The 288,358-nt window shown below is 42.0% G+C and overlaps 1 protein-coding gene across 1 annotated transcript; it reads left to right on the top strand.

Annotated features, from left to right (window-relative positions):
- Positions 1 to 62,370: 62,370 nt before the first annotated feature.
- adcy8 (adenylate cyclase 8 (brain)) lies at positions 62,371 to 256,859 on the top strand. Its single transcript, XM_039004483.1, has 18 exons — positions 62,371 to 63,240; positions 124,647 to 124,796; positions 156,764 to 156,894; positions 168,383 to 168,494; positions 169,255 to 169,382; positions 175,597 to 175,755; positions 180,623 to 180,890; positions 200,053 to 200,250; positions 206,950 to 207,050; positions 207,666 to 207,867; positions 214,140 to 214,229; positions 217,451 to 217,623; positions 223,704 to 223,782; positions 249,037 to 249,195; positions 252,243 to 252,389; positions 255,384 to 255,476; positions 255,838 to 255,952; positions 256,211 to 256,859. Exons 1-18 carry the CDS (start codon positions 62,371 to 62,373, stop codon positions 256,699 to 256,701), a joined length of 3,666 nt encoding a protein of 1,221 aa, XP_038860411.1. The 3' UTR covers positions 256,702 to 256,859.
- The last annotated feature ends 31,499 nt before the right edge of the window (positions 256,860 to 288,358 follow it).

Below are 288,358 nucleotides of genomic sequence, written 5' to 3'. Positions count from 1 at the left end.
TCACTACAAGATGGAGGAGGAGAAGCAGGTGGAGACGACTTCCTTGGCAGGCAAGTTCCAGGTAGCACAGGCCATTCGGATAAGGACACAGATGACAAGGCAGGGACACATCCATCAGGCCCCGAGCAGCATCCAGCCACAGGAGTTGAGAATGAGAAAGTTCTAATTAGCGTTTTCCCCATAGATTTGTGCAGAATTGAAATTTGCTTGCTAAGGATAGCCACCTCATTCCTGTAATCCTCCGCAAGCAAACAATTGCCGCATTGGGACTCTGGATTGTCAATGTTGTCCCGGACAAGAGCGTAATAAACACAGCTTCTACAGCGCTGGAAACATTTGTTAGATATTCCAGGCGAAGCGGGCTCCAATGCAACCTATCAGTAGTTATCAAGTGTCCGTTGTCACAGTAGCTACATAGCCAAGGTCATTGATGATGAAAAAGGAATGATGATAGGTCAAAGGTCAACAAATGAATGTCACAGATGTTTCATATGCTACACTATGTTAACGTAATACAATCTTGATCTTTAAACACTCAATATATGTTGTCATCTGCCACAGGACAACAACATCCTACGCAAAATGTTTGTTTTCTTCAAGCTTATGCAGGCCGCAACATTCCATTAATCCATCATTCTGGCAGTTTCATTTCGGGAGATGTTTGAGTCCCAGACAAGAAGCTGGGATTTGAGGAATTATAGCATGGGGTTTGACTCAGCAGACCATGTACTACAGCTGCATTCGTCTTAATGTCTGAGCTCAGCTTTCTATCAAGTCAAGTCCTGCAATCTCTCTGGCAGTGTCCAAAATCTGGCTTGCCTACTAATTGCTTAAGCTGCATAATGTGCACCATTCATTCAGTCCCCTCGGTCCCCTTCATAGTCCCCTCAGGTTGATTATCAGCTGTTGTCTAACACATGTGGGTTTCGAAAGACGATTCTCTTCCTCAATAGTGTGCAGCGAATTCTACTATATGAAAAGCCTCAATGAGTATGACATCCTGGCATTTAGAGCATGCTCCATTTTTTTCCTTCCATATACTATAAAACACACATTTCCTGGAGAGGCTCAGACAAAGGCTGACCACTGTAGTCAACAGCCATCCTCTACTATGAATCCATGCACAATGTGTGTACCCAAGAACTGTCAAGTTCGGCAGCTGAACATATAGACATCCCTACTGAAGTCATTGATGGTCTTCAACATTTGGGGGATGTTGTCTGTACACACATCCAATAATCAACTGCAGAACATCCACCATCAGACGCTTTGTCGTCAGGAGCGGCCTAGACTAGAAATAGACCCCAACACACTGTCAAGTTGTCTGGAAACATTCATGCCTGTCCTATGTTTAGCTGAGCTCCATGGAGTCTCCAGGAGTACCCTGCAACATCGAATGAATGAACAGAACCTCTATGTTAGAGCTAGGTATTCTGCTATCTCTGATGAATCAGCATGTGAGTGGTGAGCTGGTGACAGCATGCAGATTAGCCTTCATCAGTCTATCTGGCACAGTGTGTAATGGCGAAGAATCGTGTCCTCCATGAACCCGGTGGATGGGGCTGTAGTTTTGGCTAGGTTATTGCAGCTGGGTACGGTAGCTCGCACAACATATTCTGTGCCAGCTCCCTTGTCCATTGTTCACATCGACACCAATCACAAGTTATTCAGGCAGGCTTGTGTTCTGTAGAGGATTATTATCAGGTCAACAGATAGGGAAAAGTGTTCTGAGAGCAGCCATGGACCACAATCAGTAAAGACCTGAGGGCACACACACACTTAATGTGTTGTGAAATCTGAGAATGCATTGTAATGTTTTTAAAATTGTATAACTGCCTTAATTTTGCTGGACGGCAGGAAGAGTAGCTGCTGCCTTGGCCAATGGGGATCCATAATAAAATCAAATACAAACAAATGTCTTCCTGAATGATAGCAGTTATCACAAATTATTACAATATGTACTAAGATTAATGTTGTATGATTCCTTGGATGTAACAGAAAAACACCAATGTTTTATTTGTTGCCATGTTCAGTTGCCAATGTTACTGCCACGGTAAATCACCTTATATTCTTATCTTAGGTTCAACATTATGATATTTGGAGGTTGTCACGCCCTGAGCATAGTAAGCTGTTTTTTCTCTGTGTTGGTTGGGGCGTGATAATGTCTAGGGTTGGTCATCTAGGGGTTTTTGTATGTCTTTGTTGGCCTGATATGGTTCTCAATCAGAGACAGCTGTTTATCGTTGTCTCTGATTGGGGATCATATTTAGGTAGCCATTTCCCTTTTGTGTTTGTGGGATCTTGACTATGTTTAGTTGCCTGTCGGCACTGTTCTGTATAGCTTCACGGTTCGTTGAGTTAGTTGTTTTTGTTCAGTGTTTCGGTCATTAAAAGAGAATGTACGCATACCACGCTGTGCCTTGGTCTCACTCATACAATGAACGTGACAGGTAAACATGGATTTTCAAGGAAGGTAAAGTTATTTTTCCTTTGGAAACTGCATTTCATTTTTTAACTAAATTGTTAATCTATGGTATTTTCTGAGGAAGGATGACTGTGGGAAATTTTGCCTTACTATAGGGGAATTTAACTAAATTATACATGCACCTGTTGATGCTACATCTATTTGTCATGATATCAACCTCATGGTAAGGCTTTTTTGAATCCCACAACACATTGACATGTGTATCATTTATGCAGCCACAAATTAAGGCCTTAATTTGTTAAAATGTACAACATGTTTCTGTTTTGTACCTCAATACTGCTGGAAACACAAAACAATAATTGATTTTGCTTTTTTCCTTGATGAAGTTTCCAAGTGTTGGTGGCTATCAAGGTAAGAAATCATAACATGAACTACTTAGTTTAATTACAGTAACAGTCAAAAGTTTGGACACCTACTCATTCCAGGTTTTTGTTTTTTATTATTTTCTATATTGTAGAATAACAGTGAAGACATCAACACTATGAAATAACACATGGAATCATGTAGGAATCAAAAAAGTGTTAAACAAATCAAAATATTTTTTAGATTTGAGATTCTTTGAAGTAGCCACCCTTTGCCTTGATGACAGCTTTGCACACTCTTGGCATTTCAATTAACAGGTGTGCCTTGTTAAAAGTACATTTGTGGAATTTCTTTACTTAAAACTTCTTGTCAATAGGGGGGTGCTGTTTTCACTTTGGAAAAAATCGTGCCCAAATTAAATGGCCTCGTACTCTGTTCTAGATCATACAATATGCATATTATTACTATTGGATAGATAACACTCAGAAGTTTCTAAAACTGTTTGAATTATATCTGTGTAAAACAGAACTCATTTGGCAGCAAACTTCCAGACAGGAAGTGAAAAATCTGAAAACGAGGCTCTGTTTCAGGGCCTGCCTATTCAACTGGCTTTTATTTATCGATATGTATGCACTTCATACGCCTTCCACTAGATGTCAACAGGCAGTGGAAGGTTGAAAAGGGTGTCTAGCTTGATCTGAGGCTGAATAAGAGCTTTTGGAGTGACAGGTCCGGTATTTTGTTTGTTTTCGACGATGCGCGGGGGACCTCGACATTGTCTTCTGAAAAGCGTTCGGTATACACGGCGAATATCTCCGGCTCTGATTTTATTTGATACATATGAGAAAAACATCATAAAGTAGGATTTTTCAACATAGTTTTATCAGTTTATTGGGACTTTTGGAATTTTCCGTTCTTTGCGCCAAGAGATGGGAATGTTCGCGCCACAATGCTAGCCAAGGTTGCTAATTCGACTGAAGAAACGGACATTCTAAAACCAAACAACGATTTATTCTGGAAATAGGACTCCTTGCACAACATTCTGATGGAAGCTCAGCAAAAGTAAGACAACATTTATGATGTTATTTCGTATTTCTGTGTAATTTGTTGACTCCTATTCTCCGCCGTGTTGGTGAGCGCTGTCTCACAATAACCCAAGCTGTATGTTGTGGTAAAGTGATTTTAAAAAATCTAACACAGCGGTTGCATTAAGAACCAGTGTATCTTTCATTTGCCATACAACAAGTATTTTTATTTAAAGTTTATGATGAGTTCTTTGGTTAGATTAGGTGACTGTCCAAAATATCTCCGGAGATTCTGGTGAATCGTTGCTACGTATTCACATTGTATAACCATGATTTGCAGCTCTAAATATGCACATTTTCGAACAAAACATAAATGTATTGTATAACATGATGTTATAAGACTGTCATCTGATGAAGTTGTTCAAGGTTAGTGATTCATTTTATCTCTATTTTGTCGGTTTTGTGCAAGCTATTTTGGCGGGGAGTAAATTGCGTTGTGCGTTTGGCTACTGTAGTGAGCTAATAGAAATGTATATATTGTGTTTTTGCTGTAAAACACTTAAAAAATCGGAAATATTGGCTGGATTCACAAGATGTTTATCTTTCATTTGCTGTACACCATGTATTTTTCATAAATGTTTTATGATGAGTATTTAGGTATTTCACGTTGCTCTCTGTAATTATTCTGTATTATTCTAAAACCAGGATTTGTAGCTATAAATATGCACATTTTCGAAACAAAACATATGTATTGTATAACATGATGTTATAAGACTGTCATCTGATGAAGTTGTTCAAGGTTAGTGATTCATTTATCTCTATTTCTGGATTTTGTGAAAGCTACGTATAAGGTGGAATCATGGTGAAAATATGCCGTTGTGTGTTTGGCTATTGTGGTTAGCTAATAGAAATACATATTGTGTTTTCGCTGTAAAACATTTTAAAAATCGGAAATGATGGCTGGATTCACAAGATGTTTATCTTTCATTTGCTGTATTGGACTTGTGATTTCATGAAATTATATTATATGATATCCCTGTCGCACTAGGCTATGCTAGTCAGCTTTTTTTGATGAGGATGATCCCGGATCCGGGATGGGTATGAAGTAAAGGTTAATGTGTTGGAGCCAATCAGTTGTGTTGTGACAAGGTAGAAGTTGGCCCTATTTTGTAAAAGACCAAGTACATATTATGGCAAGAACTCAAATGAGCAAATAGAAACAACAGTCCATCATCACTTGAAGACATGATGGTCAGTCAATACGGAAAATCTGAACACTTTGAAACTTCAAGTGCAGTAACAAAAACCATCAAGTGCTATGATGAAACTGTCTCATGAGGACTGCCACAGGAAAGGAAGACCCAGAGTTACCTCTGCTGCAGAGGATAAATTCATGAAGTTACCAGCCTCAGAAATTGCAGCCCAAATAAATGCTTCACAGAGTTCAAGTAACAGACACATATCAACATAAACTGTGTGAATCAGGTCTTCATGGTTGAATTTCTGCAAAGAAACCATTAGACTGATGAGAGAGAGAGAGGTCATGTCCAGATGAGTTCCCACATTTGCCAGCATGTTTTTAAAAATGGATAGATTTAGAGTTAAACAAACTTAGATGTTTTTTGACAGGGACATTTACAGGATGCTTCCCTAAACAACAACCTTCACTTCAAATCAAAACTCCAAACCTACAACCTGATTTTGGACGGAATTATCTGGAATGCTTCCTACAGCCAAGGATTATTCCCAAACTATACAGCAAATGCTCTGGCAAACAAGCAGAGACCTGAAAACACCATCCAACCAGGAGCTGAGTGAGTAATGTTTACTCTGAAGCTATTTTTTTTTCTTTCAAAAGCTAAAAAGAAAAGTACATTACAATGTTATATTTGACTTTATAAGGACTGACTGCTCAGGCTACCAAGCTTGCTATAAACTTCAATTAAAGTGATGTGTGAAGCGAGAGGTGTCGAAGCCTTTGAGCCCAACCAGATCCAGAGGCCTTGAAGCCCCCTCCTGCTGTTCAGTCTATCCACTGGCATTATCTACAAGAAATCTGCCTCCAGAAATAAAAGCTTCTCCCAAGTGGGTGTGACATCTACTCCCATTGCCTGCTGCACTGCTGCTTGGATTCCGCCTGGCAATCTGTTCACCGTCTGCCCTGGTTGTCTCCCCCACCTCCACCCCCCCCCCCCCCCCCCCCCCCTCTCTCCCGAGCTTTCACTTGCCTCCAACACACAGGCACTGTTGGGGCAAATTACTCAACTTACAATGGCTAGCCACAAGAAATTACATCTTTCTTGTGCATTTTGCTATTTGCCTTATGACTCCTGCATGCTTTGTTGACTATGAACTTTCTTTATCCAACCATCGGACAGACTGTGTTCCCAACACTCTTTACTCTGACTCTATTGGTTACAAAGACTTTTGGCCTCCCATCCCATTCTAACCACCTCTTGCCGGCTTTGTATTCATGTTACCTGATGAAATTGCTGTACAATATGATCTTGTTGCCATCTGATGCACATTCAGATGTCATAAATCAGCACTGCAGAGCTCCCCCTGTCCTCTGCCGTGCCTTGATTGCATTACTGTTGATGATATCTGGACATGTGCATGTACACCCTGGCCCATCTACTGTTGCTAGCTCCAATTCTGACGTGTGCTCTATCTGCTTTACTGATTTCTGTTCCCGTAAAAGCCTGGGTTTTCTGCACGTTAACACTAGAAGCGTATTACCTAAAATTGATCAATTGAAAGTGTGGGTTCAAAGCTCCAATCCAGATGTGTTGGTCATTACTGAGACGTAGATAAGGAAGTGTATTGAATACTGAGGTTAACCTTTTCTGGTTATAACCTTTTCCGGCAAGACAGATTTTCCAATGGTGGGGGAGTGGATCACCTTCAGTGCTCGGTTATCTCCACCAGGTCTGTTCCCAAACAATTTGATTTGCTGGTTTTAAGTATTACACTTTTAAATAGCTCTTTGACTGCTGCTGGGTGCCATCGTCATCCATCAGCACCGGCCTGTACCCTACCTGCCCTAAGCTGTCTCCTGGCCCCTTACAACTAGTCTGAATTTTCCTGCTAGGTGACCTAAATTGGGACATGCTTAAACCACCTGAGCAAGTCCTAAAGCAATGGGACTCCCTAAATCTTTCTCAGATTATTGCCAATCCCACAAGGTATGACTCCAAACACCGAAAAAAGGCTAGTCTTCTTGATGTTATCCTCACAAATAATTGTGATAGGTATCAGTCTGGTGTTTTCTGTAATGACCTTAGTGATCACTGTTTTACAGCCTGTGTTTGTAATGGCTGCTCAGGGAAATGACCTGTACTGATTTGTCCTAGACGCTTGCTAAAACACTTTAATGAGCAAGCCTTCCTTAATGATCTGGTCTCTGTAAAATGTTATAGAATCAGCTTCATCCCCTCTGTCGAAGACGCTTGGCCCTTTTTTTATTTTTTGGGTCTTTTCAGTGGTATTGTCAACAAACACGCCCCCATAAAGAAAATGAGAATTAAACACAGGTTCGGCCCCTGGTTCGACCGTGATCTTGTAGAGTTACTCCACCTCAAGAATTGCATTTGGAGAAAGGCGTGGCATACTCAGGCTGACTGGCTCTTGTTCAGGCAAATGAGAAATAAGTGCAGTCAGGCTATCCGGAAGGCCAAAGTTAGTTTATGGAGCAGTTCTCTGTGGGTCTAACCCCAAGAAGTTCTGGAAACTGGTTAAAGACATGGAGAATAAGCCCTCCTCACAGCTGTCCCTTAAACTTCTCCTTAATGCAACCGCTGTGTCAGATTTCAAAAAAGCTTCACGGCGAAAGCACACCATGCCATAATCTGACTACAGCGCTCAGCCACCAAAACAAGTCATACAGATAGCCGCCATGTTGTGGAGTCAACAAAAGTCAGAAATAGCATTATAAATATTCACTTACCTTTGATCTTCATCGGAATGCACTCCCAGGAATCCCAGTTCCACAATAAATGTTCGATGAAGTTCATCTTTATATCCAAATACCTCTTTGTTCATGTTTAGTTTACTAATCCAAATGTACGAAATATATCAAACGATGTATATCTAGATGGTATGTATGGCTAGATGGTACACTGTCCTGCTCTCAGCACATATCAAAGCTGCATGGTAAAGTTAATTCTAGACTTGTTTTCCTATATTGCAATCACTCTTTCACCCCGGTTGCCAAACTAACCCTAATTCAGATCATCCTAACCATTCTAGATTACGGAGACAATGTATAGATCGGAAGGTAAGGGTGCTCTCGAGCGGCTAGATGTTCTTTACCATTTAGCCATCAGGAGGTGGCGGAGGTGAGGGCCCTCGAGTGTGGTGTCAGGAAAATAACCTCACACTCTACGTCAACAAAACAAAGGAGATGATCGTAGACTTCAGGAAACAGCGGCGGGAGCACGCCCCCCCCCCCCCCCCCCTATCCACATCGATGGGACAGTAGTGGAGAGGGTAGAAAGTTAAGTTCCTCGGCATACACATCACGGACAAACTGAAATGGTCCACCCACACAGACAGCGTGGTGAAAGCGCAGCAGGGCCTCAACTTCAGGAAGCTGAAGAAATTCGGCTTGTCACCAAAAATACTCAACTTTTACAGATGCACAATCGAGAGCATCCTGTCGGGCTGTATCACCGCCTGGTAAAGCAACTGCTCTGCCCACAACCGTAAGGCTCTCCAGAGGGTAGTGAGGTCTGCTCAACGCATCACCGTGGGCAAACTACCTGCCCTCCAGGACACCTACACCACCCGATGTCACAGGAAGGTCAAAAAGATCATCAAGGACAACAACCACCCGAGCCACTGCCTGTTCACCCCGCTATCATCCAGAAGGTGAGGTCAGTGCAGGTGCATCAAAGCGGGGACCGAGAGACTGAAACAGCTTTTATCTCAAGGCCATCAGATTGTTAAACAGCCATCTGTAACGGGCTTCCTCCTTCTCTTCATCCGAAGAGGAGTAGCAAGGATTGGACCAAAGTGCAGCGGGGTGTGAATTCATAATGATTTATTAAACAAAACGACGAAACACGAAATAACACTTAGAAATACAAAATAACAAAACGAACTAAACAGACCTAAACTACGAACTTACATGAAACGAAGAACACACGAACAGGAACAGACAAACCGAAACAGTCCCGTGTGGTAACATCTACTGACACGGAAGACAATCACCCACAAACAAACAGTGAGAACAACCTACCTTAATATGACTCTCAATCAGAGGAAACGTCAAACACCTGCCTCTAATTGAGAGCCATACCAGGCAACCCAAAACCAACATAGAAACAGAACATAGACTGCCCACCCAAAACTCACGCCCTGACCAATAACCACATACCAAACAACAGAAAACAGGTCAGGAACGTGACACCATCACTAACATTGAGTGGCTGCTGCCAACATACTGACTCATCTCTAGCCACTTTAATAATTAGAAGTTGGATGTAATAAATGTATCACTAGCCACTTTAAACAATGCCACTTTAAATAACGTTTACATACCCTACATTACTCATCTCACATGTATATACTGTATTCTATACCATCTACTGCATCTTGCCTATGCCGTTCGGCCATCGCTCATCCATATTTTTATGTACATATTCTTATTCATTCCTTTACACTTGTGCGTATAAGGTAGTTTTGTGTAATTGTTAGATTACTTTAGATATTACTGCATGGTCGGAACTAGAAGCACAAACTACACTCGCATTAACATCTGCTAACCATGTGTATGACATAATATTTGACTTGAAAGGTACCCAAAGCAAACACATCCCTGCGTCGCTCGTCTTTTCAGTTCGCTGCAGCTAGCGACTGGAACGAGCTGCAACAAACACTCAAACAGTTTCATCACAATCTCTTCATTCAAACTCAGTCATGGACACTCTTAATGACATTTGTGGTTGCTTTTCGTGATGTATTGTGTTCTCTACCTTCTTGCCCTTTGTGCTGTTGTAGTAATGTTTGTACTGTGTTTTGTGTTGCTACCATGCTGTGTTGTCTTAGGTCTCTTATCTGGTATTGTATTGTCTCTTGTAGTGATGTGCGTTTTGTTATATATTTAAAAAATATATTTTTTAAATCCCAGCCCCCGTCACTGCAGGAGGTCTTTTGCCTTTTTGTAGGCTGTCATTGTAAATAAGTATTTTAACTGACTTGCCTAGTTAAATAAAAGGAAAAAAATATATACAAAAAGAAGACTTGCTTGCCAAGAAACACGAGCAATGGACATTAGACCGGTGGAAATCTGTCCTTTGGTCTGAGTCTGAGTCTAAATTTGGGATTTTTGGTTCCAACCGCTGTGACTTTGTGAGACGCAGAGTAGGTGAACGGATGATCTCCACATGTGTGGTTCCCAACGTGAAGCATGGAGGAGGAAGTGTGATGGTGTGGGGGTTTCTTTGCTGGTGACACTGTATGATTTATTTAGAATTCAATGCACACTCAAGCAGCATTGCTGCCACAGCATTCTGTAGCTATATGCCATCCCATCTGGTTTGCGGTTAGTGGGACTATCATTTATTTTTCAACAGGACAATGACTGAAAACACACCTCCAGGCTGTGTAAGGACCAAGAAGTAGAGTGATGGAGTGTTGCATCGATGACCTGACTGTCACGCCCTGACCATAGAGCCCTCTGGGTTCTCTATGGTGTAATAGGTCAGAGCGTGACTAGGGGGGGTTTCTAGATAGTATGTGTATCGTTCCCAATTGGAGGCAGCTGATAATCGTTGCCCCTAATTGGGGATCATACTTAGTGTGTTCCTTTTCCCACCTGCGATGTGGGATATTGTTTTGTATGTGTGCTTATTTGCGCTATGTATTTCACATCGTTATATCTTTGTTGCTTTGAGAAGTTTCACTATTAAAATGTGGAACTCCACTCACGCTGCGCCTTGGTCCAATTATTTATATGACTTTCGTGACACTGACCTCCAATCCCCCTACCTCAACCCAATTGAAATGTTTTGGGATGAGTTGGACTGCAGAGTGAAGGAACTCCTTCAAGACTGTTGGAAAAGTATTCCAGGTGAAGCTGGTTGAGAGAATGCCAAAAGTGTGCAAAGCTTTCATCAAGGCAAAGGGTGGCTACTTTGAAGAATCTTGTTTTACACTTTTTTTGGTTACATGATTCCATGTGTTATTTCATAGTTTGATGTCTTCACTATTATTCTACAATGTAGAAAATAGTAAACATAAAGAAAAACCCTTGAATCAATTGGTGTTCAAACGCTTGACTGGTACGTATGTAAATTAGGTTTCTGTGTTTCATTTTCAGTACTTTTCAAAAAAATTCTAAAACAGGTTAGTTATCAAATCACTGTCATTATGCGGTATTGTGTATAGATAGGTGATACATATAAATTAAATCCATTTTGAATTCATTCACTCTGGCTATCTACTTCGATTTCAGAGCTCTCTCGTTAGTGTGCCAGAGTGCAGAATTCAACACCTGTTGAATATGGACAGTGTCAGGAAACATTGGCAAAAAAGTGTAAATTGTGTCCAGCAGCACAGTTGCAGTCACCAACGCTTTGGATAACATTAAAAACAGTGTAACCAGCACTGCTAGGGCAAGTAAAATGGTCAGTGAGCTGTTCTCTCATTTGTGTCTGGAAGTAGCTAGCCAGTTAGCTTGGTTGCTTGACTGCTGTTAGGTCAGCAAGCTAACATTACATGTATGATCTGTGTGGTAATATCATTTGTATCTCAGAGCCATTTGCTTTGCTAGTTATAGCCTAATTTTAGCTAGCTAACATTGAACCTGGTTGGTTAGCAACCTGCAGATTCATGCAGGGTAGTAACCTGGTGCACGAAATCAAACATTAATGAAGTCTCGGATTTGCTCGTCTTTAGAGTTTTATATCCAATACTACCAATTTGGATACTCAAGCTTCTTGGCTTGAGTAACAGGCAATTGACATTGGGCACCTCATTCATCCAAAATACTAAATACTGCCCCCTACCCAAGAGAGGTTAAATAAGTTTTCCCTTTTTTCTGACTGGCGATAGCTGGCCACTAGACTAATTTACCAATCTAAAAAATGTTAGCTGACATGGGCTAATTGAGTGACTCAGTGACTGACAAAACAATAGAAACTGCTGATGCACAACCACATTTTGAAATGTCACCTTGTTTATTGTACCATTCTAATGTTAGGTTCTGAACAAAGAGTAAAAAGTAACGAGAAACTAGAAAAAGCTCAAACCAAATGTATTCACCCACTGGGTCAAACAGCGATACAAAGAACCTGTACTTAAGTCGGAAGTTTACATACACTTAGGTTGAAGTCATTAACTTGTTTTTAAACCATCCACAAATGTATTGTTAAAACTATAGTTTTGGCAAGTAGGTTAGGATATCTACTTTGTGCATTGACACAAGTAATTTTTCCAACAATTGTTTAGAGTGAATTATAAGTGAAATAATCTATCACAATTCCAGTGGGTCAGAAGTTTATACACTAAGTTGACTGTGCCTTTAAACAGATTAGAAAATTCCAGAAGATTGTCATGGCTTTAGAAGCTTCTGATAGGCTAATTGACATAATTTGAGTCAATTGGAGGTGTACCTGTGGATGTATTTCAAGGCCTACCTTCAAACTCAGTATCTCTTTGCTTGACATCATGGGAAAATCAAAAGAAATCGGCCAAGACCTCCGAAAACAAATTGGAGACCTCCACAGGTTTGGTTCATCCTTGGGAGCAATTTTCAGACGCCTGAAGGTACCACGTTCATCTGTACAAACAATAGTACACAGGTATCAACACCATGGGACAATGCAGCCGTCATACCGCTCAGGAAGGAGAAACATTCTGTCTCCTAGAGATGAAAGTACTTTGGTGCAAATCAATCACAGAACAACAAAGGACCTTGTGAAGTTGCTGGAGGAAACGGGTACAAAAGTATCTATATCCACAGTAAAATGAGTCCTATATCGACATAACCTGAAAGACCACTCGGCAAGGAAGAAGCCACTGCTACAAAACCACCATAAAAAAGCCAGACTACGGTTTGCAACTACACATAGGGACAAAGATTGTCATGATTTTGGATTATGGTTCATTGTTAAGCTCTCGTCTGAGTGTGCCAGTAGCTAGCAAGCTAGCTAACATTATTCAGTTAGCTTGGGTGCTTGATTGTGGTTGTTAGGACAGAACGATCGGATCAACCTATAAAGAGATGGGTGGGGCTAAAGCTTAAGAGGGTGTGACCGATGCTGAATGGTTGTAGACAATGAATAGCTCTCCAACCAAACCATTCAAAGGCCATTTTCTCAAGTAATCGCTGTTCTGATATCCAGAAGCTATTTTCGGTCATAAGAGACGGTAGCAGCAACATTATGTACAAGTTAACTTACAAACAATGTGAAAAAAACACACTTAATAGCACAGTTGGTTAGGAGAGCGTAAAACGTCAGCCATCCCCTCCGAGTTTTTCCCCATTCTTCAGATCCTCTCCAGCTCTAAGTTGGATGGAGAATGTCGCTGCACAGCTATTTTCAGGTATCACCAGAAATGTATGACCGCGTTCAAGTCCGGGCTCTGGCTGGGCCACTCAAGGACAAACATGCAGAGACTTGTCCCTTTACCCCAGTCATGTCACGAGCGCTCTGGAGCAGGTTTTCATCAAGGACCTTTCTGTACTTTGCTCCATTCATCTTTCCCTTGACCCTGACTAGTCTCCCAGTCCCTGCCGCTGAAAAACATTCCCACACCATGATGCTGCCACCACCATGCTTCACCGTAGGGATGGTGCTAGGTTTCCTCCAGACGTGACGCTTGGTATTTTGGCCAAAGAGTTCAATCTTGGTTTAATCAGAACAGAGAATCTTGTTTGTCATGGTCTGATAGTCTTTAGGTGCCTTTTGGCAAACTCCAAGCAGGATGTTATGTGCCTTTTACTGAGGAGTGGCATCCCTCTTGCCACTCTAGACCTGATTGGTGAATTGCTGCAGAGATGGTTGACCTTCTGGAATGTTCTCCCATTTCCACAGAGGAACTCTGGAGCTCTGTCAGAGTGACCATCGGGTTCTTGGTCATCTCCCTGACCAAGACCCTTGTCACCCGATTTCTCAGTTTGGCCGGGTGGTCAGCTCTCGGAAGAGTCTTGGTGGTTCCAAACTTCTTCCATTTAAGAATGATGGAGGCCACTGTGTTCTTGGGGACCTTTTAGTGCTCCAGAAATGTGTTGGTACCCTTCCCTTGACCAAATCCTGTCTGAGCTCTACGGGCAATTCCTTCGACCCTATGGCTTGGTTTTTGCTCTGTCTATTGTGTGACCTTATATAGACAGTTGTGGACTCCAATCAAGTTGTAGAAACATCTCAAGGATGATCAATGGAAACAGGTTGCACCTGAGCTCAATTTCGAGTCTCACAGCAAAGGGTCTGAAAACGTATGTAAACAAGGTATTTGTTTTTTATTTTGAATACATTTGCAAACATTTCTAAAAACCTGTTTTCACTTTGTCATTATGGGGTATTGTGTGTATATTGATGAGGATAATGTTTTATATAATCAATTTTAGAATAAGGCTGTAATGTAACAAAGTGGAAAAAGGGAAGGGGTCTGAATACTTTCTGAATGCACTGTACATGTATATTATAGATATAGGGGCTCATTCCAACAGCCACCAGACTTTATCATGGATAGACTTACTAAAGACTCTTAATTGGTTAATATATGTTTTGAACTTTTTGTGAAATTATGTAGCATTTTGCGCTTTTCCTATGAATTATTTATTTTTTTAAACATTTTGTTACTAAAGACAAACAAAAGACAACGGATCACACAAACAAAACACAATGTAAACGAAATAAAATAGCAGCAGATACAATTTAACGGTACAGTTAGTACAAATGTCTTCAAAGATTTTAGACGCAGATAGCAGCAGATATTGTATGATTACATAGTACAGTTAGCAGATATATTAGCAGTAGATATAATACTGTTAGCACATATACAATATATAGGCCTACGGAATCTCCGACTGTGTCCCAAATTGAACCCCATTTCCTTTATAAAGCACGTATAGTGCCTATTGGCCCTGGGCAATATTAATGCACTATGTAGGGAATAGGGTGCCATTTGGGATAAAGTATTTGGCTTCCAGATCAAAGCTCCAGCTTTGAGTGAAAATTGACTGATTATCAGTGCATGGCGTTGCATGGTCAGTGACCTCAATGTCCTTGTCATTAATAGGTATTTGGCACTCCCCTGGAACTCCACTGTGGCATTCCCTGGCACTTCAGGGGATGAGAAGCAGAATGATGTAAGGGGTATTTTGGGCAAAAGTTGGTTAAATTGGGTCAAATGACAGCTCCAGATTAAACTGCCAAAGGGCCCGTCTGACATCTTTAAATACATCAAATGAGAGTCCTAAAACAACAATTGAAGCCCTGCTTCTACTGTAACGTGTTTTATGAAAAGTTACTTTATTTTGTTCTCCTGTAAATTGGTAAAATGTCAGTTATGTTCCCTTGCCCTTCAACCATATACTAGTCTAGTCTGCCCACATGAGACATGAGAAATATTGCGATTCCTCAACAATTTGGAGAACCATGTGAACCAAACATTCCTTAAACTAAAGACTGTCTTTACCTCTACCATTTGGGGCGGCCTCTTCTGAACTTTGGCACTTTTTCAGCCGTGAGTCATTCCTCATGTCTCAGAGGAAAATGTCAGTGTTTGAAAGCGCCCCTCTGGTGACAGTCTCTCTGATTTAGTAGCGCTCGTATCCAGGGGATACACACGACCAATGCAGTCTCCTCTTCATTAAAAGTGCTAGCGGGAATGATCCAAGAGTAAGCCCATTATCTGTGGCTCAAATAAAAAGTGTCTGTGGGATTTGCCCTTAATACTTCATAGTTACCATGGTCTTACACGCTGGGCTTGGCACCCCTGTATAGAACTTGTTCCCTCATGTGTCATCTCTGAGAATGCTGTTCATGTATCTTTCCAAGAGGTCTATAACGATGTCGTATTATTGACATCATTTTGTGTTTGTAAACTGGTTTTCTGTCTGAGTTGGTGGTTGATGACTTGGCAGCGTGGTATGCACAGCTTGTCCAATAAATGAATCATAAAATTGAGGAGTAGCTGATAACTGTGAAACAAACATTCTGGATAATATAGAGAACCTTGAACTATTTATTGATCAGCATTTTGATATGCTCAAAAGAAATCTGATACATCGAAGCGAACAAGAAAATACCTTTCCTCGAGCCCTGCGAGTGTAACTGAAGGGAAGCTGCCGTCTAAAATTCCTAATTTAACATTGGAGGGTGACGTTTTTATAACTGTGTCTCCAGAAGATAGAGCATTGCTTACAAGCATGAGCGAGCAGTTAAAAAAGCAGGATATATTGCCTGGGCTACTGGGGGAGGTTGAGGCCTTAAAAACAGGAATGGATTACAGTAATAAAAATTATGGAAGAAATACGAGCGGAAAATAAGATATTGAAAACTACCGTGGATCTCCCTAAAAGACACTACAGAGAGGCTATGGTATGATAATAAAACAATGAAAGCCAAATTACTTGATCTAAAGTGCAGAAATATGAAGAATAATATTGTTATAATGGGAATAAAGGAGGATGAAAATGAAAACTATCAGTCAACGGAGGAAAATATCAAGGTGTTCATGAAATGTAATCTCAAGATGACGGACTAACAGGTGGATACAATTGATTTTCAAAGGGCTCACCGTTTCGGTGGCAGAGGGGAGGGAAGGCCCCGTTCGATCGTAGCTGTGCTAACTCACTACAAAATGAAAATTGCCTTGTTACAACAGGGTAGGGAACTGAAGAACACCCCGTTCTCTATTAATGAACACTTTCCTCATGAAATAGTAGAGAGAACGTAACCTGTTCCCACTTTCAAAAGGCCCCGAGCAGAGAAGCAGAATGTTTGTCTAGTGATCGATAAATTGAATGTAAACAATCAAATGTTCAAGGACTCGTAGATTACATCGTGGCTGTGAGTGATAGGTACCTCCTGCTGAATGAATCTTCCAATATACATTTGCATCGCATTACACAGTACAATTATGTATTCATTCGTTTTTCCCCAAAATAATTTGCATGATGGACTCTTCTTTTAAATCATGCAGTATTGGACTGTGGACTTAAAATAAGGTTGTACTTACGGTAATGCAGAATGGGTATGATGAACTAATCCTTTTTTTATTTAGGCAATATGGAACTTTGGACTATGTGGACTTAAAATCAGGTTTTAATTTAGGGCAAGATGAAGATGGGTAAGGTTGACCTTTTTTCTTTTTGATTATTTATTTAATATGAAGATTGCACAGGTAGTACATTAGAAAAACAAAGGTTGTTTTTTAGCTTGATATGATAGGGCCTAATTGTAGAGATTGTGTATATTATAAAGCTGTTATAAAGTGTGGCCCTTGTTTGCGGATCTAATGTAGAGCTAGGATAAAGGATTCTATCATTAAAAACCTGCCGAGGTTATCTATTGGAGTAGGCCTATACGATCCTAAAATAATTTGTCATTATCCATTTACATTAGAAAAATCCATCTCAATGGTAAAAATGTAAAGGACATATTATTGTTCCGATACAAACCGGCAAATGGATTGGGTATTGTCAACAGGGTTGTTGGTGCTATTAGTGTGTGGCGGGCTGGTTCACACTGCGATTAAAGTTAACGGTAGAACCAACACAATAAATGGCTTATGGAGGCACTAAGCAATAAGTATATTATATATTTCTATATGAGCTATTTAAGCTACCTTTTTATATTCTTGATCCTAATGATGTAGGCCTAGGTGTAAAACGGTGATAGAGCAGCGACCCTGGAATAAAAAACTAAATGTGTGTGGGTGGAGCGAGGTTTGGTTTTACAGGTTTACTCGCTCTGGATTGTCAGTAGTACTGCATCTATTCTTTGCTATTGTGCCATCGCTGTGTCAGGGTAATTGTAAGTTAAACTTAGGTATTTCTTAATTGGTAGTGTGATGCTTAAGACACATTTTTACTGCCAGTCATTAGTGGCCGTTAGAATCTATGTTCCCTTTTCCTTCTTGCTTTTTTGACGGAATGAAACAGGATATAATGAGGACTACATGCATAGACATAAAGAACTGGTCTTAGGATGTATGTAGGTATTCTCTTCATTTTTTCAAATTCTTTCCAACAATTGGATCCACTGAACTGAGCGGGCTGGGCAAACATGCTTATAGCCTTTCCTAGGACTTTCTAAATATGAGCTGGGACTGTATAATATTGTGCTGTAATTTCTATTAACATGATCTATTATTGTTCTTGTTTTTTCTGACTGTTTTCCATGTTATTTGGTTAGTTCTCTTAAAAAGCACCCTCATAGATAATGCAATAGACCTTTGGGCCTTGAATGTGTGAGTTAATGGTGGCAGTATTGAATTATGTTATTATGGGACTGCCCATATTTTCCTCTGGCCTACGCCAATTGGCAGCCAAGGGTTTGCCTTGGTACACAAAGGTGCGTCATGAGTCAGGGAGATGGTCTGGTGGTCTTAGTGACCACAGACCTAGATATGGGGGGAGGTTTTAGTGGGTGGAATATTAGGACAATTGGAGGTTTACAAAGTTGCAGCTACAGTATGCTTAACAGGTCAAATAATATGCTACAGATATATCTATATAATCATCATGGTGCGTTTTAATGGCAAGTTTACAAACATGTGTAGGTGTAAGTATAATTGAAACTTGGGTATCATTATGGTAAGTGGGGAAATAAGTATAGCCAGTTACAATTGTAATGGCTTAACAGATCATAAGAAAATAAGATACATGTTTACCTGGCTAAAAGAGAAAGGATATAATGTCTATTGTTTACAGGAAACTCACTCTACAAATATAGATGAGGTTGGGTGGAAAAAGGACAAGGAGGAAGATTTTTTTTTTTTTGTCATGGGCAAAGAAACTCAAAAGGGGTGATTTATATTAATTAACAACAATTTTGATCGGATTGTGCAAAATGTACAAACAGATCCTCAAGGAAGATGGCTCCTTTTTAATATGCTACTGGGCAAAAAACAGAATGGGCTAAATAATGATGTTACACACTTCTTTGAAAAAATATATAATCATCTATTGAGCTCACAAGCAACGAATGAATCTATTATTATGGTGGGAGATTATAATACGGTTTTAAGTACCTCAATGGATCGCAAAGGAAATCACACTACAAACTACAGTGGTTCTACCTTTTAAAAGTTGCATTGTACTTCAGCACAGCTTGCGGGGTGCCGCAGAATTCTATGGCACACTATTTAAATGTCAACCGTTGTTGCCAATAATGCTAGTTAGACCACCAGAGGGAATCTCTGAATTAAGGGAAAAAGGCCATTCTTGAACATGGGGTGAGACATTCTTACTAATTTGCTAGAGAACTAGTTCGGATTTAAGTATAACTGTTGTATGACTGGCGCCTTTAGTGAAAGGTCTAATGCTTTAATATTTAATCATTTCTGCCCTCTGAATTCATATTCATTAAATAAATAGGCCCATGTGCACCTTCATCAGATGAACCGCAACATGTCGGCTAAAGCGATTTAATTCATGAATGCATTTGAAAGTTTTTAATACTGTGATAGTGAAGAGCAAAATAATCCGAACATTTCCGAATAAAAATATGATTGATTTATCAAGACCAGTCCCCATGCTATGTCATTCAGTGATATTTATTCCCATAATTAATTATGGATCCATTAACATATATAAAGTCCCTAAACTCGGCAAGAGTCTATTGTCCTGCTGATAGTTGAAATAAACATCTGCATTTTGAAAAAGTATTTTTATCCTTATTTTATTAATGAAAGCATAAAGATGTTGATGAAGAAATACTGATCAGTATATGCTTTACCTGACTTTTTGCTGTTGCATGATGTTTGTAGTTAGAAATGTAAAACTTTAGAGTACTTAATACATTACAAGTTGTGGGGATTTTTGTTCACACCTAGCCGAGCTATCATTTTGGAAAGGTTGAAGAGTCTATTGTCCTGCTAATAGCCCATCATGGAAACGTTGTTTGCCCCCCATAGGTTTTAGGCCTATGGGGGGCAAATTATAATAATTATAATATATGGATTATAATAATCCATGCCTTCTGGGAATGTTTAAAAGTCCAAAAGTTATGGGTGGAGTTAGAATTATGTCTGTCAGCAGTATTCAAATCCACCAATGTCAGCCTTTTAAATGCTTTATTATCCAAATGTTTAAAGTGCGTGTGGGGGACAGAGAGAATGCATTAGGCTGTTTTTAATATTAGGGCTTTCAGGAGGAATGGAAAATTGCGTGTCAATTCATAAACCACGTGCCATGGAATTGGTACATCAAAAATCGCTTCCCAACTCTTTTGCAATCCATTTTGCACAGCTGTCAATTTTATGTCCTTAAATTGGTATATATTTTTATTTATCACAATTTGTTTTAACCAATTTTGGTCTTTAATGCAGTGCCGACAGACATGTTCCTTACTTTTCCCCCTTTTTCTTGATAAAGGTTCCAATTGATAAAGCAATTTCTGCCCTCCGAATTCATATTCATTATATAAATAGGCCCTTTTGATTTTGGCTAGCTTGCCATTCCAAATAAAATTGACTATTTTTTACTTATATAATTTAAGCAGGTCGCTAGGTGTTGGCAAAACCATAAGCAAATAGGTCAACTGTGAGTTGATTAAAGAGTTAATCAGGGTGATTTTTTTCCACAAATAGACAGGTATTTTCTTTTCCGTGGTAGCAAGATCTTAACTATTTTTGCTAACTTTCTATAAAAATCTATTGGAGGGAGTATACCACGTATGTCCACAGCCCCGTCAGTAAACTACATGGTAATGTAAAAGCTATATTTTTAGTGATCCAATACGTAATATAGTAAATTTAAAAATAATCTAGCTTGCAACACGTCTGATTACTCATTATTCTGGTCTGTGAGAATATCTAAGGGGCTTTTATATAATTATAATGCAGGGTTAATAATGATGATAATTGTTAGTTAACAGATCGGCTCTCGGAACTCATTAAGAGGCAGCTTCTATCTTCAATATGCTTTAAATGCTTTATTATCCAAATGTTTAAAGTGCATGTGGGTGACGGAGAGAAACAAAATGGTGCAGTTTTAGGCCATGAGGTGGAAAGTGATGTGTGCGCTGGAGATAAAATAAATGAGTAAAAAAATAACTACGGAAAAATAAAGCTTGCAACACGCATCTGATTATTCAATATGAATAGGATTTATTTTGTTTACATTCTTCATTGTAACCACAATGTCACAAATAATTGAACACAAACAACATGAGCAGATTAACTTGGTCAAAACCATCAAAACATTTTATTAATTTCTTGTGGATAGGGGGCAGCATTTTCATGTTTGGATGAAAAGCGTGCCCAGAGTAAACTGCCTCCGACTCAGTCCCAGATGCTAATATATGCATATTATTATTAGTATTGGATAGAAAACACTCTGACGTTTCTAAAACTGTTTGAATCATGTCTGTGACTATAACATAACTTATTTGGCAGGCAAAACCCAGAGGACAAACCAATCATATCTTTCAATGGGTTTTCATTGGGAATCCAGATTTCTAAGGGACCTTCCTGTAGTTCCTATCGCTTCCACTGGATGTCAACAGTCTTTAGAAATTGGTTGAGGTTTATCCTTTGAGAAATGAAGAAGTAGCCATGTTCAGAATGAGGCTCCAGTGAAGTGTACTGTTTGAGGCGCGTGACCAGAAAGCATGCTACACATTTGTTTTCCTCCGGTTGTGAACACAGATCATCCCGTCTTCAATTTTATCGATTATTTACGTAAAAAATACCTGAAGAATACAAAAGTAGTTTGAAAAGTTTGGGCAAAGCTTACAGGTAACTTTTGAGATATTTTGTAGTCACTTTGTGCAAGTTGGAACCGGTGTTTTTCTGGATCAAACGCACCAAATAAATGGACATTTTGGATATCGACGTAATTAATCGAACAAAAGGACCATTTGTGATGTTTATGGGACATATTGAAGTGCCAACAGAAGAAGCTCGTCAAAGGTAAGGCATGAATTATATCTTTATTTCTGCGTTTTGTGTCACGCCGGGAGGGTTGAAATATGGTCTGTGTTTGTTTGCTTGGTTGCTATCCTCAGATAACAGCATTGTTTGCTTTCGCCGTAAAGCATTTTTGAAATCTGACACGTTGGCTGGATTCACAACAAGTGTAGCTTTAATTTGGTATATTGAATGTGTGATTTCATGAAAGTTACATTTTTATAGTAATTTATTTGAATTTGGCGCTCTGCATTTTCACTGGATGTTGGCCAGGTGGGACGCTACCGTCCCACATATCCCAGAGAGGTTAACTAAGACAAAATAATTCATCATTGTAACACGCTGGGAGTCGGGAAGCAAGTACCAGCGGGCCGGTCGCTTTCTGCTGAGGTGCGGGAACCTGACGAGTCGGCTGAGGTGCGGGAACCTGACAAGCCGGATGAGGCGCGGGAGCCTGATGTGTTGGCTGAGGCACGGGAGCCTGACGAGCCAGCTGAGGCATCCTCTGTAGACTCGGCAACAGATGATTTATGGGCAAACCGTGTCTTGTAAACCTGACGAGCCGGCTGAGGCATGAAATCCTGACGAGCCAGCTGATGCATCCCCGGTTGCTCTGGTAGCAACACCCGGACCCGACATCTCCTACACAAACAAAAAAACACTGATGCTTCCCTCTGAAGCGTTTTTCTGTAATGTGTATGCTGAAACAGAAGCAATAACGTCCAGGGAAAGAACCAAAGGGAGTGACATATATAGGGAAGGTAATCAGGCAGGTGATGGAGTCCAAGTGAGTCTGAGGCGCTGGTGTGCATAACAATGGTGACAGTTGTGCATAATAATGAGCAACCTGGTGACCCTGAGCGCCGGAGAGAGTATATGTGTCAATAATTGACTTTTTTCTGCACAACCTACATTACCAGTCAAAAGTTTGGACACCTACTCATTCCAGGGTTTTTCTTTATTTTTACATTTTATACATTGTAGAATACTAGTGAAGACATCAACACTATGGTATGTGTTAAACAAATCAAAATATATTTGAGATTATTCAAAGTAGCTACCGTTTGACCCCCGTTAGGCGCAGGGGTCTAAGGCACTGCATCTCAGTGCTAGAGGCGTCACACCAGACCCTGGTTCGATTCCCGGCTGTATCACAACTGGTCGTTATTGGGAGTCTCATAGGGCAGCGCGCAATTGGCCCAATGCTGTCTGGGTTAGGGTTTGGCCAGGGTAGGCCGTCATTGTAAACTGACTTGCCTAGTTAAATAAAGGTTAAATAAAATAAATACAATTTCCTTGACAGCTTTGCACACTCTTGGCATTCTCTCAACCAGTTACATGAGGTAGTCACCTGGAATGCATTTCAATTGACATGTGTGCCTTGTTAAAAGTACATTTGTGGAATTTATTTTCTTAATGTGTTTGAGTCAGTCAGTTTTGTTGTGACAAGGTAGGGTTGATATATGGAAGATAGACCTATTTGGTAAAATATGAAGTCCATATTATGGCAAGAACAACTCAAATAAGCAAAGAGAAACCTCAGTCCATCATTACTTTAGGACATGAAGGTCAGTCAATGCGGAAAATGGCAAGTAATTTTAAAGTTTCTTCAAAAGCAGTCACATAAACCATCAAGTGTTATGATGAAACTGACTTATGAGGACCACCACAGGAATGGAAGACCCAGAGTTACCTCTGCTGCAGATTATAAATTCATTAGAGTTACCAGCCTCAGAAATCAGGATTAACTGCACCTCAGATTGCAGTCCAAATAAATGCTTCACAGAGTTCAAGTAACAAACATATTTCAACATCAACTGTTCAGAGGAGACTAAGTGAATCAGGCCTTCATTGTCGAATTGCTGCAAAGAAACCACTAGTAAAGGACTCCAATGAGAAGTAGAGACTAGCTTGGGCCAAGAAACACAAATAATGGTGGAAATCTGTCCTTTGGCCTGATCAGTCCAAATTTGAGATTTTTGGTTCCATCGGCTGTGTCTTTGTGAGACGCAGAGTAGGTGAACGGATGATCTCCGCATGTGTGGTTCCCACCGTGAAGCATGGAGGAGGTGTGATGGTGTGGGGGTGCTTTTCTGGTGGCACTGTCTGTGATTTATTTTGAATTCAAAGCATACTTAATCAGCATGGCTACCACAGCATTCTGCAGCGATACGCCATCCCATCTGTTTTGCGCTTAGTGGGACTATCATTTGTTTTTCAACAGGACAATGACCCAACACACCTCCAGGCTGTGTAAGGGCTATTTGACCAAGAAGGAGAGTGATGGAGTGCTACATCAGATGACCTGGCCTTCACAATCACCAGACCTCTACCTAGTTGAGATGGTTTGAGTTGGACCAAAGAGTGAAGGAAAAGCAGTCAACAAGTGCTCAGCATATGTGGGAACTCCTTCAAGACTGTTGGAGAGCATTCCAGGTGACTACCTCATAAAGTTGGTTGAGAGAATGCTAAGAGTGAGCAAAACTGTCAACAAGGCAAAGGGTGGCTACTTAGAATCTAAAATAAAATATATATATATATTGATTGGTTTAACTTCTTATGGCTGCAAGGGGCAGTATTGAGTAGCCAGTTAAATAGTGCCCATTTCAAACGGCCTCGTACTCAATTCTTGCTCGTACAATATGCATATTATTATTACTATTGGATAGAAAACACTCTCTAGTTTCTAAAACCGTTTGAATTATTTCTCTGAGTGAAACAGAACTCATTCTGCAGCACTTTTCCTGACCAGGAAGTGGAATGTCAGAAATATATGCTCTGTTCAACTTCCTGCCTATACATGGTCATGATACGTAAGAGTCTACGTACACTTCATACGCCTTCCTCTGGGTGTCAAGAGGCTGTGAGAGAAGAAATTTTGTGTTTATCTTCATCTGAATTGGAATACAAGGTCTTTGTATGACGTGTCCCTCATTTCCGGTACTCTGAAGCGCGCGACTTGGACAGTGGGATTGCCTTCTGTTTTGCTGCCGTTATGGACGACAACTATCTCCGGCTCGGATTTTATTTGATACATGTGACCATATCATCGTAACGTATGTTTTTTCAATATAGTTTAATCAGATTATTGAAATTTTTTCGGGAGTTTTGCCGTGTTCCGTTCTCTGACTTTGTTGACGTTGGAGTGATCCGTGCCACTTGGCAAGTGCCCATGCTAAATGAAGAGGGATATTTGCCGTTCCAGATCAAAACAACGACTGTTCTGGACAAAGGACACCTTGTCCAACATTCTGACGGAAGATCACCAAAAGTAAGAAACATTTTATGATGCTATTTCTAATATCTGTTGTGCATGTGAACTGGTCGTGGGCGCCCAAGTGTTTCTGGCTATTGTGGCTACGCTAATATAGCGCTACATTTTGTTTTCGCTGTAAAACATTTAATAAATCGGAAATATTGTCTGGAATCACAAGATGCCTGTCTTTCAATTGCTGTACACTATGTATTTTTCAGAAATGTTTTATGATGAGTAATTAGGTATTTGACGTTGGTGTCTGTAAATATTATGGCTGCTTTCGGTGCAATTTCTGATTGTAGCTGAAATGTAAACTATGATTTATACCTGAAATATGCAAATTTTTCGAACAAAACATATGCTATACAATAAATATGTTATCAGACTGTCATCTGATGAAGTTTTTTCTTGGTTAGTGGCTATTTATTTATTTATTTGGTCGAATTTGTGATAGCTACTGATGGAGTAAGAAACTGATGGAGTAAGAAAAGTGGTGTCTTTTGCTAACGTGGTTAGCTAATAGATTTACATATTTTGTCTTCCCTGTAAAACATTTTAAAAATCGGACATGTTGGCTTGATTCACAAGATGTGTACCTTTCATATGCTGTATTGGACTTGTTAATGTGTGAAAGTTAAATATTTAAAAAAAATATCTTTTGAATTTCGCGCCCTGCACTTTGAGCTGGCTGTTGTCATAAGTGTACCGACGTCAGGCTTGCACGCCAAACAGGTTAAAACATGCTAATAATGGATCTTTATGTACACCAAAAAAGGTCTGATATACCTCTACTGGTATACCATCAAGCCCTGTTTTTTAAATATTTCTTTCAGACTGAAAATATGCATTTGCCTCAAAGTTCCTATTCTGTAAGTTGGTCTTCACACTTTCTGTAAATGTGTTAATTGTACTTTATTATTATTAGGAAATACATCCTTACAGTTAACATTATTTAGTGGACATTGAGGAGACTGAAAATAAAACATGCCTAAAATATTTTGCCTCTTTCAAAATATAAAATTGGTGAATCATGGATGACACCATTATTTGTAATGAGTTTCTGTAAATTATTTTTGGTAGCATTTCTATGTTGAAGATTCAAGAAAAGTGTTGTGCATTTTTCAAAATGTTCCATCCAATTCGCTATATTTTTGGAATAAATTACACATGATCATTCTTGAATAAGTTCCTCCAAATTTTTGTTTTTCCTCTAACCTATTTACCATCTACCTGCACTGTTATTTCCTTTATTATTCTAATATCTTTTGACCTAAACTGCTTTTGTTTTAATGATGAGTATTGTATGGAATCTAAAAGTACGTTTTTAAAAGTCTCCCATACAATAAGGGGATCTGCTGTATCTACAGTAACAGTCAAAAGTTCCTACTCATTCAAGGGTTTTTCTTTATTTGTACTATTTTCTACATTGTAGAATAATAGTGAAGACATCAACACTATGAAATAACACATATGGAATCATGTAGTAACCAAAGTAGTGTTAACTTCTTATGGCTGCAGGGGCAGTATTGAGTAACTTGGATAAAGGTGTTTTCCACATAGTTTGGAAAATAAAAGGGAAGAGATTTTCGATGAACAGATTCCATGGCACATGGTTTCAAATCAAATCAAAGTTTATTTGTCACATGCGCCGAATGCTTACTTACAGGCTCTAACCAATAGTGCGGAAAAAAAGGTGTGTGTGTGTGTGTAGGTAAGTAAAGAAATAAAAGTCAAAATACATTTGAAAATAAGAGTAGCAAGGCTATATACAGACATCGGTTCATCAGGCTTACTGAGGTAGTATGTACATGTAGGTATGGTTAAAGTGACTATGCATATATGATGAACAGAGAGTAGCAGTAGCATAAAAAGAGGGGTTGGCGGGTGGTGGAAACAATGCAGATAGCCTGGTTAGCCAATGTGCGGGAGCACTGGTTGGTCGGGCCAATTGAGGTAGTATGTACATGAATGTAAAGTTAAAGTGACTATGCAAATAAGATAAACAGAGTAGCATCAGCGTCAAAGAGGGGTTGGGGGGGGGGGTGGCACAATGCAAATAGTCCGGGTAGCCATTTGGTTACCTGTTCAGGAGTCTTATGACTTGGGGGTAAAAACTGTTGAGAAGCCTTTTTTTCCTAGACTTGGCACTCCGGTACCGCTAGCCATGCGGTAGTAGAGAGAACAGTCTATGACTGGGGTGGCTGGGGTCTTTGACAATATTTAGGGCCTTCCTCTGACACCACCTGGTGTAGAGGTCCTGGATGGCAGGCAGCTTAGCCGCAGTGATGTACTGGGCTGTACGTACTACCCTTTAAAGTGCCTTGCGGTCGGAAGCCGAGCAATTGCCATACCAGGCAGCGATGCAACCGGTCAGGATGCTCTCGATGTTGCAGCTGTAGAACCTTTTGAGGATCTCAGGACCCATGCCAGATCTATTCAGCTTCCTGAGGGGGAAGCGACTGTCTTGGTGTGTTTGGACCATTCTAGTTTGTTGTTGTTGTGGACACCAAGGAATTTAAAGCTCTCAACCTCCTCCACTACAGCCCTGTCGATGAGAATGGGGGCGTGCTCGATGCTCCTTTTCCTGTAGTCTACAATCATCTCCTTAGTCTTGGTTACGTTGAGGGATAGGCTGTTATTCTGGCACCACCCGGCCAGGTCTCTGACCTCCTCCCTATAGGCTGTCTCGTCATTGTCGGTGATCAGGCCTACCACTTTTGTGTCGTCTGCAAACTTAATGATGGTGTTGGAGTTGTGCCTGGCAATGCAGTCGTGGGTGAACAGGGAGTACAGGAGGGGACTGAGCACGAACCCCTGGGGAGCTCCAGTGTTGAGGATCAGCATGGTATATGTGTTGCTACTTACCCTCACCACCTAGGGGCGGCCCGTCAGGAAGTCCAGGATCCAGTTGCAGAGGGAGGTGTTTAGTCTCAGGTTCCTTAGCTTAGTGATGAGCTTTGAGGGTACTCTGGTGTTGAACGCTGAGCTGTAGTCAATGAATAGCATTCTCACATAGGTGTTCCTTTTGTCCAGGTGGGAAAGGGCAGTGTGGAGTGCAATAGAGATTGGATCTGTTTGGGCGGTATGCAAATTGGAGTGGGTCTAGGGTTTCTGGGATAATGGTGTTGATGTGAGGCATTACCAGCCTTTCAAAGCACTTCATGGCTACGGACGTGAGTGCTACGGGTCTGTAGTCATTTAGGTAGGTTGCCTTTGTGTTCTTGGGCACAGGGAGTATGGTGGTCTGCTTGAAACATTTTGGTATTACAGACTCAATCAGGGACATGTTGAAAATGTCAGTGAAGACACCTGCTAGTTGGTCAGCACATGCCCAGAGCACACGTCCAGGTAATCCGTCTGGCCCCACAGCCTTGTGTATGTTGATCTGTTTAAAGGTCTTACTCACGGCGGCTACGGAGAGCGTGATCACACAGTCATCCGGAACAGCTGATGCTCTCAAGCATGCCTCAGTGTTGCTTGCCTCGAAGCGAGCATAGAATTGAAGAGCATAGAAGCGAGCATAGAAGAAGCTCATCTGGTAGGCTCGTGTCACTGGGCAGCTCGCGGCTGTGCTTCCCTTTGTAGTCTGTAATAGTTTGCAAGCCCTTCCACATCCGACGAGCGTCAGAGCCGTTGTAGTATGATTCAATCTTGCCCTGTATTGACGCTTTGCCTGTTTGATGGTTCGTCGCAGGGCATAGCGGGATTTCTTGTAGGCTTCCGGGTTAGAGTTCCGCACCTTGAAAGCGGAAGCTCTATCCTTTAGCTCAGAGTGAATGTTGCCTGTTATCCATGGCTTCTGGTTGGGGCATGTACGTACAGTCACTGTGGGGACGACGTCCTCAATGCACTTATTGATAAAGCCAGTGACTGATGTGGTGTACTCCTCAATGTCATCGGAAGAATCCCGGAACATGTTCCAGTCTGTGATAGCAAAACAGTCCTGTAGTTTTGCATCTGCTTCATCTGACCACTTTTTTTATAGACCGAGTCACTGGTGCTTCCTGCGTTCATTTTAGCTTGTAAGCAGGAATTAGGAGGATAGAGTTGTGGTCGGATTTACCAAATGGAAGGCAAGAGAGCTTTGTACACGTCTCTGTGTGTGGAGTACAGGTGATCTAGAATTTTTTTCCTCTGGTTGCACATTTAACATGTTGATAGAGATTTGGTAGAACTGATTTAAGTTTCCCTGCATTAAAGTCTCCGGCCACTAGGCGCGCCGCCTCTGGGTGAGTGGTTTCCTGTTTGCTTATTTCCTTAGAGCTGACTGAGTGCGGTCTTAGTGCCAGCATCTGTTTGTGGTGGTAAATAAACAGCCACGAAAAGTATAGCTGAGAACTCTCTAGGCAAGTAGTGTGACCTGCAATTTATCACAATGTACTCTACTTCAGGCGAGCAAAATCTAGAGACTTCCTTAGATTTCGTGCACCAGCTGTTGTTTACAAATATTCAGACCCCCCCCCCCCCCCCCCCGTCTTACCGGAGTGTGCTGTTCTATCCTGCCGGTGCAGCGTTTATCCCGCTAGCTGAATATCCATGTCGTCATTCAGCCATGATTCCGTGAAACATAGGATATTACAGTTTTGATGTCCCATTGGTAGGATATTCGTGAACGTATCTCGTCTAATTTATTGTCCAATGATTGCACGTTGGCAAGTAATACTGACGGTAACGACAGCTTTCCTACTCGCCTTCTGCGTGTCCGGACGAGGCATTCGGCTCTTTGTCCTCTGTACCTGGGAGGTCGGCCCTGCCGGATGTTTGGAGAATATCGTGTGAGTCCTGCTTGTTGTTGAAAAATCTTTGTCCACTCCGAGGTGAGTGATCGCTGTCCTGACATGCACTGAGGATAGGAAACTCTGTCACCACCGATAAATCCACTATAATTGAGAATTTTCTACGGCTGGCCATGCTTTCCACCTGGCACTGCACCCCCACAGCAACTCGCCCAAGCCTTCCCCATTTCTCCTTCTCCCAAATCCAGTCAGCTGATGTTCTGAAAGAGCTGCAAAATCTGGACCCCTACAAATCAGCCGGGCTAGACAATCTGGACCCTTTCTTTCTAAAATTATCTGCCGAAATTGTTGCAACCCCTATTACTAGCCTGTTCAACCTCTCTTTTGTGTTGTCTGTGATTCCCAAAGATTGGAAAGCAGCTGCGGTCATCCCCCTCTTCAAAGGGGGTGACACTCTTGACCCAAACTGCTACCTAGAAGGCCAGCATCCCAGAGTGGGGTTACACGTTTATCAACAATAAAAGCATTACTTTCCCATCGTTCCTCATCTGCAGTGTCTGATAGACCATTTTGTAGCTCTCAGTCTGTACTTTTATCCAATGTAAAAAATACAATTTAAAATGTTGGTACATAATACCGAATTGAGGTGGTGGGTCACATATGTACATACAGTGCTTTGAGAGAGTATTCATACCCATTGACTTATTCCAAATTTCGATGTGTTACGGCCTGAATTCAAAATGGATTAAATAGATGTATTTACACATCAGTTTTTGTGAATTTATAAAAACTGAAATACAGAAATAACTCATTTACATAAGTATTTACAACCCAGAGTCAATACGTGTTAGAATAATCTTTGGCAGTGATTACAGCTGTGAGTCTTTCTGGGTTAGTCTCTAAGAGCTTTGCACCCCTGGATTATACAATATTTGCCCATTATTCTTTTTTTAATTCTTCAAGCTCTGTCAAGTTGGTTGTTGATCAATCAATCAATCAATCAAATTTATTTATAAAGCCCTTTTTACATTAGCCGATGTCACAAAGTGCTATACAGAAACCCAGCCTAAAACCCTAAACAGCAAGCAATGTAGAAGCACGGTGGCTAGGAAAAACTCCCTAGAAAGGCAGGAACCTAGGAAGAATCCTAGAGAAGATCCAGGCTCTGAGGGGTGGCCAGTCTTCTTCTGGCTGTGCCGGGTGGAGATTATAACAGTACATGGCCAAGATGTTCAAACGTTCATAGATGACCAGCAGGGTCAAATAAGCCAGTGACTCAGCCCCCGTAATAGGGTCAGCAAGGGTGGTTCGTCACTCCAGTTCGTCACTCACTTTCAAAACTCTGCGCCAGACTACACCCAATCATAGGACCCACTGGCGAGATGAGTCTTCAATAAAGACTTAAAGGTTGAGACCAAGTCTGCGTCTCTCACATGGATAGGCAGACCATTCCATAAAAATGGAGCTCTATAGGAGAAAGCCCTGCCTCCAGCTGTTTGCTTAGAAATTCTAGGGACAATAAGGAGGCCTGCGACTTGTGACCTTAGCGTACATGTAGGTATGTACGGCAGGACCAGATTGGAGAGATGGGGAGGAGCAAGCCCATGTAATACTTCGTAGGCGAGCAGTAAAACCTTTAAATCAGCCCTAGCCTTAACAGAAAGGCAGTGTAGAGAGGCTCGCACTGGATTAATATGATTTTAAAAAATTGGTTCTAATCAAGATTCTAGCAGCCATGTTTAGCACTAACTATGTTTATTTAGTGCTTTATCCCTGTAGCTGGAAAGTAGAGCATTGCAGTAGTCTAATCTAGAAGTGACAAGCATGGATTAGCTTTTCTGCATCATTTTTGGACAAAAAGTTTCAGATTTTTGTTACGAAGATGGAAAAAAGCTGTCCTTGAAATATTCTTGATAAGTTCGTCAATAGAGAGATCAGGGTCCAGAGTATTATTATTTATTTATTTAACTAGGCATGTCAGTTAATAACAAATTCTTATTTGTAACGCCGACGTCCTTCACATCTTAATTTGAGACGACTGTACAACCATCAAGATTAATTGTCAGTTCCAACAGAAGTTATCCTTGTTTCTTGGGACCTAGAACTAGCATCTCTGTTTTGTACGAGTTTAAAAGTAAAACATTTTCCGCCATCCACTTCCTTATGTCTGAAACACAGGTTTCCAGGCAGGGCAATTTTGTGGCTTCACCATGTTTCATCGAAATGTGCAGCTGTGTATCGTCTGCATAACAGTGAAAGTTAACATTATGTTTCCGAATGAAATCACCGAGACGTAAAGTATATTTAGTGAAAACAATAGCGGTCCTAAAACGGAACCTTGAGGAACACCATAACTTACAATTGATTTGTCAAAGGACAAACCATCCACAGAGACAAACTGATATATTTCTGACAGATAAGATCTAAACCAGGCCGGAACTTGACCGTATAGACCAATTTCGTGACGTGATTCTCATTAATGTGATGACTGTTATTTATCGAATAATTACCTACTATGTTTAATTGTTATCAGATTAAATTAATGATGTAACAAATAACTCATTAGGCATTTGGGGCACCACGGAATAAGTTTAACGAGTTACCATCTCCGAAATTAAACTCAAGAACATATAGATATTGATAAGTCACTTATTAATCATTACCTCATATCAACCTGCACAAACACAAGTCTTATCATTCCGTACCACACAAATTGATTTGATTATTTACTAACAAACTAAATGATAACACAGGATACACACACACAGTATAGATTATTGATTAGAAACTTAATACGATGAAAACAGATCCCTAGCGGACTAACACAATATGACACTTGTTACACAAGATGGAGAGAGAGAGAGAGAGAAAGAGAAGCAACACTTGGATACATTTGGGAACTACGCTCACAGTAACCCGAATACCTTGCCCCGAACTGCCGCTCTTATGGTAAGAAGTAATGCATGTATTTACGTGTTGAAGGTCTTTGTCGTGTATCTGTGTTGGACCCAGACCTTCGTGAAAAGGGTTCTGCTTCGTGAAATGGGTTCAATTGGACCTTCTCCTTCGGATTGGTAAGTGTAAGTCTCTGACTGTCCACGAGGTCACAATGTCTTTCTCCTTAGTTGTCTGTGTTTACTTTCACTCGTTCCAGAAGAGTGGTTTTCTGAGGACAGCTAATCAGCCATGTTGATGGTCCCTAGAGTTGTGATGAGAGCAGTGTAGTCAACGATGGTTTGAAGAGAATGACCGGATGGTCCTGCTTAAATTAACTTTCTTAGATACTCAGCCGTAACATTGATTGTTAGAGGTTCCTTTGACTTCTTCAACCTTGCTGTAGCTGGTGGTCCTTCTAGTCTGGTATGTTAATTCTTAACTCAATCTTTTATACCCTCGGGTAAAAAGGGGCGTTTTCGTCATGCTGACCCAGTCTCTGAGCTCCCTGGGGCGTGGCTATTTATGAGGCAAAGTATCATCATTACTATGATCTCGTTAGGAAACTAAAATCACATTCCTATCTTAACAAAAATATTCTCTTCATCCTTGATATTTCCTACACAACGTAAAGGATGTAAACCTGATAAGCACAGTGTGAAAGCTCTTCAAGTTACTGACAACACAAAATAGACATTCATTTCCCATCTCTCATCATTCCCAACATTCAGATGTTGAAATGTATTGTCCCAGTGTTCCTTTTTGGATGGCAAAACCTGTAACAAAGGGATATTTCTTTCCCAATAGTAGGAGAAAATGGAGAGATTCCCCTCTTGCCTAATTTTCGACCGAGTGTTAAGGAGTCAAAACCACCCCCTTTCCCCTCTTCTGTGGGTTAGAGGGTATATTTACCAAGCTGATCTTAGGTAAATAGACTTGATTTGATCCTCAGCCAGGAGAGTCATGACACCAATTAGGGTTTCCAATCTGATCGATGGTGTCAGAAGCAGCAGTAAGGTTGATCCTTGCTAGACAGCCATTTTCAATTCTTACCATAGATTTTCAAGCCGATTTAAGTCAAAACTGTAACTAGGCCACTCAGGAACATTAAATGTAGTCTTGGTAAGTAACTCCAGTGAATGGTTTATTGGCCTTTTCTTTTGGGTTATTGTCCTGATGAAAGGTGAATTTGTCTCCCAGTGTCTTGTGGAAAGCAGACTGAAAGAGGTTTTCCTCTAGGATTTTGCCTGTGCTTAGTACTATTCCATTTATTTTTATTTTAAACTCCATAGTCCTTGCCGATGACAAGCATACCCATAACATGATGTAGCCAACACCATGCTTGAAAATATGAAGAGTGGTACTCAGTGATGTGTTGTGTTGGATTTGCCCCAACATAACGCTTTGTATTCAGGACCTAAAGTTAATTTCTTTGCCACATTTTTTTTTGCTATTTTATTTTAGTGCCTATATGTTTTCGAATATTTGTATTCTGTGCAGGCTTCCTCCTTTTCACTCTTTTGTTTAGGTTAGTATTGTGAAGTAACTACATTGTTGTTGATCCACCCTTAGTTTTCTCCTATCACACCCATTAAAATCTGGATTCTTTTTTAATTGTCCACATTGGCCTCATGATGAATGCCCTGAGTGGTTTCCTATCCGGCAACTGAGTTAGGAAGGACACCTGTATCTTTGTAGTGACAGGGTGTATTCATACACTATCCAAAGTGTAATTAATAACTTCACCATGCTTAAAGGGATTTTCGATGTCAGATTTTTTTATCTACCAATAGCTGCCCTTCTTTGTGAAACATTGGAAAACCTCAACCACAAACTGGTCTATGTGGTTGAACCTGTGTTTGAAATTCACTGCTCTGAGGGATCTTACAGATAATTGTACAGCATGTGTGGAGTATAGATATGATTTGGGAATGACTACTTCCTGTTATACACTATTGTGGCACACAGAGTGAGTCCATGTCATTTATTATGTGACTTGTTAAACCCCTAGTGTTATCAATTAGCATAATACAAAAAGCCTCATCAAAATCCGTCAGTTTAAGCTAGCAATATCTGTTTTTTTTTGCTTGGACTCAATACACCGCATCCGCCAATGTCGCCCTGCAGCATCTGCGGTGTTTGTCAGACCATGAGACGTCCCATAAATGGGTCTTCTCATGAAAACATCTGTAGCGTCCAAACGGTTTGGCCTACAATGGAAAGATGAGACTCACGAACATACATGTCGGTTGTTTTGCTCTAGGACGCCCACAAGCCTTGACATTGTGTGTAGGCAAGTGACACAAAATGTATATAATACATTTTAAATATAGGCTGTAACACAAGAAAATGTGGAAAAGGTCAAGCTGTGTGAATACTTTCTGATGGCCCTGTATCTACCTCAATTACCTCGTACCCCTGTACATCTACTCGATGCTGGTACTCTGTGTATGTAGCCAAGTTATTGTTAATCATTGTGTATTTATTCCTTGTTATTATTTTTCTGTTTGCATTGTTGGGAAGGGCCTGTAAGGAAGCATTTCACAACAAGTCTACACTTATTATTTACGAAGCAAATGACAAATACTATTTCATTTCATTTGAATTGGTCTCTGTTACAACCAGGTAAAGAAGTAATTTTCATGATGAGAAGATGAAAGAAGACATAATTTAGGAAAGATGTCATATTCTGGTTATCTTTTCAGATAACAAGGTTAAAACCAAATGAAGACCTCTATCTGGTTGATAAAAAGATATTAACAAGATGTCCTTATGCAACCAGTACACAACTTGACCATGACATCATAAAAAACATCAGAATTGCAACCACTTTTCCCCGCTGGGGCACCTTTTCAATGTACAGTTTTTTTCCCCGTTTTGGAACTGTGAAGTGCTAACCTTTTGGTTGGCATACTGCAACAATTTGCCTTTACCACAATGCCGTTTCCGAACTATTACGCAAGATTCTATGCTTATAAAATGCCTCAACCTATAAAACATACATTAGGTCAACATCATCATGAACGTTAACTTATGTCAATGTCTCGCTCCCACATTCTACAGCAAGATGTTCAGTTATGTTGCCTAAAGCTTCGTAATAATCCCTATCCAAAACAAACGAGAAACACAGACGCCTCAACCTTGTCGCCTATAATCGTCAATTATACTCCTTGTCATTCTATCAGCAGTGCACAGACTCCTGTAAATAAAAGTAGGACAAACTGTTTTCAAGAAGTTGTTGTCCCTTCCGCAAATCTCTTCCTAATCGTAATTGTTCGGGCATTCAATTTCCCAGTCAGGGGGCAGATGCTTGGTATGACATTGCCCAAACAGAAGACAAGAGAACGCAAGAGAATGACAAGGGAGCCGGTGGCAAACAAAATGGAGGAGAGCGACGTGCAACATAGCAGGTCATTTGGAACAGCTGTCGTAATTAGACGCTGCTCCTCGGTCCACATTGTTTTGGGGGCCCTAATTAGGGAGTGACATTCGAGAGGGAGCCTCAGGGTGTCACAGTGTCGTCCCACCACTCTGCCCTCCCCTTCGCTACTATCATCCCTCCCTCTCCCTTCTCCCTTCGCTTCGATACAACACAAACCACCACTAAATATGTCCATTAATCAGCAGATATTCCCAATCAGTGCTTTCCCAGGGGGTTTTGCATCTAGAAACACAATGCAACGTGTAAAATGTGATGATAATGAGTGGCTGTCGTTGTGGGGGAGTTGATGTAAACACAGGTTTATGGGGATCTCAATTCGAGGGGATCGATGCTCATCAAATGAGTTGAGGTCGCAAGCGTTTGAGAATTGATTTGTCCTGACATACACGTTTCGAAGGCTGTACAAATCATAGCTACCAGCCACTGCCATTGTGCCCTTGAGCAAGGCACTTAACCCCCTACATATCTCCAGCAGCGATGCACTGTGATTGCTAGTGTTCTCCTACCAAAACAATGGGTAATGTGGGGTTCACTAGGGGGTTGGTACCCATGAAGCAAAAGACAACATTTATTTGCAAGAAAGACAGTTCTATTCTATACTGTTAGTACTGTAGGGTAATTGTTGTTGGACGAGTGGCAATGCTGTCAATCTGGGATAAGTACGAGGGCAATATATATAGCTAGGTTAGGGCTATTGTAGTTGAATGGTGACAATGGAACTGATGTAGGATTATGTGTTTAGTGACACCACATATGGGTCACTGACAACATTGAAGACGACTGACACCAGACTGAGTCTCTCACTGCCCCAGCTCTCTCAGTTCAATAATGAAACAATAATGAAGAGAGAGCGAAGTGTGTGTGTGTGGTTGAGGGCATAGTTTTGTGTGTCATAGCTCTGGTTGTGTGTATGTCAAATCAATCAAATCAAATCCAGTTGTATTTGTCAAATGCGCCGAATACAACTGGTGAAGACTTTAACGTGAAATGCTTGCTAACGAGCCCTTCCCAACGATGCAGAGTTTAAAAATATAATAGTAACACGAGGGAAAAAATTTAATGCGCAGGAATGGAGCTATATACAGAGAGTACCTGTACCATATCAATGTGTAGAGGTACAAGGTATTTGAGGTAGATATGGACATGAAGACAGGGTAAAGTGACTACACTTCAGGATAGATAATAATAAGAGTAAAATATAGAACAGAGTAGCAGCAGCAAAAAAAAAAAAAATTTTTTTTTTTACTTCACCTTTATTTAACCAGGTAGGCCAGTTGAGAACAAGTTCTCATTTTACAACTGCGACCTGGCCGAGATAAAGCAAAGCAGTGCGACAAAAACAACAGAGTTACACATGGGATAAACAATCGTACAGTCAATAAACAATAGAAAAATCTGTATACAGTGTGTGCAAATGAAGTAAGGAGGTAAGGCAATAAATAGGCCAATAGTGGCGAAGTAATTACAATTTAGCAATTTACACTGGAGTGATATATGTGCAGATGAGGATGTGCAAATAGAAATACTGGTGTGCAAAAAGGCAGAAAAACAAATATGGGGATGAGGTAGGTAGTTAGATGGTTGGATGGGCTATATACAGATGGGTTGTGTACAGCTGCAACGATCGGTAAGCTGTTCTGACAGCTGACGCGTAACGTTATTGAGGGAGATATAAGTGTCTAACTTCAGTGAATTTTGCAATTCGTTCCAGTTATTGGCAGCAGAGAACTGGAAGGAAAGGCGGCCAAATGAGGTGTTGGCTTTGGGGATGACCAGTGAAATATACCTGCTGGAGCGCTCACCTTTATTTAACCAGGTAGGCTAGTTGAGAACAAGTTCTCATTTGCAACTGCGACCTGGCATAGCAATAAAGCATAGCAATTCGACACATACAACAACACAGAGTTACACATGGAATAAACAAAACATATAGTCAATAATACAGTAGAAAAATAAGTCTATATACAATGTGAGCAAATGAGGTGAGATAAGGGAGGTGAAGGCAAAAGGGTAATGCGAGGTAATGCAATGGTGACCAGTGAGCTGAGAAGGCAGAGCTTTACCTAGCAAAGACTTATAGATGAACTGGAGCCAGTAGGTTTGGAGGCAAATATCTAGTGAGGACCAGCCAATAAGAGCATACAGGTCGCAGTGGTGGGTAGTATATGGGGCTTTGGTGACAAAATGGATGGCACTGTGATAGACTGCATCCAATTTTACTGAGTAGAGTGTTGGAGGCTATTTTGTAAAGGACATCGCCGGAGTCAAGGATCGGTAGGATAGTCAATTTTACAAGGGTATGTTTGGCGGCATGAGTGAAGGAGGCTTTGTTGCGAAATAGGAAGCCGATTCTAGATTTAATGTGAGTCTGGAAGGAGAGTTTACAGTCTAGGCAGACACCTATGTATTTATAGTTGTCCACATATTCTAAGTCGGAACCGTCCAGAGTAGTGATGCTACTCGGGCGGGCAGGTGCGGGCAGTGATCCGTTGAAGCGCATGCATTTCGTTTTACTAGCATTTAAGAGCAGTTGGAGGCCACGGAAGGAGTGTTGTATGGTGTTGAAGCTCGTTTGGAGGTTTGTTAACACAGTGTCCAAAGAAGGGCCAGATGTATACAGAATGGTGTCGTCTGCGTAGAGGTGGATCAGAGAATCACCAGCAGCAGAGCGACATCATTGATATACACAGAGAAAAGAATCGGACTGAGAATTTAACCCTGTGGCACCCCCATAGAGACTGCCAGAGGTCCGGACAACAGGCCCTCCGATTTGACACACTGAACTCTATCTGAGAAGTAGTTAGTGAACCAGGCGAGGCAGTCATTAGATAAACCAAGGCTGTTGAATCTGCCGATAAGAATGCGGTGATTGACAGAGTCGAAAGCCTTGGCCAGGTCGATGAAGACGGCTGCACATTATTCTCGATGGCGGTTATAATATTGTTTAGGACCTTGAGCCTGGCTGAGGTGCACCCGTGACCAGCTCGGAAACCAGACTGCATAGCGGAGAAGGTACGTGGGATTCAAAATGGTCGGTGAACTGTTTGTTCACTTGGCTTTCGAAGACTTTAGAAAGGCAGGGCAGGATGGATATAGGTCTGTAACAGTTTGGATCTAGAGTGTCTCCCCCTTTGAAAAGGGGGATGACCGCGGCTGCTTTCCAATCTTTAGGAATCTCAGACGATATGAAAGAGAGGTTGAACAGACTAGTAATAGGGGTTGCAACAATTACGGTGGATAATTTTAGGAATATAGGGTCCAGATTGTCTAGCCCAGCTGATTTGTAGGGATCCAGATTTTGCAGCTCTTTCAGAACATCAGCTGTCTGGATTTGGGTGAAGGAGAAGCGGGGGCGGGGCTTGGGCCAGTTGCTGCGGGGGGTGCAGAGCTGTTGGCCGGGGTTGGGGTAGCCAGGTGGAAAGCATGGCCAGCCGTAGAGAGATGCTTATTGAAATTCTCAATTATTGTGGATTTATCGGTGGTAACAGTGTTTCCTAGCCTCAGTGCAGTGGGCAGCTGGAAGGAGGTACTCTTATTCTCCATGGACTTTACTGTGTCCCAAATTTTGGGGGAATTAGTGCTGCAGGATGCAAATTTCTATTTGAATAAGCTAGCCTTTGCTTTCCTAACTGACTGTGTGTATTGGTTCCCGACTTCCCTGAAAAGTTGCATATCTCGGGGACTATTCGAAGCTAGTGCAGTACGCCACAGGGTGTTTTTGTGCTGGTCAAGGGCAGTCAGGTCTGGAGTGAACCAAGGGCTGTATCTGTTCATAGTTCTACATTTTCTGAAAGGGGTATGCTTATTTAAGATGGTAAGGAAAGCACTTTTAAAGAAAACCAGGCATCCTCTACTGACGGGATGAGGTCAATATCCTTCCAGGATACCTGGGCCAGGTTGATTAGAAAGGCCTGCTTGCAGAACTATTTTAGGGAGCGTTTGTTAGTGATGAGGGGTGGTCCTTTGACCATAACGGATGCAGGCAATGAGGCAGTGATCGCTGAGATCCTGGTTGAAAACAGCAGAGGTGTATTTAGAGGGCAAGTTGATCAGGAGGATATCTATGAGGGTTCCCATGTTTACGGATTTGGGGTTGTACCTGGCTGGTTCCTTGATCGTTTGTGTGAGGTTAAGGGCATCACGCTTAGATTTTAGGATGGCCAGGGTGTTAAGCATATCCCAATTTAGGTCACCTAGCAGCACAAACTATAACGATAGATGGGGGGCAATCAATTCACATATGGTGTCCAGGGCACAGCTAGGAGCTGAGGGGGGTCTATAACAAGCAGCAACAGTGAGGGACTTATTTCTGGAGAGATGGATCTTCAAAAATAGAAGCTCAAACTGTTTGGGCATAGACCTGGATAGTATGACAGAACTCTGCAGGCTATCTCTACAGTAGATTGCAACTTCGCCCCCTTTAGTGCTTCTACACCTGCATTGCTTGCTGTTTGGGGTTTTAGGCTGGGTTTCTGTACAGCACTTCGAGATATTAGCTGATGTACGAAGGGCTATATAAAATAAACTTGATTTGATTTAGCAGTTCTGTCTTGACGGAAAATGTTATAATTGGGGATGGACATATCAGAGTTTTTGGTGGCCTTCCTAAGCCAGGATTCAGGCATGGCTAGCACATCAGGGTTGGCGGAGTGTGCTAAAGCAGTGAATTAAGAACTTAGGGAGGAGGCTTCTGATGTTAACATGCATGAACCCAAGGCTTTTACGGTTGCAGAAGTCAACAAATGAGAGTGCCTGGGGACACACAGGGCCTGGGTTAACCTCTACATCACCAGAGGAACAGAGTAGGAGAAGGATGATGGTACGGCTAAAGGCTATAAGTACTGGTCGTCTAGTGCGTTGGGAACAGAGAATAAAAGGAGCAGATTTCTGGGCGTGGTAAGATGGATTCAGGGCATAGTGTACAGACAAGGGTAGGGTGCGAGTACAGTGGGGGTAAACCTAGGCATTGAGTGACGATGAGAGAGGTTGCGTCTCTGGAGGCGCCAGTTAAGCTGGGTGCGGTCTCCACATGTGTGGGGGGTGGGACAAAGGAGCTATCTGAGGTATGTTGAGAAGGACTAGGGGCTCCGCAGTAAAATAAAACAATGAGAGCTGCCCTAAAAAACAGTATACAAGGCATATTGACATTAGAGAAAGGCATAAAGCAATCACAGGTGTTGATTGGGAGAGCTAAGACAACAACGGGTGAGACCACAACGGGTAAAGAGCTAGGACAACAACGGGTAGATGGTGATGAATGGGCAGAAAGGGTCAGTTAGCTACACATGGGGCCTGAGTTTGAGGCAGGGGCAGACAGATAAACAAAATGAAGTACCGTGTTAATGGACAGTGCAGCAGGCATTGGCTGTGTAGCCGAGATATCATAGTGTCCAATGAGCAGCATTAGATTAAACAGGTAACCGTTCGGTAGTCGATTACTACGTTGAGCGAGCGGGAGACACGGCGTTCAGGGAGCTAACAGGCTGGGGCTAGCAGATGGATCATCACCAAACATCCACGACGCAGAGGCCGGTTGAGACCACATCGGTGAGTGTAAAAGTGTGTGTAATGTGTTTGTTTGTGTTTGTATGCGTGAATGTGTGTGGGTTTTTTGTGGGAGTGTCAATGTAGTGTGTGCGAGGGAGTGTTTACATGGTGTGTAGTGTGCGTAGGGTCATGTGTGTATGTACAGTAAGTATGTGTGTAAGTGTGGATGGATCTCTGTGCATCTGAGTGCACTGTACAAACCTTTGTGAATCTGTGCACTCGAGTATCTACAAGGGTACCCTTGCTTGCTTGTAAGGGTGTCTGTACAGGTCGCCATATGTTTGTGTGGATGGATGTGTGTCTGTACACACTTGCCAAAATGAAACGTCTCTACACCCATCCCTTGCAAACAATTTTTCCTTTGATCTCAATATCTAAGGCTGGGTGAAACAAACTCGTCTGTGTTAAGGTGCCGTTATCCTAGGCCTCCTTTCAGCTGTATCTTTGCTGTCTCACACTTCAGAGAGGTCAACTGGCTGTAACATTTTCTTTCCCCTCCACTCAACGTTTATCCATTTAATGGTGAGTTTTTTTGTCATGGATGCTTCCCAAATGGCACCCAATTCCCTATATAGTGCCCTACTTTTGACCACGGCCTACAGGGCTCTGGTCAAAAGTAATGTACTATATGGTAAATATTTTTTACCAATGACCTGCCACTGGCATTAAACAAAGCCTGTGTGTCTATGTATGCTGATTAAACCCTATACACGTCAGCAACCACAGCTAGTGAAATCACCACAACCCTAAACAAACAGTTGAAGTCAGTTTTAGAATGGGTGGCTAGTAATAATCTAGTCCTGAACATCTCTAAAACTAAGAGCATTTTATTTGGTACAGATCATTCCCTAAATTCTGGACCTTGCTGAATTTGGTAATGAATAATGTGGCTGTTGAGGAGATTAAATTACTTGGTGTTACCTTGGATTGTAAACATATTGATTCAATGGTTGTGAAGGTGGAGAGGTCTTTTGAACACCACACTCCACAAAGCAAGTAATGCGGTGTCTAATTTGATTTTATCTTGATTATTGCCCAGTCATACAGTGGCTTGCGAAAGTATTCACCTCCCTAGGCATTTTTCCTATTTTGTTGCCTTACAACCTGGCATTAAAATGGATTTTTTTGGCGGGTTTGTATCATCTGATTTACAGAACATGCCTACAACTTTGAAGATGCAAAATAATTATAGTTAAACAAACAAAAAATAAGACCAAAATAAATTACACCTGCAAGTCTCTTGGGGTCTGTCTCTATACGCTTGGCATATCTAGCCACAGGGATTTTTGCCCATTCTTCAAGGCAAAACTGCTCCAGCTTCAAGTGGGATGGGTTCCGCTGGTGTACAGCAATTTTAAGTCATACCACCGATTTTCAATTGGATTGAAGTCTGGGCTTTGACTAGGCCATTCCAAGACATTTAAATGTTTCCCCTTTAACCACTCGAGTGTTGCTTTAGCAGTATGCTTAGGGTCATTGTCCTGCTGGAAGGTGAACCTCCGTCCCAGTCTCAAATCTCTGGATAACTGAAACCGGTTTCCCTCAAGAATTTCCCTGTATTTAGCGCAATCAATCATTCCTTCAATTGAATTGAAACGATAGTTGTTGATGACTTTGCAAATTCTACATTGGCCTAAATAGCATCATTGATGATATTTGAGTGATAAAGTATAGTTCCATTTCATATGCTCTGTTAAACCAACCCTTTGCAATGACTTCGATAGCAACAGTAAATGTATTATGTTTTTAAATTGGAGATCTCTCAACAATCATTCTCATGATAGCACATTTGTAAGTCAGTGACAAATATCACAGCTATCATGGGTTGGGCTTGGTTACAACCCTGGGTGGGAGACCAAAAGGTACTGTAACTGTAGATGGATCAATTGTCCAGTAGGAGTTGCTGCCCAGCCTATAGTTTTTTTCTGATAGTGCATATAACAATGAAGATCTGATGTTGTTTAAAAGGTACAAATTCAACATATTTTATAAAATGGTTGTCTATGTCGAAATTAAGTCACCATGATGACATAATCCTGTGGTTGAAATTTCACCATCAAAACAACAGTGTTGATTACTTCAATTACAATAACACAATCCACCGTCTCTTTCAAACAACCCCCTTGTACACAGCTAATAACTAGCTACTGTTACAGATGAAGATTACATATGATCAGGCCTACTGTACATTTTACTGTTGTGGCAGACCAGGGGGTTTGGTCAAGACGTTTACATTGATCAGACACGGACAGAGTTGGATTAGCTCGGTTTCAAGGATGTATATTTATATAACAAATAAAAAATTAAAAGAATAGGGAGATCCTCTCCAGGATGCCGTCTTCTGGGCTCTGGGTCTTGCTGTATTCTGTGGGAACAAAACTGAGCTCCCTCTGTTATCCCTGGGACTGAGCAAGACTATACGGGAGTAACCTCTCTTCCCCCAGTCCCCTCCCTGTGTGCTGCCCTTCTGGCAGCTTTATGGGACTCGTCCAGCTGGTGAGCAATCAGCCCCTTGATTACTCACCAACCACAATCAGCCCCAATTAGTACTGGCGGAGATCCTGTCGAGACGAGTCTCCACCTGGTGGCTGACCTGCTGTATACAACCCCCCCCTGAACGCCGCTTCGGTCTCACCCGTCCATTTCACTGTTATAGGGAGGCAGTGCGGCCCGGCTTCTTGGAGAACACTACAGTGTTCCGATCGACGTTCTCTCTGAGCGCTTGTTTCTGGGCCGGGTCGAGGTCCTCATTCCTCGGGACCACCATAACACGGCCAAGGCTGTCCTCTCGTGCCACTTCTTCAACAGGTTCACGTGGTAAATGTGTTGGGGTTTCCGTCTCCCCGGCTGCCATACGCGGTAATTGACAGGTCCCAGCTTCTCTATCATCTCGTATGGCCCATGCCATGCTGCCAGGAACTTACTTTCGGCCGTGGGTATGAAGACCAACACCTTGTCTCCCACCTGGAATTCTCAGGGCTAGGTTCCCAGATTGTAGACCTGGGCTTGAGTGCGTTGGGCCTTCTCCATATGTTCCCTTACCACTGGCCATATGGCTGTAATCCGCTCCCTCAGCGTCTCCACGTGCTCTACCATGCTGCGTAAAGGGGTCGGTTGGGCTTCCCACACCTCCTTGGCGAGGTTCATTTGGCCACATGGCCTCCTCCCGTAGAGGAGTTAGAAAGGGGAAAAACCAGTGGAAACTTCTCGGATCGAGAACATTAGATGGGGTAGTAGCTGGTCCCATTTCTTCCCGTCATGCTCGAGGACCTTCCACAGCATTTGTTTGAGCATTTTATTGAACCGCTCGACGAGCCCATCCGTCTGAAGGTGAAGAGGGAGGTCTGGATCTGCTTGATCTGCAGGAGAGCACAAATCTTTCATTAGGAGGGACATAAACTCAATAGCTTGGTCTGTCAGGATCTCGTTTGGGATGCCCACCCGCCTAAAGAGGTGGAAAAGCTCTGGATACCACCGCCCGTAGGAGAATGGCCTCAGAATACTGGGTGGCATAATCTACTATTACCAGGATGTACCAGTGTCCTCGTGCTGTTTTTACCAGGGGTCCCACTATGTCCATGGCGATGCGTTCAAAGCGCACCCCGATGATTGGTAGGGGGACCAGTAGGTTTCAGAAGTGTGCTTCTGGGGCAGTGATTTGACACTCCGGGCAGCTGCAACAATAGTCTTCCACGGCCCTCCTCATCCCGGGCCAGTGGAAACGGGCAGCAATCCGTTCCCGGGTCTTCTCCATTCCCAGGTGCGCCCCCAACAGGTGGGTGTGGGCCAGCTGAAAAACAGCTCCCACATACCGTCGTGGCAGCAACAGTACCTCTCGAAGTTCCCCCTGTTGGCGCGACACCTGATACAAAAGGTTATTCTCGATTTGGAAATGGGGATATCGCCAGTCACTCACCCCCGGAAGTAGCTGTCCATCCACCGCTATCACTTGGGCTTCGGCGGCAGCTTTCAAGTTCGGATCCTCCCACTGGGCAGTCTCGAATTGTCCCCTCAGTTGGCCCCCAGCGGGTGTCTCGACTGGTCCCTCGAAATCGAGAAGAGGGAGGATGGGCTTATCCTGTATCCTTATCCTGTACCCGCTACGGCTGTACCCGTAGCGGCTGAGTATCTCCCATTTGAGTCCGTCGTAGTTAACCACCTGTTTGTCGTTAACTTCATATGGGTACCTGGGATGGTAGCGTCCCACCTGGCCAACATCCAGTGAAATTGCAGAGCTCGAAATTCAAAAATACTCAATTCAAATATTTACCATTCTTGAAAATGTGTTATACATCAAAATAAAGCTTATCTTCTGTTATTCCAGCCACCGTGACAGATTTCAAAAAGGCTTTACGGCGAAAGCAAACCATGCGATTATCTGAGGACAGCGCCCAGCACACAAAACATTATGTACAGTTACCAGCCAAGTAGATTAGTCACGAAAGTCAGAAATAGCAATAAAATTAATAACTTATGTCGTGGAAAATTGCAAGATTATGTTATAATGCTTGTACTGCATTATATTGGTTGTTTTATTCGACAGAATAGATTATTGTGTGTTTGTGTTCCACTGAGGATGGGCCTCTATGAGAACACTGACAGAGGAGATTTACGATGTCTTTGGGTGATAAAACCTAAAGATCATTCCAGAGAACATGAGCTTATGGTTCTGTTCTATGCCATACCAGGGAGAGACGGTTCCCTTTTGGAGTAAGGGGGCCAGACACTGATCTTTACAATTAACTGTTGACACAGCAGTAACTGTCTGCTATGTTTAATAGATATTTCATACAAATCTTAACCTTTGTGAACTGTTCCTAAGATCTGTGGTTCGTCAGTGTAAGTTGAGAGGGGTGTATCTAGGCTATAAAAGATCTTTGTACTTTTCTGTTGGTACTTTTTTTCAATGGTTCATTAGAGATAGCGCATCATTGAAAGTCAAAAAAGGCTACTGCAAAGCTTATTAATTATTAAAGATGTAGTTTAAGTATAACTCTGACTGGTGTGTAGTTTGTAACTCTCCTCATTTGGTAAAGCAGAAATATGCCACCACACTTACCTTTGATCTTTGTATGGTTGCACTCACAAGACTCCATGTTACACAATAAATGTTTGTTTTGTTCGATAAAGTCCCTCTTTATATCCAAAAACCTCAATTTTGTTGCCGCGTTTTGTTCAGTAATCCAATGGCTCAAACACGGTCACAAGAGGCAGACGAAAATTCCAAATAGTATCCGTAAAGTTCGTAGAAGCATGTCAAACGATGTTTATAATCAATCCTCGGGTTGTTTTTAGCCTAAATAGTCGACCATATTTCAACAGGACGATAGCTTCGTCAATATAAAAGAAAAACAAGAAAGGCGCACTCTCGGTCGAGCGCAGCAAAGAGCTCTGAGGACATCCCACTATCCACTCATTGAAACTGGTCATTCTCCCTCATTTTTCAGAATAAAAGCCTGAAACAATGTCTAAAGACTGTTCACAACTAGTGGAAGCCATAGGGAACGGAGTCTGGGTCCTATCCCTTTAAATGATGGATAGGCTTTCATTGGAAAAACACCCATTTCAAAGTAATGGCACTTCCTGGATGGATTTTCCTCCGGTTTTCGCCTGCCATTTCAGTTCTGTTATACTCACATACATTAGTTTAACAGTTTTAGAAACTTTGGAGTGTTTTCTATCCGAAACAACTAAAATATGCATATCCTAGCTTCTGGGCCTGAGTAGCAGGCAGTTTACTTTGGGCACGCTTTTCACGCTTTTTTTCGGAGGTGAAAATAGTGCCCCCTACCCTAGTGAGGTTAAGGTCCCAATATGCCTTTTGGGCGTTCCCAGAGAGGAACGGGGCCTCTCTGGGATAAACTGATTGAAGCAAGATGTTTTTTGAGGCAAACGCACTCAAACAGCAGGAAGCGTTCTCCTGCCTGACTGGGAAAGCAGTAGATGTTCTGATCCAGTTTGGCACCACATACCTATGCGAGTCCGGGATGTCAACTCTGTCGTACTTAAAAAACAAGTACAGAAACAGACTCAATGCTGAGCATGACCTTACACCTTGCCCAAACCGGCTGCGCACGTGCGCCATCGTGCGCTATCGTGCATAAATTTATTTTGCCCCCCCACACCAAACGCGATGACGACACGCAGGTTAAAATATCAAAACAAACTCTGAACCAATGACGTTCATTTGGGGACAGGTCGAAAAGCATTAAACATGTATGGTATTTTAGCTAGTTAGCTTGCGCTTACTAGCTAACGTTAAGTTGTCCTGTTTAGCTAGCTTGCTGTTGCTAGCTAATTTGTCCTGGGATATAAACCTTGAGTTGTTATTTTACCTGAAATGGACAAGGATCTCTACTCCGACAATTAATCCACATATAAAACGGCCAACCGAATCGTTTCTAGTCATCTCTCCTCCTTCCAGGCTTTTTCACCGTTTAAATTATATGGTGATCGCATCTAAACTTTCATTGTATTACCACGACTACCGGCAAAACAGTTTTCGTCTTTCTATCACCCACGTGGGTATAACCAATGAGGAGATGGCACGTGGGTACCTGCTTCTATAAACCAATGAGGAGATGGCACGTGGATACCTGCTTCTATAAACCAATGAGGAGATGGGAGAGGCAGGGCTTGCAGCGCGATCTGCGTCAGAAATAGGAACGACATCTATTTTAGCCCTTGGTGTCGCAGACTCTCCTTGGCGCGCGCAAGCAGTGTGGGTGCAATAATTGAATAACATGGGTTTCTAAATGTATTTTGCGACGTGTCCGGTCTGGTCAGCATGTTAGTGTAGCACTGTCAAAAACTGAGCCCAGAATAGACATACTTGTTGAATACTTCAACCAGCTATACACCTCGCATTAGAATTGTGTGTGTGTTTTCTGGTCTACATCTGTGTGACGTAATCAATCAGTTTATTCCAGTTCAAAACACAAATTAAACAGTTCCAACCTAGACCTTTTTTTCAACAATACTTTCTGCAGTAAGATGTACAGTAGGCCTGATCATTTTTCATCTGTACTGTTACTTATGTTTGCACTATCAAAAGCTAAGCCTGTGTGTGTGTTCTGTTATACATCTGTGTGATGTGATCAATAAGCTTATTCCAGTTCAGAAAGAAAATTATTTATTGTATTTTAACAGCAACAGTTCCAACCTAGAAAGATAAGTAAGAGTGTTTTTAATGGGGGAAAATAAACATGAATTGCTATTAATATGGGTATTTCGTTACATTGTTATTTTTTTCTTGTCTATATTGCATTTGTTTTAGGCATAAGGGAAAATAAATGTACCAATATTTACTTATAGTTGAATGTTTTCATAACCTCACAATTCCTAATTTGGGTCCCAGGCTGAAAAAGTCCTCTTAAGGATTAGCCCCTTTTTTTCATTTTTCGCCTAAAATGACGTACCCATATCTAACTGCCTGTATCTCAGGCCCTGAAGCAAGGATATGCATATTCATGGTACCATTTGAAAGGAAACACTTTGAAGTTTATGGAAATGTGAAAGGAATGTAGTAGAATATAACACAATAGATCTGGTAAAAGATAATACAAAGAAGAAAATCAACCATTCTTTTGTATTTTTTTGTACCATCATCTTTGAAATGAAAGAGAAAGGCCATAATGTATTATTCAAGCCCAGGTGCAATTAAATGTTGGCCACTAGATGGCATCAGTGTATGTGCAAAGTTTTAGACTGATCCAATGAACCATTGCATATATGTTCAAAATTTTCTGTCAAGACTGCCCAAATGTGCCTAATTTGTTTATTAATAACTTTTCATGTTCAAAATTATGCACTTTCCTCAAACAATAGCATGGTATTATTTCACTGTAATAGCTACTGTAAATTGGACAGTGCAGTTAGATTAACAAGAATTTAATGTCCTGGGAAATTTTCTTGTTACTTACAACCTCATGCTAATCGCAAAAGCCTACGTTAGCTCAACCGTCCCGTGGAAGGGACACCGATCCCGAAAATTTTAAATAATAATAATAATAATAGTCTAAACACAACCAAATATCATTCCAGAAACGTCAACATTTGAAATATTGATATGGCCAGCATTTTAGACCAGCTCTGAGTCCCTATTTTTATCCAATATAAAAAAAAACACAATTTAAAATGTTGCTACATAAAACCAAATTTGAGCCGGTCAGTAACATTTGCTATGAGACTCAAAATTGAGTTCAGGTGCATCCTGTTTCCATTGATAATCCTTGATGTTTCTACAACTTGATTGGAGTCCACTTGAGGTAAATTCAATTGATTGGACATGATTCTTAAAGGCACATACCTGTCTATATAAGGTCCCACAGTTGACAGTGCATGTCAGAGCAAAAAATATGAGGTCAAAGGAAATGTCCATAGAGCTCCAAGACACGATTGTGTCGAGGCACAGATCTGGGGAAAGGTACCAAAATATTTCTGCAGCATTGAAGGTCCCAAGAACACAGGGGCCTCCATTATTCTTAAATAGAAGAAGTTTGGAACTACCAAGACTCTTCCCAGAGCTGGCCGCCCGGCCAAACTGAGCAATCGGGGGAGATGGGCCAAGAACCCGATGATCATTCTGAAAGAGCTCCAGAGTTCCTCTGTGGAGATGGGAGAAACTTTCAGAAGTACAACAATCTCTGCAGCACTCCACCAATCAGGCCTTTATGGTAGAGTGGCCAGACAGAAGCCACTCCTCAGTAAAAGGCACATGACAGCCCAAGCTTGTAGCGTCATACCCAAGAAGACCCGGGGCTGTACTCACTGCCAAAGGTTCCTCAACAAAGTACTGAGTAAAGGGTCTGAATATTTACGTAAATGTGATATTTTTATTTGTAATAAATTAGCAAACATTTCTAAAAAGCTGTTTTGGCTTTGTCATTTTCGGGTATTGTGTGTAGATTGATGAGGGGAAAAAACAATTTAATACATTTTAGTCTTGTGAGGCCTGTAGGTGTCCTAGAGCAAAACAACTGACATGTACGTGTTCGTGAGTCTCACCTTTTCAAAGGGTAATATTAGCAAGGGTGCCACTTTGATTTTAGAAGTAGGGAGACATAACCTGACGGGGGGTCTGGGGGTCCTCCCCCAGAAATGTTTTGGGTATCTAACGCTAATTTAATGCATTTTTACACAAACCAATATGCCGTCTCCATTTAGAACAAAAAGTAGGCAAAAATGTCCACAGTCATCAAGCTAGGTAAGAGATCATTACTAAATATGTTTAAGGGATTAATAAGACTGAACTAGATCAAAGGTAATTCAATAATAAATATTGTGATGCACCCCCAATAGCCTAAGAAATGAAAAACTCTTGAAAGAATACAAAGACTTTAGATTGTCTTTATTATTAAGACATTCTCTATATAAAATTTCAGCCAGACCGACCAGCCCGAGCCGCTTGCAAGTCCAACCCCCACCAGTCTAGTCAATCACTCAACTCTCTCCCAACACAATTTCCTTCCAGTTTCACACCTTTAGTTTTTTTAATTCCCAAGGGAAAGGTCATATTTTTTTGTTAATGAATTGATTTTTATTTCACCTTTATTTAACCAGGTAGGCCAGTTGAAAACAAGTTCTCATTTACAACTGCAACCTGGCCAAGATAAAGCAAAGCAGTGCGACAAAAACAACAACACAGAGTTACACAAACAAGCGCATAGTCAATAACACAAAATAAAAGCAAAATGGAAAAAATCTATGTACAGTTTGTGCAAATGTAGAAGAGTAGGGAGGAAGGCAATAAATAGGCCCTAGAGGCGAAAATAATTACAATTTAGCATGAACACTGCAGTGATAGATGTGCAGATGATGATGTGCAAGTAGAGGTACTGGGGTGCAAAAGAGCAAGAGGGTAAGTAATAATATGGGGATGAGGTAGTCGGGTGTGCTATTTACAGATTGGCTGTGTACAGGTACAGTGATCGGTAAACTGTTTAGACTGCTGATGCTTAAAGTTAGAGTGGGAGATTTAAGACTCCAGCTTCAGAGATTTTTGCAATTCATTCCAGTCATTGGCAGCAGAGAACTGGAAGGAAAGGCGGCCAAAGGAAGTGTTGGCTTTGGGGATGACCAGTGCAATATACCTGCTGGAGCGTGTGCTACGGGTGGGTGTTGCTATGGTGACCAGTGAGCTGAGATAAGGCGGGGCTTTACCTATCAAAGACTTATAGATGACTTGGAGCCAGTCGGTTTTACGACGGATATGTAGTGAGGGCCAGCCAACGATAGCATAAGGTCGCAGTGGTGGTTGGTATATGGGGCTTTGGTGATAAAACGGATGGCACCTTGATAGACTACATCCAGTTTGCTGAGTAGAGTGTTGGGGGCTATTTTGTAAGTGACATCTCCAAAGTCAAGGATCGGTAGGATAGTCAGTTTTACAAGGGTATGTTTGGCAGCATGAGGAGTAGCCTCCTTCACTAAATAAACACCAACCTCAAATATACAGTAACACACAGAAATAGCTGTCTGGAACTGTGTCATTACGCACACCTGGTCCCCATTGCCTTGATTAGTAATTGTATAAGTGTGCCCTTTGTTCACCATGGTCTTGTCGATTATTTTTCCCATGTCTGTTGGTTGTGTAAGTACCTATGTGGGTTTATTTTTTATTTTTATTTCACCTTTATTTAATCATCAGGTAGGCCAGTTGAGAACAATATCTAATTTACAACTGCGACCTGGCCAAGATAAAGCAAAGTAGTGTGACACAAACAACACAGTTACACATGGGATAAGCAAACATACACACGCAGCACAGGCATTGTCTCAGCCTGTGCTGCGTGTTTTGTGCATTGTGTAGTACGGGTCTCGTCCTGTGTCATTCTTTGAGGTTTACCCTCGCTCTTTTGTTTGGGTACATCCCAGTGTTTTGTATACGTGTTTGTTTTGGGTGTATTAAAAACCCAGATGTATTCCTGTGCCTGTCTCCAAATCCTTTAAACCAGCGTGACAACAACAAATCCTCCATATAATTAATCTCATAGGACTAATAGTACTGTAGAGCTCTTTTTACTTGCACACAATATAGCTGGGTCGCCCCGTCCTGTCCCTAGGGGTACCCTGCAGCGCCCCAAACCAACACACCCCAAAAAAAGAACATTGTCTTTTCCAGAATTCAGCCAGCCTTCACAAGACCATAACATATGCAAATATGTCCCTTTTAGTTTTTACACCTCCAGCAAAGGAAAGACATTTCTGAGTGTATGTAATTCAGTTTCACTGGCATATACAGTTGAAGTCGGAAGTTTACATATACTTAGGTTGGAGTCATTAAAACTCGATTTTCAACCACTCCACAAATTTCTTGCTAACAAACTATAGTTTTGGCAAGTTGGTTAGGACATCTACTTTGTGTGGGATTAAATGTCAGGAATTGTGAAAAACTGAGTTTAAATGTATTTGGCTAAGGTGTATGTAAACTTCCGACTTCAACTGTAGTATGTTCTATGGATGGCCTTAAACTGCAGTAATGTATGTCTGAGATGATATGAACATGACTGGGCATTCAAACATACAGTATCTGTATCCATTCCATCATCAATAGCTTCTTCCAGGTATTCCTTACATTTTTGTTTCACATGTTTTGTGTCATCAAGAAAAGCCTCGATCAACTCTGGATACAGTTTGGAAATGAACTTCAGAGGTTTGTCAGTTAAAATAGCATCTGACTTGTCCAGTGTTTGCTGCACAGAGAGAATAAAGTGTTCACCTCACCTTCATCACCGACTGGTCTTCCCTGGCTGCCTGACCCTGCTGAGACCCCGGTCATCATCTGATCCTCCTAAAATGATGCATGACAAATAATTACCTTGGTGTACATTTATACATTATATTATCCATGGATAGAATCAATGGTTCAATAATTGTAATGACCGTTATTCCCAGATCCCAGACTGTAGCTTTAAGCTGAGGCTGCTGTCCTGTAGCTGCTGTAGGTCTACCCATCAACTCAAGATGGAACTTTGTATCATTCACTGATATTGTTAATATCAGCCTATTGCTAAATTCACCTGAGCTACGTAGACTGGTCTTCCCTGGCTGTCTGATCCTGCAGGGACCCCTGATCAAGTCAAGTCTAACTAAAGTTACTGCCTACCCTGGAAGCCTGTGTTTCAGATGTAAAGAAGTGGATGGCAACAAAACAGAGATGCTAGTTCTAGGTCCCAAGAAACAAAGAGATCTGCTGTCAGACATAAAAATGAATCTCGATGGTTGTACAGTCGTCTCAAATAAAACTGTGTAGGACCTCAGCATTACCCTGGACCCTGATCTCTCCTTCGACAAACATATAAAAAATATTTCAAAAGCAGCTTTTTTTCATTTTCTTAACATAGCAAAAATCTGAAACTGTTGTCCACATTTGATGCAGAAAAACGAATCCAGGCTTTTGTCACTTCAAGATTGGACTACCTCAATGCTCTACTCTCCGGTTACCTGGCTAAGCACTAAATAAACTTCAGCTAGTGCTCAATACAGATACTAGAATCTTGACTAGAAACAAAACAGTTGATCATATTACCCCAGTGCTAGCCTCCCTACACTGGCCAGGGCTGATTTCAAGGTTTTACTGCTAACCTACAAAGCATTACATGGACTTGCTCCTACCCAACTTGACGATTTGGTTCTGCCGTGCATACCTACACGTACGCTATGGTCACAAAACGCAGGCCTCCTTATTGTTCCTAGAATTTCTAAGCAAACAGCTGGAGGCAGGGCTTTCTCCTATAGAGCTCAATTTTTATGGAATGGTTTGCCAATCCATGTGAGAAACACAGACTTGGTCTCAATCTTTAAGTCTTTATTGAAGACTCATCTCTTCAGGAGGTCCTTTGATTGAGTGTGATCTGGCCCAGAGGTGCGAAGGCGAACGGCAAGTCACTGGAGTGATGAACCACCCTTGCTGTCTCTGCTTGGCCGGCTCCCCTATCTCCACTGGGATTCTCTACCTCTGACCCTATTCCGGGCGCTGAGTCACTGGCTTGCTCGCGCTCTTCCATCCTTTCTGTGCGTTTGAGAGTTCTTTGTGGGCTATACTTGCCTTCGTTTCAGGGTAGTAATTTAGTGCCTGTTGATATCTCTTGAGTGGTGTGGGGGCTGTGCTTTGCAAAGTGGGTGGCGTTGTATCCTGCCTGGTTGTCCCGGTCCGGGATATAATTGTGATGAGGCACATACAGTTGAAGTCGGAAGTTTACATACACCTTAGCCAAATACATTTAAACTCAGTTTTTCACAATTCCTGACATTTAATCCTAGTAAAAATTCCCTGTCTTAGGTCAGCTAGGATCACCACTTTATTTTAAGAATGTGAAATGTCAGAATAATAGTTGAGAGAATTATTTATTTCAGCTTTCATTTCTTTCATCACATTCCCATTGGGTCAGAAGTTTACATACACTCAATTAGTATTTGGTAGCATTGCCTTTAAATTGTTTAACTTGGGTCAAACATTTCAGGTAGCCTTCCACAAGTTTCCCACAATAAGTTGGGTGAATTTTGGCCCATTCCTACTGACAGAGCTGATGTAACTGAGTCAGGTTTGTACGCCTCCTTGCTCGCGCACACTTTTTCAGTTCTGCCCACACATTTTCTATAGGATTGAGGTCAGGGCTTGGTGATGGCCACTCCAACACCTTGACTTTGTTGTCCTTAAGCCATTTTGCCACAACTTTGGAAATATGCTTGGGGTCATTGTCCATTTGGAAGACACATTTGCGACCAAGCTTTAACTTCCTGATTTGATGTCTTGAGATGTTGCTTCAATATATCCACATCATTTTCCTGCCTAATGATTTTGTGAAGCGAACCAGTCCCTCCTGCAGCAAAGCACCCCCACAACATGATGCTGCCACCCCCGTGCTTCACGGTTGCGATGGTGTTCTTCGGCTTGCAAGCATTTTCCCTTTTTCCTCCAAACATAACGATGGTCATTATGGCCAAACAGTTATATTTTTGTTTCATCAGACCAGAGGACATTTCTACAAAAAGTGTGATCTTTGTCCCCACGTGCAGCTGCAAACCGTAGTCTGGCTTTTTTTATGGTGGTTTTGGAGCAGTGGCTTCTTCCTTGCTGAGCGGCCTTTCAGGTTTTGTCGATATAGGACTCGTTTTACTGTGGATATAGATACTTTTGTACCTGTGTCCTCCAGCCTCTTCACAAGCTCCTTTGCTGTTGTTCTGCGATTTATTTGCACTTTTCACACCAAAGTACGTTCATCTCTAGGAGACAGAACGCGTCTCCTTTCTGAGCGGTATGACGGCTGTGTGGTCCCATGGTGTTTATACTTGCGTACTATTGTTTGTAAAGATGAACGTGGTACCTTCAGGCGTTTTGAAAATTGCTCCCAAGGATGAACCAGACTTGTGGAGTTCGACTATTTTTCTGAGGTCTTGGCTGATTTCTTTGTATTTTCCCATGATGTCAAGCAAAGAGGCACTGAGTGTGAAGGTAGGCCTTGAAACACATCCACAGGTACACCTCCAATTGACTCAAATGATGTCAATAGCCTATCAGAAGCTTCTAAAGCCATTACATAATTTTCTGAACTTTTCCAAGCTGTTTAAAGGCACAGTCAACTAAGTGTATGTAAACTTCTGACCAACTGGAATTGTGATACAGTGAATTAAAAGTGAAATAATCTGTCTGTAAACAATTGTTGGAAAAATCACTTGTGTCATGCACAAAGTAGATGTCCTAACCGACTTGCCAAAACTATAGTTTGTTAACAAGAAATTTGTGGAGTGGTTGAAAAACAAGTTTTTTAATGACTCCAACCCAAGTGTATGTAAACTTCCGACTTCAACTGTATCTGGGGAAGGGTATAAAACTATTTCTAGAATGCTGACATTTTCCAAGAGCACAGTGGTCTCCATCATTAGGAAATTGAAAACATATGGAACTAACCAGACTCTGCCTAGAGCTGTCCGTCCGATCAAATCGTGCAAGAAGGACCTTTGTCAGGGAGGTGAACAAGAACCCAATGACGACTCTGACAGAACTGCAGAGTTCCTTGGCTGAGATGGGAGAACCTGCCAGAAGGACAAAAGTCTCTACAGCACTTTACCAATCTGGGCTTTATTGGATAGTGGCCAGACGGAAGCCACTCCTGAGAAAAAGGCATATGACAGCACACCTGGACTTTGCATAAAGGCCTTCGAAAAACTCTGAGAGCATAAGGCAAAAGATTCTGTGTTCTGACGACACAACAATTTAACTGTTTGGCCTGAATGCAAAGCGTTATGTCTGGCAAAACCAGGCACAACTCATCACCACTCTAACACCATTCTTACTGTGAAGCATGGTGGTGGCAGCATCATGCTATGGGGATGCTTTTCAGCGGCAGGGATTGGGAGACTCGTAAGGATAGATGGAATAATGAATGGAGCCAAATACAGGCAAATTGTTGATGAGACCCTGCTTCAGGGTGCAAATGACCTTGGACTGGGGGCAAAGATTTACGTTCCAACAAGACAATGACCCCAAGCATACAGCCAAAGCAACACTGGAATGGCATCAGTATAAGAATCTGAAAGTCATTGAGTGGCCCAGCCAAAGCCCAGTTTTGAATACCATTGACAATCTGAGGAAAGACTTGAAGATTGCTGTTCACTGCCGCTCCCCATCTAACTTAACAGAGCTTGAGAAAATCTGCAACGAAGAATGGGAGGAAATCCCCAAATCCAGATGTGCAAAGCTGAAACAGACATACCCAAGACGGCTCAAAGCTGTAATCGCCAAAGTATTAACTCAGGGGTGTGAATACTTATGGAAATTAGATTCTTTTTTACATTTTCAATAAATTTGCAAACATTTCTAAAAACATGTTTTCACTTTGTCATTATGGGGTGTTGTGTGCAGATGGGTGATATTTTTTTGTTGATTTAATCGATTTTGAATTCAGCCTGTAACACAACAAAATGTGGAATAAATCAAGGGGTAGGAATACCTTCTGAAGGCACTGTAAATGCATGTTTGTGCACCCTTTTCAACACCTTACCTTGAAATAAATATGAATTGTTCAACTCGCTCTCTTTAAAAATTGGCATCTACAGGCTTTTGCTTTGATTGAATGTTAGCAGGACAATCAAAATCTCCAATCATCTTTCGCTGATAATGTTGTTGTGTTACCATAAGTAGATACATTTATCTAGTTTAGCCGATATGGTAAAGCCTCAATCAGGGGCATCATACACCCATTATTTTAGAGGGGGCATGAAGTACCTGTGCAGCCACCATCCAGAAGATGGAGAATTTGGCATTGTTAAAACACCTGAAACAGCTTTTTCCTGCAATCTAGAGCAATAGTCATTATTATCTAATTCTATGTAAATGAAGATCTATATTTTTCTGCATAGGTTATCTCAGCATATCTCTTAACCTGTTCAATTGTAATTTTAATGAGAGTGCAATTCTGACAGTTATACAATGTACTGCACTAACATGCCTAGAATATTACAACACAGTACATGGGATCTTTGCACACATCGTCAATACAGGCACATACAGTATCATGGCATCATAATTAATACACAAATATCGTGATATTATCATAAAGTGCCAGATTACATTTAAACCAAGTATTTTTCTGCATATCTAAGCATAGCTCTTGAGCTGTCTGCATCATCCTGACTGGTGATTCTAAAAATAAAAAAATCTAACTATGCTTCACTGCTGAAATCTGGGGGAAAAAGATTGAAAGGAAAGTGAGTCGCATTCAGTACATTTAGTAGCTTGATTGATAGCCTGAAAGCTTTATGAAGCCTTTATAAGGTGAACATCATTTAAAGCTAAGCTAATAAACCATATATAAATATTATGGAAAATGTCACATGAAAATGGATTACATGCATTGTCATCATAACATATATTTGGCATACTTGGTTGTGGCAGTGGGTGGTGACTTTGTAGCACAATTCTTATCTACTCATTGTCTGTTCCTATTCTGCTCCAGAGAGCATGCTGTCCAATATGGTCAACTTAACACGCAGTTCTGGGATGACAGAGAATGCACATGTTCAAACTCACACATGCTCGTACGCACACACGGACACATACACACACACACAATTAGGGCTGTTATGTATAGTCTGCCACAGTGGACGTGTCATAATACCCATGAAAACATGTTAATGGTTCCAATGGTTTTTCCGCCATTCATTTTTCACATCGTGTCAATGCTAATTATTGGTGTCAATGCTAATTGTTGATCAAAGTTCGCTTGTCAACATTTCTAGAGGCTCTGCTATGTAATTGCATGAGAAAACAGAGTTTTGATGGGACTATTAAAAAAAGGAGGATCCCATCAGCTTTCTATAGGCTAGGCCTACTATATTTATTTCTCAACTTTCTATAGGCTAGGCCCACTATATTTATTTCTCAACTTTCCTTTAAATTAAGCACATTCATTCGCTTTATAACCGGTGTTGCCTACCTGGCGTATTAAAAACGTAACCACAGATAACCTCCATTCTCTATTTGAGTGCAGGCTACTGATAACATGATATTTTTTGTGGGCCATTCTAAATAAAAAATAATTCCACACACAGTCTATATTAGTAGGCTATATGTAAAGACTAGATTACATAGTCTGATGGGTGAGAATATTATCAAGTGCTTGTCAAATTGTGAATGAGACTGATGCAGTGTGTGCAGCCTGCGCAAGAAACAGAGCAGAACACATGCCTTTCAACTTTTTTCAAATCATCATCAGAGTCGCATCATGCAGCCTTAGAATGTTTTAGAAATCAAAAGATATTGCCTAAGGTTTATCAAAACTAAAGCTGCACAAATAACTCAAAATTAAGCATATAGGAAGACCTGTTTCAAATGATCACTTTGTTAACCGCTCAACACAGAATAGCTGAAAATCATTTTGGAAACATATCCTTTCTAATTTTATTCAGCTATGTTCAATTCTATTCTTCTAACTATAAAACAATCTAAAATAATGCCACGGGAATTGTAAGAAAATCTTGTCTGCTAAATGAACTAGTGTATCCCACAGCCATATGGCGTAGCCAGAACAGGGTCCAACATTCTTCTGAAATAGGCTGCATTTTCTTAATATCCTAATGTTTCTTTGGACCTGACTAAAATAAATAATGGATTTATTGTGATGGTGTAGGATATATTACATTGATTTATCAGACTTTTTCAAATGTAGCCCTAGATGTTCCAAAGGTTAGCATCAGTGGCTTGTAGGCTATGCATTGAAGCCCAGAGATGCTAAACCTGTTTATGTTCATTATTGATCAATTACCGTGAGACTGGCAGTTATTTGCATATATATGCATACACAATATCTCCTCCATATTTCTATAAGGAAATGAGTAGGTGACGTAAAAAAAATGCACACCATAACACCCGCACACACGTGCACACTCACAATCTTTCTCTCCTTCAAATTTCTGTCATGAAAAACGTATGTGACGTCTCTCTCTCACACACACACACACACACACACACACACAATCTTTCTCTCCTTCAAATTTCTGTCATGAAAAACGTATGTGACGTCTCACACACACACACACACACGCATTCTCAGCAAACAGAAGCGGTAGCCAATAACGGAAGCCCATTAATTGGCCACTTTTGGCATAATTTAATTGATGTGCCACCCGTCCTGTGTATTCACAGCAAGTGTGACATCCTATCCTAGAGAGGAACCAAAATAGCCCCTCATTAACTGGGAGCTTCTCCTGAACACACGCACTACACAGACCTGAAGTCACTATATGTTCACATTCCAATGTATCTATAGAAAGGGAGGTGGGACAATGAGGGAGAGATGACTCACTGTGTTGCTCAACTCGCAGACGCTTTCATCCCCATATCCTGATATTGACACCCTGATAATAAATTATTTATTACACATAGCCTGCCCTATCATGAGTTAGTTGTGACATGTCGACTTCTAGGGCAAATTGTAGGCATGTATTAGCGTTAGGCCAACTGCTATTGATCTTTCCCTCTATTGATATCATCATCACAGCCAGGATTAGGTTTGTGAGTGATATAAAATGTCTAATTTCGCATCTATTTAAACACATCTGTCCTCATACGTATTGAATATAATATAACATATTAGAATATAATATTATAAATTAGAATACATGTTATCAATAAATCCTCTTCTCATTTTTGTAGGGGACTCATCATACCTAGCCTCGCCTAATCCCATGACAAATGGGAAGAGTAGAATTGATTCTTATTTTTACACGTTGTTTTTTCCCTTCCAGTCTGCTCCTCAATTCTTGCCCTAATCCTTTCCGCTTCGCTCCACTTGCTTTGCAGTCAGTGCCTTATGTCTGTTGCTGCAGCAGTCAGATGAGACAAAAGGAACGCAATAGAGAGAGAGGATGGTCTGACGTCAGCTAGACACATATGACTTGCTTCGCCCTACCTCCACTGACCAGCAGCTTTGCGTTCTGCAAATGTATTTCATACACTGCACACTCAGCCCTAGTACCATATCAACCACACGAGGAAAGACGGGGCGACAGTCTTCTTTCCCCAAAGCCTACCGATTCTATTTTGATAACCGTCAGATTTCTGCTGGGTAAAACCCCATTTCGTTGGTGTTTTTCATCTAAATTGAACGGAGGAATTATATTCAAATGGAAAGACGCAGACTGCAGCTGTTGCTGTAGGCAGTCTATGCCCTGCGCGAGGGAGTTGCGTCTTCTTCTGCCTCTCCCGCCATCCGACGCTTCTTTCACCAGGTGTTGCATTCATCCACCAAGCCCGACATGATGATGGGGGAGGGGCGCGTTGCGCGCAGGGTCTCCAGCTCTGGACGTTGATCTATTCTCATCAGAGCCTCTCAATGTGATGCCCAAATCATTCAGGCGAGGCGTCCGGTTATGTTGAAGATTACGGAAAATCCTGGACTATATTCATTCCACTCTTCAGTTGACTGGGCACGCGGGACCATTACCTTAATGTAAGGAAAAACAAAATATGCTTCAAGATTTCGGTTTCATTCCATGGAACACTCATTGTTAAACGAATGGAAAAACCAGGAGCAGGAGAACATGCTGCGTTAGAGACGCATGAGGCAAGCACACTTGAATACACGTCAACAATATTACAGCATGATCTATATTCTGTGTCCTCTCATATGCAAACATGAGTGCACAGGTGTGTTAAAATAGCTTTTTTTTGTGGATGTGAATACTGTTCATTTTGCAGATGTTCATTTTCAGAATGCACTGACAACGGTGCCCTGTTATAATGGTGCGGACCGTTGGCACATGGTGGCAGGCACTGTAGTTTCTGACACCTTGCCTAATTAATTATGCATGTGCGATTGAGCTGCATTGACAGTGATGAAAAGTATCTTTATTCAAGAGACCACTTCTTGAATTTTTACGTGACTGCCGGGTGCGTGACAAGGACCAACAAGTGCACTTTTTCAATTCATCTCGACACACCCCAAGGAAACCATGCCAGCTCGATTCTATGTGCACAAGACATGTCCCCAGATTTGCTGAGCTTGGCTAACATCTAAAAAGCAGGGGTAAATCACCAACCACCGTTGAAAACAATGGAATTGTCTGAAGTTCGATGTTCCAGTGCAAGCGAAGAACTCTACACCATCAACAGGACACCAACCAGCAACAGCAGCACGCGACCCAAAAGGTTGTTGTGGCAGAACGCGGTTCGACACATCACTGAGCAGAGGTTCATCCATGAGCAGAGCGAAGCGAAAGGCATCACACCAGATGAGCACTACGACCAAAGCCTACGGAAACAGTCTGCGGGTAGGACCTCGGTAGGCGACAGACACAACAATGGGGGAACCAAAGTCTTCCCCGAGCGTGCGAGCAGTGACCTAGGATTTCTCCAAATCGATTGCGCTCCGAGCAACTCAGACTTTTTCTTGAACTGGGGCTACACATACAGAGGCGTAATATTCCCCACTCTACGCAATTCTTTCAAATCTCGGGACCTCGAGCGTCTGTACCAACTCTACTTTTTGGGCCAGAGGCGCAAATCAGTGGTGGTGATGAACATTTTGGATGTGGTGACCAAACTAACCCTGTTGGTTTTACATTTAACTCTTGCGTCTTCGCCAATGGATCCCATCAAAGGAATGCTCTTGGGCTTTTTCACTGGCATCGAAGTGGTCATTTGTGCCTTAGTGGTAGTCCGAAAAGACACGACCTCTCACAGCTATCTGCAATACAGCGGCGTGGTGACGTGGGTGGTCATGGCCACGCAGATTTTGGCGGCTGGATTGGGCTACGGACTTTTGGGAGACGGAGTCGGATACGTGCTTTTCACCCTCTTTGCCACTTACAGTATGCTTCCCTTGCCTCTCACTTGGGCTATTCTGGCTGGTTTGGCCACCTCAACCCTCCACATTGTTGTACAGCTATTCATCTCCCCAAATGCACAGCTCTCCACAAATCAGGTATGTGAAATAGGAATAAGGCTTCCCTCCCTACACTTTTTAAAAATGAAAATGTATGTTTTTATAATAAGTCAATCACAATGTGGTCACCGCACATGTAGACTAGGTGTTATCATCCTATTTTAACAGTTGTTTTTCACATATCATAGTCGACTGAGTATTATGAGTATTCTAGAGTAGACCTAGTTTAATATTATTTAGACAGTAAGTGCTATTACAAAAACCTGAGCTGTGTTCGAATACTCATACTAACCGCACTAACCATACTATTTCCGTGCTTTTAGGGCCCATAATGCAATTCTTCAGAAAATGGGCGTGGCTTCACAACATTTTCAGATTTGAATAAAATGGCAGAAAATATGCAGCCGAGGTCAGACGTGAGCGGATACATATTCATTGCTTTAACTAATTACGACAAATGTTAAGACAATGTTGAGCAATGTAATAAAGTAATGACTTTTCAATTATGTAACGTTACATGTTATGTTGGCTGACAATTTGTTAGCTACGCTATCCTTACGAACCACATAGCATTACAGTATGTACCGGTATCTTAGCTAGTTACCTACTGTTAGTTGGCTACTAATACATCAAACTTGCCAGGCAGTATATTAACTATCTGCTATCTAACTACCCAACGTTTTGTGACTTGATTATTCACACCATTCTTAGCTAAGTGGTATAGTCGTTGTGCGTTTCAATGGACATTGTTAATTCTGGCTATCTACTTTGATTTCAGAGCACTCTTGCACAGAATAACTGATGAATTTACGAACGCTCAACACCCGTTGAATGTGACCTGTGTCAGTAAATGTTGGCAAAAAAAGCATAATTAAATTGTTGCCAGCAGCACAGTTACAATCACCAATGCTCTGAATGACATGAAAACAGCCTAACCAGCTCTGCTAAGGAAGTAGCTAGCCAACGTTAGCCAGTTAGATTGGGTGCTTGACTGCCGTTGTGAGGTCAGAACGCTCGGATCAACCCTACTCCTCGTATCCTGAAACGATACGGTTCGCTTACAGCATACTAAAAGGAACTAATAGTATATAAACTCAGCAAAAAAAGAAACGTCCTCTCACTGTCAACTGCGTTTATTTTCAGCAAACTTAACATGTGTAAATATTTGTATGAACATAACAAGATTCAACAACTGAGACATAAACTGAACAACTTCCACAGACATGTGACTAACAGAAATGGAATAATGTGTTCCTGAACAAAGGGGGGGGGGGGTCAAAATCAAAAGTAACAGTCAGTATCTGATGTGGCCACCAGCTGCATTAAGTACTGCAGTGCATATCCTCCTCATGTACTGCACCAGATTTGCCAGTTCTTGCTGTGAGATGTTACCTCACTCTTCCACCAAGGCACCTGCAAGTTCCCGGACATTTTTAGGGGGAATGGCCCTAGCCCTCACCCTCCGATCCAACAGGTCCCAGACGTGCTCAATGGGATTGAGATCCGGGCTATTCGCTGGCCATGGCAGAACACTGACATTCCTGTCTTGCAGGAAATCACACACATAACGAGCAGTATAGCTGGTGGCATTGTCATGCTGGAGGGTCTTGTCAGGATGAGCCTGCAGGAAGGGTACCACATGAGGGAGGAGGATTTCTTCCCTGTAACACACAGCATTAAGATTTCCTGCAATGACAACAAGCTCAGTCTGATGATGCTGTGACACACCGCTCCAGACCATGATGGACCCTCCACCTCCAAATCAATCCCGCTCCAGAGTACAGGCCTCGGTGTAACGCTCATTCCTTCCGACAATAAATGCGGATCCGACCATCACCCCTGGTGAGACAAAACCGCGACGTGTCAGTGAAGAGCACTTTTTGCCAGTTCTGTCTGGTACAGCGACGGTGGGTTTGTGCCCATAGGCAACGTTGTTGCCGGTGATGTCTGGTGAGGACCTGCCTTACAACAAACCTACAATCCCTCAGTCCAGCCTATTGCGGACAGTCTGAGCACTGATGGAGGGATTGTGCGTTCCTGGTGTAAACTCGGGCAGATGTTGTTTCCATCCTGTACCTGTCTCGCAGGTGTGATGTTCGGATGTTACGATCCTGTGCAGGTGTTGTTACACGTGGTCTGCCACTGCGAGGACGATCAGCTGTCCGTCCTTTCTCCGTGTAGCGCTGTCTTAGGCGTCTCACAGTACGGACATTGCAATTTATTGCCCTGGCTACATCTGCAGTCCTCATGCCTCCTGGCAGCATGCCTAAGGCACGTTCACGCAGATGAGCAGGGACCCTGGGCATCTTTCTTTTGGTGTTTTTCAGAGTCAGTAGAAAGGCCTCTTTAGTGTCCTAAGATTTCATAATAGTGACCTTAATTGCCTACCGTCGGTAAGCTGTTAGTGTCTTAATGACCGTTCCACCGGAGGAGGGTGGAGAATTGTTAAATTTCTCCTTCTGACTTGGAGAAGTACACATGCGGACATGTTGCTCACCTGTGTCTTCCTGTCTATCTGTTAGTGGGAGCAGACAGTCTATGTAGGAGCATGCACATGTAATCCCGCGCCCACGAAGGTCATTATCATAGAATGTTTTATTGAAAAAAAATATGTATCGTTTATTTTTTTATATAAATGTTCTTGTTTTTATAACGATAAATACTTTTTTATATGAACAAATTCAATTATTGATATAAAAGAAATCAATGAATATATGTTAAAATGACAGGCCAGTACATCAGGAGACGTGGAGGAGGCAGTAGGAGGGCAACAACCCAGCAGCAGGACCGCTACCTCCACCTTTGAGCAGGAGGAGCACTGCCAGAGCCCTGCAAAATGACCTCCAGCAGGCCACAAATGTGCATGTGTCAGCATATGGTCTCACAAGGGCTCTGAGGATCTCATCTCGGTACCTAATGGCAGTCAGGCTACCTCTGGCAAGCACATGGAGGGCTGTGCGGCCCCACAAAGAAATGCCACCCCACACCATGACTGACCCACCGCCAAACCGGTCATGCTGGAGGATGTTGCAGGCAGCAGAACGTTCTCCACGGCGTCTCCAGACTCTGTCACGTCTGTCACATGTGCTCATGTGCTCAGTGTGAACCTGCTTTCATCTGTGAAGAGCACAGGGCGCCAGTGGCGAATTTGCCAATCTTGGTGTTCTCTGGCAAATGCCAAACGTCCTGCACGGTGTTGGGCTGTAAGCACAACCCCCACCTGTGGACGTCGGGCCCTCATACCACCCTCATGGAGTCTGTTTATGACCGTTTGAGCAGACACATGCACATTTGTGGCCTGCTGGAGGTCATTTTGCAGGGCTCTGGCAGTGCTCCTCCTGCTCAAAGGCGGAGGTAGCGGTCCTGCTGCTGGGTTGTTGCCCTCCTAAGGCCTCGTCCACGTCTCCTGATGTACTAGCCTGTCTCCTGGTAGCGCCTCCATGCTCTGGACACTACGCTGACAGACACAGCAAACCTTCTTGCCACAGCTCGCATTGATGTGCCATCCTGGATGAGCTGCACTACCTGAGCCACTTGTGTGGGTTGTAGACTCCGTCTCATGCTACCACTAGAGTGAGAGCACCGCCAGCATTCAAAAGTGACCAAAACATCAGCCAGGAAGCATAGGAAATGAGAAGTGGTCTGTGTTCACCACCTGCAGAATCACTCCTTTATTGGGGGTGTCTTGCTAATTGCCTATAATTTCCACCTTTTGTCTATTCCATTTGCACAACAGCATGTGAAATTTATTGTCAATCAGTGTATCTTCCTAAGTGGACAGTTTGATTTCACAGAAGTGTGATTGACTTGGAGTTACATTGTGTTGTTTAAGTGTTCCCTTTATTTTTTTGAGCAGTGTATATATATAGCTTCAGCTCCGGTCGCTGTCCACTCCAGTCCAGAGGTGCTGAAAGTGTTGCTTTTAATAAATGACATCCTCTCCAACGGTTTTGCGTCCCCTACTGGCGTTTATGACCTAATAAATGTGCAATGCTTTTTCCTTGGACTGGTGCTTCAGTATCAGGCTGTTTTGGAGATCACTAAAGGTCATATTTACCATTATTCAAATTTTGGAGATACACTAAACTCATGTCAATGGCGGTTTAAATTAAATCTCATCTTGAAAACCATTGCAATACACGAGTCACTCATTCAAAGGATTTTAACTTTTTTTTTTTTTCATCTTTACTTGAGTTATCATCAAACTTAATGCCAAATAGACTAGGCTACACTTGCGAAAAGGCATTTCTATCCGAAATAGCTGTGTGTCCGAATATTAGTAATGCATAATGATTTATACTTACTGCAGTGGGCTAAATCAGTCACACAGAGGGTTTCTTGATAGACTTCAATCTACTTTGAAACAAAAGTTTCTTTGCTTAAAAAAATAAGACATTGTGCCATGTCAGATAGAGTTGAAATATATGACATTTTTAGTTTGCATCCCAATATGACACTTTATGTACATCACATAAGACTGAAGTATAACAAAACTGTTTCACCTAGAAACACCAGATTTTATGTATAAATAAAAATAGTTGATTGATTATGAAAAATATGAACATTCCACCCATGAGGTCACTAGAAGGTGATTTGGTCATTTGACTGCAGGAAAGGGCTGCTGCCTCCTTAATGAAGTTTGCAGTGGGTTAACTCGCCCCTTTAGTCATATGAGTCATCTGAATCTCTGTGATGATTTGACAATGCTGTCAGGGAAAGGGTTGGTGCACTTGTGTCGCTCTGAGCTCAAACTAAAATGGGAGGTCTATAGTTCAAATTTATCAGGTAGTGCGGCTAGACATGGCAACCGGGATGTAAGGTTACTACCTAAATATAGTGTACCGGTACGTTAGTTTCACTCTATACAATATCTCTGCACTATTGCGTTCTCATTGCACAATGACTGGTAAAAAAACAGAATACATACTTTCCTCATATATGGATACACAATAGAAGTAGGCCTACAGTGCATTGATTGCTAACTGCTGTGGAGACGTAAACAACAATAGCAGGATTGCAGTCGACGTAAGACGCCTCCTGACAGCCATGTTGAAAGACCACCGCGTCAATTCTTTCGACAACAACAGCTGAGTGGCTACCCCAAGCTGCGTGATAACAGTGCCTAAAATGAGTTAATTCATCACCACGGTCAATTTCTGTGTTTTTTTTGGCTGCTCTAACGAGGCAGGAAAGACAACAGGATTACCTGCAATCATGAAACGCCAAGGAGATAAGACTCAAGAACTGTCAGATAAGCAAAGAACCTTTTGCCCGTCAAGACCAGCACTCAGAAAACTGTCAGTACAGGTTCTACTCTGATCGTTTCATCACTGGTAAGTCTGATCAATTTCGAGTTTAGTTTAACTATTATGCTAACCAGGTGTTAACAACAAGACTAAGTTAGCTAGATAGATAGCTTGTAGTCTAGCTATTAGCATGTGTCTCTTACATAGGTGGCACGTGAGTTAAGTTTTAGGGAAGCAATTTTCTCACAATAAAAGTGCACCTTTATAATAAAGGATTGTATGCATCGATCATCAAATTTGCAGACTAATGTAAACCTACTATTCCTAATGTGATGAGTAGATTGGATCATAATTTATGCTATTAATGAGTGTGTAGTGGCATAGGCCTATATCAGAGACATTTATTTCCTTTGCATGGGAAAAATGTGGCTACACTTTATATGACTGGAGACATTAGCAGAATCTTTTTTAATACGACGGTAGTATAGGCCTATTCTGCTGACACTGACGACAGATTAATAAAAATCTAGGCCTATGAAAAGGGGTCATTGCCAGAAGGGATCCAGCTTTTGTAAAATGAACGGCAAAAGTAGTTTTTTTGCATTTGAGCTAACCCTAACCCTTTTCTTTACCTTAAAGTAAATCTCCTAACCTGTTACGTTAATTCTTCTAACCTTCTGCGCAAGTTCTCCTAACCTGCTTCGAAAAGTCAAATCTGACATTCATTTGACAAAGGCTGGAGACAAATTGTACAATATGACGTCCATATAGCCTGGAGGAGGACATTATTGTCCCAAAAAACTCCATTGGCACTGACCAGATAATAATTTGTTGAGAACTTTATTCATAAGAGGTGGGAAAATGTATGGACATTACAGAATAGGACAAAGGCCTCAATGAGATAGGACAACCTGCTGTGGTGACTATTGGTTGTTCCAGCCCAACAATAGATTTGATCTTTTATAGGACACAAACACCTTAGTGAATTAAACACAACCAAACAATCAAGAGCCCTGATGGTATAGGTGACCGGAAGAAGTGATATTCTAACATCAGGTCTGCTTCTCATTTGTTGATGTACTGTAGGTTCACCCGTTCACCTCTATCAAGACACCCATGTCGACTGGATTGCCACTGTGAAGATGAGCGACGCAGAAGTTTTTACTTCTACTACTTTGTCCTGTTTCAGATATGAAACAGGAAACATCCCTCAGTTATACAAGATGGTTGTCATATGCTGTGCTTTGGTCAATCTGAATGATTCTGTTGTGCCATTTGAGTAGAGAGCACCTTCACCTTGTCGTTATGACAAAAGTGCCCCCTTAAACTGTAAGAATATATACAATTCAAATTGAAACACATGTAAAAGACAATTGTTTATGATATTGTAAACCTACTGTACTATGTAGGTTTACAATGTAAGCACACCATCTTCATCATCACAGTAGCATTTCCAAGTGCCATTCACTTTTCTCCCAGAAGGTCTATCTGGCATTGATATTGGTGGTAGAAGATGTGTGTGTATGTTGAAGCTAAGGATCCCATCGTCCCCTGCTTCCAGACATTTCACTACCTAGATAACAAGGGTTGGATTTTCACTAGGCAATTTCATGTCAGCACAAGGCATGAACAAAATTTAGTATAATGATTAGCCTCATATACACTGAGTGCACAACAGTCTTTTACATTTATTTTACCTTTATTTAAGGTAAGTTGACTGAACACCTTCTCATTTACAGCAACAACCTGGGGAATAGTTACAGGGGACAGAAAGGGGGATGAATGAGCCAATTTGAAGCTAGGGATGATTAGGTGGAGGCTGCTGAGGGGAAGACGGCTCATAGTAATGGCTGGAATAGTGTCAATGGAATGGTATTAACCACATGTTTTTATCCAGTTTTATTTACTAAAGTGAATATTAAGTGTCGAAACGCACGGCCGCTTTCCCACTCTATATTGCTATAGAATTTTCACAAATGCCTTACTACCATTCCCAAACATTCTATGAATTTATGAAAACGTGAAAATGACCATATCTAAGTGCTCGCTAGTCAGAAAATGTAAAAAAATAAAGTCATAGTTTTCCTTGGGGTGTATAAGAACAGATTTGAATAAGATTTCATGGTGCTGAAATGCTTTCAGTTCCACTTTAAGCTTGCCATAACAAAGGGGTTGAATACTTATTGACTCAAGACATTTCAGCTTTTCATATTTAATTGCAACATGTAAATCTTGGGTCCCATGTTTCATTCGCTGAAATAAAAGATCCCAGAAATTTTCCATATACACAAACAGCGTATTTCTCTAATTTTGTGCACAAATTTGTTTACATCCCTGTTAGTGAGCATTTCTCATTTGCCAAGATAATCCATCCAGCTGACAGGTGTGGCATATCAAGAAGCTGATTCAATAACATTATCATTACACAGGTACAATAAAAGGCCACTCTAAAATTTGCAATGCCACAGATGTCTCAAGTTTTGAGGGAGCGTGCAATTGGCATGCTAACTGCAAGAATATCCACCAGAGCTGTTGCCAGATAATTGAATTCTCATTTCTCTACCATAATCCGCCTCCAATGTTGTTTTAGAGAATTTGGCAGTACGTCCGACCGGCCTCCGCAGACCACGTGTATGGCATCGTGTGGGCGAGTGGTTTTCTGATGTCAACGTTGTCAACAGAGGGCTCCATGGTGGCGGTGGGGTTATGATATGGGCAGGCATAATCTACGGACAACAAACACAATTGCATTTTATTGATAGCAATTGTAATGCACAGTGATACCGTGACGAGATCCTTCGTCCCATTGTTGTGCTATTCATCTGCTGCCATCACCTCATGTTTCAGCATGATAATGCACGGCCCCATGTCGCAAGGATCTGTACACAATTCCTGGAACATGAAAATGTCTTCCATCAAATCAAATGTATTTATATAGCCCTTACATCAGCTGATATCTCAAAGTGCTGTACAGATACATGGCCTGCATACGCACCAGACATGTCACTCATGTACGACAGCGTGTTCCAGTTCCCGCCAATATTCAGCAACTTCACATAGCCATTGAGGAGGAGTGTTACAACATTCCACAGGCCACAATCAACAGCCTGATCAACTCTATGCGGAGGAGTTGTGTCGCGCTGCATGAGGCAAATGGTGGTCACACCAGATACTGACTGGTTCTCTGATCCACACCCCTACCTATTTTTTTAAGGTATCTGTGACCAACAGATGCATATCAGTATTCCCAGTCATGTGAAATCCATCGATTACGGATTAATTAATTAATTAAAATTGACTGAGTTCCTTATATGAACTGTAACTCAGTAAAGTCTTTGTAATTGTTGCATGTTGCGTTTATATTTTGTTCAGTATAATTTGTAAAAAATTCTAAACATAATTCCAGTTTGCCATTATGGGGTATTGTGTGTAAGCCAGTGACAAACATCTCAATTTAATACTTTTGAAATTCAGGCTTTAACATAACAAAATGTGGAAAAAGTTAAGGGGTGTGAAGGCACTGTATTCCCTTTCGATATGGTCGATTTTGCATTCATTGTCTGTGTATCAAGTTTACAAACTATCATTTCAAAGTTTAATATTTAATATATTTAAATTCTCAGAATTCAGATTCAGTACCACATCCTGGTACTTTGCCAGCCAGCAAAGGTAGACGAGAACAGATAGAATCAAACGCTCTTTGTGGTTAACCGAAGCTTCTAGATGTTTCTGAAGTCAGTTTCTGTGGCATGTTGAATGTATTGTCTTCGTATGAATTTGGCTGTAGCGTTTGAACCGTTTCCCCCATTCCTGAAAGCTACGACTCTCTGGAACATGGCCATGCCTTCCGTTCCCCTCTATGGTGATCATAGGCCGCGCTTGAAATGCTAGAAGGAAGTGTCACAAAAACATAATTTGGCCTCCATTAGTTGTTAAATATCATAGCCATTCTAATGATAGCCTTTCCACTGCCTATTTCATCTTGCTCATGTTTGACTGTGTTCAAACCAGGTCTCCTGCATGTCACAAGACTGTGGTATCCCACTTAGCTGAACCCCATGGGGAGGAGCTCAGGAAGCTAACGGAAGTCTTAAAGGTTACTCATCAAAAGAGCGTGGTTCATTGAACCACCTCGGTCACATTTCACACCTGTTTGACCTCATACTCAGAGATCACAGCACCAAATATAGCTGACTGTGTTCGAAATCAGGCAGAATGATCTGTGCACCCCATTTAATGTTAGTTTGACCGATTGGGTTCTAACCCAGGTCTCCAGTGCGCCAGACAATGCAACTTTTCCGGTCTCAGACAACTCAATTATCACGTGAGCGTGGTCACCAAACCACCTATGTAACACTTCACCCCCCTTTGACCTCCTCCTTGAAGAGACCCATCCAAGTCACCAGACCAATGCCTAGGCTTTAGCACAGCGGGCTTACACAGTCTTAACCAGTTACCCTTATAATGACTACCCTTAAAAAGTTTGCTAAGTTAACTAACTAGCTAGCTGAGACAGTGTTTTGGCCCTAACATAGCTACTAGTAACTATTGAACATAAATAGCTTCTTAGACAGCAAACTTGACCGACTAGAGAGTAAAAGTTAAGCCAAAGATTTTTTTGGTAATGCTAGCCAACATGTGAAGAGTTGAGGCTCTTTGGTAGCTAGCTAGCTACGCTAATGCTCAATCTTGGTGTCAAAACACATGTGAATAGGGAGGTTAAAATCAAATTGTATTTGTCACACGCGCTGAATACAACAGGTGTAGACCTTACAGCGAAATGCTTACTTACAAGCCCTTAACCAACAATGCAGTTTTAAGAAAATACAAAAAGATAAGAATAATTAACCTGTCTGGCCCAGGCGTTCCGCTAGCGGAACTCCTCCCACATTCCACTGAAAAGGCAGAGCGCGAAATTCAAAAAATATTTTTTAGAAATATTTAACTTTCACACATTAACAAGTCCAATACAGCAAATGAAAGATACACATCTTGTGAATCCAGTCAACATGTCCGATTTTTTAAATGTTTTACAGCGAAAACAGCACGTATATTTATGTTAGCTCACCACCAAATACAAAGAAGGACAGACATTTTTCACAGCACAGGTAGCATGCACAAAGCCAACCTAACTAACCAAGAACCAACCAAACTAACCAAGAAACAACTTCATCAGATGACAGTCTTATAACATGTTACACAATAAATCTATGTTTTGTTCGAAAAATGTGCATATTTGAGGTATAAATCAGTTTTACATTGCAGCTACCATCACAGCTACCGTCAAAAATAGCACCGAAGCAGCCAGAGTAATTATAGAGACCAACGTGGAATACCTAAATACTCATCATAAAACATTTCTGAAAAATGCATCGTGTACAGCAAATGAAAGACAAGCATCTTGTGAATCCAGCCAATATTTCAGATTTTTTAAGTGTTTTACAGCGAAAACACAATATAGCATTATATTAGCTTACTACAATAGCCTACCACACTTCCGCATTCATTCATCAAGGCACGTTAGCGATAGCAATAGGCACGTTAGCGTTAGCGAATAAACCAGCAAAATATATTAATTTTCACTAACCTTCATAAACCTTCCTCAGATGACAGTCCTATAACATCAGGTTATACATACACTTATGTTTTGTTTGAAAATGTGCATATTTAGAGCTGAAATCAGTGGTTATCCATTATGCTAACGTAGCTTCTTTTTCCCAGAATGTGCGGATATTTCTATTAGACTCTCACCTATTCTGACCAAATAGCTATTCATAAACATTACAAAAAAATACATGTTGTATAGGAAATGATAGATACACTAGTTCTTAATGCAATCGCAGTGTTAGAATTCTAAAAATATCTTCATTACGACATAAGGCTTATGTTATAGCGAGAGAGTGGCCAAAACCTGGGCGCAAAACTACTAGTACACAGTTCGACAGATATATGAAATAGCATCACAAAATGGGTCCTACTTTTGGTGATCTTCCATCAGAATGTTGTACAATGGGGTCCTTTGTCCAGAACAGTCGTTGTTTGGATTTAGAACATCGTTTTTCCCTCTTGAATTAGCAAGCACACTGGCCAAGTGGCGCGAAGCTCTCCATCGTCAACAAACACAGACAACGCAACACGCCTAACGTCCCGAAAAAATTTCAATAATCTATTAAAACTATATTGAAAAAACATACTTTACGATGATATTGTGACATGTATCAAATAAAATCAAAGCCGGAGATAGTAGTCGCCTATAACGACGGCTTTTCAGAAGGCAATTCCAGGTCCATGTTCGCGCTTTCCAGAAAACAAAAAATGGATGACTCGTCGTGCCAAGAGGATTTATTCCACCTCAGACCAAGATAAACACTTCATTTCTTCTCTCACTTCCTCTTGACATCTAGGGGAAGCTGTATGACGTGCATGTATACTCATACGTATCATGCCCATTTATAGGCAGGCCCTTGAACAGAGCATCATTTTCAGACTTTCCACTTCCTGGTCAGAAAGTGTGCTGCCAAATGAGTTATGTTTTACTCACAGACAAAATTCAAACGGTTTTAGAAACTAGAGAGTGTTTTCTATCCAATAGTAATAATAATATGCATATTGTACGAGCAAGAATAGAGTACGAGGCCGTTTAAATTGGGCACGATTTTCCCCCAAAGTGTAAATAGCGCCCTCTATCCTCAACAGAGCAGCAGTAAATAACAATAGCAGGGCAATTAACAGGGGTACCCTCTACCTACACGTACATATTACCTCAATTAACTCGGTGTCGAGTTAATTGAGGTAATATGTACGTGTAGGTAGAGTTATTAAAAGTTTCGTAGCTACATTGCATTCGGATAGTATTCAGACCCCTTGACTTTTCCCACATTTTGTTACGTTACAGCCTTATTCTAAAATATATAAAATAATTTTTTCCCATCAATACCCCATAATGACAAAGCAAAAACAGCATTTTCATACAAATGTTTAAAAAATAAAAATCTAGCACATTTACATAAGTATTCAGACCCTTTACTCAGTACTTTGTTGAAGCACCTTTGGCAGCGTTTACAGCCTTGAGTCTTCTTGGGTATAACGCTTCAAGCTTGGCACACCTGTATTTGGGGTGTTTCTCCCATTCTTCTCTGCAGATCATTTCAAGCTCTGTCAGGTTGGATGGGGAGTGTTGCTGCACAGCTATTTTCAGGTCTCTCCAGAGATGATCGATCGGGTTCAAGCCCGGGCTCTGACTGGGCCTCTCAAGGACATTCAGAGACCTGTCCCAAAGCCGCTCCTGCGTTGTCTTGGCTGTGTGCTTAGGGTCGTTGTCCTGTTGGAAGGTGAACCTTCACCCCAGTCTGAGGTCCTGAGCGTTCTGGAGCAGGTTTTCATCTCTCTGCACTTTGCTCCGTTCATTTTTGCCACGATCCTGACTAGTCTCCCAGTCCCTGCCGCTGAATAACATTCCCACAGCATGATGCTGTCACCACCATGCTTCACCATAGGGATGGTGCCAGGTTTCCTCCAGACGTGGCGCTTGGCATTCAGGCCAAAGAGTTAAATCTTGGTTTCATCAGACCAGAGAATCTTGTTTTAGGTGCCTTTTGGCAAACTCCAAGTGGGCTGTCATTTACTGAGGAGTGGCTTCCGTCTGGCCACTCTAACATAAAGGCCTAAATGGTGGAGTGCTGCAGAGATGGTTGTCCTTCTGGAAGGTTCTCCCATCTCCACAGAGGAGCTCTGTCAGAGTGACAATAGGGTTCTTGATCACCTCCCTGACCAAGGCACTTCTCCCCCGATTTCTCAGTTTGGCGGGGTGGCCAGCTCTAGGAAGAGTCTTGGTGGTTCCAAACTTCTTCCATTTAAGAATGATGGAGGCCATTGTGTTCTTGGGGACCTTCAATGCTGCTGAGATTTTCTGGTACCCTTTCCCAGATCTGTGCCTCGACACAATCCTGTCTCGGATCTCTATGGACAATTCCTTATGGCTTTGTTTTTGCGCTGACATGCACTGTCAACTGTGGGACATAATATAGACAGGTGTGTGCCTTTCCAAATCATGTCCAATCAATTGAATTTACCGCAGTTGGACTCCAATCAAGTTGTAGAAACATCTCAATGATGATTAATGGAAACAAGATGCACCTGAGCTCAATTTCGAGTCTCATAGCAAAGGGTCTGAATACTTATGTAAATTAGGTATTTCCATTTTTTTATTGGTATTTTTTACAAAATATTCTAAACCTGTTTTCTGTTCGTTATTATGGGGTATTGTGTGTAGATTGATGAGGATTTTTTATTTATTTTAGAATTAAACGTAACAATCGGGAAAATGTCAAGGGGTCTAAATAGTTTCCGAAGGCACTGTAAATATGTGCATCCCAAATAGCACCCTATTACCTACAGTTGAAGTTGGAAGTTTGCATACAACTTAGCCGAATACAGTTTTTCACAATTCCTGACCTTTAATCATTGTAAAAATTCCCTGTTTTAGGTCAGTTAGAATCACCACTTTATTTTAAGAATGTGAAATGTCAGAATAATAGTAGAGATAATTATTTATTTCACTTTTAATTTCGTTCATCACATTCCCAGTGGGTCAGAAGTTTACATACACTCAGTTAGTATTTGGTAGCATTGCCTTTGAATTTTTTTAACTTGGGTCAAACGTTTAGCCTCCCACAAGCTTCCCACAATAAGTTTGGTGAATTTTGGCACATTCCTCCTGACAGAGCTAGTGTAACTGAGTCAGGTTTGTGGGCCTCCTTGTTCGCACACGCTTTTTCAGTTCTGCCCACACATTTTCTATAGGATTGAGGTCAGGCCTTTGTGATGGCCACTCCAATACCTTGACTTTGTTGTCCTTAAGCCATTTTGCCACAACTTTGGAAGTATGCTTGGGGTCATTGTCCATTTGGAAGACCCATTTGCGACCAAGCTTTAACTTCCTGACTGATGTCTTGAGATGTTGCTTCAATATATCCACATAGATTTCCTTCCTCGTCATGCTATTTATTTTGTGAAGTGCACCAGTCCTTCCTGCAGCAAAGCACCCCCACAACATGATGCTGCCACCCCCGTGCTTCACGGTTGGGATGGTCTTCAGCTTGCAAGCCTCCCCCTTTTTCCTCCGAACATAATGATGGTCATTATGGCCAAACAGTTCTATTTTTGTTTCATCAGACCAGAGGACATTTCTCTGAAAAGTACAATCTTTGTCCCCATGTGCAGCTGCAAACCGTAGTCTGGCTTTTTTATGGCAGTTTTGGAGCAGTGGCTTCTTCCTTGCTGAGCGTCCTTTCAGTTTATGTTGATATAGGACTCGTTTTACTGTGGATATAGATACTTTTGTACCTGTTTCCTCCGGCATCTTCACACGGTCCTTTGCTGTTGTTCTGGGATTGATTTGCACTTTTCGCACAAGTGCGTTCATCTCTAGGAGACAGAACGCGTCTCCTTCCTGAGCAGTATGACAGCTGCGTGGTCCCATGGTGTTATTACTTGCGTTCTATTGTTTGTACAGATGAATGTGGTACCTTCAGGCGTTTGGAAATTGGTGGATGAACCAGACTGTTGTCCAATTTTTCTTGGCTAATTCCTTTTGATTTTGCCATGATGTCAAGCAAAGAAGCACTGCGTTTGAAGGTAGGCCTTGAAATACATCCACAGGTACCCCTCCAATTGACTCAAATTATGTCAGTTAGCCTGTAAGAAGCTTCTAAAGCCATTATATTTTTCTGGAATTTTCCGAACTGTTTAAAGCCACAGTCAACTTAGTGTATGTTAACTTCTGAACCACTGAAATTGTGATTAAGTGAAATAATCTGTCTGTAAACAATTGTTGGAAAAATTACTTGTGTCATGCACACAGTAGATGTCCTAATCGACTTGCCAAAACTATAGTTTGTTAACAAGAAATTTGTGGAGTGGCTGAAAAATGAGTTTTTATGATTCCAACCTAAGTGTATGTAAACTTCCGACTTCAACTGTACATAGTGCACCACTTTTAACCAGAGCCCTGTGCACCCTGGTCTAAAGTATACTATATAGGGACTATGGTGTCATTTGGGAAAACAGCCTATTTTCTCATTCACAGACCTGCTATTGTATTGACTTTGGTCAATTGTTGTCACATTTCATTAAGTCCACTTATTTTCTGTTAAATGAACACCCTCCTTTGCTTAATAACTGATATGGCTTAGGAAGGAGGGGGGATTGGCGCAGATGGTGAGTATCAGAAGTCAATACGATATCTTATCCCCTGTATATCTGTTCCATCAATAGTGCACATGTGTCCATCATTCCCAGAACAGTGGAGTGCTGTTCCTGAGGATGCGCATGTTTTAACCAATGATTACCCCTTCTGCTCATTGCATTTCCCCTTCAAGGTCAAATGCAGCAGCTTACCTGGATGGATGTAGGGGGTGAGCGTATGAGGGGATTGCATATTTTCAGGAAAACGCTTCACTTGAAGAGCTCTGTATTTAGGCTAACTGTGCATAGCGCTTGTCATTGCAGCTAGACCTATGCTGAAATACTATTTGAATTAATTTCAAATCCTTTATCTGGGATTGATTGAGCTTGTCTGTAGCAATGGAACCAATGGAAAAGGGCAAACTCTGCCCATCTGGAACTCCAGGCAGAGTCAACGCTAAAAGTCTTTGAAATATTTGAAAGAGGGGTTCCATGGTTGCCATGGCGCCGTGAGGTCGCCTAAGCAGGAGCTCCTGTACGTTTGTAAATATTTTGTAGTTTTAACTGTTTCTGAATAGATTTTTTCTAGAAATGGTAGTAACTTGTTGAGGGTTAACATTAAATATCTGGTGGTTACCGATGGAGTTGCAGGACTGGCGATGTCAAGTCTGTTTTAAGTGGCCTGAATCAGCCTTCCTACAGAAATGAGCTGAACATCGTAGATGTCAAAGTGCCTGTCTGACATTTCTCCCTGGCTATAGGCCTACCATCTATGCTCCCCCCACTTAAGCAACTGCCTATCCTTAGTGCCTAAATCGCCCAAGAATCTTCCCCAAAATCTGCGCAAGGTTCTGCCATCTGTTTTTGTTCGATTTTTAAAGTGACTTTGAAATTCTGTTTGTAATGAAAAGCGGCATGTAAAATAAATATATTATTATTATAGGTTTGATAGTAGCAAGATGTGGTATATGGCAAGACGGGTTATAACTATACATTTTAGCCTGTTGTAACGTGTTTAGCTAGGTGAAGTGGAGTAACATAGAAGGATTGCATGTATTTTGGAAACATTTTACTTGAAAGCAACCATTGTCAATACTACTACACAGTACTTGTCACAGCCAATCAGGACAGTCAAGCATGAATGCTTTTCATAACCTGTCCCAACGTGTGTTGCCAGGTGAAATGTTAACCTGAAATATCAAATCGTTGACCGCCTTATGCTTCGCAGTTGGGTTATATCATTTGGAGGGTGGTGTTAGCTTTGAAGTTAAAGAGGTGGGTCACTAACTGCAGGGTTGCCAGTTCAAATCCGATTCCAATCCAATAGCTAACAGGGGAAAATATGTCTGGAGTGTGTGCAAAAGGTAACCATTTTTTGTCAGCAGTTATTCATGTGAAGCAACATTTTCAACAATGAACATTGTGAAACAAAAACAGAGAAACAGACTGACCAATGCACACCTGGATTGCCTCACAAGGATAGCAACAACAGTCAAGGAGCAGAAGGGACATTTTCGCTCATCCAACTACTGAGATAACCCTTGATATGGCATGGCAGGTAGCCTAGTGGTAAGAGCGTTGGGCCAGTAACCGAAAGTTTGCTAGTTCAAATCCCTGAGCTGACAAGGTAAAAATCTGTCATTCTGCCCCTGAACATGGCAGTTAACCCACTGTTCCTAGGCTGTCACAGGCAGGTCAGAGCATGCACCTTGTGCTGGGTACAATAAAACAGTACCACCTCTGAGATCAGTTTAAGTTAATAATGGTAACATATTTGAGAAAAACTGGTTTTAGTGCTCCAGCATGATTTCCACAATGGACCAACTCAAGACAGAGGTTTGTCAATGGTCAATAATTTTAACTGCCATTGGCAACCTTGGCAACCTCTCCCAAATAAAATCAACCTCCCAGCCAGATAGCATTATAAAATATCCTAGTCTTGGCCGGATCAATAAAAAACACTCTTTCTCAGTTAATTTCTTCATTTCCTGACAGTTCTTGGCTCTTCAAGGGTTTTAGGTGCAGACGGTACAGTTTAATACACGTCCCCCCAAACCACTTTTTGAAAAAAGTACATATGACACCATTGACCTTCAAGTTACCTGCCGAGTCATTTTTGTTTTCTGCCAAACGCTGACACAGCATGTCACTCTATTACCAGTTTGGCTCCGGCTACACGTTAATTTCATCTAAAGGTGTCCTTTGTGTCACGTTCAACAAATGGCACTGAGCGGTGCAGTTTGTTGGGTTTAGTGTAAGTAAATATGTTGTGGAAGAGGAGGTAAAATTGCTTGCTCAGCAAGTAAAACATGTAAAGCCATGGTCTATTAATTAAATGTTGTCCCCCTGCCCAGGCAATCTGATACCTTTAAAAGTGTCTCATCCTTTTCCCTTTTAAGATAATCACAGATCGGATTTGATTAAATCTGGAAGACTAATATGATGGAAACCCTCCCATTTAAGTTTATTTAACATCAAATTAATTTAAAATACATATAGTACATATGTATTCCATAAATGCATGGCTCTGATATGTGACCGACCGCCACAATTCAGTCTTACGTAGCAACATTTGAATTTTGTGTTTTTTACATTGGATAAAAGACTAGAAAATGGTATATCATACACTGTAGTTGAGGAACATTGGGAAAGTAATTCTGCTTTGAAAGTTGATAAACTTGTAACCCCACTTGAGAAAATAGCTCTTAAATGTTTTGGTACACCACTGGAGAGCTCTTCTTTGTCTACACCATTCAGCTTTTTTCACACCCTCTTAAGCCTTAGCCCCACCTATCTCTTTAAGGATTCACATCTGATGCCATGTGCTAAACAACTTGAGTAGTTTAGTAAACAACCAAAGATTTCAAGACTAAAAGCGGTAAAAGTACCAGCCTACAATAAGAAAAAACTCCAGGTAAAAATACACAATCTAGTCCTTGGCCTATATCCTAGTCTGACTTTGGTGCAAGTCATGTTCTTCACATTACCGTCTCTGGTAAACACACACAACATCAAATACAATCAAAGTTTATTTGTCACATGCACACGATACATAAGGTGTAAAGGGTACAGGGAAATGGTTACTTCCATAGTAATAATATCAAAAACAGAAAATGTCAAGATAATTTAGAAAATATATATATATTTAATAATTATTAGATAAAGCTTACCTGACACACTTGTCTAAATTGATGGGTCATGTGAAGAAAATGCTACAACCACCCCCACCCACAGCTAGCTAAGTGGATGGGTTGCTATTGTCTACACATGTTTATGAAATACAATACATGGCCGTAATCACCCGGATAACTTGATGGGTCATGTAATCATCTGGTGAAGTGGAGTCTTTTGTTTAGACATGTAGCTAGCTAGCTAGCTAGCTAAACAATGAACTGGCATAATCCCAACTCATACTACTACCAATACAAACATTTTCATAGCTGTAGTATGAATCTACAGGTAGCTAAAGAGCTAACCAACTAGGTTCAATGTTAGCTAGCTAACATTAGGCTATAACTAGCAATGCAAATGGATTTCTGATTCATTCATTGCCTCTTTCCATAGATGTTAATGCACTCATGAGTTCTTCAAGACTGGGGAGTCAAGGAATCCAGATTGCTCTCTATCGAGTTTGGAAAGGTCCAATGATAAGTGCGTCATCTTACTATGACCAGGGTCTGCCTCTGACATATTTATTGGCAATAAAACTGCCTAAACGTTGCATTCATTTTCTGCCGGGTCGTCTTCCCAGTTGAGGTTTGAATTGTATTGTTACAAGAAAAGGCTTGCAGCCAAAACTCTACTAGCTTTTAGATTTATTCTGCAGCAAAGTTGTGTTAAATCGTCATCTTCTGGCACCTTTCTGTTTGGAGCTGTCAAGTCAGATACTATACAGGACAGCTCCATGGTCAGAAATGACTATGGGGAGCAGCTCAGTTGTCTGAATACACCTGTTTATATAGAGATATTAAAATATGGAGTCTATCCGTGAAAATGTATTGTGTCTTGAAGAAAAGAAAGTATAACTCCTTAGACGCCAGGCATCTGAAATATTAAGCTCTGCAGCAAACTAGATAAGATCAAAGGCCTGACCAGTTTGAGAGTGAGATGAAACATGAGACCTATCTAACTGAGAATTACTTACCTGATTTAAAATCTCCTCCCACAACAAGTTGGTATTCTGAAAGATCTAATAGTCTTTTCGAGATAGAACGAAGGAAATTAGAATCAGGTATGTTTGGACAGTAGATTGAGGCGACACAGATCTTAGTGTGATTTATAACGGTAGTTACAAATGCAAGATGTCCTGCATCATCATTATCAGAACCATCAACCGGAACACAGTTTTCTATCAAATAATAATAAAACACCTTTTGTTTTGTTAGAGGCTGAGGAGTGAACAACACATTAATAGTGTCTGTTTTGGAATCTATAGACATCAGAATGTTTTAGGTGGGTTTCTTGTATTCGGGCGATATCAACCTTTTTGTGCCTGACGTATTCTAAGCATTTGGTAGGCTTGATAGCAGAATTCAAGCCATCGGATTGAATGACATTACAATGAGCTCACGGTTCATTAAAAACCTTTGTCATGTAGAATGTATGGATAAATGTATGACAAAAATAACCAAAAATGCAATAAACACCTACTTCAATATAAACAGAAAAAAAGTGTGTACCATTATACATATTTGTGAACAAACTATGACAGCTGGAGTTGAACAATAATATAAATATTTTAGCTAACATTTGCAGCCTGAACCAAATAATTATCCAGCCAGCTAACCTAGCCATCTAGCCAGCCAACACAGCTAGCGAGCTACGTGCCAGCCAGCTGCAGCTTAGCCATATAACCAGTATGCCAACAGGCAAGTTAACAAATCAACCAGGCCCCTCATACCAACTTAACTAAGTTATGTAGTTGAATAACAAATAATGGGTAACGTTAGCTACTTATCTTAGCATTAGTTGTGTCCATCTTACTAGTTAAGATGGGCCTTCATGCGATGGGGTATCCAAGGAAGGAGAGGGGCCGTAGTTGTCTGTTTCTTCTTAACGTAAACTCACGTAAACTCGTACACCGCCTTGGTCCGTACAATTGACCTTATTTTAGCGCCCCAAAAACGTAATACTTCCAGATCAACTGTAATTTCAATACTATTGTAAAGCACAATTTCTCCCCTTTCCAACAGAATTCATGCCGAGACCTTCATGCTGCCTGTTTCTGCATAATTCAAGAAGGCAATGAGCTCCTTCGGGTCTTTTGAAAAATGGCGGGTGGGGAAGCGAAACTAATGCGTTATAGTGAGAAGGACAGATGTCGTGTGGGAAAATTGCTTTTTTCACTCGATCTGTCCAACTTATCACCTTATCGCCTCTAAAATGTAAATAAAACACTATAAAGAGTTTATATAATGTGTCATTACATACGAATTTGAATCGGGTTTTTAGGGCGGTGCTAAAGTGATCTTAGAAGTAAACAGCGGCTTTGAGATTCATGATCGCTTGCAGTGATGACGCAAAAAATGACTAGGTTTCCCCCTTACCCCCGTCACTGTCTATTTCTTGTTTTTAAACGATGAGAGAAGTGCTACACCTGGTGGAGAGAGATTGTAAGACAGAAACAGTTGCTTTATGCGTGCTGTACGTTACGACATGACACGTCAAGATGTAACAGAGGGTCAGTTTTTTCAACTTTTCTCCAATACTATAGAGCCATTACCATGTCGATCAACGCTTGAAGAGAAACGTAGTTCACACCCCAGACACACTCCACAGTCGCTACAGTCCCATTAGTTTTCTTTGCAGCCTCGTTGAATGTCGCGGTTGCACACATTTGTACGGAATGGGGTGAGTTTACGTTAGCTTCTCCATTTTCAAGAATAACTTTTATCATCCTCTGGTGAGTGGAATTGTGTTTTTTATTGCAGCGTGTTTGCTGTTGTTAGCCATCTCTTTGAAAATAACTTGTGTGTGAAATATTGTTGCATTTAAAGTGGAACTGACAGCATTTTAGCACATTAAATCTTATTAAAATCTGTTCATATACACCCCCAGGAAGAAAATGACAAGCGACCACTTAGTATACATAATTTTCAACCTCTCTAAGGCATTTGTGAAAATTGGATAGCAATATGGAGTGGGAAAGCATCTGAGCGTTTGGACAATTAATAGACACTGCAGTAAAAAAAAAAAAAAAAAAAAAATTGTCTTGTCCAGGACCGGAATCTACACAGACTGGTGCGCTATAGCCAATCAGAGCTACAGTAGGCCTTCATTGAAACATGCCATTTGTCACATGGGCCTGCCATCATGCACTTTGAACTGGACTGTGTGTTTACAGGTAGTTTCAACAGCGCGAGTTAAGTTCATTTGAACGCATTCGCCAAAAGCCACAAAATACACCTGAATGGATTTCTGCAAATATGTAAACACGACGGGAGTCCTCTTACATTTGGGAACTTTACAGTCCTATTGATCAAACAACCATGAAAAGGTTGGCTCTCTCTCCATCAGTTATGCACATCAACAACAACAACAAGATCAACAACTAATGCTAGCCAGAGCGAGATGAGCTAAAATCTAACTAAGGAACATTAGATAAACCCTCTCAAACTTTTTCAGCTAATTGGCTGTAAAAATTGCACTGATAAACGATGGGGAATTTTAGCCTCCTTGTCCTTCTGCAGCTTGCCTTGCCTGCCATGCTTGTCCCAAGCTAACTGGCTAATATTGGCTAGCTTGCTAGCTAGCTACTTCCAGACACAAACGAGAGAACACCTCACTCTGACCGTTTTCCTCGCCATAGCAGAGCTGGTTAGGCTGTGTGTTACTGTTGTTTTTCCATCGACCCTATGCAGTGCTGTAGTTGTTACCAAACGGCCCGCCCAGCGATGGAAAGGCACCCTGTGTGAAAAATGGTATGTTTTCCTATGGTTCTTTATGAGTGTTCCAACAGATTTTCACTGTCAAAATAACACTTCTTAAATAGACAATCAAATTCTTGTATTTTTTTCTAAGTCCACAACAATGCTTAAACCACATCCATCTGATTAGGTGGGCCTGTCAGGGCCTGGGCTCCCCAGTGGGTAGGCCTGTGTCCACCCAGGCCCATCCATGTCTACGCCCCTGATGCAAACAGCGCTTGACAATTGCACATCACAAATAGCCTACTAACCAACACTACTAATAAGTAGTAAAGATACAATAAGTAGAAACTACTGATGAAATTCTTCTGTGAGCTGCTCCATGCTAAAATCAGTTGAGAGTTGCACTCTTGCTGCCTGCAGATGCTATTCTGCTGAGACTAGGCTATGTGTGCGGTGCGCAGGTGAAAATATTTCACGTGCTTTGCGATTGTGTAGGCTACCTTGTGCATGATTTCTCTATTGTACTACATACACTATATTTACAAAAGTATGTGGACACCGCTTCAAATTTGTGGATTTGGCTATTTCAGCCACACCCGTTGCTGACGTGTATAAAATCGAGCACACATCCATGCAATCTCCCTAGAAAAACATTCGCAGTAGAATGGCGTTACTGAAGAACTCAGTGACTTTGAACGTGGCACCGTCATAGGATGCCACCTTTCCAACAAGACAGGTCTTCAAATTTTTGCCCTGCTAGAGCTGGTGAAACTCTTCCTTTTTAAATATTTCTTTCAAAAGAAATATTGAACATCTAATAGTTTAATCATAGAGTAAATGCAGGTGAGCTGGTTCTAATCTTTTTGGCCATTTTCTGGTGTTTTGTGGTGAAAAACTGAGCGGGTCGATGTCACGCCCTGACCTTAGATATCTCTGTTTTTCTATATATTTTGGTTAGGTCAGGGTGTGACTAGGGTGGGTACGCTAGTTTTGTATGTCTAGGGTTTTTGTATGTCTAGGGGTGTTGTATGTCTATGTTGGCCTGATATGGTTCCCAATCAGAGACAGCTGTTTATCGTTGTCTCTGATTGGGGATCATATTTAGGTAGCCATTTCCCTCGTTTGTGTTGTGGGATCTTGTCTACAGTAAGTTGCCTTTGTGCACTCCAGTAGCTTCACGTTTCGTTTGTTCTTTATTGTTTTGTGAGTTTCTCTTTATTAAAATTATTTACATTTTACATTTACATTTTAGTCATTTAGCAGACGCTCTTATCCAGAGCGACTTACAGTAGTGCATACATTTTTATTACATTTTTACATTTATTACATTTTTTACATACAAGGATATCCCTACCGGCCAAACCCTCCCTAACCCGGACGACGCTATGCCAATTGTGCGTCGCCCCACGGACCTCCCGGTTGCGGCCGGCTGCGACAGAGCCTGGGCGCGAACCCAGCCCAGCCTGGGCGCGAACCCAGAGACTCTGGTGGCGCAGCTAGCACTGCGATGCAGTGCCCTAGACCGGGTGGCGCAGGAAATTATGTGGAACTCTATGCACGCTGCGCCTTGGTCTCATCATTACGACGCTCGTGACAGTCGAGTATAACCGGGGTCGAGCTGTTGCTTCTGCAAAAGCAAATGGGAATCCAAATAAACAACCCGTCAACATTGTTAGATAGGCTAGAAATGTTTTAACAATTTAAAAAAATCTTGCATTCAATAGCCCCTCCCTGTTGCACACAACAAGCTTCCATTCCCCCTGTCACAAAGCTTGGCAAAACTGTATTTGGGGAGTTTCTGGAAAATAAAAAGTGACAAACAGCACTTGCATGGCTATGATTCGAAAGTGTTAGAGTTTTCATGACCAATGTTTGACATCAGTGACAGTAAGACTACGTACATTATTTGCAAACTCCCCTCCCCGGTCAGTGATGATTTTGTCCATAAGTCCAAAATCAGGAAGTTTGACTATTAAAGCAATCTCTGTTCCAAATTTTGCCCTCCAAGGGTTCAGCAATCACCCATTTGCTGAAGAAGTCAGTCCTGGTTAGGGCATACTGGTTACCAGTTGCGGTTCTCTTCTCAAAAGGGATTATGAGATGCCCAGGAAAGACCATGCCTGTCTAACTTCGATAGGATGCATCACAGGTGTCCGCATTCTCATGTTATTGTAGAGTTGACACTTTGGGCACTCCTCAACCTGAGAATTAGAAAATATAGTACATTAGATATAGCACAGGCACTGTTTCATGGTAATTTATAATAACATCCATATGCACAGTTATGAAATGGGTTGTTTGGATCCTGGATGCTGATTGTGGTGCTATACCTCCTTGCTATCAGCCAATCTCCACATTCCACGAGTAATGCCTGTTAACCTCTACGGATCGGTGTCCATAAACCGGGACGGTTGTTGCTAACGTGCGCTAATGTGACTAGAATGACGTTGTATACAACAGCCAACTTTCCGGGACATAGACATGTCTTATATGGGCAGAAAGCTTAAATTATTGTTGATCTAACTGCAGTGTGCAATGAACAGTAGCTATTACAGTGAAACAATACCGTGCTATTGTTTGAGGAGAGTGCACAACAACACACTTTTATCACTGCAACTGGTTTGATACATTCACCTCTGAAGGTAAATAATGTACTTACATTCAGTAATCTTGCTCTGATTTGTCATCCTGAGGGTCCCAGAGATAAAATGTAGCATAGTTTTGTTTGATCAAATCCAGTTTTATATATAAAATGTAGGAACTGGGGTTTACAGTTTGACCCCACTGCTGGCTCCACACCCACCCTGCCCTGCTATCTAGATGTGTGAAGTTAGTGTATAAGATAATGATCCATCATGTATGACATTCCTGGGAGTGTGTTAATTTACATTTTTTATTACCATAGCATTTTTGTATGTTCTCTATAGTTATGTACTTGAAAATGTATCATTTGGCCAAACTCCTGGCAGACTTGATACAAAATATTGTGCAGTAATGTAATTCTTTACTGGATCAGTCCGAAACTGTGCACACACTGCTGCCATCTGGTGGCCAAAATCTAAATTATACATAGACTCCAATATGAAAGTATGGCCTTTCACTTGCATTTCAAAGACGGAACAATTTTTTATTTTTTTTTACGCATCTAATGTGTTGTATTCTCCTACATTAATATCACATTTCCTCAAACTTCAAAGTGTTTCCTTTCAAATGGTATCAAGAATATGCATATCCTTGCTTCAGGTCCTGAGCTACAGGCAGTTAGATTTGGGTATGTCATTTTAGGTGAGCATTGAAAAAAAGGATCCGATCCTTAAGAAGAAATTGATTCATCCATTAGATTCATCAATGTGCATCCACTGTCCCACATACCAGCTATTCAATTTATAAGCGTCATGTCCCCTGGAAAAGGGATCTGCAACTGGCATCACCACGGCCCCCCTTTTGTAGGCCCGCAGAACAATGTCCAAAGACAAAAAGAAGAGGAAAAATAATATATTGTTATGTCAGTCACTGAAAGCCCATGTCAGCTAAAAAAAATTTGATCGGTAAATGAGTCCAGTGGCTAGCTATCTAAACTTGTAGTAATCATGGTTGAATTACCGACCATTGATTTTGTAATCAATTTAGTCCACACCTTTTCTCATGTTATCTGGAGTCCTTTTTGGGTACACAACCATGAGGGAGGGGACACACCTTGTAGTTATGGAGCACTTCCTAAGATGTTTCACACACTTTTCTGCAGCCCCCTAGCCCATTCACTTCGTTGACTGATCTTCTCTCAAAAGCAGCTCCCAATGTCCCTACAATAAACAATACACTAGTCGGTCTCTAAACACTTCGGTCCCAATCAGTTGACACCATTACCAACAAATGCATGTTGCCCTACGTCCCTTCCACAAAAAGTGTCAAATGGTAACACCACAACCATGTCTTTCCAGGAGATGTGTAGTACCAGCAAATCTTCTGCAAGAGGACCAAACAGTTGGTGGTTAAGGTCTACGAGCCCTACGCCACTTCTGGAAGAGTCTTATCCAGCTGGCCGTACACCGCAGACAGGACAAGACCATTCGCCACAAACACAAAGAGTTTCAGATTTCACAGCCCACCTGCCAAACACCATTGCCAGTATACCAAAGGATAAAGGACTATGGTTGCGTTAACGCAACGCAACCATAGTTTTTCACTAATTGGTCTTTTGACCAATCAGATCAGTTCTGAAAAGATCTGATATGATTGGTCAAAATACCAATTAGTGGAAAACATTTGGTTTTGGTCTGCCTGTGTAAATGCAGCCAATGTGGCTGAGCATAAGACCATGTAGAATACATGTCAAACTCATTCCACGGAGGGCCAAGTATCTGCGGGTTTTCGCTCCTCCCTTGTACTTGATTGATAAATGAAGGTCACTAATTAGTAAGGAACTCCACTCACCTGGTTGTCTAGGTCTTCATTGAAAGGAAAAAAACAAAAACCAGCAGACACTAGAGGTCCTCCATGGAATGAGTTTGACACTCCTAATGTAGAACATCCATAAAATAAATATGGTTGCAGGGGGGTCCGTTTGAATTTAGAAAATCCTATGTTATTAAAATAGATATTTGTTTTGCTCCTTAAGTAATCCAACAAAGTGTACACCGCCATCTTGTCTATTTCAAGTCTTCAAGTGTCCACCCCAAAGTGCCGCCATGATGACAGACACCTGTCTCGATCAATGAGAGAAGACTTGAAATAGACAAAATGGTGGTGCATACATTGTTGGATTACTTCATGGAGAAAAAAAAAGTATTTATTTTAATAACGGAGTTTTCTAAATTTTCTAAATTCAAACTTACCCCATGCAACTGGACACATTTTATGAGATTCCTGTTTCCACAAGTTGAGGACGAATTATTCCAGTTGAAACATTTATAGTTGAATGTCACCATTTAGCTAATGGAACATAAAAAAATGCTATTTTTTTAAATTCATGTTGATGAGAGGAATCACTTGAAACCATTGCGGTCTGGTCAGGCCTCAGGCCACATATCTACAACATAAATCCATGTGTAACGGGGTGCGTACTGGCGGCAGAGAAGTCAGGCGCAGGAGAGCGAAAACTGATTTACAACGGTGTCGTTTAATAGACATATGGGTCAAACAAAACCCGGTATCCACCAGCATTACGTACACAAGCACTACAAGAAACAATTACGGACAAGGATATGGGGGGAACAGAGGGTTAAATACACAACATGGAATTGAAACCAGGTGCGAGGGAAGACAAGACAAAACCAATGGAAAATGAAAGGTGGATCGGCGATGGCTAGAAGGCCGGTGACGTCGACCGCCGAACGCCGCCCGAACTAGGAGAGGGACCGACTTCGGCGGAAGTCGTGACACCATGTGTACGTGTGAAAAGAGTGCGTGTGTGTGTGTCTATTCACAGTCCCCACTGTTCCATAAAGGTGTATTTTTATCAGTTTATTAATCTTGATTCTACTGCTTGCATCAGTTACCTGATGCGGAATAGAGTTCCATTTAGTCATGGCTCTATGTAGTACTGTGTGCCTCGCACTGTCTGTTCTGGACTTGGTGATTGTGAAGAGACCTCTGGTGGCATGTCTTGTGGGGTATGCATGGGTGTCCGAGCTGTGTGCAAGTATTTTAAATAGACAGCTCGGTGCATTCAGTATGTAAACACAAAAACAAGTAGTGATGAAGTCAATCTCTCTTCCACTTTGAGCCATGACAGATTGACATGCATATTATTAATGTTAGCTCTCCATGTACATTTAAGGGCCAGCCATGCTGCCCTGTTCTGAGCCAAATGTAATTTTCCTGATTCCCTTTTTGTGGCACCTGACCACACGACTGGATAGTAGACCAGGTGTGACAAAACTATGGCCTGTAGGACCTGCCTTGTTGATAGTGTTGTTAAGAAGGCAGAACAATGCTTTATTATGGACAGACTGCTCCCCATCTTAGCTACTGTTGCATTAACATTCTTTGACCATGACCGTTTACAATCCAGTCTTACTCCAAACAGTTTAGTCACCTCAACTTGCTCAAATTCCATATTATTCATTACAAAATTTAGTTGAGGTTAAGGGTTTAGTGAATGAATAGTCCCAAATACAATACTTTTGGTTTTTGAAATATTTCTTGCCACCCATTCTGAAACGGACTGCAGCTCTTTGTTAAGTGTTGCAGTAATTTCAGTCGCTGGAGTAGCTGATGTGTATAGTGTTGAGTCATCCACATACATACAGTATGACAGGCACTACTTTGCAATATAGCCTAAGTCATTAACTTGGCTTTTATAACATACAGTACCAGGCTTAAGCAGACACACAATGCGCACAGTGATGTTCTAGTCCCAATACGCCACTGTACCCTGCCTTAAAAAAGGGCATTGTACAATACCCTTCTTTGTCATTTGATTGTACTAGTATTTTGTATTTATTAGGGATCACTGCAGTAAAATGTATTGATTCATGCTTTTGAAATGTCCTGACAAATATGATATTTAAAGGTGCACTATACAGAAATCGCTCCGCCATTTACTGGTTGCTAAAATTAGAATAGTTTGCCTAATTTCAGTTTGTGACAAAACAAGCAAGCATACTGTATAGAATAATTTTACCATCTAAACCACTGTGAAATGTTTTTTCTCTAACCAAAAATATTGTTTTTTCAGCTGTTTGAAGCTGGTGCTGTAAAAGACGCAAAAACAAACCTTAAGAACGAGAAGTATAGAAATAGCACAAATAAAACAGATCTACCACTTCTTATACTTGATTTCAATCCAAATGACAGATCTATAACTTAGATTTCTATGTGAATTTTGTCAGGTTGCCCAAAAAGTTACATATTGCAGCTTTATGCAGTGCATGCATAAGACTAATGTTGCAGTGGGTAATGGGCTCAAACATTTGCTTAGTTGCAAATTATGAGATTATGTTTACCTTTTTTGGGGTAACTTCTTGGAAGAGGCTTTATAAAGAAAGGATGGATCAAAGGAAGTATAGGTAAGGGTGAAAAACAAATACGAAACTACAGTAACATGATTAATGAGTGAATAAAAAAACAACATATTACTGACAATGCCCTGGTTTTACAATATCAACAGACTTTTTCGAAAGATCAGACAGGTGTATCGGACAAATTATTTAAAACGGCACAATTTGAAGAGTAATAAAACTTTATTTCACTATCGTTGACTTTCGTACTTTCTCTTTTTTTGGTTTGTGTTTGTTCTTCCTGTGCTTTTCGTCTTCTTTCTTCTGACTTTTCCCATATTCATGTTCTCTATCCTCTTGTCTGACTTCCCCCTCTTTGGCCATCTGTCTCTGTTGGTCCTGTATTTCCACTGCAGAAGTTGCTTTTGAAAGAAAAATGTACAACTATTTAATAGATTAGTGAAAGGTTGATGGGCAGGTGAATGGCAAAGGAATGTTGAATGCTTGCTGTTTTTTAGGAAATGAATGCTAAAAGTTATTAGGCTGAGTCCACAACTTTCCAAGGTTTTTCTTTATTTTGACTCTTTTCTACATTTTAGGCACTAGGCATGTCACCACCATATATGCATCAGATGACCTGGCTTCCACAATCACCCGGCTTCAAACCCAATTGAGATGGTTTGGGATGAGTTGGACCACAGAGTGAAGGAAAAGTGGCCAACAAGTGCTCAGCATATGTGGGATCTCTAAGACTGTTGGAAAAGCATTCCTCATGAAGCTGGTTGAGAGAATGCCAAGAGTGTGCAAAGCTCATCAAGGCAAAGGGTGGCTACTTTGAAGAATCTCAAATATAAAATATATTTTGATTTGTTTAACACTTTTTGGGTTATTTCATAGTATTGATGTCTTCACTATTATTCTACAATGTAGAAAACAGTCAAAATAAAGAAAAACCCTTGAATGAGTAGATTTCCAAACTTTTGACTGGTACTGTACATTGTAATGTACATTTTACATACATTTATATATACACATTTGAAATACATTTCAACATGTATTACAGAATGTATTTAAATGTATTAAATACGTTTATTATATTTATCTAAATATATTATTTACCCAATTAAAAACAATCCCAAAAATATATTTTAAATACAATTTTTTCCCAAAAGGTTTTCTGGGGGTAAGCCCGAGTGGGACTCAAACCTAGGACCCTGCGGCTGTCAGTCCAACACCTTAACCATTACGAATTAAACTGGAGTATACAATTATCAGGCTCAATGACAAATAATCAAATTTAATTGGGATTGGAAAACTGAATTCCACTTAAACTGAGTTTGCACTTATACGAACTGCACTTATCAGTAGTCAACTATTCAAACATGGTGGTGGCCTAACTTTCTAACCTTTGTTAATCAATGTCAATATGGGCCATTGACATGCTCTGTATAGGGAAGGGATCAGACTCAATGTCATGTTGAGACTAGTTGCAATAACGTCAGGCTGATGTCATGGTCAGGTTATATACAGATTTTTAGTGACCAGAAAATGGACATCTTTACCTGGTTGTATTCTGGATATACACTGCGTATACAAAACATAAAGAACACCTGCTCTTTCCATGACAGCTATGATCCCTACACTTCAGTCAGTGTAGATGAAGGGGAGGAGACTAAGGATTTCTTCTTAAGGATTGGATCCTTTTTTTTTTTTTTTTTTCGCCTAAAATGACATACCCAAATCTAATCGCCTGTAGCACCTGAAGCAAGGATATGCATATTATTCAAATCAAATCAAAGTTTATTTGTCACGTGCGCTGAATACAACAGGTATAGATAGACCTTACAGTGAAATGCTTACTTACAGGCTCTAACCAATAGTGCAAAAAAGGTATTAGGTGAGCAATATGTAGGTAAAGAAATAAAACAACAGTAAAAAGACAGGCTATATACAGTAGCGAGGCTATAAAAGTAGCAAGGTTACATATAGACACCGGTTAGTCAGGCTGATTAAGGTAGTATGTACATGTAGATATGGTTAAAGTGACTATGCATATATGATGAACAGAGAGTAGCAGTAGCGTAAAAGAGGGGGTGGTGGGACACAATGCAGATAGCCCGGTTAGCCAATGTGCGGGAGCACTGGTTGGTCGGCCTAATTGAGGTAGTATGTACATGAATGTATAGTTAAAGTGACTATGTATATATGATAAACAGAGAGTAGCAGCAGTCTAAAAAAGAGGGGTTGGGGGGGGCACACAATGCAAATAGTCCGGGTAGCCATTTGATTATCTGTTCAGGAGTCTTATGGCTTCGGGGTAAAAACTGTTGAGAAGCCTTTTTGTCCTAGACTTGGCACTCCGGTACCGCTTGCCATGTGGTAGTAGAGAGAACAGTCTATGACTGGGGTGGCTGGGGTCTTTGACAATTTTTAGGGCCTTCCTCTGACACCGCCTGGTGTAGAGGTCGTGGATGGCAGGCAGCTTAGCCCCAGTGATGTACTGGGCCGTACGCACTACCCTCTGTAGTGCCTTGCAGTCAGAGGCAGAGCAATTGCCGTACCAGACAGTGATGCAACCAGTCAGGATGCTCTCGAAGGTTGCAGCTGTATAACCTTTTGAGGATCTCAGGACCCATGCCAAATCTATTTAGTTTCCTGAGGGGGAATAGGCTTTGTCGTGCCCTCTTCATGACTGTCTTGGTGTGTTTGGACCATTCTAGTTTGTTGTTGATGTGGACACCAAGGAACTTGAAGCTCTCAACCTGCTCTACTACAGCCCCGTCGATGAGAATGGGGGCGTGCTCGGTCCTCCTTTTCCTGTAGTCCACAATAATCTCCTTTTCCAAATGATACCATTTGAAAGGAAACACTTTGAAGTTTGTGGAAATGTGAAATTAATGTAGGAGAATATAATACATTAGTTCTGGTAAAAGATAATACAAACTAAAAAACAGAACCCGGTTCCTACATTGGAACATAAAAATGGATTTGATTTTTTTTTAAACGACACTACATTTTATCTCTGGGACCCTCAGGATGACAAATCAGAGCAAGATTACTGAATGTAAGTACATTATTTACCTTCAGAGGTGAATGTATCAAACCAGTTGCCGTGATAAAAGTGTGTTGTTGTTGTGCACTCTCCTCAAACAATAGCACGATATTTTTTCACTGTAATAGTAATATCTACTGTAAATTGGACAGTGCAGTTAGATTAACAAGAATTTAAGCTTTCTGCCCATATGAGACATGTCTATGTCCTGGAAAGTTGGCTGCTACTTACAACGTCATTCTATCCCATTAGCACACTTTAGCAACAACCGTCCCGGTTTATGGACACCGACCCATAGAGGCAGGAGACAGAAGTGAAGTGTTTAAAGCCTTGATACAGTTGAGACATGGATTGTGTATGTGTGCCATTCAGAGGGTGAATGGGCATGACAAAAGATTTAACGGCGTATGGTAGTAGGTGCCAGGCACACCAGTTTGTGTCAAGAACTGCAACGCTGCTGGGTTTTTCACACTCAACGGTTTCCCGTGTGTAGCAAGAATGGCCCACCACCCAAAGGACATTCAGCCAACTTGACACAACTGTGAGAAGCATTGGAGTCAACATGGGCATCCAGCCAACATGGTTATCCTGCCAATTAAAAAAATAAATTGTAGAGTCCATGCCCCAACGAATTGAGGCTGTTCTGAGGGTTTAGGAAGGTGCTCCTAATGTTTTGTATACTAACTGCTTCAACCAGAAAATCATGTTATTATGATGTCCCATGCCAAATTTAGCCTTTTGAGTAGCCTACTCTCCAACCACCCTTATAGGCTGATCTTAGAACAGTTGTTATAGTGTTTATTATGAGCAGCTGAACCATGCTGTTATGCAGTGATTGCTTCAATTCAACATAGTTTTTTAAAATCAATGTGCATGCAGTCAGCTCCAGTGTATAATTTTGTAATTTCAATGGTTATTTTCAGCAGGAACTGATAAATGTATTTCTTTGCAGTGCACACGATTTAAACACTGATATTATATTTCACTATTATAGGGAGTTTTTAAGTGATTATTTTCTTTATCTCAAAACACATTCATTATGGTCTAGGTGCATAGTGGGTGTTTTTCATGCCTATTTCACAGTGAGGTTTGATTTCAGTACTATAGTAAAAGACAGTTCAGGACATATTGAGTGTAGTTTTAGGCTTAGAGTGAATGATTTCAGGCTTATTTTACATTGAGGGCGATTTGAGGCTGGATTACCCCCAAGCGGTCTATTCATAGCCGCTCGCAAACGTCAGCCTGCCTGCTCCTCGGGGTCAGCGTTTAATGAGATTACTGGGGTGTAGAGAGACTTTAGGGTTTATAGGGACAATGTTCCTCTACCCACTGCCACACAGAGTGCATCTCCACCGGCAGAATCAACTCAGGGATGGCCCCTAAGCACTGCTCTCGTCAGATTTGAACCTTTTAGCTAGCTTATCCTGAAGCTTAGTGAATGAAAACAAAACTGACCCTAGGTCAGGTCAATTACTACCACTACCAACACTTTGAGCACAGGGAAGAATGAGGGAACAAAGGCCCAAGGGTGGACTATATGATCAAGGACTTAGTAGTGGAACGACTAACTCCCCTTTCACAACGGTACTATAACTGTATGTGGTTCTTGCATGATTATTTTAGGAGAGATCCAGTATTATTCTTTTCTAAGTCAATGTTGTGTAGTTCTAAAATATGGTGAATCAGTTGTTCGGAATTGTAACGGTAATTGATTATCTACATAGAAATGACTTTTCTCTATTCTGATTGTTCAGATATCAGTTCATTGTAGGAAGAGAAAAGTCAGGAAGTATGGGGGTTGATGAATATGGTCAGTTCTAAATTAAATATGCAAAAGAGTAATCCGTCTCCATCCAGTGTTTGTCTACATAGAGAGTCATCTATCCAATCTCTAAAGAACCCTCAAACAATAATCTCTAGTAGCACTTGGGAAAAACCTACATACAATCTTAGGAATTAGGCCTCACTGTTAAAGAGCGACTACCTTTAAAAAGCAACACATCCCTTTGAAATCGGCCTATGTGATATGAGTCAGACACAGTTATTCTAATGTCAAAATTGACTACAAAGTGTAGATAGAATCATTTTGGTCAGCTTTTCTAAAACTGAGTTTGGAACATCCGTCCATCACACCGGGTAAATGAAGGTTGGGTTTTGATTTGACGATGTCCATTTGCCCATTAACATGGGGTGAACAGCTGCAGTGATTACTCTCTATCCAATAGCATAGACATTGAGACAGATCTGCCCAGCAACTCTGACTGTACATAAGACAAAATGTTGTGCATTATTTTACTTGAAGAATACTGCACCAAACACCTTAGTTAGTTGTAAAATTGCACAACTGAAACATCCTCAGCCAAAACGTAAAAATGTAATACAGATTTCTTGAGTTACCTTAGATTCATTCTGTGGATTTTGAGGAAGTGAAATAGGCTTCTACAGTGTCTCATGGGGACAAACATCATTAACCAAACGCAGACTCAGTCAGTAAACACACCTCCAAGACTGAAATCTAGTTTTTTGAATGAGCAACAAAAAAAACACGTGCCAATCGCCGTGTTTAGTGGTTCTTTAAGCGGACAACCGTACTTGCTTATAGACTGTGGGGATGGGTGGCAGTTCACCAAGACCCACGCCTCTCAGTTTACAAACTGTGCAGGGTCAGCACTTTTAGCTGAAAATAAAATGGACATATTTAGCCTTTAGGATGACTCTGAGAAGCCACGGTTTGAAACACAACAACATACATGTATTTGAATGTCAATTTCGAGGGGGAGGGTGTGGGTCTGTAACAGTAAATGACCAACATGCCTTCCCCACCAGGAACACAATGATAGCACAAATATCAACAGTTACGTTTGTTTTCAGTTAAGTCAGTTGTTATTGTCTGTTGGCAGAATTTGGGCAAGGATTCTCAAAGGACATCTAGTTAAACAGTATATAGGTCTATATTTTTTACCTTTATTTAAGCAGGGAGTCATGCTGAGACCACAGTCTCTTTTGCAGATGAGCCCGAATGATTCTGCTTACAGCAAGGGCATTTGTTAATTCAGAAAACAAACCTTAACCAAAGAACAGAGTAAAAAAGCGGTTTCCCAAACCCGTCATATAGAAAGTATGACGGTTAGGTGGAATTTTAAGAGACTGTGTTGTTCGTTTTTTGAAGAAATAAGGACCATCTTTCCTAGGTCATATTATGCAGTGCCTTCAGAAAGTATTCACTACCCTTGGCCTTGACTTAGTCCACATTTTGTTGTGTTACAGTCTACATTTAAAATTGATTACATTTATATAATTCTTTATCACTGGCCTACACACAATAATCCATCATGTCAAAGTGGAATTATGCTTTTCAAAAGTTTTACAAATGAAAAGCTGAAATGTCTTGAGTCAGTAAGTATTCAACCCCCTTGTTATGGCAAGCCTAAATCATTTCTGGAGTAAAAAGTCACTTAATAAGTTGAATGGACTCACTCTTTAACATTATTTTTGAATGACTACCTCATCTCTGTTCCCCACACATATAGTTACAGTGGTTCCTCCTTTAAAAGTTACGAGTTTACACCACGAGATTTAGAGGTCATTTGTGGTTTAGTACGGTACCCCGCGTCACCACTTCATTGCTCCAGACCAGCGCAAGGGGGAGTTAAAGTACTGATTATGCTTTTTGGGTCCTACTGTGTCTCTAACTGACAATGAATGGGCGACATAAACCTAAATAGAAACTGATAATTGTGCACGACTTCAGTATTACTTACTAAAACTGTTGTTACACAAAGGTTCTTATTATTTTATTTTGTTAGGATTATTTTGCTCTTACTGTAGTACTATAGGCCACTCCCGACCAGTCATGCTGTATAGCGCTTGAGTTGCGCAATGGTCTAAGACACTGCATAGCTGTGCAAGCTGTGTTGCTATAGATGCTGGTTCAATACCTGTGGTGGGCTTGACTGGGAGACCCATGAGATGACTACAGGTTTTTGGTTTTTCTCCTTCTAAAAACAGAAATAAATAATTCTAAATAGAAAACTGGCTTTATTTTATAAATTAGTAACAATGTCTCACCCCATGTTCAAGAATGTCCTTTTTCTTGCTCATTTTATGTTATTGAAAACCTAATCATCTCCAAAATATTGTTATTTTTTAAACAAAGCGATTATTATTATTAATTTATAATTATATAAAAGCCCGTTGGATATTCTCACAGATATATTATTAACCCTGTTATTAGCAGGACAATATACACTACCGTTCAAAAGTTTGGGATCACTTAGAAATGTCATTGTTTTTGAAAGATAAGCACATTTTTTGTCCATTAAAATAACATCAAATTGATCAGAAATACAGTGTAGACGTTGTTCATGTTGTAAATGACTATTGTAGCTGGAAATGGCAGATTTTTAATGGAATATCTACATAGGCGTACAGAGGCCCATTATCAGCAACCATCACTCCTGTGTTCCAATGGCATGTTATGTTAGCTAATCCAAGTTTATCATTTTAAAAGGCTAATTGATCATTAGAAAAACCTTTTGCAATTATTTTAGCACAGTTGAAAACTGCTGATTAAAGAAGCAATAAAACTGGCCTTCTTTAGACTAGTTGTGTATCTGGAGCATCAGCATTTGTGGGTTTGATTACAGGCTCAAAATGGTCAGAAACAAAGGACTTTCTTCTGAAGCTCGTCAGTCTATTCTTGTTCTGAGAAATGAAGGCCATTACATGCGAGAAATTGCCAAGAAACTGAAGATCTCTTTCAACGCTGTGTACTACTCCCGTCACAGAACAGAGCAAACTGTCTCTAACCAGAATAGAAAGAGGAGTGGGAGGTGCACAACTGAGCAAGAGGACAAGTACATTAGAGTGTCCCGTTTGACAAACAGACTCCTCACAATTCCTCAACTGGCAGCTTCATTAAATAGTACCCGCAAAACACCAGCCTCAACGTCAACAGTGAAGAGGGGACTCCGGGATTATGGCATTCTAGGCAGAGTTGCAAAGAAAAAGCCATTGAATTGTGAGACTATTTAAAGAGGATCTTGAAATTAGAAGCAATAAGATTTGAAGTAATAGCCTACAACTATTTTAGCACTGTTTTGCGCTGCTCTGAGACAAGCATGGGGACTGGTCTTGATAAATCAATTATTTTTATTTTCACTGAATCTCCATTTGGGTATTAGTTAGACTAGAATTAGAAAATTAGGCTGTAGAAATGTTATGCTCTTACTGTAACCTTTATTTAACTAGGCAAGTCAGTTAAGAACAAATTCGTATTTACAAGGACAGCCTACTCCTTCCTCCCCGTTGGGGAATTGAAACCCGGTCTTCCGCAGGACACTGGATTCTTTTAGCTAAATAGACCAGTACTGTATTTCCGACCTTCACGTTGTACAGCGCCATATTTTCCGTTCCAACCTAACAGAAACCCAGAGGGTTTTTCGTTTTCCTTGGAATAGAAACACCATAATATTAATCAAATTAATTAAGCAAGTACCAGTCAAAAGTTAGGACACACCTACTCATTCCAGGGTTTTTCTTTATTTTTACTATTTTCTACATTGTAGAATAATAGTGAAGACATCACAACTATGAAATAACACATATGGAATCAGTTAAGAACAAATTCTTATTTACAAAGAAAGCCTACTCCTTCCTCCCCATCGAGGAATTGAACCCCGGTCTCCCGGGTCTCAACTAGCACTAACTAGCATTAATGGTACCAGTGGTTCACACTTAAATAACATGCCATAGAATTCTGCGACGCAGTACGCTGCAACTTTTAAAGGAGGAACCACTGTATCTGTAAGGTCCCTCAGTCGAGTAGTGAGTTTCAAACAAAGATTCAACCACAAATACCAGGAAGGGTTTTCCAATGCCTCGCAAAGAAGGGCACCTAATGGTAGATGTGTTAAAAAAATCTGACATTGAGCTTGGTGAAGTTATGTATTACCCAGTCACTTCAAAGATACAGGTGTCCTTCCTAACTCAGTAGCCGGAGAGGAGGACATCATTCAGGGATTTCACCATGAAGGCAGTGGTGACTTTATAACAGTTAGAGTTTAATGGCTGTGATAGGAGAAAATGGAGGATGGATCAACAATATTGTAGTTACTCCACAATACTAACCTAATTGACAGAGTGAAAAGAGGGAAGCCTGTACAGACTAAAATATTCCAAAACATCCTGTTTGCAACAAGGAACTAAAGTAATTCTGAAAATACAAACTGTTATATTTGGGGCAAATCCAATACAACACGTTACTGAATACCACTCTCCATATTTTCAAGAATAGTGGTGGCTACATTCGGTAATGGGTATTCTTGTAATCGTTAAGTACTTGGGATTTTTCAGGATAAAAAAGAAACGTAATGGAGCTAAGCACAGGCAAAATCCTAGAGGAAAACCTGGTTCAGTCTGCTTTCCACCCGACACTGGGAAATGAATTCAACTTGCAGCAGGACAATAATCTAAAACACAAGGCCAAATCTACACTAGAGATGCTTGTCATTAAGACAGTGAATGTTCCTGAGTGGCATAAATATACTTGAAAATCTAGGCAAAACCTGAAAATGGTTGTCAACAACCAATTTGAAAGAGCTTGAAGAGTTTTGAAAAGAGTAATGTGCAAATGTTGCACAATCCAGGTGTGAGATTTACCCAGAAAGCCTCACAGCTGTAATCACTGCCAAAGGTGCTTCTACAAAGTATTGATTCAGGGGTATGAATACTTATGTAAATTGTATATTTCTGTATTTCATTTTCTATAAATTAGCAGACATTTCTGAAAACATGTTTTCACTTTGTTATTATGGAGTATTGTGTGTAGATGGGTGAGGTAAACCAAAATATATTTATTCCATTTTGAATTCAGGCTGTAACACAACAAAATGTGGAAAAAGTCAAGGAGTATGAATAGTTTCTGACAGTACTGTTCCTATTGTTTCCCCTTGTCTACCTCTGTTGCCCTCCACCAGAAAAATTTGAAATCCATTGGTGATGGTCTTTGTAGTCGCAGATGTTGCTTCAGGGGCCCTACTATTTGTGTATTGCTTAAGGATCTAGATAAAAAAAGCACTTCATTATCTATTTATTTTGCTAGGAGAACATTCTTTAAATCACTCTTAGTGTTTCTGTTTGTTCTGTGTAGATTTTAGGTGTATTTCTAGATATTGCATTTCAGAATGATATGGCTGATCTCATGTTTGAAAACAATTAAAGGAGCCACATTAAAGAACTATTGTTGTTATGCGTTTATACATGATAATGGGCCTAGTTTACTCTTAACCCCTCCACTGTGATAGCTCATGTGTGGTGAGCTTTCTGGTTGACAAGGCATCACCCAGGTGGGTGTCACACATTGGTAGTGAATGAGTCCCCTCCCCATACAATATAAATGCATTGAGCATCTAGTAAAGCACTCAATACATCCAATCCACTCTTAAGCATTAAATGTTTACTGTTTACTAAGACATATTTTCAGAGCATCTTGTGTGCCTACGCACATAATAAGTGCTCTTGTTGAGTATTAGTTGTTGACTGCATGTCTTTAATTGACTGTTGTGTTATATTGTGTATATTGTGTATATTGTTATATTGTGTTGTCCTTAATCCCCATACCATAATGATCTTTTTCTTATCTTTTTCTTATGATATCCATATTCGCCCTGGCCCGATCAAATGCTTGATTAATTTATCTTTTTCAAAGGATACACACTCGCCTTCTTTTGCCTGCGTCCCAAATGGCACCTGTTACAGGTTTTGGTTTTTCAATTTATGTTTTGAAGTTGGACTGTGCGCCCTATGTGCACGTAAGCACATAGAGCGCACTGATTTGCGTCGCCTTGTTAGTCACTATGTGGTACAACTGTGCTGGCTTGTCCATCTCGTTAGTCGGAAAGGTGTTTTACCCCCATGTTTTTCAGAAACCCTCCTAAAACCCCACCTATTTTGTTTTGGTTGTTGTCAGTGACTCTGTTAGTTCCCCTTCTTTTTGAGCAACATTATTTATTTCTTGATGGGGAACGTAACAGCACCCTATCCCCTATATAGTGCACTACTTTTGATCAGGGCCCTATGGAATACCCTCTCTTGGGTATTTAATTTAAAATATTCACAGTAGCTACAGCAACAGTATTGTGCAATAGTTTTCCCGAGAGTTGTTAGCAGTAATTGAACCCCTATTGACACATCTAATACAATAGGAAAACTCCAGGGCTGGATGGCATACCAGTGGAGATATACCATACCTTTTTTGATATACTCAGAGGACCATTTTTAGCATGTTTTAAAACACTCCTATATAAATGGTAGATTATCAGACACTCAACAAGGTCTAATTTCATTTTTACTGAAACATGATCCAAGTGGTGTAAATATAAAGATCCAGTCCAATCCTAATCAGACAGGTTTTTTACATGGACGATACATTGGAGATAATATAAGACAAGTACTGGAAACAATAGAGCAATATGAAATATCTGGGAAACCAGGCCTGGTTTTCATAGCTGACTTTGAATAGGCTTTTGATAAAGTACAACTGGAGTTTATATATAAATGCCTGGAATATTTGAATTTTGGAGAATCTCTTATAAAATGGGTTAAACTTATGTGTAGTAACCCTAGGTGTAAAATAGTAAATAGTAAATATTTACATCTCAGAAAGTTTTAAACTGTCAAGAGGAGTAAAAAAAGGTTGTTCACTATCGGCATATCTATTTATTATTGCCATCGAAATGTTAGCTGTTAAAATGAGATCCAACAATAATATTAAGGGATTAGAAATCCATGGCTTAAAAACAAAGGTTTCATTGTATGCTGATGATTCATGTTTTCTTTTAAATCCACAATTAGAATCCCTCCACAGCCTCATAGAGGACCTAGATAATTTTTCTAACCTCTCTGGATTAAAACCAAATTATGATAAAGTGTACTATATCACGTATTGGATCACAAAAAAGACAAAATTAAAAGGGCCTATTTATATAATGAATATGAATTTGGAGGGCAGAAATTATTAAACATTAAAGCATTAAAGCTCTCACTAAAGGCATCAGTCATACAAAATGTATACTTAAATACAAAATTGTTCTCTAGTAAATTAGTAAGAATGTCTCACCCCATGCTCAAGAATGGCCTTTTCCCTTTATTCAGATTACAACCGCTCACTTTCAGTTATTTGAAAATGAAATAATCTCCAAAATATATATACTGTATGTATATATATAAATATATATATTTACCCCAAAGATATATGGGAGTTTGGAAATGATGCAGACAATTACATTGATGGAAGCGACAATCTATCCGCAATATTAAACCTGATCCACCCCCTGAAAAAAATAAATATATAAAATACATCAATAAATACATAAAATATTTAAAAAATATATACAATATGACATCTCAGCGCTAATCATGTTTAATCCAACATCTGTCTTTCCCAAGCCAATCATATGCACCCCTAAGTCTCTTAAACCAATATAATGATATAGAAACAATTCAACAGCTCTGTTCATTAAATGTCTACCTGAAGCTCTCTGAATGTTTCACCACACTGAACACACCCCAGATACACCAGTGACAAGTGAGCCAATCAGCTTGCAGTGCTGTAACTGGCCAGATCAGATACACCACAGCTCCCCTGAGCCAATCAATTTCACCATATAGCACTCCTGCAACAGCCTGCTTGCTTAGCTTGGCTCTCTTGGGATGGGAAACCCTCCATGTCTACAGAGCCAACGTGCATTTCTATAGGCCTATGTCCCTCATGTAACTGTATTAGCACTACTTTCCCTAAGTGAGCTAGTGTACCCTATGGGTGGAGCGAGTGAGCTCTACCTAATCTCACTAGAGTAAATGCTACAGCCCTTGCTAGATATGCTTCAGGGGAAATGTAAGATCACTGACCTATGGAAAAGGGTGGTCATAAACTAGGGTTGAAATCTTAGCTTGAATTCTCAGGTTGGGAGTAATGCTATACTGAGCAGGGCTCTCAACTTGAATAGCCACTGTAAATCCCCTCTGTGTACTGTGTAAAAATGGATCATAGTGTACTTGGAGAAGCTAGTGAAGCTAGGACAGCAGAGTCCCTGCCCATCTTTCCGAAAACATCTAAAACCCTGTATATGGATACATCTTTTCCTAACTTTACCACCCAAATAAACCTTATCCGTAGCTAGCTTTTGGTTGTGTTCTGTTCTGGTATAAAATGGCCTGTCCATAGTCTGCAGATGATGTGCTGAATTTTGCTCAGGATACCTCGTCATACAGTTGATCACAATAATGCAATTGGAGCACATTGTGAAGCATTTCCATTTACATCGCTGCTTACACAAAATGTGTTGGCATTAACATACTGATTAAGAGGCATTTGTATCCTTATTGATTATTTCTTGTCAGCTTAGATGTCAATCCAATTCGCGGTGGGCCTGGGACAAAGCCAGGCTGGAATACAGGGAATGTCAGGACACAGTTTGGCAGTACCACGCTGTATGATTTGACTGCAATACAAGGATGGTATCTGCATCAACAGTGTAAACATCATCTGCATAGACAACGTGGTCTTAGGGCAATTTGCATTATTCTGTATGTAAATCTGTGACTCCATTTAGTATATGTTATGTCAGGTTACATTATGATTGCAATGGCCTCGCAATATTATACGAATTAGAGGACGTTTGGTATCATACGTCTTACCTGGTCGTAAATAGCATATGAATTGGATGATGTAAGTTATCATACAGCTTGGATGACATATAGTATTACACATCTTTCTCTGAGACCAAGTTGCTTGTTGCGTTGTAACAACAAAGAATTACTGGGAGAATTTACGTTGGTGGTTAGGTGAACTAACGAGAAAGGTTTGAATAATTTACGTGAAAGGTTAGGCGAAATAAAACAACAAGGGTTAGGTGAATTTACGTAGCAGGTTAGGATTGGGTTCAATTTAAGGGTTAGCTACAGTTGTCCCCGATGCGACCTGAACCTTTGGATTGCTAGATGGTTGCAAATTATGCTCACCCATCCTCCTCAACCAACCTCCCTACTTTCATTTCTGTCCAAAGTAACTACACCATTAGTAGGTATCAAACGTCTTGGAGGTGCTCAGAAATACATAAAGTATGTTTTAATGGCTCTGAGGCCAGGCTGGCATATAGTTCAGCTGTTTCTTGAGCTCTGACAATGAGAATTGCCCTTGCAACATGTTGCGAATCCTAAAATGTCTCAGTGTTTGGCAAGCTTTTTATTTGGAGTGGTACAGACCTATAGGCTAGTAAGGATTTTGTAGAAGCTGCGTAATCATCATTATTGATCAGAGTAATAAATTGCTATTCATATAGTATCTGCATCCATCATTCATGAATTATAGATGAAGCGCATGTTACTCATGTGAAAATGGAATGGAAGATTTATTGGAGGAGCGTCTCTTTATAGTGCACTACTTTTTACCAGTAGTGGTCAAAAAGTAGTGCACTTGTAGCGGACATCAGTCGTTTATGGTCACGTGATGAGAGTCCCGTCTGCGAACATCAAAACCAGTGTCTGCCCTCGGCCCAAGGGGGAATATCATACTTATTCTATTGGTCTAAGACATTGGTTCATTTCCCCTTCATATCCCGCGTGTTACACACTAAATGGGGAATAGGGCACCATTTGAGGCGCAGACTGTGTATTTCTGCAACCTGGTTGGGAGACATGGTTTGCAATGTAGAAATATTTTCTTGACAGTTTTCATTGGGCATAGGCGTTAAGTGGAAGTTAAGCCAGTAACCATTTCATGTAGAATGCAAATAGCAGTCTGTCTGGTCCGTTGAGCACTCTTATGGCAGATTGCAATGGTAAGCTACACCGCTGAAATATTGATGTGATGGGAGATCTTCTGTATTCGCTGACAGAACTGGCAGTTTGCCTAAGCTACTCATCTCAAAGGTAGCGACTTCATAATTAGCGCACTAGTGTAGCCAGCCAACAACCTGCTAGCAGCTAGAATAACACTGGACACGAGCTGTAACACCTGAGCTGGCCTAGTTTCACACCTGTAAAAACAACGACCATTCTTTTCACAGTTTATCATTGGTGTTAAAAATGTTACCTTGTTGTTAGCTGCTAATGCTACGTTGCGAGATGGAAACATCCTGGTCTTGGAGGAGGCGCATGTATGATGTGTACAAAAGCTTAACAAGACATCCAGATCACTGGCATTATCCTTTAATGAAGGTATCTGTGCTGTTGGCCTTTGCAGCGAGAGACAAGGCATGCTCTTTCCAAAATAACATCGCTGCTGTAATTGCCATGGCATGGACGGTTTTAATTCTGTCCTCTCTGGGGGGGGGGGGGGGGGGCAGTGTTCATGAGGGAATAATAGTAGCAAATTGAATGTATGACGGCTCCCTCGGGCGCATCACAACAACATGCTAAAAGACTGTCTATTTTTTTGGTGCTGTTTATGTCATACTGCCGCCTTGAGTGTGTGTATGTGTGCGTGTGTGTGATTGCATTTGCTAGGTGCTGGTTTTCTGAAGAGGAGTTTTGTACACAAGGACAGAGTTGAAGATGGCCAGAAGTGGTGGCGGAACATCCTTAGGAAAGACAAACTCTTGTGAATGCATTGCATTGTCAGCAGTGGTGACCCTGCCTACACAAACCAATAGCTAGCTGTCTTTCATAATAAGTGTCTTTTTGGAAATATTCTACAGTCCTCACCATATGCATTTGAACAGTAAAACTAACAAATGCACTCCAGCATTTTTTAAAATTTAAAATCAAATTACGAGGCGACAGTCCAGAATGACAATTTAAATACAGTGCCTTCGGAAAGTATTCAGACCCCTTGACTTTTTCCACATTTTGTTACTTTACAGCCTTATTCAAAAAATGCCTAAATTGTTTTTTTCCATCATTAATCTACACACAATACCCCATAATGACGAAGCAAATATTACATTTACATAAGTATTCAGACCCTTTACTCAGTAAATTGTTGAAGCACCTTTGGCAGTGATTACAGCATCGAGTCTTTTTGGGTATGACGCTACAAGCTTGGCACACCTGTATATGGGGAGTTTCTCCCATTCTTCTCTGCAGATCATCTCAAGCTCTATCAGATTGGGTGGGGAGCATTGCTGAACAGTTATTTTCAGGTCTCTCCAGAGATGTTCATTCAGGTTGAAGTCCGGGCTCTGGCTGGGCAACTCAAGGACATTCAGAGACTTGTCCCAAAGCCACTCCTGCGTTGTCTTGGCTGTGTGTTTAGTGTCGTTGTTCTGTTGGAAGGTGAACCTTTGCCCCAGTCTGACGTCCTGAGCGCTCTGGAGCAGTTTTTTTTATCAAGGATAAAACCTTTTTTATCTCTCTACTTTGCTCCGTTCATCTTTGCCTCAGTCCTGACTATTCTCCCATCCCCACAGCATGATGCTGCCACCACCATGCTTCACCGTAGGGATGGTGCCAGGTTTCCTCCAGCCGTGATGCTTGGCATTCAGGCCAAAGTGTTCAATATTGGTTTCATCAGACCAGATAATCTTGTTTCTCATTGTCTAAGAGTCTTTCGGTGCCTTTTGGCAAACTCCAAGAAGGCTGTCATGTGCCTTTTACTGAGGAGTGGATTCCGTCTGGCTACTCTACCATAAAGGCCTGATTTGTGTAGTGCTGCAGAGATGGTTGTCCTTCTGGAAGTTTCTCCCATCTCTGACCATCGGGTTCTTGGTCACCTCCCAGACCAAGGACTTTCTCCCCCGATTGCTCAGTTTGGCTGGGCGGTCAGCTCTAGGGAGAAAAAAACAACTTCTTCCATTTAAGAATGATGGAGGCCACTGTGCTCTTGGAGACCTTCAATGCTGCATAAATGTTTTGGTACCCTTCCTCAGATCTGTGCCTCGACACAATCTTGTCTCGGAGCTCTACGAGCAATTCCTTCGACCTCATGGCTTGGTTTTTGCTCTGACCTGCACTGTCAACTGTGGAACCTAATATAGACAGGTGTGTGCATTTCCAAATCATGTCCAATCAATTTAATTTACCACAGGTGGACTCCAATCAAGTTGTTGAAACATCTCAAGGATGATCAATGGAAACAGGATGCACTTGAGCTAAATTTCGGGTCTCATAGCAAAGGGTCTGAATAGTTATGTAAATACGGTATTTCTGTTTATTATTATTAATACATTAGCTAAAATTTCAAAAAAACGTTTTTCACTCCGTCATTATGGGGTATTGTGTGTAAATTGCTGACAAGTATTATTATTTTAAATACATTTTAGAATAAGACCGTAATGTAACAAAATGTGGAAAAAGTCAAGGGGTCTGAAAACTTTCCGAAGCCATTGTATGTTTTACCAGTCAGACATAATAGCATTTAATGTTTCTAGTCCCCCCATTTGAAGAAGTCATAAGTATTTGGACAAATTAACTGATTGTAGCTAGATGATTTGGCTAGATGAAGCTTGTGACTCTACAAACTCTTTGGATCCATTTTTAGTCTGTTTTGGGTATGTTTGAGGTCATGTCTTGCCCAATACTAACTGAATGGTGAATGATCTATTCTATGTGTGCTATTTCTATGCTTCCCGTTCTTAAATTTTGTATTTTACGTTTGGCTCACTCTAAAGGTTTGTGTCCATGCAAGACAACTTGTGAGCATACACAAACATGCAAAAAAACACTTGAAACAGTCTGTGCACTGTGTGCAGACACACACACAAGCGCACACTCAGGCATATATTCACATGTACGTCATGTGCCCTATCTTAAGAAGACGTTCCTTGTCATGTTGTTTTGGCCCTTCCTCTTTGTCTTTGAACAGGAAAAGAGAGAGATGGTAGCAGGTGTTGGTGCTTGTCCAGGCTTGTCAATGCCTGCTTTGGGGGATAGGTACCCAGTCTCTTGAGAAGCACTTGGCTCACATTGTATACAACCAGTAATGGTTAAAATGTATTAATGATGGCATCAGGTTTCATCAGGATTTTGTTTTCATCTATGGGGGCGTTTTGAAGTCTCTATTTATTTCTGGCATCTCGGATATTTCCTGTTGTGTGAAAGTTGAGAGCTTAATTTATTTCATGAACACCTGACTCAACAAAGCAGAGTGGTAAATTTAGATATTTCACAGCAGTATATAATTGCATATGGTTAATTCGTTTTATGACAAATAATTGCTTATGGATGAAGTGGAAAGGCAGGCAATGTCACAATCAATTTCAATCTGACACCACTTAACCTGATTCATTCTTTTTGAATGCACATATTCCTTTTGAATCACAAGTAATGTGATATGTTGTAGTTTGAGGTTGTGTGTGTGTCTATTTTAATCTATTGTTATTAAATAAATACATGTTTTGTCGATTGAACACCTACTGTAGACTTTATGCTAATTTGAGATGATGATGAAAGTGAACTAGTGACATCGGAACAGAGTGAAATTACAAGACAATATCCTTATGAAAGTAGATACACCGTAAAGGGAAAAATCGAATAAAATTTTATTGGTCTCATACACATGTTTAGCAGATGTTATTGCTAGTGTAGCGAAATGCTTGTGTTCCTAGCTCCCAACAGTGCAGTAATATCTAACAATACACACATCTAAAAGTAAAATAATGGAATTAAGAAATATAAGGACGAGCAATGTCAAAGTCCAGAGTATAAATATATATACACTGTGTGTGTATGTGATATATAGACATTATGGATATTAGACATTATGACATTATGTGGATAGAATATTTAGTATATCTGAAGAATACGTGGATAGAATATTATATGTACAGCAATAGTTGAATATATACTGAACAAAAATATAAACGCAACATGCAACAATTTCAGTTAGAGTTCATATAATGAAATCAGTCAATTTAAATGAATTCATTAGGCCCTAATCTATGGATTTCACATGACTGGGCAGTGGTGCAGTCGTGGGTGGGAATCACCCACTGGGGAGACAGGCCCAGCCAATCAGAATGAGTTTTTCCCAACAATAGGGCTTTATTATAGACAGAAATACTCCTCAGTTGAATCATCAGTCCGGGTGGCTGGTCTCAGACAATCCCGCAAGTGAACAAGTCGGATGTGGAGGTCCTGGACTGGCGTGGTTACATGTAGTCTGCGGTTGTGAGGCCTGTTGGATTTACTGCCAAATTCTCTAAAACGGCTAATTGCATGCTTCCTCAAAACATGAGGTATCTGTGGCATTGTTTTGTGTGATAAAACTGCAAATTTTAGTGGCATTTTATTGTCCCCATTACAAGGTGCACCTGTCCTGATTAGGGCGGGATGGTATACAGTATTTTATGATATACCGGTATTGATTCAGGGACTGGCTTGGGTTTTTACTTTACCTTCAATAACAGTATTTTAATGTTTGTTTTGTTAAATGTGATACGCCATGTGTAATGTCAATTTTTATAGTTTACTTCGCTAATTGAGTCACCTCTCTCTGCTCTTTCTCTCCGTGCCACTTTCCACACTGACCTAGCCACTAGCGTTCTATGACTCTATTAGTTTTTGTTTCTTACATCAGCAAACAGCTAGTTTGTCTTTTCTTAGCAAGTTGCCCTAAATCTTGTGAGACGCTAATTGTTAGCCGCTAATGCTAATAGCTAGCTAGCTAATAAATGTACTGAGTCAGAGCAAACGTAGCTAGCTAATACAGCCTGATAATACCAGTGATGGTGTAGACCTAAATCAGCATGTTGTTTGTGCAACAGTATCTTCTAAATAAAATAGGAATATGGAAAGCAAGAATATGTTAGCTACATGAAGTAGCTAAGAGAATACATGCAATGTAGCCAAAGGTTATAGGGTCCCCTAGGAAACACTTATCAACACTATATTTCCTACCCTGTCACAATAACTCCTCCCTGGCATTTTAATTTGTTGTCATCTCAAACAACACTGTATTCAAAGTGCCGACTATTATATTCTAACTATAGAATTAGAATGGTCATTCTATTTCCATGATTCCAACAGTTTTGCTCTAATTCGCAATTGCAACATTTGGTTAAAAATAAGTCCAAGATTATTTGCCCATATCGTGCAGCCCTACGCGGTGTGGAAATTATCTCAATTGAGCACTGGTGTAAAGTACTTAAGTAAAAATACTTTCAAGTACTACTTAAGTCGGTTCTTTGGTATCTGTACTTTACTTTACTATTTTTTATTTTTGACAACTTTTACTTTAACTTTACTACGTCCCTAAAGAAAATACCTGTACTTTTTACTCTATACATTTTCCCTGACACGTAAAAGTACTCGTTACATTTTGAATGCTTAGCAGGACAGGAAAATGGTCCAATTCACGCACTTGTCAAGAGTACATCCCTGGTCATCTACTGCCTAGACCCTGCTACATACGTCTGGTGTCTGAGCCGTTGAAATGCAACTCCACTTTGTCTCTGTACTGACGTTTTGCCTGTTTGATTGCCTTACGGAGGGCATAACTGCACTGTTTGTATTCTACCATATTCCCAGGCACCTTGCCATGGTTAAATGTGGTGGTTCGTGCTTTCAGTTTTGTGCGAATGCTGCCATCTATCAACGATTTTTGGTTTGGTTAGGTTTTAATAGTCACAGTGGGAACAACCTCCCCTATACACTTCCTGATTAACTCAGTCACTGTGTCCGTGTATATATCAGTGTTATTCTCAGTGGCAACCCGGAACATATCCCACTCCGCGTGATCAAAACAACCTTGAAGCATGGATTCCGATTGTTCTGACCAGCTTTGAATAGACTTTAGCACAGGTACTTCCTTTTATAGGAAGGGAGGAGCAGGATGGAGTCGTGATCTGATTTGCTGTAGGGAGGGAGGTGGACGGCATTTTAGCCACCCCGAAGGGGGAGTAACAATGGTAGAGTTTTTGAGTGCTACAAACAATGCGTTTATTGAACCATTTTCCTCAAATTTGCTTTGTTAAAATCCCCAGTTACAATGAATGCGGCCTCAGGATATGTGGTTTACTGTTTGCACAAAGCCCAGTGTAGTTCCTTGAGGTCCGTCATGGTATATACACAGCTGTGACTATAACTGAACAGAATTCTCTCTTTACATTTTTTTTTTAAGCTTTATTTATAGAAGTTCAGATATAACAACAAAAACAGTACAACCCCAACCACTCATTTTCACATCCATCCATCCATCCATCCCCTCCCTCCCAACCTTTCTCCCTCCAAAAAACCCCACCCGCTAAGACAGCTATAAAAGTAAGTTAAATCATTAATAGAAACAAAAGCAACGGAAAATTCTTATCAGCACAAATGGCCACTAGAACAGACATGACTGCTTACCAAAATATGCAAGTTACCCTAAGTAAAAGACTGGCTCTCCCTGTTTTGTATTAATGGGGACCAGGTTCGGTCTAACTTTTGTTGGAACCCATGCACAGTGTACCTAACCTTCTCCAGAGGCAGAGATGACATCACCTCCTTAACCCCCTGCATAAAGGAGGGTGGCTTTGCAGACTTCCAGTGAAAGAGGACAAGGCGGTGAGCTAGAAGTAGCTTGCGTGGTAGCTTTCTGGTCTAGGGGAAGTGCCCCAAAAATGGCAGTGACCAGGTTGGGGCTAATAGTTGTATTACACTTATGTGAGAATGCCTCAAAAATGGGGTCCCAGAGGCCACTCAAAGATTGGCATGACCAAAACATGTGTCCCACAGTTTCTGGACTCTGGTGGCATCTCAAACACTTGGGGTCAACATTTGGGTATATTTTTGCCAATCTCTCATTTGAGTAATGGAGACGGTGCAAAACCTTAAACTGAATAAGCACATGCCTTATGCAAAATTATGATGTTTGGATACGCTAAATACTTTGTTGCCATATATCATTGGGTAGCTCGCCACCTATGTCTTGCTCCCATGCAGATTTTGTATTTGCAAAGGAAGGCGGAGTAATGTTCTGTATTATGTCGTGTATTCTGGAGATTGTGCCCTTCAGATAAGCACCTCTCGACTGGACACTTAGTAGGCTCAAGTGGAAATGAAGGGAAATGTTTTTTGGCAAGCTGCGAGTTTGCAGGTATCTAAAAAAGTGGGTATTGGGAATATTATGGTGAACCCTCAGAGTATTCATATATCTTTATGTACATATTCTTTATCCCTTTACACTTGTGTGTATAAGGTAGTAGTTGTGGAATTGTTAGGTTAGATTACTTGTTGGTTATTACTGCATTGTCGGAACTAGAAGCACAAGCATTTCGCTACACTCGCATTAACATCTGCTAACCATGTGTATGTGACAAATAAAATTTGATTTGATTTGATTTATCGAATGAGACAAATGTGTTATCAACAAATAAGTCACAAAAAAACACCAGACCGCTCCTATGCCTGAACTGGAATGCCGTGTCAATCTGTGACGCAGGGAATAGATGATTAGATGTTAATGGAGAGAAGCCGCTTGCTTGTTTATGGCTAAAGTGATATCAGAATTGGCACCAGATTTTAAGGGAGTTCTTAACAATGGAGTTCAAAACATGGGTGCCAAGGTTCATGGGCATTGGGGAGCACAGGAGGGAGACTGGAGAAGTTGGAAGGTTTGACTGTAACTCCATGATGGCCCAAGTTGGGCCATCCGTGTTTTCAAATGTAGAAACCCCAAAAAATCACATTTAGATATATTTTCTGACCAGTAGTAGTGTAAAATGCCTGCCGGCTTAGGTCTCTCTAGATATACCTTTCTCATTCGTGGATTTGACTTATTCCAAATGAAATTGGAAATGTAGCTGTCCAGTTGTTTCAACATCGACTTTGGCAGAAAAAATGGGAATAATTTGGAACAAGTACAAAAACCTAGGTAGTACAATCATCTAACAGAATTAATGCGACCTGCTAATGAAATGGGAAGAGACGACCACCTTATGAAATCCTGCTTAATGTGCTCCAGGAGTTTTTTGATGTTATGTTTAAACAGAGCCTTAAATGAGCATGTGGTCTTTATCCCCAAATAAGTAAAGACCTGATGCTCCACTTAAATGTGAAATTGGTATACCCAATTCATTCTGCTAACTGATTAATGGGGAGAAGCACACCTTTTGTTAGGTTTAACTTATAACCAGAGAATGTCTCAAAACCTTGTAGCATGTCCAAGAGATAGGGTATAGACTCCACAGGGTTAGAGATGTAGAAAAGAAGACCTTCTGCATATAAGGACACCTTGTGAGTTATGTTGCCCCTTAATATTCCCTTAATCTTCTCCTCCGTCCGCATGGCGATAGCAAGAGGTTCAATAGCCATATCAAATAGGAAAGGGGATAAATAGCAACCCTGCCTGGCCCCCCTGTGGAGAGGGAATTAGCTGGAGGTAACATAACAGCCACTGGGGAAGAGTACAACATCTTAATCCAGGAAAGGAATGACAGACCAAACCCACATCTCTCTAGTACTGTAAATAGATATTCCCACTCAACCCGGTCGGGGAGAATGCTTTATACAATTCAATAGGGAAGCCATCAGGCCCAGAGTAACTTTCTCATCACTTACTGAGGCATCCATGTTGGTTTGTTCATCTGAATTTCCATGTTGGTTTGTTCATCTGAATTGAGACCGGGGATGTCCAGATTGTCTAGAAATGCATGCATACGCGATGTGTCAGGAAGAGCTTCTGACGAGTAAAGAGTAGAGTAGAATTGCTTAAATTGATTGTTGATTTCTTTGGGATTGGTAGAAGTTAAATCTGCTACAACAGAGATTTCAGGTATGGTGCTGCTAGCAACGGATTGTCGAAGCTGGTGAGATAACATTTTGCCAGCTTTCTCTTCGTGTTCATAGAATTGCCTCGACTTAAACAGAAGCTGCTCAGTTTGATTGGTGGAAAGATTGTCAAATTCTGATTGGTGTAGCAGTCTCCATTTGTAGAGTTCAGGAGTCGTAGAAGAGTCATACAGTGCCTTGCAAAAGTATTCATCCCCTTTGCGTTTTTCCCATTTTGTTGCATTACAATCTGTAATTTAAATGGATTTAATTTGGATTTCAATAAATGGACATACACAAAATAGTCCAAATTGGTGAAGTGAAATGAAAAAAATTGCTTGTTTAAAAAAATAATAATAATTTAAAACTGAAAAGTTTTACTATGAAGCCAATTACCTTCAGAAGTCACATAATTAGTTAAATAAAGTCCACCTGTGTGCAATCTAAGTGTCACATATTCTCAGTATATATACACCTGTTCTGAAAGGCCCCAGAGTCTGCAACACCACTAAGCAAGCGGCACCATGAAGACCAAGGAGCTCTCCAAACAGAGTCTGCAACACCACTAAGCAAGCGGCACCATGAAGACCAAGGAGCTCTCCAAATAGGTCAGGGACAAATTTGTGAAGAAGTACAGATCAGGGTTGGGTTATAAAAAAAATCCCAAACCTTCAACATCCCACGGAGCACCATTAAATCCATGAAAATGGAAAGAATATGGCACCACAACAAACCTGCCAAGAGAGGGCCGCCCACCAAAACTCACAGATCAGGCAAGGAGGGCATTAATCAGAGGCAACATAGAGACCAAAGATAACCCTGAAGGAGCTGCAAAGCTCACAGCGGAGATTGGAGTATCTGTCCGTAGGACCACAGAGCTGGGCTTTACAGAGAGTGGCCAGAAAAAAAGCCATTGCTTAAAGAAAAAAATAAGCAAACATGTTTGGTGTTCGCCAAAAGGCATGTGGGAGACTCCCCAAACATATGGAGGAAGGTACTCTGGTCAGTTGAGACAGAAATTTAGCTTTTTGGCCATCAAGGAAAACTCTATGTCTGGCGCAAAACCAACACTTCTCATCACCCCGAAAACACCAACCCCACAGTGAAGCATGGTGGTGGCAGCATCATGCTGTGGGGATGTTTTTCATCAGTAGGGACTGGGAAACTGTTCAGAATTGAATAAATTATGGTTGGCACTAAATAAAGGGAACTTCTTGAGGGAAACCTGTTTCAGTCTTCCAGAGATTTGAGATTGGGACGGAGGTTCACCTTCCAGCATTGACAATGACCCTAAGCATATTGCTAAAGCAACACTCGAGTGGTTTAAGGGGAAACATTTAAACGTCTTGAATGGCCTAGTCAAAGCCCAGACCTCAATCCAATTCAGAATCTGTGGTATGACTAAGATTGCTGTACACCAGCGGAACCCATCCAACTTGAAGGAGCTGGAGCAGTTTTGCCTGGGCAAATGGGCAAAAATCCCAGTGGCTAGATGTGCCAAGACATACCTCATGAGACTTGTAGCCTCAAAAGGTGGCTCTACAAAGTATTGACTTTGGGAGGGGGGGGTGAAAAGTCATGCATGCTCAGTTTTCTTTGTCTTATTTCTTGTTTGTTTCACAAAAAACATTTGGCATCTTCAAAGTGGCAGGCCTGTTGTGTAAATCAAATGATACAAACCCCCCCAAAATTTTAATTCCAGGTTGTAAGGCAACAAAATAGGAAAAATGCCAAGGGGGTGAATACTTTTGCAGCCACTGTATCTGGTGCTCTGTTTGTTGTCATATGCTGTGTATGAAATATTTTGGCCCCTTGGATATGCTTTTAACGACTCCCACACAGTAGAGTGAGACACGTCAGGGGTGCATTTGATCTGTAAAAACCATCAATGTGAGTTTTTTAAAGGCACTACAGGATAGTAGTAGTGGGTCAAGTCGCCACACGCGTCATGACACAGTACTGGCCGGAAAGCGGATATCTAGCTGGACAGGGCTATTATCTGAGATAATGATGCTGTAAAATTGGCTATTAGTTACTAAAGGAAGAATTATATTGTCCAGCAGGAGAAAGTAAATCCTAGGGTATAAGCGGTGGACTGGAGAATAAAAAGGAGTACTGTTTAGCAGTGGGATTGCTCCTCCTCCATGGATCAGACAAATTATATGATTCTAGAAATGAGTTGATTACTGCACCTGATTTAGAAATTACATTGTTGGGCTTCAGTCTGGATCTGTCAAGACTTGGATGCAATACACAATTGAAATCTCCGCCCAATATAAATTGATGAGATTTAAGGTCGTGAAGTGTTGCGACGTGGTCAGAGAGAAATTGAGTGTCAACCCAATTATAGAGGTTAGCTAAACAATTTCCCCATCACTTAATATGTCTTCCATTAGTATCTGAAATTACTTTGGAGGAGACAAACAGGGTGCCTTTTCTGATGGCTGCCCCTCGGGCCTTAGCACCAAAGCTGGAGTGAAATATTTGGTCTACCCATCCTCTCTTTAGTTTATCAAGGTCGCTGGACCAGAGATGGGTCTCTTGGAGAAAAACAATCCGGACTTAAGGACTTGAGATGAGCATACACTTGGCTACGCTTGACCACCTGGTTAATTCCTTTCACGTTCCAGCTGATAAAGCATGTGGAGCCTAGAGTCAGGGAATTAGACATACTCATAGTAATCAGAAATGAATGTTATTACGTTCACATGGCCAGTGTGCTGAAAGGTCAGAGTAATAAAATATTAGGAAAATAAAAAACAGCTCAAAACAACAAAATACCCAGAAGAAAAACTTGGAGCCCTATGCTGGCCTTCCCCCTGTTGGAAGGCTGCATCTACCTCTCCTAGACTAGAGCAAAATGCTACCATGTTAAACTGAACCTCAGTAGAGATCTATCCAGGGCCAACATAATCAAGTTTACACCTAGGGAAGGGATTCTGGAGGGAACCACCTCAGTTTTCTGAGGTATCTTATGCAATATGCATATTTGAAGGATAGTATCAATATATATATATAATCAATATATACAAAAGGAGGTATAGGTATATGTTCCCCCCTCTCCCCCTGACCCAACCCATCCACTTGGGGGAACAAAATTATATAGAGTTGTAGTCAGAAGTTTACATACACCTTAGCCAAATACATTTATATTCAGTTTTTCACAATTCCTGAATTTAATCCTTGTAAAAAATTACCTGTCTTAGGTCAGTTAGGATCACCACTTTATTTCAAGAATGTGAAATGTCAGAACAATAGTCGAGAGAATGATTTATTTCAGCTTTTGTTTCTTTCATCAAATTCCCAGTGGGTCAGAAGTTTACCTACACTCAGTTAGTATTTGGTAGCATTGCCTTTAAATTGTTTAACTTGGGTCAAACGTTTCGGCTAGCCTTCCACAAGCTTCCCACAATAAGTTGGGTGAATTTTGGCCTATTCCTCCTGACAGAGCTGGTGTAACTGAGTCAGGTTTGTAGGCCTCCTTGCTCGCACACGCTTTTTCCAGTTCTGCCCACACATTTTCTATAGGATTGAGGTCAGGGATTTGTGATGACCACTCCAATACCTTGACTTTGTTGTCCTTAAGCCATTTGCCACAACTTTGGAAGTATGCTTGGAGTCATTGTCCATTTGTAAGATCCATTTGTGACCAAGCTTTAACTTCCTGACTGATGTCTTGAGATGTTGCTTCAATATATCCACTTCATTTTCCTCCCTCATGATGCCATCTATATTGTGAAGTGCACCAGTCCCCCCTGCAGCAAAGCACCCCCACAACATGATGCTGCCACCCTCGTGCTTCACTGTTGGGATGGTGTTCTTCGGCTTGCAAGCCTCCCCCTTTTTGATCCAAACATAACGATGGTCATTATGGCCAAACAGTTCTGTTTTTGTTTCACCTGGGTTTTTTAAGGCGGGTTTGGAGCAGTGGCTTCTTCCCTGCTGAGCGGCCTTTCAGGTTATGTCGATATATGACTCGTTTTACTGTGGATATAGATACATTTGTACCGATTTCCTCAGCATCTTCACAAGGTCCTTTGCTGTTGTTCTGGGATTGATTTGCACTATTCGCAAAACAGTACGTTCATCTCTAGGCAAAAGAATGCGTCTCCTTCCTGAGTGGTATGATGGCTGCGTGGTCCCATGGTGTTTATACTTGCGTACTATTTTTTGTACAGATGAACGTGGTACCCTCAGGCGTTTGGAAATTGCTCCCGAGGATGAACCAGACTTGTGGAGGTCTACAATTTTGTTTCTGAGGTCTTGGCTGATTTCTTTTGATTTTCCCATGACATCATTTTCTGGAATTTTCCAAGCTGTTTAAAGGCACAGTTAACTTAGTGTATGTAAACTTCTGTCCCATTGGAATTGTGATACAGTGAATTATAAGTGAAATAATTTGTCTGTAAACAATTGGTGGAAAAATTATTTGTGTCATGCACAAAGTAGATGTCAAAATCGACTTGCCAAAACTATAGTTTGTTAGCAAGAAATTAGTGGAGTGGTTGAAAAACGAGTCTTGTCAATAGGGGGTGCTGTTAGCACTTTGTAATAATTACGTTCCCAAATTAAACTGCCTCGTACTCAATTCTTGCTCGTACAATATGCATATTATTATTACTATTGGATAGAAAACACTCTCTCTAGTTTCTAAAACCGTTTGAATTATATCTGTGAGTGAAACAGAACTGGACTTAGAGCAATTTTCCTATGTGGCTGTTCTCAGATCTGTTTATAAATCTGCCTGTCTTCTATTGGTTGAGATGCACTGCATACGCCTTCCCCTGGTTGTTAGCGAATAGTGAGACTTGAAATGGAGTCTCTAGGCAGATCTGAAAGGTTATAAATGGCTTGGGAAGAAAAGTACTGGTCTTTTCCCTCTTCGCTCTGGCGCAGGAAGGAGCTTGGCATATCGTACTAGAACCTTCGGTTATAACTCTTAGAAATATCCGGCTGTGTTTTTATTCGATATAGGTGTTAAAGACATCATAATGTTGTTATTTTAAACCGAATTATATCGGTTTATGTCAGTATATTGCGATTTTCGGATATTTATTAGTGTTCTAGGGAGTTGGTGATGTCTGGACCCCATGGCTAATGTTTACTGCTAATTGCAACGTTGAAGAGGACATTCTACAACCGAGCAACGATTCTTTTGGACAAAGGACACCTTTCCCAAGATTCTGATGGGAGTTCATCAAAAAGTAAGAACTATTTATGCTGATAATTCGTTGTTCTGTTGAAAAATGTTAAATGCATAAGCCGCCATTAATTTCAGTGTAGCCTCGCTTTAACGCACGCTGTATGTTGTAGTAACGTTCATTTTAAAAATGTAACACAGCGATTGCATTAAGAACTAATTTGTCTTTCATTTGCTGTCCAACCTGTATTTTTTAGTCAAGTTTATGATTATTTATTGATTAGAATAGGTGCCTCTCCAAAGATTTCTCCCAACATTTTCTGGGCAGCTTGGCAACTTTTCTCATTGTATAACCACGATTTGTGCCGCTAAATATGCACATTTTCGAACAAACTCTATATGCATTGTGTAATATGATGTTATAGGACTGTCATCTGAAGAATTCTGAGAAGGTTAGTGAAAAAATTAATATATTTTGGTGGTTTATACGTTATCGCTATTTTTGGCTTGAATCAATGCTGTTGTGATGTTTGCTATTGTGGTAAGCTAATATAACGCTATATTGTGTTTTCGCTGTAAAACACTTAGAAAATCTGAAATATTGTCTGGATTCACAAGATCTGTGTCTTTCATTTGCTGTACGCTGTGTATTTTTAAGAAATGTTTTATGATGAGTAATTAGGTAATACACGATGGTCTCTGTAGTTATTCTAGTTGCTTTGGTGAGAGTTGTGATGGTGGCTGCAATGGTAAACTATGATTTATACCTGAAATATGCACATTTTTCTAACAAAACATATGCTATACAATAAATATGTTATCAGACTGTCATCTGATGAAGTTGTTTCTTGGTTAGTGGCTATTTATATCTTTATTTGGTCGAATTTGTGATAGCTACTGATGCAGTAAAAAAATGGTGGAGTAAAAACGTGGTGTCTTTTGCTATCGTGGTTAGCTAATAGATTTACATATTGTGTTTTCCCTGTAAAACATTTTAAAAATCAGAAATGATGGCTGGATTCACAAGATGTGTATCTTTCATCTGGTGTCTTGGACTTGTGATTTAATGATATTTAGATGCTAGTATTTACTTGTGACGCTATGCTAGGCTATGCTAGTCAGCTTTTTTACTGATGGGGGTGCTCCCGGATCCGGGTTTGGGAGGAATTAGAGGTTAATGACTCCAACCTAAGTGTATGTAAAATTCCGACTTCAACTGTGTAAATGTGTGTATATATATATATATATTGGTTGTATTACCAAAATAAATGATCACACAAATAATATATATATATTTTTTTTTGAGACAGTCTCAAAATAATACAAAAAAAAGGTTCACTTGTAAATGTCCCGTACCTCGGGCTTAAAAAAATTGTCCAGCCTGGTAAATGGTTGAGTGAACCCCAAGTGACCTCAGTCACTCAATTGTCCTCAATAAACAGTGTGTAAAACAAGTACCATACCAAACTCAGCACCATAAACGCTCCTGGCCACACTACAATACACATTATTTGGATTCACAATAGGCCTACTGTAACATCAAATTGGTAAAAACCCACACGATACAGTGTAAATCACAAGGAAATCAAATGAAATACCCTATGGTAAAAGTTGTCAGTCAGTTGAGTCTGTCACTAGAACTCCAGAGACTTGGCTTTGAATGGTAATCCTATGAATTGTTATTGGATCCGGTCATAGCATGCCGAGTCCGGAGTAACCTTTTGTGGTTGTAGCATCATGTCCAAGGGTCCTCGGAGGGGACGACTCAGGTTGAGCTCTCCAGTGGACTCTTGCACAGCAAGAACTCAGAACTCGTGAAGGTGCTTGTCCCAGTGTTTGTGCTGGGTCCCTACAACCATCATCTTCAAGGTTCGATTTACCGTCTCGTTGAGGTTGGTCTGTGGGTGATAGGCCGTGGTCAAATTCTGTTTCAGGAATTGGAAACCTTGGTCAGACAGGATGTGATTAGGCGCTCCCCAGCGTGTCAGGATCTCTTTCGTGAGGATGTTAGAGATTGTCCTCGCTGTGGCCCGGTGAAGGACAAAAAGCTCCACCCACTTGGAAAAGTAAACAACAAAAACAAGCATGTACACATTCTGATTGGAGCTTCTAGGAAATGGACCCATCAAATCTACTCCTTAACATTTACAAAGGCAGGGTAAACACTGTTTGCTGCAACTTGCCGGCAGTCTTCTGTCCTTCTGTTTTGTACATTTGACAAACCTGACAGTTTCGGATGTGTGACTTTTACATCCAGGCTCTGATTTGGCCAGCACAATAGTGTTTGCAACCACTTGTAGGGTTTGAACTTGCTGAAATGACCAGCTAACGGGTCTTCATGGAAATGTTGCAGCATGTTCTCCATCTTCCGGGATAGTCTGGTACAGAGCCTGTACTTCTTGATCATCCTTTTGGGCCTTCCACATGGCCTCATCAGAGATGGGGAAGTCAGTTTTGGGTGAGCTCTGTCAATCTGGATACCACTGAAGTACATGAAATCAATTCCCAACATGACAGGAAAAGCAAGGGTCTTGGAAGGCAGAATAACAGAAGGAATCCTATAGGAGTGGTTAAACAGGTGGCACTTAACTTCACCCCATCCGTGTGGTCATTTAGCCTCAACATCAGCCAGATACAATGGACCTTCTGTCCAAGGCTTCATGTTGTCTTGTGTACCATTCTCACCTCCTTCCATAGCTTCTCATTGATGACCCGGTGTCCACGATGGCTCTTTCTGTCCAAGGGCCTATGGACAGGGGTAACACCAACTGGTGTGGTAATCCCACATTAATTAACAAGTTAGTAGTCATTAGTAAAGTATTTTTGCAGTACCTAATCTAATACTTTTTTTTCTTATTGTGACCAGTGTAATTTTAACCTTTGTTTAACTAGGCAAGTTAGTTAAGAACAAATTCTTATTTTACTACGTCAGCCAAACCTTCCCCTAACCTATGGGACTCCCGATCACAGCCGGTTGTTATACAGCCCAGGATCAAACCAGGGTCTGTAGTGACGCCTCTAGCACTTAGATGCAATGCCTTAGACTGCTGCGCCACTCGGGAGCCCGCATGCACATATGCTGCAGCAATGGTGCCTTCTTCAGTGTTGGAAGTAAACGCTCATATGCTCCAACAAATAACTTTATTGGTTAAAAACATTTTGATCGCACATAGATCAACATCAGAAGCCTGTATTGTAAACCAACAATGATTGTGTACCTCACCATTACATGGAGTTTTGTAACCCATACCCCATGAAAAGTGATGTGTGTTACAACTAATAAGCCTGTTTAGCCATGTTCAATGTTCTTCTCTGTGTCTCCCTCAGGTGGTGGCCCAGGCAGTGTTGTTCATGTGTATGAACACGGCTGGGATCTTCATCAGCTACCTGTCGGACCGTGCCCAGCGCCAGGCCTTCCTGGAGACCAGGAGGTGCATCGAGGCCAGGCTCCGTCTGGAGACAGAGAACCAGAGACAGGTAAGACCATTGGTCTTGGTCCACCGAAAGGATTATGTATGTAACAAAGGTTCTCTGAAGAAACAAGTGACTGAAAGAAAACAGTCACTGTAAGACATATAACCATACAGTCTTAGAAGAAAAGGTGCTATCTAGAACCTTAAAAGGTTCTTCGGCTGTCCCCATAGGAGAACCTTTTGAAGAAACCTTTTTGGTTCCAGGTAGAATCATTTTGGGTTACCTATGGTTAACCAGCCGAATAACTCTATCTCCAGGAGTGATAAGTATAGTTTTTGTCTTAATCTGTTGTCGTCTAGTACTGTCTTTTTGCTAGCTAGGGAAATCTATTTTAGGTGCTAACTGCCTTCCAAGTAGTCTACTTGGTGGGTGAACTGCTGACTGCTATTATCTCGTAGATGATTGTTGACACATTAACCAGGATTAAGGGGCAGGGCAATTTACGACTGTTGTTGTCTTCGTAATCAGTGGCTGTATTGGAGGGGGAGTGGTTTATCCTCTCTTAGGCAATCAGCAATTAGTACTGGGGGGTGTGCTCTTCACCTCTGCAAGGCCATTAGCAATTAGTGTTAGTTCTTCAGTCTTCCCTGTTTTCTCAGCGACAGTCTCGTCGCAAAACTAAAACTGTCGCCAAAACAAATACGGTTCTGTGGAGTTGTTCTCCAGGACACCTGGAGTGCCTCGACTTCAACATGGCCGTATTTCTTCATTACACAAAGGAATAACCTCAACCTATTTCTCAGGACTGTTGACATCTAGTGGAAGCCGTAGGAACTGCACGCAATTTGCTTAGAAATCTGGTGTCCCAATGAAATCTCATTGAAAAGACAGTGACCTCAAAAAAAATAAAATCTGAATGGTTTGTCCTCGGGGTTTCGCCTGCCAAATAAGTTCTGTTATACTCACAGACATGATTCAAACAGCTTTAGAAACTTCAGAGTGTTTTCCATCCACATCTACTAATAATATGCATATCTTATCTCCTGGGGATGAGTAACTAGCAGTTGAATTTGGGTATGCTTTTCATCCAAACGTGAAAATGCTGCCCCCTACCCTAGAGAAGTTAAGATGGGGAGAAGTCGGTCCATAATAAAGCGCTGCTCTGCCTTCTTAACACTATCAACAAGGCAGGTCCTACATACCCTAGTTTGGTCGCACCTAGACTACTGTTTAGTCGTGTGGTCAGGTGCCAAAAAGAGGGACTTAGGAAAACTACAATTGTCTCAGAACAGGGCAGCACGGCTGGCCCTTAAATGTACACTGGGAACTAACATTAATGATATGCATGTCAATCTCTCATGGCTGAAAGTGGAAGAGAGATAGACTTCATCACTACTTGTTTTTGACAAGCTGAATTTTACTGAGCTGTCTGTTTAAAACTACTCGGACACCCATGCATACCCCACAAGACATGCCACCAAAGGTCTCTTCACAATCCAGACTATGGGAGGAGCACAGTAGTCATGGAATAGTAGTCATAGAATAGAGTTCCATGACTACATGGAACTCTATTCCACATCAGGTAACTGATGCAAGCAGTAGAATGAGCATGTAAAAAATACACCTTATGGAACAGCGGGGTCTGTGAAGAGATACACACAAAGGTACAGACACACGCATATGCACACAAGCGATAGCACACCCTAAAATTACATTCCCAAATCTAACTGCCCGTAGCTCAGGACCTGAGGCAAGGATATGCATATTCTTGATACCATTTGAAAATAAACACTTTGAAGTTTGAGGAAATGTGAAATCAATGATGTAGTAGAACATTACACAATAGATCTGGTAAAAGATAATACAAAGAAAAAAACATACGTTTTCAATTTTTATTTTTGTTGCATCATCTTTGACATGAAAAAGAAAGCCACACATTCAGCTAGGAAGCTGATGTGGTTTACAGGGTGTCCACAAGAGGGCAACAGTGTATGTGCAAAGTTTCAGACTGATAACTTCAAGAATGAGCAAGCTACATGACATTTAGTCACCCAGGTGACACGATTTGCCCAAATGTACCCAAGTGGCCTCCCAAGTTTCCGAATTGGTAAATTGATACATTTTCAAGAACATAACTATAGAAAACAATCAAAAATGCTATGGTAATAAAAAATAAGTGTACACACTCCCAGGAATGTCCTACATGATGGATCATTAGCTTCCCTACATAAAATGTACTAACAGGAGACGCGACAAGAATGCTGAACCAATATCTCCAAACACAGAAGTGAAATATTTAAGATAAGGGCCAAGTTAGCAGCCAACACTGATCTAACGTCATGAGAGAACACACCACAAACCACACACAAAGTAAAAAAAAAAAATGTACACACTATTTACAATTACAGAATTTAGAACACCCTCTACACAAGATTGTGCTGTTGGTCCCAAATCCCACGTTTCTTTCTGCTGTAAAGCACTTACCGTCCTCTACTTGTAGGCTGGCTAGGTATGCACACCTCTAGATGGCCGTGCAGGGGTTTGTTGTGGAGCCAGAGAGAGCAGCAGTCAGACTAAGTGGGGGATGGAGGACTTGAATGTGATCTCTTTGAAGTCAGTATTTACCACTATTGAAGATATATATTTTTTAAATCAGTAAGAACTCAGGTTTATTACTTACTTTATTGAACCATTATTTTAGCAATACATCAAATAAACACATCTGTAAACGTATATTATATAGAGTAGGGGGAACACTGTGGTGAAGTATGTGTGTGTACCAATTTCTTTAAATTAACCTTTATTAAACAGAGTTAAGTCAGTACAAATTCTTATTTACAATGAAGCCTACCCCAGTCAAACCCGGGTGATGCTGGGCCAATTGTACGCCGCCCTATGGGACTCCCATTCACGGCCTGATGTGTTGCAGCCTGGATCCGAACCAGGTGCTGCAGTGTGTTAGATCACTGCGCCACTCAGGAGCCCAATGTGTATTGTATGTTGACTTTGACATGTTGTGGTGTTCGAGTGCCTTGTTTGCTATTCATACACATATTTCATTAGGGATTATATATATATATAAACTCATCAAAAAATTAAATGTCCCTTTTTCAGGACCCTGTCTTTCAAAGATAATTAGTCAAAATCCAAATACCTTCACAGATCTTCATTGTAAAGGGTTTAAACACTGTTTCCCATTATTAATTAATGAACATGCACCTGTGGAACAGCTTACAGACGGTAGGCAATTAAGGTCAGTTATGAAAACGTAGGACACTAAAGAGGCCTTTCTACTGACTCTGAAAAACACCAAAAGAAAGATGCCCAGGGTCCCTGCTCATCTGCGTGAATGTGCCTTAAGCATGCTGCAAGGAGGCATGAGGACTGCAGATGTGGCCAGGGAAATACATTGCAATGTCCGCACTGTGAGACGCCTAAGACAGCGCTTCAGGGAGACAGGACGGACAGCTGATCTTCCTCGCAGTGGCAGACCACGTGTAACAACACCTGCACAGGATGATCGGTACATCCGAACATCACACCTGCGGGACAGGTACAGGATGGCAACAACAACTGCCCCGAGTTACACCAGGAATGCACAATCCCTCCATCAGTGCTCAGACTGTCTGCAATAGGCTGAGCAAGGTTGGAATGAGGGCTTGTAGGCCTGTTGTAAGGCAGGTCCTCACCAGACATCACCGGCAACAACATCGCCTATGGGCACAAACCCACCGTCGCTGGACCAGACAGGACTGGCAAAAAGTGCTCTTCACTGACGAGTCGTGGTTTTTGTCTCACCAGGGGTGATGGTCGGATTCGCGTTTATCGTCGAAGGAATGAGCGTTACACCGAGGCCTGTACTCTGGAGCGGGATCGATTTGGAGGTGGAGGGTCCGTCATGGTCTGGGGCGGTGTGTCACAGCATCATCGGACTGAGCTTGTTGTCATTGCAGGCAATCTCAACTCTGTGAAATACAGGGAAGTCATCCTCCTCCCTCATGTGGTACCCTTCCTGCAGGCTCATCCTGACATGACCCTCCAGCATGACAATGCCACCAGCCATACTGCTCGTTCTGTGTGTGATTTCTTACAAGACAGGAATGTCAGTGTTCTGCCATGGCCAGCGAAGAGCCCGGATCTCAATCCCATTGAGCACATCTGGGACCTGTTGGATCGGAGGGTGAGGGCTAGGGCCATCCCCCCCAGAAATTTCCGGGAACTTGCAGGTGCCTTGGTGAAAGAGTGGGGTAACATCTCACAGCAAGAACTGGCAAATGTGGTGCAGTCCATGAGGATGAGATGCACTGCAGTACTTAATGCAGCTGGTGGCCACACCAGATACTGACTGTTACTTTTGATTTTGACCCCCCCTTTGTTCAGGGACACATTATTCCATTTATGTTAGTCACATGTCTGTGGAACTTGTTCAGTTTATGTCTCAGTTGTTGAATCTTGTTATGTTCATACAAATATTTAAATATGTTAAGTTTGCTGAAAATAAACGCAGTTGACAGTGAGAGGACAATTATTTTTTTTCTGAGTTTACATGCACTGTATATATATAACAGCAAAAGCAAATATTTAACAAATCTCTCAAATGAATTCTGTGAATACTATGAGTCCGTGACACTTTCCCGGTAGATTTCTGCTGGAATATCATCAAAAATCTGTATACCTGGACTTTGATTTACCTTTTCCAGTATTAGTAGCCATATTGTAAGTTCAACATTTGCAATGTTTTCATAACAGATATGCCTAACGCGCTGCGACATGTTCTTGCATAGATTTCCAATGGTCACTCGATGGTCACTCGTAAGCTCAAATGTTTTTCTTTACACAAAGGGTTTCCACATACTCACGTAAAGCACACCTCATTGGCTATCTAGCTAGCTAGGTTTCAAAACTATAGGTGGTCATTATACAAAGATACAGTCAATCAAGTGAGCACCGCCCGTCTCATCGGCACGCAATGATGTTGTGTCTTCCTGGTTAAAGTGGCTTTCCAGTGGATATACTGAATGCAGAATGATATAGCAAAGGCTGGTTACTTTTTAGAGTGTCTGAGGAATAAATACAAACCTAATTTGACTGGTTGAAACAACATTTAGCATTCGATTTTCACAGATTTCTTTCTTGGCAAGTTGAACGAGCGGATATAAAATAATCGATCGTGCATAATATATGGGCCTTTTTAGGATATGAAAAATTATTTTATCAAAGAAAACTACACTACATTTTATCTCTGGGACCCTTAGGATGATAAATCAGAGAAATATTTCAGAATGCAAGTAAATTATTTACCTTCAGATGTGAATGTATGAAACCTGTCGCCGTGATAAAAGTGTTTTGTTGTTGTGCACTCTCCTCAAACAATAGCATGGTATTATTTCACTGTAATAACTACTGTAAATTGGACAATGCAGTTATATTAACAAGAATTTAAGGTTTCTTAAGACACTTCTATGTACCGGGAAATTGTTTCTTGTTTACAACAACATTCTAGTCACATTATGCATATTGAGCAACAACTGTCCCGGAGACGGGACACCCATCCATAAGAAGTGGTTTGATATGTAATGTAGCTGCCTTAATGTGTTTGGACCCCAGGAAGAGTAGCTGCTGCCAAATACAAGTCACTACTTGGTATGGCAACTGTTTGGCATCCGACCGCAAGGCTCTACAGATGGTAGTGCGTACGGACAAGCACATCACTGGGTCCAGCTCCTGCCATCCAGAACCTCTATACCAGGCAGTCAGAGGAAGGCCCTAAAAATTGTCAAAGACTCCAGCCACCCAAGTCAAAGACTGTTCTCTCTGCTACCGCACAGCAAGCGGTACCGATGCACTAAGTCTGGAACCAACAGGAGAACCCTGAACATCTTCTACCCAGAAACTATGCCTGCTAAATAGTTAAATACACTGAACAAAAATATAAATACAATATGTAAAGTGTTGGTTTCATGAGTTGAAATTAAAGATCACAGAAATGTTCAATATGCACAAAAAACGTATTTCTCTCAAATATTGTGCATAAATTTGTTTACATCCCTTTTAGCAAGCATTTCTCCTTTGCCAAAATAATCCATCCACCTGACAGGGGTGGGATATCAAGCAGCTGATTAAACATAATGATCATTGCACAGGTGTACCTTGTGCTGGGGACATATAAAAATACACTCTAAAATGTCTCACAACACCTTAAATTGTCGCACAACACAATGCCACAGATGTCTCAAGTATTGAGGGAGCATGCAGTTGGCATGCGGACTGCGGGAATGTCCACCAGAGCTGTTGCCAGAGAATTGAATGTTAATTTCTCTACCATAAGCCGCCGCAGACCACGTGTAGCCCGCAAGCCCAGGACCTCCACATCTGGCTTCTTCACCTGCGGAGTCGTCTGAGACCAGCCACCGGGACAGCTGATGAAACTGTGGGTTTGCACAACTAGGGCTGTGGCGGTCATGATATTTTGTCAGCCGGTGATTGTCAAGCAAATAACTGCCGGTCTCACGTTAATTGACCGTTAATTAACATAAACACATTTAGCATCTCCTGGCTTCCTACAAGCCACTGATGCAGACCTTTGGAACGTCTATATTTTAAAAAGTCTAATAAATCCATGTAATATAGCCCACATCATCACAATAAATCCATTATTTATTTTAGACAGGTCTAAAGAAACATGATATAAAGAAAATGTTGTCTATTTCAGAATAGCATGCTCTGAGTTGTCCTTATGTTAGCCCTGATCTAGCTATTCCATATAGCAGTGGGCTACACTAGTTCATTTAGCAGCTTAGAATTCGTGGCATTATTTTATATTATTTTATAGTATGAATAATCTAATTGAACACAGCTGAATAAAATAGAAATTATATTTTCTCTAAATGACTTGAGGGAATGCGCACATGCGGCTATTCTGTGTTGAGCAGTTAACAAAGAAACAGGTACTCCTATATGCTTAATTTAGTTAGTTATGTAACTTTAGTTGTGATACAAATGTTGGGCTATATGTTTTGATGTTTAATACATTCTAAGGCTGCGTGATGCGACACTAATGATGATTAGGAAAAAGTCGCATGAAAGGTTTTTTGTTCATGCTGTACACACTACATCAGCCTCTCATTCACAATTTGACAATCACTTGATAATGCCTCAAATGTCCCGTCTGTATCCCCTTTGTGTGGCCTTAATGCCACCTTAACAAATCCATGCATTTTGTTTGCTGAAAATAAACGCAATTGACAGTGAGAGGACGTTTCATTTTTTGCTGAATTTATCAAAAACAAGATTAAATCAAGAATAGACTAATAGGTGACAATATTAGCCTATCACTTGTGAATCAAATTAAATGAATTAGCCTATGATATTAGTTCGATGTATGTAATTAATCTCTATTGAACAACAACAAAAAATCAGGAAATTCTGCAGTCCTATTTTGACAGTAAAATATAGCAACTATAGTCTAATTATCAACCCAAAATGTATGTCAATCACTGGTTAAGGTTGCACCTCAAAATATTTTGAGTCATGCATTCCTGATTGGATGTGTTAGATGAAACCACTTAATTATTGAGTACCTCAGTCCTCTATTTATTGCCCTTAATTAAGCACTATGAATAACTTGATACGATGATTACTCATGATTTGGGTCCGACCAAATCACCTTACCAAATCATGCACTAGTGCCACAAACTGTAAAAGTTAGTGGCACCAGTGAGATCAGGGGACGATGTTAGTCTGAAGCGCTGTGGGAATTAACACTTAGGGTAAGGGTTGATACAGAGCAACACATACGACAGGCATTATTTGCAATATTGCCTATGTCGTTAGCTTGGCTTTTATAATGCGGCTACAGTTATAGTGGTGTGTTGCATCTCCAGTGGTGTTTTTACATATTGTACTTGTTTTAAACATGAGCTGGTTAAAAAAAAGATGAGGACCATGTCTCACCAGTCACTGGTACAGAAATGGTTGAGAAATGCTGTATTGTACTACCAATGTTATGTGTCAACACTACTGCCTGTGTCTAAGTAGGGGGTGTATGTGTGGGTGTGGGTTTTTGTTGTCAATGTTTATATGACCCCCTTACAAATAGGCCCATTTTTACCAGATTCTTTCCTGCTTACAACTTTTATGCCTACCGTGCGCATGCCGGCATGCCGGGGACGAGTGGTTGTGGTGGTCTTAAGATGAATGCACTAACTTTAAATCGCTCTGGATAAAAGTGTCTGCTAAACGAGTCAAATGTACACTGGAGACCATTCGGACTGTCGGATAGGAGCCAAAGAGAATTAGTCCATTGGAGAACAGTCAGGGTAGAGAGAGAACCAGAGACAGGTAAGATCACTGAAACCATTAAGGATAGAGATAGAGCCAGAGACAGGGAAGACCATGAGAATGTTGTCTAGATACTAGACAAGCAGGAAATGAGAACCAGATAAACAGGGAACTATAACCTGACAGGCTGGGAAACCAGAGGCAGAGACTGGAGAGTGCAGATAGATTCATCTGGAACGATTAGAGAGCTGTTGATAACTACGAACTTGGAATGCAATCACTTATAGTTCAGTACTTAAATTGTGACAGGGTCATACCAGAAAACTGGAATGTATGCTTCCCTGCTCTGTAAGCCCCTACTTACATAGTATGATATAATACAGCACATACAAGGGGATAGACAAGTAGTTCTCTAATGAGCCATGTCTACACACCCACTGTGGTAAATCAGTTACCAAGATATATACACATTCACTCACATATGCATGCATGCATGCACACACGCACACACACACTCGCTCACATTATGCATAAACACAGGCACACACATATACACACATATTCCGATTATTGTTTACTGTACAGATAGTGGATCCATCATTGCTTGGTCAGAGATAGCCGCAGAAAGCTTTTAAGGCATAGTATTTCCTGGAACTACGCTGCCCAAGATAAACCACTGGATCTTTTAATAGAGCAAAACAATGCCATCATTGGAAGCAACCACAGATAACGTGAACAAATAAGTGTCTCTTCTGTGTGAATGTACTCTTAAGGACACAAGGGCTAGCAATGTGCATGCCCTGCCCACCTGACGATCTCTACTTTTCAGTCATCCATTTCCTGTGTTTGAGGGTTGCAAAATCCATTTGTCACTTATTAAATCTCGCTGGATTGATTGGTCTCCTTTTACTCTGGCGACTCTTTCCCACTCTTGCTTGTGACATTTTTTTTTCACCATTAACATAGCAACCGTGGAAACTAAATCAAATCAATTGAATTTGTCACTTTCGCCAAATACAAAAGGTGTAGACTTTACAGTGAAATGCTTACTTATGAGCCTATTTACAACAATGCAGAGTTAAAAAGTAAGAAATGTGCAAATAAAAACAAGGAAAAAATAACACAGTAATATCCAATTGAGGTGTCTTTTGAGTCGTGACCCACCATAAGAGTTGAGTGGTAAGCACACAAAAAAATATGAAAATGCACACAAAATGTCAACCCGCTACCCACCTGGACCTTTGCCGTGACCCACAGTTTCAGAACCACTGGTCTAGACAGCTAGGCATTTTAGCAATGAACCATTGCTAATGTTTGGTCCACTGCATCTGCAATGCTCCAGGGTTTGGGGAAAGGGGGTGGGTTGGAGAAGTAAGCTCCGCGTGCTCTAGTGGACATCATCTCTAATTTTGCCACTGAAAGCCAAGTCACCATCCCCCTCCCTCTCTCTACTTTCACTCTTTCTAACTATAGCAACCTCCCTCTCACTGTCTGTCTCTCTCCCACTTCCACTGTCTCATCCACCACAGCCATCTTTCCGTACTTCCTCTCCCTCACTGTTCCTCTCTATCTCTCCCTCTGTCTCCCTTTGTCTTCTCTACACTTTAAAGGGGTTACCATGAATTTGACAGTAATTTACAGGCAGCTCAGTGGCAAGTAAACCTCCTGTAATATACAGTACCAGTCAAAAGTGTGGACACACCTACTCATTCAAGGGTTTTTCTTTATTTGTAATATTTTCTACATTGTGGAATAATAGTGAAGACATCAACACTATGAAATAACACATATGGAATCATGTAGTAACCAAAAAAGTGGTAAACAAATCAAAATATATTTTATTTTTGAGATTCTTCAAAGTTGCCACCCTTTGCCTTGATGACAACTTTGCACACTCTGGCATTCTCTCAAACAGCTTCACCTGGAATGCTTTTCCAACAGTCTTGAAGGAGTTCCCACATATGCTGAGCATTTGTTGGCTGCTTTTCATTCACTCTGTGGTCCAACTCATCCCAAACCATCTCAACTGGGTTTAGGTCGGGTGATTTGTGGAGGCCAGGTCATCTGATGCAGCACTCCATCACTCTCCTTCTTGGCCAAATGGCCCTTACACAGCCTGGAGGTGTGTTTTGGGTCATTGTCCTGTTGGAAAACAAATGATAGTCCCACTAAGCGCAAACCAGATGGGATGGCGTATCGCTGCAGAATGCTGTGGTAGCCATGCTGGTTAAGTGTGCTTTGAATTCTAAATATATCACAGACAGTGTCACCAGCAAAGCACCCCCACACCATCACACTTCCTCCTCCATGCTTCACGGTGGGAAACACACATGTGGAGATCATCCGTTCACAAAGACACAGCGGTTGGAACCAAAAATCTCTAATTTGGACTCATCAGAGCAAAGAACAGATTTCCACCGATCTAATGTCCATTGCTCGTGTTTCTTGGCCCAGGCAAGTCTCTTCTTCTTGTTGGTGTCTTTTAGTAGTGGTTTCTTTGTAGCAATTTGACCATGCAGTCTGAGTTTTTTGCTAGTTTACTAGTTGATCTAGTCCCATCTTAATTACTGTCATACTGTAATATGATCAGGTGCAGCAAAGAAAGACCTAGAAATGATGCAGCTGGCTCAAAACAAAGCAGCACACCTTTCCCTTAACTGCACACACAGAAGTAACATCAGCAACATGCATGACTGTCTTTCATGGTTGAGGGTTGAGGAGTAATGTACTTCTTCTCTTGTAATCTTTTTAAGAAACATTCGTGTGTTGAAAATGCCAAACCACTTGTATAATCAATTTGCGTACATTTAAAAACGGACAAGCTAAGATTTAAAGTTGGCCTTTTCTACAGAAACAGACCGTGCCTTTCTCTAAGCAATAGGAAGCAGATTATTCAATCAACCTTTTTATCTGTGCTTGATTATGGTCATATTATTTGTCAAGGTGCAGCTGCTACTACTCTTGGTGCCCTTCGTTTTGTTACAGGTGACAGTTTTGACACTCATCACTGCAACCTGTATCAAAAGGTTGGCTGGACTTTGCTAAAGACCCATTGATTTCTACACAGGGCCTGACTTCATTCCATCTTATCTAACTTTTCTGTTAAAGTAGAGACACCTGAGTTGCCTAACACCTTCACAGGATTGGTTAACTCTTGAGGTACCTAGAGTCTCCTCCGAGCTAGATAATTTTTTTAATTTTTACTGCATCGTATTGTTGGAACACAATTGTCTGGTGCCATTCGGGCAATTTAAAGTATTGATTGGGGACTTATTTGTGAAGGACTGTAACTGTTTTTCCGGGTGATTTGTTATTATTTATTTGTGCTTCCCATGACTGTGTTTTAGTGTGTGTGTATGTACAGTATATATATATATATATAGTAACTTTAATAACTCTACCTACATGTACATATTACATCAATTACCTCAACACCTTTGCTCCCTGAATATAGCCCTGCTATTGTTATTTACTGCTGCTTTTTAATTATTTGTTATTCTTCTCTCTTACTTAATTTTTTTTTTCTTTAATTATTTTATTAAAACTGCATTGTTGGTTAAGGGCTTGTAAGTAAGCATTTCACTGTAAGGTGAAACAACACCTGTTGTATTCGGCGCATGTGACAAATAACATTTTATTTGATTTTAATTGCAGATTTCTAAGGCTGGTAACTCTAATGAACTTATCCTCTGCAGCAGAGGTAACTCTGTGTCTTCCTTTCCTATGGCGGTCCTCATTAGAGCCAGTTTCATCATTGCGCTTGATGGTTTATGCAACTGCACTTGAAGAAACTTTCAAAGTTCTTGAAATGTTCCGGATTGACTGACCTTCATGTCTTAAACTTGTTCTCAACTGGCCTACCTGGTTAAATAAAGTTGAAATACATTTTTAAAATAAAGTAATGATGGACTGTCATTTCTCTTTGCTTATTTGAGCTGTTCTTGCCATAATATGGACTTGGTCTTCTACCAAATAGGGCTATCTTCTGTATGCCAACCCTACCTTGTCACAACACAACTGATTGGCTCAAACGCATTAAGAAGGAAAGAAATTCCACAAATTAACTTTTAACAAGGTACACATGTTAATTGAAATGCATTCCAGGTGACTACCTCATGACACTGGTTGAGAGAATGCCAAGAGTATGCAAAGCTGACATCAAGGCAAAGGTTGGCTACTTTGAATAATCTCAAATGTAAAATATATTTTGTTTACCACTTTTTTGGTTACTACATGATTCCATGTGTTATTTCATAGTTTTGATGTCTTCACTATTATTCTACAATGTAGAAAATAGTAAAAAATAAGGAAAAACCCTTGAATAAGTAGCTGTGCCCAAACTTTTTACTGGTACAGTATGTGTGTATGTGTATGTTGTATTGTACAGGGCGCATTTGAAAATGAGACCTAGGTCTCAATATATCTTCCCTGTTAAAATAAAGGTAAAAAAAAAAAAACGTACATTCCCCACCAGACACCCCACTATGGGTTTTTTCACGGTACCCAAACCAAAAACAGATTTAATGTGTCACTCTTTTATGTATAGAGCCATGTCATCATGTAATCCTCTGCCACCAAGTTTAGCTTTACAAAACAGATAAACAACATATTCTATCACAGTGCCTCTCCTCCTCTTTCTAAAGATCTAATTTATCTGTACTGTATATAAGAATATGAATATATATATCGGAAAAGTTTGTAATTTTAAAAACATTTAAATGTTTTGGAATGGCCTAGTCTAAGCCCAGACCTCAATCCAATTGAGAATCTGTGGTATGACTTAAAGATTGCTGTTCACCAGCGGAACCCATTCAACTTGAAGGAGCTGGATCAGTTTTGCCTTGAATAATGGGCAAAAATACCTGTGGTTAGATGTGCCATACCCTAAGAGACTTGCAGCTGTAATTGCTGCAAAAGGTGGCTCTATAAAGTATTGATTTTGGGGGGTGAATAGTTATGCACGCTCAAATTTTCAGTTTTTTTGTTTCACAATAAAAAAATATGTTGCATCTTCAAAGTGTTAGGCATGTCGTGTAAATCAAATGATGCAACCCCCCCCCAAAAACAATTTTAATTCCAGGTTTTAAGGCAACAAAATAAGAAAATGCCAAGGGGGGTGAACACTTTCGCAAGTCACTGTACATGGGCAGTAGCTAATGGGGATCCTAATAAATTTAACGAAACCATAGCTCTCTTTTCCATACCATCTCCCCTCCTCTCGTTCTCCCTCCTCTCGTTCTTCTCTCCGCCTTTCTGCAGGTGCTCTCTGTGTTGAGAGCTCTTTGCGACTACAGTAAAACACTCAAGCTGTGCCAGCAGTTTATGGCAATGCAAGTGGAGACTGAGTTTTAGCTCCTTTACTGGAAACACTAAGACTGTATCAGTAGAGTTTATGGCAATTCAAGTGGACACTGAGTTTTAGAGAAAGGGACCCAGTCATTACCATGAGAGGAATACTTAATGGTTTAATATTGTGCCGCATTTTGTCTTTCAATGGCCTTGTGTTATACTTAATCAAATGTGACACTGGCGCACTGCAAAGAATATGCCGTAATTTCCGTCTCATAATTCAAAGAAGCATGGAGGAATGTCAAAGAACGTGGAGGATAATGTTGAGCGTGCGCGGAGAGAGTTAAAATCGGAGAAAATTTGTCAAGGTCACAGAGGATCATGTTGACGAGCTGAGAGATAGTCGAGAGCTCAGAGAGAAATGCTGCGTGCCCAAAAAGTGGAATTGAGAGCAAGAAATCACATGTCGAGCACACATCTCCCTGCTCTGCTCTCACGCTACTAAAATATGATAGGCACACTTATTGACCAATCATAGTGCCGTTTTGTGTTATAATGCCATTGATTGGCTAGCTAAATGGAAGCCAGGACCCATACAACGTGATGGTTACATCCCCAGGTTGGTACCTAGCCATTTGTCACATTGCAACATGGTGGACTCCCAGGAAGTCGCTTCTTCTCAGGTAAGAGCTAGATAGCTAATTCCACCTAATGCTATTTCAGTAGGTTTTTGATGATCTCATTATTTAAAGATTTGCCTGCCAGTGGATACCTGTAATGGTACACTCAGTAATTTCCAGTTCCGCTATAAAAAAAATTCTGATGTGATGTCCTTCCTTTGGATTTCATCACTCAATTATCTAGCAAATGTCTACCATATAGCTACTGTCACACATTGTATTCATCCTAGCTACTGTACTATCATCTGGCTTGCTATATTAGCCAGCTTGTCACGCCCTGGCCTTAGTATTCTTTGTTTTCTTTATTATTTTAGTTAGGTCAGGGTGTGACATGGGGAATGTATGTGTTTTTGTATTGTCTAGGGGTTTTGTATGGTTTATGGGTCGGGGTTTTGTATGGTTTATGGGTCAGTGTCTTGTCTAGGTGTTTGTATGTCTATGGCTGCCTAGATTGGTTCTCAATTAGAGGCAGCTGTGGTTCATTGTCTCTAATTGAGAGCCATATTTAAGGCAGTCATAGGCATTGGGGTTTTGTGGGTAATTGTCTATGTTGAACGTTTGTTGCTTTTCTATGCACTTACGTCGTTAGCTTCATGGTCGTTTGTTGTTTTGTTTAGTTTGTATTCAGTGTTTGTTTTCGTGTTTTTTCCCTTCTCTAAATAAAAGAGAATGTATTTTGCACACGCTGCGCCTTGGTCCTCTCTCTCACACATAGACGATCGTGACAGAATTACCCACCAGAATCGGACCAAGCGGCGTGTAAAGCAGCAACGGGAGCAGAGCATAGAGGATTCATGGACATGGGAGGAGATATTGGATGGAAAGGGACCTTGGGCACAACCGGGAGAATATCGCCTCCCTCGTGAAGAGCTGGAGGCAGCTAAAGCCGAGAGGAGGCGATATGAGGAGGCAGCACGGAAGCAAGGCTGGAAGCCCGCGAGTACAACCCAAAAATTTCTTGGGGGGGGGGATAAAAGGGAGTGTGGCGAAGTCAGGTAGGAGACCTGCGCCTACTCCCTGTACTTACCGTGGAGAGCGAGAGTACGGGCAGACACCGTGTTACGCAGTAGAGCGCACGGTGTCTCCTGTACGTGTGCATAGCCCGGTGCGGTACATACCAGCTCCTCGTATCGGCCGGGCTAGATTGAGTATTGAGCCAGGTGCCATGAAGCCGGCTCAACGCGTCTGGTCTCCAGTGCGTCTCCTCGGGCCGGCTTACATGGCACCAGCCTTACGCATGGTGTCCCCGGTTCGCCTACATAGCCCGGTGCGGGTTATTCCACCTCCCCGCACTGGTCGGGCGACGGGGAGCATACAACCAGGTAAGGTTGGACAGGCTCAGTGCTCAAGGGAGCCAGTACGCCTGCACGGTCCGGTATTTCCGGCGCCACCTCCCCGCCCCAGCCCAGTACCACCAGTGCCTACAACACGCACCAGGCTTCCTGTGCGTCTCCAGAGCCCTGTTCCTCCTCCACGCACTAGCCCTATGGTGCGTGTCTCCAGCCCATTACCACCAGTGCCTACACCACGCACCAAGCCTCCTGTGTGTCCCCAGAGTCCTGTGCGTCCTGTTGCTGCTCCCCGCACTAGCCCTGAGATGCGTGTCCCCAGCCCGGTACCACCAGTGCCGGCACCACGCACTAGGCCTAATGTGCGTCTCCAGGGTCCAGTATGCCCTGTTCCTTCTCCCCGCACTAGCCTGAAGGTGCGTGTCCTTAGCCCGGTACCTCCAGTTCCGGCACCACGCACCAGGCATACAGTGTGCCTCAGCCGGCCAGAGCTGCCCGTCTGCCAAGCACCGTCAGAGCTGCCCGTCTGCCAAGCACCGTCAGAGCTGCCCGTCTGCCAAGCGCCGTCAGAGCTGCCCGTCTGCCAAGCGCCGTCTGAGCTGCCCGTCTGCCAAGCGCCGTCTGAGCTGCCCGTCTGCCAAGCGCCGTCTGAGCTGCCCGTCTGCCAAGCAACGTCTGAGCTGCCCGTCTGCCAAGCACCGTCTGAGCTGCCCGTCTGCCAAGCACCGTCTGAGCTGCCCGTCTGCCAAGCACCGTCTGAGCTGCCCGTCTGCCAAGCACCGTCAGAGCTGCCCGTCTGTCCCGAGCCGTCAGAGCTGCCCGTCTGTCCCGAGCCGCTAGAGCCGTCCGCCAGACAGGATCAGCCAGAGCCGTCCGCCAGACAGGATCAGCCAGAGCCGTCCGCCAGACAGGATCAGCCAGAGCCGTCCGCCAGACAGGATCAGCCAGAGCCGTCCGCCAGACAGGATCAGCCAGAGCCGTCCGCAAGACAGGATCAGCCAGAGCCGTCCGCAAGACAGGATCAGCCAGAGCCGTCCGCCAGACAGGATCAGCCAGAGCCGTCCGCCAGACAGGATCAGCCAGAGCCGTCCGCCAGACAGGATCAGCCCGAGCCGTCCGCCAGCCATGAGCAGCCAGAGCCGTCCGCCAGCCACGAGCAGCCAGAGCCGTTCGCCAGCCATGAGCAGCCAGAGCCGTCCGCCAGCCATGAGCAGCCAGAGCCGTCCGCCAGCCATGAGCAGCCAGAGCCGTCAGCCAGCCATGAGCAGCCAGAGCCGTCAGCCAGCCATGAGCAGCCAGATCCGTCAGCCAGCCATGAGCAGCCAGATCCGTCAGCCAGCCATGAGCAGCCAGATCCGTCAGCCAGCCATGAGCAGCCAGATCCGTCAGCCAGCCATGAGCAGCCAGAGCCGTCAGCCAGCCATGAGCAGCCAGAGCCGTCAGCCAGCCATGAGCAGCCAGATCCGTCAGCCAGCCATGAGCAGCCAGATCCGTCAGCCAGCCATGAGCAGCCAGATCCGTCAGCCAGCCATGAGCAGCCAGATCCGTCAGCCAGCCATGAGCAGCCAGAGCCGTCCGCCAGCCATGAGCAGCCAGAGCCGTCCGCCAGCCATGAGCAGCCAGAGCCGTCAGCCAGCCATGAGCAGCCAGAGCCGTCAGCCAGCCATGAGCAGCCAGAGCCGTCCGCCAGCCATGAGCAGCCAGATCCGTCAGCCAGCCATGAGCAGCCAGATCCGTCAGCCAGCCATGAGCCGCCAGATCCGTCAGCCAGCCATGAGCCGCCAGATCCGTCAGCCAGCCATGAGCCGCCAGATCCGTCAGCCAGCCATGAGCAGCCAGATCCGTCAGCCAGCCATGAGCCGCCAGATCCGTCAGCCAGCCATGAGCAGCCAGATCCGTCAGCCAGCCATGAGCAGCCAGATCCGTCAGCCAGCCATGAGCAGCCAGATCCGTCCGCCAGCCATGAGCAGCCAGATCCGTCCGCCAGCCATGAGCAGCCAGAGCCGTCCGCCAGCCATGAGCAGCCAGATCCGTCAGCCAGCCATGAGCAGCCAGATCCGTCAGCCAGCCATGAGCAGCCAGATCCGTCAGCCAGCCATGAGCAGCCAGATCCGTCAGCCAGCCATGAGCAGCCAGATCCGTCAGCCAGCCATGAGCAGCCAGATCCGTCAGCCAGCCATGAGCTGCAGTCCCTCAGTCCGGAGCTGCCGTCCCTCAGTCCGGAGCTGCCGTCCCTCAGTCCGGAGCTGCCGTCCCTCAGTCCGGAGCTACCCCTCAGTCCGGAGCTACCCCTCAGTCCGGAGCTACCCATCCGTCCGGTGGCGCCCTCTAGGATGGTCTTCAGTCCGGGACTTGCTACAAGGGTCGCCGCTCCAGAGGCGCCACCAAAGCGGGTATTGACAATGGTGGAGTGGGGGCCACGTCCCGCACCCGAGCCGCCGCCATAATAAGGCCTACCCCGGACCCTCCCCTTCAATGTCAGGTTGTGCGGCCGGAGTCCGCACCTTTGGGGGGGGGGGGGGGGGGGTACTGTCACGCCCTGGCCTTAGTATTCTTTGTTTTCTTTATTATTTTAGTTAGGTCAGGGTGTGACATGGGGAATGTATGTGTTTTTGTATTGTCTAGGGGTTTTGTATGGTATATGGGTCAGTGTCTTGTCTAGGTGTTTGTATGTCTATGGCTGCCTAGATTGGTTCTCAATTAGAGGCAGCTGTGGTTCATTGTCTCTAATTGAGAGCCATATTTAAGGCAGTCATAGGCATTGGGGTTTTGTGGGTAATTGTCTATGTTGAACGTTTGTTGCTTTTCTATGCACTTACGTCGTTAGCTTCACGGTCGTTTGTTGTTTTGTTTAGTTTGTATTCAGTGTTCGTTTTCGTGTTTTTTCCCTTCTCTAAATAAAAGAGAATGTATTTTGCACACGCTGCGCCTTGGTCCTCTCTCTCACCCATAGACGATCGTGACACAGCTCTAGATATGAGTGCAAAATGTCTATTTTTATATTATCTATAAAGGTTTTAAAAAGTCCATAAATTAGGTAGCTAGCTAGCTAGGTTGGAAACTCCTGGGGAAGAGCTAGCTAATCTAGTTTGCTAGCTAACTAACTCCCACCATCAGCTGAGTTCATTAATATAGCTAATGATAGGTTTCTAGAAAAGAAACAATATATTTGCTAGTTATATTTTAAAGGCTTAAGCACATAATACTCAGACAGAATTTTAGCAAATGCTCTTATCCAGAGCGACTTACAGGAGCAATTAGGGTTAAGTGCTTTGCTCAAGTGAACATCAGATTTTTCACCTGGTCAGCTCAGGGATTCGATCAAGCGAACTTTTGGTTACTGGCCCAACGCTCTTAGCCGCTAGGCTACCTGCCGCCCTAGATAGAAAAACAGGTAACTGTTGCAATTACCAGTAGATCCACACATGTTATTGTCTATATCATGTAGAATTGTCATCTCTGTCATGTTTTGTCTTTGATCTTCATGTCTTGTCCCTGTGCTTCCCTCTGCTGGTCTTATTAGGTTCTTTCCCTCTTTCTCTCTCTATCGTTCCGTTCCTGCTCCCAGCTGTTTCTCATTCTCCTAACGACCTCATTTACTCTTTCACACCTGTCCCCTATTTTGCCCTCTGATTAGAGTCCCTATTTCTCCCTCTGTTTTCCGCTTCTGCCTGGTCGGATTCTTGTTTGATGTTTGCTGTTCCTGTGTCCTTGTTCCGCCCTGTCGTGTTCTTTGCCTTCTTCAGATGCTGCGTGTGAGCAGGTGTCTATGTCAGCTACGGCCAGTGCCTTCCTGAAGCGACCTGCAGTCTGTGGTCGCGTCTCCAGTCGTTCCTCTCTATTGACGAGAGGATTTGACCATTGTTAATATCCAGGAGAATCATTTTTGTTTATTACTGGAATAAAGACTCTGTTACTATTACGTCGCTTTTGGGTCCTCATTCATCAGCATAACAGAAGAATCCGACCAAGATGGACCCAGCGACTATGGATTCTCTCAACACTGCCGTCGAGTTCCAGGGAGCAATGCTCGGCAGACACGAGCAGGAATTGTTTGCTGCTCGTCATGCCGTTGAGACCCTGGCCGCTCAGGTCTCCGATCTCTCTGGACAGTTTCAGAGTCTTCATCTCGTGCCACCAGCTACTTCCTGGTCTTCCGAGTCTCCGGAACCTAGGGTTAATAACCCACCATGTTACTCTGGGCAGCCCACTGAGTGTCGCTCCTTTCTCACCCAGTGTGATATTGTGTTCTCTCTCCAGCCCAACACGTACTCAAGAGAGAGAGCTCGGATCGCTTACGTCATATCACTCCTTACTGGTCGGGCTCGGGAGTGGGGCACAGCTATCTGGGAGGCAAGGGCTGAGTGTTCTAACGATTATCAGAACTTTAAAGAGGAGATGATACGGGTTTTTGATCGTTCAGTTTTTGGGAAGGAGGCTTCCAGGGCCCTGGCTTCCCTATGTCAAGGTGATCGATCCATAACGGATTACTCTATAGAGTTTCGCACTCTTGCTGCCTCCAGTGACTGGAACGAGCCGGCGTTGCTCGCTCGTTTTCTGGAGGGACTTCACGCTGAGGTTAAGGATGAGATTCTCTCCCGGGAGGTTCCTTCCAGCGTGGACTCTTTGATTGCACTCGCCATCCGCATAGAACGACGGGTAGATCTTCGTCACCGAGCTCGTGGAAGAGAGCTCGCGTTAACGGTGTTTCCCCTCTCCGCATCTCAACCATCTCCTCCCACCGGCTCAGAGACTGAGCCCATGCAGCTGGGAGGTATTCGCATCTCGACTAAGGAGAGGGAACGGAGAATCACCAACCGCCTTTGCCTCTATTGCGGTTCTGCGGAACATTTTGTCATGTCATGTCCAGTAAAAGCCAGAGCTCATCAGTAAGCGGAGGGCTACTGGTGAGCGCTACTACTCCTGTCTCTCCATCAAGATCCTGTACTACCTTGTCGGTCCATCTACGCTGGACCGGTTCAGCTGCTTCCTGCAGTGCCTTGATAGACTCTGGGGCTGAGGGTTGTTTTATGGACGAAGCATGGGCTCGGAAACATGACATTCCTCTCAGACAGTTAGGGAAGCCCACGCCCATGTTCGCCTTAGATGGTAGTCTTCTCCCCAGTATCAGATGTGAGACACTACCTTTAACCCTCACAGTATCTGGTAACCACAGTGAGACCATTTCCTTTTTGATTTTTCGTTCACCTTTTACACCTGTTGTTTTGGGTCATCCCTGGCTAGTATGTCATAATCCTTCTATTGATTGGTCTAGTAATTCTATCCTATCCTGGAACGTTTCTTGTCATGTGAAGTGTTTAATGTCTGCTATCCCTCCTGTGTCTTCTGTCCCCTCTACTCAGGAGGAACCTGGTGATTTGACAGGAGTGCCGGAGGAATATCATGATCTGCGCACGGTCTTCAGTCGGTCCAGAGCCAGCTCCCTTCCTCCTCACCGGTCGTATGATTGTTGTATTGATCTCCTTCCGGGGACCACTCCCCCTCGGGGTAGACTATACTCTCTGTCGGCTCCCGAACGTAAGGCTCTCGAGGATTATCTGTCTGTTTCTCTCAACGCCGGTACCGTGGTGCCTTCTTCCTCTCCCGCCGGAGCGGGATTTTTCTTTGTTAAGAAGAAGGACGGTACTCTGCGCCCCTGCGTGGATTATCGAGGGCTGAATGACATAACGGTTAAGAATCGTTATCCGCTTCCCCTTATGTCGTCAGCCTTCGAGATTTTGCAGGGAGCCAGGTTCTTTACTAAGTTGGACCTTCGTAACGCTTACCATCTCGTACGCATCAGAGAGGGGGACGAGTGGAAAACGGCGTTTAACACTCCGTTAGGGCATTTTGAATACCGGGTTCTGCCGTTCGGTCTCGCTAATGCTCCAGCTGTCTTTCAGGCATTAGTTAATGATGTACTGAGAGACATGCTGAACATTTTTGTTTTCGTTTACCTTGACGATATCCTGATTTTTTCACCGTCACTCGAGATTCATGTTCAGCACGTTCGACGTGTACTCCAGCGCCTTTTAGAGAATTGTCTCTACGTGAAGGCTGAGAAGTGCGCCTTTCATGTCTCCTCTGTCACATTTCTCGGTTCTGTTATTTCCGCTGAAGGCATTCAGATGGATCCCGCTAAGGTCCAGGCAGTCAGCGATTGGCCCGTTCCTAAGTCACGTGTCGAGTTGCAGCGCTTTCTTGGTTTCGCTAATTTCTATCGGCGTTTCATTCGTAATTTCGGTCAAGTGGCTGCCCCTCTCACAGCTCTGACTTCTGTCAAGACTTGCTTTAAGTGGTCCGGTTCCGCCCAGGGAGCTTTTGATCTCCTCAAGAAGCGTTTTACATCCGCCCCTATCCTTGTTACTCCTGACGTCACTAAACAATTCATTGTCGAGGTTGACGCTTCAGAGGTGGGCGTGGGAGCCATTCTGTCTCAGCGCTTCCAGTCTGACGATAAGGTCCATCCTTGCGCTTACTTTTCTCATCGCCTGTCGCCATCGGAACGCAACTATGATGTGGGTAACCGCGAACTGCTCGCCATCCGCTTAGCCATAGGCGAATGGCGACAGTGGTTGGAGGGGGCGACCGTTCCTTTTGTCGTTTGGACTGACCATAAGAACCTTGAGTACATCCGTTCTGCCAAACGACTTAATGCACGTCAGGCTCGTTGGGCGTTGTTTTTCGCTCGTTTCGAGTTCGTGATTTCCTATCGTCCGGGAAATAAGAACACCAAGCCTGATGCCTTATCCCGTCTCTTTAGTTCTTCTGTGGCTTCTACCGACCCCGAGGGGATTCTCCCTGAAGGGCGTGTTGTCGGGTTGACTGTCTGGGGAATTGAGAGACAGGTAAAGCAAGCACTCACTCACACTGCGTCGCCGCGCGCTTGTCCTAGTAACCTTCTGTTCGTTCCTGTCTCTACTCGTCTGGCTGTTCTTCAGTGGGCTCACTCTGCCAAGTTAGCTGGCCATCCCGGCGTTCGGGGTACGCTTGCTTCTATTCGCCAGCGGTTTTGGTGGCCTACTCAGGAGCGGGACACGCGCCGTTTCGTGGCTGCTTGTTCGGACTGCGCGCAGACTAAGTCAGGTAACTCTCCTCCTGCCGGTCGTCTCAGACCGCTTCCCATTCCTTCTCGACCATGGTCTCACATCGCCTTAGACTTTATTACCGGTCTGCCTTCGTCTGCGGGGAAGACTGTGATTCTTACGGTTATCGATAGGTTCTCTAAGGCGGCACATTTCATTCCCCTCGCTAAGCTTCCTTCCGCTAAGGAGACGGCACAAATCATCATTGAGAATGTGTTCAGAATTCATGGCCTCCCGTTAGACGCCGTTTCAGACAGAGGTCCGCAATTCACGTCACAGTTTTGGAGGGAGTTCTGTCGTTTGATTGGTGCTTCTGTCAGTCTCTCTTCCGGGTTTCATCCCCAGTCTAACGGTCAAGCAGAAAGGGCCAATCAGTCGATTGGTCGCATATTACGCAGCCTTTCGTTTCGAAACCCTGCGTCTTGGGCAGAACAGCTCCCCTGGGCTGAGTACGCTCACAACTCGCTTCCTTCGTCTGCTACCGGGCTATCTCCGTTTCAGAGTAGTCTTGGGTACCAGCCTCCTCTGTTCTCGTCCCAGCTCGCCGAGTCCAGCGTTCCCTCCGCTCAGGCTTTTGTCCAACGTTGTGAGCGCACCTGGAGGAGGGTCAGGTCTGCACTTTGCCGTTACAGGGCGCAGACTGTGAGAGCCGCCAATAGACGTAGGATTAGGAGTCCTAGGTATTGTCGCGGTCAGAGAGTGTGGCTTTCCACTCGTAACCTTCCCCTTACGACAGCTTCTCGCAAGTTGACTCCGCGGTTCATTGGTCCGTTCCGTGTCTCTCAGGTCGTCAATCCTGTCGCTGTGCGACTGCTTCTTCCGCGACATCTTCGTCGCGTCCACCCTGTCTTCCATGTCTCTTGTGTCAAGCCTTTTCTTCGCGCCCCCGTTCGTCTTCCCTCCCCCCCCCCCGTCCTTGTCGAGGGCGCTCCTATTTACAAGGTACGAAAGATCATGGACATGCGTTCTCGGGGACGTGGTCACCAGTACTTAGTGGATTGGGAGGGTTACGGTCCTGAGGAGAGGAGTTGGGTTCCATCTCGGGACGTGCTGGACCGTTCGTTGATTGATGATTTCCTTCGTTGCCGCCAGGGTTCCTCCTCGAGTGCGCCAGGAGGCGCTCGGTGAGTGGGGGGGTACTGTCATGTTTTGTCTTTGATCTTCATGTCTTGTCCCTGTGCTTCCCTCTGCTGGTCTTATTAGGTTCTTTCCCTCTTTCTCTCTCTATCGTTCCGTTCCTGCTCCCAGCTGTTTCTCATTCTCCTAACGACCTCATTTACTCTTTCACACCTGTCCCCTATTTTGCCCTCTGATTAGAGTCCCTATTTCTCCCTCTGTTTTCCGCTTCTGCCTGGTCGGATTCTTGTTTGATGTTTGCTGTTCCTGTGTCCTTGTTCCGCCCTGTCGTGTTCTTTGCCTTCTTCAGATGCTGCGTGTGAGCAGGTGTCTATGTCAGCTACGGCCAGTGCCTTCCTGAAGCGACCTGCAGTCTGTGGTCGCGTCTCCAGTCGTTCCTCTCTATTGACGAGAGGATTTGACCATTGTTAATATCCAGGAGAATCATTTTTGTTTATTACTGGAATAAAGACTCTGTTACTATTACGTCGCTTTTGGGTCCTCATTCATCAGCATAACAATCTCATTCTTACTTAGTGATTTTGTTCTATAATACAAACGTGGATGATTTCTGTCCCAGGTAGATGCAAAAATCTGTTAACTTTCGCAAGGAAGAAAAAACGTGCACAGAGTTCAGTCCACTGGGACTAGGGTTGCAAAAATCCAGTAACTTTCCCAAAATCCCCAGGTTTTCCAGAAATCATATTTGTAGGATTCCAGAGTTCCTGCTTATTCCGGGAATATTCCAACCGAGTTTTCTGGTAAACCTGGGGATTTTGGGAAAGTTACTGGATTTTTGCAACCCTAGTCCCAGTGGACTGAACTCTGTGAACGTTTTTTTTTCCTGCCCAGCACAGCCATCTAATTCAACTTATCATGGTCTTAAATTTAGTCCACAATTAGTTGAGTGAAGTGTTAGTAGAGTGCTGGAACAAAAACCTGTGGAGTCCGGTTTAAAAAATCTGTCTCTGTCTTGACTACAATTGTCTAAATACAGGTACAACTTTCTTGCTAATCCATGCAGGTTTGTCATTTGATTTCCAAGGAGCCTGGTGGAGATAGATTCAACCATACTCCAAGGCAAGGCATTTCCCACCATCCAGGTTAAGGCCTGCTACCAGCAGGAACATGGAGCACCCCATGTCAGTGTCATGACGGGACACATCACTCACAGTTGAGACCAGCACTGGACGGAGAGCATGTTGTGCTGTTAATGGCCTTGCTCAAGGGCCCAACAGTAGGGGAATATCTTTAGGACATGAACCCAGCAGCCCTCCAGTTGACAGATCAATTCCCTTCTTTTTGAGCTCCCTACCGATACTATTTGAAGAACTAATACTCAACTCATATGAGGAGTGGAGAAACCCTATGCACAATAAACCTGTCTACTGGAATAATCACAGAGACTGTGATTAGAGGGTTAGACAGGATGCCCTGGGCCAATGGGAGGTCACGGGTGAGGGCTTAGGGGTCAGAGTGGGTCAGTTAGTTTAACATGGCCCAGTGCCCCGGATGGATGGAGTTTGCACTTGTAGACCATTCCATTGGTCCTTGAGTGAAGTCTTCACCCACCCGGGGCACCGGGCCATGCTAAACGAAGTCGCCCAGTAAAGGGGTAAGTTAGACATGAAGATACAACTTGAACCAATGGATACGTCTTTGCAACATTTCTGACAGACAGCGCAACACAATGCTAGCGCCACCTCCAACACACTCCTGAAATTGAAAACCATTGAGTTGCTGCGTCTTTTACACATGCATTTGTCTAATTTGAAGGCCCCCTTAGTCCTCAATAATCAACAATGTAATAGTTTTTACACGTTAACTCTCTTGCTGTTTCTTTAAACCACACTCAGTACTTCTATCCATCCCTCTCCAGGTGCTACATAGACAGAATGGTTCAAGGACCTCCAGAGCCTTCTGACCAACTACCTGCAATCTCTCCAGAGCACAGAGAAGTAGGCTCTGCTCGTAATAGTATACGTATGGCACCTTCAATATTGCTACCTGTGTTATAAAGCATATAGTCAAGGGTCACTGGTTAGATTTACTTTACTCACTTCAAAACGTATGCTCTCTCCTCCCTCTAAAGATCTCCCAAACTAACATGCGTCTTTCCCCCGTCACCAGGTTAGTCTGCTGGGCCATGGAACTCTAGAGCAGCACATCAAAACATTAAAGATCCTTACTGTCATTTTATTTTTTGTAATTTGAAATAGATTTCTAAGTCTTTTTGTAAATGATTGTAAAGCCCAATATGGATCAAAACAAACCCTGTTGTCAGCAGGCCGTTCCGTGAGGAAGGACATAATGGTCAAAGCTTTCAATAGCTGAATGTGGGGGATGACTAAATGAAATAAAGCTGTGTCTAAACTATGCATGTCATTGTTTTTTAAATAGTTAGGTTACAAAATAATAACTTTTTCGTAGCCTGTTGGTCTTCACATTTTTACCCACTACTGTGGTAATTTAAACAAACATTCAGACTGTATCAAGATAACAGTTATACAAAAATATTCAAGTCTAATAAAAAACTGATATTCCTTATTTACATAAGTATTCAGACCCTTTGCTATGAGACTCAAATTGAGCTCCGGTGCATCCTGTTTCCATTGATCATCCATGACATGTTTCGACAACTTGATTGGAATCCACCTGTGGTAAATTCCATTGATTGGATATGATTTGGAAAGGCACACACCTGTCTATATTATGTCCCACAGTTGACAGTGCATGTCAGAGCAAAAACCAAGCCATGAGGTCGAAGGAAATGTCCATAGAATTCCAAGACAGGATTGTGTGGAGGCATAGATCTGGGGAAGGGTACCAAAAATGTCTTCAGCATTGAAGGTCCCCAAGAACACAGTGGCCTCCATCATTCTTAAATGGAAGAAGTTTGGAACCACCAAGACTCTTCCTAGAGCTGGCCGCCTGGCCAAACTGAGCAATCGGGTGAGGAGAGCCTTGGTCAGCAAGGTGACCAGGAACCCAATGGTCACTCTGACAGAACCTTCCAGAAGGACAACCATCTCTGCAGCACTCCACCAATCAGGCCTTTATGTTAGAGTGGCCAGACGGAAGCCACTCCTCAGTGGAGTTTGCCAAATGGCACCTAAAGGACTCTCAGATCATGCGAAACAAGATTCTCTGGTCTGATGAAACCAAGATTGAACTCTTTGGCCTGAATGCCAAGCATCACGTTTGGAAGATACCTGGCAACATCCCCACGGTGAAGCATGGTGGTGGCAGCATCATGCTGTTAGGATGTGTTTCAGTGGCAGGGACTGGGCGACTAGTCAGGATTGAGGCAAAGACAAACGGAGCAAAGTACAGCGAGATCCTTGATGAAAACCTGCTCCAGAGCGCTCATGACCTCAGACTTGGGTGAAGGTTCACCTTCCAACAGGACAACGATCCTAAACACACAGCCAAGACAACGCAGGAGTGGCTTCGGGACAAGTCTCTGAATGTCCTTGAGTTGCCCAGCCAGAGCCCGGACTTGAATCCGATCGTACATCTCCGGAGAGACCTGGAATTGGTTGTGCAGCATCGCTCCCCATTCAACCCGACAGAGCTTGAAAGGATCTCCCCAAATACAGGTGTGCCAAGCCTGTAGCGTCATACCAAAGAAGACTCAGTGCTGCAATCACTGCTTAAGGTGCTTCAACAATGTACTGAGTAAAGGGTCTGAATACTTATGTAAATGTGATATTTATGTTTTTTATTTTTAATAAATTAGCAAACAATTCTTAAAACCTGTTTTTGCTTTGTCATTATGGGGTATTGTGTGTAGACTGCTGGAAAACAACGGTTTAGTCAATTTTAGAATAAGGTTGTAATGTAAGAAAATGTGGAAAACGTCAAGGGGTCTGAATACTTTATGAAGGCACTATACATAGTCACCTCCGTGACATACCATTCATCACCAAAGCCGTGTTAGCATTTACTGCTCATGTTGCTGAACAAGCCATTCCCTTTGTTAGTACCACTTATATAAATGGGCAATTCACACACAATATTCAGTTCATAAGTATTGAGTGCAACAACAGCTTTCATACTGGTCTGTCATCATGATCCTTTCTAGTGATCTAACTCCCTCTCCACTTGAAATGCAATATCAACAAAAACAGGAATAACAATGTGCCAACTCAGTAACTTAACTAACTAATGAAACACTAATGTGTACATGTACAAGTCTATTCTTTATTACCCACAAAACCTCAGCCTCTTTGCAACTTTTCAGTTGCCAATTCATCAATAAACAGTCAGGGGATGAACTTGTTTGGCAAAAAGTGTTCAGTAGTCAGTAGCAAGTCTTTAAAATATAGCTAGCAAATATGTAGTTTTTCTTTTCCAAAATGGTATGCTCTTACCAAGCAGTTTCAATTTAGCTAGGCTCATCCAACAGGCTTAAGCTGCAGTGAAACAGCCCAGCCTGACCCAGACCATGAACCTATTGCATTTAAGCTAGCTAGCTAGTGTGTGTAGGCTTCTGACTTCAACTGTACATGCATGCAGTACATTCGGAATGTATTCGGACCCCTTGATTTTTCCCCCACGTTTTGTTGCGCTGCAGCCTTATTCTAAAGTGGATTAAATAGTTTTTTCCTCGGTCTGCACCCAGTGCCCCATAATGACAAAGCAAAAACTGTTTTTATTTTTGCAATATCACATTTATGTAATGTGGATTTTTCTATACAAATAAAAATATGCTTTTTTTCAATGGCTCTATCTCCCTGCTCTCAACAACTGAAAGTTTTTTTTTTTTCAAATAACATTTTATTTATAATTTTAACATAGAACCAACCGGTCATGAAGTGAATCAATATATTGGTACGATATGTATCAACCAGAATGTTTAGTAAGACTTTTTATCAAATGTGAAATGTTTTGGTACCTAATGACCTTTTTATCATCTTTATAGATAATATAAATATATTTGTTTTCCCCTCGCATCTAGAGCTGCTTATTATAGCAAGCCAGCATGTCATTGTAGATTTGCGAGCACACAGAAATCATATCGCGTAGCACAGCTTACAGCTGCTGCAATTTGAGAGAGCGCAGGGAAGTATACCTTGAACAGGGAGATGCTGTGCTCGACACTTAATATCTTGCACTCAATTCCACTTTCTTAGCATGCAGCATTTTTGTCTGAGCTCTTGGCTCTCTCTCAGCTCCTCAACATGATCTTCTGCACCCTCAAGACTTTTTATCTGAACTCTTACCTCTCTCCACCTATGCTCAACATTATTTTCCACGCTCTCAACATGCATCGTTGTGCCTTCGAATCGCAAGAGGGAAATGACGCCATCAAATAAGCACAATTTGCTAAGGTCTGTAGCATACACATGCTTTTAGAATGGTAACACGTTCAATGAACCACCAGTTTATATTGTGTTGTAAATGAATTGATGCAATTGGCGCAAAGAAGCAATGAAAGAGAGTGACTCTGTTAGCACTGATCTGTGACCTGCTAGCACCTCCGCTGTTAAGAGGGAAATGAGGCAACCTCATAGTTACACACAAGAAAACTTTATTGCCATACACACGCAACAGACAGGGAATAGATGTGGGAAGGATGTGGTTCTGTAATACAGGAGATAAACAGTAATGAATAGGCTGTACACAATTAGCATAGCATGAGCATGAATCCAATACAATAGCACAGCAAGAGCACTGGTAAGTGCTGTATAAATCAAGGCTAGAAAAGCAGACAAAAAAAAAAAAAATGTAACTAGGCAATTATCATTAACTACGAACAGTAAATAGTAAACACACAACAACAATAACAAGTTAAAACAATAACAACAACTCACTTTTGCACACACGCCATCCCACAAGTCCACTCCAGAGGAGTGAAGAGACACTGGCTTGCACAGTCAGAACAGCAGTCAGGTGTCCTGCCCCCTAACAACTTGACCCTTAGCAACCTATCAGGGCCCAGTTCACACAGGTCAGAGAGAGTTAGAGAGGCAGGTTTATGGTACCCCCTACACTCTCAGGCTCCAGTCATGGGGGTAGGGGAGTGGAGTGCAGCTCAGGGCTGTGAGGTGCTGATAATAGTCACTGGCAGGGAATTCATAACAATCATTATTATTTTGCTCTTTTCTTAGGCCTGTAGCAGAGAAATGCTTTTGGTTATACTTTCTAAGGAGCATTCGTTTATATTTTGCGTTATGCATTTAATAAAATTAAATTGTATTCGTCACGTACACATATTTAGCAGATGTCCTTGCGGGTGTAGCGAAATGCTTCTGTTCCTAGCTCCAACAGTGCAATAGTATCTAGCAATACACAACAATACACAAATATAAAAGTATATTAATGGAGTAAAGAAATATATACATATTAGGATGAGCAATGTCGGAGTGGCATTGACTAAAATACAGTAGAATAGAATACAGTATATACATGTGAGATGAGTAAAGCAGTATGTAAACATTGTTAACGTGGCCAGTGATTCCATGTATATGTACAGTATATAAGGCAGCAGCCTCTAAGGTGCAGGGTTGAGTAGCCGGGTGGTAGCCAGCTAGTGATGGCTATTTAACAGTCTGATGGCCTTAAGATGGAAGCTGTTTTTCAGTCTCTCAGTCCCAACTTTGATGCACCTGTATTGACCTCGTCATTTGGATGATAGCGGGGTGAACAGGCCGTGGCTCCGGTGGTTGTTGTCCTTGATAATATTTTTGGCCTTCCTGTGACATTGGGTGCTGTAGGTGTCCTGGAGGGCAGACAGTGTGGCCCCGGTGATGCGTTGGGCAGACCGTACCGCCCTCTGAAGAGCCCTGCGGTTGCTGGCGGTGCAGTTGCCGTACCAGGCGGTGATACAGCCCGACAGGATGCTCTCAATTGTGCATCTGTAAAGGTTTCTGAGGGTCTTAGGGGCCAAGAAAAATGTATTCAGCCTCCGTAGGTTGAAGAGGCGCTATTGCGCCTTTTTCACCACACTGTGTACCATTTCAGATCGTCACTGATGTGTACGCTGAGGAACTTTAAGTTTTCCACCTTCTCCACTGTGGTCCCGTCGATGTGGATAGGATTGTGCTCCCTTTGCTGTTTCCTGAAGTTCACGATGAGCTACTTCGTTTTGTTGATGAAGACGGAGAGGTTATTTGCCCGGCACCACTCCGCCAGGGCCCTCACCTCCTCCCTGTAGGCTGTCATTGTTGGTAATCAGGCCTACTACTGTTGTGTCATCTGCAAACTTGATGATTGAGTTGGAGGTGTGCATGGCCACGCAGTTGTGGGTGAACAGGGAGTGCAGGAGGGGGCTGATCACGCACGCTTGTGGGGCCCCAGTGTTGAGGGTCAGCGAAGTGGAGATGTTGTTTCTTACCTTCACCACTTGGACGCGGCCTGTCAGAAAGTCCAGGACCCTGTTGCACATGGCGGGGTTCAGACCAAGGGCCCCAAGCTTGATGATGAGCTTGGAGGCTACTATGGTGTTGAAGGCTGAGCTGTAGTCAATGAACAGCATTCTTACATAGGTATTCCTCTTGTCCAGATTGGATAGGGCAGTGTGCAGTGCGATGGCGGTTGCATCGTCTGTGGATCTATTGGGGTGGTATGCAAATTGAAGTGGGTCTAGGGTGACAGGTAAGGTGGAAGTGATATGATCCTTAAATGAAAATATATCACGCCGTAGTATGTTATAAGACTTGCTATGAGCATTCATAAAAGCTCAATGTCTCTTTTAATTGCATATAAATGCTATAAATCCATGAATCATAATGCATCACACACCTGTATCAAAGTACATTATGAAAAATGTATGATGCATTTATAATGCATATATTAAAGGTATATTAATTAATATAGGTACATATATTAAAGGCCCATGGTTTCTTATGAGAGCATACTTAAATGCATACATGCTTATAGCATTTATAAGGCGGGTGGCTATTAGATGTTTTTATTTGGATGCTGTTTTTTAAAAGGGAAATCAGCAGTCGCTACATTTTTTATTTTTTTTACTTGTAAATTAATTATATGCACCCATTAATTCTTGAAGAATATAACTTATAAATACCCCATGATCGTAGTTCAGCTCTTGTACCCTATCAAAATCCCAAATATAACCTTGTTTTACTCGAATGTTTGTAAACAAAGTAAATGTAAAGAAACACTGTATAGCCTAAAACCATGATTAAAACTCTAATTTTAACATCATGGATGGTCAGTCCCTGCATCTGTAGCTCTGTTTTTAATTTTTTTGAGTGGTTACATTTCTCCCCCAGTTATGCCCAAAAAGCTACGTATATTTACCAGGATGCTCCTTTTCTTTACAGGAAAGGCTGGTGTTGTCCGTTTTACCCCGGTTTGTGGTATTGGAGATGATCAACGACATGACAAATGTGGATGACGAGCACCTCCAGCACCAGTTTCACAGAATCTATATCCATCGCTATGAGAATGTCAGGTAAGGCTGTGGCTATTTTGGCTTAAATTGGTGCTTTTCAACATTATGGGAATAGCTAAGTTTTGGGCTGCACCACTACTCCACTACTACCACATATCTACAGTACAAAATCCATGTGTACGTGTGTGTATAGTGCGTATGTTATCGTATGTGTGTGTTTGCATGTGTCTGTGCCTATGTTTGTGTTGCTTCACAGTCCCTGCGGTTCCATAAGGTGTATTTTTATCTGTTTTTTAAATCAAATTTTACTGCTTGCATCAGTTACTTGATGTGGAATAGAGTTCCATGTAGTCATGGATCTATGTAGTACTGTGCGCCTCCCATAGTCTGTTCTGGACTTGGGGACTGTGAAGAGACCTCTTCTGGCATGTCTTGTGGGGTAAGCATGGGTGTCCGATTTGTGTGCCAGCAGTTCAAATTAGCTCTCTGTGTACATCCAATGGCCAGCCGTGCTGCCTTGTTCTGATCCAATTTCAATTTTCCTAAGTCCCTTTTTGTGGCACGTGACCACTTGACTAAACGGTAAGACAAAACTAGGGCCTGCAGGACCTGCCTTGTTGATAGTGGGGTTAAGAAGGTAGAGCAGCGCTTTATTATGGACATACTTCTCCCCATCTTAGCTACTGTTGTATCGATATGTTTTGACCATGACAGTTTACAATCCAGAGTTACTCCAGCAGTTTAGTCACCTTATCTTGCTCAATTTCCACATTATTTATTACAAGATTTAGTTGAGGTTCAGGGTTTAGTGAATGATTTTTCCCAAAAACAGTTTTTGAAATATTTAGTACTAATTTATTCCTTGCCACCCACTCTGAAACTAACTGCAACTCTTTGTTAAGTGTTGCAGCCATTTCAGTCGCTGTAGTAGCTGACATGTATAGTGTTGAGTCATCCTCATACATAGACACACTGGCTTTACTCAAAGCCAGTGGCATGTCATCAGTAAAGATTGAAAAAAGTAAGGGGCCTAGACAGCTGCGCTGGTCAATTCTACCCTGTGGGCCCTGGTCAAAAGAAGTGCACTACATAGGGTATAAGGGTGCCATTTGGGATTTACTGTTGAAGTCGGAAGTTTACATACACCTTAGCCAAATACATTTAAACTCAGCTTTTCACAATTCCTGACATTTAATCCTAGTAAAAAATTCCCTGTCTTAGGTCAGTTAGGATCACCACTTTATTTTAAGAATGTGAAATGTCAGAATAATAGTAGAGAGAATGATTTATTTCAGCTTTTATTTCTTTCATCACATTCCCAGTGGGTCAGAAGTTTACATACACTCAATTAGTATTTGGTAGCATTGCCTTTAACTTGTGTCAAATGTTTTGGGTAGCCTTCCACAAGCTTCCCACAATAAGTTGGGTGAATTTTCAGTTCTGCCCACACATTTTCTGTAGAATTGAGGTCAGGGCTTTGTGAAGGCCACTCCAATAACTTTGTTGTCCATTTTGCCACACCTTTGGAAGTATGCTTGGGGTCATTGTCCATTTGGAAGACCCATTTGCGACCAAGCTTTAACTTCCTGACTGATGTCTAGAGATGTTGCTTCAATATATCCACATAATTTTTCTGCCTCATGATGCCAACTATTTTGTGAAGTGCAACAGTCCCTCCTGCAGCAAAGCACCCCTACAACATGATGCTGCCACCCCCGTGCTTCACGGTTGGGGTGGTGTTCTTCGGCTTGCAAGCCTCCCCTTTTTCTTCCAAACATAACGATGGTCATTATGGCCAGACAGTTCTATTTTTGTTTCATCAGACCAGGGGACATTTCTCCCAAAAGTATGAACTTTGTCCCCATGTGCAGTTGCAAACCATAGTCTGGCTTTTTATGGTGGTTTTGGAGCAGTGGCTTCTTCCTTGCTGAGCGGCCTTTCAGGTTATGTCGATTTAGGACTCGTTTTACTGTGGATATAAATACTTTTGGACCTGTTTCCTCCAGCATCTTCACAAGGTCCTTTGCTGTTGTTCTGGGATTCATTTGCACTTTTCGCACCACAGTACGTTCATCTCTAGGAAACAGAACGCGTCTCCTTCCTGAGCGGTATGACGGCTGCGTGGTCCCATGGTGTTTATACTTGCGTACTATTGTTTGTACAGATGAACGTGGTACTTTCAGGCATTTGGAAATTGCTCCCAAGGATGAACCAGACTTGTGGAGGTCTACAAAAATCTTTCTGAGGTCTTGGCTGATTTCTTTTGATTTTCCCAAGTTGTCAAGCAAAGAGGCACTGAGTTTGAAGGTAGGCCTTGAAATACATCCACAGGTACACCTCCAATTGACTCAAATTATGTCAATTTGCCTATCAGAAGCTTCTAAAGCCATGACATCATTTTCTGGAATTTTCCAAGCTGTTTAAAGGCACAGTTAACTTAGTGTATGTAAAATTCTGACCCACTGGAAATGTGATACACTGAATTATAAGTGAAATAATCTGTCTGTAAACAATTGTTGGAAAATTACTTGTGTCATGCACAAAGTAGATGTCCTAACTGACTTACCAAAACTATAGTTTGTTAACAAGAAATTTGTGGAGTGGTTGAAAAACGAGTTTTAATGACTCTAACCTAAGTGTATGTAAACTTCCGACTTCAACTGTAGACTAGGACAGCCGTTATTCATCCTGAAAGTGTAAGACTGTCCTTAGGGACTGTGATGACAAGGGAATATCAGACGAGAAGGCCTATTTGGATGAACTTAATTTCTTCCAAATCTTCATTCACATTTGTTATTACGCCGCCCGCCGCATGTGCCCAACAATGCATCTCTTCCAGATGAACTCAATGCATATTTTGCACGCTTCGATAATAACAACACGTACCATGCATGAGGGCCCTAAACGACCCAGAAGACTGGGTGATCTCGCTCTCCGACATCAACATGAGTCAGGTCTTTAATCAGGTCAACACTCGCAAGGCTGTTGGGCTGGACGATATTCCATGGTGCATTCTCAGAGCATGCGCATATCAGCTGGCAGGCATATTCACGGTAATTTTAAACCTCTCTTTGTCCTAGTCTGTAAGTATGTTAAGATTACTTCCATCATTCCTGTTCCCAAGAACTCAAATTCTTTATTTTGTAAACCGCCCCAAGAGATCCATAGACGACGCAATTTTATTTGCACCCACCTAGATAAGAGGAATACTTGGTGAGAATGATGTTCATTGACTACAGCTCAGCATTCAACACCATCGTCACCAAGCTTAGGATGGCACTGAACACCTCCTTCTGCAACTGGATCCTGGACTTCCTGACAAGCCGATCCCAGGTAGTGAGGGTAGGACAACATCTCCTCCGCTGCGCTGACCCTCAACACGGGGGCCCCACAGGGGTGTGTGCTTAGTCTCCTCCTGTACTCCTTGTTCACCCATGACTGCGTGGCCACGCACAGCTCCAACACCATTATCAAATTTGCTGACAACACAGCGGTGGTAGGCCTGATCACTGGCGACGATGAGACAGCCTACAGGGAGGAGGTCAGCGACAGTGCCTTTTCCCCCTCAGGAGGCTGAAAAGGTTTGGTATGGGCCCTCAAATCCTCAAAGTTATACAGCTGCACTATTGAGAGCATTTTGACTGTCTGCATCACTGCTTGGTATGGCAACAACACTGCCCTCGATCGCATGACACTACAGAGGGTGATACTAACAGCCCAGTACATCACTGGGGCCGAGCTCCCTGACATCCAGGAACTCTATATCAGGCGGTGTGAAAGGAAAGCCTCCAGCCACCCAAGCCATAGACTGTTATCTCTGCTTCCTCACGACAAGTGATACTGGTGCATCAAGTCTGACCAACAGTTTTCTGAACAGATTCTATCCCCAAGTCATAAAACTGTCTGAGTATACCCTTGTACATTATTTTTTATTTTTGTACTGTCTCTATGCACACTCACATGACTCTACTCTCTCACTCACACACAGTGACACAGCAAAACATAGAACATGCACACACATTTATACTGACTCAACACACACACACAGTCATAATTTATAATGCTGCTACTCTGTTTATCATAAACTCAGAAAAAAAGAAATGTCCTCTCACTGTCAACTGTGTTTATTTTCAGCAAACTTAACATGTGTAAATATTTGTATGAACATAACAAGACTCAACAACTGAGACATAAACTGAACAAGTTCCACAGACATGTGACAAACAGAAATGGAATAATGTGTCCCTGAACAAAGGGGGGGTCAAAATCAAAAGTAACTGTCAGTATCTGGTGTGGCCACCAGCTGCATTAAGTACTGCAGCGCTTCTCCTCCTCATGGACTGCACCAGATTTGCCAGTTCTTGCTGTGAGATTTTACCCAACTCTTCCACCAAGGCACCTGCAAGTTCCCAGATATTTCTGGGGGGGAATGGCCCTAGCCCTCAGCCTCCGATCCAACAGGTCCCAGACGTGCTCAATGGGATTGAGATCCGGGCTCTTTGCTGGCCATGGCAGAACACTGACATTCCTGTCTTGCAGGAAATCACACACAGAACGAGCAGTATGGCTGGTGACATTGTCATGCTGAAGGGTCATGTCACGATGAGCCTGCAGGAAGGGTCACATGAGGGAGGAGGATGTCTTCCCTGTAACGCACACCGTTGAGATTGCCTGCAATGACAACAAGCTCAGTCTGATGATGCTGTGACACACCGCCCCAGACCATGACGGACCCTCCACCTTCAAATCGATCCCACTCTAGAGTACAGGTCTCGGTGTAACGCTCATTCCTTCGACGATAAGCACGAATCCGACCATCACCCCTGGTGAGACAAAACCGCGACTCGTCAGTGAAGAGCACTTTTTGCCAGTCCTGTGTGGTCCAGCGACGGTGGGTTTGTGCCCATAGGCGACGTTGTTGCCGGTGATGTCTGGTGAGGACCTGCCTTACAACAGGCCTACAAGCTCTCAGTCTCTCTCAGCCTATTGTGGACAGTCTGAGCACTGATGGACGGATTGTGCTTTCCTGGTGTAAACTCGGGCAGTTGTTGTTGCCATCCTGTACCTGTCCCGCTGGTGTGATGTTCGGATGTACCAATCCTGTGCAGGTGTTGTTACACATGGTCTGCCACTGCGAGGACTGTCAGCTGTCCGTCCTGTCTCCCTGTAGCACTGTCTCACAGTACGGATATTGCAATTTATTGCCCTGGCAACATCTACAGTCCTCATGCCTCCTTGCAGCATGCCTAAGGCACGTTTACGCAGATGAGCAGGGACCCTGGGCATCTTTCTTTTGGTGTTTTTCAGAGTCAGTAGAAAGGCCTCTTTAGTGTCCTAAGATTTCATAACTGTGACCTTAATTGCCTACCGTCTGTAAGCTGTTAGTGTCTTAACGACCGTTCCCCAGGTGCATGTTCATTAATTGTTTATGGTTCATTGAACAAGCATGGGAAACAGTGTTTAAACCCTTTACAATGAAGATCTGTGAAGTTATTTGGATTTTTACGAATTATCTTTGAAATCTCTTGATGGGGCTGTCCATATCGGCAGACTGTGATATGGCCATTTCTTGGAGAGACTCTTTCCCCTCCATGAGACTGTCAAACATGATGACAACACCACCCCAACGGGTGTTGCTGGGCAGCTTCAATGTGGTACTCTTTTCACTTTGCTTGGTAAGGTAGATTTCTGCTATAACTTGATGACCCTTCACATACCTAACCATTTCCTTGGCTCTCTTGTAGTGTATCCATTGTTTTCAGTGCCATGATGTCCTTGAGGAGCATATTCAATGCATGAGTAGCACAGCCAATGGGTGTGATGTGAGGGTAGGACTCCTCCACTTTAGACCAAGCAGCCTTCATGTTCGCAGCATTGTCTGTCACCAGTGCAAATACCTTCTGTGGTCCAAGGTCATTGATGACTGCCTTCAGCTCATCTGCAATGTAGAGACCGGTGTGTCTGTTGTCCCTTGTGTCTGTGCTCTTGTAGAATACTGTTTGAGGGATGGAGATGATGTAGTTAATTATTCCTTGCCCACGAACATTCGACCAGCCATCAGAGATGATTGCAATACAGTCTGCTTTCTCTACGATTTGCTTGACCTTCACTTGAACTCTGTTGAACTCTGCATCCAGCAAATGAGTAAATAAAGCATGTCTCTGGTTGTAGGGGTGTATGCTGGGCGAAGAACATTAGGAAATCTCTTCCAATACACATTGCCTGTGAGCATCAGAGGTGAACCAGTTGCATACACATCTTGAGCAAGACATTCATCAGCATTTCTCTGACTACGTTCCTCCATTGAGTCAAAAAAAACGTCTGATTCCAGGAGGACCATGAGCTGTTGCTATCGATAAGGTGTCTGATTCATTATTTTCACCTCGAATAGAAGCAGAGGGACTTTTGTCATCTGGCACTTGGCCAGATGATTCTGCATCTTTGTTTCATTCTTCACATATGATTTGGCACAGTATTTGCAAATGTACACAGCTTTTCCTTTTACATTAGCTGCAGTAAAGATTCCTGTAAAGATTATTATTGTTTTTGTAAAAACCAAACAAATGCAATTCCATGTACAGATAAATAGTTAAGCAGTTAGATTAAACAACCATGTTTTAAAATGAAACATGTATGGAAACAGGTGAATTAACGCTCCTCAGTTAGCAGGCTCAAGCAAGCTAAAACCCACATGGTAGCAAAAACTAACTAGCAGAAATTGTTAACAAGTTAGAAATGATTTAAACACACTTGGTTGTAGGCAACTATTTACTAGTTAACAAAAAATCATGTATGTCCTATAAAATATATTCACCCCACCCAGTATTGTAATCAAAACTTACCAGAAAGCTTGTAGTCCTTGGCTCAGACAGTGTAGTAGTGTGTGCTCAATAGCATCTCATTCGTGTGCAAGATCTTGAGAATCAGCTATACATGTGATGGAAGAGTGCACTGCACATGTGATGGAGGAATGCACTCTGCATGTATCCCACAAAAGGGATACACATTTTCAACGAATTTAAGCAAAATTCCCAAATTCCCATGGAACATTTCCGGAAAAATTCCGACCCTTTGCAACCCTAGCTGTAACAAAACAAAATGTGAAAAAAGTCAAGTGGTGTGAGTACTTTCTGAAAGCACTGTATCTAATTCTATCATTCCTGGATCCCTGCACATTGTAAATATGGTATTGGAACTGAACTACTCTTACTTTCTCATGTTCTTTTTTCTTAATTTTATTTCTCGTTTTTGCTCTACCGAATCTTATTGTTTATTTTACATTGATAGTGGTTACTGCATTGTTGGGTTGGGAGCTTGCAGGAATGGCATTTCACTGTGCTTCTGCATTCGACATTAAAACTTCAAACTATCACTCACAATTTACGTAGAAATAGATGCCATTAAACAAGGACATATTTTGGAGAACTGCAGCATTTCATTGCCTAAACTCTAACATAAACGATAATAATAAAATGGTAAGATTTTGAACTTTGTAAGGTCTGTGCCTTCTGCTCATTTCCAGAAAAACAGTTATACAAATAGAGTTATGATTAACCAACCACCCTAATATCACCAGGTTATGTCACGGTATGAGTAGAACATTGTAGCATGTGTATCAGTTACAAATTTTACACTTAAGTGAAGAAAATGATTTCCTTATAGTTTTGGACCTTGTCTCTGTGTGAATCTTAAATGCTCTGGGCCCTGCATTTGTCAAATGATTTAAAGTGGAAGTGACAGCATTTTAGCAACATTCCATCTTATTAGAATCTGTTTATATACACCCCCAGGAAGAATATGACTCTTTTATTTGTATTTTTTTGTCAAGCGTACACTATAAATTTGTCATGACTCTCCTGTGAGGATTTGAAGATCAGGTTACAATGGATCATCGTCTACCAGATCCTTTTCACCCGCAGAGGGGAGGAGGGATTGATGTGGGGTGTTTTGTGACACCTCACGCCCGGTCGTAAATTGTATGCAGCAGAGGACTCTTTCTGGTCTTTAGTAGTGGTGATTGGAATGTCTCTTTGTTACAGAGACATTTTGCCGCCCCAAAAACTCTAACGTCCAAAAGTGAAAACTGGGACAATATTTCTAGCATCCGGATGTGGGGAATGATGAGAGATGGTCTATGGAAAAGTAATGTTGATTTTGTGATGTCATTAAAAATGGTATAACATGTTTATAATGAAAATATTGTAACTTGAACAGCATACATAAACGATAATATATGTCAGGTTTTTATCCTTTATGTTGTGTAGGAAATTTCAAAGATGATGAGAATAGTTATCTTAAGATAGAAAACTAAAAACTAAAAACACATTCCTAACGAGATCATAGTTTTGATGATACTTTGCCCAGTAAGTAGCCATGCCCGAGGGAGCTCAGATAGCGTGTTAGTGTAACAGTTTAACTTTACGTCCGTCCCCTCGCCCATACCCGGGCGCGAACCAGGGACCCTCTGCACACATCAACAACAGTCACCCACGAAGCTTCGTTACCCATCGCTCCACAAAAGCGGGAACCACTACTTCAACTCAAGGTCTCAAAGCGAGTGACGTAACCGATTGAAACGCTATTAGCGCGCACCACCGCTAACTAGCTAGCCATTTCACATCCGTTACACTCACCCCCCTTTCGACCTCCTCCTTTTCCGCAGCAACCAGTGATCCGGGTCAACAGCATCAATGTAACAGTTTAACTTTACATCCGTCCCCTCGCCCCGACCCGGGCGCGAACCAGGGACCCTCTGCACACATCAACAACAGTCACCCACGAAGCATCGTTACCCATCGCTCCACAAAAGCCGCGGCCCTTGCAGAGCAAGGGGAACCACTACTTCAACTCAAGGTCTCAAAGCGAGTGACGTAACTGATTGAAACGCTATTAGCGTGCACCACCGCTAACTAGCTAGCCATTTCACATCCGTTACATTAGCATGATGGAAACACCCCTTTTTACCAGAGTGTATAAAGGATGAGTTGAGAATGAACATATCAGACCAGAAGTACTCAAGCTGCAGCTTAGGTCTCGATTGGTTACGACCCTGAAAATCAACACGAGGTGAGGACGACAAAGTAGCCTCTCTAACAATCGATGTTACGGCTGAGTAGCTGTTCTAAGTACAGTATCTAAGAAAGTACTTTTAAGTAGGACCATCCTGTTACTCTCTTCAAATTATTGTTGACTACACTGCTCTCATCACCCCACTGGGGATCATCGACATGGCTGATTAGATGTCTTCAGAGGACCACTCTTCCAGAATGGGTGAAAGTAAACATCATCCTGTTAGTTCTTCTTAAGACTACAGGACAAGGCATTGAAGCCATGGACAACTAAGAAGAAGGACATTGTGACCTCGTGTGGACAATCAGAGCCTTACACTTAAATTGAGAGAATGCCCAACTCGTAAATACATGAATTATTTCTTTACCCCAAACAAGCGGTGGTTCGGGCCAAAGTATTAGGATTACTGTGAGCGTAGTTACAAGTGTATAAGTGTTGTCTCCCTTTTCCCCTCTACTCCTCCCTCTTTTGATAATTAAGCAGTCATGTTGTCGTTAGTGCACTAGGGACCTGTTTCCATTGTATTACGTTTCTAATCAATAACCTATACCGTGTGTGTGTGTATCCTGTGTTATCATTTAGTTAGTTAGTAAATAAACAATTAAATCCATTTGTGTGGTACAGAATTATCAATGAAGTTGGGGTTTGTGCAGATGCAGATGCAAGGGGTATATGCAGGCCATGGAAGAACTGGGACATTTCCAGCTTCCAGGAATTGTGGGACCGTGCGACCGTGCATTATGATGCTGAAAAATGAGGTGATGGCGGCGGATGAAAGGCACGACAATGGGCCTCAGGGTCTCTTCACGGTATCTCTGTGCATTCAAATTGCAATCGATAAAATGCAATTGTGTTCGTTGTCTGTAGCTTATGCCTGCCCATACCATAACCCCACCGCCACCACGGGGCACTCTGTTCACAACGTTGACATCAGCTAACCGCTCGCCCACACAACGCCATAATGTATGTCATACTGCCATCTGCCCAGCACAGTTGAAACCAGGAATCCTCCATGAAGCAAACTACAGTCAGATCAAGATCCTGGTGAGGACGACGAGCAAGCAGATGAGCTTCCCTGAGATGATTTCTGACAGTTTGTCGAGAAATTCTTCAGTTGTGCAAACCCACAGTTTCATCAGCTGTCCCATTGGCTGGTCTCAGACGATCCTGCAGGTGAAAAAGCCGGATGTGGAGGACATGGGCTGGTGTGGTTACACGTCATCTGCAGTTGTGAGGCAGGTTGGACATACAGCCAAATTCTTTAAAATGACTTTGGCGGTGGCTTATGGTAGAGAAATTAACATTCAATTCTCTGGCAACAACTCTGGCATTCCTGCGGTCAGCATGCCAATTGCACGCTCCCTCAAAACTTGATACATCTGTGGCATTGTGTTGTGTGACAACTGCACATTTTAGTGGCCTTTTATTGTCCACAGCACAAGGTGCACCTGTGTAGTGATCATGCTGTTTAATCAGCTTCTTGATATGTCACAACTGTCAGGTGGATGGATTATCTTGGCAAGGGAAAAATGCTCACTTACAGCGATGTAAACAAATTTGTGAACAAAATTTGAGAGAAATAAGCTTTTTGTGCATATGGAACATTTCTGGGATCTTTTATTTCAGCTCATGGAACATGGGACCAACACTTTACCTGTTGCGTTTATATTTTTGTTCAGTATAATTAAAATGCTATCAGTTCCATAATGCTCCTGTGTTGTCTCAATTATGTTACCAGTTAGATTCAGTTCCCCTTCATTTTTTAGAAGAAGCAGGAAGGCAATATCTCAACCAAATCAATCACATAAACATGAGATCATATAAATGTGATCTTGGTTGTAGTTTATAATGTGGTGTCATTTACATTTACAATTTTGTCATTTAGCAGATGCTCTTATCCAAAGTGACTTACAGTTAATGCAATCATCTTAAGATAGCTAGGCGAGACAACCTTACATCTCAGTCATAGTAAGTACATTTTTCCTCAGTAAAGTAGCTAACAGCAAAGTCAGTGCTGGAGGGAAAAAAGTAAAGTGTGAGTGTTAGTTCACAAAGGGCATATATATTTATATATTTTTTGACGGGGCAGGGGTGAGGAGGGGTTGGGACTCGGCTGTCCTAACTTCAGGGGGAAATTGGTTCCACTGGTTCCATTGGGGTGCCAGGACAGAGAAGAGCTTTTTACTTGGATGAGCGGGATCTGCTCTCCCATAACGGTGGGAGGGCCAAGAGACCAGAGGTGGCAGAATGGAGTACTTGGGTTGGGGTGTAGGGTTTGAGCATAGCCTGGAGTTAGGGAGGGGCAGAGATTCCGTTTAGATTTGACTTGATGTTTCATCCAAAAGCAAGGAGGGACCACATTGGACCATTTTGATCTGGACTACATGTTTTTTTAAACCTGTTGACTATTTTCTCACTAAATGATCTGTAGATGTTGAAGTGTAATGGTGATAATGTGACTTCTCCATATTTTCTGCAGCATACTTTTCGCAGACGTCAAAGGATTCACGAACCTCTCGACGACGCTATCGGCACAAGAGCTGGTGCGGATGTTGAACGAGCTCTTTGCACGCTTCGACCGTCTAGCCCACGTGAGTTTACTTTATGCTTATGCTAATTTCATTTTCAAACGTGACTTTATGACGGAAAGAACTGACATTTAGGAAAGAAATCGATGAGCAAGGAGACATGAATAATCACGCTTTGTTCTAGAATTTGCTAAGATACCACAGTAGAATGCAAAGGCGGTAATACTCTCGGGTCCCAATTTATATTGATAGCATGAATGAATGACAGCCTTGCAGGTATGGTGCTATGCAATTATAGAAATATGTTTTGCACTTCTGGCTAAGGTTTCATTTTCAAACCCCAGAGCTGTCATTCATGATACAAATACAGTGTAGAAGGCTGAATTTAAATGGAACATGCAATGCTTTCAAAGGGTAATACCCGTAATTAAATCCAATGACTGGATTGAAAAACAGGTCAGATAGAGTGCAGCTGAATGGACATGCGTAATGTTTATGTGAATGTCTTTGTCATTTTAACGTAATTCAGGGAATGAATTCAGAGTTGAGACAATATCCTTGTGCATGACGCACGTAGCCTGCTTGGCCTATAATGTCTCTTTATTATAATGTCAAAGCTGTTGTCCAGACATTTCTGGTGCAAGACAAAACAACTTTCTCGTTGCCGTGAACAAATGCATGCCTGAGTACACTGTACACTCGTGTACGATTCCATGATAATTCAAGCATTCTCATGGAGCAAGAGGTATTGATCAAATCAAGATCATTCTGAGTTTCCCATGGTTTCCAGTCTAACTCCATTCTCACTCTCACTCTCTTCTAGGAGCACCATTGTCTGAGGATTAAGATTTTAGGAGACTGCTACTACTGTGTGTCCGGTCTTCCTGAACCCCGACAGGACCACGCTCATTGCTGTGTAGAGATGGGCCTCAGCATGATTAAGACAATCAGGTAAAAAAAAATCCCCACTTTTAGGCCTTGCTACACTTGTTGCCGTTGATGTTATTAGTTTCCGGTTGTCAGTGGAAGATTTGTGCAAAGGTTCGAGTAACCTATAGGTTTTTTCAGTTTAATGTGTGGCAAGTATTGTGTTCTAGCACGCTGGGTTGATGTTTCTAGTTGTCTCGAAGCTGTTTGGAGCTTCCTCCTTTTTTGGATCTGTAACATAATGGTTCCTGATACACCGTAGGCTTGTGTGCTATAAAAAAAAAACTTGATAATACTGTAATAATCTGAAGCAACTATCATCAGACAAAAAATAATCACTAGAAACAGAGGTCCTCCCAAGAAGAAATATTGGATACTGTTAAGACATTCACACTGAGAAAAACACCAGGAATGGATGGCTTTACCATAGAATTCTATTCAACATTTTGGGTCAAAGTACAAAAATAATAATAAACGTCACTCAATTCAGTACTTCCTAGTTCCATGTATCAAACTGTTATTTCAGATATTATTAAAACCAGGGAAATCTGGAGAGTCCCCTGCTGATTATAGACCCATAAGTTTAATAAATTGTGACAATAAAATAATAACAAAGATTATAAGCAATAGAATGGCAAAAGTCTTACCAGACTTGATACGTATCAATAAAACAGGGTTTCAGTTTAATACAATATGCCAAAAAAAAATAGATATAGTATTATCAATGTCTGTTGATGCTGAAAATGCTTTCCACCGTCTTGAATGGCCTTGTCTATTCAAAACTTTGGAAGCTTTCAACTTTCCAGCTGAAATAAAAAATGGCATAAAAATATTGTGTAAATGTTCTAAAGCAGAAATATGCACAAATAATACATTATCTGATGAAATTGCTTTAGAAAGGCACTGGCAAATGAACAGTTTGTAGAAAGACAGGACCCAAATGTAACAGGTATCAGTATTAAAAAAATGTACATACATTTTTGCATAATTAAAGTGGCTGGAGTTGAGTCAGTATGTTGGCAGCAGCCACTCAATGTTAGTTGTGGCTGGTTAACAGTCTGATGGCCTTGAGATAGAAGCTGTTTTTCAGTCTCTCGGTCCCTGCTTTGATGCACCTGTACTGACCTCGCCTTCTGGATGATAGCGTTGTGAACAGGCAGTGGCTCGGGTGGTTGTTGTCCTTGATGATCTTTATGGCCTTCCTGTCACATCGGGTGGTGTAGGTGTCCTGGAGGGCAGGTAGTTTGCCCCCGGTGATGCGTTGTGCAGACCTCACTACACTCTGGAGAGCCTTACGGTTGTGGGCGGAGCAGTTGCCGTACCAGGCGGTGATACAGCCCGACAGGATACTCTCAATTGTGCATCTGTAAAAGTTTGTGAGTGCTTTTGGTGACAAGCCGAATTTCTTCAGCCACCTGAGGTTGAAGAGGCACTTCTGCGCCTTCTTCACCACGCTGTCTGTGTGGGTGGACCAATTCAGTTTGTCCGTGATGCGTACGCCGAGGAACTTACTACCCTCTCCACTACTGTCCCGTCGATGTGGATAGGGGGGTGCTCCCTCTGCTGTTTCCTGAAGTGTATGATCATCTCCTTTGTTTTGTTGACATTGAGTGTGAGGTTATTTTCCTGACACCACACTCCGAGGGCCCTCACCTCCTCCCTGTAGGCCATCTCGTAGTTGTTGGTAATCAAGTCTACCACTGTAGTGTTGTCTGCAAACTTGATGATTGAGTTGGAGGCGTGCATGGCCACGCAGTCGTGGGTGAACAGGGAGTACAGGAGAGGGCTCAGAACGCACCCTTGTGGGACCCCAGTGTTGAGGATCAGCTGGGTGGAGATGTTGTTACCTACCCTCACCACTTGGGGGCGGCCCGTCAGGAAGTCCAGTACCCAGTTGCACAGGGCGGGGTCGAGACCCAGGGTCTCGAGCTTGATGACAAGTTTCGAGGGTACTATGGTGTTAAATGCTGAGCTGTAGTCGATGAACAGCATTCTCACATAGGTATTCCTCTTGTCCAGATGGGTTAGGGCAGTGTGTAGTGTGTTTGCGATGTCGTGATCACGTTGAGGGAGAGGTTGTTGTCCTAGCACCACACTGCCAGATCTCTGACCTCCTCCCAATAGGCTATCTCGTCGTTGTCGGTGATCGGCCTACCACTGTTGTGTCATCTGCAATCTTAATGATGGTGTTGGATTTGTGCCTGGCCATGCAGTCATGAGTGAACAGGGAGTACAGTAGGGGACTGAGCACGCACGCCTGAGGGGCCCCCTTGTTGAGGATCAGCGTGGGGGATGTGTTGTTACCTACCCTTACCACCTGGGGGCAGCCCGTCAGGAAGTCCAGGATCCAGTTGCAGAGGGAGGTGTTTAGTCCCAGGATCCTTAGCTTAATGATCAACTTTGAGGGCACTATGGTGTTGAACGCTGAGCTGTAGTCAATGAATAGCATTATCATATAGATGTTCCTTTTGTCCAGGTGGGAGAGGGCAGTGTGGAGTGCAATAGAGATTGCCTCATCTGTGGATCTGTTTGGGAGGTATAAAATTGGAGTGGGTCTAGGTTTTCTATGATGATGGTGGTGATGTGAGCCATGACCAGCCTTTCAAAGTACTTCATGGCTACAGACGTGAGTGCTACGGGTCGGTAGTCATTTAGGCAGGTTACCTTAGTGTTCTTGGGCACAGGGTGGTCTGCTTGAAACATGTTGGTATTACAAACTCCGACAAGTTGAAAATGTCAGTGAAGACACTTGCCAGTTGGTCAGCGCATGCTCGGAGTACACGTCCTGGTAATCCGTTGACCTGTTTAAAGGTCTTACTCACATCGGCTGCGGAGAGTGTGATCACACAGTCTTCCCGGAACAGCTGATGCTCTCATGCATGTTTCAGTGTTACTTGCCTCGAAGTGAGCATAGAAGTAATTTAGCTCGTCTAGTAGGCTTGTGTCACTGGACAGCTCTTGGCTGTGCTTCCCTTTGTAGCCTGTAATAGTTTGCAAGCCCTGCCACATCCGACGAGTGTCAGAGCCGGTGTTGTACGATTCGATCTCAGTCCTGTATTAACGCTTTGCCTGTTTGATGGTTCGTCGGAGGGCATAGCAGGATTTATTATAAGTATCCGGGTTAATGTCCCGCTCCTTGAAATCGGCAACTCAAATCAAATCTGTTTATAAATCCCTCCTTACATCAGCTGATGTCACAAAGTGCTGTACAGAAACCCAGCCTAAAACCCCAAACAGCAAGCAATGCAGATGTAGAAGCACGGTGGCTAGGAAAAACTCCCTAGAAAGGCCAGAACCTAGGAAGAAACCTAGAGAGGAACCAGGCTATGAGGGGTGGCCAGTCCTCTTCTGGCTGTGCCGGGTGGAGATTATAACAGAACATGGCCAAGATATTCATAGATGACCAGCAGGGTCAAATAATAATAATCAGTGGTTGTCGAGGGTGCAACAGGTCAGCACCTTAGGAGTAAATGTCAGTTGGCTTTTCATAGCCGATCATTCAGAGTATCTCTACCGCTCCTGCTGTCTCTAGAGAGTTGAAAACAGCAGGTCTGGGACAGGTAGCAGGGTTCCATAGCCGCAGGCAGAACAGTTGAAACTGGAGCAGCAACAAGGCCAGGTGGACTGAGGACAGCAAGGAGTCATCAGGCCAGGTAGTCCTGAGGTATGGTCCTAGGGCTCAGGTCCTCCGAGAGAGAGAAAGAAAGAAAGAAAGAAAGAAAGAAAGAAAGAAAGAAAGAAAGAAAGAAAGAGAGAAAGAGAGGCTACTCTACCCTTAAGCTCAGTGCGGATGTTGCCTGTAATCCATGGCTTCTGGTTGGGGTATGTACTTACAGTCACTGTGGGGACGATGTCATCGATGCACTTATTGATGAAGCCAGTGACTATTGTGGTGTACTCCTAAATGCCAGCGGGAGTATCCCGGAACATATTCCAGTGTGTGCTGGCAAAACAGTCCTGTAGCTTAGCATCTGCTTCATCTGACCACTTTTTTATTGACCGAGTCACTGGTGCTTCCTGCTTGTAAGCAGGAATCAGGAGAATAGGATTATGATCAGATTTGCCGAATGGAGGGGGAGGGAGAGCTATGTAAGTGTCTCTGTGTGTGGAGTAAAGGTGGTCTAGAGTTTTTTTCCCCTCTGGTTGCACATTTAACATGCTGGTAGAAATTAGATAAGAGGCTGCTGTTCTCTCCTGCCGGTACGGGGTATAACACGCCAGCTGTATGTTATTCATGTTGTCGTTCAGCCACGACTCGGTGAAACATAAGATGTTTCAGTTTTGAATGTCCCGTTGGTAGGATATACATGCTTTTAGGTCGTCCATTTTATTTTCCAGCGATTGTACGTTGGCCAATAGTACCGATGGCAAAGGCAGATTAGCCACTCGTCGCCTGATCCTTACAAGGCACCCCGATCTCCTTCTGCGAAACCTCTGTCTCCTTCTCCTGGTAATGACGGGGATGAGGGCCTGTTCGGGTGTCTGGAGTAAATCCCTCTCGTCCAACTCATTAAAGAACAATTCCCAATGGGCTGGACGATTCTCTTCTCATCACTCATCTTGAAAAAAATGTATACTAAAAACGTGGAAATCAATTCATCTGCCATCATTTATACAAAGATAAAATTGAATGATTTATTATTTAAATGTTGAAATTGCATGGGCGACCGAGAAAAACGAATTGTTCCAATTTAAGGCCAAGTGGCAAACAATAATGCAGGCACTAAGGATGGGGGTGTGAGCGTGTGGATCTGGGCAGATGAGAAGTAGTCGTTGTTTGTGTACATCTGTAAATTGTTGTTTGTATTTGGAATGAAAAATAGGAAATAATAATGAAAAAATATATAATACTGAGTCTTACAATGATTGTCACATAGTGGTAGTAGTATTTTCAAAGGCTTTTACAAATTTTTTGTTGACTATGCGTATTTAATGGATAACGATGGCCACTATGTACTTTTAAGGCTAAAGATAGTTTTTCTGGTAAATAGGCACTTTGTTTGTCCTCTTGTTTGATATTGTCCTGCCAGAGCATATGTGAAAAGAGATAGTGTTTGAAACGAGAGAGAGAGAGAGAGGAAAGAAAGAAATGGAGAGAGAGATATGCACGTGTGTGTACAGTATGTGTCCGCGTGTCCGTGTGTGTGTGTCCGTGTGTGCGTTTAAGAGTAAGCTAAGCTACTAAAGTGATGTAGTAGACCATTAGAATGAATCAGCCAACCGTCCTTTTAGAGAATGGAGCGCAAACAAGAAGCAGGGTGCTCGCTAAGAGCCTCTTGGCTGATGGCCCCTTTACTGCAGCATCAGTGCCACTGTGGTGACATTGCATCCCAATTGGCTCCCTATTCCCCACATTGGGCTCTGGTCAAAAGTAGTGCACTATGAGCCCTGGTCAAAAGACGTACACTATATAGGGAATAGGGGTGCCATTTGGGACGCAGTCCAAGCCTTTTCAAACTCTCTCAGCAGCCACAGCTACAACAATTTCATCAGTGTCTATGGCAGGGTGAACTTCAAAACCTATTGATTTTATGCACCTCGGCTGAATATCATTGAGCGCCTGTCAGCTCACATTCATCATAGTTATTATAAGGCATGAAATAGGATGAAATGAGACTTGCCAAATTGTAATTGTATGGAAATGGGTTTGGAAATATATTGTTATTTTTCACCCTGTGGTGGAAACTGTACATTTTAGTAATGCATTAATGTACAATTATATGGCGTATGAAATTATAAACAAAGACACTAGAAGGTGAGATAATGCTGGACAAATCGATTATTGTTGACTTCATTCAGTTTTATCACCGTATACAACATAAAATGGGACTATTTCCTGGTGAATTTTGGAACACAATAAATTATCTTATTTTTCCATTGATCATTTTAAATGATGTAGTTTCAGTCACAGTCATTTTGCCAAATCAAATGGTTTGCTAAATACGGGAAAAATAAGGTTTAGTTTCTTATATTTACCCACAACACAATTCAAAATATCAGAGATAAATAGTTTGCAGTTTTTACTTTGTTAGCTTATATTTATGATTTCATATTTTCAGTAAAGTGTGTTGTGACTGTTTAAATGCACTTGAAATCAATTGTGATTCGATTATATAGGATAATATTGTCTTTATAGTCTACTGGAAAAGATACAGTACAGAAGGTACAGAAGGTACACAACAGTACAGAAGGTACACCAATAAATAGATACCATATTGTTTATTTGTACCCCCTCTAGATATGTAAGATCACGCACAAAGCATGACATCGACATGCGAATCGGGATTCATTCGGGATCGGTCCTGTGTGGGGTGCTGGGACTGAGAAAGTGGCAGTTTGACGTGTGGTCGTGGGACGTGGACATCGCCAATAAGCTGGAGTCAGGGGGGATCCCTGGGTGAGTTAACTATGAAAGTATTATATTCAATTTGCATTTCAAATTGAATTTCGACCTATAAACTTCCATAGACATCTGCTATTCCATGACCACAGATGACTTTCCCTCTATAATTCCATATGATACGTTATTGTCTTTTTACATGGAAATTCCTTTTGTGACATCAGCCTCCAAATACACAAACACAACACATATATTAGATGCAGTACGAAAAACTGGAAAGTTAGTACACAAGTCACACTTTTACATTTTCACGTATTCAAAGTCTCTGTGGCCTATTGTCGGACGATGTATTAGGTTCTATGCATCATAGAATGTGTGTGTGTGTGTGGGGGGGGGGGGGGGGGGTTCAGGTCTCAAAAGTGGTCTAATGTCAGTATGAGTCCAAAGTATAATTTTTTGCCAAGTTATTTCATGGTAAATACCAGGTGACCTTTTTCTGTGAATACTCTATACAGTGCATCCCTGTTGGCCGGCCTCGAGGGAATACCCTGCAGTGTGCGATTATCCCAACCTCTGAGAAAGTCCATCAGCAAATGAGCGTCCTACAGTGGGGATGAAATCCATGTGCCAAATCACCCTTTAGAAAGACTTTTACCGTGATTGGTTTACAAACAAAGGGACATTGGATGTGATTGGCTTTGGGTGGATGTTTTTTTGCTGTTGATCAAATCTACAATTTAAAGGGGAAGTCAAGCCGAGGGTTATATTGTGACATTTTGCTCCTCGCCAAGGAAATGTGATGCGGCTATCCTTATTGTTGTTGAATCGAAAGCTGCAGGCAACATCTGCTGTTGGAATTTATGATGACAGTGGGTTATGATCCTTCCCCTTCCTCTGCGCGCTTAATGTAATTCAATTGCGTAATATGCTTATAATGACGATTATTCCTCAAAATATTCTATATATCGTTGCACTGCGGAGATACAGGAATAAATATAAAATACAAAATGGGGAGTGGTTAGATAAATGGTTATATGGCTTTAGACTCTTAGGTGAGGGCCTGTAGTTGATCTGTCTATTAGGTTAAACATGGTTTGCTATTGCATTCTAGAAAACAGCATTCTGTCTCAAACCCAGTATTGATGCGTGGGTAAAATCAATGGGGAAGCCAAGCCAGGAAAATAACTTAACAGTGTTGTAGTAATAATTGCATTGTTTAACCATTACCCGTTAGTTCATATGCCACTGTCATATATGAGGCCGGGACAACAAGAAGACAACAGACGCACAGTGTTAGAATAAATTCAATCTTGCATTTGTTTCATCACCAAACCGGAGTGCTACATCTGTCCGATGAAGTCCACAAAATATATTGTATTTAGATGACCGACAGCATGGTCAAGTTCATGTTTCCGATATTTTCGGACTGCTAAACAACTATTGATTTAGATCCACAGAGATTTACTGCAAGTGGCGAAGAAAACAGGATCTGCCTCTGCTATTCCAGCACCATTTCAAGTTCAACATTTCAAAGGATTCAAATCACCTATGCTTAGTCTAATACAGTGACAACTTAAAGATATCAAAAACGATTTTGTCTAATCAACCTAAGCTAAATATCATGTGGCTGTCCATGACACTGATTTTATGTGTGTGTGTGTGTGTGTGTGTGTGCGCGATTGTGTGTGCGTAAGTATAAAAAACATGTTGCCTCACCCTACTTGTAGAAGAACGGCATGCCATGTTGCCAAAACTGTCATACCAACACAATTTCATAGTTTCCCTTCGAAATTTGACGTATTATGGATGAACATCTATTTCTTTTATGCATTCATTCTGCATGGTTACAGTGTTAATTCTGCATGGTTACAGGATTAAAAGAGAACCAACTCAAAGGCTTAAATGAAGGTATTAATTCTGAGTGGTTAAGGTTAGGGCTATGGTTTGGAGAAGGCTTCAAACGAAACAATTAAAAACAACGTGCAATTACCCTCAAGTATCATCAAGTATTCTCGAGGTTTGACCTACCGAGTAGCGCAGCGGTCTAAGGCACTGCGTCGCAGTGCTTGAGGCATCACTACAGACCTGGGTTTGATCCAGCGACAACCGGCCGTGACCTGGGGACCCATGAGGTGGTGCACAATTGGCCCAGCATCGGAAGGGCTTGGCTGGCCAGGGTTTCCTAGTGGAGTGGTATAAGCAGTGCTCTCCGGCTCCAGGCATCACAATTTCGCTCCCAGTGTTGGGCAATAGTTTTTATTTTATTTTGTGAGCACTGAGGAAGGCATATATTGACGTTCTGGGGACCTTTTCAAACGTCCAAAATCGCTGTCTATTCCTAGCGATCAGTCTGGTCATACAGTGTACACGCTTTTAGTTTGTGTTGTCCTAGACTAGGCTACCTGACTAAAATACTTGCTTGCCTAACTTCCTTTCATGGGCAACGATGAGCCAGCTAGTTAACGTTAGCCTAGGCTACTATGTGAACACCCTATCAAATTAGTGGATTCGGCTATTTCAGCCAAACCCGTTGCTGACAGGTGTATAAAATCGAGCACACAGCCATGCAATCTCCATAGACAATTTGCAGTAGAATTGCTTTACTGAAGAGCTCAGTGACTTTCAATGTGGCACCGTCATATGATGCCACCTTTCTAACAAGTCAGTTTATCAAGTTTATGCCTTGCTAGAGCTGCCCCGGTCAACTGTAATTTCTGTCATTGTGAAGTGGAAACGTCTAGGAGCAACAATGCCTCAGCCGCAAAGTGGTAGGCCACACAAGCTCACAGAACCGGACTGCCGGGTGCTGAAGCACGTAGCGCGTAAATTAAACATTGTCTGTCCTCAGTTGCAACACTCACTACCGAGTTCCAAACTACTTCTGGAAGCAACGTCAGCACAAAAACTGTTCGTCGGGAGCTTCATGAAATGGGTTCCATTGGCAGAGCAGCCTAACACAAACCTAAGATCACCATGCGCAATGCCAAGCGTCGGGTGGAATGGTGTAAAGCTCGCCGCCATTAGACTCTGGAGCAGTGCAAACGCGTTCTCTGGAGTGATAAATCACGCTTCACCATCTGGCAGTCTGACGGATAAATCTGGGTTTGGTGGATGCCAGGAAAACGCTACCTGCCCCAATGCATAGTGGCAACTGTAAAGTTTGGTGGAGGAGGAATAATGGTCTGAGGCTGATTTTCATTGTTCTGGCTGGGCCCCTTAGTTCCAGTGAAGGGAAATCGTAACACTACAGCATACAGTGACATTGTAGACCATTTTGTGTTTCCAGCTTTGTGGCATCAGTTTGGGGAAGACCCTTTCCTGTTTCAGCATGAATATTCACCCGTGCACAAAGCGAGATCCATACTGAAATGGTTTGTCGAGATCGGTGTGGAAGAACTTGAGTGGTCTGCACAGAGCCCTGACCTCAACCCCATCGAACACCTTTGGGATGAATTGGAATGCCGACTGCGAGCCAGGCCTAATCGCCCAACATCAGTGCCGAACCTCACTAATGATCTTATGGCTGAAGGTCCACGCAGTGAAAATTCTTCCCAGAAGAGTGGAGTCTGTTATAGCAGCAAAGTGGGAAACACCATATTAGTTCCCATGATTTTGGAATGAGATGTTCGACGAGCAGGCGTCCACATACTTTTGGTCATGTAGTTTAGGTTCATGATGAACTTCCACCCTCTCAGGCCCAGGGCAAAATGTATGAATTTATGGTTGGATCCAAATTTGCATTATAATTAATGGCCAGTACAGGGAATTAAGTACAACCACAAGTACAGATCTCTATCTCCATCCATGGCTAATTTGGGAAAGTGGCGATTTTAGCTAGCTAGCTAGCTAGCCACCGGAGGACAACGACACAATGAGATTCCAACAAGACCTTTTTTTCTGTCAATTAGGTTTTTCTTTTGATGTGATTAGTGGTTAAGCCAAATCGAAACTTTTTGGGGGGGCACCAGGACCATTCACAATTGAGCTCACTCAATGTAGCTCAACACTGATTGGCTATTATTTTATGTTTTTTTTATCAAGGGAAGTAACAATGTTAATTGCAACAACAGGGGCAGGCAAACGACAGCTCAAGGCAGGCAGGGGTCGATAATCTACAGTAGCTGCAAAGGTACAGGACAGCAGGCAGGCTCGGAGTCAGGCAGAGTGGTCAGGCAGGCGGGCTCAGAGTCAGGACATGCAAGGGTCAAAACCAGGAGGACAAGAAAAAGAGAGACTGGGGAAAACCAGGAGCTGAGAAAATGCTGGTCGACTTGAACAAACAAGACGAACTGGCACAGACAGACAGAAAACACAGGTATGAATACCTAGGGGATAAGTGGGGAAGATGGGCGACACCTGGAGGGGGGTGGAGACAAGCACAAGGGCAGGTGAAAGAGATGAGAGTGTGACATCTACGATGATAAACTTAAATGTGTGCAATTGTTTTGAATGGAATAATTGGAAATTAGTCGTTTTGACTGTATTGTTCAGGAGCTGATCATTTTACAACCAAATAATGGTCAAATGTGTTTTCCTTGCCTCCAGCAGGCAAATCAAACATTCTGGACCTTACTGTTACATTTATTGTTAACAACCTATGTAATTGAATTGCTCATCAAATGTAACAATAGAGACAAGTGTGACTTTACAGCATGGTCATCGGTATCACATTATTTTGATAGTCCCAAATTGATGATTTTGTTCTGTCAACAAAATGTCAACTACAGTAACTATCCACTAACCCTAACCTTACAAATGTATCATAGCCCTAACCTTTACCCTTACCTTCACCCTAACTGTAACCCTTGCACGCAATTTCATGTCAACAGATGTTCAGTTGATAGTTTGTTGACAGTTTGAGCAGCATAGACCACATCAAAATAAAGTGTACGTGCTGGCCACCTAATGAAAACCTCGTCCTCAGACGAATCCACATCTCCAAGGCGTCCCTGGACTGCCTGAATGGTGACTACGAGGTAGAGGAGGGCCATGGCAAGGACCGCAACGAATTCTTGCGCCGCCACAACATCGAGACGTACCTGATCAAGCAGCCCGAGGAGAGCCTACTCACGCTGCCCGAGGACATCATGAAGGAGGCGACCAGCACCGACCGACGCGTCAGCAGCACCACCTTCAACCAGGGCTCCTGGAGTCCCGAGCTGCCCTTCGACAACATCGTGGGCAAGCAGAATGTAAGTCCTGATCGTTCCCTAACCGTGTTCAAGTAGCTAGCTGTCTGTGGGAATTACTGGCTCAATTTGTTTGTCTGCCTTTTTTTGTTTTGTGAGAGTGAGCAAGCAGAATGTATGTGGTGGTAGCCATGGTGGTAGGGATGTGACAAATGTCAAATTTCTCTTAACGTTTAAACTGCCATATAGTTTTTTCCCCAAACGTTTTAAAAACAAATATAAAATTGACTCGAGTTCACAATTCAGATGTGGTTCTGTGTATGACTGCTAGGGGGCAATGCAGTTCAATTTACCGTGTTCTTGACTACAACCTACTTACCGGTCGTCACTAGTTACCACAGTCACAAAGTCATAAATCCTGCCTCTATTGCTACAATTTATCTCCTTAAAATGTAACTTTAAACCCAACCTTAACCCTAACATTAACCACACTGCTAACCTTATGCCTAACCCTAACCTGAAATTAAGACCACTTGTTTTACGATATAGCTATTTTTGACTTTGTGGCTGTGGTAACTAGTGGAAATTGTACCAGACGGTGCTCACCTTACACTACTCAATGTTCTCAGTTGTCAGTACGTACTTCATGTCCCACTTCTCATCAATGTGATGAATTGATGCAGTAATGTATGACAGTGTGTTCATAGACAACAAGTCTGGTTCTAGATATGGGTATTGAAGACAACATCCTCTACCAATGACAATGGCTACATATCAACTTCAGTCATTTCTGTAATCAGCGCTGTGCTTTTCCCACTCCGTCCTGCCAGCAACGGGTTGGGTCATATTTTTCAGCATTGTACCTTTACTGCATATCTCCTCCAACTAATGTTACAGCATTGTTGCATTAACTATTTGTTTAATTAAATGTTTCTCTTTATGATGATAAAGGCTTGTTAGTGGTAGTTTTGTGATAAGTGCACTATGATTTTCATTTGTTAAAAGTGAAAGATAAATGTTTTTCAGTTAGGTATTTTCTCTAAACGTTATGTTGTTAAAGTGTTTAAACGTTCACACCCGTAGGAGCCATGTATTGTGGTAAGTTTGTCATTTGTCTCATTGCCTGTATGTTTTTGAGAATGGACAACCAGAATGTAGAGTGCCTTCATAAAGTATTCATACCCCTTGATTTATTCCACATCGTTGTCTTACAGCCTGCATTCAAAATGGATTAAATTGATTATTTTTGTCACCCATCTACACACAATACCCATAATGACAAAGTTAGAAACATATTTTTTGAAATCTTAGCAAATTTATTGAAAATATCTATTTTACATAAGTATTCACACACCTGTTAGAATCACCTTTGGCAACGATTACTGCTGTGAGTTTTTCTGGGTAAGTCTGAAAGAGCATTGCACACCTGAATTGTACAGTATTTGCACATTATTCTTAAAAAAATTATTTAAGCTCTGCCAAATTGCTTGTTGATCATTGCTAGACAACCATTTTTTTAAAGTCTTGCCATAGATTTTCAAGCAGATTTATGTCAAAACTGTAACGCGGTTATTGTCCTTATAAAGGTGAGTTCATCTCCCAGTGTCTGGTGGAAAGCAGACTGAACCAGGTTTTCCTCTAGGATTTTGCCTGTTTCTATTTTATGCTGAAAAACTCCCCAGTCCTTAACGATTACAAGCAGCAATCACTATGCTTAAAAATATGGAGTGTGGAGTTCAGTAATGTGTTGTATTGGATTTGCCCCAACATAATGTCACGGATCCCCCCCGGTACTGCTGCTCATTCTGCTCACCAGTTCCGGAGGTCGACGTCACCGGTCTTTTAGGTTGCACTGAACTGTGTCATTCCGCACACCTGCTTCCAATTCCTCACTGATTGTGTTTGTATAAATGTGCCCTTTGTTTCCCCATCGGGCTGTCGATTATTGTTCCCATGTCCGTTGGTCGTGTGAGTACCTATGTGTTGTCTCAGCCTGTGCTGCGTGTTTTGTGCATTGTCTATTACGGGTCTCGTCGTCTTCGAGGTTTCCCTCGCTCTTTTGTTTGGGTACGTCCCAGTGTTTTCTATACATGTTTGTTTTGGGTGTATTAAAAACCCAGATTGTGTATTCCTGTGCCTGTCTACAAATCCTTCATACCAGCGTGACACATAACACTTTGTTAAAGTGAATTGCTTTGCCAAATTTTTTGCAGTATTACTTTAGTTCCTTGTTGCAAACAGGATGCATGTTTTGGATTTTTTTTTATTCTGTACATGCTTCCTTCTTTTCACTCTGTCAATTAGGTTATTATTGTGGAGTAACTACAATGTTGTTGATCCATCCTCAGTTTTCTCCTATCACAGCCATTCAACTCTGTAACTGTTTTAAAGTGTCCTTCCTGAGTTAGGAAGGATGCCTGTATCTTTGTAGTAACTGGTTGTATTGATACACAACCCAATGTCTAATTAATAACTTCATGTTCAAAGGGATATTCAATGTCTTGTCTGTTTTTTCTTTTCTTTTACCCATCTTCAAATTAGATGCCCATATTTGCGAGGCATTAGAAAGCCTCTCTGGTCTTTGTGGTTGAATCTGTGTTTGAAATTCACCGCTCGACTGAGGGACATTACAGATATGTGGGGTAAAGAGATGAGGTAGTTTCACGATGACACACCGGTGGTAGGCCTGATCACCGACAACGATGAGACAGCCTATAGGGAGGTCAGCGACTGTGGTGCCAGGACAACAACCTCTCCCTCAACGTGATCAAGACAAACAAGATGATTGTGGACTACAGGAAAAGGAGCACGCCCCCATTCTCATCGACGGGGCTGTAGTGGAGCAGGGTGAAACTTCAAGTTCCTTGGTGTCCACATCAACAAGCTATCATGGTCCGAACACACCAAGACCGTTGTGAAGAGGGCACGACAACGCCTATTCAAAAACGCCTATTCCCCCTGAGGAGATTCTACCTGTAGGGTTCTGTATTTATTTTCTTAATCAACCTTGTGTTCTTGAACTTTGCCCTATTTCTTTGTGTCTTTCATTTTTTGTTTATTGATTTCACCTGTGTTAGTTACTCACCTGGTCTCATCAGCTCCTTATTTAGTTCAATTCATTCTGTTTGTGCCTTTGTGAGGAATAGTTTGTTTTGACTCTACTAAGCCTTTTCCTAGCTCGTTTGTGAGAACCAGTTATAGCCTTCAGTCCTAGTTTTGATTCACCTGCCTGTTTGCCTACATGTGTATGACCATTGCATGACTGTGACCACGATTCCTGCCTTCTGCGAAGGCGAGATAAACACCTGCCGCGCTCTGCGTGTGAATCTACACCTTTTTCTCCCTGAGTATTCATTACAGAATACCTCACCCAAAAAACAGAATGGATTCAGTGTGTAGTAATGTAGTACCCTATGGAGGTTCACCTGGCTGTAACTCAATGCTGGGGTTCCAGTATGTCATGTTAAACGTGTAGTGCTGTAATGCCCTATGGAGGTTCACCTGGCTGTAACTCAATGCTGGGGTTCCAGTATGTCATGTTAAACGTGTAGTGCTGTAATACCCTATGGAGGTTCACCTGGCTGTAACTCAGGGCTGGGGTTCCAGTATGTCATGTTAAACGTGTAGTGCTGTAATACCCTATGGAGGTTCACCTGGCTGTAACTCAATGCTGGGGTTCCAGTATGTCATGTTAAACGTGTAGTACCCTATGGAGGTTCACCTGGCTGTAACTCAATGCTGGGGTTCCAGTATGTCATGTTAAACGTGTAGTGCTATAGTACCCTATGGAGGTTCACCTGGCTGTAACTCAATGCTGGGGTTCCAGTATGTCATGTTAAACGTGTAGTGCTGTAATGCCCTATGGAGGTTCACCTGGCTGTAACTTAATGCTGGGGTTCCAGTATGTCATGTTAAACGTGTAGTGCTGTAATGCCCTTTGGAGGTTCACCTGGCTGTAACTCAATGCTGGGGTTCCAGTATGTCATGTTAAACGTGTAGTACCCTATGGAGGTTCACCTGGCTGTAACTCAGGGCTGGGGTTCCAGTATGTCATGTTAAACGTGTAGTGCTGTAATGCCCTATGGAGGTTCACCTGGCTGTAACTCAGGGCTGGGGTTCCAGTATGTCATGTTAAACGTGTAGTGCTGTAATACCCTATGGAGGTTCACCTGGCTGTAACTCAGGGCTGGGGTTCCAGTATGTCATGTTAAACGTGTAGTGCTGTAGTACCCTATGGAGGTTCACCTGGCTGTAATTCAGGGCTGGGGTTCCAGTATGTCATGTTAAACGTGTAGTGCTGTAATGCCCTATGGAGGTTCACCTGGCTGTAACTCAATGCTGGGGTTCCAGTATGTCATGTTAAACGTGTAGTGCTGTAATGCCCTATGGAGGTTCACCTGGCTGTAACTCAGGGCTGGGGTTCCAGTATGTCATGTTAAACGTGTAGTGCTGTAATACCATATGGAGGTTCACCTGGCTGTAACTCAATGCTGGGGTTCCAGTATGTCATGTTAAACGTGTAGTGCTGTAATGCTCTATGGAGGTTCACCTGGCTGTAACTCAATGCTGGGGTTCCAGTATGTCATGTTAAACGTGTAGTGCTGTAATGCCCTATGGAGGTTCACCTGGCTGTAACTCAGGGCTGGGGTTCCAGTATGTCATGTTAAACGTGTAGTGCTGTAATACCATATGGAGGTTCACCTGGCTGTAACTCAATGCTGGGGTTCCAGTATGTCATGTTAAACGTGTAGTGCTGTAATACCATATGGAGGTTCACCTGGCTGTAACTCAATGCTGGGGTTCCAGTATGTCATAGTTTTGCTTGACTGGCCCATTTGTTCCATGAATAATGAAGAAGATTGCAAAAATGTAATCCAGCAACTCCTCACAGTGTACACCCAAGCACACGCGCACACACAGGCAGTTTACTGGCTCTTGCGCAACTGCGTGGGGCCGTTCTGTCTGTTCGGCAGCGAAACATCAATTGAATCTGATCTACAGTAGATCTAGCTGTTGCCACCTGCTCATATCCCCCGTATAATCTACTGTTACATCATGCATTAAAGGCTTATATTATCATACATATCGGTCTCATCCCTAACAAGTGACCACCTGTAGGCTATGTCACACACATTCTATGCTGATGGGGCCAGCATGTAAGAACTAACAGCTGTAAGGAGATCTCTTTGAGTATGTTATTGATAGATTTCATTGTTGTCATTTTATTTTATTGATAGATTGAAATGAGAAGGGAGACAGAGGGAGGGAGATGTAGTGGTGAGGCTGGGATTCCTACCCACGCTAAGGTTGATGGCTATGTGCTGCAGGCGGCGTTACCCACTAGACCAGCCTTAAGCTCGATTGAACAAAAGGACGCACGGTGAGAATACAGAACGACACCTTTCTGTCATAATAGGACTGAACGTCAAGTATTCCACTTTGCACATTGAATGTACAAATTCTATGCAGAAGATTATATTCTTCAACAGTGACTTTACATCAAAGTACTGTACTGTACCTCTGTGGAGGTGGTTTTTATGATGTAACCATCATGGCTGCATTTCAATTCAATGGAATGTTATTTCTGATAAGATCTGACTCCTTTGTTTCTCACACAATGAGATGCTGTCAGGACAGTCATTTGAAAAGGCTCTGTCTTTGCATATCAAAGGCTCTTCTGCTGCAACTTGATGTGTCTTTTATGTTGTCACGTCTCTCGCTATGGGCTGAAGTTATCCCTCTCATGTGATGTTTATCCTCCGGGCTCTCACCCACTCTTCCTCCGTTGGTTTGTCTGATTCTGTTTTCAGCGTGGTTGGGTTGAGAGTCTGAGCTGGCTGAACATGCTGCTGGGGAAAGAACGTGTGTGTGTGTGTGTGTGTGTGTGTGTGTGTGTGTGTGTGTGTGCGCACGCACACGCGAAAGTACATGTTCTCTTGATCCTGTACTTGCTTTCCTTACAAGAGTGGCTTAAATGGCTGCTCTCTGACACCCTGCCTTATTGCGACAGTGCAATTACGTGCTTGTCATGTCACCGATGCCATTTTGTACACAAGACACAGTAGGTTGTCTAAAAAAATCCAGGAAAATCCCAATATCAATATCACTGCTTTGGCATACATTATGAGCATGCTTCAGTTTTAAGAAATGGCTTGGAGCTGTTGTCAATTTTTATTTAATCAAGGATCACCATTGAGACAAGTGTCTCTTGCAGGGAGCCCTGCATATAAAATGTCCTAAAATACATAAATCTAATACAATATAAAACTAAATACGGCACAACACATATTGCACAGACAAAACATAAATATATACAGTACACAGTCAACTAAAACACACATTCTTTATTATATTCTCTGTCTGCTTCCTGAACTGCCCTATGGACACTATTCTACATGTATTTTGGAGATCATTCCAAACATTTTCTGGCTGAATTAACTATTTAGACACCAAAGGAGTCTCCACAGCTAACCAACCCTGTGAACGTGTTTGATAACTTGTAGTTTTTAATCTTAACAGTGAGGTAAGTCAGAAGCTTGTGGAGCAGGGCTTTGTTAACAAAGAGAGCACAATGATGTGATCTACGTGACTTCAAAGAGGGTCAAGCCAGCCTTTTGGTAAAGAATACAGTGACGGGTAACTAAACTATCATTTGATAAAATGAAGGGTGCTATCAAAAATGGCATCCGGAGGTTTAAGAGTAGAGGTGTCTGCATTTTGATAAAAAGTATGACCATAATCAAGATAGAAAGGTTGACTGCACAAACTGCCTACTGCTGACTAGAGAGAGACAAGATCTGTTTCTGTTAAAAAAAAGCCCACTTTAAATCTTAGTTTAACAAGCTCATTCGTATGTTTAAAATTATAAATAATTCTCAATCCAAATGCCAAGGTATTTGTATGCAGGGACTCGTTTGATTACAGAACCGTCTGATGAGTGAAGATGTAATCCATCTGAGACAATCTTACGAGAACTTGAAAACAACATGTATTTAGTTTGCCTGTATTACGCATGAGTTTTAAAATCAGTAAGGTCTTCCTGCACAACTGCAAACTCAGACTATAGCCTTGTCACAGCCAGGTAATTGCGTACTGTGGCAGACCAGGGGGTTGGGTCAAAACGTTTACACGGATCAGACACGGACAGAGTAGGATTAGCTCAGTTTCAAAGGTGTTTATTAAACTAATAAATCAAAAGAAAAAGGATAGGTCTCCCCCATGAGACCCTCTCTGGGATACCGTCTTCTGGGCTCCGGGTCTTGCTGTATCCTGTGGGGATCAAAAACTGAACTCCCTCCTGTTACCTCTGGTACCGTCACCAACTATACGGGAGTCCTTTCTTCCCCCAATCTCTCCCCTGTGTGCTGCCCTTCTGGCAGCTTTATGGGACTCGTACAGCTGGTGTGAAATCAACCCTTGATTACTCACCAGCCCCAATTAGTCCTGGCCGGAGAGCCCGTCAAGACCTGGCATGGCCAGCAGAGGGAGCCATGGCCTCGTGATGTATAATCCGTCTGTCACCAGGCCTCGACGAGTCTCCCCCTGGTGGCTGACCTGCTGTACGCCACTGTACGTAATAGTATCATTCACATATAGTTTTTTTTTTTTCTTACAGATTGACCAATAGCATTGATATAAATAGTGAAAAGAACAGGTGCTACTATCACCCCCTGTGGAACACCTTTGTGTACTTCAAGAAATTAGGACTTAACCCCATCAATCACGATAGCCTGACTTCTGTCACTAAGATCATCAGGAAACCAAGAGCAGGTGTCAGAGCCCAGGCCAATCGAGGACAACACGTTCAATGAAATAACATGATCGACAGCATCAAACACTTTTGACAGGTCCACAAACAAGGCAGCACAATTCATTTTTACGTCCGAAGCATTGACAATATCATTAACGACTGATGTGGTTGCTGTAATAGTGCTGTGCCCTGGCCTAAACCCTGATTGGTTTAGATTCAAAATACCATGCTTAGATTAAAAAAAGAGCAAAGTTGCTTATTTACCAACGGTTTGAGAATCTTGGCTAGACGTGAAAGCCAGGAGATGGGACGATAATGATCAAGATGTCTACTATCCTCGCCCTTATGGAGTGGCAGCACATAAACAGTTTTTCATACTTTTGAAATATCACATTTTACTGGTCACATACACATGGTTAGCAGATGTTATTGCGAATGTAACGAAATGCTTGTAATATTTACTGATCATTTACAGATGTTTGCTGATAACAATGTTAGATTTATCAGGCTATCCTTACATTTTGTTTGTCTACGTTCAATCTCATTTGCTTTTCCATACAAAGCATCCCTATACAACTCCGGATCGATAGCTACAAGAATGTCCCCAAGTTGTGACATAAGATTCCTTTCCCCTTTCACCGTCTACCGATGTCGACCGAGCGACTCTGACTCTCCACGCCCTATGTCATGCCTCGCCCTCTCTATTGGCTCGTCATGACGAAAGCTACTGTCACAAGGCTTTCACCTTAAAGAGCTTGCATTTTGTGTGACACAACCTGCTATTCACCACTGCAAACTGAGGTGGCCAGTGTTTCCCGCCACATCGGTGAGAAGAGCACCAAAACAAATGTGTTTACCAGTCGGTTACTAATTGTCTGGTTCTTTGTTTTGTGCTGAGAAACAATGCAATAGTGGATGTGTTGTGGTAGTGCTTTACGTTTAGTTTTCCTGCCTGCCTTTCTTATTTACCTCATGGCCTTTGATAGGAAGGACAGGATGCATTTGCAGCATAATGTTGCCACCAACCACGTTTGCTCAGATCTGTGGTTGTGAAAGAAAGAAGACATGGAAGGGAAGCTATTTACAACCATGGTAACATAACCAGTGGTAGAAAGACAACACAAAAATGTTAGGAGCTGAATCATGAAATCAAATGAAGATAGTGTTCTGAATAGAGGTGCTGACTAAAAGTAGTCTGGCTGATATCGAACTCGAAGTCCTCCTGACTTCAGAGTCTGGAAATGCTCTTTTGATGCTGGTATAATGCATCAATAGTGAAGGGGATCTTTTTCCGAGCTGATCTGATTGGTCTGATCTGATTGGTCAAAAGGCTAATTAGTGAAGAAGAAGAAAAATATCTGAATTGGGCTGTCATGCTTGTGCTCAATGACTGAAACTATTGTTAGTATGCTCTACATTTACTTGACACGTCATCGACATGTTATGTTTCTTCATTTTTGGTGAATGTTGAGATTTATTTGCATGCTCTGCTAGTTTATTGGACTGATACTGTTGTCTCTTTTCTTTTGATTGGCTGTTCTTTGACAGTTATTTGGCTGATTGGATTGCTTCTGACAGCTATAGTGTGCATTGCAGTCTGATTGGCTCTTCCCTGACAGGCGTTGTGTGTTCTACAGGATGTGGTGTAGGCCTAGTTGTTGGAGCAGCCCTGCACAGATAGAGATAAGAACACTAGGGAATAGTATTCTGAAATGCACATCTTTGCTTCCAATGTCATCAAAGAGAAGCCATCAGGAGGCTACCCGTCATGTATACTGTGCCACTGAGAAGTCATTATTCATTTGTTCACTCTCCTTTCCCGTCCTCACTCGGCTCCGTTCATCCCTCTCACTTTGGTGACTTACATTTTCATCTGCCAGGCCTCACAAAACAGCTTCCCTTGATTTAGCAAATCTTTGTCGGTCATAGAACTCTTGTTATTTTGCTCAAATTGATTGCTGTGAGAGATCTAACTTAGTGACAAACTATTACGTATTTTGTGGTAGAAGCTACAGTATGCTGCTGCTATCATACAGGTTATAGTTGTTTTGATCTAAATGGTAGTCACACATCTTCTGAAGCTGGCTTGGAACTGCAAAAAGATGACCATTTACATAAATGTAGGTTTTCTTTAGGTTTTTCTATTGTCGTTGTATGTCTAGGCCTAGGGCAATGTGTCTGAGTCAAAAACAGGCATATGTGGCAGAGGCTTGATGTACAATCGTGGCCAAAAGTTTTGAATGACACAAATATTAATTTCCACAAAGTTTGCTGCTTCAGTGTCTTTAGATATTTTTGTCAGATGTCACTATGGAATACTGAGTGTCAAAGGCTTTTATTGACAATTACATGAAGTTGATGCAAAGAGTCAATATTTGCAGTGTTGATCCTTCTTTTTCAAGACCTCTGCAATCCGCCCTGGCATGCTGTCAATTAACTTCTGGACCACATCCTGACTGATGGCAGCCCATTCTTGCATAATCAACGCTTGGAGTTTGTTAGAATTTGTGGGGTTTTGTTTGTCCACCCGCCTCTTGAGGATTGACCACAAGTTCTCAATGGGATTAAGGTCTGGGGAGTTTCCTGGCCATGGACCCAAAATATCGATGTTTTGTTCCCCGAGCCACTTACACTGCTCAAAAAAATAAAGGGAACACTTAAACAACACAATGTAACTCCAAGTCAATCACACTTCTGTGAAATCAAACTGTCCACTTAGGAAGCAACACTGATTGACAATAAATTTCACATGCTGTTGTGCAAATGGAATAGACAAAAGGTGGAAATTATAGGCAATTAGCAAGACACCCCCAATAAAGGAATGGTTCTGCAGGTGGTGACCACAGACCACTTCTCAGTTCCTATGCTTCCTGGCTGATGTTTTGGTCACTTTTGAATGCTGGCGGTGCTGTCACTCTAGTGGTAGCATGAGACGGAGTCTACAACCCACACAAGTGGCTCAGGTAGTGCAGTTCATCCAGGATGGCACATCAATGCGAGCTGTGGCAAAAAGGTTTGCTGTGTCTGTTAGCATAGTGTCCAGAGCATGGAGGCGCTACCAGGAGACAGGCCAGTACATCAGGAGACGTGGAGGAGGCCGTAGGAGGGCAACAACACAGCAGCAGGACCACTACCTCCGCCTTTGTGCAAGGAGGTGCACTGCCAGAGCCCTGCAAAATGACCTCCAGCAGGCCACAAATGTGCATGTGTCAGCATATGGTCTCACAAGGGGTCTGAGGATCTCATCTCGGTACCTAATGGCAGTCAGGCTACCTCTGGCGAGCACATGGATGGCTGTGCGGCCCCACAAAGAAATGCCACCCCACACCATGACTGACCCACCGCCAAATCGGTCATGCTGGAGGATGTTGCAGGCAGCAGAACGTTCTCCACGGCGTCTCCAGACTCTGTCACGTCTGTCACATGTGCGTGTGAACCTGCTTTCATCTGTGAAGAGCACAGGGCACCAGTGGCGAATTTGCCAATCTTGGTGTTCTCTGGCAAATGCCAAACGTCCTGCACGGTGTTGGGCTGTAAGCACAACCCCCACCTGTGGACGTCGGGCCCTCATACCACCCTCATGGAGTCTGTTTCTGACCGTTTGAGCAGACACATGCACATTTGTGGCCTGCTGGAGGTCATTTTGCAGGGCTCTGGCAGTGCACCTCCTTGCACAAAGGCGGAGGTAGCGGTCCTGCTGCTGGGTTGTTGCCCTCCTACGGCCTCCTCCACGTCTCCTGATGTACTGGCCTGTCTCCTGGTAGCGTCTCCATGCTCTGGACACTACGCTGACAGACACAGCAAACCTTTTTGCCACAGCTCGCATTGACGTGCCATCCTGGATGAGCTGCACTACCTGAGCCACTTGTGTGGGTTGTAGACTCCGTCTCATGCTACCACTAGAGTGAGAGCACCGCCAGCATTCAAAAGTGACCAAAACATCAGCTAGGAAGCATAGGAACTGAGAAGTGGTCTGTGGTCACCACCTGCAGAACCATTCCTTTATTGGGGGTGTCTTGCTAATTGCCTATAATTTCCACCTTTTGTCTATTCCATTTGCACAACAGCATGTGAAATTTATTGTCAATCAGTGTTGCTTCCTAAGTGGACAGTTTGATTTCACAGAAGTGTGATTGACTTGGAGTTACATTGTGTTGTTTAAGTGTTCCCTTTATTTTTTTGAGCAGTGTAGTTATCACTTTTGCCTTTTGCCAAGTTGCTCCATCATGCTAGAAAAGGCATTGGTCGTCACCAAACTGTTCCTGGATGGTTGGGAGAAGTTGCTCTCGGAGGATGTGTTGGTACCATTCTTTATTCATGGCTGTGTTCTTAGGCAAAATTGTGAGTGAGCCCTTGGCTAAGAAGCAACCCCACAGATGAATGGTCACAGGATGCTTTACTGTTTGCATGACACAGGACTGATGGTAGCGCTCACCTTTATCTTCTCCGGACAAGCTTTTTTCCGGATGCCCCAAACAATCAGAAAGGGGATTCATCAGAGAAAATGACTTTACCCCAGTCGTCAGAAGTTCAATCCCTGTACCTTTTGCAGAATATCAGTCTGTCCCGGATGTTTTTCCTGGAGAGAAGTGGCTTCTTTGCTGCCCTTCATGACACCAGGCCATCCTCCAAGTCTTCGCCTCACTCTGCGTGCAGATGCACTCACACCTGCCTGCTGCCATTCCTGAGCAAGCTCTGTACTGGTGGTGCCCCGATCCCGCAGGTGAATCAACTTTAGGAGACGGTCCTGGCGCTTGCTGAACTTTCTTGGGCGCCCTGAAGCATTCTTCACAACATTTGAACCGCTCTCCTTGAAGTTATTGATGATCCGATAAATGGTTGATTTAGCTGCAATATCCTTGCCTGTGAAGCCCTTTTTGTGCAAAGCAATGATGACGGCACGTGTTTCCTTGCAGGTAACCATGGTTGACAGAGGAAGAACAATGATTCCAAGCACCACCCTCCTTTTGAAGCTTCCAGTCTGTTATTCGAACTCAATCAGCATGACAGAGTGATCTCCAGCCTTGTCCTCGTCAACACTCACACCTGTGTTAACGAGAGAATCACTGACATGATGTCAGCTGGTCCTTTTGTGGCAGGGCTGAAATGCAGTGGAAATGTTTTTGGTGATTCAGTTCATTTGCATGGCAAAGAGGGACTTTGCAATTAATTGCAATTCATCTGATCCCTCTTCATAATATTCTGGAGTATATGCAAATTGCCATCATACAAACTGAGGCAGCAGACCTTGTGAAAATTAATATTTGTGTCATTCTCAAAACTTTTGGCCACGACTGTATGGTAAAGTTAGACCTTGTAAAATGTATGACTCGATTAATGAATGATATGAATTGAATGGGTGCATAATGATTGTAGAAATGTGTCTGGATGTCTCAAAGTCAAATATCTTCACCTTTGTGCTAAAGTTTCAAAAGACTATCATTTAATGCCATTTCGGGTATAGCTAGACAGCTACGCAACCATGCAGTCTGTGCCGTTTAGATCATGAGCTAAGCCTGATACACATTCAATCCTTTTGTAATGATTGCCAACGATTGTCACGAGAAGAATTGTCAGGTACTATGAAATAAATGGGGCCCATTAGAACACATAGCAATAGCCAGCCTCCAGGAATGAACTTTTAATAGGCTCTCAATGTAATGGATTTCCATAGCCACATCAAGTACTCAGTTGAAGTGCGGTGATGGCATGAGGGATTTGTTGGAATATGACGATCAATTGGTCAGACATTTCACTGAACACACACACCTACAGACACACACACATGCACGTACACTCAAAGAAGCACTCACACACACACGTCCACATGCACATACACACACACAAACTCAGAGATGACTCCACATGTCAACCACGTTAATGGCTTCACAAAAGGTAATTTGTTCATGGGTGTCATCCGTTGTCTGGTTTTCTAGATAGCTAATGATGGAAAGCTAATGTGCGGTGCTTAGAGAAGTTAAGTGAGTCATAAATATTGAACTTCACATAAATCATCTCTTTCTACCAGGACAGATGTCGTTTACTGAGCCACCCAGCAGTTAGTAGAAAGTATTTTAGCAGTTGGCATCAGAAACAGACTGGCCATAGGGCAATTCAGGCAAATGCAAGATAGGCTGGCCCATCTTTAGCCCAGTGGGCCTGTCTAAAGGGGGGGGGGGGGCTGAAGGAAAATGAACCAGAGAGTCAGAAATGCCCAGGCTGATTTCTGGTCCCAGTCTGTCCCTGGTTAGCAGTCATTTTGCATACACAACAGGAAATGTTGCATTTCATATATCTGTTTCTTAAACCAATGACAACTGGCTGACTTTTCATAATGGTTAAAACTTTATTCTACAACGGGTTGGTATTTGTATTCATATTTATTAAGGATCTCCATTAGCTGCCGCCATTAGCTGCTGCACCAATATGTCGGAGGAAACACCGTTCAACTGATGACCAAGGTCAGCCTGCAGGTGCCCGGCCCACCACAAGGAGTCGCTAGAGCGCGAAAAGCCAATTAAAGCCACCCCCCCCGGACAAACCCTCCGCTAACCCGGGCGACGCTGGGACAACTGTGCGCCACCCTATGGGACTCCCGGTCACGGCCTGTGTGACACAACCTGGGATCTAACCCCAGACTGTAGCGATGCCACAACAGCCCTCTCCTCAGTTGGGGCGGCAGGTAGCCTAGTGAGTAGAGCGCTGGGCCAGTAACCGAAAGGTTGTTGGATCGAATCCCCGAGCTGACAAGGTAAAAATCTATCATTCTGCCCCTGAACAAGGCAGTTAACCCCCTGTTCCCCAGTAGGCTGTCATTGTAAATAAGAATTTGTTCTTAACTGACTTGCCTGGTTAAATAAAATAAAAAAAATTGCGGTGCTGCCCCACATATCATTTATATTTAACATTCAAAACATACTATATACTTGCAGTGAAGCCGCTCAACATCTACATCCAGAGCGACACACAGGAGTAACCAGGGTCAACGCCCTGCTCAAGGGCACGTCGACAGATCTCCCACAAGGTCAAAAACGGGCACCCGAACCAGCGATCCATCAGCCACCGGCTGAAGCTCCCAACCGCCAGGCCACCAGGCCTCCAAGTCCCCCCCCCTAGTCCCCACCTCAAAGACCACGTCCCCAAGCCCCCGTCCCCAATGCATCAACAAAATGAACAAAAGAGAATATCAACAATCCCTTATCTCTGGTATAGCCCAACATGCATCATTCAAGACTAAGTTTAAATTGTGTGCAGCGCAATAGACATATATTTCCAATCCCAAGAAAGACTCTCAGGGTTGGATGTGGATGTTCCTCCAGCTACCTCTCCCTGTCCTAATCAATCAACTGCCTGGGCACAGCCTGGACCACGGCGGCCGTGCTCTCTGGATCAGAGTTCTGTCTCTTTGGCTGTTGTGGCCTGCACGCAGCCGGCGTCTCAGCAGCCCTCTTCTCAGGCGAGTTATGTGGCTCTGGCCCCGCAGTCAGCTTCGAGACACGGCAGAGGCCGGATCATTACGGCTATTGTGATAGGGAGTTCGATGGTGAGGCATATATCTGTACCTGGGGAAAAGACTGTTTTCCTGGGGCAAAAGTTCAGGATATCACCAGGTTGCTTCCCGAGGCTCTGAGTCAGTCACTGGGGAATAATACTGTCACGGCTCATGTGGGGTCGAATGACATTATGAAGGGCAGCTCAGAACAGCTGAAGATATATTTTGAAGAACTGATTGGGTCACTGCTTGACACCAACAAACACCCCTTAATATCTGTCCCTCTGCCTTCCTTAAATTGTGGTATTGAACGGTTCAGCAGATGTTTAGTCCTCCATAACTGGCTACGAGACTATTGCAGCTCTGTGGGTGTAACATTTAATGACATTTCTGATACCTTCTGGAAACAAAGCTTGTATTATAAGGAGGATGGGATCCACCCAAATCCTTTGGGTTCCTGTATCCTTACACAGCATTATAAGGCTGCGTTGAGACGATGACTTATCAATTACCCAAGAATAGCTCAGTTAATCCCTACCATTGTGTCGCTTAGTTGTCATAATGCTTCAGCAAATGTACATTATCCCAGGCAGGGGCGCTGGAAGACACAATGTTAGTAGCCAAATGTATGTCCCTCTTACTGCCATGAATGCTTTTGCTGATCCTACAGCTATTGTACGCAGTAATCATATCTCTATGAACCAGACTTATCAAATCACATTTTATTGGTCACATACACATGGTTAGCAGATGCTATTGTGAGTGTAGCAAAATTCTTGTGCTTCTAGTTCTGACAGTGCAGCAATATCTAACAAGTAATCTAACAATTCCACAACAACTACCTACAGTAGTACACAAAAATCTAAGTAAAGTATTGGAATAAGAATATATATTTATAAATATATGGATGAGCAATGACCGAGCAGCATAGGCAAGATGCAATAGATGGTAAAAAATACAGTATATACATATGAGATGAGTAATGCAAGATATGTAAACATTATTAAAGTGACTAGTGATCCATTTATTAAAGTGGCCAATGATTTAAAGTCTGTATGTAGGCAGCAGTCTCACAGTGTTAGTGATGGCTGTTTAACAGTCTGATGGCCTTGAAATAGCTTATATTTTTCAGTCTCTCGGTCCCAGCTTTGATGCACCTGTACTGACATTGCCTTCTGGATGGTAACGGGGTGAACAGGCAGTATTTGGTAGCATTGCCTTTAAATTGTTTAGCTTGGGTCAAACATTTCGGGTAGCCTTCCACAAGCTTCCCACAATAAGTTGGGTGAATTTTGGCCCATTCCTCCTGACAAAGCTGGTGTAACTGAGTCAGGTTTGTAGGCCTCTATGCTCGCACCCGCTTTTTCAGTTCTGCCTACTAATTTTCTAAAGGATTGAGGTCAGGGCTTTGTGATGGCCACTCCAATACCTTGACTTTGTGGTCCTTAAGCCATTTTGCCACAACTTTGGAAGTATGCTTGGGGTCATTGTCCATTTGGAAGACCCATTTGCGACCAAGCTTTAACTTCCTGACTGATGTCTTGAGATGTTGCTTCAATATATCCACATCATTTTCCTTTCTCATGATGCCATCTATTTTGTGAAGTGCACCAGTCCCTCTTGCAGCAAAGCACCCCCACAACATGATGTAGCCACACCCGTGCTTCACGGTTGGGATGGTGTTCTTCGGCTTGCAATTCTCCCCCTTTTTCCTCCTAACATAACGATGGTCATTATTGCCAAACAGTTCTATTTATGTTTCATCAGACCAGAGGACATTGTCCCCATGTGCAGTTGCAAACTGTAGTCTGGCTTTTTTTATGGCTGTTTTGGAGCAGTGGCTTCTTCCTTTCTTCTTCCTAAACTCAGCAAAAAAAGAAACATCCTCTTACTGTCAACTGCGTTTATTTTCAGCAAACTTAAGTTGTTTAAATATTTGTATGAACATAACAAGATTCAACAACTGAGACATAAACTGAACAAGTACGTTCCACAGACATGTGACTAACAGAACTGGAATAATGTGTCCGTGAACAAAGGGGGGTCAAAATCAAAAGTAACAGTCAGTATCTGGTGTGGCCACCAGCTGCATTAAGTACTGCAGTGCATCTCCTCCTGTGAGATGTTACCCCACTCTTCCACCAAGGCACCTGAAAGTTCCCGGACATTTCTGGGGGGAATGGCCGTAGCCCTCACCCTCTGATCCAACAGTTCCCAGACGTGCTCAATGGGATTGAGATCCGGGCTCTTCGCTGGTCATAACAGAACACTGCCGTCCCTGTCTTGCAGGTAATCACGTACATAAAATGCGTCATGCTGGAGGGTCATGTCAGGATGAGCCTGCAGGAAGGGTACCACATGAGGAGGATTTCTTCCCTGTAACACACAGCGTTGAGATTGCCTGCAATGACAACAAGCTCAGTCCGATGATGCTGTGACATACCGCCCCAGACCATGATGTACCCTCCACCTCTAAATCGATCCCGCTCCAGAGTACAGGCCTCGGTGTATTCCTTTCGACGACAAACGCGAATCCGACCATCACCCCTGGTGAGACAAAACCGTGACGTGTCAGTGAAGAGCACTTTTTGACCTGTCCTGTCTGGTCCAGCAACGGTGGGTTTGTGCCCATAGGCGACGTTGTTGCCGGTGATGTCTGGTGAGGACCTGCCTTACAACAGGCCTATTGCGGACAGTCTAAGCACTGATGGACGGATTGTGCGTTCCTGGTGTAACTCGGGCAGTTGTTGTTGCCATCCTGTACCTGTCCCGCAGGTGTGATGTTCGGATGTACCGATCCTGTGCAGGTGTTGTTACACGTAGTCTGCCACTGCGAGGACGATCAGCTGTCCGTTCTGTCTCCCTGTAGCGCTGTCTTAGGCGTCTCACAGTACGGACATTGCAATGTATTGCCCTGGCCACATCTGCAGTCCCCATGCCTCCTTGCAGTATGCCTAAGGCACGTTCACGCAGATGAGCAGGGACCCTGGGCATCTTTCTTTTGGTGTTTTTCAGAGTCAGTAGAAAGACCTCTTTAGTGTCCTAAGTTTTCATAACTGTGACCTTAATTGCCTACCATCTGTAAGCTGTTCCACAGGTGCATTTTCATGAATTGTTTATGGTTCATTGAACAAGCATGGGAAACAGTGTTTACACCCTTTACAATGAAGATCTGTGAAGTTATTTGGATTCTTTTTTGGGGGGGGGGCGATTTTTACAAATTATCTTTGAAAGACAGGGTCCTGAAAAAGAGACGTTTCTTTTTTTGCTGAGTTTATATATACAATATATCCATAAAAATGATGCATAATTTCGCCAGTACCAGAAAAGCTGTCTGTCTCGTCCTGACCAGTTCACTCTGTCTAAATAAGAAGTGTGTTGTTGTCATTCTCAGTAAGGGTTGAGTCATTGTCAATAGGAGTTGAGTCAATCTCAGTAGGAGTTGAGTCAGCAGGAGTTGAGTCGGTCTCAGTAAGGGTTAGGAGTTGAGTCATTCTCAGTAGAAGTTGTATCAGTAGGAGTTTATTCAGCAGATGTTGAGTCAGTGTCAGTAGGAGCTGAGTCAGTGTCAGTAGAAGCTTTGTTAAAGAATGTTGTGGAGTTTTGAATGGTGTGTATGCTATCTCTTCATGTTTGTCACTCAACATTTTTTTACAATGTTTTTGTTAGTTTGGTCAGATTCGTTTTTTGTTGTTTCTTTTGTATTGTTATGTGCAATATACTGATCATTAATTATTCTAGACAACTGTATTCTACCTGTGTGTACGTGAGCTTTTTATGTTGTTGTCACAACTGTTGCCATCACAGAAATATTTAAATGAATGAGTTTGAGATGCATTCACTTCTGAGCCTATTTAATCGAGACTGTTGCATTTTGGTTTAGTTTGAGTTTTTATAATTTGTGTATGTATGTTTTCTTATTTTTGTAACCAAATTAAAACAGGACAGGTAGATGTATTATATTTGCATGTGCTTTCCCCTAGACTCTGGCTGCCCTAACAAGAAATTCTATAAATCTGCTTCCAAACCATCTTGCACAAGCTTTGCATATCAACTCTGGTCCTGAGGAAATTAACAAAGGAATAGAGAGTGCCATCGACTTACGGAGTGGTGATAAGTTGAGAAGAGAGCATATCAAGCATTTCTCACTGATGTTTAAAGACTCCAGACTGGAAGAAAAGGTAGCTGGGGTTAAGACAGATTTCCTTTTTTCATTTAATATCTATAGTAGATATCAATTTCCGAATAATTTATTTGTATTTTTATCATGAGTAAGCTAAAGGAACTTCACCTACCAACTCCCTCACTAATATAGAAGCATGTTTTTCATTTCTTAAGAAACACAAAACTGCACACTTGCATGGGTCACGTCACATTCATTTTTGAGAGAACAGTAAATAAAAGCAATCAAAATAAATACATTGAGAAATATTTTATTTATAAAATAAATCTATTTGTATTCAAATTTCTGCAAGTTTCTAACTTCTACTTTTAAGTAAAATTGTCTATTAGTCATGCATTGATGTCAATGGGAGACTAAGTGAAAATGTTATTTAAATTGAAGTTAGGAGTCACGCCACAATGAATATTCTATTGCTTAAAGTTGGATTGATCAGTACAACACATAGCAATAGTCTTATAGGTTGGGATTCAAACCAATGTAGATAAATGACATCGCACTACGATTGACTGTGAACCTGTGATTCAGATGTGTAACTGCGGTAACAGCCAACAAATATATACACAGTTGAAGTCGGAAGTTTACATACACTTAGGTTGGAGTCATTAAAACTTGTTTTTCAACCACTCCACACATTTTTTGTTAACAAACTATAGTTTTGGCAAGTTGGTTAGGACATCTACTTTGTGCATGACACAAGTAGTTTTTCCAAAAATTGTTTACAGACAGATTATTTCACTTATAATTCACTGTGTCACAATTCCAGTGGGTCAGAAGTTTACATACACTAAGTTGACTGTGCCTTTAAACAGCTTGGAAAATTACACAAAATGACGTCATGGCTTGAGAAGTTTCTGATAGGCCAATTGACATCCTTTGAGTCAATTGGAGGTATACCTGTGGATGTATTTCAAGACCTACCTTCAAACTCAGTGCCTCTTTGCTTGACATCATGGGAAAATCAAAAGAAATCAGCCAAGATCTCAGAAAAAAAATTGTAGCCCTCCACAAGTCTGGTTCATCCTTGGGAGCAATTTCCAAACGCCTGACGGTACCACGTTCATCTGTACAAACAATAGTATGCAAGTACTGGTGCACTTCACAAAATAGATGGCATCATGAGGCAGGAAAATTATGTGGACATATTGAAGCAACATCTCAAGACATCAGTCAGGAAGTTAAAGCTTGGTCGCAAATGGGTCTTCCAAATGGACAATGACCCTAAGCATACTGAAAAGATGTGTGCGAGCAAGGAATGGGCCAAAATTCACCCAACTTATTGTGGGAAGCTTGTGGTAGGCTACCCGAAACGTTTGACCCAAATTAAAACAATTTAAGGGAAATGCTACCATGTAAACTGTATGTAAACTTCTGACCCACTGGGAATGTGATGAAAGAAATAAAAGCTGAAATAAGTCACTCTCTCTACTATTATTCTGACATTTCACATTATTAAAATAAAGTGGTGATCCTAACTGACTTGAGACAGAGAATTTTTACTAGGACTAAATGTCAGGAATTGTGAAAAACTGTGTTTAAATGTATTTAGCTAAGGTGTATGTAAACGTCTGACTTCAACTGTAGGTGCAGTGACGTGGTGTTTTACAGGGTCGGCCATAGTAGGTCAGCACACCCAGGAGCAATTTAGGATTAAGTGCATTGCTCATGGGCACAGCAACAGATTTTCACCTTGTCAGCTCGGGTATTCAAACAGACAACCTTTCAGTTACTGGCCCAACACCATAACAGCTAGGCTACCTGCCGCCCTAAATTTACAAACTGCTGTTTCCAAACGCTAACGTGTGGCACAAATCCCATTCAAGTCCTGGTACCGATATTAGAATTTTTCGCAGATTCTGTTCAAATAATCTGTACGTGATTTTGTTGAGCTTCACAATCAATTTTAGGTACTTCGTATGATTTGGACATGATGCTCTACATATGCTAATATCAGTACCATGACTTGAATGGGATTTGTGCCACAAATGCTTAAACGTTTCCATTTGGAAACAGTGCCAGGGAAAGTAGGAGTTGTGATTGGTTTTCTGTTACCGCAGTTATACTTCCGATATAGTATAAATATTCAATTGCTGTGCAATGTTGTTGATCTGCGTTGGTTTGAATACAGGCCTTTAGTCCTCATTTTGCAAGATGGCATATTTTGGCTTCTGTTAGATCAGATCTAGCATCTGCATACCTTATTTGAAAACTATCCTAAAGGCTAATAACATTTAATTCAGAAATACTTTTTAAACTGCACAGATCTTATACTTACAGTGCATTTGGATCAATGACTGATATCTAATTTAAATAATTCAGAGAATAACTTGATCATTTTTTTACTGATCATTTTAGGGTAGGTCGCTAATTAAAGTGTTTTTTACCAAAAGGCTGATTGACTTTTCCAAGAATGAAGAATCCCCTTAAGTTTACTCATGACCAAATATCCATGCCATGGACCTGTTCTCCTTTAAAACCTTGTTGAAAAAGTTGACATGTTCAGCTTTTTTGCTGTTTATTTTTCCTTCTTACTTTTTGTTCCATGACTAAAGCCACTTTTCTACACCCTTGACCTTTGAGTTGACCTTTGCTCCTTACCTGTGTTTCCCTTTTATCGTGCAACCATCTTAAGCTAAACATTTCAAGTCCCCACCCCTTTTCGGTTCATTTCTACCCAATGCCCAGTGAGTTGCTTTAGAATGTCTTCATTTTGGTCTAGTCGTGACAAACATGAAGCATCCTCTTGCTAATTTCCCCAGCACCCTTTGAGGAAGAGACAGAGAGAAAGGGGGCAGTGTGTCAAGGTTATTATAGTTTTGTGTTTTTATATTAGTTTTTATTTCTATTCATTTTAAGATTTACAAAGTATTTTGTTTTCAGATCTGATTTACTCATTTTTATTTAGTATACGTTTTATTAAAAAAAAATCTATTTCATTTTTATATTATTTAGTTTTAGTGTTAGGGACAGAAAGTAGCCTGTGTGGGTGACTAGGAGCCATTTATGTGTTTTTGTTTTTTTGAGGATGTCACTTCTTGCCACTGTGGGGCAGTAATGCATAAGGGGATTTGTCAGGTCAAAGGTTAGGTTTAAAGGTAGACTCAGCGAGATGACGTAGATGCACAAAGTAAACAGTAGTAGTGAGTCAATTTCCACAGTAAGAGGCTAAACTTCTCCACTCTCTTGGTCCCGGAGCTACCGCGTTGTAGCGGCGCGAAGCGCACCCTTCCACATGCGCAGATACTGTGTGACTGTTAGAGCCGTATGTCATGCTCAACTCATTGGGTGTGTTCGAGTAGTAACGCTAATGAAGGCAACTCTAGACGAAAGTCGAGGAGTGAAGTCGGGGGAGGTGCATCTGCGACAGTCAAAAGTCGGACACTGTAAGGGTTTTCCAGCAAGGTGTGGATCAACAAGGCAGTGTCAACATCGCTGCTATTGCTTATAAACGTTGCTCTTTATAAATGTAGAAATAAACTCACACTCACAAACTGAAAACATAATGTGTGTACAATTAATTGGTTCGAGAGAGGTCTCAAATATCATTTCATTTGTATCCGCCGTTCTGCCTGTAGCTTTAGAATTGCGGCAAAGTTGGTTAAGGTTTCAGTCACGTCTTTGGTCACGTGGGTCAACCAAAAACACCCTAAGTATTGGTTTGACAGATAATGTCGCTCACTAACCAGGCGTTGGCTGCATGGTGCAGTTGGTGGAGAAGCAACTGCAGTGACTTGAGGGCGACGTCATCAAAATCTGCATGACCTGATCACATGGTTTTTGTAACGTTCATGCAGTCAACATGTAGGCACAAGTTGGAAAATGTTTATCCCCATAATACAAGACACTTTGAAAGGCAGTGACCAACGATGGTCACCGACTAGACAAAATATGTCCGCTCGAACTTGCCCAATATCTGCTTTGCTGCTCTTGGACACATCATCTTGTTGAGTCTACCTTTAAATTATAAAGTCATTGGGCGCGTTCGAGCAGATCACTTTTGACAAATCGGTCACCGCCTTTCAAAGTGAGTTGCATTATGGAGATACTTGCGCCTACATGTCGACTGTATGAACTTTACAATAAACCATGTGATCAAAGGTCATGAACTTGTGACTGCAAGTTTCTGCAGTTGCTCTTCACCAACTTCATCCTGCAGCCAGGGCTTACATTGTGGGAGGTTCTGTAGTCAACCAATCATTAGGGTTTTCTTGTTTGACCCACGCAAATGTGATCAAAGACATGGGCCCAATCCCTAATATACCCCTAAACCCTACGCCTTTTGCACTTGTGGAGTTCTGAGAGGATTTGACAGGTGTAATAAATATGGTAATAGCCCTCTGATAGGCTATGTGGAAGTTTCACCATGTTGCTTATACACACACACATACATACACACACACACATACACCCACACACTACATACACCCACACACACAACACGCGCACACATGCATAGTGACGCTACACACACACACACACACACACTTTCATACTCACCACATACACTGCTGCTAATGTCTATTATCTATCCTATTGCCTAGTCACTATACCCCTACTATATGTATATAGCTACCTCAATTACCTCGTACCCCTGCACATCGACTCGGCAATGGTACTCCCTCTATATAGCCATGTTATTTTTAATTGTTATTGTTATTCGTTATTCGCAGTGTATTTATTCCTTGTCACTTTCTTTTTTTAAATGATTTTAACAAAGTCTTTATCTTTAACTCTATACTGTTGGAACAACACCTGTTGTTTAGGAAGCATGTGACAAATAATCTCCACAAGTGCATAGGGAGTAGGATTTAGGGTTTAGTTATTGATTGTGTCTGGATTGATACAAATGAATATGATATTTGAGTCTCTTTCTCTTTCTCCCTCTCACTAATTGATTGTAAAATGTACACACATATTATTTCAGTTTGTGAGTGTGTGATATGGGGGTTGGAGACATAGGAAGAAGGGAAAATAGTTTTATAAACAATGGCAACACTACCATTTTGTTCAGAGCTTTGCTGTTGGAAAACCACATTAGTGTCCGACTTTGGCTGTCACACCTCCCTCGATTTCACTCCTCAACTTTCGTTTACAGTCGGTTGCTTGAGCCTTATCATTCAAACGCGTCCAATCTCAATAGGACGTGCCAGATTCAGAAGCCTGAAAATCCCATTCAAAAAATAGTTAGAAAACCCCATTAGAATTTTGCCCAAAATAAATGTTTATTTTTTAAACTGAACATGTTGTTTTTTTAAATTTTGAAAATTATTTTTCGTTTCAGTTGTATACTGAACAAAAATATACACGCAACATGTAGTGTTGGACCCATGATTTCATGAGCTGAAATTAAACATCCCGGAAATGTTCCATAGGCACAAAAAGCTTATTTCTCTCAAATGTTGTGCACAAATTTGTTTACATCCCTGTTAGTGAGTATTTCTCCTTTTCCAAGGTATTCCATCCACTTGACAGGTGTGGTATATCAAGAAGCTGATTAAACGGCATGAACATTACACCGATGCACCTTGTGCTGGGGACAATAAAAGGCCATTCTAAAATGTGCAGTTTTGTCACACAACACAATGCCACAGATGTCTCAAGTTGTTTTGGCATGCTGACTGCAGGGATGTCCACCAGAATTTGACAGATAATTGAATGTTCATTTCTCTACCATAAACCGCCTCCAACATCGTTTTAGAGAATTTGGCTGTATGTCCAACCGACCTCAGGCCACGTGTAACCACGCCAGCCCAGGACCTCCATACCCGGCGTCATCTGCACCTGAGACCAGCAAACCGAACAGCTGATGAAACTGAGGAGAATTTCTGTCTATAATAAAGCCCTTTTTTGGGGAAAAATTCATTATGATTGGCTGGGCCTTAATCCCCAGTGGGTGGGACAGTCTCTCAAGTGGGTGGGCCTATGCCCTCCCAGGCCCATCCTTCGCTATGCCCATGCCCTCCCAGGCCCACGCATGGCTATGCCCCTGCCCAGTCATGTGAAATACATAGATTCAGGCCTAATGAATTTATTTCAATTTCCTTATTTGAACTGTAACTCAGTAAAATCATTGAAATTGTTGCATGTTGTGTTTACATTTTTGTTCGGTATAGTTAATAGTTAACTAATATAACCTTGCATAGGGTGTCATGGTGCGAGATGTCAAAGGGCAAATCCAGTCGTTAAAGGACAGAGATTTCTCATACATGTCAGCCAGCTCTGCATGGTGACTCGCCGGCAACGATATGTGAAGGCTTGGACAGTATATTAGCTAGCAGATGCTACTAGTATCTAGCATCACTTGCTACTGCTAACAGCATTGCAAATGCGTTTGTTTTGACAGTATTGCCAAACATAACAAGCTGTACACGCAAAATCCAAACACCATTCGTACATGGAGTTTTCCTCTTTGTTCAGTGACCTTAACTAGTTGTGGTTGTGGTGGTTTAGTATCTTGCTTCTTGAATAATCACTTTACAGTCCCCAACCTCTGCCTCATCCCCAGAATCCCCAGCTAGCCTCCTTCTGCTCTCCTATTTCTACCTCTATCTCTCTAACGCTTGTGGTGGAACTGTGACGTGACTGTGTCTGTCGTGGCATTGAAATGTGGAGCTAGAGATTTTCGTATGGCCTTGTGTGTCTCTTAAAACCCTCTTTCTTCTTTTCTTGTATTTCCTTCTCCCTTCCCCTCACTGTGCAGTATTCCCAAATGAGGGACGAAGTGTTCAAGTCCAACCTGGTGTGCGCCTTCATCGTGCTCATCTTCATCACGGCCATTCAGAGCCTGCTGCCTTCTGCCAGGTAATAGAGGGACAGCTGTAGGATTGCAGAATTCCGGTAACATTCCTAAAGTTTCCAGGAATTATTCAATCTGGACTTCTAGAAAACCTGTACATTTTTGGAAAGTTACCAGAATATTGCAACACTGAACTCCTATGGGTGGGGGAGAGGAAAGTGGATGAGGTCGACATATATATATACACTTAGAATAAGGACACTACTTATAAGTGCACACTCATTTGAAGTGCGCTACAGTTTTCCATTCCCAATTCAATAACATACATTTTTAATTGGTTTGGATAATGGCGTGCTCTAGTTTGTTGCACTGGTCTGTTGTCTTACGTCAGATAGAGTGATGACTCCACCCATGGCAATGCGGTTGAGTAAGAATGAAGAGACAATGGCACATAGTCTTGACAGTCTCGAACTGTCAGGAGTCGTCTATAGTTCAATCAAATCCCATAATGTGATTAATGCTCTCCCACCTTCAACGTTGCTGCAACGGTCACATCACCAACTCTTTTCACTGTTTTCACCTGTATTTAATTGAAACATACTGTCGCCATACATTTTTCAGCGGCCTTAGTGTTATTGTCCAGGGCCACTTTATCTACCTTCCATTGCTCATGTCTGCAGGATGGTTACCATGGTGATCCAGTTTTCAGTGCTCATCGTCCTGCACTCATTCCTAGTCCTGGTGACCACGGCGGAGGACTACAAGTGTCTGCCGTTGGTCCTGCGAAAGTCCTGCTGCTGGATCAATGAGACCTACATGGCCCGCAACGTCATCGTCTTTGTCTCCATCCTCATCAACTTCCTGGCGGCCATGATCAACATTGTGAGTTTAGCCAGACATTTACACAGCAGATGTACACAAAGATGGTGGCCGGCCTCCATTCTCTAACCACAAATGCCTTGTTTCCTAAGTTAGGTGCATTGTACCTTGCTCTCCGTTACTGTTCTATAAAAAAAAAGGATCTGCATTTGCACAGTATACAGTTGTGGTCAAATGTATTGGCACATTTGCAATTTACTTAAATAAATCTCAATTTCTTCTCAAATAAGTAAAAAAAAGTCAAATCAAATGTTATTTGTCACAAGCCCCGAATACAACAGGTGTAGACATTAACGTGAAATGCGTACTTACAAGTCCTTAACCAACAATGCAGTTCAAGAAATAGAGTTAAGAAAATATTTACAAAATAAACTAAATATAAAAGTAACTCAATAAAAGAACAATAAAGATGCTATATACAGTGGAAGTCGAGAAGTTTACATACACCTTTAGCCAAATACATTTCAACTCAGTTTTTCACAGTTCCTGACATTTAATCCTAGTTAAAAAGTCCCTGTCTTAGGTCAGTTAGGATCACCACTTTTTTTTAAGAATGTGAAATGTCAGAATAATAGTAGAGAGAATGATTAATTTCAGCTTTTATTTCTTTCATCACATTCCCAGTGGGTCAGAAGTTTACATACACTCAATTAGTATTTGGTAGCAATGCCTTTAAATTGTTTAACTTGGGTCAAACATTTAAGGTAGCCTTCCACAAGCTTCCCACAATAAGTTGGGTGAACTTTGGCCCATTCCTCCTGACAGAGCTGGTGTAACAGTAAGGTTTGTAGGCCTCCTTGCTCGCACACGCTTTTTCAGTTCTGCCCACACATTTTCTATAGGATTGAGGTCAGGGCTTTGTGATGGCCACTCCAATACCTTGAATTTATTGTCCTTAAGCCATTTTGCCACAACTTTGGAAGTATGCTTGGGGTCATTGTCCACTTGGAAGACCCATTTGCAACCAAGCATTAACTTCCTGATTGATGTCTTGAGATGTTGCTTCAATATATCCACATAACTTTCCTGCCTCATGATGCCATCTATTTTGTGAAGTGCACCAGTCCCTCCTGCAGCAAAGCACCCCCACAACATGATGCTGGCACCCCGTGCTTCACGGTTGGGGTGGTGTTCTTCGGCTTGCAAGCATCCCCCTTTTTCCTCCAAACATAACGATGGTCATTATGGCCAAACAGTTCTATTTTTGTTTCATCGGACCAGAGGACATTTCTCCAAAAAGTACGATCTTTGTCCCCATGTGCAGTTGCAAACCATAGTCTGGCTTTTTTATGGCAGTTTTGGAGCAGTGGCTTCTTCCTTGCTGAGCGACCTTTCAGGTTATGTCCATATAGGACTCGTTTTACTGTGGAAATAGATACTTTTGTACCTGTTTCCTCCAGGATCTTCACAAGGTCCTTTGCTGTTGTTCTGGGATTGATTTGCACTTTTTGCACCAAAGTACGTTCATCTCTAGGAGACAGAACGCGTCTCCTTCTTGAGCAGTATGACAGCTGCGTGGTCCCATGGTGTTTATACTTGCGTACTATTGTTTGTACAGATGAACGTGGTACCTTCAGTCATTTGGAAATTGCTCCCAAGGATGAACCGGACTTGTGGAGGTCTACAATTTATTTTCTGAGGTCTTGGCTGATTTCTTTTGATTTTCCCAAGATGTCAAGCAAAGAGACACTGAATTTGAAGGTTGGCCTTGAAATACATCCACAGGTACACCTCCAATTGACTCAAATGATGTCAATTAGCCTATCAGAAGCTTCTAAAGCCATGACAACATTTTCTGGAATTTTCCAAGCTGTTTAAAGGCACAGTCAACTTAGTGTATGTAAACTTCTGACCCACTGGAATTGTGATACAAATAATTATCAGTGAAATAATCTGTAAACAATTGTTGGAAAAATTACTTATGTCATGCACAAAGTAGATGTCCTAACCGACTTGCCAAAACTTTAGTTTGTCAACAAGAAATTTGTGGAGCGTCTGAAAAATGAGTTGTAATGACTCCAACCTAAGTGTATGTAAACTTGTACAGGGGGTACCGGTACCGAGTCAATGTGCGGGGGTACAGGTTGGTTGAGGTAATTTGTACATGTAGGTAGGGGTAAACTGACTATGCATAGATAATAAACAGCGAGTAGCAGCAGTGTAAAAAAACAAAGGGGGGGGGGGGGTTGGCCATATGATTAATTGTTCAGCAGTCTTATGGGTTACCACACATTGTTATTGGATTTTCAACATTGCAGAACCAACTTTATTTTTGTAAACTTAAGAAAATAAAGAGAAATGGCATGGACACAATTATTGGCACCCCAGAGCTAGTACTTGGTTGCACATCCTTTGACCAAGATGACTGCAGACAAACGCTTCTTGTAGTCATCATTGAGCTTGCTTCACCTTTCTACTGGCGATTTGGCCCATTTTTCACCAGTAAACTGATCTAATGCTTCAATATTTGAGGGATGCCCTCCACCAACTGCTGTTTTCAGATCTCGCCATAGGTTTTGGATACGATTCTGATCTGGACTCTTCGCTGGCCACTCCAGAACAGTCCAGCATCTCTTTTTAACCATTCCTTGGTGCTTTTTGATGTGTGTTTAGGGTTGTTGTCCTGCTGGAAGACCCGCAAAATTCAATGGAGACCCAGTACAAGAGGCAGAAAAGCAACCCTACAGCATTATCAAACCTCCTTATGTTTGATTGTCGGGAAGGTGTTATTTTCATTGAATGCTTAATTTGGTCTTCAGTAAACAGCACTGATCTTTAATGCCAAAGAGCTCTTACGTTGTTTCATTGTTACACATAACATTACCCCCAGGATTTAGGCTTATTTAGGTGGGTTTTTGAGAAGTTCAATCAGGCTTTCTTGTGTCTCCAACAACAAAATGAAGCATTCAAAGAAAATAACACTCTCCCTACAATCAATTATGGGGGAGGTTTGATAATGATGTGGGGGTACTTTCCATACTCTGTTATTGGGCGCCTTGAATGTGTGCAAGACATCATAAAATCAGCAAACTATCAAGGTATTTTGGAGTGCTATGTTCAATTCAGTGTCCAAAAACAGTGTCTCTGTTGAAGGTTGTGGGTCTTCCAGTAGGACAACAACCCCAAACACAGAAAAAACATCCTGGAATTGTTCAGGAAAAAAATCTGGAGTAGCCAGATCTGAATCACATCTAAAACCTATGGCGAGAGCTGAAAACCACAGTTGGTGGAGGGAACCCCACAAACATTGAAGAATTAGAGCTGTTTGCTGCAGAAGAGCAAAACTACTATATAAACTTAAGTTAACAAAGTTTACAAAAAATAAAGTTGGTTCTGCAATGTTGAAAATCCAATAACAACGTGTGAAGACCATTTTTGAAGAAAGATAATTTGAGGTAAGTACAAAGGTGTCAATATATTTGGCCACAACTGTACATGATCCCATTTCTAGCTTCCAGATTGGAAAAACTTAAACAATTGATTGTGCTGATTTGTGGGTGAATTAAAACCATGTCACGGACTATAGTATAAAAACTCTGTGCTTATAGTGCTTATGTTATATCTGTATTCCTCCATCTTTATGCATGTTCGCCAGTCAATTAAATTCAATGTCCCAGAAGGAATTGTGCCGGAAAGGACAATTGGAAATGGGATTCATTTTTGATTATTTCCAATTCTTTATTAATTTATTTAACCTGGTGGGTCAACTGGGAACCAGATCTCATTTACAATGGTGCCCAAGAGGCAAAAAACATCACCAAAGATGAAAGGGAGAGGGATACACAAGTTCAGGTCATGGTAGACATATCAAACATAAAAAAACAAAAAAAACAAAGTCGTCTACAGACTAGACAAGGTCAAAAGTAGGTCAGTGAGGAAAGGAGGTCAAGAGTAAGGGCACATTGTGAGTACAACCAGAGGTGATTATGAGATGCCTTATGTCATGATTCCACCTGTCACCAGAGAGAGGCAGAGACCGTCCTAGAGACATTAACGACACTCAGGTTGTCATTGTTCCACCTGTCACCAGAGGGCGGCAGAGACCGTGCTAGAGACATTAACGACACTCAGGTGTGTCCTATTACTCATTATGATTTCCCTTTTAAAAGAGGTGTGTTTTCTTTGCAGAAGCTGGAACTGTTTACCATATGTGTTTGTTTCCTGAGTGAGTTTTCAAGACTTAGTGTATGTTTTTCCCCAGTGTACTGTGATCCTGCAGCTACTGTTTATCAGTAAAGTATTTATGTTTATCCTTAACCACTGATTCCTCGTCTGGTCTCTTCTCTACACCTGTGTCCAACCTCACAGCTTTACAGCACAGTCAGAGCTGGTTTGGTAAGGGGTTCTCACATAGTAGATAATATCTCTCAATGGTATTGGGCCAGTTCAATTCTACATCCTGAAATACAGGGCCCTCTTTCTATACCTAATCTAAACGAATGGTTCTTTGCCCAGCAATAGATTCACAGCTGAACCTACTGACCCCAATTTACCTTCTGGAGGCAATGTTCTTCTCTTTTCAAGATCAGAGCAACATTGCTTGCAAGTCATTACTTCCATCTAAGCTTGTGAAATACGCATCATTAGTCTGCGAGGTTGCAAGGTCTACGTACTGTATGCTTTTAGCACCTACAGCCTAGAGGCACTCAACAGTGAACTGATTGAGAAAGACTTTTGTAGCTGTAGAATAAAGAAAAGCAGTATGAACATGGTGAAATAGGGAAAGCAGGACAACTAATACATATTTTGCTGTTTACTCATTTACCTTGCGCTTCATCAATAGCTCTTATCAATTTATAAATGACTGTGTGTGTAATTTATATTGGGGGGGGGGAAGCAAGTAGATGTTTTTCTACTTGGAGCCAACAGGTTCACTCAACCTTATTCGTGGTTTCCTCATGTGTAAAGGTGGTGGAATTAAGTCAAGGTCAGAACACAGCATATCTGTAGACACACCTCTGCCACACCTCCATTTCTGTAAACTCCACCCCAAACGGAATATCTGGCTGGCACATGTGTTAACCCTTGCTTAAGTTCAAGGTCAGAATATGTGTAGAGAGAGAAAAGTGCATAAAAAGGGAATGAAGTTCCTTTTACGCACGCATAACTCGGGTCTGAATTTCCCCCCCAAGTCTTTCTGCCTCTCTGCTGCATGTAGGCTCTCAGCCAGCCATACCGAATGTTGATGATGTAAATCAGGGATCATCAACAATTTTCTTGAGTGGATGGTCAGGGGGCCTGAAAATAATTACAAATAATTTGTGAACTGCAAATTGACCGCAAGAAGTTGACCACAAGAAGCCCAAACAAATATATTTGACTAAAACACAATAATGTCAAACCTTGCTTTCATTTGTATACTATCACATACATTGGAACGTATTTCCAAAATTAAAATTAATTGGAGATGATTTGCTGGTGTTTTTACAGTGTTTTGTATTTGTTTTGTGGTTGTTTTGCTTAGAACTTGAGGGTCCAAATTAAAATCACCTGAACTGAAAAAGTGTGTGCGAGCAAGAAGGCCTACAAACCTGACTCAGTTACACCAGCTCCGTCAGGAGGAATGGGCCAAAATTCACCCAACTTATTGAGGGAAGCTTGTGGAAGGCTACCCGAAACGTTTGACCCAAGTTAAACAAATATAAAGCAATGCTACCAAATACTATTTGAGTGTATGTAAACTTCTGACCCACTGGGAATGTGATGAAAGAAGTAAAAGCTGAAATAAATCATTATCTCTACTATTATTCTGACATTTCACATTCTTACAATAAAGTGGTGATCCTAACTGACCTAAAACAGGGAATTTTTACTAGGATTAAATGTCAGGAATTGCGAAAAACTGAGTTTAAATGTATTTGGCTAAGGTGTATGTAAACTTTCGACTTCAACTGTAGGTGGCTTGCTACAGACACTTGACCGGTGACCGCATATCAAGCCATGCATGTTTGGATATCTCCGTAATCTCCGTACAGGGCAAGCTGGGAAAAAAGGCACACCGGGTGCATGTGAGCTCCGTTCAGGGCAGACCAGGACCGGGTAGGGATGCGGGTGGTGAACTTGACAATGTCACGATGACTTGGGGGCAGTGTGTTCCTAACAACAATGACAATGGTATACAAAATATATATACTTGATGAATGGTGTCGCAGGAGCTCGTGCTCTCTGCACGTGCCTGTATTTGAGTATTCATTCACTGATCGAGTATGCATACACTTATTATTTATAGAGACAATAATGTACACCACTGATCTCTCTCTGTTCCTCTCTTGCAGCTGTGGTGTGATTTTGACAAGTCCAGCACCTTCAGCAACCAGACCTTCAACACATCCACCACCATCCCTGACATCTGCTTCTACCCTGAGGTAAATGTACTAGACAGTAATACTTTACATTAAGTTGGTCTTATACCTGTGTAGTAACACTGTAACTACAGTACTAACAATATGGTATTAACATGGCATTATATAGTACTTTAGTATTTCAGGGGAACACTTCACAGGGTGAAACTAAGATAACATGTTATCCAGCCACGTAGGCACATGTGTGCCTGGGCCCACCCACTGGGGAGCCCCTCTACTTGCCAATATTCCAAACGGGACATTATTAGAATTTTTACCTAAACATGCAAACACCCTCAGATAGAATTCATAGCTAGCAGTGCATCTGGAAAGTCTGATGGACGAATCTGGGTTAGGCGGATGCCAGGAGAACCCTACCTGCCCGAATGCTTAGTGCCAGCTGTACAGTTAGGGGGAGTAGGAGTAATGGACTGGGGCTGTTTGTCATGGTTCGAGTTAGGCCCCTTAGTTACAGTGAAGGGACATCTTAACTCTACAGCATACAATGACATTCTAGACGATTCTGTGCTTCCAACTTTGTGGTAACAGTTTGGGGAAGGCCCATTCCTGTTTCAGCATGACAATGCCCCCGTGCACAAAGCTAGGTCCATACAGAAATGGTTTGTCAAGATCAGTGTGGAAGAACTTGACTGGCCTGCACAGAGCCCTGACCTCAACCATTGAACACTTTTGGGATGAATTGGAACACTGAATGCGAGCCAGGCCTAATCGCCCAACATCAGTGCCTGACCTCACTAATGCTCTTGTGGCTGAATGGAAGCAAGTACCCGCAGCACTGTTCCAAAATATCGTGGAAAGCATTCCCGGAAGAGCGGAGGCTGTTATAGCAGCAAAAGGGGGACCAACTCCATATTAATGCCCATGATTTTGGAATGAGATGTTCAACGAGCATGTTTCCACATACTTTTGGTCATGTAGTGTTTATCTTTTCATCACTCAAGTCCGTGGCTTGCGTCAATGCCATTTCAACTCAGGAAATGAATAGGACTTTAATTCACAACATTGAAATCAAAATCCCAATATAAATTAATTGGCAATTTCCAGCTCATTAAATAAAATAATTTAATTTCCTGAATTTAAGTGTTTTGTTGCCCTTCTACTGTATTATGTTCATTAAAGGGGAAATCTGGGACAGCTGAAAGGAAGGGTAGGAGAAATGTAATGACTTTCAAATTCATACAGCTATTAACATAGCCGCGGGAAGTAGGGGTGCTAAGGGTGCTGAAACACCCCGGGAAAATTGGAATAAAAATATTACATTAATAAAATAAATACAGTGGCTTGCAAAAGTGTTCACCCCCTTGGCATTTTTCCTATTTTGTTGCCTTACAACCTGGAATTAAAATAGATTTTTGGGGGGTTTGTATCATTTGATTTACACAACATGCCTACCATTTTGAAGATGCAAAATATGTTTTTCCTGTGAAACAAACAAGAACTAAGACAAAAAAACAGAACTTGAGCTTGCATAACTATTCACCCCCCCCCCAAAATCAATACTTTGTATAGCCACATTTTGCAGCAATTATAGCTGCAAGTCTCTTGGGGTATGTCTCTATAAGCTTGGCACATCTAGTCACTGGGATTTTTGCCCATTCAAGGCAAAACAGCTCCAGCTCCTTCAAGTTGGATGGGTTCCGCTGGTATACAGCAATTTTATGTCATACCACAGATTCTCAATTGGATTGAGGTCTGGGCTTTGACTAGGCCATTCCAAGACATTTAAATGTTTCCCCTTAAACCACGTGAGTGTTGCTTTAGCAGTATGCTTAGTGTCATTGTCCTGCTGGAAGGTGAACCTCCATCCCAGTTTCAAATCTTTGGAAGACTGAAACAGGTTTCCCTCAAGAATTTCTGTATTTAACGCCATCCAGCATTCGTTCAATTCTGACCAGTTATCCAGTCCCTGCCGATTAAAAACATCCCCACAGCATGATACTGCCACCACTATGCTTCACTGTGGGGATGGGGTTCTCGGGGTGATGCGAGGTGCTGGGTTTGCCCCAGACATCACATTTTCCTTGATGGCCAAAAAGCTCAATTTTAGTCTCATCTGACCAGAGTACCTTCCATATGTTTGGGGAGTCTCCCACATGCCTTTTGGCAAACACCAAACGTGTTTGCTTATTTTTTTTCTTTAAGCAATGCCTTTTTTCTGTCCACTCTGTCGTATAGCCCAGCTCTGTGGAGTGTGCGGTTTAAAGTGGTTCTATGGACAGATACTCCAATCTCCACTGTAGAGCTTTGCAGCTCCTTCAGGGTTATCTTTGTTGCCTCTCTGATGAATGTCCTCCTTGCCTGGTCTGTGAGTTTTGGTGGGCGGCCATCTCTTGGCAGGTTTGTTGTGGTGCTAAATTCTTTCAATTTTATAATAATGGATTTAATGGTGCTCCGTTGGATGTTCAAAGTTTCTGAAATGTTTCTATAACCCAACCCTGATCTGTATTTCTCCACAACGTTGTCCCTGACCTATTTGTAGAGCTCGTTGGTCTTCATGTTGCTGCTTGCTTGGTGATGCCCCTTGCTTAGTGATATTGCAGACTCTGGGGCCATTCAGAACAGATGTATATATACTGAGATCATGTGACACTTAGATTACACACAGGTGGACTTTATTTAACTAATGATGTGACTTCTGAAGGTAATTGGTTGCACCAGATCTTATTTAGGGGCTTCATAGCGAAGGGGGTGATACATATGCACGCACTACTTTTGCGTTGAAATTTTTTTGAAACAAGTAATTTTTTTCATTTCACTTCACCAATTTGGACTATTTTGTGTATGTCCATTACATGAAATCCAAATAAAAATCTATTTAAATTGCAGGTTGTAATGCAACAAAGTAGGGAAAAAGCCAAGGGCGATGATTACTTTTGCAAGGCACTGTATATATCATTTGATGATATATAGTTTTTTTAATTACAAAAGTATTGCACTGGGCCTTTACTAGTCCTGCAAAATGTTTTTTATCTCAGCACCCCAACCACCAAACATCTACCCGCGGCTATGGCTGTTTACAAACAATGGAGTAAAACGTGCTTATATTTTGCCCTTTGATGAGGTGCAGTACAACATCACGAACTAAGCTCATGTGGCATTTATAGTTATACTGTATTCTTCAAGAATTAATGGCTATATAAAATCTATTTAAAAGTCCAAAAATGTATGTACCAATTCCAGATTACCCATTTAAGTGTTGTGTGTGTCAATGTTTTCCTCCACAGTATTTTGTGTTCACGGGGGTGCTCGCCATGGTGACGTGCGCGGTGTTCCTGCGACTGAACTCGGTCCTAAAGCTCGCTGTGCTCCTGGTCATGATTGCTATCTACTCCCTGCTCACTGAAGCCTTCTACACCTCCCTGTTTTTACGCTACGACTATGTCCACCACAACACAGAGTGAGTGATGTAACATTACAGTGTATCTTAACACCGAAATGCTTTCAAATGTTTGCTCCCAAATATAGGCATTGTCTACAATAATTTAGTCATTTAAGATGGTGCGTACCTTTCCCAACCATTTGGGAATTTGTTATACAGTACGTAGATGGATACACGACAAATGTCGTGGTACTTGGACTTATCTTGACGTTAGACTGCTTTTGATGGCCCCACATCTAAAACAGAGAGCTAACCCCCTGTGTTTTAGCACACGTTCGCTACCCTTTTCTCTCTGTTTCTTTGTCTTACATTGGCCATTGAATCCACTGTTGGTGACTTTCACTGTGGCTGTATTAACCACTCGCACGGCTGCGAAGTGAGCGGAATTAGATTCCGATCTCAATGCCACCTGTACTATGTCATCCCATGTTGGTCCACTAACCCCACAATAGCTGTTTTAATGACAGGTTTGACAGCCTGCCATCAAAGCAGACGTACATATTCCTACATTTTGATCGTATCTATCCCCCATTGTCAGATTAGTACGTAGCGCATCATCCATCCGATCCACATAATTGCGCACTCCTTCTTTCGGAACCTGAGTACAGTTACAAATTTTACTCACATCTGGTCGAAACAATATATTCCCAACTGTGGTTAAGAATCCCTCAATTTCGTAATTTGCTATCGCCGAGTCACATGCTTCGCGTACAGAGGACCAAGCCGACATTCGATATTACTGTGCGAGTGTTGGCAACACGGCTCTTGGCAAAGCGAGTATTCAATATGATCGTAATCACCAGCATGAAACCCCACAATTCTACCCTGTTTCCTCAGGAAACTGATAAATCCCTGTCCCTCTTTTACTGGATCCGGTGCGTCTTTCATAATATTATGCATTTCGCTCATGCTCAGTGGCTGATGCTGAATTTGGATCCGTACTTGGGGATACGCATCATTGGGAATAGGGTTGTACTCCCATGGTACTATTTGTCCCGGATAAAATGTAACCGGGGTCGCGTGTGTTCGTACTGGGCACACATTTCTATGATTTACCTAGATCATGCTGATCCACTATCCAGTACAGGACTACTATATCTGGACTCTTAATGCACATGTCCTCTGCCTCTCGCAACCCATACTGCTCTTTTTTCTCTTTAAGAGAGAGGTATAATGGTGGCCTCCAGATGTGACCTGCTGTCACCTTATAGCCTCGTTCTTGTCTACTGCCTGCTCCATTTTACCTCGCAGGTCTCTATTTTTCACTTTTTCCATCTTTGTCCACTGCTGATAAAATGCCGTGGTATTTTGGTCTGGACTGTTCTCTGATTTCAGTATTCTACACTACTATTGCATCAATACATTATTGGCTGGTTTTAAACTTTCCATCTACGGGATAATGTGCACCAATTTTGTCCAATTTGGCAAATTTTCCCCACCATTTATTTGGTTCTTGGTGCTGGTCATATGCCTTTTGTTAGTGCCTCTAATGCTTTGGTAAAATTTTCCCCTTCTACCATTCCCACTCCGGGAGTCTCCTGGCCGCTAGAAACCATATCAGTTATTATTGACTCGGCGTCACCCCCCAACAGCGTTAAGTAGTAACAGCTTAGGCTACCAATAATTTGGTCACTCCTCTGTATACTTTTGGTGCTGGACGACACTGTCAATTCCCCAGAGGCAGTTGTGGACGAGTAATGTGTAGCATGGGAAGGAGTTTTAGTCCAATTTCTCTAAATAAATACCACTGTTCCCAACAACCCTCATTACCAAAATTACTCACAGTTGTCCACCTTTTTCCACCTAATCTGTCACGGTTCCCCACCCCAATAGGGCATAAACCAATCTATTTAATGCTACTGCTACTACACACGAATCATGTTCACACATTCATACACACACACACACACACCCTACAGCTTCACGGCCACTGCGGCTGGGACTTTTACCCCTCCCTTACGAGTATTGCAGGGAACCAACCCCGCCTGGGATTTACCCCCTAGAACTTACCCTCTGCAAGGACTACCCTGCTCAGGCTTACCTTTCGGGACTTACCCTATACTTTATGGTGCTCGCAGGAACCAACCCACTTGGGATTTGGCCCATAGAACAGGGGTGGACAACTCCAGTCCTCGGGGCCTGATTGGTGCCACACTTTTCTCCATTCCTAGCAAACACAGCTGATTAATCAAATTGCATTCTAAACTGAAGATCCTGATTAGGCGAATATTGGAGTCAGGTGTGTTAGCTAGGGCTGGGGCAAAACTGTGACACCAATCAGGCCCCCGAGGACTGGAATTGCTCGCTGTGTACTACTTTCTTCACAGAACAGCGCAAACTGTCTCTAACCGGAATAGAAAGAGTGGGAGGCCCCGGTGCACAACTGAGCAAGAGGACAAGTACATTAGAGTGTCTAGTTTGAGAAACAGACGCCTCACCAGTCGTCAACTGCCAGCTTCATTAAATAGTACCCGCAAAACACCAGTCTCAACATCAACAGTGAAGAGGCGACTCCGGGATGCTGGCCTTCTAGGCAGAGTTCCTATGTCCAGTGTCTGTGTTCTTTTGCCCATCTTTACATTTTATTTTTATTGGCCAGTCTGAGATATGGCTTTTTCTTTGCAACTCTGCCTCAAAGGCCAGCATCCCAGCATCACTATTTAATGAAGCTGCCAGTTCAGGACTTGTGAGGCCTTTGTTTTTGAGTTCACTGTGTTTTCTATTAGGTTTCTATGGGAACCTAGATTTCTGTGGCACTTAGTTGCAGTTCCTATTTCTTCCACTAGATGTCAACAGTCTTTAGAAATTGGTTGATGTTTTTCTTTAGAGAAATGAAGAAGTATGGCTATTCAGAACAAGGGTCCAGCCTAGTGCACTCTAATGTGCGCGCGACCTGGAACGCGCTTCAATTTGTTTTCGTCCGATATTGAACGCAGTTTATCCCGTCCTAAATTTTTGCGATTATTACGTTTTAAAATACCCAAAGTTGGATTAGGAAAGTTGTTTGAAATGTTTGGAACAAGTTTACAGGTAACTTATTAGACATTTTGTAGTCATGTTGGGCGAGTTGGCACCGGTGTTTTTCTGAATCAAACGCGTCAAATAAATTGACATTTTGGAGATATAACGACGGATTTAATTGAACAAAAGGACCATTTGTGATGTTTATGGGACATATTGGAGTGCCAACAGAAGAAGCTCTTCAAAGGTAAGGCATGAATTATATCGTTATTTCTGAGTTTTGTGTCGCGCCAGGCGGGTTGAAATATGATTGTCATGTGTTTGTTTGATGGGGTGCTGTCCTCAGATAATCGCATGGTTTGCTTTCGCCGTAAAGTCTTTTTGAAATCTCACACGGTGCCTAGATTAACAAGAAGTTAAGCTTTAATTTGGTGTATTACACTTGTGAATGTATGAAAGTTAAATATTTCTAATAATTTTTTGTTGAATTTCGAGCTCTATAATTTCATCGGATGTTGTGGAAACATTCCGCTAGCGGAACCCCTAGCCATAACAAGTTTTAAGAAACAAGGTTTTTGAAATCAGTAGTTTGCTAGTAACAGATGACATTCATATTCTGACAATCTCTGAAACGCACTTAGATAATACCTTTGATGATACAGTGGTAGCAATACATAGTTATACCATCTACAGAAAAGACAGACATGCCAAAGGTGGAGGTGTTGTCGTTTATATTCAGAACCACATTCCTGTAAAGCTTTGTAGTGATTCTTAAGTTGATGATGTAAAAATGATTTGCTGGTCTGTGGTGTGTAACGAGGAGCAACCAGACACTGCACTTGACACATTTATGAAATTGCTTTTTCCAGTTACTAATAAGCATTAAGAAAATGACTGTAAAACTGTTAAATCCCCTTGGAATGATGAGGAATTTAAAAATGGTATGGTTGAGAGGGATAAGACAAAAGGAATGGCAAGTAAGTCTGGCTGCAGAACCTATTGGCAAACATACTGCAAATTCAGAAATCATGTGACTAAACTGAATAAAAAGAAGAAACTACACTATGAAACAAAGATAAATTACATAAAGAATGATAGTAAAACCCTTTGGAGCACCTTAAATTACATTTTGGGCATAAAGGCAAACTCAGCTCCATCATTCATTGAATCAGATGGCTCATTCATCACAAAACCCACTGATATTTTAAATTGCTTTAATTATATGTTCATTGGCAATATTAGCAAATTTAGGCATGACATGCTAGCAACAAACCCTGACACTACATATCCAAGTATAACTGATAAAATTATTAAAGACAATCATTGTCATTTTAAATTCTGTAGAGTAAGTGTGGAAGATGTGGAAAAATTATTGTCTATCAACTATGACAAGCCACCGGGGTCTGACAACTTGGATGGAAAATTAATGAGGATAATAGTGGATGATATTGCCACTCCTATTTGTCATATCTTCAATTTAAGCTTACTAGAAAGTGTGTAACCTCAGGCCTGGAGTGAAGCAAAAGTCATTCCGCTACCCAAGAATAGTAAAGCCCCCTTTACTGACTCAAATTGCTGACCAATCAGCCTTTTACCAACCTTTAGTAAACTTTTGGAAAAAATGGTGTTTGACCAGATACTAAGCTATTTTACTGTAAAGAAATTGACAACAGACTTTCAGCATACTTATAAGGAAGGACATTCAACAACACGGCACTTACACAAATTGCTGATGATTGGCTTAGATAAATTGATGATAAAGAGATTGTGGGAGCTGTTTTGTTAGACTTCAGTGCGGCCTTTGACATTATCGATCAAAGTCTGCTGCTGGAAAAACATATGTGTTATGGCTTTACACCCCCTGCTATAATGTGGATAAAGAGTTGCCCGTCTAACAGAACACAGAGGGTGTTCTTTACTGAACTGAAGCCTCTCCAACATAATCTAGGTAGAATCAGGAATTCCCCAGGGCAGCTGTCTAGGCCCCTTACTTTTTCAATCTTTGCTAATGACATGCCACTGGCCTTGAGTAAATCCAGTGTGTCTATGTATGCAGATGACTCAACACTATACACTTCAGCAACTACAGTTATTGAAATCACTGCAACACTTAACAAAGAGCTGCAGTTAGTTTCAGAATAGGTGGCAAGGAATAAGTTAGTCCTAAATATTTCAAAAAGTATTGTGTTTGGGACAAATAATTTACTAAACCCAAAACCTCAACTTAATCTTGTAATAAATATTGTGGAAATTGAGCAAGTTGAAGTGACTAAACTGCTTGGAGTAACCCTGGAGTGTAAACTGTCATGCTGATAACATGTTGATACAACAGTAGCTAAGATGGGGAGAAGTAAGATTGGCAGGTTCTACAGGTTCTGGTTTTGTTCACCTGGACTACTGTTCAGTTGTGTGGTCAGGTGCCACAAAGGTGGACCTCAGAACATTACAATTGGCTCAGAACAGGGCAGCATGGCTGGCCCTTAAATGTACACAAAGTCGAGGAGAGATTGACTTCATCACTACTATTTTTTGTAAGAAGTGTTTACATGCTGAATGCACCGAGGTGTCTGTTTAAACCACTGTCACAAAGCTCAGACACCCATGCATACCCCACAAGACACGCCACCAAAGGTCTCTTCACAATCCCCAAGTCAAGAACAGACTATGTGAGGCGCACAGTACTACATAGAGCCATGGCTACATGGGGCTCTATTCCACATCAGGTAACTGATGGAAGCAGTAGAATCATATAAAACAAACAGATAAAAATACACCTTATGGAACAGCGGGGACTGTGAATAGACACACATAACATGCACAGACACACGTACACATAAGACAAGCACTCTAAACACACAAACACATGGATGTTGTATTGTAAATATGTGATAGTGGAGTAGTGGCCTGAGTGAACACACTAAATGTACAGGCGGGTTGTAGGGAAGCGCACTGCATAGTGTTTACTGTGACTGCGATTCTCTGTGAACGTCGGGAACATTGCCTACTCTTTTGCTATTTTACAATACGTCTTGGATTGCATTCTGTCTACTCTACTTTAACTATTCTGTAACTTTTTTCCCTCAGTAGAATTATTTTGAAAACTTTTTGTTGTAATAGAAACTGTTTTGTTTCCACAGAAATTTCCTTGGGACCAAAGAGACCTCCTTGCTTCTGATGGCTATGTTCCTCCTTGCTGTATTTTACCACGGGCAGCAGGTAAGATGATTGTTGCATATTCACTAATGTATTCATTATGTTATTAGCTAATCCTATTATAAAGACACATTAGCTGTTATGGTTTTGTAACAGAACCAATAATGCACTATGGGTGTGATAGATGTGGTTAAAAAAAAAGTGCTTCCTGGTATATACAGAGTCAGCAGCTGATGAGGAGGACACATTTCTTTTGAGCTCAATCTACTGAATAGCATCCTTTGATCTCTTTGATCACTTGGTCTGCGCTGGTCAGAGACAGATGGGAGATGAGAATAATTCAACATCCTTTGTACTGTAGCCATATGAAAGTGAAAAAAGAAATGCCCCCATTTGAAGATCTTCAATGTCATTGAGACACTCTTGTCAATGGCTTTCTTTGATTTCAGCGCCTTGTCGGTTTTGTTGAGTCAAAGCGTCTGTTACGTTTTTAGATGCATGGATAAGGCAGAGAGACGAAGTGGTGAGTTCGGAATTGATGCTTTACAGGACAGCATCTACCTGGAAAACTGGAAGGATTCACATGTAAAGTTATACATATGATCGTTGTGGTCTGTGTGCCAAATGAAAAGGAATCTTTGATAAGAAAAAGATTAACAGTATTTGAAAAATGATATACTGTATGTGGTTGTATATTGTTATAGAAATAAATCAAATTACCTTTTGTCAAATTCTAGATAAACTTCCATGTCGATGAAATCAATATGGACAGAATGTAGTCAGATGTACCAGCTTCGTTAGACACTATAATTAAGGTAGCTGGATATTTATACACAAAGACCACAGACCAGGGCTTAATAAACCGTTTGCAAAGCCCCTGCTAATTAACTCTTGTTAAAAGTTAATTTGTGGAACTTCTTTCCTTTTTATTGCGTTAGAGCCAATCATTTGTGTTGTGAGGAAGATAGCCCTATTTGGTAAAAGACCAAGTCCATATTATGGCAAGAACAGCTCAATTAAGCATAGACAAATGACAGTCCATCGTTACTTTAAGACATGAGGGTCAGTCAATGCGGAACATTTCAAGAACTTTGAATGTTTCTTCAAGTGCAGTTGCAAAAACCATCAAGCGCTATGATGAAACTTGTTCTCATGAGGCCCGTCACAGGAAAGGAAGACCCAGAGTTAACTCTGCTGCAGAGGATAAGTTCATTAGAGTAAACTGCACCTCAGATTGCAGCCCAACTAAATGGTTCACAGGGTTCAAGTAACAGACACATCTCAACATCAACTGTTCAGAGGAGAATCAGGCCTTCATGGTGTATTTGCTGCAAAGAAACCACTACTAAAGGACACCAATAAGAAGAAGAGACTTGCTTGGGCCAAGAAACACAAGCAATGGACATTAGACCGGTGGAAATCTGTCCTTTGATCTGAGTCCAAATTATACATTTTTGGTGACACTGTCACTAATTTATTTAGAATTCAAGGCATACTTAACCAGCATGGCTAACACACCATTCTGCAGCGATGCGCCATCCCATCTGGTTTGCGCTTAGTGGGACTATCATTTGTTTTTCAACAGGGCAATGACCCAAAACACACCTCCAGGCTGTGTAAGGGCTATTTGACCAAGAAGGAGAGTGATGGAGTGCTGCATCAGATGACCTGGCCTCCACAATCACCCGAGCTCAACCCAATTGAGATGGTTGTGGATGAGTTGGACCACAGAGTGAAGGAAAAGCAACCAACAAGTGCTCAGCATATGTGGGAACTCTTTCAAGACTTTTGGGAAAGCATTCCAGTTGAAGCTGGTTGAGAGAATGCCAAGAGTGTGCAAAGCTGTCCTCATCAAGGCAAAGGATGGCTACTTTGAATAATCTAAAATCTCAAATATATATATTCAGATTTTTTTTACACTTTTTTGTTTACTACACGATTCCATGTGTGCTGCTGTTTCATAGTTTTGATGTCTTCCTTATTATTCTACAATGTAGAAAATAGTAATAATAAAGAAAAACCCTTGAATGAGTAGGTGTGTCCAAACTTTTGACTGGCACTGTATATGTTCACATTACTTATTTTATCGATTTCCCACCATTTTGTCAGAAGACAGCTATTCAGACCTTCCTAGGACCATTTAAAGGTCCTCTGTTGAATAAACTTGTATTTGCATCCCTCTGGTTGACCACATCATTACATCGATTTATAGCGCTTCATTGCAACGTTACATCAAAGGGGCGGTCCATAGAAAAACATTTATCCAGCTCAACTGCTTCCCGATACAGACATGTCAAAGCAATCACTGAATTTGTCTTGAGCAGGCAGATCTAAATATAAAACTTTAATAGCTCTACGATAAAAAAGTAATTTTCTGTGGAAGTTAAACATTGCAGACACATTGCTTATGCTCAGAATGAAAAAAAATTGCTCTTTACAAAGTCCTTCTCTCCTTATCTATAGGAGGGGCGCATGATGTTTAAATGGCCCAAATGTTGATTTAAACGTTCACAATTTTAATCGATTTTGACTATTACTAATGTCATGATATGTTTGGTATCAAGAATGTGAAATATTTTAAATAGATGTTCCAAACACAGATCCAGTATGCAGTATGGACATTTTATAAAGTATGAAAAGGTTTATTCATTCCAAAAAAGTGTATAATCATATCCTCATATTTGTATATGTTTTATTATACTTTTATTGTGTACTAGATCATATGGGTTGAAAATAGTTTTCTTCTCAGACAAACAAATCCAGGTGAAAGCCAAAGGTCATAGCTTTCTAAGGGGGGACGGACACACTACTACATTAATACAATATTGCCCTTTTGCTATATTGATGACTAAAGCCATAATGAAACAGTGCAAATCGTTTGTCAGCTCAACTGTTCAATTTGAATTTTAGAATAGAGGAGAGGCGCTGTGATACAATGTGTTTTTTTAAAAATCTGTTTTTTAATGTTAAACTTTCTTTTGGCCGGAGTAACCGCTGATGGCAGAGTATTACACGATGACATGGCTCTGTAAAGTACATAACTGAGCGACGCATTAAATCTGTTTTTAGTTTGGTTTCCGTGAAGAAACCGCTCGACCCTCAACCATGAAAGACAGTCATGCATGTTGCTGATGTTAGTGATGTGTGTGCAGTTAAGGGAAAGGTGTGCTGCTTTGTTTTGAGCCAGCTGCAGCATTTCTAGGTCTTTCTTTGCGGCACATGATCATATTACAGTATGACAGTGATTAAGATGGGACTTGATCAAACCTCAACAACTAGTAAAGTTGATCTTTGTGTCAAAAATGCATAAAATCTTTTTATAACAGACATACCCCTCCCCATCTCCACAACAACTTTGTCAATATGACTTGACCATGATAACTGACCATCCAATGTTACTCCTAGGAGTTCAACTTGTTCAATGGTCACACCCTTTATTCACAACTCCAGTTGAGGTGTAGATCTAAGAGAATGCTTTGTTCCAAGTACATTGCTTTTGGTTTTAGATGTATTTAAGACCAGTTTATTGTTAATTACCAATTCTGATAGTAACTCCTTGCTAAGAGTCTCAGTGAGCTCACTGGCTGTAGGTGCTGATGTGTAAAGTGTGTAATCCTCAGCATACATAGTCATTTTAGGTTCATGTAAGACAAGTGGCAAATCATTTGTAAAAATAGAGAAGAGGAACGGCCCAAGGCAACTGCCCTGAGGGATACAGCACTGTGACAAAGCCTCTAGACAGCTCAGCGTTGTTGCTCTGTATAATGTGGAAGGGCATCTTTGCGCCTCGGGCTGCCACTTGCTGCATTGCAGGAGCAACTTCTCCTCTCATTGCCATCAAATCATAAGCACCTGTGTAAATTATAATATGTTTGGCCCCATTTCATTTGTTGCTTGACAGACTTGTTATGGCACTTGCTGTTTCGGCACTATAGCTTTCTGACTAACATGCCAGGGAATAGCAATTTCTCATAAAATGAAGACCATAGAGTGCTCTGCCTGTGTGCTGCTGTTGTGGGATGTAGTGTCTGGAGTGATGTTTTGTATGGTGGGGTGGAGACCACAGGTGGCCTTTTGTTGAATTCCTGGCATGGCTCTGCTGGCGCTGGTGCTCTGGGGCTGTGATGTGAGGATCTTGGGGAGGAGCTGTTGTGGGAGGAGGAGTTGTTCTTGGTCTGGTTACTGACCTCTTGTGCTGAGTCTGTGTGAGTTCCTGATGTTCACTTTGAGAAGAAGTTGTACTGCCGATGAGGGGATATGAGGGTTGTGGTAGGTTCCAATGGTTCTCTTAGAGTGTGGATGATGGTGTCTCTGTATTGTAGCAATTCTACGACTGCTGACAACTTCCTTTGTAGCTCCTCCCTGATGTCAGCTACCTCTCTCCTCATGATGCTCTCGACTATAGCCAGTTTCTCTCTCAGCTCTTCCTTATCCTGCCTCAGAACTGTCACCCCACCATTAAGCTCATTCACCTCTACTTCCACTAGGGAGATACTCCCAAAGGCCTGGGACAGCTGGGATAGGTTGTAACTCTCCATGTCTGCTAGGTTGACTTAGTTAGATATGAGGGTGGGGGGACTTTTGGAATGAACTGATTTCCTATCAGGTCTGTCTTCTGATTGAAGTGTATCGGAGTGCCATTCTCTTTCAAGGTGTCTGCTGGCTCTTTCAGTGTGATGGAAACGCATGTATATAGAGGACAAGTTCAGCTTCTAGGCCTTGAATCATTACGGTGCCATTGTTGTAGGTGTCAATGGTGCAGAGTCGATTATTTTCAGGCTCCTGTTCATAATACCAAGATCTGTCGACCATTCCTCTCTTTCTAACATGCCCAAAGTGCCTACATGAGGCAGAATACCACTGTATGCTCAGTGTAGAAGAGCAGGTCATAGATTGTATTATTTTCTCCAATTAGGGTATGATCAGCAAACAATGTCTCTGGATTTTCCCTCAACAGCTTTTTATTTTATTTTATTGTATTTATGAAATGTGTTTAGGGTGTAGATCAGCTTTAGTATTGCAGATAGATTGTGGCTTCTATCAATGTAATTATCTGCACATTTTTAATCCCCAATATATATATATATATATATATATATATATATATATATATATATATATATATATATATATATATATATATAAAATAGATTATTTTAAATATACAGTTGAAGTCGGAAGTTTACATACACTTAGGTTGGAGTCACTCGTTTTTCAACCACTCCACAAATTTCTTGTTAACAAACTATAGTTTGGGCAAGTCGGTTAGAACATCTACTTTGTGCCTGACACAAGTAATTTTCCAACAATTGTTTACAAACAGATTATTTCACTTTTAATTCACTGTATCACAATTCCAGCGGGTCAGAAGTTTACATACACTAAGTTGACTGTGCCTTTAAACAGCTTGGAAAATTCCAGAAAATTATGTCATGGCTTTAGAAGCTTCTGATAGGCCAATTGACATCATTTGAGTTAATTGAAGGTGTACCTATGGATGTATTTCAAGGCCTACCTTCAAACTCAGTGCCTCTTTGCTTGACATCATGGGAAAATCAAAAGAAATTAGCCAAGACCTCAGAAAATAAATTGTAGACCTCCAAATGTCTGGTTCATCTTTGGGAGCAATTTCCAAATGCTTGAAGGTACCACGTTTATATGTACAAACAATAGTATGCAAGTATAAACACCATGGGACCACGCAGCTGTCATACTGCTCAGGAAGGAAACGCGTTCTGTCTCCTAGAGATGAACGTACTTTGGATCGAAAAGTGCAAATCAATCCCAGAACAACAGCAAAGGACCTTGTGAAGATGCTGGAGGAAACAGGTACAAAAGTATCTATATCCACAGTAAAACGAGTCCGATGTCGACATAACCTGAAAAGCCGATAAGCAAGAAAGAAGCCACTGCTCCAAAACCGCCATAAAAAAGCCAGACTACGGTTTGCAACTGCACATGGGGACAAAGATTGTACTTTTTGGAGAAATGTCCTCTGGTCTGATGAAACAAAAATAGAACTGTTTGGCCATAATGACCATCGTTATGTTTGGAGGAAAAAGGGGGAGGCTTGCAAGCCGAAGAACACCATCCCAACTGTGAAGCACGGGGGTGGCAGCATCATGTTGTCGGGGTGCTTTGCTGCAGGAGGGACTGGTGCACTTCACAAAATAGATGGCATCATGAGGCAGGAAAATTATGTGGATATATTGAAGCAACATCTCAAGACATCAGTCAGGAAGTTAAAGCTTGGTCGCAAATGGGTCTTCCAAGTCGGCAATAACCCAAGCATACTTCCAAAGTTGTGAAAAAATATTTTAAGGACAACAAAGTTAAGGTATTGGAGTGGCCATCACAAAGCCCTGACCTCAATCCTATAGAAAATGTGTGGGCAGAACTGAAAAAGCGTGTGCGAGCAAGGAGGCCTTACAAACCGGACTCATTTACACCAGCTCTGTCAGGAGGAATGGGCCAAAATTCACCCAACTTATTGTGGGAAGCTTGTGGAAGGCTGCCCGAAACGTTTAACCCAAGTTAAACAATTTAAAGGCATTGCTACCAAATACTAATTGAGTGTATGTAAACTTCTGACATTTCACATTCTTAAAATAAAGTGGTGATCCTAACTGACCTAAGACAGGGACTTTTCACTAGGATTAAATGTCAGGAATTGTGAATAAATGAGTTGAAATGTATTTGGCTAAGGTGTATGTAAACTTCCGACCTTAACTGTAAATATAGAGACTGTGTAGTGTCAAAAATAAGGGGGTTAAATACATGTACAAATCAAATAACACGTTTCCTGATCTTAGGTCTCTCACATAGGACAGACACTTAAGAAGAAGCTTCCTTTTATATGTTTTGGGGCGAAAATCTGTTGTTGCATGTAGTGAATGTGTTATTAAATGCATTTGCATGAGCTAATAGTAGTAAGGCCAAATAAAATGTTTCATAAAATATTTTTTTGTATATATTTTTCTGATACTTGAAGGGGTCTTAAAATTCTATAGTCCATGTAGCATATAGTTTAATAGACCCCCCCCCCCCCCCCCCCCACCACCACCACACACATCAATTACAATGTCCAGAACAATCTTACCTCACCTTCATGTGCTTTTCTGTTTGTTTCCTTTTTAATGCCTTTTATTGTCTTTCCTTTAGAAATCCTCTTGAAATCTTCCACATCAATTCCCTTTTCCTTATCATTGTCCTTATGTCTTCGTCCCTCAATCACGCCCTTGTTGCTTCTTACCAGATGTCCATGATGACCTTAGTGAATTAGCTAGCTTTCAGAGCCAGGTTGATCAATCTCTCAAAATCTCTCTCAAAATTAAACAATCTTCTCAAAATAAAAAGATCTACTGATATCTCCAGATGTGGAGAAACAACCAAAACTGTTCACTAAAAACTAAATAATTTATTAAAAATAATCACATTTTAGGAGGAGCTCTCTTACTGCTGCTGCTCAGTTAGATGGTGACAATTTGTGTTAAAAACAAAAATGTAAAACCAGTGTCCACGACAGGGATCGAACACGCAACCTTCTGATCCAGAGTATTGGATTACTCAATGGTAATAGCGCTCACATTTGCCCCTATTAACCTGTTTTGAAGGCATTTCCCAACGTCCTCAGGACATAGATAAACATCCAATTTCGACATCAATCTTGAACGACTCGGCTGGGTGAATAATGAAACAGGGCACCAATTTGTGTGTCACAAATTAATGCAAATTACTCAGCATTAATTGTTCATTCGGAAAAGCAATTTGTGTTCCTCATTAGAATCAATTCTGTGTTCTCTTGGAGATTTTTTCCCCCAATAATTTATCAAATCTTTTTTGGACTAATTCATGAATTGCCCGATTCCGACCCGAGTTAAGAGCGTGTAAATGGTACGTAATTCCCTTTTTATGCACTTTTCTCTCTATGCGTATTCTAACCTTGAACTTTAGCATGAGAATAGCGCGCTATTCACCTGCTATTTGTTTTGGGTGGAGATCTAATAAATGAAGGTGTGGCAGAGATGTGTCTACAGATACTCAATTTTCTGATCTTGACTTAATTCTCTAATATTTCCACCACCTTTACGCGCGAAAAAAACATGAATAAGGTTTCTTCGCGCCGGTTCCAAGTGGAAAAAGCATCTACTAAAAATGTTTCCAATAGAAATAACACCATTCTCCATTAACTGTAATTTACAACTTGATAAGCGCTATTGGGCGGCAGGTAGCCTAGTGGTTAGAGCGTTGGACTAGTAACCGAAAGGTTGCAAGATCAAATCCCCGAGCTGTCAAGGTAAAAATCTGTCGTTCTGTGTCACGTTCTGACCTTAGTTCCTTTTTTATGTCTTTATTTTAGTTTGGTCAGGGCGTGAGTTGGTGTGGGCATTCTATGTTGTTTTTTCTATGTTTTGTTCTGTTGTTCTATTTCTATGTGTTTGGCCTAGTATGGTTCTCAATCAGAGGCAGGTGTTAGTTGTTGTCTCTGATTGGGAGCCATATTTAGGTAGCCTGTTGTCTATTGTGTTTTGTGGGTGGTTGTTTCCTGTGTCTGTGTTTGCACCATACGGGACTGTTTCGATTTTCGTTTGTTCTTTCACTTTGTTATTTTGTATTTTTGTAGTGTTCAGTTTTACATATTAAAATGGACACTTACCAAGCTGCAAATTGGTCCGATATCTCTTACTCCTCGTCAGAAGAAGAGGAAAAGTTGTTACATTCTGCCCCTGAACAAGGCAGTTAACCCACTGTTCCTAGGCCGTCATTGAAAATAAGAATTTGTTCTTAACTGACTTGCCTAGTTAAATAAAGGTAAACTAAATTTAAAAAAATCAATAAATTGATTAGACCTAGGTAAATGAGTAATCTGTTAGAATAAGGGAATTGTAAATATAAATGACACTTGTTATAGATGTATTGTACCTTAATATTGCTAGAGACAAATGTAAAACCAGTCATATGGCAGCAAACTGAAGCATATCAACATATTATTTATTCCACTGTAGAGTTCATGAAATACTGTTCCATTATGCAGAAGTTTAATTAAATCAAATCAAACTTTATTTGTCACATGCCCGAATACAACAAGTGTAGACCTTACGTGAAATGCTTACTTACAAGCCTTTAACCAACAGTGCAGATCAAGAAGAGTTAAGAAAATATTTACCAAATTAACTAAAGTAAAAAATTATAAAAAGTAACACAATAAACGAACAATAACGAGGCTATATACAGGGGGTACCGGTACAGAGTCAGTGTGCGGGGGTACAGGTTAATTGAGGTAATTTGTACATGTAGATAGGGGTGAAGTGACTATTTATAGATAATAAACAGTGAGTAGCATCAGTGTACAAAAAAATGGGGGGGGGGGTGTGAATTTAAATAGTCTAGTGGCCATTTGATTAATTGTTCAGCAGTCTTATGGCTTGGGGGTAGAAGCTGTTAAGGAGCCTTTTGGTCCTAGACTTGGAGCTCCGGTACCGCTTGCTGTGCGGTAGCAGAGAAAACAGTCTATGACTAGGGTGACTGGAGTCTCTGACAATTTTATGAGCTTTCCTCTGACGCCACCTATTTATATAGGTCCTGGATGGCAGGAAGATTGGCCCCAGTGGCACTACCCTCTGTAGCACCTTACAGTCAGATGCTGAGCAGTTGCCATACCAAGCGGTGATGCAACCGGACAGGATGCTCTCGATGGGGCAGTTGTATAACTTTTGGAGGATCTGGGGACCCATGCCAAATCTTGAGGGGGTTTTGTTGTGCCCTCTTCACAACTGTCTTGGTGTGTTTGGACCATGACAGTTCGTTGGTGATGTGGACACCAAGTAACTTGAAACTCTAGACCCATCATTGTAAGCCTGCCACACACACACTATATGATACATTTATTAAAACAGAAGAATGAGTGTGAGTTTTTGTCACAACCCGGCTCGTGGGAAGTGACAAAGAGCTCTAATAGGACCAGGGCACAAATAATAATATTATAATAATCAATAATTTTGCTCTTTATTTAGCAATCTTACATATAAAACCTTATTTGTTCATCAAAAATTGTGAATAACTTACCACAGGTTAATGAGAAGGGTGTGCTTGAAAGGATGCACATAACTCTGCAATGTTTGTTTTGTATTGGAGATAGTCTCAGTCTTAAATAATTTTCCACACAAAGTCTGTGCCTGTATTTAGTTTTCATGCTAGTGAGGGCCGAGAATCCACTCTCACATAGGTACGTGGTTGTAAAGGGCATCAGTGTCTTGACAGTGCGATTTGCCAAGGCAAGAAACTCTGAGCGCAGCCCTGTCCAGAAATCTGGCAGTGGCTTCTGATTAAATTCAATTTTCACAGAACTGCTTGTTGCAATTTCGATGAGGCTCTCTTGTTCAGATATCGGTAAGTAAAGAAAACTTTAAAAACATGTCAATACTTTGCCCCTTAAGAACCAGCGCACTTCTGTATGTTGTAAAAGCGTTACATGGTCGCTGCCCATGTCATTGCATTATGCAGAAAATACACGATAGTTCAGGGGCCTTGGTTTAACAAAGTTAATCATTTTCACTGTAGTGTCCAGAACGTCTTTCAAGCTGTCAGGTATTCCCTTGGCAGCAAGAGCCTCTCGGTGGATGCTGCATGTACCCAAGTGGCGTCAGGAGCAACTGTTTGCACACGCGTTACCACTCCACTATGTCTCCCTGTCATAGCTTTTGCGCCATCAGTACAGTTGCAAAACAGTGTGTTTTAATAAATTATTTGGTGACGTGAATACAGTGGTTCCTCCTTTAAAAGTTGCGAGCTTACACTGCGGGATTTAGAGGTACCCAGCGTCATGGCTTCATTGCTCCAGACCACCGCAAGGAAGAGGTAGAGCACTCATTATGCATTTGGGTCCCAAGGTTTTTATATGACCAATCGTATCGAGTGGTTCCGATGAGGAATTTGACGCGAGCCACCCGTCCCTGGTGACTTTTTTCAGCAAAGATGGCTGACAAAACATTACGGTGGAAGCAAATGTAATTAATTATAACGTCATAATGAGTCAAGCAAAAAAAATACATTGAGAAGAATATGTTAGTTAATGTAGAGACGATCGATTGTGCATATTTTTTTGTCATAAAGATAATTTACGAAAATCGCTATTTAGCAAGTTTTTTTTAGTCACATCCAATACCAGGTGTATCAAACGCAATTATTTGAATGATGTTGTGCCTGCATGTATGTATTACAGTTATACACTTCAACATTATTTACCGTTCCTGGGACGTCAATGATTACACATTGTAATTATGCAATGGACTAGAAACATGATTTAAGTATAGGCTGATTTGTATTTCATATACAGTGGGGAGAACAAGTATTTGATACACTGCCGATTTTGCAGGTTTTCCTACTTACAAAGCATGTAGAGGTCTGTCATTTTTATCATAGATACACTTCAACTGTGAGAGACGGAATCTAAAACAAAAATCCAGAAAATCATATTGTATGATTTTTAAGTAATTAATTTGCATTTTATTGCATGACATAAGTATTTGATCACCTACCAACCAGTAAGAATTCCGGCTCTCACAGACCTGTTAGTTTTTCTTCTCCACTCATTACCTGTATTAACTGCACCTGTTTGAACTCGTTACCTGTATAAAAGACACCTGTCCACACACTCAATCAAACAGACTCCAACCTCTCCACAATGGCCAAGACCAGAGAGCTGTGTAAGGACATCAGGGATAAAATTGTAGACCTGCACAAGGCTGGGATGGGCTACAGGCCAATAGGCAAGCAGCTTGGTGAGAAGGCAACAATTGTTGGCGCAATTATTAGAAAATGGAAGAAGTTCAAGATGACGGTCAATCACCCTCGGTCTGGGCTCCATGCAAGATCTCACCTCGTGGGGCATCAATGATCATGAGGAAGGTGAGGGATCAGCCCAGAACTACACGGCAGGACCTGGTCAATTACCTGAAGAGAGCTGGGACCACAGTCTCAAAGAAAACCATTAGTAACACACTACGCCGTCATGGATTAAAATCCTGCAGCGCACGCAAGGTCCCCCTGCTCAAGCCAGCGCATGTCCAGGCCCGTCTGAAGTTTGCCAATGACCATCTGGATGATCCAGAGGAGGAATGGGAGAAGGTCATGTGGTCTGATGAGACAAAAATAGAGCTTTTTGGTCTAAACTCCACTCGCCGTGTTTGGAGGAAGAAGAAGGATGAGTAGAACCCCAAGAACACCATCCCAACCGTGAAGCATGAAGGTGGAAACATCATTCTTTGGGGATGCTTTTCTGCAAAGGGGACAGGACGACTGCACCGTATTGAGGGGAGGATGGATGGGGCCATGTATCGCGAGATCTTGGCCAACAACCTCCTTCCCTCAGTAAGAGCATTGAAGATGGGTCGTGGCTGGGTCTTCCAGCATGACAAAGACCCGAAACACACAGCCAGGGCAACTAAGGAGTGGCTCCGTAAGAAGCATCTCAAGGTCCTGGAGTGGCCTAGCCAGTCTCCAGACCTGAACCCAATAGAAAATCTTTGGAGGGAGCTGAAAGTCCGTATTGCCCAGCGACAGCCCCGAAACCTGAAGGATCTGGAGAAGGTCTGTATGGAGGAGTGGGCCAAAATCCCTGCTGCAGTGTGTGCAAACCTGGTCAAGAACTACAGGAAACGTAAGATCTCTGTAATTGCAAACAAAGGTTTCTGTACCAAATATTAAGTTCTGCTTTTCTGATGTATCAAATACTTATGTCATGCAATAAAATGCAAATTAATTACTTAAAAATCATACAATGTGATATTCTGGATTTTTGTTTTAGTGGGGAGAACAAGTATTTGATACACTGCCGATTTGCAGGTTTTCCTACATACAAAGCATGTAGAGGTCTGTAATTATTAAGTAGGAAAACCTGCAAAATCGGCAGTGTATCAAATACTTCTTCTCCCCACTGTATAAAGACGGAAAAAACAGTACACTACACTTCCTATGCATATCTAACTCCCTTCATCTGCATTAATCTGAAGAGTTTCTCCCAGCCACGTGGACGATTGAAAACAGGGCAGCAAAGTTTTGACGCACAAACATTAGGTACTGCCACATCCAGCCAGCACACCCACAAGCGAGAATGACGCATGGAAGAGGGCGAGCAACGAGATGGGAGTAACAATCCAGGCTATTTGCTCTGAGACCGGCATAATAATGTAATGAAACAAGCAGGGAGCAGGTTTCGAACCCTCAACATTCTAGCCCGAAGTCCAGTACACTATCGACTGTGCCCAAATGTATTAATTGGGGTTGGGTCCGATTGTGGTTAAAAACACTATCTATTGTAATCTTTAACATGTGGAAAGGGGAAAAATATTATTATTAGTTTTTCACAAGAGTAGCAGGCTGTGAATTCTGCTAACAACGTTTCTAGGATGGGCTATTAGCTGAACTATAGACTATTCAACCTTTACTAAAGAATTGTCTAATAGCCAAGCTAGGTGTGAACCCCCCTCCCCAACTTGATCTACCGTAGGTGTGAACCCCCCCAACTTGCAACAAATCATTTGTATCTACCTTTCCACATGTAATACCCTTGTTAGAACCAAGTATTGAGTTTATTCTTGTTAGAACCAAGTATTGAGTTTATTTGTTATAATTAATTGGTGTTAGATTTAAAAGGTGATGGGATTACTCCCGAATTGTAATGTTGTTAATGCCTTTCTTTTGAATAAATATTTCTTTAATGTATACGCGAATAGGTTGGTTTACTTTTAAGTTTAAGTTTTGACCAGTAAGGTTGCTTGTTAAGCTGCAGCCAATGGGAGTGTTGACCTGGTTAATTCCCTCAGCGAAGTATAATTATAACAAATAAACTCAATACTTGGTTTTAACAAGAATAAACTCAATACCTAGTTCAAACAAGGGTATTACACTATCATTAGAAAATTAGGGTGCAAAAATGTTATGCTCTTAGTGTAACCTTTAACTAGGCAAGTCAGTTAAGAACAAATTCTTATTTACAAGGACAGCCTACTCCTTCCTCCCTGTCGGGGAATTGAACCCCGGTCTCCCACGTGCCCTGCCCGCACGACACGGGATTCTTTAGCTAAATAGCCCAGTACTGTAATATATATTCAAAAGGCTTTAAATGCTTTATTATCCAAATGTAAAAGCATATACTGTACAGTACTGTATTTCTTCATCAGCATCTTTATGCTTTCGTTAATAAAATAATGATACAAATACTCTTTCAATATGCAGATGTTGATTTAGTTATGGATCCATAACGAATTACTATGGGATTAAATATCACTGATTTACAGAAATATTGGAACAAAGTTGTAACGATTCTCCTCTTCCTCTTCATCCGAAGAGGAGGAGCATGGATTGAACCAAGACGCAGCGTTGTGATAAGACATGATTTATTAAAGTAAAGACGAAAAAAACACGAAAACACTTTAACAAACTACAAAACAACAAACGATGTAGACGCACCTGAACATAAGAACTTACATGACACGAAGAACGCATGAAACAGGAACAGACTACATAAACTGAACGAACGAACAAACAAACCGAAACAGTCCCGTGTGGCGTAACATACACAGACACTGACACAGGAGACAACCACCCACGACAAACAAAGTGAAAACACCTACCTTAATATGATTCTCAATCAGAGGAGATGAAAACCACCTGCCTCTAATTGAGAACCATATCAGGTACCCATAAACCAACATAGAAACACAAAACATAGACTGCCCACCCAAACTCACGTCCTGACCAACTAACACATACAAAACTAACAGAAAACAGGTCAGGAACGTGGCATAACCCCCCCCCCCCCCTTAAGGTGCGAACTCCGGGCGCACCAGCACAAAGTCTAGGGGAGGGTCTGGGTGGGCATCTGACCACGGTGGTGGCTCAGGCTCTGGGCGAGGTCCCCACCCCACCATAGTCAATCCCAGCTTACGTCTCCCCCTTAGAATGACCACCCTCCTATTACACCCACTTAATTTACATGGTAACATCAAGATAAGGGGCAGCACCAGGATAAGGTAGCACAGGACAGAGAGATAGCTCAAGACAGAGAGGTAGGTCAGGATAGAGAGGTAGCTCAGGATAGAGGGGCAACTCCGGACTGAAGGGCAGCTCCGGACAGAGAGACAGCTCTGGACTGAGGGGCAGTTCTGGATTAATGACAGCTCCGGGCTGAGGGGCTGCTCATGGCTGGCTGACGGCTCTGGACGCTCATGGCTGGCTGACAGCTCTAGACGCTCATGGCTGGCTGACGGCTCTGGACGCTCATGGCTGGCTGACGGCTCTGGACGCTCATGGCTGGCTGACGGCTCTGGACGCTCATGGCTGGCTGACGGCTCTGGACGCTCATGGCTGGCTGACGGCTCTGGACGCTCATGGCTGGCTGACGGCTCTGGACGCTCATGGCTGGCTGACGGCTCTGGACGCTCACGGCTGGCTGACGGCTCTGGACGCTCACGGCTGGCTGACGGCTCTGGACGCTCACGGCTGGTTGGCGGCTCTGGCAGATCCTGTCTGGTTGGCGGCTCTGGCAGATCCTGTCTGGTTGGCGGCTCTGGCAGATCCTGTCTGGTTGGCGGCTCTGGCAGATCCTGTCTGGTTGGCGGCTCTGGCAGATCCTGTCTGGTTGGCGGTTCTGGCAGATCCTGACTGACGAATGGCTCTAGCGGCTCCTGACTGACTAACGGCTCTGACGGCTCGTGACAGACGGGCGGCTCTAATGGCTCGGGACAGACGGATGGCTCAGACGGCACTGGGCAGACGGATGGCTCAGATAGCGCTGGGGAGACGGATGGCTCAGATGGCGCTGGGGAGACGGATGGCTCTGGCCGGATGAGGCGCACTGTAGGCCTGGTGCCGGAACTGGAGGCACCGGGCTAAGGACACGCACCTTCAGGCTAGTGCGGGGAGCAGGGACAGGGCACACTGACCTCTCGAAGCGCACTATAGGCCTGGTGTGTGGTACCGGCACTGGTGGTACCGGGCTAAGGGCACGCACCTCAGGGCGAGTGCGGGGAGAAGGAACAGTGCGTACAGGGCTCTGGAGACGCACAGGTGGCTTAGTGCGTGGTGCCGGAACTGGAGGCACTGGGCTGGAGACACGCACCATAGGGAGAGTGCGTGGAGGAGGAACAGGGCTCTGGAAACGCACGGGAAGCCTGGTGCGTGGTGTAGGCACTGGTGGTACTAGGCTGGGGCGGGAAGGTGGCACCGGAAATACCGGACCGTACAGGCGTACTGGCTCCCTTGAGCACTGAGCCTGCCCAACCTTACCTGGTTGAATGCTCCCCGTCGCCCGCCCAGTGCGGGGAGGTGGAATAACCCGCACCGGGCTATGTAGGCGAACCGGGGACACCATGTGTAAGGCTGGTGCCATGTAAGCCGGCCCGAGGAGACGCACTGGTGGCCAGATGTGTAGAGCCGGCTTCATGGCACTTGGCTCAATGCTCAATCTAGCCCTACCAGTGCGGGGAGGTGGAATAACCCGCACCGGGCTATGCACACGTACAGGAGACACTACATCTACTGCGTAACACGGTGTCTGCCCGTACTCCCGCTCTCCACGGTTAGCCTGAGAAGTGGGCGCAGGTCTCCTACCTGCCCTTGGCCCACTATCTCTTAGCCCCCCCCCCCCCAAGAAATTTTTTGGGTTTCTTCACGGGCTTCCGTGCTAGCCGCGTACCTTCATATCTCCGGTCTTGAGCTTGATTCTCCGGCTTCCAGCCACGTCTCCTTGCTGCCTCCTCATACCACCGCTCCTGGGCTCTCGCTGCTTCCATCTCCTCACGAGCGCGGCGATATTCCCCAATATGAGCCCAGTGTCCTTTTCCCTCCAATACTTCTTCCCATGTCCAGGATTCCTGTTTCGTAGGCCACTGCTCGAACTCACGCTGCTTGGTTCTGGTTCGGTGGGTGGGTGGTTCTGTAACGATTCTCCTCTTCCTCTTCATCCGAAGAGGAGGAGCATGGATTGAACCAAGACGCAGCGTTGTGATAAGACATGATTTATTAAAGTAAAGATGAAAAAAACACGAAAACACTTTAACAAACTACAAAACAACAAACGATGTAGACGCACCTGAACATAAGAACTTACATGACACGAAGAACGCATGAAACAGGAACAGACTACATAAACCGAACGAACGAACAAACAAACCGAAACAGTCCCGTGTGGCGTAACATACACAGACACTGACACAGGAGACAACCACCCACGACAAACAAAGTGAAAACACCTACCTTAATATGATTCTCAATCAGAGGAGATGAAAACCACCTGCCTCTAATTGAGAACCATATCAGGTACCCATAAACCAACATAGAAACACAAAACATAGACTGCCCACCCAAACTCACGTCCTGACCAACTAACACATACAAAACTAACAGAAAACAGGTCAGGAACGTGACAAAAGTTGTCTAATGAAGGCAAACAATTTATAATCCTCCAATCCTCTTATGCTGTAGCCTACTCCCAACCATCACGTTGTACAGCTCCATATTTTCCAACACTGAGGGTTTCCTTTTTTCATTTTTCTCAGAATAGGAGCACCATAATATTCATCAAATTTATTCAGCCAAATTTCTTAAAATCAATCCTATGTACTATGTTATTACACAAAAGGTTTTAAATTCTCTAGTAATGCCAATATGGGAGACTATCAAATGCTTCTCAAAGATGCCCTCTGGTGGTCAAACTAGAACTAACTTGCATTAACGTAAAACATTTCTGACAATTAAATAACGTGCCATAGAATGCTGCAGCAGCCCGCAAGGTTTTTTTCTGCAGTATGACGCAACTTTTAGAAGAACCACTGTACCAACACATATTGACCAGCAAAGTCCATTTGATGTCACAAAGCTGTCCAGTACTTTAAAAATATCCTCTCCTGTTGTCCTGGTTTCCAGTGGTTTGCAGAAGAGGATGTCTTCCTTATTTGATCCCCCATAAACGTAAGGGGCATATACCAGGAGCTGTGCCAGGCCCGCCATGTCTGTTGACTCATCCAGCTGTAATGGATAGAATTCACTGGCTTGTATGCGAAGCAGTAATTGTTTCAAAACATCTCCTGCCATACCTCTGATGCTTCGTGAAACAGTGTTGTTTGATGGAGACATTGTCTGTATAGTTTTTTGGGCCTTTTTCCCCAGCATTGTCTCAGCCATATCCGCAGCAGCAGGAAGAATTAAGTCCTCCACAATAGTATGGGGCTTGCCTGTCCTAGCCACTCTGTAGCTCACCATATAAGACGCTTCTAGCCCCTTCTTATTAATGGTATCTGTTGCTTTTATACATGTCTTACTATTCAAAAGTCATCTTAATTCTCACTCCAAAAACTCCCGTGGATTATTTTTCAAATTGGCATGTTTCATTTATAAATGTCTGCGCAAGAGTGAAGGTTTCCCGTGAGAGAGTAACGGTTAATGTGATTGGATGTTAATTATTTGACTAGGCTACCTGTAATTGACATTGTGTTGTTATTTTGCTGAACACTAGATGGTTTAAATTTATTTTTGGCAGTGAAACGATGACACTCAGGTGAGGAAAAAACATCACCCAAATGTATAGGCCCGTTGGAAAATCTAAATGGACTGTTTGAAAATGTGAATCACATTTTTATTTGGCGTACCACCGACAGCATTGCGCGTACCCCTTTTATTCCCCCCAGTTTGGGAGTAGCCGGCCTACATTATCATTCCATTTAAAAACATGTTTTGTTTCCCTTCATATGCGTCCTCTGTAAAAGCAATCACGGCCATGTGGTTGTTGCTGAGGATCATTAGTAAGAGTTGATCATATAAAAAAGTATGTATGTGAATTAAATTGCTATGGAGTGGAGCGCAGAACCAAGCCGTAACAGTTTGAACCCGACACATGGCGCAATACTTGGCTGCGTCATCACACAGTTCCATGGTTAGTGCAGGCAATAGACGAGGGTATAGCCTACTATTGACCACTATTATCCCTATTATAAATGATATGTACAATACTCTTCCAACGTTATAATGGGTAACTGAATGTGGCTATTTTCAGAATGAATCAAACTATTGTTTTCTTTCTTTCATACGTAAAGGCACTCTAAACCAGTTATTTATGATTCATAAATACTTTCCTAACTCTAAATAATCTACAAGATTCTACTATTTTTAAATCTACCAGTTGATGCTGAAAAGGAGAAGAATATGTATATTTTTCAATGTCTTTCTTTCATTGATCCCTAATATTGTGAACCCGTTCTCTCAATATATCCTATTAAGTATGTTAACAATATTCTAACAAAGGTATTTGTATTTATTATGGATTGCCGTTTCCTCAGATCCAGCAAAATGAATTTAATTAAAAAAAACATTAAAATACATTCACAACAGATTTCACAACACATTACGTGTGTGCCCTCAGGCCCCTACTCTACTACCACATATCTACAACACAAAATCCATGTGTATAGTGCTTATGTTATTGTGTGTTTGTATGCATGTGCCTGTGTTTGTGTTGCTTCAGAGTCCCCGCTGTTCCATAAAGTGTATTTGTATCTGTTTCTTAAATCTAATTTTACTGCTTGCATGAGTTATTTGATGTGGAATATAGTTCCATGTAGTGATGGCTCTTTGTAGTAGTATGCGACTCCCATAGTCTGTTCTGGACTTGGGGACTATGAAGATACCTATGGTGGCATGTCTTGTGGGGTATGCATGAGTGTCCGAGCTGTGTCCCAGTAGTTCAACATGTCAATATCTCTCACAAATACACGTAACGATGAAGTCAATCTCTCCTTCACTTTGAGCTAAGAGAGATTGACTTTGACGTTAGAGCTCTGTGTACATCCTAGTTTAAATCAAGGTTAAATATACACTACCAGTCAAAAGTTTTAGAACACCTACTCATTGAAGGTTTTTGTTTATTTTTTACTATTTTCTACATTGTAGAATAATAATGAAGACATCAAAACTATGAAATAACACATATGGAATCATGTAGTAACCAAAAAAGTGTTAAACAAATCAAAATATATTTGAGATTCTTCAAATAGTCTCTCTTTGCCTTGATGACAGCTTTGCACACTCTAGGCATTCTCTCAACCAGCTTCATGAGGTAGTCACCTGGAATGCATTTCAATGAACATGTGTGCCTTGTTAATTTGTGGAATTTCTTTCCTTCTTACTGCGTTTGAGCCAATCAGTTGTGTGGTGACAAGGTAGGGGGGTATACAGAAGATAGCCCTATTAAGGTAAAATGCCAATTATGGCAAGAACAGCTCAAATAAGCAAAGAGAAACGACAGTCCATCATTACTTTAAGACATGAAGGTCAGTCAATACGGAAAATATCAAGACCTTTGAAAGTTTCTTTAAGTGCAGTTGCAAAAACCATCAAGCGCTATGATGAAACTAGCTCTCATGAGGACCGCCACAGGAATGGAAGACCTAGAGTTACCTCTGCTGCATAGGATAAGTTCATTAGAGTTACCAGCCTCAGAAATTGCAGCCCAAATAAAGTCTTCACAGAGTTCAGGTAACAGACACATCTCAACATCAACTGTTCAGAGGAGACTGTGAATCAGGCCTTCATGGTGTATTTGCTGCATAGAAACCACTACTAAAGGACACCAATAAGAAGAAGAGACTTGCTTGGGCCAAGAAACACGAGCAATGGACATTAGACCGGTGGAAATTTATCCTTTGGTCTAGAGTCCAAATTTGAGATTTTTGATTCCAACCTCTGTGTCTTTGTGAGATTCGGTGTGGGTGAACGGATGATCTCCGCATGTGTATTTCCCACGTAATGCACGGAGGAGGTGTTATGGTGTGGGGGTGCTTTGCTGGTGACACTGTCTGTGATTTATTTAGAATTCAAGGCACACTTAACCAGCATGGCTACCACAGCATTCTGCAGCGATGCACCATCACATCTGGTTTGCGCTTAGAGGGACTATCATTTGTTTTTCAACAAGACAATGAGCCAATACACCTCCAGGCTATGTAAGGGTTATTCTACCAAGAAGGAGAGTGATGGAGTGCTGCATCAGATGACCTGGCCTCTGCAATCCCCTGACCTCAACCAAATTGAGATGGTTTGGGATGAGTCAGACCGCAGAGTGAAGGAAAAGCAGCCAACAAGTGCTCAGAATTTGTGGGAACTTCTTCAAGACTGTTGGAAAAGCATTCCAGTTGAAGCTGGTTGAGAGAATGCCAATAGTGTGCAAAGCTGTCATCAAGGCAAAGGGTGGCTACTTTGAAGAATCTCAAAAATAACATATTTTGATTTAACACCTTTTTGATTAAAACATGATTCCATATGTGTTATTTCATAGTTTTGATGTCTTCACTAATATTCTACAATGTAGAAAATAGTACAAATAAAGAAAAATCCTTGAATCAGTAGCTGTGTCCAAACCTTTTGACCAATATTTTTTTATACATCCAAGGGCCAACCGTGCTGCCCTGTTCTGAGTCAATCGCAATATTCCTAAGTACCTCTTTGTGGCACCTGACCACACAACTGAACAATAGTCCAGGTGCGACAAAACTAGGGCCTGTAGGACCTGCCGTGTTGATAGTGCTGTTAAGAAGGCAGAGCAGCGCTTTATTAGGGACAGACTTCTCCCCATTTTAGCTGCTGTTGTATCAATTTGTATTTACCATGACAGTTTAAAATCCAGGGTTACTCCAAGCAGTTTAGTCACCACAACTTGCTCAATTTCTACATTATTCATATCAAGATTTAGAATAGGTTGACTTTTGTATTATGGGGGATAGTAGATTGACATAAGCTGGTGCTTTTGCTGTTGGTTAGGCCTACTCATCTTGTTGGCTGACAAAAAGTAAATATCTTTAATATGCACCTCGGAATTGGTTGCGTCCCTGATGTGTCTGTCTTCACTTGTAGCCTGTGAGAAAGAACCGATCACGTGATGGAGAGCCATGTGATTGAGAGGCGCTTTGGATTGCTCAGCTCTCAGGGAGAAGGGCACAATGCAGCACTCCGGGCCGCAAAAGGCATGGATTTTTGTAGGGTGCATTACGGCCAAAAGGGGGATGCTGCCGTGAAATTCGAGGCATTATCAAGTGCTTGTCAAATTGTGAATGAGAGACAATTGAAGGCTGTAGAGCCTTTGCAAAAAAACAAAGCAGGGCTCATGCCTTTCAAGTGACTTTAATCAAATCATCGTTAGTCTCATCCTGCAGCCTTACAATGTATTACAAATCAAAACATATATCTAATGATTTGTAGAACAACTAAAGTTTCATTAATAACTCTAAATTGAGCATATTGGAGTACCTATTTCTTTGTTAACCGCTCAACACAGAATGCACACTCCCTCAAATCGGTTGGAGAAAATATTTATATTATATTCAGCTTTGTTCAGTTGTATTCTTCATACTATAAAATAATGCCACGGAATTCTAAGCAAATATTTTCTGCTAAATAAACTAGTGTAGTCCACAGCCATTTGGCCACATCAGTACTCAGAGTATGCTATTATGTTCTTCTGAAATAGACTACATTTTCTTCATATCATGCTTCTTTAGACCTACCTAAAATAAATAATGGATTTATTGTGAAGGAGTAGGCTATATTACATGGATTTGTAGGCTTGTAGGCTATGTGTGGAAGCCAGGAGATGCTAAACGTATTTATGTTAATTAACGGTCAATTACCATGAGACCGAAGTTATTTGCTTGACAATCACCGGCTGATGAAATTGTGTGACCGCCACAGCCCTAGTAACAGGCTGATTGGTTGGCTTTTTTGAGCCAGTAAAGGGGGCTTTACTATTCTTAGGAAGCTGAATGACTTTTTCTTCCCTCCAGGCCTAAGGGCACACACTTTCTAGTAAGCTTAAATTGAAGATATGACAAATAGGAGTGGCAATATCGTCCACTGTTATCCTCAGTAATTTTCCATCCAAGTTGTCAGACCCCGGTGGCTTGTCATTGTTGATAGATAACAATAATTGTTTCGCCTCTTCCACACTCACAGTATGAATAAACAATTACAATGCTTATCTTTCATAATTTGGTCAGATATACTTGGATGTGTAGTGTCAGCGTTTTTTGCTGGCATGTCATGCTTACGATTGCTAATCTTGCCAATGAAGAAATCATTAAAGTATTATCATTGGGTTGTGTGATGAATGAGCCTTCTGATTCAATGCACCGTATTTACACCATATTTAAAGGGATGGCTTAAAATAAACAACCCTATTGAATGAAAACTAGGAGAATTTTTAGAGGTTAAATTACATTGACACGGCCCATGACACACCTTCATAAGGTAAGTCTGAATACCAACTTCTGAGAAGTGCGTAGGAAAGGCGTGCTTAAGAAAGGCATAATTTCTTAAGTCAGAATCGGGCCGTAAATATGTAAATAACAATTACAGTTGAAGTCGGAAATTTACATACACTTAGGGTGCAGTCATTAAAACTCGTTTTTCAACCACTCCACAAATTTCTTGTTAACAAACTATAGTTTTGGCAAGTTGGTTAGGACATCTACTTTGTGCATGACACAAGTATTTTTTCCAACAATTCAATGTATCACAATTCCAGTTGGTCAGAAGTTTACATGCACTAAGTTGACTGTGCCTTTAAACATGCCTGAAGGTACCACGTTCATATGTACAAACAATAGTACGCAAATATAAACACCATTGGACCACGCAGCTGTCATACTGCTCAGGAAGGAAACACGTTCTGTCTCCTAGAGATGAACGTACTTTGGTGCGAAAAGTGCAAATCAATCCCAGAACAACGGCAAAGGACCTTGTGAAGATGCTGGAGGAAACAGGTACAAACGTATCTATATCCACAGTAAAACGAGTCCTATGTCGACATAACCTGAAAGGCCGATCAGCAAGAAAGAAGCCACTGCTCCAAAACCGCCATAAAAAAGCCAGACTACGGTTTGCAACTGCACATGGGGACAAAGATTGTACTTTTTGGAGAAATGTCCTCTGGTCTGATGAAACAAAAATAGAACTGTTTGGCCATAATGACCATCGTTATGTTTGGAGGAAAAAGGGGGAGGCTTGTAAGCTGAAGAACACCATCTCGACTGTGAAGCACGGGGGTGGCAGCATCATGTTGTGGGGGTGCTTTGCTGCAGGAGGGACTGGTGCACTTCACAAAATAGATGGCATCATGAGGCAGGAAAATGATGTGGATATATTGAAGCAACATCTTAAGACATCAGTCAGGAAGTTAAAGCTTGGTCACAAATGGGTCTTCCAAATGGACAATGACCCCAAGCATACCTCCGAAGTTGTGGCAAAATGGCTTAAGGACAACAAAGTCAAGGTATTGGAGTGGCCGTCACAAAGCCCTGACCTCAATCCTCTAGAAAATTTGTGGGCAGAACTGAAAAAGCGTGTGCGAGCAAGGAGGCCTACAAACCTGACTCAGTTACACCAGCTCTGTCAGGAGGAATGGGCCAAAATTCACCCAACTTATTGTGGGAAGCTTGTGGAAGGCTACCCGAAACGTTTTTGACCCAAGTTAAACAATTTAAAGGCAATGTGTGTATGGTAAACTTCTGACCCACTGGGAATGTGATGAACGAAATAAAAGCTGAAATAAATCATTCTCTCTACTATTATTCTGACATTTCACATTCTTAAAATAAAGTGGTGATCCTAACTGACCTAAGAGGGAATTTTTACAAGGATTAAATGTCAGGAATTGTGAAAAACTGAGTTTAAATGTATTTGGCTAAGGTGTATGTAAACTTCTGACTTCAACTGTAATTTCTTGGGTCACCCTAAAATGTTTATTTTCATTTTACCTGAATAGTTTTTTTGGTATCCACTTTACCTTTGCCTTACATAAAGGTCTGCACACACAAATTAATAGTGATTTCTCATTTTATATTGTCCTCTTTTCTGGCTTCTGTGATATTCTGTATTCTTGAGGCGTAACACAGTTCTACTGTATGGCATGATCACATGAAATTCTAACTATCCTGACCTTAACTCTAACCCCACAAACCAAGTTTTCCCTTCTAAATGGTGACAGAATGAGGAGACATTCTGTTTCTATTCAATACAATTCAGTTCAGTTGTGGTACTGTGTGGCTCAGTTGGTAGAGCAACAATGGACTGTTATGGATCGTGAGCTCGATTCCCGCTGGGTCCACCCACATGAAAATGTATGCACGCAGTACTGTAAATCGCTTTGGATAAAAGCGTCTGCTAAATATTATTCAAGGTTTGATGAAGATGCAGAATAATTTGTGATTTTATCTGAACTTTCCTTAACATTGTACCTATTGTGAACCTGATATTTATATTTTTCCCCCATAGCTGGAATACACTGCCCGGCTGGATTTCCTCTGGCGTGTCCAGGCCAAGGAGGAGATCAACGAGATGAAGGAGCTCCGGGAACACAACGAGAACATGCTCCGGAATATTCTGCCAAGTCACGTTGCCCGCCATTTCCTGGAGAAGGATCGGGATAATGAGGTCAGCTGGAATTATATCTACCTTATTTTCGTCTGATAGACTGTTCGGGATATGTTCAACTTAATAATGTACCGTATTTATGGTCTTTTTAATAACTAATGGCTTGTGTGGTCCTGTGTAGCTCAGATGCTAGAGCATGGTGTTTGCAATGCTAGGGTTGTTGGTTCATTTCTTGCTGGGGCCACTCATATGAAAATATATGCAGAGCATTGCTGTAAATTGCTTTTGAAAAAAATGGCATCTATATTAATATATTATTTCAGTGTTGGGGGTCATACACAACCCAGTTTCATTTGTTTTACCTCTACTTGAACCAAACTCAAGTTACGTTACATTTGTGATTTGGAGCATTAAGAGGACTTTTCACTTCTTTACTCAACCAAAATGACACTATTGACATATTTACCTATCAAGAGCTGTCGTCAAACATTCTTCACAATCGGTTCCATAAACCTCAACGTATGCTAATTACATATGCCCTTTGAGAGCCGTAATGGATTTTCCGACAAACTTCAGACCGAAACGTGGAAAGAGGGTGGCGGTGGTATGAACGGTCGGCCTTCAGGATGCTTTCACGAAGTGCAGAGAGAGTTAGATTCAGTCAGCCTGAAAGCTTTATAAAACAAGACACTTTTATTAATGTTTCCTCCTTTTAATTTGATGGTAATAACATGTCAGTTGGTGGGAGATAACCCATTGTTCTACACATCCCCATATATGAGTCAGGGACTCAGTTTTGAAGGCTTCCGAATGTGAAAGGAAAGTTTTGAAGAAGATACGTTTTTATTTATTTACAGGGTTTACCTCTGAATTCACGCTTACATTTTTACCTTAAACACATACAAAAAAATACATATAAACACATACAACCTGGTCATAGAGCGTTTCATATCATTCTGTATGTAAATCTGTGACACTCCATTTAATATGATATTTTATGTTACATATGGTTACATAAAATGGTTACTTAAGGCAAAAATTAAAGGTGGGAGATTGGAATTTTAGCTAATTAGCAATTTTCAACTTCTTACTACTCTTTAGCTACTTTGAGGCTACTTAGCATGTTAGATAACCCGAACCTTAAACCTTTCAGCTAACCCTTCCCCTAACCCTTTAACCTAACTCCTAACCCCTAGCCTAGTTAAAGTTAGCGAGCTAGCTAACGTTACCGACCTAGCCACCTAGCTAGAATTCTTAACATATCATACATTTAGCAAATTCGTAACATATTGTAAGTTTTCCAGATTTGTAACGTATTGTATGTTTTGTAAATTCGTAACATATAATACAAATTGTAATTTGTAACATCCACAAATAATACATACCATACGAAACGTAACATATTATACTAAATGGAGTGTCTCGGATTTACATACAGAATCATACAAAATGCTCTGAGACCAGGTTGGGGGTCATAGACGCAGTGGCAATTTTAACATATTAACATTGGTTGTGCAAACTCAATCAAAAAAGCTAATATGCATCGAAACCTCTACACACACAAAGGTTATAACATTCTGGTTATGGCAATACATAGATAATCTTTGGTTATGATCAGTTTGTATAGGCTACTTCCCATAGTCAAATTCAGCATGGGTCAACAACAGGGATCATCAACTAGCTTCAGCCACGAGACAATTTTCTTTCTTGAGCGGATGGTCGGTGGGCCAAATACAAAATAGCATAAATAGGAAAGTATATCAGTTTAATTTGAGGACCAGGATGTTGACGGCTGTGCCATATAGATAGCAAAATAGTTGGGATTTTTTTTTTGATGTACCGATTCCATGGTACGCTTACATTTTTATGAGTTGATATTTTATGAGTATGAGTTGATATATAAAACAACGCAAGATTCAAGACTTCGTGCTTTTCAGCTAAAATAATTATATAGAATTCTTGCCACCAACAAAATGTTGGTCGTTGGTGCATGGGGGGGTCTTGGGGGTGGGGAATGGAATATATTTTTTGAATTATTATTATTATTTATTTGTATTTCTTCTGTGGGGGGGGGGGGGTCTCGGATGGTTGAGGGGCAGCTCTTGTGGAACTGTGGGGGGGATCTTGGAGGGCTGGCGGTTGGGAGCTTGGGCCGGTGGCTGATGGATCGCTGGTTCAGGTCCCCGTTTTTTTTTTTTTTCCTCGACGTGTCGACGTGCCCTTGAGCTGGGCGTTGACCCTGGTTGCTTCTGTGTGTCGCTCTGGATGGGAGTCTGTTAGATGACTAATGTGATAGTCTGTTAGATGACTAATGTGTAGTTGTTGAGTGGCTTCACTGCAAGTATATTGTATGTTTTAAACATTAAATTAAAAAAATACAAAAAAAGACCTAGATGTGTGACTAAGTATTGTTAATCTACAAGACTAACTAAAATGAACTTGGACCTCTTTCCTGCAGTCAAATTACCAAATCGCCTCATGGGTGGAATGTCATTCATATTTTTCATGATTTCATAATTAATTATTATAATGATTACAAATCCAGTGTTTCATTGTCGAACGGTTTTGTTATATTTCAGTCTTCTGTGATGTATATAAAATGTCATATTGGGATGCAAACTCAAAAATTAGTATATATCTCTATATCTGACATGGTACGGGTGTCTTATTTTTTTGAAGTCCATTACCATGTGTGTGAGGTTTACACTTTTGTTTCAAAGTAGATTTGTTGAAGACTACCAAGAAACCCTGATTGACCCTGATTTAACCCACTGCAGTAAAATGTTAACACAAGAACCACCACAGCCATTTTTTAGGCATGACGTGCCATTAAAATTCTACCGTTGTAAAAGTCTATTTATGGAAAAATTGCCCTGATCAACCCCTTAGTCATATCTCAGTTTACTCGCTTACTTATGGTGCTGCCTACTCCTGATTCGTTTTTCAAATCATATGAGCAAATCACATGTCCCCTCCATCCTTGACCTTTTCCAAATAAGTGTATATGACTACCTGACGTTGTTAGAATTCCATTATATGTAATGTTCAATGGCTTTTTCCCTGCCCCACTTTCTTTAAACATACATTGCCCACGTTTTGTTCCACAGGAGCTTTACTCCCAGTCTTACGATGCTGTGGGTGTGATGTTCGCCTCCATCCCGGGCTTTGCCGACTTCTACTCCCAAACAGAGATGAACAACCAAGGAGTGGAGTGTCTGCGCCTCCTCAACGAGATCATTGCCGACTTTGACGAGGTGGGGAACTGCAACATTGTCCTTTTCACTGTCCCGCAAAAAAGTACTTTTTTGGTATTTCTTTTTGTTTTGTTTCATTGATCGTAAATGGGCTAGACAGGGTGAAGAGACTATATATTTAATTATAAACCGGGTGGTTCGAGCCCTGAGTGCTGAATGGCTGAAAGCCGCATACCACGGGTATGACAAAAAAAATACAAATTTGTTGGTAACCTGATTATAATAGCAATATGGCACCTCGCCGGTTTGTGGTATATGGCTAATATACCACAGCTAAGGGCTGTATCCAGGTACTCTGCGCTGCAGTATACAGAAATCACTCTGCCATTTCCTGGTTGCAAAAATTCAAATGGTTTGCCTAATTTCAGTTTATGTGACAAAACAAGCAAATATACAGTAGTGTAGAGAATCATTGTACCATCTAAATTGCTGTGAAATATATTTTCCATAACCAAAATTATAATATTTTCAGCTGTTTGAAGTTGGTGTACAAAACCGAAAGTAAAAGATGCAAAAATGAAACGTAAGAACGGGAAATAGTGCACATTGAACAGATCGACCGCATTTTAGACTTGCTTTCAATGAGAATGAATGATCTATAACACATTTCTATGTGCATTTGGTCTTGTCGCCCAAAATGTACATATTGTAGCTTTAACTAAACATTTCTATAATGCAAATAAAAATATATTTTTTCTGTGTATTTTTTATCCCACTAACATACAAATATTTTTGAACAGCTGAAGCTAGCACACACATTATTTTAGTCCTTCTTATCTTACCTTAGAAGTGTTTACTTGGAAGGCTGACCAGCATCTACAGTATTTAGTTGCAATATCCCATAATTGATGTATGCTATGCTACTATTCAAACTCTCAACGGTAAGTTGATAGCCCAACTGCTTTCCCAACAAACACACGTGAGGCTATACATATTGTATTAAGTGTTTAACGGATTACATGTATTTTTTAAAGTGATGCAAGCAGCAAATAAAAAAGTGGAAAAAGGAACACCTACAGTGGCTTGCGAAAGTATTCACCCCAATCAATTGGCATTTTTCCTATTTTGTTGCCTTACAACCTGGAAATAAAATGGATTTTTTGGTGTTTGTATCATTTGATTGATGCTAAATATTTTTATTGTGAAACAAACAAGAAATAAGACAAAAAAACTGAAAACTTGAGCGTGCATAACTTTTCACCCCCCCCCTTCCCTCCCCAAAGTCAATACTTTGTAGAGCTACCTTTTGCAGCAATTACAGCTGTATGTCCTGGCACATCAAGCCACTGGGATTTTTGCCCATTCTTCAAGGCAAAATTTCTACAGCTCCTTCAAGTTGGATGGGTTCCACTGCTGTACAGCAATCTTTAAGTCATACCACAGATTCTCAATTGGATTGAGGTCTGGGCTTTGACTAGGCCATTCAAGACATTTAAATGTTTCCCCTTAAACCACTCGAGTGTTGCTTTAGCAATATGCTTAGGGTCATTGTCCTGCTGGAAGGTGAACTTCCGTCCCAATCTCAAATCTCTGGAAGACTGAAACAGGTTTCCCTCATGAAGTTCCCATTATTTAGCGCCATCCATAATTTCTTCAATTCTGACCAGTTTCCCAGTCCCTGCCGATGAAAAACATCCCCACAGCATGATGCTGCCGCCACCATGCTTCTCTGTGGGGATGGTGTTCTCTGGGTGATTTGAAGTGTTGGGTTTGCTCCAGACATAGCATTTTCCTTGATGGCCAAAAATCTACATTTTAGTCTCATCTGACCAGAGTACCTTCTTCCATATGTTTGGGGAGTCTCCCACATGCCTCTTGGCGAATACCAAACGTGTTTGCTTATTTTTTTCATTAAGGAATGCCTTTTTTTCTGGCCACACTTCCGTAAAGCCCAGCTCTGTGGAGTGTACGGCTTAAGGTGTTCCTATGGACAGATACTCCAATCTCCGCTGTGAGCTTTGCAGCTCCTTCAGGGTTATCTTTGGTCTCTTTGTTGCCTCTCTGATTAATGACCTCCTTGCCTGATCCATGAGTTTTGGTGGGCGGCCCTCTCTTGGCAGGTTTGTTGTGCTGCTATATTCTTTAAATTTTTTAATAAGAGATTTAATGGTGCTCCGTGGGATGTTCAAGGTTTCAGATTGTTTTTATAACCCAACCATGATCTGTACTTCTCCACCACTTTGTCCCTGACCTGTTTGGAGAGGTCCTTGGTCTTCATGGTGCAGCTTGCAATAAAAAATCTATAAAAAAAAATAAAAAAAATTATCACACATTTTTTATCCCACTAACATACTGTATATGTTTTATTTAATTCACTCATCAGAATGACATATTGGATGACTATCAAACTAGTCAAACTATCAAAATAAGCAGGGAAGGCCAGACACTCAAAAATGTTGTTGTGCTTTTACAGTTGACAGTTGTGCTAGTCAGATGCAATGGTATGAAATATTTTAAATTAAAGGTATCACTTTGCTTCAACAGAGTACAAAAAACTAGTGTTAGATCTTTCACTAAACTATGCATATCGTTTTACAGAGTATCCTGGTGGAATGGGTGGTATCTGACAATGAGATTCTGTTCTAAATCTGCCATAGAACCGTGTTATTCACGGACGGTGTCAATGTCACCAAACGAGGCCAGAACAAGACACAAACCAGCTGCAGTCGACTAATGCCTCGCCTCTTTGGACAGGAATAGACGTGCCTTTTCCCGACTTGAAACTTGCCCCAAGATACAGCACATACTTAGGTAGCAGCTGCAGAGTAGCACAGTGGATGGATGAAGAAACACTTTTATGTGATATGGCTTTGCTTTATAAGTTGCTAATGGGTTGTTTGGTATAATGAGTTGCTTACTGTGCCAATCAATCACGCAATTGATTGACCAAATCTTGTTTACCCTTTGTAGTAGTGATGCGATATTGAGCACAGTTAATTAACAATGGACTGCTTGTGCTTCTTCTCTCCCCTGTTCGTCTTTGTCTTTGTGTAGCTGCTTGGTGAGGAACGATTCCAGGACATTGAGAAGATTAAGACTATCGGCAGCACCTACATGGCAGTCTCCGGACTGTCACCAGAAAAACAAGTGAGCAAAATCAACATTTTGTGGTTTAGTAATTCGTGGCCATATCCTGACTTGCATAAAAGCTATATATTAACACTGACACCAATGATTTGTGCTGTTACCTTGTACATGCTGTATGTGTAGGTGCAGTAGAAAGGTATGTAACATTTGTGCACAAGGTGTAACAAGACATAAAACGCAGAACATGACCCTTATTTCTAAAGGGGGTAGTTTATCTGTACATCATCATGTGTGGCATAATTCTGACTCTATTTGACACTGGTAACACGATAATCTCAATCTGTGATTCAGTTTTCACTGTCGATCTGGTTTGGGTTCTCTCTGATGTCACTCTGATTCTTGTCCCTCTCTGTGTTCATAGCAATGTGAGGACAAGTGGGGTCATCTGTGTGAGCTGGCCGACTTTGCCATCGCCCTGAACGAGAGCATCCAGGAGATCAACAAGCACTCCTTCAACAACTTTGAGCTAAGAATTGGTAAGAAATCCCATGTGCTCCTCCCAGGCAACCACTCAAAATGAATAGACTATGAAAGTGTTTGAAATTCATTAACATACTGTAGTTTTGTCACTAGGTGGAGGTAACTCTTCTAAAACTCTCACACCTCACACCTTTTTTTCTTCTCGATTTCCCTTCTCCACTCAATCATCTCATATTCCTATTTTTCTTCCTCTTCCTCCTTTTCCATCCCCTTCTCTTCATTTTCGTCATCTTCCCCCTCCTTCTTTTTCTCAGGCATGGCACACGGCTCGGTGGTGGCGGGTGTGATCGGCGCCAAGAAGCCCCAGTACGACATCTGGGGCAAGACAGTGAACCTGTCGAGCCGCATGGACAGCACAGGCGTGAGTGGCAAGATCCAGGTGCCTGAGGACACCTACCTGATCCTGAAGGAGCGAGGCTTCGCCTTCGAGTACCGTGGCGAGATCTACGTGAAAGGCATCAGCGAGCAGGAGGGCAAGATCCGCACACACTTCCTGATGGGCCGTGTGCAGCCCAACCCGCTCATCATGCAGCCGCGCAAGCTCCAGGGCCAGTACTCGCTGGCGGCCGTGGTGCTGGGCCTGGTCCAGTCGCTCAACCGACAAAAGCAGAAGCAGATCCTGAACGAGAACAACAACTCGGGCATCATGAAGGGCCATCACCACTACAACAGGAGGACGTTGCTGGCCCCTGGGGGGGCAGAGGTTGGCCATGCCGAAGTGGCAGATAAGACTGAGTTGCCCTGAGTAGGCCCGCTGCAAAAAGGAAGGGAGGGAGGGGACTTGACAGGACTGTGCTTTCTGTTTTCATCCGCCCTCATTGCATCGATTTGTCCATTCATCCATCTGTCCAGCCATCCATCTATCTATCCTTCTGACAATTCAATGTTCTGCCTACTATACCCCCTAACCCCTTGCCTGGTGTCAATGTTTCTGTTTTGTATTTCTTTTATATAAGAGAACACAATAAAGGAGTTTAATTTTTTATAGATAACTTGTGTCTGGTGACTTTTTTTATTTTGTCAGTGCTCGACATTCATACAACAATCCTTGCCCTTGTAGTTTATTTTCTGCTCAGACGTAAGTAGCTGGACCGTGTGTTAGAGCCGGACTGGATCGTGAACCTGCATGACACCCATCTCCCAGGAGTGTTGTCTACGTGGACAGGCATTTAGAGTTGCAAAAATCCGTTAACTTTGCTCAAATTCCCCCTCCCTACCCTTTGCCAAAATGTTCAGGTTTTCAATATGTGTCTGACAATGGTGGTAAGATCAAAACATCACTTCAATAGAAAATATACACACTTGCAAGTTGGCATGTTGGAGTTTCTTCTTTTATCCCTGTTTATATCTGGTTCTAACTTGTGACCTTTCCTGGTCCACATTCTGATTGTGCCTGTTAGCACCAGGTTTAAACGGGGCTCTAAATATCATCTCCTAATTGTTTTGACTGCTTTGAGAGCTTTTAAAAACACAAATTGTATTCACTGCAATGGGGCTAACTGATCTAGGATCAATCACTTCATTGCAAATTAGTTTAGAGGCGTAGAGTGCAAGAGGCTGCTGCTGTCTGAGCCACCTATTGGATAGATGAGTTCCGTTTGTGCTATGTCTCTGATGATAGTGAGGCATTAGTTCATTGTGATGAGGGAAATTAACAACTCAAATGAGTCCTGTGAGAATCACCTCCCAACCCACTGGGCACACACCGGTTGAATCAACGTTGTTTCCACGTCATTTCAATGAAACAATGTTGAACCAATGTGGAATAGACATTAAATTGTCTGTTTCCCAGTGGGAAATAACTCTTTTGATTTTATTCAAAATTCTAGCACTAGAGGAGTGCACAGGGAACATTATTCTCAGCTCAATGATAATAAAAGTGTTGTGGATAGTCAGATGAATGTAATAGTTTGTTTAAAATGTTTACATGCTTTGCAAAAATCCCTAATAATCCTGTTTACATGGACACATCTGAAATGAGGCTACCTGATGGGACTTAAATAAATGAAGAAAATCGGTATTCAAAATCAATGCTCTGCCACAGTGACCATGTTCATTTTGCGAAGGCTATTTGATTCCGGACATAAAACGTTTGTATGTGAAAACTATTTGTAAGATGCCTACTTTCAGTTTTTCTGAATATACTTCACTCATGCATAAGAGGGAGGCTTGCGCTACCGAAGCTGGTCACATGCGCAAATCAAATACACTGCTGGAGCACCGATTAATATACTGTTTACATGTCCTAATCATTTTACATTTTAAAGATTGCTCAGAAAACCAGGTGTTTTAATCAGCGTATGCTTATTTCAATTTTGAAATTACGCCGATTAAGGTTATTTCAATATTTGGAAAACTGCCATAATCAGTTTAATATCGAATTATTAGTGGGCATGTAAATGTACTCAATGATTGTAAGCTTATTGATGCAGGTTTGCTGGCTAAGGTTATTACAGTCTGGGTGTCTACGGTTCAATCTCAAGTGGCTTCCTCGCCTTGTCTCCGCTCCTTTATTATGGTCTATTTTCACAGTTTGTAGTTAAGTGTTAACTCCAAGTGTAATAGAGTATTTTACTACATACACAGATATACACTGCTCAAAAAAATAAAGGGAACACTAAAATAACACATCCTAGATCTGAATGAATTAAATATTCTTATTAAATACTTTTTTCTTTACATAGTTGAATGTGCTGACAACAAAATCACACAAAAATTATCAATGTAAATCAAATTTATCAACCCATGGAGGTCTGGATTTGGAGTCACACTCAAAATTAAAGTGGAAAACCACACTACAGGCTGATCCAACTTTGATGTAATGTCCTTAAAACAAGTCAAAATGAGGCTCAGTAGTGTGTGTGGCCTCCACGTGCCTGTATGACCTCCCTACAACGCCTGGGCATGCTCCTGATGAGGTGGCGGATGGTCTCCTGAGGGATCTCCTCCCAGACCTGGACTAAAGCATCCGCCAACTCCTGGACAGTCTGTGGTGCAACGTGGCGTTGGTGGATGGAGCGAGACATGATGTCCCAGATGTGATCAATTGGATTCAGGTCTGGGGAACGGGCGGGCCAGTCCATAGCATCAATGCCTTCCTCTTGCAGGAACTGCTGACACACTCCAGCCACATGAGGTCTAGCATTGTCTTGCATTAGGAGGAACCCAGGGCCAACCGCACCAGCATATGGTCTCACAAGAGGTCTGAGGATCTCATCTCGGTACCTAATGGCAGTCAGGCTACCTCTGGCGAGCACATGGAGGGCTGTGCGGCCCCCCAAAGAAATGCCACCCCACACCATGACTGACCACCGCCAAACCGGTCATGCTGGAGGATGTTGCAGGCAGCAGAATGTTCTCCACGGCGTCTCCAGACTTTGTCACGTCTGTCACGTGCTCATGTGCTCAGTGTGAACCTGCTTTCATCTGTGAAGAGCACACGGTGCCAGTGGCGAATTTGCCAATCTTGGTGTTCTCTGGCAAATGCCAAACGTCCTGCACGGTGTTGGGCTGTAAGCACAACCCCCACCTGTGGACGTCGGGCCCTCATACCACCGTCATGGAGTCTGTTTCTGACCTTTTGAGCAGACACATGCACATTTGTGGCCTGCTGGAGGTCATTTTGCAGGGCTCTGGCAGTGCTCCTCCTTGCACAAAGGCGGAGGTAGCGGTCCTGCTGCTGGGTTGTTGCCCTCCTACGGCCTCCTCCACATCTCCTGATGTACTGGCCTGTCTCCTGGTAGCGCCTCCATGCTCTGGACACTACGCTGTCAGACACAGCAAACCTTCTTGCCACAGCTCGCATTGATGTGCCATCCTGGATGAGCTGCACTACCTGAGCCACTTGTGTGGGTTGTAGACTCCGTCTCATGCTACCACTAGAGTGAAAGCACCGCCAGCATTCAAAAGTGACCAAAACATCAGCCAGGAAGCATAGGAACTGAGAAGTGGTCTGTGGTCACCACCTGCAGAACCACTCCTTTATTGGGGGTGTCTTGCTAATTGCCTATAATTTCCACCTGTTGTCTATTCCATTTGCACAACAGCATGTGAAATTTATTGTCAATCAGTGTTGCTTCCTAAGTGGACAGTTTGATTTCACAGAAGTGTGATTGACTTGGAGTTACATTGTGTTGTTTAAGTGTTCCCTTTATTTTTTTGAGCAGTGTATATAATGATGGGGAGCAAATGCCAGTTTATTTTCTCCTGTAGCACTGAAGTATTCTGAAGGGGGACCCTAAATATTCCACTAGATGGCAGTAGATGATCACTCCAATGCCCTCTCTTACATCCTAAATGTTCTGTTTTCCACAAGCTACAGCCGACAGAGAAGGGACCTGAGGAGTAGATACACTTGCTTCAGCTAACCAAAGTCCTGGTGAGCAGCTAATTAGTCAAATCAGGTCAATCTCTCTCAGGTCAATCAATCTCAATCTCTCCAGAACCAGGATTGTGCTGCCCAGATCTAGATCAAATTAGGCTACTTAATAATGTGATATTATTAAGTAGCCTAATTATAACAATGGTACACACTCCTCTCACTAAAAAAGCCCATAAAGCCATTGTTCAAACATACCTTGTGTTTTCCCATCCCTCTGAATCCATCAAGTGAGTCAACTCCTCTGAATGACTCTGTAGCCGTGGTTACACCTTGCATTGATTGCTGTAATTTACAACGTCATTCTAGTCACATTAGCGCACGTTAGCAACAACTGTCCCGGTATTTGGACCTTAAGGTCAACATCCCCATGCTGTTCACATTTCTGTCATGTAAATGTTGTAGCTTAAACAATTTATATGGGAAATATCCAGTATTTTCTTCATTACCATGCTGATGATTTCAAATTCTATTGGATTAATTTTAATCGGTTAAAGACATTGAATACATGTTGTTTAGTATATTTACTACATTTAGTGTGTTTAGTTTTTTTCTCTAAAAAGTATGTTTATTTTAAAGTTATGTGATTTAGTTTATGTAAATACATTTCAATGTTGTTTAACCAAAAACCAAAAACCTGAACACATTTGCATATTCATACAGAATTGTTTGCCAGAAGTTCACAAGTTGCCGCAAAGTGTACCGCAACAGTTTGCCACAAAACTAATTTGCATGTGAAAATAGGAGCTTGGCACAACTGTTTGCCCAGAAGCCTGTTTTCTCGGTAAGGGATCACATTTAGTTAAGTTTAGTATGTCCTAGCATGCAATGACTAAATCAAGCTTGTGACTCTACAAAATTGTTGGATGCATTTTCAGATTATTTTGTGCCCAATGGAATTTAATGTTAAATAATGTACTGTGTCATTCTAGAGTCACTCTTATTGTAAATAAGAAAATAATATTTTTAAGTGGCTCCGAAAGTTAACCTTGTGTCTTTATTGACCTTTTATTTCAAAATTTGCACTCACAAGGGCCTGACACAGTGTCAGTCCAACACACACAAACACTCCATCATTTGCTCACTAACACATAATATGCACATACATTTATACTGACTCTACACACCCGCACACCCACTCACATGCAAGCTGCTGCTACTCTGTTATTCTGATATCCTGCTGCCACTCCAGTGTAAATATTATATTTCCTGTATATACTATGCTTAATTACTTACTTTATTATGTATTTCATATTTCCTATTCTTATTTCTCATGTGTTTTTTTTCTAGTAATACATTGTTATTGATTATTGCCTTGTTGGGTTGTCAGTTTGCAAGAAAGGCATTTCACTGTACTTGTGCATATGACATTGAAACTTGAAACTAAAATTGACATTTAACCTGCGAATGAACTTTTTTTTAATGTATAAATGAAAGCATGCTCAAACAGCACAATATTTCATGTAAGTGTAAAATATTAACATAAATTGATGTCCATTTAATACATTTATGAGGTATAAAATATAGAAATGTACAGTGTTCAACAGTTATCAAACTACATACGGTAACTAGGTACCACATCATTTGGGTTCAGTAGCTATCTGTTTTGAGCAGTTTGAATAAGTGATAGTTAATTCTATTGTCAACATGACAAGAAAATCTGCAGATACTTAGAGTGAACATGTATCCAAATTGAAAGTGATTTGGTGCCATCAACAAGTGACTTTGTGAATTTGTTTGTTGTTGTAACGGCAGCCTTCCTCCTCTTCGTCTGAAGAGGTGTAGCAGGGATCGGACCAAGACGCAGCGTGGTTAGAATCTATTCTTCTATTTATTGAAGACGACAACGAAGAACACTATACAAACTACAAAATAACAAACGTGGCAAAACCGAAACAGTCCTATCTGGTGCAATGAACACAAAGACAGAAGACAACCACCCACAAACCCCAACACAAAACAAGCTACCTAAATATGGTTCCCAATCAGAGACAATGACAAACACCTGCCTCTGATTGAGAACCATATCAGGCCATACATAGAAACGGACAAACTAGACACACAACATAGAATGCCCACCCAGCTCACGTCCTGACCAACACTAAAACAAAGAAAACACAAAAGAACTATGGTCAGAACGTGACAGTTGTACTCAGTCAATTGAAAATGTGCTTACCGTTTTGAAATATGAGCATTTCTGATGATCTGTTTTGATTTTGTGCTTAGACTTGTGAAAATGTATCACATACTTGTGCACCAAAGTGTTTGAAAAAGAAGGCTCCGAGGCTCTGTGAAGTCCAGACAACTGCTTGTTGATTCCCCATTGGGGCATGTGAATGCTCTGGTGGCCTAAGCCTACCTCTAACCAGTTTGGATACAATTACGAGCCCATCAACCATCAGCAGACAATTAAGTATGCTAACTTCTTGTGAATAGGGGGCGCTGTTTTCACTTTGGGAAAAAAACGTGCCCAATTTAAACGGCCTCGTACTCTATTCTAGATCGTACAATATGCATATTATTATTACTATTGGGTAGAAAACACTCTCAAGTTTCTAAAACTGTTTGAATTATATCTGTGAGTAAAACAGAACTCATTTGGCAGCAAACTTCCAGACAGGAAGTGAAAAATCTGAAAACGATGCTCTGTTCCAGGGCCTGCCTATTGAATTGCCTTATATTTATGGATTTGCATGCACTGCATACACCTTCCACTAGATGTCAACAGGCAGTGGAAGGTGGAATGGGGTGTCTAGCTTGATCTGAGGTCGAACAAGAGCTCTTGGAGTGCGAGGTCTGGAAATTTCTTTGTCTTCTCTGGCGCGCGAAGTACATCGACATTGGCTTCTGAAAAGCGTTCGGTATACACGGTGGATATCTCCGGCTCTGATTTTATTTGATAGATGTGATAAAAACATCATAAAGTAGTTTTTTTCAACCGAGTTGTATCAGTTTATTCAACGTTTATTGCGACTTTTGGAATTTTCCTTTCTTTGCGTCAGGAGAAGATGGGCATGTTCGCGCCACATGGCTAGCTAAGGTTGCTAATTCGACAGGAGAAAAGGACATTCTAAAACCAAACAACGATTTATTCTGGACCTAGGACTCCTTGTACAAGATTCTGATGGAAGCTCAGCAAAAGTAAGAACAATTTATGATGTTATTTCGTATTTCTGTGGAAAATGTTGAGTCCTATTTTCCGCCCTTTTTGCGGGCGCTGTCTCGCTATAACGTAAGCTGTTTGTTATGGTAAAGTTATTTTAAAAAATCTAACACGGCGGTTGCATTAAGAACTAGTGTATCTTTCATTTGCTGTCCAACATGTATTTTTTAGTAAAGTTTATGATGAGTTCTTTGGTCAGATTAGGTGAGTGTCCAAAATAGCTCCGGACAATTTGGTGAATCGATGCTACATATTCACAATGTATAACCACGGTTTGCAGCTCAAAATATGCACATTTTCGAACAAAACATAAGTGTATTGTATAACCTGATGTTATAAGACTGTCATCTGATGAAGTTGGTCAAGGTTAGTGATTAATTTTATATATTTTGCTGTTTTTTGCGATCGCTACCTTTTGCTGCTGATAAATGCATGTGTGTGTTTGGCTATTGTAGTAAGCTAATATAATGCTATATTGTGTTTTCGCTGTAAAACACTTAAAAAATCTGAAATATTGGCTGGATTCACAAGATCTTTGTCTTTCATTTGCTGTACGCTGTGTATTTTTCATAAATGTTTTATGATGAGTATTTAGGTAATTCACGTTGCTCTCTGTAGTTATTCTAGTCGCTTTGGTGAGAGTTGTGATGGTGGCTGCAATGTAAAACTATGATTTATACCTGAAATATGCACATTTTTCTAACAAAACATATGCTATACAATAAATATGTTATCAGACTGTCATCTGATGAAGTTGTTTCTTGGTTAGTGACTATTTATATCTTTATTTGGTCGAAATTGTGATAGCTACCTATGCAGGAAAAAAATGGTGGAGAAAAAAAAGTTGTGTCTTTTGCTATCGTGGTTAGCTAATAGAAATACATATTGTGTCTTCCCTGTAAAACATTTTAAAAATCAGAAATGATGGCTGGATTCACAAGTTGTGTATCTTTCATCTGGTGTCTTGGACTTGTGATTTAATGATATTTAGATGCTAGTATTTACTTGTGACGCTATGCTAGGCTATGCTAGTCAGCTTTTTTACTGATGGGGGTGCTCCCGGATCCGGGATTGTGTGCAAGTAGAAGTTAATAACGCACAAAAAACAAGCCCACAACACAGGGCGCGAAAAATGAATGGACCACCCAAAACACAGGGTACCAGGTCAATAACACGAACACAACTAAAATAACGCACACACGTAACACAAGGATTATCCCGCACAAAACAAGGGCGGGTAAACGTACTTTAAATAAGGAAGCCAATCAAGCACAGAAATAGACACAGGTGCAACTAATAAGACAAAACAAACAGACAACGAAAAAGGGATGGGTGGCGGCTAGTAGGCCGGTGACGACGACCGCAGAGCACCGCCCGAACAGGCAAGGGAGCCAACTTCGGCGGAAGTCGTGACATCCATTCTTTGAATGATGCTGTGTCTGCATGTATGTATTACAATTATACACTTCAACAGGTTTTACCGCCCCTGGGACATCAATGATTATACATTGTAACTATGTAATGGACTAGAAATATGATTTAAGTAAAGGCTGATTTGTAATTCATATATACAGAAAAAAACAGTACACTACACTTCCTATGCATATCTAACTCCCTTCATCTTCATTAATCTGAGGAGGTTCTCCCAGCCATGTGGATGATTGAAAACAGGGCAGCAAAGTTTGCTTTTCACCATCATACAAACTTGCTATGCTGAATCCTTGACGCACAACCGAAGGTGCTGCCATATCCTGCCAGCACTCCCACAAGCGAGCCACTCAGGCGGGAAATGACGTGTGGAAGAGGGCGAGGAATGAGATGGGAGTAACAATCCAGGCTATTTGCTCTGAGACCGGCATAATAATTTAATGAAACAAGCAGGGAGCAGGTTTCAAACCCTCAACATTCTAGCCAGAAGTCCAGTACACTATCGACTGTGCCCAAATGTATTTATTGGGGTTGGGGCCGATTGTACTTAAAAACACTTTATCATTTGGAATCTTTAACATGTGGAAAGAGAAAAAGTATTATTATTAGTTTTTCACAAGAGTAGCAGGCTGTGAATTCTGCTAACAGCGTTTCTAGGATGGGCTAGTAGCTGAACTATAGACTATTCAACCTTTACTAAAGAATTGTCGAATAGCCAAGCTAGGTGTGAACCCCCCTCCCCAACTTGAGCTACAGTTGAAGTCGGAAGATTACATACACCTTAGCCAAATACATTTAAACTCTGTTTTTCACAATTCCTGACATTTAATCCTAGTAAAAATGTCCTGTCTTATGTCAGTTAGGATCACCACTTTTTTTTAAGAATGTGAAATGTCAGAATAATTGTAGAGAGAATGATTTATTTCAGCTTTTATTTCTTTCATCACATTCCCAGTGGGTCAGAAGTTTACATACACTCAATTAGTATTTGGTAGCATTGCCTTTAATTTTTTTTACTAGGGTCAAAAGTTTTGGGTAGCATTCCACAAGCTTCCCACAAAAAGTAAATTCCTCCTGACAGAGCTGGTTTGTAGGCCTACTTGCGCGCACACGCTTTTTCAGTTCTGCCAACAAATTTTCTATGGGATTGAGGTCAGGGCTTTGTGATGGCCACTCCAATACCTTTGTTGTCCTTAAGCCATTTTGCCACAAATTTGGAAGTTTGCTTGGGGTCGTTGTTCATCTGGAAGACCCATTTGCGACCAAGCTTTAACTTCCTGACTGATCTTTTGAGATGTTGCTTCAATATATCCACATCATTTTGCTTCCTCATGATGCCATCTATTTATGAAGTGCACCAGTCCCTCCTCCCCCTTTTTCCTCCAAACATAACGATGGTCATTATGGCCAAACAGTTCTATTTTTGTTTCATCAGACCAGAGGACATTTCTCCAAAAAGTACGATCTTTGTCCCCATGTGCAGTTGCAAACCGTAGTCTGGCTTTTTTATGGCGGTTTTGGAGCAGTGGCTTCTTCCTTGCTGAGTGGCCTTTCAGGTTATGTCGATATAGGACTCGTTTTACTGGGGATATAGATACTTTTGTACATGTTTCATCCAGCATCTTCACAAGGTCCTTTGCTGTTGATCTGGGATTGATTTGCACTTTTCGCACCAAAGTACGTTCATCTCTAGGAGACAGAATGCATCTCCTTCCTGAGCGGTATGACGGCTGTGTGGTCCCATGGTGTTTATACTTGCATACTATTGTTTGTACAGATGAACGTGGTACCTTCAGGGATTTGGACATTGCTCCCAGGAATGAGCCAGACTTGTGGAGGTCTACCATTTTTATTTTGAGGTCAGAGAATGAAGCGTTACTTCTACGTAACTTTGGGTTACTCCTAAGTATGTGTTGTGTGTTATGTGTTGTGAAGCTAGCCACAATAAGGATTAGGCACAATAGTGGAATTTGTGGTTTGCCTTCAAAATAAAAGTATGTAATTGACAGTGATGTGCCACACTTTTATTTTGAAGGCTAACCGCAAAGTCCACTATTGTGACTAATCCTTTTTGTGGCTAGCTTCACATAGATGGGTCCGACCACCATTAATCAAATAGGAACTGTCTTATAAATTAGGGTTATTTTAGATGATGACATCAAGCTATATTGTTAGCTAGCTAACTATAGCTACTGAAACAGATGTTGTGTTATTTGACATGCCAAATAATAATTTTTGACATACAAAGACCCAAACGGCGTTCCATAGAAATCCTGGTTGAGAATGAAACGACTGAACAAATGAACAGCGAAACAGCACAGCAAGTAAGTAAAATAAATAGGTTTTGATTATGTTTTACTGGTAATGGGGACATGCGTAAATGCCAACAAAATAACTTTTTGGTCAGTGTGGTGTGTGTGTGTGTAACCTTTATTTAACTAGGCAAATCAGTTTGAAGAACCAATTCTTATTTACAATGACGGCCCGGACGACGCTGGGCCAATTGCGCGCCGCACTATGGGACTCTCAATCACGGCCGGATGTGATACAGCCCGGATTTGAACCAGGGACTGTAGTGACGCCTCTTGCGCTGAGATGCAGTGCCTTAGACCGCTGCGTCCATGTGTTTGTGTTAACTATTTAACTGTACTAGAATGCTTAAAAGGCCGCTAAAATTGTAAATATCGGTTATCGGTATCGGGTTTTGGGGCAAGGAAAATATCAGATATCGGTATCGGCCAAAAATGTAATATCGGTGCATCACTATATTGAATACCTGGAATTGGATTGTGATGATACCTATGAATGAATCCTGCACACAATGTGCTTCTTTTGTATTTTATATCAGGAATAATATTTTATTTGATGTGTTGGAAATTGTTTGGTGAAATATGCAAAAAAGCAGAGTAATTTCCCATAAGTCTACACCTTTTTGAATAGTTGTAGTTCCAATTTTTATTACATGATTTAGTGACTGCAAAGAAAATGTATTGATATCCTGGCATTTTTAAAACACTCATTTCCTTTCTGTTTTGTCTACTTGGACTCAAGAGATACAGATGTAGGATCTTAATTTGAACCTGTTTGCTACAGCAGGAAAATAATCCTGCGGCAAACCAGAAATGTAAATTATTATGTGGATTATAATTAATGTACATTTCTTTGCAGGGGTTGATCCAGTTTTCGTTAGGGCAAATCAAGTCTGACATTTTAAAGTGGAAATTACAAACTTTAAAATCCTTTTTAAACCTTGAATACATTACAAGTTAGCATTTTCTTCTGTGCAGGAAAATTCTCAGCAACAAAAGAGTGATCAAATTAAGATCCTACATCTGTAAGTATGGTTGTGTTAATATTTTTGCTGGCAGTCGTGTTATTTTGATTTATGCATTTGCAGTTCTTACGGTATAATATAGTTTTGATTAATGTATGTATGTTTCGAGAAGGCAACTACATTTTGAAAATGCATTTATCGTTTTGCACAAGGCCACAGAGTTCTGTGTCTTGTGAACTCTTTTTGCTGCACGATTGAGAAACTGTAATAGCACATACTGTACTATAGAATTTTGCACTAATTTGCAATAGACTGTCCAATAACAAATTTTACCATAGTGTACTATAGTACGTACTATAGTTTACCATAGTATACCGTGGTGTGTACTATGGTAGGCCTACAAATAAATGTATTTGGGCTATGATAACTTATTTCTCTACTGTTCAATGACAATCATGTACAAAATTGATGTGTTGTACTGTAAATATGAACCTATTGAACAAATCGGGTGTGTCACAGTGGAAAGCTGGAAATCATTCCATGAATAAGATCATTTTATGTATGTAAATAAATCATGTTTAACACCCTCATACCCACGTAAAAAATACTATAGTTTACTATAGAATACTACAATACTTACTTTAGAATTATGTAGTACACTGTAGTAAACTGTATTAAACTGTAGAACACTATACTACACACTGTATAGATGCTCATATTTAATACAGGTTATTAAAGAAAGTAGAAGCGTTGAACCTATCTATTCAGACTCCTACATGTACCTACCTACTTACAAGTTATGGAAAATGTGCTCTTTTAATATTTGTCCATTAGGTTTCCTCAAGGAGAAAGCCCCGACTTCTATGTCAAAGATAATAAAACAAAATTACTATAGTAAGTAATGTCCGCTAAAACACGACAGCATACTACAGTAACGTCTGCAAAAACATTTCAGTAAATAGGCATACTACAGTATACTACAGTAAAGTGTGCAACAATACTACATTGAATACTTTATTATAATTTATCGATATCAATAATTCGATGATATATATATATTTTTTTACAAATATTGACATAAAAATGACATTAATATATGGTAAAATGGCTTTCCATAATAGTACTGCCACAGCAGCGTAACATTTGATTAACACTTGATAACACTTGACATCATCATTAGTATTCGGTCTGGTTGGCTGATACAGGCAGCAGAGCGAGGCAGAAAGGTATAGAGAGGAACTCAACTCCATCCCTTCTTCAGTCGGGAGTTGAACTCCAATCTCAACATCACACCCATAATAACACACCTTTACATATTTATTACAATTTTAAAGGAAGCAAAATGTAGAACACCTCAGGCATTTCCTAGTTTCATAAATTCAAAAATATTTGCCTGATTTCAGTTTATATGACACAACAAGCAATAAACAGCAATAAACAAGCAAAATAGATAATCATTGTACCATCTCATCATTGTACCATCTACACCTCTGTGAAATATTTTTTCAATAATCAAAAATCAATTTTTGTTGGGTGAGGGTATTACACCAAACTGCTAAATGGACATTTAAAAATGACTCGTAGATTTTCACGTGACCTTTGAATGACTTTGCATTGTTTTAATCCTGTTTGTATCCCTACAGCGTTCAAACATTTTGTGGGACTTGAATGTGACTTTCTCAAAGTCCCAACAAGAGGATTTGTCATCCCGGGTGAGGTCTTCATCGTTTCAGACTGTCCTCTCCGTGACTCATTCACACAGAGTTAGCATTAAGAACGAAATGCAAAGAGGCTTGTCAGTCAGTGTTACACAACAAACACGCTGAGAAGCAGCTTTTTAAAGTTTTTTCCAACTGTTCTTTTTAAAGAGACGGCAAACTCATTGCCCTCCTCTCATGTTCTAAATTTAGACCAATCACAGTGTTGGAGATTCAAAGATTCACTAGAATTTGACAGATCTTCCATCATACCAACTAGAGGCTGAGAGAGGGAAGAGCAGTCGATTGACTGATCAGGGTCAAATAAAACACAATTTAATTCAAATAAAGGGCCTGCAGAGATAAAATGTTAATTAAAAGCATCACTTACCTCCTTTTTTTCCAGTAACGATGCTAGACTCTGACATAACTTGCTTAGGCAGGGAGGGAGATGAATTTCGACACTTCAGTGCATTAGGGTGAGACGGATCATCAGCAGAGTCTGAGATAGAACTTAGAAAGTAGCATGATTTAGCATTCTTAATTGAGGAGGTGCATCTATTTCTCAATTGCCTGAAAAGCTGCTGCCAATCAGTCAAGTTTTTCTAAGCTTGGCCCAGGGCTAATTTCTCATCATATCAAGATCTGAAAGTTCTATAGTAAACCAGAGATTTGCTCTATTTAAAGGTGTTTGTCTGCCAGAGAGATAAAAATAGATGAGAACAATTCTAGAGCTAATTCAGGGTAGCTGATAGAGGACAAGTCTGAGTAATACATACTTTACGAGGATAAGTGTACATCTGTTTGGTATCTAATAGGACAGTGATCACTGAGATCCACCACCCAAAATTAGAAGAAAATCGTCAGCATAGACACCACTGGACAAGTACTTGTGCGGGCTATTTGTCAGAACTCGGTCAATAAGTGAGGATTTTTGTGGATTCTTTTTACATTAGTGTGGGTTTTGCAATCAGTTGAGTCAGGCTAAAGCTATTCTCCTCTAGTAGTTAAATTATCCAGTCTTTTGAAGCAACGAGTTGTGTACACTTCCCAAGTGTATAATTCTCCCTCTTTCACTACGGTGAACATAGCACAGGTCTCGCATTTTATGGCTTTACTGTCCATTTCCAGATTCGACTCCAAATCAGAGGAGTCTGGCATGCTTATACTCGGGTCAGAAACGACGGTCCCGGCTACGTGAGTCGGACCTAGCCTGGACTAGCCTGCTAACATTATCTCCAGCAGACAGTAAAATCCAGCCAAAAATGGTGTGCACTGCCTCCCGGGTGGCGCAGTGGTCTAGGGCACTGCATCGCAGTGCTAACTGCGCCACCAGAGTCTCTGGGTTCGCGCCCAGGCTCTGTCGCAGCCGGCCGCGACCGGGAGGTCCGTGGGGCGACGCACAATTGGCATAGCGTCGTCCGGGTTAGGGAGGGTTTGGCCGGTAGGGATATCCTTGTCTCATCGCGCTCCAGCGACTCCTGTGGCGGGCCGGGCGCAGTGCGCGCTAACCAAGGGGGCCAGGTACACGGTGTTTCCTCCGACACATTGGTGCGGCTGGCTTCCGGGTTGGAGGCGCGCTGTGTTAAGAAGCAGTGCGGCTTGGTTGGGTTGTGCTTCGGAGGACGCATGGCTTTCAACCTTCGTCTCTCCCGAGCCCGTACGGGAGTTGTAGCGATGAGACAAGATAGTAATTACTAGCGATTGGATACCACGAACATTGGGGAGAAAATGGGATAAAAAATAAAATAAAAAAAAATAAAATAAAAAAAATGGTGTGCACTAACACCGTGGACCCAAATTAAAAAACACTTAAAACAAAACGTTTTAAAGGTATAATATGTGTCTTAAACAATATAAAACTTATAAGTGTTTAAAAAAAAGTATAAAACATAGAAGCACTGTATCGCCACTCCAAACTTTCTTCTTCCTACTTAAAGTAGCCTACACTTCAATGGACAGTGTAAGAGAAAGCCTAGCAGTAGGTCTAGCATATGTGCATCACATGGCATTACATTTAGAACGATAAAGGTGATCAACCAAATAAACCCCTTGACCCCCCAGTCACATGTTCATATTATGTGTATGACTGGATAGGTGTCTGCAATATGGCAACAATTCCACCTAGCCTACCAGAGGGTAAGATAGAGCTACCACAATGTCGCTTACATCTACCCAACCTTCTCAGATGCCTAGGGAGTAGGGGTTGATTTGGGATCAAGGGATTCATAATCAGATAAAGTCAGTGGCACATTTTTAGGAACATTGGTATGCACATCAATTGTACCCCAGTAAGCATTTCACTCTAAGGTCTAAACCTGTTTTATTTGGAGCATGTGACAAATACAATTTTAATGCCCCATTTTACTTCCACTCTTATTTGAGCTACTTTTACTTCCTTTACTACACCAAGGGGGCCACTGTTTAAAGAGAGAATGGGAGAAGTGTTTTGGGGGGCCAAAATAGCAGGATTGTAGCCTGGATTGTTATAATTTACACTTCAGAGCTGTCTCTCTCCCCAAACATAGTGCAGCCACCTGCTTTGGCTCCGTCGTTTGTCTTTAGCTTGTCTTTAGCTCGGATTCGGTGAATTTCATTGGCCCGCCGGATCTCCATGGCAACCACATTCTTGCTACTACTGCTGCTATGCTGGTTTACCACTCTGCGGAGATGCACTGATCCGTCAATAGCTACACTGAATTAATGCACATTGGTGAGATGTGATGTACATTTCCCTATTGTACACAACAGGAAAGAGATTGTGACAGTTGTGTGTTTGTCGACAACATTTCAAAATCTGTAAATGAGATCTGAGAGAAAGAATGGTGTGTGTGAACTGCCCAGCTTCCAGCTGGGTTCAGAGTCACAGAGTGAAGTTCTGACAGAGCTTGAGCCCGTGAAGGGCTCCAATCCGGCCTGCGGGTGGTTTGAGTATAAATACAATAATAATAATACATTTTCAGTGCGGCCCTCCGGACCTCGTTGAAGACCGAATGCGGCCTCCGAGGCAAAATCAGTTTGACATGACCACAGGTTAGCTTGATCTCTCTCTCTCTCTCTCTCTCCCTCAGTATCTCCCTATCTCTCTCCTTCTCTCCTCCCTCCCCTCTCCCTCTGTTTTATACACTGAGTGTACAAAACATTAGGAACACCTTCCTAATATTGAGTTGCACCCCGTTTTGCCCTTAGAACATCCTCAAATTGTTGGGGCATGGACTACAAGGTGTTGAAAGCGTTCTACAGGGATGCTGGCCCATGTTGACTCCAATGATTCCCACAGTTGTGTCAAGTTGGCTGGATGTCCTTTGAGTGGTGGACCATTCTTGAAACAAATGGGAAACTGTTGAGCGTGACAAACCCAGCAGCGTTGCAGTTATTGACACACCAAACCGGTGCGCCTGGCACCTTCTACCATACCCCGTTCAAAGGCACTTAAATCTTTTGTCTTGCCCATTCACCCTCTGAAAGACATACATACCCAATCCATTTCTCAATTTTCTCAAGGCTTTAAAATCCTATTTTAACCTGTCTCATTCCCTTCATCTACTCGCTCTCCTTCTCCCCTGTCGACGTCATTTCCTGTCACGAACTCCACTAACTCCTGTCATGAATTTGGTTACCGCCTGCGCCTCGACCTGTTGTTTCGGCCTGTTGTTTTATTTTGGTCATAACTGTTTGTGTCAACACCTGCTACCAACTAGCCAGCTAGCTAGCTAGGTTGCAATGGAACCCACTTCACCTTTGAATAGCTAGTGAACGTTTCCAGCACTGCAGAAGCTGTGTTTATTACACTCTTGTCCGGGACAATATTGACAATCCGGAGTTCCAATGCAGCAATTGTTTTCTTGCGGAGGATTATAGAAAAGAAAGTGGCTGTCATTAGCAAGCAAATTTCAATTCAATTCAAACTTATGGTGAAATCGCAAATTGGAACTTTCTATTTCTCAACTCCTTTGGCTGAACACCGTCGTGCCTGACGGATGTATCCCTGCCTTGTCATCTGTCCTAACCCGAATGGCGTGTGCTACCTGGAATTTGCCTGCCAAGGAAGTAGTCTCCATCTGCTTCTCCTCCTCCATCTTGCAGTGGAGTAGACGCAGAACCGCAAGAGGATTGTTCCAATCCCCTGTCACAAGTCATGGAAACAGAAGGCAGCGGCATGCTGCTAAGCAGACTGGAGAGTCTGCGATAGGTTTGGAGCAGATTGACATAAGGAATAGCTTCGCCGGAATGGTGCCTGATCTAACTGCGCCTCTCAGGGTTTGCTTGGGTCTGTACTGACTCCAACTACGCTGACTCGAGCAGCGGCTTTGTTGTTGAGTTTGGCTCATTTCCCTTTCTCTGGATCTGACAGGGCACTGCCTGCTGTGGGAGGTCTGGACCTATCGCCGAGAGCAGTGGACGTATGCTATCCTGCTTCTCGTGGACCTGTGAAAGATTCAACGAATTGTGTGAGGGGCAGGAATGGCCGGATTTCTCCATCCCTTTCTCCGGCCGTTGTATTGTGCAGTTCAATGGTAAGAAATGTCTCAGTCAATGGAGCAAAAACTTTGTGCTATCCAGGAGCATGAGTACAGGACATCAATAAGCTGCATCCAAACATTTTAAACCTGGATCAGGAAATCGAGTCTATAATAGTTCATGTGGGATTCAATGAAATTATGAAGGGCAGCTCAGAACAGCTGAAGATGGATTTTAAAGAAATGACTGGGTCGTCGCTTAACACCAAAAAATATCTGGTCCTGTGCCCTCCCTAAATCATTGAACGTTTGAGTAGACTTTTAGCCCTCCATGTCTGGCTACAAGACTATTGTAACTCTGTGGGTGTAACATTTATTGACCATTTTGATACCTTCTGGAAACAAAATCTCGTTTTATAAAAAGGATGGGCTCCACAAAATCATTTGGGTTCCTTTCACAGCATTATAAGGCTGAGTTGAGACAATGACTTATCAATGACCCAAGCCCAGCTCAGTTAATGTCACGACTTCCACCGAACGTGGCTCCTCTCCCTGTCCGGGCGGTGCTCGGCGGTCATCGTCGCCGGCCTACTAGCTGCCACCGATCCATTTTTCCTTTTCGTTTGTGTCTGTCTGTATTTTTTACACCTGTGTCCTATTAGTTGATTTCGGTGGGTTTATTTACCTCCGCTGCCTGCTAGTCTTTGTGCGGGATTGTTTGCTGTGGTTACTTGGTTACGGGTCGTGTCTGCACCACGGGGTTTCTCCCCCGTGTGTAGCGTTTATTTCCCTGTGTGTGGCGACCTCGTTTGGGCATATTCCCCCCCATGTTGCTGTTGAGTTGGGACTTCTGAATAAACTATTGTGCCACTGGGACTTCCTAGCTCTCCGGCTCCTGATTCCTGCACCTCCTGTAACAGAATCCCGCAGCACTTATGGAATCAGCAGGAGCTGACACGCTCTCCACTTTCATGGAGGAGCGCGTGCAACACCACACCACCGTTCTCCACCGTCTCGGGACCGCCATGGATCAAGTGATGGCGACGATGGAGAGATGGGAGAGGGGTGGCTGCCTACCCCTCAACCAGCCACACTCCAACCAGTACCACCACCCTCTCTGGCGTCATCTGGCCCCAGCAGTATTCGGCTCGCGCTCCCGAGGGAGTACGATGGGACGGCTGCCGGGTGCAAGGGTTTCCTGCTCCGGCTGGAGCTTTACCTGGCAACTGTGCACCCGGCTCCTTCGGGAGGTGAGAGCGTGAACGCCCTCGTCTCCTGCCTGTCAGGCAAAGCTCTGGAGTGGGCCAACGCGGTCTAGGATGGACCAGACTCGGCGAGGGACCACTACCCAGAGTTCACCCGCCGCTTCCTGGCCGTGTTCGACCATCCCCCTGAGGGTCGAGCGATGGGTGAGCGTCTGTTCCATCTATGGCAGGAGACGAGGAGCGCACAAGACTTCGCTCTGGAGTTCAGGACCTTGGCCGCCGTCGAAGGGTGGAACGACAGCGCCCTGATTGACCACTATAGGTGCAGCTTACGTGAGGACGTCCGCAGGGAGCTAGAATGCAGAGATGCTACCCTCACCCTGGACCAGCTAGTGGACATGTCCATCAGGTTGGACAACCCCCCCCCCCCCCATTCCCAGCATAAGGCGCTAGTCGATTCAGGTGCAGCAGGGAATTTTATGGACTGCGGTTTCGCGCATAGGTTAGGGATTCCCCTGGTTCAGATGGAGAAACCATTCCATGTGCACTCCCTAGATAGTCGACCATTAGGGTCAGGGGTGGTCAGGGAGGCCACGGCTCCACTGGACATGGTTACGCAGGGGGGTCATGAGGAGAGAATTAGTCTCTTCCTCATAGATTCTCCTGCATTTCCGGTGATGCTGGGGATTCCCTGGTTGGCCTTTCACAATCCCACTATTTCGTGGCAACAGAGGGCTCTAAAGGGGTGGTCAGAGGAGTGCTCAGGTAGGTGTGTGGGAGTTTCCATCGGTGCAACGACAGTGGAGAGTCCAAACCAAATCTCCACCGTGCGCATTCCCCCCGAAAATGCCGATTTGGTATCGCCTTCTGTAAAAAGAGGGCGACCCAATTACCACCCCATCGACGAGGGGATTGTGCGATAAACCTCCAGGTAAACGCCGCACTTCCCAGGAGTCACGTGTATCCCCTGTCACAGGAGGAGACGGTGGCTATGGAAACATATGTCTCTGATTCTCTGAGGCAGGGGTACATTCGGCCCTCCACGTCACCCACCTCCTCGAGTTTCTTTTTTGTGAAGAAGAAGGAGGGAGGTCTGCGTCCGTGCATTGACTATAGAGGTCTAAATTCTATTACGGTGGGGTACAGTTACCCACTACCTCTCATCACTACGGCGACTGAGTCATTTCACGGAGCACGCTTCTTCACAAAACTGGATCTCAGGAGCGTGTATAACTTGGTGCGTATTCGGGAGGGAGATGAGTGGAAGACAGCATTTAGTACCACATCCGGCCATTATGAGTACCTCGTCATGCCGTATGGGTTGAAGAATGCCCCAGCAGTCTTCCAATCCTTTGTAGACGAGATTCTCAGGGACCTGCACGGACAGGGTGTGGTGGCGTATATCGATGACATTCTGATATATTCTGCCACGCCACGATCCTGGTCGTTGTGGATCGGTTTTCTAAGTCCTGTCGTCTCCTCCCTTTGCCCGGTTTCCCTACGGCCCTACAGACTGTGGAGGCCCTGTTTACTCACATCTTCCGGCACTACGGGGTGCCTGAGGACATAGTTTCTGATCGGGGTCCCCAGTTCACGTCCCGGGTTTGGTGGGCGTTCATGGAGCGTCTGGGGGTCTCGGTCAGCCTGACCTCTGGTTTTCACCCCGAGAGTAATGGGGTAATGGGCTTCCTGCCCTGCCTGGAAGCTGGATCCGCGGTTTGTGGGGCCATTTAAAGTCCTGGGGAGAATAAACAAGGTGTGTTATAGGTTACAGCTCCCCCCTTATTACCGTATTAACCCTTCGTTTCATGTGTCTCTCGTCAGGCCGGTGGTAACTGGTCCGCTTCAAGGAGCTGAGGTGCGGGAGGTCCCTCCGCCCCCCTGGACATCGAGGGGGCCCCGGCGTACACAGTGCGATCCATACTGGATTCCAGGCGTCGGGGGAGGGGCCTGCAGTAACTCGTGGATTGGGAGGGGTACGGTCCGGAGGAGAGATGCTGGGAGCCGGTGGAGGACGTCTTGGACCCATCTCTGCTGAGTGAGTGTCACCGCCTCCATCCGGATCACCCTGCGCCTCGTCCTCCAGGTTGTACTCGAGGCCGGCGTTGGCGCGCTGTGGGAGCAACGCGTCGGGGGGGGGGGGGGGGGGGGGCTACTGTCATGACTTCCACCGAAGGTGGCTCCTCACCCTGTTTGGGCGGTGCTCGGCGGTCGTCGTCGTCGCTGGCCTACTAGCTGCCACCGATCCATTTTTCCTTTTCGTTTGTGTCTGTCTGTATTGTTTACACCTGTGTCCTATTAGTTGAATTCGGTGGGTTTATTTACCTCCGCTGCCTGCTAGTCTTTGTGCGGGATTGTTTGCTGTGGTTACTTGGTTAGGGGTGCGTGTCCATGTTGTTGTTGAGTGGGAACTTCTGAATAAACTATTGTGCCACTGGGACTTCCTTGCTCTCCTGCTCCTGATTGCTGCACCTCCCTCCTTCAAGGAGGCACGTAACAGTTAATCCCTACCATTGTGTCGCTGAGATGTCATAATGCTTCAGCAAATGTACATTATTCTGGGGCTTTTGGATGATACAATGTAAATAAACCGATTTATGTCCCTCAAACTGCCCTGAATGCCTTTGCTGATCCTACAACTATTGTATGCAGTTATCATGAGCCTAAGAACCAGAGTTTTACTGTTAGCACTGAGGCGATGTGCCCTAGTAGGAAATCCACTGTGTGCAGCTCACCTTGCACTAGCATACAGTTGAAGTCGGACATTTAAAGCCAAAGACATTTAAACTCAGTTTTTCACAATTCCTGACATTTAATCCTAGTAAAAATTCCTTGTCTTAGGTCAGTTAGGATCACCACTTTATTTTAAGAATGTGAAATGTCAGAATAATAGAAAGATTTATTTCAGCTTTTATTTCTTTCATCACATTCCCAGTGGATCAGAAGTTTACATACACTCAATTAGTATTTGGTAGCATTGCCTTTAAATTGTTTAATTAACTTGGGTCAAACATTTTGGGTAGCCTTCCACAAGTTTCCCACAATAAATTGGGTGAATTTTGGCCCATTCCTCCTGACAGAGCTGGTGTAACTGAGTCAGGTTTGTAGGCATCCTTGCTCGTACACACTTTTTCAGTTTTGCCAACAAATGTTCTATAGGATTGAGGTCAGAGCTTTGTGATGGCCACTCCAATACCTGGACTTTGTTGTCCTTAAGCCATTTTGCCACAACTTCGGAAGTATGCTTGGGGTCATTGTCCATTTGGAAGACCCATTTGCGACCAAGCTTTCTTCCTGACTGATGTCTTGAGATGTTGCTTCAATATATCCACATGATTTTCTTTCTTCATGAAGCCATCTATTTTGTGAAGTGCACCAGTCCCTCTTGCTGCAAAGCACCCCCACAACATGCTGCCGCCACTCCCGTGCTCCACGGTTGGATGGTGTTCTTCGGCTTGCAAGCATCCCCCTTTTTCCTCCAAACATAACGATGGTCATTATGGCCAAACAGTTCATTTTTTGTTTCATCAGACCAGAGGACATTTCTTCGAAAAGTACGATCTTTGTCCCCATGTGCAGTTGCAAACCATGGTCTGGCTTCTTTGTGGCGGTTTTGGAGGAGTGGCTTCGTCCTTGCTGAGCGGCCTTTCAGCTTATGTCGATATAGGTCTCGTTTTACTGTGGATATAGATACAAGCTTTTTAAAGGTACAGTCAACTTAGAGTATGTAAACTTCTGACCCACTGGAATTGTGATACAGTGAATCATAAGTGAAATAATCTGTCTGTTAACAATTGTTGGAAAAATGACTTGTGTCATGCATAAGGTAGATGTCCTAACCGACTTGTCAAAACTATAGTTTGTTAACAAGAAATGTGTGGAGTGGTTGAAAAACAAGTTTTAATGACTCCAACCTAAGTGTATGTAAACTTCTGACTTCAACTGTAATTCGATTTGTTATTCTAATTTGTTGATTTTTTGATTGTTGTTTTTTTAGGATGCATGAATCATGATGTGAGTCATGAGTCCAAAGCGGGAATTACCGGTCCCCTGTGGCCCTTTGGGGGGGGGGGTGTTCTTCTATGTGTTGTTATTCTAAACTAAACTATTCTTCTGGTCTGTCCTCTCTCGAGGTTATGGCGAAGGTGACCAGAGATGGTCTCTAGATGCATGAAAGACAGTTCGGTCGAGAACAGAGTTTGAACCTCAACACCCCCTCTAACTGGCTGAAAATGGCACTCAGTATGGTCCTTCACCACTTCTAACGTGAGACCTGAGTCCGAGCCAGCAACCTGTACAAAGCAGTCGAAGCTATCAACCACCTGTTCTCTCATGCTTTTTCTCTCAGGAGTGCGACATGGGTCCATGTGGAGTGCGCATGGAGAGAGATCCAGTCCAAACGTCTCCCATGCTGCTTGTGTACTGGTAGGAAAATGGACAAAGACATAATGACTGTAAAGGATAGTGTCGGCTCAGGTGAGAGACATTATCAAGGGCCATCCACTTTGAACATGTGCCATTAAAAACACGAACTGAAACACTATCTGAAGAAGGACATGAAATGCCAGGAATGGAAGAATGAGTGCGGTGAAGGGGGGTGGTCAATTGTGCTCGTAATTGATTTAGGCTTATCCAAAATTGTTTATTTGGGGTATCAGGTTGATTGTGGAGGTCTGCACACTGCGAAATGTATAGCGATTTAGACTAAGAATGCATTGAGATTCCAATCTGTCATTACCACAAGTGATGAGACGTGAAGCACTAAAGACTGTCATTCTACACTTGTTTGGATAATTTATCAATAGTTATAATTATGATTTGGAAAGGCAAGGCTTTTAGAGACAGAGTTGTAACCAACCTAAAAATGTGAGGAGAGACAGTAGATTGTAGCCTGGGCTAACCTTACAACAAGCTCATTCTTAGCAAGGTCGTTGTGAAAGTGTTATGTGTTCTCTCGCTCTTCCCTGTGAAATGTTATTAATGAAAGCAAAGTTTGAAGGACACAATTATTATTTCAATTAAAAATCGTTATTTATAACCTTGTCAACGTCTTGACTGTATTTCCAACTCATTTGATGTATGTTTTCATGGAAAACAAGGACATTTCTAAGTGACCCCAAACTTTTGAACAGTTGTGTATATTTTTTTGTACCCCTTTTTCTCCCCAATTTCATGGTATCAAATTGTCCCATCGCTACAACTCCCATACGGACTTGGGAGAGGCGAAGGTCGAGAGCCGTGCATCCTCCGAAACACAACCCAGACAAGCCGCACTGCTTCTTGACCCAATGCCCGCTTAACCCAGAAGCCAACTGCACCAATGCGTCAGAGGAAGCACTGTACACCTAGTGACCATGTCAGCATGCATTGCACCCGGCCCGACCACAGGAGTCACTAGTGCGCGATAGGACAAGAACATCCCTGCCGGCCAAACCCGGACAATTGTGCGCCACCCCATGGGTCTCCCGGTCGCGACAGAGCCTGGACTCGAACCAGGATCTCTAGTGGCACAGCTGTGATGAAGTGCCTTAGACCACTGTGCCGCTCGGGAGGCCCTGCATTGACCCACTTTGCACTTATCTCTTTTGACTCATCACATACACTGCTGTTACTGTTATCTATCCCGTTGCCTAGTTACTGTATCCCTACTCACCTCAATTACCTCGTACCCCTGCACATCAACTCGGCACTGGTAACCTGTGTACATAGCAAAGTTATCCTTACTCGTTGAGTATTTATTTCCTGTGTTTATTATTTTTCTATTTATTCAGAATGTTATTTATTGTTTTATTATTATTATTATTATTGTATTTATACATTTTCTTCTACTATTATGAAAACAATCTGCATTGTTGGGAAGGATGCGTAAGTAAGCGTTTCGCTGTTACTTTACGCCTGTTGTTTACGATGCATGTGACAAAATTGATTTGATGTAAAGGTTAGACATCTTAGTAACAAGTTGGCTATTAATACTTAAGCATAATTTCAGGTGAAAAAAGAAAGTGCATACCAGAGGTGGCCAGCCTTGCTCTATCGATCCCTTATCTAGTGGCTGAACAGACTTCTATTCCAGCCCAGCAAAAGCACACTTAAATATCAACTAATTAGGATTGATAAATTGCAGCAGGTGTGTTAGTGCTGGGCTGGAACCGAATCCTGCACCCAGCAGGGTTGGTCTGCTCCAGTTGTAATAGGAACATATAGACAGCATGGAGCTTGTGCTTTCATTTAGATCGTTTGACAGCTTGCAGATGATGAAATTGTAGACATGTTATTGTTCTCAGAAATCAGTCCTGAGCACACAGCCAGACTTTCCCGACTTGATACTGTATGCAGCACTGACTAGTTTTTCCATGCACTTTTTTACTTGAGAGAAACTGCACCAAACACCTTCACTAGATGTAAAAATTGTGCGACTAAGACCTCTGATTTATCTTAGACTAATTCTGACTACTTTATGGAAGTGACTATTTTGATGAAGGGGCTATGTTGTTGCTACAGTGACTCAGGAGGGACATACAGTACCTGCCAGAGTATGATATGGGAACAAACCCACATCAAACCACACCCTCTAGTGTGTTCAGATTATCACCTGAGCATGCGCAGAACCATGTAAACACGTGCACGAGCTCAGTAAGTAAGCATGCATCTTGTGCGCATGCTTCAGGTGATAGAAATGTAACGTTACTTTCCTGTAGACACAGTGCATTTGTCAAGTATTCAGACCCCTTGAATTTACACTTTTTGTAATTTTACAGCCTTATTCCAAAAAAAATTAAAAAATAAAAGAAATCCTCAATCTCCACACAATACCCCATAATAACAAATCGAAAACAGGTTTAGAAAGGTTTGCAAATGTATTAATAATAAAAAAAACATTACTTCAATAAATAAGGTTTCAGACCTTTTGCTATGAGACTCGAAATTGAGCTCAGGTGGATCCTGTTTCCATTGATCATCCTTGAGATGTTTCTGCAACTTGATTGGAGTCCACCTGTGGTACATTCAATTGATTGGACATGATTTGGAAAGGCACACACCTGTCTATATAAAGGTCCCACAGTTGACAGTGCATGTCAGAGCAAAAACCAAATCATTAGGGCAAAGGAGTTGTCTAAAGCTCCAAGACAGGATTTTGACGAGGCACAGATCTGGGGAAGGGTACCAAATAATGTCTGCAGCATTGAAGGTACCCAAGAACACTGTGGCCTCCATTCTTAAATGGAATATGTTTGGAACCACCAAGACTCTTCCTAGAGCTGGGTGATCTGCTGCCACGTGCTCACCTGTGGAGCACAATGGAAGTGGTTATTCTTAGAAAAAGTGCTATTTTGAAAGAACTCACCTCTTCAATTTAGTTAATTTGGCAAAGGTAAATATTTTGGAAACCTGAATCTGCTCTTTGATACCATATATAGAAATCAATGTCTTACCTGCATGTGACTCTGTAGGAGGAATATATATATATTTTTTTACTCCAGGTGAAAAAAGTTGCATATCCTCTTAACTACGTATTACACATTCTATAAGGGCACAAGGCAGGGACCCAGATGCAGACATGGGAGGCAGATGGTTTGAGTCTTTGATATTTATTATAATCCAAAAGGGTAGGCAAGAGACTGGTCGTGGACAGGCAAAAGGTCAAAACCAGTTCACAGTCCAGGAGGTACAGAGTGACAGGCAGGCTCAAGGTCAAGGCAGGCAGAATGGTCAGGCAGGCACAGAGTCCAGAAAACAGGCAAGGGTCAAAACCAGGAGGACTAATAAAAAAGAGAATAGAAAAAGCAGGAGCACAGAAAAAACACACTGGTTGACTTGAACATACAAGACAAACTGGTGCAGAGAAACAGGGCAATAAGTACACTGGGGAAAATTTAGTGACACCTGGAGGGGGTGGAGACAATCACAGGACAGGTGAAACAGATCAGGGCATGACATGTTTGTGAAATAAAATTCTAACATACGTGTGTTAAATAAATGTATTGTGAAATGACAAGGACAGATGGGGGTATACCTTAAAAAAATTGAAATTCATATGCAGTCAAAATGACTTCTAGTGTTAAACTAAATCCCTTGATCGCAGTTCCTCAAAAAGCACAATCTGCTAATCAGCCTGCTCACTGTAGTTAATCACCACTGCCACCAGTACTTAAACATGACCAGATTAACATTCCTCCTCTTTGTTCTGCAGTGCATGTCACTTTGCACGCCACTGTTCGTTACTAGCCAAGCATTTCCCAAACTCGATCCTGAGGACCCCAAGGGGTGCATGTTTTTGGTTGATGATTAGTTGCTTTGTAGTGCTAGGGCAAAACCAAAATGTGCACTCCTTGGGGTCCCAAGGACCGAGTTTGGGAAACCCTGCACTAGCCTTTTTTTGCATCCTTCATCCTCCCCTTCTATCTAATATCTCGTAGGTTCTTCCAAGTATCTTCTGAGGGGGCTTGCCATCACCACAGCAGCATAACTACCACGGCCTGACGATGAGACTCCAAGCCAAACTCTACAGTCCAACCCCTCGATCCTTCATCTCCAGTCCTTGGCTTTCTGGTCCATTGTCATTCCCCTCCTGAATCCTCTTTTTTTTTTCATTTTTCTTTTGTGTTATTGACTGTACGTTTGTTTACGTACAACTCTGTTGTTTTTGTCGCACTGCTTCGCTTCATCTTGGCTAGGTCGCAGTTGTAAATGAGAACTTGTTCTCAACTGGCCTACCTGGTTAAATAAAGGTGAAATACAATTTAAAATAATCCTTCACATCCATTCCATTTCCTCAATAAATATTCTAAACCAATTTCAAAGTTTGGTCCTTCAAATAATGAAATTATATCAGCTGGGCTTCAATGTTAAATCAATGGTAAATTTGAGATATATTTAAACTAAAAGGAGTGTTGTATGGTTATGTAACTTTATTTAAAGTGTATAAAAAGTTTGATTTGATTTAGTCTTATTCTTTAACTTAGATTTTTGGTAGAGATATGAATGCAACATACCAATTATTAACTTGAAGATTAGATTTTAAATCAACCAAAGCTTGAAACCATAGACCTTGTATTGTCTATGTTTAGTTGAACCCTGGGTTAAAGTGAAACAATAGCTGTTGATTTCAACAAATTCTACAGAATATAGGGCTGGTAACTGATATAAAGTATGGTTTTATTTGTTCTGTTAAACCTACCCTTGACTTTGGCAACAACAGTAAATCTATTTAGTAAGAGATATCTAAGTACTCATTAGAAAGATAGCACATTGGTACAAGTCCATGACAAATGTCAAAGTTTAGCAGCGCTGGCCTTGGTTAAAGCTTTGGATTTGAGATTGAATGCTGTAGATCAACTCTCCAGTAGGAGGTGCTGCCCTGCTTATTTTTTCTGAAGGTGGATTTAATGTTCAGAATCTGACTTTTGAAAGGTACAAATTCAACAGGTTATACAAGCTTTGTCTGTATTCAAATTGATACCATGATGACATAACCCTGTTGTTCAAATTTCACCCTCAAAACAGTTTACGTTGGACTTTTTTAGCAAAAGTATGAATGCAACATGTAAAGTGTTTCATGAACTGAAAACAAATCCCAGAAATGTTCCATATGCACGAAAAGCTTATTTCGCTCGAATTTTGTGTACATCGCTGTTAGTGAGCATTTCTCCTTTCCCAAGACAATCCAGCAACCTGACAGGTGTGGCATATCAAGAAGCTGATTAAACAACATGATCATTATACAGGTGCACCTTGTACTGGGGACAATAAAAGGCCACTTGAAAATGTGCAGTTTTGTCACACAACAATGCCACAGATGTCTCAAGTTTTGAGGGAGCTGACTGCAGGAATGTCGACCAGAGGTGTTGCCAGGTATTTTAATGGTCATTTCTCTACCATAAGCCACTTCCAAGGCCGTTTTAGATCATTTGGCAGTACGTCCAAACGGCCTCACAACTGCAGACCACGTGCATGGCATCATTTAGGCAAGCAGTTTGCTGATGTCAACATTGTGAACAGAGTGCCCCATAGTGGCGGTAGGGTTATGGTATGGGCAAGCATAAGCTGAATGAACACAATTGCATTTTATTGATGACAATTTCAATGCACAGAGATACCGTGAAGAGCTCCTGAGGCCCATTGTCGTGCCATTCATCCGCCGCCATCACCTCATGTTTCAGCATGATAATGCACGGCCCCACGTCGGAAGGATCTGTACACAATTCCTGGAAGCTGAAAATGTCCCACTTTAGAATGTTCTGGATCTGTGTGTATGACAGTGTGTTCCAGTTTCCTCCAATATCCAGCCACTTTGGACAGTGATTGAAGTGGAGTGGGACAACATTCAACCAGACACAATCAACAGCCTGATCAACTCTACGCGGTAGGAGACGTATGGCGCTGCATGAGGCAAATGGTGGTCACACCGGATACTGTTTCTGATTCTGATTTTAAGGTGTCTGTGACCAACGTGAAATCTATAGATGAGGGCCTAATGAATTCCTTTCAATTGACTGATTTCTTTATAACTAAGTAAAATCTTTGAAATTGTTGCATGTTCATTTGTAATTTTTCTTCCAAATAGTTCACCCATCAGAATATGTTGACAAATGAAGTTGAAACAACATTGATTCAACCAGTTTGTGACCAGTGGGAAGTCCGATCGTTGACACTGACAGCCAGGTACGGGGAGTCAAACATTTCATCAGGAACAGACATGAACCAAGACAGGGACAGCGTCAGCACACGGGTATACAAGGACATATGACAATCAATGCTGAAGCCGGGAACAGAGCGGGGAACCAGACAGATATAGGGGAGGTAATGACAGAGGTGATTTAATCTAGGTGAGTCCAATAATCGCTGATGTGTGTGACGGGGGGAAGGCAGGTGTGTGTAGTGCTGGCGAGCCTGGCGCCTTCGAGCACCAGGGAGGGGGAGCAGGAGCAGGCGTGACAGTATGCATCTTTGTGTGTGTGCGCGCGTGCGCGAGCGGACAGGCAGGCATGGTCACTCTGTGATCCCTCAGACCATTGCCATGGCAGATGGCATGCAGCTCTTTGTGGTCACCCCAGGAAACCACTCTGGGGAAGGAGGCAGTTGCCATGGAGACATGACCGATGCTTCGAGGTTGTGGCAAGAAGAGGGAGGTGGGGCAGAAATAGCATAAAATGGGGGAAAGGGAGAGAGCTATAATGAAGGGAATCCAAGTACCAGGTGAACAAGTGTTTTTATGACTTGTGTAGGATTGCCTTCATGTTCTTGCATCTACTATGCACTGTGATTTAACTCAGGTAATATGGCTTCAGCAATAGGGTCTCAACAAAACTCTGGCAATAATGTGCTCAGCTGTGTCACTCCTTTCTCTCTCTCTCTCTCTCTCTCGAGTGAGTGAGTGAGTGAGTGAGTGAGTGAGTGAGTGAGTGAGTGAGTGAGTGAGTGAGTGAGTGAGTGAGTGAGTGAGTGAGTGAATGTGTCTGCATGCATGCATGAATGTGTGTGAGTGTGTGGTAGACGAAAGAGAAAGAGAGAGAGAATATGTGTGGGCTAATGAACATGTTGGGTTCCGTGGGTCACCATCTGTGTGTATGAATTTTACCCTCCTGCCAATTTGTTTTGCTAAGTACTCAACAAACACATATTTCCCTAAAATCAATGAGGTTTAATGTAAGGAGTTGTAGTAACACTTTATTTGTCATATGTCTTAACAGCTGACATAACTTGTCATAACCTTTCATAATATGGTCATAACACTGTCATGACACATATATTTAGACCTGTTGTGACATATATTGCATTATTTCATGGCTGGTGTGTCAAATATAAGTGTCAAAACCCACAAAACCTGCCACACAAGCTAACCCATTACATTACATCATAGCCTACTTGTAAACAGTATGCTTGTTATATAGCATTTTCTGAAATTGACCATATTCATTTATAATTGTATTGTGCACACAGTGATGTCAGGCATGTACCTATGCTAATGCTATGTTGCTAATGACTGGGATGAATGCAGGAGCAAAACAAGACACCCTCTTTGGCCATGTCTAGACTTGACAGTTAATGCCGTTTTTGTATTCTGATCATGGAATTCCAAACACATCATGCATCTATACCTACATTTAAATTTGTCCACCATGTCCACATTGTATCCGGGTTCCCTTTTCCCGCGCTATATTCAAATAGTAGAATAGGCCAAAAATAACTCTAGCCAACTCTAGCTCAAATAACTCTACCGTAACTCTAGCCAAACAAAAAAGTGTTTCTCAGGTCCGGCGTTATGGGCGGGCCTTAGGGTGCCTGGCCCTCCCTATCCCTAAATATAGGAATATTGAAAGATGCATCAATCTTAGTTAAAGCATCCAAGCGAGCGAAACAGCGCCCCTCGGTCTCAGTATGTGAAGACCATGTATCTGATGCTGTCTGGACCAAAAGAGTAATGTATGTCATACTATTTCTGTCCAGACAGTATCAGAAAAATGGGCTACATATAGAGGGTTGCTGTTTCGCTGGCTCGGATGCTTTCTCTGGTGACAGTTTCAGTAGATAGGAAGAGGCGAAGTGAGAGGGCTCACTCTCGCCAATATCTCTCCAGAATATGCCCAATGCGTTTCTATGGGCATAATATGCAGACTTAAGCTTTGTCGCCTGCCCTCCCACCTTCGGGACATTTTTTTTTAAATGTCATTTTATTTAACTAGGCAAGTCAGTTAAGAACAAATCATTATTTACAGTGACGGCCTACCCCGCCCAAACCCTAACGACGCTGGGCCAATTGTGCGCCGCCCTATGGGACTCCCAATCCCGGCCGGTTG

This window comes from Salvelinus namaycush, chromosome 11 (assembly GCF_016432855.1).
Source record: "Salvelinus namaycush isolate Seneca chromosome 11, SaNama_1.0, whole genome shotgun sequence".
NCBI classification, from domain to species: Eukaryota; Metazoa; Chordata; class Actinopteri; order Salmoniformes; family Salmonidae; genus Salvelinus; species Salvelinus namaycush.
The sequence above is the reverse complement of the archived record's forward strand: the minus strand, read 5'-3'. Positions and strand labels throughout refer to the sequence as shown.

Excerpts from the sequence above, each read along its gene's own strand:
- adcy8 (XM_039004483.1), top strand. The coding sequence starts at position 62,371 with ATGGAATTGTCTGAAGTTCGATGTTCCAGTGCAAGCGAAGAACTCTAC. Across the intron at positions 180,891-200,052 it reads ACATCGTGGGCAAGCAGAAT|ACTCTGGCTGCCCTAACAAG; the intron begins GTAAGTCCTGAT and ends GCTTTCCCCTAG. Across the intron at positions 207,868-214,139 it reads TGGCGGCCATGATCAACATT|CTGTGGTGTGATTTTGACAA; the intron begins GTGAGTTTAGCC and ends CCTCTCTTGCAG.